A 266,239-nucleotide genomic window follows, 5' to 3' on the forward strand; every position below is an offset into this window, starting at 1 on the left:
TCCTGCAGTGTGGCAGGGGACTCTAAATAGTAGACTCACTCTACAAAGGTCTTAATCAAGGAATGAGGTGCCAATAGTCTCTGAAGCAAAATAAAAATGGCAGAAATCTGATAGTGCTGAGATCCAAACATTGGCCCAGACCCAGCTGTAGGAAGGAGAGAATTTGTCCCATGGAGAAACTCCGAGGGTGGAAGCCCTGAGACTCACACCATAGGAAGTGTGCCTTCCATAGCTTTGAACAGAATAGGGCTCATCAATTCAGAAATGCCTGTCTCAGAACCTGGAGTTCAACAGCCATGCCATTAAAGCCACCACCCATGAAGCAGGATGGTAAACTGGTCCTTGAGACAGAAGATCTGGGCATTCTGGAAGTGCCTGCTAAGCATTAACCAGCGGTTTTACCAGGGCAGCGTATCACATCTGTACAAAAAAGTGGCAACCACCCAAACCTATAGCTAGCCTTTGCAGTAAGGCGCACATGGAAGGGCAATGCACATTACAAACAAAAGACGTCCCTTCCCAGCCAGCCTGCAAAACAACCAAATTGACCCTGTCTTACAATTTACATTAAAACAGAGTTTTGTTTGCAAAAACCTGCAAGTATATGCATAAGCTGCAGTGCCCACATCAAGGATCCTCTGTATACTGCAGTCTTAACTCTAATTTTCAGATCACATCCACTTGGGAAATGTCCTCTGTCTTGATCATGCGAAATGGACAAGGAAGAAACCTAAAACTAGCCTTTGTGATGTGCGTTACCCTTCCATGTGCACCTTACTACAAAGGCTAGTTTTAGGCTGGGGTAGTTGCCACTTTTTTTTACAGTTGGTTGAATTGGGTGTGGGGATGCACTGGATGCTTTCACTACCCTTGTGCTCTTGCTGGGCGTAATTTGTGTCCCTGTGTCTTTACGGAGAGATACACTTGCAAATGTAAAATGTTAAACAGGGTCAGTTTGGTTGTTTTGCAGGCTCGCTGGTAAGTGTGCTGGGAAATCTTTTGTTTGTAGTGAGGTGCAAATAAAAGGGCAATGCACATCACAAACAAACATGCCCACGTCAAGGATCCACAGTATACTGCAGTCCTAACTTTATAAATTTTCAGATCACATCCACCTAGGACAATGCAGAATAATAATGATCAAGGAAATGTCCTCAGTCTTGATCCTGCATAACAGACCAGGAGAAAATTTCAGTGTATGAAAAACATAAATCAAGAAACTGATCCCATGGAGTTGCCAAAGCATCCACTTCTTCCGCTAGAGGATCCCTGTACCTGGAGACAAACCTGCAAAATTTGTTAAACTTGGAGGCAACAAGATTGACATTCCGCATCCCCTACCTGTGACAGTTTGTGGCACACCTCCACGTATGTAGGTACATAGTTAGGCAGGTTGCAAAAAGACAAGTCACTCTAGTGCAACCGATAGAAAAAATAATCAGAAAACCTGCATATACACAACCCTATACCCACAGGTATTCCAGAGGAAGGAAACAAAAGCCCCAATAAAGCATAATCCAATACGCTCCAGTGGGGAAAAAATAGATTCTGATCCTCCAGGAGGCAATTGAATTCTTGCCTGTTCTTGCCTTTGTATGTGCAGTTATACTTTGTGCATCAATTATTATACAGGATTTATATAGCACCAGATCACAGGGAGACAGTACAATTACAATAAAATACAAGAGGGTAAAGATGGCCCGACTCATAAGAGCTTACAATGTAATAGGGGTGAATGCATTCAGGGTTTTTTTTTTTTTTTTTTTTTTAAACAATCTGCAGAGCTGCCGTGAACTAGTTCTTGAGGGAGTCTATTCCACATATTCACAGCTATTATTGTAAACAAACCTTTCTGTATGTGGAGATTAAAATCTAATTTCCTACAGATGTAAAGAGTAACCTCATGTCATCTGTACAGACCTGAAAGTGAATAACTCTACATCAATTTCACTATATGGACCACTTATGTATTTATACATGGTGATTATATCCCCATATCCTCTCAAGAAAATAAATTCAGTTCAGCTCATCTTTCCTCATAGCTGGACTCCTCCATGCCACTTATCAGTTTGGTTGCCCTTCTCTGCACTTTATCCAGTTCCCCAATATCCATTTTTGTATACTGGTGCCCAAAACTGAACTGCATATTTCAGATAAGGTATTAATGATTTGTACATGAGCAAAATTATGTCTCCCTCTCTCTGCAGTGTATACCTTTTATTACAGAAAAGTATTTTGCTAGAGTTAGAAACTGCAGTTCAGAATTGCATGCGAATATTAAGTCTATGATCTACCAGAACACCCAGCTCCTTTTCAATAAACTTTATTTTATATGGCGCCTTTAAAGGTAGCTTCTCAAAGAGCTTTACAAAGACAAGAGAAAACAGAAACACAATAAATTCACAGGATAAAAGAAAAAAAGGAGAGCATGATAAAGAAAAGTTTTTAGATTTGATTTGAATGGGTTTAGAGTAAAGATGATGGTCTGATGTTCTTTGGAAGTGAAATCCACAGTTTTGAGGGCACAGCAGAAGGCTCTGTCTCTCATTGAGTGTAGGGGGAATAAACAGAAGAGCAGAATATGAGGAGCAGAAGTTATGAGGGGGGAGAGTAGGTTCATAAAAGTTCAGACAGATAACGGGGTGCCAAGACATGAAGACCCTTATAGGTGAGAGAGGATCTTAAAGACTATGCCAAACCTGAAGGGTAGCCAGGGCAAAGACTCCAGAATGTGGGTAATATGATCACTCTGTTCCAGACCTAATCAAAATTCTGGCTGCAGAATTTTGTACATAATGTACGTAATAGTGGATTTAGGTACACTAGCAGAGCAGTATTGAAGTCAGGAGGGCTCAAATGTATGGATCAGCTTTTTCAGCCAGACTGCCCCTGTTCTTCTCCTAGAATGTATAATTAATGCACGTTTTTAGCTCCTAAGTGCATAACTTACATTTATCAGTTACACCTGATGCCACAGTTGCCCAAATAGTGCATTGAGATTAGCTTGTAACTTGAAGACATCTTGTAAAGACATTATTCCACTACATAACTTGGTATAACCTGCAAACATTGAAATGGTAATTTAATCCCACACTTTATAATTTATAAACATGTTAAAAATTAAGGGTCTCAACACTGAACCTTGGCATACACGAATAAACTTAGAACATTTAGAGTATGAATCAATCACTACCCTCTGAATACAGTCCTTTAGCCAGTTGCCAATCCATTCACAAACTGAATATTCTAAGCCTGTAGACTCTAATTTATACATTATCCATGTGTGGGGAACTGTATCAAACGCTTATGCAAAATCCAAGTATGGTATACCCACAGCCACTCCATTGCCTAAGTTTTTCCTAAATCCTCTTAAGAATAAATCAGATTTGCAGGACAACTTCAGTCTTTGAAGCATGAAGCCATGCTGTCTGTTGCATACAATTTTCTGGCAAAAACTATGTGACTTTTTTTATAGAATATAAATATATGTTTTATTAAACATTTTCCATGGGATACACATGGAGAGCACATACAGTCATGGGCAAAAATATTGGCACCCCTGTATTTCTGTCAGAGAATGCACCACTTTGCCCAGAAAATTGTTGCAATTACAAATGTTTAGGCATTCTCATGTTTACTTTTGTTTATATTGGTATGACACATACAAAAGTGGAGAAACAAAGCCAAAACTGACACATTCTACCCTAAACTACAAAAATGGACTGGACAAAATTATTGGCACCCTCAAATTAATATTTGGTAGCACACCAGTTGGAAAAAATAATTGAAACAGGGATGTTAGATTCCTATCGCTTGACAAATGTAGTTCCGGGCGTTGGGCAGGTCGTTTTTTTTTACCCTTAGCCCTGCTGTGGGCAAGCAGCATGCTCACCTGTCAGGTGTAAGCATTCGGGCTAGAGGGGAGGGAGGAGAGAAGACACGTCCATCCCCATTCTTGTCCTGACCTGGAAGTGACGTTATGTCACTTCTGGGTCCCCGTTGAGATTCCTGGCCATGGAAGCTGGGAAAGTAATGCGGTGTGAAGTGCACTGCATTACATTCAGTGGAGCATAGGGGAGACATACAGGGTCTTTTAGATCCTGCATGCCTCAATAAAGAGAACCTATGACCAAAAAATCATCACATAGGAGACTTTGTCCCCTATATGATGATTAAAAAAAAAAGGTAAAAAAAAAATATTTTTTTTTTTTGGTAAAAAATGAGTTACACCTAAGCACATACCCCCCCCCCACAAAAAAAAATAGAACACAAATGTAAAAGCACATGCTGGGGCACATAAGCATGAAAACTTTGATTGCGATACAAGTCACATATTGCTGCGCACGCCAGAATGAGAGCAACAATTTTAGACCTCCTCCATAACGCTAAGCTGATGACCTATAAGGAGCTTTTAAAGTGTTGACCCATAGAAAATATAGGATACTGAAATTCGTCACCATTTCACGAGCGCGCACAAATTTAAGGTTTGACCAGTTGGATATTTCTATCTATTATATCTATTTACTCAGTGCAACCTTATCTTTCATATTTTCCAAAAAAATAGGTTAATGCGTTACTTTTTTGTGCCCTAAAATTAACTAACTTGTATTTTTTACAGAAATTTTGCGGTAATATCATGCGACATAAAAAATTGGAACTACCACTATTTTATTCTCTAGGGTCTCTGCTTTCAGAAAATATATAATGTTAGGGGGTTATATGTAATCTTCAGGCCTAAATTTTTTTTAAACTTGTGCAAAAAATGCAAAAAACGGCTCTGGCAGCGAAAGGGATAAAGGATAAGCCCTGACCCACCCTTTCCTGACAAGCAGCCAATCTCTCCCCTCCCTACTAGGAGGAGACAGTGCAATGTTAAAAAATATAAAACATTGAAATCGCCATAAAGCCCCTTTTGTTTTAAAAAGCCACAGACATTCCTAATATTACGTTAGATTTAAATACAGTTTTGGTTAAATTTTTTTATCTGGACAAGTAGATGGTCATGAGGGCCAAGTAGATTGGAGCACCGGTTTAGTCCCTGGACATGTAGTTTTTTCAAAAATTTCCATACCCCTACTGAAATCAAATCGCTTCCTGTAACCATGAATGAGTTTCTTACACCTCTCTATGGGAATTTTGGATCACTCTTCTTTTGCAAACTGCTCCAGGTCTCTCAGATTGGAAGGGTTCTTTTTCTCAACTGCTGTTCTGAGATCTCTCCACAGGATCTCTATGGGATTTAGATCTGGACCCATTGCTGGCCAGTTCAGTACTCTTCAGCACTTTGGTGTCCTTTTATGACACAGAGAATAGCTGCGATTCAACGGATCTCAGCTATTCTCTGGTCATTCACAGTTTATGACACTCAGGAGAACATATTCAGCTCTTCACTGGAGATCTGCGTTCTCCCTCCAGATTCTCCAACCCAGAGCTGGAGAATCGGAGGGACCGCAAACTAAGCAGAGATAATTTACCTCTGCTTAGTAAACTGATCTTTTACTGTAATCTCGCGAGATTATAGTAAAATCAGCCGGTTTCCAGCGTTTGTAGACCGTTCTCCCTTCGTTTGGAGAACTGATCTACACATGCTTCATAAACGGCATTCACAGGAGAATGCCGGAGAACTGAGCAGCGATCTATTACTGCTGGTTCATAAACGGACACCATAGTCTGAAACCATTTATGGGTGCATTTTGACGTGTGCTTTTGGCCATTGTCCTGCTGTAAGACCCATAACCTTGGACGGAGACCCAACTATCTGATACTGGGCCCTACATTGCATCAAGAATTCTTTGGTAGTCTTCATATTTCATAATGCCATGAGCACGATCAAGAAATCCAGTGCCTGAAGCAGCAAAGCAACTCCAAAACATCAGTGATTCTTCACTGATGACTTTCTTGACTGTATTCTTTTCTTTAAAAGCATCATTTCTTTTACTGAAAACAGTAGAATGATGGGCTTTACCGAAAAGCTGTAATTTTGTTTTGTCTGTCCACAGCACATTCTCCCAAAAGGATTTTTGCTTTCTCAGGTAGGTGTTGTGAAACTCCAATCTGGCTTTTTTATTTTTCTGTGTCAGCAGTGGGGTCCTACTGGCTCTCCTACCATAGTGTCCCTCTTCATTCAGATGGCAAGGTTTAGTGCGAGTTGACACAATTGTACCCTGTGCCTGCAGGTCAACTTGAATTCGTCTGGAAGTTGATTGAGGTTCTTTAGCCACAATCCTTTGTTGCAATCTTTGATCAATTTTTCTCTTTCGTTCATGTACAGGGAGATTAGCTACAGTGCCATGGTTTGTAAACTGCTTGACAATGTTACACACAGGGGACACAGGAACATTAAGATCTCTCGAGATGGACTTGTAACCTTGAGATTGTCCATGCCTTTCCACAATTTCTGTCCTCTCTCTTCTCCATGCTTCATGTGGCACACAGACGCACAACAGAAAGATTGAGCACATTTTTCACAATTTTGACTGGTTGTCAGAACCTGATATTTGACACAGGTGATGTTAATTACCAATTACAGGAGCATCATAAACTTGGAATGCAATTATTTCTTACAATTTGAGAAGGTGCCAATAATTTTGTCCAGTCTATTTTTGGGGATTTGTGTGGAATGTGTCAGATTTGGCTTTTTGTTTCTCCACTTTGTGTCATACCAATACAAACAAAAGAAATAAACATGAGAATGCCTAAACATTTGTAATTGCAACAATTTTCTGGGCGAAGTGGTACATTATCTGACAGAAATGCACGGGTGCCAATATATTTGGCCATGACTGTATAAAAAGCACACGTCTACGGGTATATATACACATCACACGTGAAGTTAAGACTCACAGAAACATCTGGTAATTCAACACAAAGGTTTGCATTTAATTTGCAACAAAAACACTGAATCCCAGTAAATGAAATTGCGTGTTAGCCAATGTATTTTTAAGCCCTGGATCACACTGTGCAGGCTGGTTACGGGTGTTGCATTCGTTCCTGCAACTGCCCACAGCCAAATCGTGCTGTTCTTATGAGACGTGTGGGGCTGCCATTTATTCTGAATGGCACTCACACGCATCTCAACCCACAGCAGTTTAAGTGCAGGAACCCCTGGCTGCATTTTTAAAAACATGCATGCAACTTTTTTTGGACAGAAAAAACAGGCATGGCAGTACTATGAAATAAATGGCCTGGCATGCCTGCGCAAACGTGGGCCGCAAAACTGAACCAGGGCTAAAGTAGGATTTAAGGGGACAGAAAAAGCATCCCAAACAAGGAAGGATGCCAGTTCTATGTGGTCTTTTCTTATACTGTCAAGTATCTTGTCAACTATAGAAGTTAAACTAACCAGTCTCCAATTACTTGGCAAAGACTTTGATCCCTTTTTAAATACAGGCACCACATTTGTCTTGCACCAGTACCCTGCCAGTCATTAAAGAGTCTCTAAGAAACAGAAGTTAAACTCTTTGAGGACACATAGGTGTAAGCCATGGTCCAGGTGCATTATTCATCTTTTGTCTAAATGCTTCTGAACCATATCAGTTTTGAGCCATTGTGGTTCTTTTGGGGCCATTTCAGTACGATTTCCATTATGGACTGGTGCTCCCACTCTTGTTTGGAACCGGTCATTCATTTTTAATTTTTACAGCCTTTAAATGATCTTTTATTTATAGCTTTTTTTAAACTTTGTAAATGAGTCACTCCAAGTATTTGCATACAGCCAGTGCAAATCATTCCCATTTCTGTTCTGTGTAACTGTAGGGTCCACACTCCTTTGGGTTCAGGAGTTGGTGGCTGAGGAAGTCTGCAAATTGTTCATGCTTGGAGTGTAAATGGCAGGCAGGCTAGAACTTGAAGTTCTTCCCAAGTCAGCATGTGATTTAACCCTCTTGCTGCAGGAAGACTTTTGGTTACTCCCTGATTGATATATGCCATCACCAAGGCATTGTTTGATTGAATTGGAATCGGATGACCTTTAAGCAGGATAATCCAATGCTGTATAGACAGCCAATATCACCTGCATGTTAACTGTGAGATGGAGCTTCAATTATCAAGTATCATTCCCAGGCAAAGTGCCAGGACTCCTAAGCCCAACAGGCTGGCTTCCATTATGAGCATTTAAATAAAAAACAAAAAACAAAACACAAACTGAAGAAAGGACCTCCCGGATTTCTCAGCAATAATCATGAGCCAATAAGCCAAAGAAAACCTGAATTTGGTCTGTTTAGGGACTGCAATGATTTGTCCCACAATAACAGAATGTAATGTTGCAGAGGTCTGGTGTAAAATTGGGTAAATGGGAAAGCCTCAAAAAGGAAGCTGCCATTCCAAGACTCTCATGCAAAATTGGAAAGTTGGATAATTCATAGACTGGAGAGCTTGAACCCAAGAATGTAAAATTTGTAGTTTCTTCTGAGGGAAAAGTTCCTCCATTCCAGCAATAATTTCTGAGGGATCAGGATCCATTTAAACCACTGTAAATGTCTGTTCCTTCAATAGGAGGCCAAGTATCCCATAATTGCGATGTCATTAGTGCGCAGCAGAGCTAGTACTGGGGCCAGCACCTTGGTGAACACCTGAGGTGCAGACAAGAGTTCAAAGGGGCAGGGCAATGAACTGGTACTGTAGGGGGTTCTACAGCAAAGTGTAAGAAACACTGATTCACTGGAAAATGAGGACATGTACACATAGTTGATGTCCACCAAACCTAGAAAGGGAGGCTTGACAGACCTGGTAGATTCCATACAGAATTTCTGGGCTTGAATGAAGTCATCCAGTGCTTTTAGATCCAAGATGGTGCAAGATGCCCTATTTGGGTTTTGCAATTATGAACAAGTTGAAAGTGTTCTGCCACAACAAGTGGGGCAATGACATCTTGATCCAGAAAACCTGTAAGGGTTCCATGAAGGTTTACTAGTCTGTGAAGTGACAAACAGGTTGGAGGTGAGAAGTTGTCTCTTGAGTAAATCTGAAGAGATATTGTCCCTTTAGAGGTTTGCAACATATAAGATATGGGTTCCACAGTCTAGAACTTTACTCAAAGTGTCCTCCATATGTTTACAGATAGGAATCCCATGTGGTAAATTCGACAGGAAAACCTCCAGCAGGCCATCACAAATGTAGCTTAAAGCTATGATCATTTGCTCCAAGGGTTTATCTCCTTTTGTTAACATGCCGAAGTATCAATTTCTCTTTTAAAAGGATGAGTTCACGTTTTACAAAAAAATAATAAATGCACATCCTTTTGCAGGTAAGAAAATGTGAATTTATTATTTTTAACATTGCAGTCTGTAAGGCACTGACCCCATGGTAAGCAGATCGGAGGTGCAATGCCTGGATCCTGCAAACACTCCGTAAGCTGTCTGCCAGTACCTTGTACGAGCAAGCAGTTACTGGATGGCAAGAAGAATCAATGGATTCGCTCACCAGCATCCTCACAGTTCACTATGAACTACAGGCCTACAGCTGAAATTACTGACTGAGCTTGTAGAAATTAACAGGAACCTTTGAATGAATGATGCATTCGCGTGAGGAGAACCCTGCACGGCCATGCTGTATTTGAATTGTGACAGTGGTTACGGGGGGAGAAAATTCTGTGCCCGCTGTCACAGGGAGGGGTGATCGGGGGAAAGAGGAGACAGTAGCTGGAACACGGAAATTCAGGTGAAACATGTAAATGTTCCAAAGGTGAACGTAGTCTTTAAGAGACTTTGACAGGTCAATTAAGGTAAGAAAAAGAAAGGAAAAAAAAAAATGAATGCAGCCAGCTGAAAATTGGTAAACAGCAACATATTACCTTTTTGTTCTTAGTTTCAAAAACATTTCAACAGCTTTTCTGGCATTTCTCCTTAAATAAGAGTGTTGTCTGCTAGCTGTTAAAGTGAATATATGGTCACATTAATGACACTACAACTATGGGATCCATAGACATTTATACTGTAGCCTAGATCAGTGTCTTTATTACCATACTGAATCTTTAATAAAGGGTGGGTAGATAGCACGGCACAAATACAACATTTCTAGAGAGTAGAGGCTCAAATGGAAGGTGCAGCTGAAAGAGGCTTTTGCAAATGTCAGGATGCTGCTAGACAATTACCTAAACGTTGACTCTCTCCAGTTGATAGGAAAATATTAAGCAATCTGCTAAGACATCCTACAGTGGTAGAGGAGTGTCATGGCTGACCTACACATCTAATCAATGGTGACATCCACAATCTATGTCTATAAACAAAGCAAGGCCCACAAACAAGTTATCATCAAGTTTTCTGTTTTATTTAAGATTTTAGTTTTAATTCTGAAGACAGAGGTACATTTTCTTGGTTTAGTTTTAGCGTCAGGTTATAACCATGTTTAATTTGTCTTATTTTCCCCCTCGCTTATAGGCTTCTCCTCTTCCCAATCTTCAATACTGCTGTAACTTCCAGAAATGGTGAAGTTAGGTAGGTGGCTGGTCAAACTCCCACACGTGACTTTGAAAATAATGATATGAAAAAGCTGTTGGGTTTGTCAACTCCTAGTCACATTTTGAAAAAGTAAAACTGATTGATCTGCTGCAGAAAGAGCACATTAACAAAATAAAAACACAACCGTCTCTTCCGAATACCTAGACACATGTGCAAATTTAAGCATTTTAAGGGCAAAATATCTGTGTAAGTGCAAAGACTGCCCAATTTTGCAAATGAAACACAGGTCTGGTAAGGTAGATTATTCATGATGATTAAACGGTTTGGATCTTTGCGGCTGAAGAATGACAGAGTGCAGCTTAACAGCAGGAAGCATTTACAAAACACCTTTTTAGGTCTCAAATTAAAAAAAAAAACCAAAAAAACCCAAAAAACCCACATTTGCACTAATAGAGTGATTGGTTGACTGTAAGAAACGTGGATTGTTTACTCAGCTGAAAAAATTCATGTCTAACTGCATCATACCCAGTTAAAAAGGCCAGCTGTACTGAATGTTGAAAGCACCACTAACAAATGGCAAACGAGAAAAAAACAAAAAAAAAAATTGGCAATAAGTAAGACGATTCTACATACTCATTGCATCTAAATCCCTTCAATTCCAGTAGGCTTCAAAATCGTTGATAAAAACCTGCCCCTTTGGTCCTGAAGAAAATGAATGAAATGGTTTTGTTCGCCAGCCCTTGAACTGTTTAAAGAAGGACAAAACTCAACAAAACGTGAATGGCATTTCATTTGAATGGTGCTCTCGGTTAACAAAAACACATAGTTACTTTACTGATCATGTTAGAATACTACTTCCCTACAGATTTTAAGATTAATTTTTTTCCTGCTACTTGCACTAGCTAGATCTGAGAGCTGTTAAATCACATTAAATTTATTTTTTTCAACAAAAATATATATCATGCAGCAGACCAATGATCTCTTTTATAGTGATTTTTTAAAACAAAAATTTAGAATTTTCATCTCTTTAAATATTTGGAAACTTGTGGTGCTCTTTGATGTTAGCCACCTTCAATAACGAGCTTTAAAAACGATGACGGACTCTCAAATGGCAACTTTTTTGGGAGGAAGAATTCTTGATAATTCTGGAAATTGTTAGAGGAGAAGAATTATATGAGAGGGAAACACTGAGGGTTTCATTTTGACTGAAAACTGGGTGGTTGAGGCAGGGAAGGAATTCCCAAATTCTAGCAGTCCCATATATTTTTATTCTCAATGACGGTCCAGGGTGGAGCTCTGTAGTAGATCTGTAGGTGTTTTGGTAGGGGGTCTGAAGGCGGTCTGAAAACCTGGTGGTGGGGAGTGGAAACTGGCAGGGTTTGTGGGGGGAGGATATGGGCTCCAATTTGCTCTGTGTAAAGGGATCTGTGTGCTGAAGAGGTTGTTATGAGGGTGGTGGGGAGGTATACTGCTACTGGGGCCGTCCAACTCTGTCAGAGCTTGCAGGGACTTTAACCAGTGTGGTGGATTGTCATCTTGAAGAGGTTCTAAACCGTTTCCTGTCGATGACGGGATGCCTGTAAAAGGAAAACCATGACATGGTAAATACATAGTTTATAGTAAAAATGCTCATATGCTACAGCTAAACTCAGGAGCTAGAAAGTCTACATTAGTGGATTTTTTTTAAATGCAACCTGGATACCATTAGTACTTTCATCTGACCTCATTGAAAAGTTGCACATTCCCCGGCTGTGGTTCCATTGGCTTAAAGCTAAAGAAAATTATTTATTTTGTTTTTAAGTGTTAAAGTACATTTTCACTTCTTGTGCAGCAGACGCAATAGGATGTGAGAATTCCCCTCAGACAGTGGTCAGGGAAATCTTTTCCTTTTCCACTGTCAACTGGAAAGGTTTGGATAATTTCCATCACATTCCCTAATATAAAATGAACATGTATTTGTGGACATTTGACCATTACAGCTATATGAGCTTGTTCCAAAACCATGGGTAACAAGATTTTGGAGTATCTTGATGGTAACTTATACCCATGCAACTCAAAAATTACTTGTGAGGTCAGGTGTTATGTTGGGTGAGAAGACTTTAATCGCAATCCACATTTAAATGCATCCTAAAAAGTGTTCAATAGGATAAACGTTCAGGCCTCTGTGGAGATCCACTCAAGTTCCTCAACACTAAACTAGTCAAACCAAGTAATTGTGGAGCCCTTGGGGCACAGTCAAGCTGAAAGAGAAAAAGGGCCTTCTCCAAAACTGTTACCACAGGATTGGAAGCATACACCTGTCAAAATTTAAAAAATTTGGACTTACCTGAATACTCCATATCTTCGAATACAGTACAGGACACAGGCAATATATTTATAGACCATGGGTTATAGGTATGTGTCTTTAGGTGACTGGTTACTGCCAAGCTTTTTGCAGACACATCCCCCAGGAGTGCCACCCGTAAAACTCTACTGAACTGACTGCGTTCATACCAGGCCAAAAACTGAAACTTATGATAAACAGTAACTTTTATATACTATGTGAATGAGCACTTTGAAGGAGTCTTTTAAATTACTACACCATGAGGCTTTACTTTCTTCTCTATTTTCCACCAAGTGTGGCATTTATATAAAGAGATTGGCTATATGGGATCAGGCCCGGACTGGCCATAGGGCACATCAGGCATTTACCAGGTGGGCTGGGGCCGCCTGGTCCGTGACCTGTTGCTGACCAGGCTACATAGTGGCAGGTAAGCAGTAACTGCGGCCGCTGCATGCCTCCTGTGGTCGTTGCTTACCTCCTGGTTTGTGGCCATTCCTGTGCAGCCAACGATGTTGTTTGGGACCAGAAAGCGGGGTGGGTATGTCTATGCGACCTGGAGCTCCAGGCTGATGTCTCTCCCTTCTAATAGCCATCGACACCTCAGAGGAGGCTGGCAGCTGTCTTGTGTATCCTGTACAGCTAATAGAGGTGGGATGGGGGCCCAGACAAGCATCTGTCATTGGCAGTAAGTGAGCAATGGGCTGTGTGATGGCAATGTATCTTCTCCAGGTGTGAGCACAGCTGTGTGTGTGTGTGTACAATGTATGTGTATAGCGTGTATATACAGTTTGTGTGTAAGTATTTGTGTGTGTATAAGTGTTTGTGGTTTTGTATGTGTATGATCTGGGCTGATTTTCCTGGAGATACAGGTGTGCACAAGTTCAGCATTTGGCTGCACATGTATTTGTTATCTTTTTTTTTTTTTTTTTTTAACATTATTTAACCCCTTGCCCTTCAGAGGATTTACTCCCCTTCCTGACCAGGCCATTTTTTTTACGATACGGCGCTACATTATTTTAACTGACAATTACGCGGTCATGCAACACTACATAAATAAAATTGAAGTCCTTTTTTCCCCACAAACAGAGCTTTCCTTCAGTAGTATTTGATCACCTCTGGGTTTTTCATTTTTGCGCTATAAACAAAAAAAGACCGACAAATTTGACACAAAAATATATATATTTTTTACTTTTTGCAATAAAACATATCCAGCAAAAATAAAAAAGTAAAAATTGTCAAATTTAGACGAAAATGTATTCTTCTACATGTATTTGCTTAAAAAAAAAATCCCAATACATGTAAATTAATTGGTTTATGTGAAAGTTATAGCATCTACAAATGACTATATATACAGGAATTTTTATTATACTAGTAATGGCGGCGATCAGCGACTGATTGCGGGACTGCGGCAGGCATTCTGACTTTGTGTGGGAGTGGACTGCCACCGATATCCCAATGACACTAATACAGTGATCAGTGCTAGTAAACAACACTGACACTGTACAAAAAGAGGTTAACATCTGGGGCGAACAAAGGGTTAAATGAGTGCTGTTTTCCATAATGTGCTGTGTGCGTTTTCTAGGGAAACATGCTGCTGTGCATTTCTCTGAAAAATACACAGTAGCATGTTTTTGCTGACAGGTGAGAGACCTATGTTTGTTTACACAGGTCTCTCCCGTCAGTGTTACTTGGTGATCGCCGGAGGAAATTCCCTGCCGGGACCCAGTGATTGACATCCATAGCTGCCAAAGGCCCCTATCAGGAAATGCAAATGACCAGTATGTATACGTGATTCTCCGCAGCCCTGCCGCCCTTAGCAGCAATTCTACTATAGGCCGACAGGCAAGCAGTTAATTACATTTGTCTGCACATTATGTATTGTTTGATGTCAGGGCGCCATACTGGGCTCATCGTGGAGGTCTGATGTGGAAGACAACATTGTCATCAGTTCTTCCTGAGATGCTTGATCCTTGATCAGGGGTATAGACATCCCCGACCATCTCCGTCAGGGGTATAGATATTCCCGACCTCCACCTTCATTCTACACTACATCATTCTATCAGCAGAGTAGGGGGTGAAAGGCGCTGGTACAGGACACACAGGAAAGGGGGGGGGGGGTGTTAGGAGCAGGCTCTGTGTTCTCAATTCCCCCCCCCCCCCCAGACAAACTCATGGGCAGTGGACTGAAATTTCTCTGCTGCTGTCATAAATATGAGATAATCTGCCAACTACAGTGTAAGCCTAGACTTCTGAATCTAGCTGTCAAACAGGGGGGCACTATGATTAGAGAGAAAAAGGCGGGGGGGGGCATGACTGCAAGGGGCACTGTGATGAGGGCTGTGGTTGATAGGAGCACTGCAATATAAAGTGGACTGCACTGTAATCATTACAGTGCCCCTTTACAGTGCAGTCCCTTTTATATCACAGTGCCCCTTTACATTACAGTACGAAAGACCGACTCCATGAATATCTCGTCACCAAACCTCCGCGAATGCCTCCCCCTCTTCCCGGTCCCTGGAAAAATTGGCTGCTCAGTCTAAAATGCCCGAGCTTATTTTTTATCCCAGTCTGGGCCTGTATGGGATTGTTCCAACAAGCACTGTTGACCACTCAATTTTTGAAGGCCATTTCCGTCAGAAAGCAGTACATGTTGATTGTCTTCTCCCAGGAGGAGGTGTTAAAAACTCAGTGATGTTTCTGCACTGAAGAATCGTGGTTAATAGCATTGAATTTTAACATGTTCACATGCCCAGCACTAGAACTCATTTTGAACACATTGTGACTACTTACAGACTGTTATTTGTGTATGTGTGCGCTGCACTTATCACTTATAGTATGATTACAGATGCCAATCATATACAGTACTTTTTGGTATAAATTATATGAATTTTCATTTTTTGTATTATTGTCCAATTCGTTCTGCATAGTTTTCCGTTTACAGTACTTTAGAATTTGGGATCAACAAATTGTTGTGGTGGCTGTTTTTATTAAATGCGTGATTAATTGTATAAGCATGGGAAACACTTGTTTTATTATATGTGAGACACCTTTCAGCTGTCCAATCTTTAAGCAATAATATTTTGCACATGTGAATGGAGATTAGAGCCTTTCCTGAGATTTGTTCTCAGGACATTGACACACAAAAATCAGAGCAGAAGGCGATTTCTGTAATTGCTCTGTAACGGCACAATCCTGAAATATAGGATCACATCGGTTGGTCATTGTCCTAGTCCCATTAGCTGCTTTGACACTGAAATTGCAGCAAAAGCTAGTGGCAGGGCTGGGTCTGCAATATAAAAGACAGCTTTTAAGAGCATCTCAAATGTTTCCATCAGCAGAATCTTTGAATGAAGGAACATCTCAGGTACACTGAGAGGTTTGTTTAGGAAAGATAGCTGGATTAACCACAGGGATAGCTCAGTTCTTAGCAAACTTTTCCACTGGATGTAGTTCAAAGATTTGGGAGGAAGTGAAAATCGTGTTAGGAGTGACGCAATCGTCACAGACTGCACATTCTATCTGTTCATGAACAGGGAATATTTTTTAAGTTTATGCAGGTTTCTTAGTACCCATAAGGGGCACGGTAAAACAGAGGAGAGCTAAGGCTTTTGCGAACAGATGCAATGAGGTTTTTTTTTTAATGTTAGCAAGCATGTTGTGTTAATCTCCTTTTCTATAACAAAATAAAGGATGGACCTGCATCTTGGGATTTGGTTCTGGTTGAGAAATGGAAGTAGAAGAAGAGGCAGAACATTTTTGAGTCCTGGACAAAAACGGATGTTTTAAGGCCATAACCTGTTCAAGGAAACTTGAGAGATGCAGAAAATTCTGTTTTAGTCAAATACCCGCGTATTGTGTGCTTGAAATAGAAACAGAATCGGATGCTGAGGTGTTACAACCAAACCCTGCTCTGGTGCAAGAGACACAATGCCACTCTGACATTTAGTGGGACTGAAGCAGAGCAAATGCTTACTTGCGATTTTGAGTTGGCTTCCTTTCACTTGGTCTCCACCATAGCTACTGAGGGTATTTCCCTGCTGGGTACTCAGGAAGTATATAGTGGGAGGATAGGGTAAGCATGCCTGGAATGAGTAACTTAACACAGACGTAGACTATTCGTAACTTACGAGGGCGCTACAAGGAAGACTGAGCTCTGAGTGGTTTAGTTTTCACATTCAGCCACTATCGAAAAACTGAGAACTTATTAAGTGGGATAGGGTTGTAGAGGAGGTGCCCAAGGGCAGGTGTGTCATTATAGAAGTTCACCCTTGGGAACCGTTTTTAGTGTGGAACATGTCCCCAAAGCTGCAGCCGCTGCCCCCCCCCCCCCCCACGTGACAGAAGTACAAGTACTAGCCATCACTTTTTAAAAACAGTGCAGAAGTGAGGGCTCTGCCCACACAGCTGCATCATTCATTCACAGTGTTCTGTGAATGAACTGCCAGTCCTGACAGCCTTAGCGGCTGTTGGCTTGTAGGCAACGAACTACCACGGCGATGTGAAGCACCTGTGGTAGGAATCTTCCTGTCAGTATATCTGCTTGCCCGTACATCCCTTATGGGCAAGCAGATATACTGACAGATCTGCAGGAGACCTGGTCACTGGTGCAATGCTTTACAGGCTCCTACAACCAAAAATAATAAACGCACATTGTTTTGCAAAAAAAAATGTGCATTGATTATTTGTGGTCAAAAGGTGAACCTATCCTTTAAAAGCTTGCCAGTGTCCAGCCACCTAAAGGTATGCGCCTATAACTCAAGGTGTATGAATGCTGACTGTCATGTAGTGTATCATATCAAGTTATAACTTTATATGCTGTAGTAGTAACAATATACTTTGCAAACCGATTATTTTTGTATTATTCTACTGGCCAAACGTTGTGGCCATCCCCACTAACAATTACATTTCCACATCAAAACTAAAAAAAAAAAACTAAAAAAAACTAAAAAAAAAAAAAAAAAAAAAAGGATGCAAAGAAAGTGTGAAGGAAGCCTCCGCTTTGCAACCCAATAAAAGGTCAGCCCCTCTCAGAATTTAGTTATTGGTGGAGAGTTAAAGTGACACTACATCCTGATTGAAAAAAAATCTCAATTCAAAGTGCCTTCTATTGCTCTCAGCCTTCTCCAAATGTCTCTGCTGCTGTGATCCAACTCCTGTTAGAAGGTGGCTATGTGGTTCCATGTAGAACATAGTCACTCTCTTGCTCCCCAAATGCAAATGGACTAGGGACAATAGGACTATTAGTGTGCACAGAGTAGAGTAGAGCACATGACCTCAACATGTACTGCTCGTTTCAAATAAATGGAAGTAAAAGTGGAAAAAGGTTCAGGAGCTCACAGAGAATGTTAAAAGAGGGCAGAAAAACAAAGTAAAGCCGCGTTCACACTGCCGCACTGTGGTTTGGCTGCAGTACACGGTTACCCACGTTTTTCCTTCAATTTACCTGTGGTTTCCCTTTCTATTATGTCCCACGCTTTTAGTGTGTTTTCTGAAAAAGCACCAAAGTCCTGCATGCTGCATTTCTGGTGCGTTTTCAGAAAACATGCCAAAAACATGGGACAGAATGGAAAGTCTATGGGAAACCTCAGGTAACCTTGCATCTGCTCTGCAGCCAAGCTGTAATGAGAAATCGGCTAGGAAACAATTTCATGAAAAACATATTGCAGGGCCATTAGGATGTGGATGTGTATGAATCATTTTTGTAGACCAAGGACTACCTGCCTTGAGTTTACATGTTCTCTTTGTGCCTGCGTGGGCTTCCTTGGGGTATTCTGGTTTCCTCCCACACTCCAAATACATGCTGGAAGGTTAATTGGCTCCTGTCTAAATTGGCCCTGGTATGTGTATGTATGAATGAATGTGAATTAGGGATCTTAGATTCTAAGCTCCTTGTGGGTTAGGGACTGATGTGAATGTACAATATATATGTAAAATGCTGTGTAAATTGATGTCACTATAGAAGTACCTGTAACAAAATAAATAAAATCTAAATCATTGTCTCTTAACCAGCTGAGCTTGAACCATTGGATTCAGAGTCCATACTGACCAAATGATTTTACAAACAGAAGATTTTCTTCATTTACCTAGTTAAGCTGTTCATCATATTAAGAAAGAGTTGGAGCAGCAATGTCTCTGTTGCACCACTAGATCTCCTAACAGAATGGAGCACAATCTGGGTAATTTTTTTTTCCCCCTGAAAAACCTCGCCAGTAATGCCTAACTCCAGGCAGGTTGAATAAACCACCATTTAATCCCATTAAGAATAATTTAATAGACAGCTTATGTATCTGAATGTGCCTCTATAATGGTTTTATTTAATTCCTTGCACAGCAGAAATTAAAAAAAAAAAAAAAGGGAAAGGAAAAGAAGGATGGACAGTCAATGCTCTATTACAATTCAAAGTGCTGTCAACATAGGAGGGGGGCAACATGTACAGATCAATGACCTAACAGACTGCGTGCTGGATGGTGACCAGCTGTATTGCAGGAAAATTGTTGCACAAACTTGGCTAGTATGTCTGGTAAGCATACTTGCGCCACATGACTAGCACAATTATAACATACATACTTGTACATATGTACACATTTCCATAATGTTTTGACACCTCAGTACTGCTGATCCTTCCCCCAGGTCTTTTCAGCCACTTTCTGTCTACATATACTTGCTCTGTCAGCTGCGCATCACTGCTCTGGTTCAGATTCCTGATAGTGACAACAGTGGACCATGCCTCAACAATGAGTGTTGGCATTGCTGCTTGTAATCTCCACCCTGGGTTCATATAACAGGGTGACAAACCTAGGAGTACAACTGGAAGAAGAGCATGAAAAAGCATCACTGAGCATGATCTTTGTGAAAGTTGCAGATTTACAGTCCTCTCTTCTACGTCATACTCTAAAACTCGCAATATGCTCCGCTGGCAGGAAGATCTTGGCAAGTACCTTTCTGATGAAGGCTGCAGAGCTACAGGGATTGGACAAAAATAAGGAAACACTACATGATTTGCAGGTGTGAAAGTGACGTCATGTTTCACGTTGAAAGCAGAAGTGATGGAACATTCTTTTGCTTCCACTGTGTGATGAAACTCCTAGCTAACAGGTCATTCACTGCGTGCGCTGCTAGTAATATGGAGTCATGTCAGAGCTTACTGAGTTTCAAAGATGACAAATTGTTAGTGCCTGCTTAGCTGGAGCCTCTGTAACTGAAATTGCCAATTTATTTACCGTGTTGTGAGTTACAGTATCAAAGGTTATCAGAAGGCATATACAGTTTATAGGAAAGCATTATCTGAGAAGCATAAAGCACAGTCAACATGGTCAACTGACCAAAAGAGACAAAAAGGACAATGCACAGGATTGTGATCCAGAATAAGAAAATAACTGCTGCAAGTAACTGCAGAGCTCAATCTCAGTCTTCCAAAGCCAGTGTCCACATAAACTGTTCAGAGGTAACACCATAAGCACAACATTTACAGGCAAGCTGCAATTGCCAAATCACTACTGACTAATATTGATGCTCAGAAGTGGAGAGAGTGGTGCAACACTCAGAAATCGTGGACTATCTCTCAATGGAAGCCTGTAATATAGTCTGATGAAACAAGCTTCACACAGTTCCCAACCACCGCACATGTTTAAGTGTGGCAAACAATGTCCCAAGCCATCATGCCTTATCGTTGGCACAAGACAGTCCTGGTTTTTGAACCAGGACTGTCTTGTGCCAACGATAAGGCATGATGGTGGTGCAATAATTGTTCGTCTTGGTATTGTGCAGGCCCCATCATCACCTTGAAAGGTATAGTCACTGCTGGCGACTATGTACAAATATTGGCCAACCATATGTACTCCATTGTGCAGATATGGTTTCCTGATGACAGACATTTACCAAGACAATAATGCTCAGATTCATACAGCTGGTGTTGTCAAATCATGGTTTGACTAGCATGCAGACAGTCTCACACCTTCCCTGGGTGCCGCAGTCAACGGACCTCAAAAATCATACAGCCACTATGGTCAGTTTTGGAGAAAAAGGTTTGGGCTCGTTTTCTGCCTCCGGCATCTGTGTGAGGACTGAAACGATTTTTGCATGAAGAGTGGTATCAGATTCAATTATCTACAATCAACGACTTATATCTGTCAATTCCCAGGAGAATTCAGGCCGCCTTGGATGCCAAAGGCGATCCAACACAATATTAGGTAATGCTTTTGTTTTTACCTGGTGTTTCCATCATTTTGTCCAACTCCTGTATAAAAGGCCACGGCAAAAATCTCCAGCAGTATACTGGCTATAGAAAATTCCTCTTTTCCTAAAGTCCTCTTTAGATGGCATTGCATTGCCGATTTCACTACCCAAAATACCTCGGCTTGATTATGGTCATGTGGTAGACAGGCTTCATATCTGTTTGACCTGCCCGAAAGTATATAGGCTATGGATCCATACACGTACACCTTAATCCACACTTTTCTGGGCTGTAACCTCAAAGACTGGATAAAAGAGCTCTTGAACAAACCCCTTGAGGGAATTTCATGCTCAGCTGAAAAACCTATGTTCTACATTTTTGTTGCCACAAAAACAATAGCCAACTTGTGGAGATTTCCAGTATTACATTTCTTCAAAGTTCAAACACAACTGAAGGACCATGATTAATGAGAAATTACCCGACATTCCTTTGGGTAATTACAAGAGTTTCTGGACACCCAGTATTTTCTATACCCAATCAAACTCAGCCACCTTACACCCTTAATTTGTCATTCCGCAAAGACCCATGGGAGGTAGGTGTCCACTTTCCCCAGCTCCCATTTCCCCATCCTCCTTCCCTCTCATTCTTATTACATCCCCTCTTCCTTTCTTTTCTCATCTTTAATTGTACCGCAGTATCACATCTCGCCAATGTAGGCTATTTGCCATTTTTAGCTTCATAAGTATGGTTTCTCCAATTGAACTGTCCTCTTGATGGAAATTTCATGTTCTGGGCAATCACTAACCTCCTTTATGGGCTCTACCTTTTATTTTTCATTGGTCTAGGTAAATTCTGTTATGTAATCTTACAGATCTACCTCCTATTTAGCCTGGTTATGGAACTTGTCAGTAGTCATTGTACTTGATTCTGTAACATTTTGATACTGTTGGTTCCCTGCTTTCTCTCATTGTACTGTCTGAAGTATTCAATAAATACAATTGAACAAGAAAGTTGCAGATTTAAGACTAAAAAATTTTGAAACAACTTCAAAACTACAGTTTTTAGATCTACTTTAATGGATAATGCACAAATGACTTCTAACGCATGTAAGATACAGTTTTATGTTTCTTGATGGATATTGAAACCATGCAGCCCATACCATTCTGAACAAATGTGGAGTATTGCTACAGAGGATCACCAAATCAGCTGGCCTCATTGTGGCACAAAAAAAAAAAAAAAAAAAAAAAAATTATGCTTCATTATGCTACCCAGAGGTTTAACCAAATTACTCAGGAAGGAAAAAAAAAATAGAATTAAACCTGTAGATCAAAATGATTCTCTCAGGATTGTCCCTCTGCCACTGCAACCAAAACGTAAAAGGGATTATGGGCTTGGTTGCAGATGCTGATTAAATGGCTAACTTGCAGTTGTCTGGGCAGAGGGGGTGTGTGAATTTTATAATGGGCATGCAAGGGAAGGAGGGAGAAGCAGTTACCTGTAATGATAGCGGGATCCATCCAGCTGGCCGGGCAGTCCCAGTTCAGGCTGTTTGTTGTGGCAGTGTTGGACGTTGGTGCGCTGTGGGTAGCGTTGGAAGGGGAAGAAGCATTGGGGAGCCCACCAAAGTTGATGTTTATGTTGGGCAGGAGGGCCCTAAGACCATCCTGCCATTCCTTCATATTTATACTTTCTATTGAATTGCTGTGGTCTGGTAGATTTATCCAAAATGAAAGAAAAAAAAAAGAAAAAAAAGAAAAAAAAAAAGAAAAAAAAAGAAAAAAAAAAAAAAAACAACAAAGTTTCCATTAATATTTTTTGCTTAAGAATGAGGTTTAAATTTAATCCGTTTTAACTTGTTAACCGATTGCAATAGGGCATTTTGGTTAAAAGCGAGTAGTTCTAAAAAATAGTCAGAACGCAAAAAAACAAAAAACAAAAAAAAAAAAAACCCAAAACAATGAAATAACTGCAAAGGTCATATGCTAGGAAACATACTAGAGTGAAAATGAGAACTAGCACGAGTCCCTACAAAAACCTACATGAAGTATTGCAGTTGTTGCAGTAAGAACATCATTCTATATGTAATACAAGGTGAAGCTGGTGTTCAAATCAATATGATTTACTTATATTAACTGGGGCAAGAAGAGTAATCCAGACAATGATGCTGAATAGACAGAAACCTCATTTGAAAACAGTTGAAATACTTACTAGTAAAATTAACCCTTATATAGCAGACAGTCAACAATATCTTTCCATGTTTACCAGTGGACAATGGCAATGTGGTTTGAGATTATCTATCTATATCCCATTCCTCTATCCATGATATACAGTGTGAATGGCCAAATCTCCCTGCTGGAATATTGTATTCTGCTGACAAATGCTTTCAAAATACCCAGACAGCAGCTGCATCTGACTGGACGATCATCTTTGTATGGGGGGGGAGGGTTGTATTATTTCTTTTTTAAGGAATTTAAAGTGTTCTCACATTCTCACATTTTACAAGGTAAAGAGGCATGGTAATAATGTCAAAATCTGCACATTGTCCAAATCAGGGAAAAACGTATTCACTGAAAAAAAACCCCCCAATGTGTTCAGGGAATGGCGGCAGTACCAAATGAGTGATCCGTATCTATGCAGAAGAAAAGCCACTCGGCACAGGACACAGAAGACCACAGCGATCATTGTAATAGCAGACTACTACATTGGTTGCTGCTTTCCACAGTGTTTCCTTCAGCTTTAAGACTTCATGTGTCCTTCAAAAAAAGAAAAGCATTTGAAAGAGAATACAAAAATTCCTTTATTCAGAGTTCACTGAAGAACACAGCACTCTAAACTTCAATGTTTGGAATGTTGAAATGCAGACAGGGCAGGCAAGGGAACCCAACAGAACACAAAAGTTCTTGAAATGAACATAGAGAAACAAAAGTGAAAATGAATGCCTTATGCCCATAGTTGGTATCCACTATCGAGGGGGAGAAGATCCCCCCACTAGCTGTCCAAGCGGGGGCCGGTCGGATCATAACAGGTTACACCCTGAACATGGGTGTAACATGTTATGAAAGGTGAACGTACCTCCCGTATGGGCAAGCAGACATACTGACAGGAAAAATCAATAAACTACCACGGCGTTCCACATCACCGTGTTAGTTCATTGAGAACTACAAGCCGACAGCCGCAAAGGCTGGCAGGACTTGTAGTACATTCATTCACAGAATACTGTGAATGAATGATGTGGCCGGGCAGGCAGAGCCCAGTTTTATAAAAAAAAAAAAAATTGTGACAGCTAGCGAAGAGGAAGATACCCCACTAGCTGTCACAAAGGGGAGTGGGGGTCAGCCTGTTCGTAGCATGTTATACCCTGAATATGTATAATGTGTTACAAAAGGTGAACCTATCATTTAATATTTTCAGTAATACACAAAGAGGATACCGGGGAAAAAAACACCCACTTGAAACAGTCCCATCACAACCCCCCCCCAAAAAAAAACCAAAACAAAACAATGAGCTGGCCCAGATTGGCTGCGAAGGAAGCATATACCAACACAGTGTACATGCATATTGTCCTGACAGTTATTACACAGCTATGTAATGCTTTTTCAAGAAACGTATTGAAATAGGGTCAATTTATTACATCTGTAGACTTGCAAAGAGTAGCCATTTGGGGAAAGGGGGGGGGGGGGGAGAAGCAGGAAAGGAAATGAGGTTGTGGGTGGCTCGGGGGAGTAGTGGCCTCTTGCTTAGGGTTCACACCAACTGTAGGCAGGAGTATGCCCACACTTTCAAGACACTGGAGTTGTAAGATTTTTTTGGTTTTCTTACCTTTGAGTCAGAGAAAGCGGTCAAAGAGGGGCTGGAGGCTCTGGAAGTGGTGAGTGTGCTGCAGCCCTTCTCTGACAGCTCTCTAAGCATGCAGACTCCAGGGTACAGCCAGTAAAGATCCACTAAAAAAAAATATATAAATGTGATGTATAATCAACACCTATTATATTACGCCAAATGCAACTTATATATGAAAAAGCTGCCACTATATATAAACCAAACAATGAATTTAAAAGTAAAACACCAAAATGATAAAGTGTTTATAGTGGCGCTAAATAAATTATAATAAAATGTGCCTGGAATACCCATGAACTTAATGAACCCATGAACTTAATGGTGACAACAAAAACTCATACAAGGGCATGACGGTATGGCGACCGGAAGTGACGTGGACTGAGACCGGAAGTGATGCGACTGTGTCTGTTACCACAAACCGGAGCTGGTGAGAGCACCTGGTCTATGTTCACTTCAAGCTTATCAAAGGATACATTTTTGGGCTTGTTTCATCAGTTTGCTTGTAAGGTCCAATCACTTTATTAAAGGATCTGTTTGTTCATACTACACCATTGGAGCGTTCTTTGTTTGTTTTACATGGTCTATTTGGATGGAGTGGAATATTTATCTCAAGTGATCTTTAAGTCATCTTAAAATGGGAAAAGTATCCCAGGAAGCTTGTTTGCCAACCACGAGAGTGGAAGGCAAATATTTGTAGTGAGTTTACATCCATGTGGGGGAATCCTATGAAGCACTTTGTTTTCAGTCTACTGCACATGGTGAAGGAGAAAATTTAATTTCATGGACTTTGGATCACTTTACCATATGTTTATTGACTTATTTATTTATTTTTAAATTGAAATCGGTCACACTAATCACGGACAGTTTATGAGTTTGTTTGTGTTGTCACCATTAAGTTCATGGGTATTCCTGGCACATTTTATTATTATATATGTAGCGCCGCTATAAACACTTTATCATTTTGGTGTTTTACATTTACATTCAGTAAAGATCCACTGCCTTCTTGTCACCCCAGAATGCTTCCAGCTACACTATTATCCAGCTCCCTTCTCCCGCCTTGTTTCAAAGCCCTGCGCGCAGTTATACTGTATATGTGTGAACTCCTAACCATAACAACCCTGTACTCAAAACCAAAAGCTAGCCATACACTTAGATTAGCATGGATGGTGAAATCTCTCCCTGCCAGCTATTGTATTTATGCAGCCACAGGTGCCTGAAAACTTGGGACAACTGTATCTCATTGGAAGCGCTCACTATTTGGCTGACAATTTTACACCTGACTGCTTTGATTTTTCTTTAGTTTGTTGAGCTGGGTGGTGACAACAGGGCAAATTCAACCTGCATATGAGCTTTCCGAAAAGTAAACTATTTTTTTTCTTTTGTGGTGCAAGCACTGTTGAATTGCAAGTTAAAACAGTGCATGCATACTTGCAATAGGGTTCTTAGCTACTGTGGAGACATAATAGAAGGATCTAAAATTCTCTATGAACACATGACTCGATTTCTGTGCACCTCAGAGGTCATAGGCTTTTCATACCTCCATCTTAGTTGGGCATTATTGCTCCTAAAATTGTTTAAGGGACAGAGACCATCACTGCACAGAACAGTCATGCTTTGTGTTCCTCCGTTCTTATAGATGCATTTAGTAAAACAAATAACAAATGGCGTATTAAACAGGAGGAGAGAGGGGGGATCAGGGTGGGAAAAGAACTGCCATACTAAAAATCCAGTACCTGGTAAAGCTAAAAAGCTCTTACAGATAACCTTATGTAAGGGAGTGATTACACTTCTTTCTTCGCACAGTAGCACCACTTTTATCATATCCCACTAATGAGAAGCAGAAATGGAACAGATGAAAAACTAAAAGTCCAATGTAGGCCACGGAGTTAAAGATGATCCACATAGGCTGTAGATCAAGCTGTTAATCAAGGAGGAAGAATGGCCATCTAGCATATCAGGAGTTAATACTTTCTTCAGCACCTCAGACACAAAACCAGGTAGGATCAAACCGCATGAAAGAGAAAGCAAGGGCACAGAAAGGTTTAAATAACGTGTAGTTTTAATGTGTTAAAAACAAAGTATCCTCATATTCTGACATGTAGTAATTGGCATACAGAAGCACTGGAGACACAGGCAGCAATACCTGCCGGACCACTCCAGATACAGATAATAGAAGCCTGGACTTACAGGCCAAATCCAAACACAGCGCTATTGGTATGTCATGGAGCTCAAAACACAGAGCAAGTGGCAGGAGTGGGCGACACTACAGCAGGCAATGCTTTTCCTGGCACCTGCCCCTTTGTCAAGCCGATCTATCTAATGTCATACATCATATACCACAGCTACAATGTCACAGCACAACAGAAGAAACTTCATAGAACACAGAGCTCATGGAACAAATGGAAACATTACTAATCTGCTATCAACCACAAGAATTGTAAAATGAAAAAAAAACAAAAAATTCTAAGAAAGAAAAGAGAAAGCCTATAAAGTATCTCTAGACTAACTGAAAAATTGTAAATCTCCAGGACATATTAAAATAAAACCAAGCAACCTGTACTTTCTTTTAGTATATCATCCTCAACGTGAGGGTAAATCCATAGGATGAAATGGAAATTGTGTGTATATTATACAACCCTTCAGAGCTATTCTGGTATACTATACTGATACTAAATTATGGTATTGACCTCAGTCTCCTTGTTCAGCCCTAAAGTAGACAAAGTATTTAACATGAAGATCCAGAAGGTTTCCCTTTTGCATAACCTGTATGCAAAACAAACTCCTGAAAATAGCCTCTATGACCCAAACATTAAGGCCATCTGTTGATTTGTTAGGTTTGTTTTGGGACACAGCATTCGACATTTCCTTGTTCAATGAATCTCTGATGCTCACCAAATCAGTGTGCGACTCTTACGAGTCACATATAGTAGGCTGCACAAGCATGTCAGGCAGAAAATGAAGTCCGTTGAGCAATAAAATCCAAAATGTTGTAAGACTTGGACCCATGAGTAAACATTTTGCCTGTGCATGCATGAGATGATGTGATGTACGTCAAAAAGGCTTGATAAAGAAGCGGTTGCCCAGAAACATGTTGCCTGCTGTAACCTAGCACACTCCCACTACTTGGTCTGTGCGCTGAGCTCTGACATGCCGATACTGCTGTAGAGGGCTGTGTTTGGATTTTGCCTGTCAGTTCAGGCTTTTGTTGTCACCTGTAGTTAGCATGGTCTGGCCATTATTTGTGCCTGTGTCTCTACTGCATTTGTATGCCGATTACTTAATGTCAAAATGTAAGTGGATACTTTGTCTTTAACTCAATAAAACTATAAGATAATTATAAATCTCTGCATCCTTGCTTTCATGTTGTTTGATAGAGCAAACGTTAGCTAGGAATTTCAAAGTGAATAAATGTATACCCTTCTCCTTTACACCCCTCAAAAAGTCATACTTTCTCCCTAGAAAGTGCAATATTATATATAAACCTTTTTGTGAAATATTACAATAAAATAAACTAAATTAAAACATAAAGTGTTCAAAAAAATCACAAAAGTCCAAAAACCAAAAAAAGTGTCCAAAAAAGTGTCCCAAAAAAAAAGTCCAAACAATGTCCAAAAAATACCAAATTTTCAAACTTTTTCATCAAATAAAAGGATTGACTCCTATTCCATCCAGTGAGAACCTCAAAATAAAAGATACAAAATCTAGTGCATTACCATAGTAAAATAAAGTAATCACCCAGTGCAACTCTCAGTATCGTGCAAAAATTATATATATATTTATATAATAAATGAATAAATTATTCAAATCAAAAACCCTTTCTTATGGTGCGCATAAACACAAATCAGCTGTGAACACTCAGTGATCACTACAACTCTGTGCACACCATCAACCAGCACACAATAGTACTAAATACTATTACCCTCTGTGAGTATGAAAAGCTTTGACAATACTATGGATCAGAAATCCTCCATACTCTCTTCAAAGGCATTTCTCCAAGGTCCTCAGAAAGATAACAATGGTCTCAGGACTGATATTTCAAAGCATAGGGATAGATTTATTAATCACTTACATTTAAACATAGATATTTCAGCTCCAGACATGGCTCTAGGCGATTTCCACCAAACAATGTAAAACATTATATATATATCATTTTTGCACGATATTGAGAGTTGCACTGGGTGATTACTTTATTTTACTATGGTAATGCACTAGATTTTGTATCTTTTATTTTGAGGTTCTCACTGGATGGAATAGGAGTCAAACCTTTTATTTGATGAAAAAGTTTGAAAATTTGGGATTTTTTGGACATTGGACTTTTTTTTTGGGACACTTTTTTGGACACTTTTTTTGGTTTTTGGACTTTTGTGATTTTTTTTGAACACTTTATGTTTTAATTTAGTTTATTTTATTGTAATATTTCACAAAAAGGTTTATATATAGCAATTTCAAAGTATTTACTTTAATTCTTTACTTTTTACTTTACTTCCTTTCTGCTTAAGCACACAGGACATCTGTTTAGCCCATCTGAAAGGAGAAAAACTGCTTAAACGTTTCTAAATCTGGGTAGTGTACACGTGTCAAAAGCGGAGATCCACTCAATCTATTAAAAAAAAAAAAAAAAAGTCAGCAGCTACAAAATCTGTCACTCACCTGTCCCACGATCCCACGTTGCCCCTGCTGCAGCCTGTTTCACCAGCCGTCCTGTATTCCAGGCACCGGCATCTTCAGTGTGGGCACCCGGCTGTGACAGCTTGCGGTTTCACAGCCGGGTGCCCCTTGCGCATGCGCGAGTAGCGCCGCGCTTCTTGAATGGCCCTGTCGTCTTCTGGGACCTGTCACGTGTCCCACAAGACTACGGGGAGGGAGGGTAGGACGACAACATCAGTTTCTTATCGCCTAGGCGATCGCAGTAGAAGTAGGAGCGGGTACCTGTCAAATTTGGGTACTCGCTCCCTCCTGCCCCCCAAAGGTGACAATCCTTAATGGGGAGTGGGGGACAAATCTTTAAAGCGGAACATTGATGTCACATGGGATGGGGTCACATGCGTGATGTCTCCAGCTAGTCCCGCCCCTTACATATTTAAGAACTGTCAAACCATCAGAGCAGGCAGATGACCAGAGGCTATTGTCTGGAGCGGAGCACCTTTTTTTTCCTTTTCCTTTTTCGGGTTGGCAGCACACATCGTGATTGACATTGGATCTACTGCGGGGGACATTCTTTTCTTTTTTTTCTTTGTCAAAGACCGTGTCCTTTATTTTTTTCACACTACACTTTGTTTTTTTGTAAATGAGTAGCGGGACCATGTACCCCATACTCATTCACATAAGGGGGGGGGGGGGGGGGGAGGGTTCAGGATCTGGGGCCCCCCCTTCTTAAAGGGAGCTTCCAGATTCCGATTAGCTCCCTGTCCGCAGACCCCCACAACCACCAGCTAGGGTTGTGGGGAAAATTCCCCAAGGTGCCTCCCCACCTCAAAGCACAGGTGGGGGGGGGGGGGGGGTCGGCACTCGCTCGCCCCCCCACCTTCCCTTTCCTGACCTGCATGCTCGGATAAGGGTATGGTATGGATTTTGTAGGGGACCCTCACGCCATTTTTTTTTAAATAAAATCTTGGCATGGGAGTTCCCCTCAAAATCTATACCAGACCCAAAGGGCTTGGTATGGATGGGAGGGGTGACCCCACGCCATTTTTTTTTTTACTATAGTGTCGGTTTTTAAATGTAATTACCACTTTTTTTTCTCTTCACTATAGCTCAGAGATTCACCTGTCACTCCCCCCCCAGCTAAAAGATAGTAAGTTTCCTTTTAGTTTATTTCCCCAAGTTAAAAGAAACAATGTTTCCTTTAACTCCAGGGAAAGTGACAGCCAATTCTGTGAGCTATAGTGAAGGAAGAAAAAAAAAAAAGCCGGCAATTGCATTTAAAAATTGGCACCAACATACACTTTGTATTGCAAACAAAATTTGCAAACCGAGGCATTATTTTCAATAGATTTTCATTTGTAAACCGAAAATTATGTTAACCGAGGCATTTGTAAACCGAGGTACACCTGCACGTCGAAAAAAATTCATACATCACAAGGCACAAAGCAGGCTATTCATGACTATGTGGGATGTCCAAAGCAATAAAGAAATTTGAGGGGAGGGTGACACCACGATAGCCAATCTCAATAACCCCTCAGGACCTACGCCATAAAACACTGCAGTCAAAAGGTAGAATCCTCTGCTGCTCTGACATGCACCTGGTAGAACCTTGTAAATGTGTGAACCAAAGACTATGTAGCGGCCATGCAAACCTGAGCCACTGATACCTGATGGCGGATTGCCCATGATGCCCCCACACTCCAGGTAGTGTGGCTTCACCTGAAAGGGTGGCACCTTACCTTTCAAAGCACAGGCTTGAAAGATAAATTGGCAGATCCAATGTGAAATCGTCGCCTTGGATGCCACCTGCCCCTTCCTAGACCCCCTGGCAGAACAAACAGAGCATCTGACCTCTTGACCTATGCCATCACCTTCAAGAAAACCCTTACAGTGTGTACCACATCCAAGCTAGATCTTTCTCTTTCTGATTGAGGCCTAGAAAAGAATGAAGGCAGAACAATGTTCTGATTGAGATGAAAACTAGAAAGCCTTTTTTTTTTTTTTTTTTTTTTTTTTTTTAAATCAAAGTCGGTTGAGGTAGCAACACCACCCCATATATGATGCAAAACCAGAAATGGTTCTCTGCAAAAAAGAACGGCTAACGCTGACACCCTTCTTGCAGAAGTGCTTGCCACCAGAAACAAAACCTTATGAGTCAACAGGACCAGTGGAATCTCTCTAATAGGCTCAAATGGTGGTTTTTGCAAAATCTCCAAAACCAAATTCAGATCACAAGGACACAAAGGTAACCGGACAGGAGGAGCAATATGCATTACTCCCTGTAAAAATTGCGAAACAAAGAGAGAGAGGGGCAATGGGCCTCTGGGGAAAAAAACAGCTAATACTGAAATCTGGCCCTTAATGGTACCAACAGCCAACTTCTTCTCCAACTCTGTTTGAAGAAGACAGAATCCTACCAATCACATACTTTCGTGGGTGCCACTTCCGGACCTCACACCAGGATATATAGGAGAGAACCTCCTCTCTCTGATTGGCCAGCCAGAGTCCATTCATCTATAGGTGGCATATAACCCACAGAGTCATGAATAGCCTGCTTTGTGTCCCGTGATGTTCGATAAAGTAAAAACAAACATACATACATCCGTGTGATTCTGCAGCGGTTTCCCGCAGCTTCAAGCTCGATAACCAAGTGATCACATGAATGCTGATCATTCAGTTCTCAGTTTACCCGTAGCAGAGAGCACCGGGCTGAACAGGGGGGTGGGAACGGATGGCTCAGGCTCTCAGTGGTACGCCGAGAGGTTAAGTCAGGTGCCGGTCAGGCATGTGGGTGGATCCCTACATTATTGTGGGGATCCTTCCAGAGACCAGGACAGCTCCATGAAGTCAGCCGACAGCAGGCTTTAACCTGCTGTTGGCTGATTCTAGGTCAAAGGAGAGCACAAGAAAGAGCACTCCTGTGATACACAAGAGAAGTTGGCCAAAGCCTTTTTTGGTAATTTCTTTTTTTCCAACCAAAATCCTCTCTTTTTGATCACATTATAATCCTACATCCTAATTTATGATCCTACCTTATGGTCTGTGATTGATTTTTGCTGGGAAATGTTTTGAACAATATCTGGCTCAGTGAAAATGCCGCTTAGAGCCCTCACTTTGACTTGCAGTACAGCCACATCCCTTATCAAAAGTGTACTCACAGAGACTTGTATTGCAGAGGAAGAGGAGGGCAGGTCTGAGCAGTTCCTTTACATTACAAAACACAATGGGGTTAAAACTACAGGCTGAATGAAAAAAAAATTTAACACTGGCTGTGGCTATTGTATTCTAACAGTGTAAAAATAATACAACCATCAGTCCCTCCCCTCATGCCAGGGTACTAGGTGTAATCATCTACTTTTAGCCCCAAATCCAATCACTGTCCAAATCTTGTAGACTTCTCCGCAACATCTACAAGATGCAACCGTTCTTAACCTCTGAAACTACTAAGCAACGTATTCACTACCTGGTTATCTCTCGCCTTGACTATTGTAACTCCCTCCTCATTGGCCTACCGAATCGCAGGCTATTCCCTCTTCAGTCTATCATGAATGCTGCTGCCAGACTAATCCACCTTACTAACCGTTCCATATCTGCCATCTCTCCATTGGCTTCCCATTGCCCAAAGAATAAAATTCAAAACATTAACATATAAAACCATTTATAACTCTGCACCAAATTACATCACCAATCTTGTCTCCAAATATCACCCAAACCATCCTCTCCGCTCCTCCCATGACCTCCTGCTCTCTAGCTTCCTTGTCTCCACCTCCCATGCTCATCTCCAGAGCCTCTCCCGTCCTCTGGAACTCTCTACCCCTGTCTATCAGACGATTGCCTACTCTGCCCACTTTTAGGCAATCTCTGAAAACCTCTCTTAAGGGAAGCCTATCCTGCCTTTAGTTAATAACGGAATGTTCTACTCCTCCTACCAGTCCATCCCCCACAGTTATTACCTTTTGTACCACCAGCCCCTCCCTCTTAGATTGTAAACTCCAAGGAGCAAGGCCCCCCTAACCCTCTTGTATTGAACTGTATTGTCTCCCTTTATATTGTAAAGCGCTGAGCAAACTGTTGGCGCTATATAAATCATGTATGATAATAAAAATAATAATAAAAACTGTCTGAACACCTGAACAGTGGCTGTATCTGATTGAATGCCACCACTGTTTGGTTGACGGAATGCAAACATGGTAGTTCCCAATGTCTGCTGCTTGTTTTAGAAGGTGCAATTTCAGGGTTGTCCTCTTATATAAACTACGTACCTTACAACAGTCTAATGGCAATATTGTCATACCAAAAAAATACTGTACCAAAGAAGTAAGCCGTACATTTTTCTGCTGATGAAGCATGCACCAAGAAATTGGCAATTTAATAAGAAAAAAATAAGCATGATAATATTTGCATTTTATACCACTGATTGGGATGGTGTATTATGTTGCTACATTTGAACAAACTTGTTAAATATGCTGCTTAGGTTTCCAAACGTTGCCCCTTCAGAATGGGGTAGGGGGTGTTTGGGGGACATAGGTCAGACCTGCACTTTGTTAAGTCAGGCACTGTGTAAATTTAAAATAAACAAATGGAGATTTAGGCATGTGGACATTGCTGTGTGACCCCTGTAAACAATGTATAGGCAATAAAATGGCTTTCAAGAAAATGAAATAACAGGTATGATGGCCTGTGTAATGGAGCTATATGGCAAAACCACTATATATTCTTGATATCATACTTTAGTTTCTTTAATCAGCACCTGCTCACAATCTTGTTTTGATATATTACAAGTAGTAATAGAGAAATAAACAATTTTAAACTAAAGAGGCATACTCCACATTTATTCCTCAAACTCAAGTCTTTATGTTTGACTATTAGGGCATTCCCTCTCAACTAGACATGAATTTGTCAAATCAATGCTGTTATCAAAAGGAAAGAAATGAATATTAAGACATTCTACAAAATTCCACCAAGTTTAATCCCTCAGATCATATCCTTCTAAAAATTTAAAGTATGTATGGCCAAAATATTTTTGCTCTGGTTAGAGTAGGGAAGGGTTAAAACCAGTCAAGTTATTTTTTGTTGTCATTGTAGCATTGGTGAGAATTCCCCACTTAGTTGCCACCAGAACAGGTGTCCCTATGAGCAGATTTAACTTCTCTGTCTCTACAATTCTGGATTACATATTGCCTTCTTTTATCCTGTGTACAACAGTCATTAGGACAAAAAAGGCCATATACTTGCATGATCTAGTGCAATCTCGTACAGCCATAGACTATGAATTCTTGGGTGCTGCAGCAAAGTGTCGAATGGCACAGTCAAAATGCCAAGACAAAATCACTGGAACACTGCTGATGAGAATTAAAAGCAAACCATTTATTTGCCACCATAGGACAAAGTGATGTTTAAGGCCACCGAGGACACCTATACTCAGGCAGGCTGTCACTACCTTTCTGAGAAAAGGGTCCTCCGTGTCCCTGAAACACAGCTGTCCCGAATGGCGACAAATGGTTTTCTTATCATTATAATTAATGGAGTGAAGGTGATATCTTTATAAATGGTCTCCCCAGCAGGAACATAGCCAGCAAGCGCTAACTATTGGGTCTAAAACCATTCCCTTCTCTAAAACGTCAAATTTTACCTTTTACATATACAGTTGTGTTCAAATTAATAGCAGTGTGTTGAAAAAAGTGAAGATCAAACTCCTAATAGCTTTTATTTCCATACACACACAAATGCATTGGGAACACTACACATTCTATTCCAAATCAAAACATGAAGAAAAATAGATCAAATTTGAAAAGTGAATATTAGACTGTTCAAATAAATAGCAGTGTTTGTATTCTTCTTTACAAACTCAAACATTCACTATATAAACTGAAAAATGTTTGAAGATTTTGCTTTTCTTTGAATTACTTAATGAATATTTCGTTGTATAAGCACTGCTTCTGAGAACTGCTGTACATCTGTGTTGCATGGAGTCACCCAACTTCTGGCACCTGTGATCAGGTATTCCAGCTCAGGATGATTGGACTACATTGCACAGTTCTTCTCTATTTCTTGGTTTTGCCTCAGAAACTGCATTTTTGATGTCACCCCACAAGTTTTCTATTGAATTAAGATCCGGGGATTGGTCTGGCCACTCCATAACGTCAATCTTGTTGGTCTGGAACCAAGATGTTGCACGTTTACTGGTGTGTTTGGGGTCGTTGTATTGTTGGAACACCCATTTCAAGGGCATTTCCTCTTCCGCATAAGGCAGCATGACCTCTTCAAGTATTCTGATGTATTCAAACTGATCCATGATCCCTGGTATGCGATAAATAGGCCCAACACCGTAGTATGAGAAACATCCCCATATCATGATGCTTGCGCAACCATGCTTTACTGTCTTCACAGTGTACTGTGGCTTGAATTCAGTGTTTGGGGGTCGTCTGACAAACTGTCTCCGGCCACTAGACCCAAAAAGAACAATCTTACTTTCATCAGTCCACAAAATGTTGCGCCATTTCTCTTTAGGCCAGTCAATGTGCTCCTTGGCAAATTGTAACCTCTTCAGCACGTCTTTTTTTCAACAGTGGGACTTTGCGGGGGCTTCTTCCAGACAGCTTGGCTTCACATAGGCGTCTTCTAATTGTAACAGTACTCACAGGTAACTTTAGACCTTCATTGATCTTCCTGGAGCTGATTGTTGGCTGAGTCCTTGCCATTTTGGCTATTCTTCTATCCATTCGAATGGTAGTTTTTCGCTTTCTTCCACGTCTTTCAGGTTTTGGTTGCCATTTTAAAGCATTTGCGATCATTTTAGCTGAGCAGCCTATCATTTTCTGCACTTCTTTATGTTTTCCCCCTCCAATCAACTTTTTAATCAAGGTACGCCGTACTTCTGAACAATGTCTGGAACGACCCATTTTCCTCAGAATTTCAGAGAGAAATGCACTGTAACCAGCATGTACAACATTTGCTGCCTTCCTTCCTTAAATAAGGGCAATAATTGCCACCTGTTTTTCAAAGAATGAATGACCTCACTAATAGAACTCCACACTGCTATTATTTTGAACATACCCCTTTCAATGAGTGATTCAATTACACAGAATCAGCAGCATGCATGTCATGACTGTTGGGTCTGTTGGATTTCTATTACTCTACTACACCTGCTAGTAAATTATTTGCCATGTAGAAATACAGAAACAGTGATTGATCAGGTTAGCGATGTCTGACTGCTATTATTTTGAACACAACCGTACATTAAGGGGCATATTTATAAAGCAATGAAACTTACACATACTATACATTCACATGCAGATGATTTTTATAGGTGCATGTGTTTTAAGTGACAGATTGATTGACCACCAGAGAGTGTTTGGTGAAAGTCACATTCGCTGCTTTACAAAGAGAGTTCTGTCTTCACGTTAAAATTGAATTAAGTCATTAAACTTCTCCCACAGACTGTAGGCAAACAGTATCTTGGGCATTGTGTCCCTCGGAACAGAGGTGCACCCACATCAGCAAAACCAACCTACTAGGCTTACAATTATAATTTATAGGTGCTGCAAGCATGGACACTTGTTCCATATATTTTACAGTAAGTAGCAGTGACAGTTTGGAAGACTTTACAAAAGGCAATTTAGAAATTCCCAACGCTCTGCTGAGTAGAGCTATCCAATCATCAGGGAGTGGGAAGCTCTGTGTCGACTGCAGCCCTATAGGTCTGACTCTGCAGGTGGAACACCAGACCTCTGCAGAGTGATCACTGCTTTCACACAGGAGCAAGGGTCCTTCTTTACAGCATGTTGGCATTGGACGGCTTTGCTTTTCAGGCTGTTCCTGCTTTCTAAAGAAAAGACTTAGGATACCTTTTCATTTTTATGCACCTGAAAAGTATTTTGTGGATTTCATCTGCAAGTCCAATTGGGCTTTAAATACTTAAGTTAAAAGACGGGTAGGGGAAAACTCATCTTTGCCTTTTTTATGTTAAAGTGGAAGTTCACACAAACACTAGCTATACTTAAATTTACTAGTAAAATTTCAACAGTGCCGCGTTACCCACCGTGAAACCATGCACCTAAATTATGTGCTATCCTAGATCATATAAACAATCCAAGTATAATAGTGCAGTCCAACAAAAGTCCAAATAATTATCTTCTGTGTTGCACCACAATATTGTAAGATTCCATCTAATTCTTCATTCTTTCACATCCCCATTTCTGTGCCAAAAATGATTGTTACGGTGAAACCCACCACCAGATGTGTTCTCACCTGGGGTATATGACCAAACCGCTAAGTAAGGTCTTACGGCGCTTGCGTCCTCTCTCACTGGACTTATATTCTCCAATGAATCAGATGGTTCCACCTCTTAAATCGTCAAAGAATGAAGAAGTAGAAGGAAACTTATAATACTGTGGTGGAACACAGAAGATAATCATTAGGACTTTTGCTGGACTGCATTATTATACTTGGATGGTTTATATGATCTAGGATAGCACATATGTTATGTGCATGGTTTCACTGTGGGAAGTGCAGCACTGTTGAAAATTTACTTGTAAATCATTAACACATTGTTTATGAGGGTGTAAATAGTGTGGGCGATTCCTTACTTTTTGTTATGCAATAGCAGCTTGCAAGGCTTTTTGTAATTTGTATACCCAAATTTACTTCCAACCCCATGCTAAGCCTATTGTGTCTACCCTGTAAAGGAATGGTCTGTATACTTTCCTATGCTGAGGGTGCTCCAGTCTGGTCACATGATCGGGTCCCTGCGCTGGCCTTCTCTACATTGAAGCTTGTGCTGGGACCTGAGCATGTGACTGGACTGGAGCACACTCAGAATAAGTATACAGATCTAACACCGTGTAGATAAAATAGGTTTAGAATATGGGTGGGAGAAAAATTAAGGAATATGTAAACCCAACATTTCATATTCCTGATATGTACCTGCTGTACCATGTACTTTTATGAAAAGGTATCCTGTTCGCTTTGTATTGCTTCCTTTGTGTGAAATCCATGGTGTTCCTGCCAGTCCCGCTGCTTTCCTATTGAAACATGACCACACTAAGCAGCAGAACAAACTGTGGTCAGTTCTCTAGCTGTGCTGGAAACTCAGCCTGCCCTCCTCAAATGATCAGACTTGTGCTGACTAGCCAGCCCCCAGCACTGCCTTTCGCTAGGAAGATCAGTGTACTGCTGTTTTTAATCCCCCAGCTCTCTATGCAGCTGAAAACAGAGGGTAATCACTTTTAAAAAGGGAAAAAGGTGTTTACACCTTACAATGTTCTTTTTATAGCAATACACAAAGGTTTTGCCTTTCATTTTTATTGTAAACTGAATGGTTGTTTTATAGGGTGAGAGTTTACGATCACTAAGTAGTGTTAGCTTTTGACTGAACTTCCACTTTAATCTACATAAGCACCACACAAATCAACTCAAATGATTGCAAACTATGCTCTGATTGTGCCAACTGATCGCTACCAGATGCCACTCTTCACGCCGACAGTACACAAATATGCGGCCTCTTGGCAGCTGGGCCTTGACGCCAAGTGGCCACATATTTGCGTACCTTTTGTAAACAAATATGCTGAGAGTGTGTGCCATGCACATTCCCAGCACATGTGTTGGTGTCCCACTGAAAGGTCCCGATCTCTCCTTGCAATCGGGACCTTTCCGATCATGTGAATGCCGTGACAGCCAATCATGGCGGTCACATGACCCTAAAACCCGCCCCACCACCAGTGGCAGAAACTCCTTAAAGGGCCGGGAGGCACTGGCGTGAAGGGGTTAAGAAGAGTACTTCGTGGGAAGTCATTAGTTCATTTGCCTAGCAATTACATGTTGCTCCTACTGATCACTAACAGTTTCAGCAGCATAACCATGATACTCTAAGGCTAGGTTCACATCTATGCAAGTTGCGGTTGATGTCCTAACCCTAGGGTTAAGATCTAGAGCTAAGCATCAGCGATAATCATTAGGGTTCAAACGCTAACCCTAGCAAATTCTCTAAAAATAATGATTATTGCTGACCCCAACTTTAAACCTAACCTTAACCCCAACATGAGATCTTAGTCACATAAAAGGTTCCTGCACTACTTTGATGCTACTTGAGTGCCAGAAAGTGTTAAGTCGCATCACAGGAGCGCTACATGAACAGAGCTATCATTTTTTATTAGCAAAAAACCCCTGCAAACCGCATAAAAAATGCAACACTTGCGTTTTTGGTGCGGGTTATTTGAAGTCTATTGCACACAAAACACAATCTGTTGCTGCTGCAAAAAAAATCCCTGACCCTTTCTAAAACCTGCACCGGCTCAAAACGCACAGATGTGAACTAGATCCATAGGAACGCATGCTAAATGGACTGTAGTGAGTTTCTGCAAACTGGAAAATGCACTGAAATCCGCATAAGGGTAAATCTTCTGTGCAGTTCTAGTCTAATTAGGTGACTCTCAGTTCGTGTAGCATTATTACAGTGAACCAGCTTCTGGAATATGCACATAAATCAATTTACATTTTCTGAACCAGCAGCAATTTAAAATACAGTTAGGTCCATATATATTTGGACACAGGCACAGTTTTAGTTTTTTTCAGGTATTTACCAAAACATATTCAAGCTATAGTTATATAAAGGACATGGGCTGAAAGTGCACACTCTCAGGTTTAATGTGAGGGTATGTACATCCAAATTGGAGGAAGGGTTTAGGAATTACAGCTCTTAAGAGTAGCCATCCCCCCTTTTTCAAGGGACCAAAAGTAATTGGACAATTGAATCAAAAGCCGTTTCATGGCCAGGTATGGGCTACTCCAATATTTCTTCATCAATTAACTTCTTGTCTAGTTCTGGGCCGACGTCCATGGACTTCATTCCAGAAAACGCCCCTGCGCGCCCACGGTGATAGCTGTGTCCTCCGAAAACAGCTGAATACATGATACGGTAAACAGACAATCACAGTGGCCTTTTACCACGTGATCAGCTGTGTCCAATGACACAACAGATCACTGGGTAAATACAGTTGCCGGTTATCGGCTGCACGTTCCTCATGCTGTCACAGCATAAGGAAAGTACTGCCGATAACCAGCAATTGTCAGAGAACTGATCAGTGCCCAGCAGTGCCACATCAGTGCCTGCCTATCAGTGCCCATTTCTTCAATTTCTTTGCTCTTTTATTGTTTATAGCGCAAAAAATAAAACACCCAGTGGCAATTAAATACCAGCAAAAGAAAGCTCTATTTGTGTGAAAACAAATGATAAAAATTTCATATGGGTACAGTGATGCATGACCACGCAACTGTCATTCAAAGTGCAACAGCACTGAAAACTGAATATAGGCCTTGGCAGGAAGGGGGTATAAGTGCCCAGTAGGCAAGTGGTTAAGCAGATAAAAGGTCTGGAGTTGATTCTAAGTGTGGTATTTGCATTTGAAATCTATTGCTGTGAACCTACATCATGCGATCAAAGGAGCTGTCCATGCAAGTGAAAAAGACCATTGTAAGGCTTCAAAACAAAACAAATCCATCAGAGAGATAGCAGCAACATTAGGAGTGACCAAATCAACAGTTTGGTACATTCTGAGGAAAGAACGCACTGGTGAGCTCAGCAACATAAAAAGGCATGGATGTCCATGGAACACAACAGTGGTGGATGATCACAGGATTCTTTCTATGGTAAAGAAAAACCAATACACAACATCCAAACAAGTGAAGGACACTCTCCAGGAGGTGGGTGTATTATTGTCAAAGTCTACAATCAAGAAAAGACTTCACGAGAGCAAATACAGAGGGTTCACCACAAGGTGCAAACCATTCATAAGCCTGAAGAATGGAAAAGCCAGATTAGCCTTTGCCAAAAAAAATCTAAAAAAGACAGACCAGTTCTGGAAAAGCATTCTTTGGATGGATGAAACTAAGATTAATCTGTACCAGAATGATGGGAAGAAAAAAGTGTGGAGAAAGCTCATGATCCAAAGCACACAACGTCATCTGTAAAACATAGTGGGGGCAGAGCGATAGCACTGGGTCATTGGTGTTTATTGAGAAAGTGACAGAAGCAGCCGGATGAATTCTGCAGTGTTTATAGATATACTGTCAGCCCAGATTGAGCAAAGTTGATTGGACGGCACTTCACAGTACAGATGGAAAATGATCCAAAACACACTTCAAAAGCAATCCAGGAGTTTTTGAAGGAAAAGAAGTGGAAAATTCTGCAATGGCCGAGTCAATCACCTGATCTCAACCCAATTGAGCATGCATCTCACTTGCTGAAGGCAAAACTAAAGGCAGAAAGACCCACAAAGAACAACTGTACTGACAGCTGTACTTCGAGCTTGGCAAAGCAACACAAAGGAGGAAACCCAGTCTTTGGTAATGTCCATGGGTTCCAGACTTCAGGCAGTCTTTGCCAGTAAAGGATTCTCAACATTTTATTTATGATCATATTAATTTGTCCAATTACCTTTGGTCCCTTGAAAAAAGGGGGGGAGGGCTACTCTTACGAGCTGTAATTCCTAAACCCTCTCTAATTTAGATGTACATACCTTCAAATTAAACCTGAGAGCGTGAACTTTCAACCCATGTCCATTATATAACTATAGCTTGAATATGTTTTGGTAAATACCTGAAAAAAACTAAAATTGTGCCTGTGTCCAAATATAAATAAATAAATAAATAAATATATATACATATTTTATTATATATGGACCTATGTTCTAATTCATGTAAACACACAGCAGGTGTTTCTAAACTGACTGAAACCAACTTCAGAGTCTTTGTTTTGATCTTTGTGAATTAATTACTTTATAGTACAAGCAGCTAGAGAGGTTATGGATGGCTTGTAAAGCTTTTACTACTTGTTAAGAATATGTCATATGTCTCTGCACTGGTGATAACATACATTGCAGCAGTTAATGATTACCTGGCCAACACCAGTACTCATACCCACTGAGCAACACAGTTTACAGGAGAACTGTGCTGGGTGTGTGCCAGACCAGTGGAGACCCAGTCAGCTGCATTTGTGTTCCAAAACTTTCAACTGGGCTTTAGAGTAAACATGTAATTTAAGAAATGTGAAGGCCATCATTGCATACCTGTCCTCTACATGCATTAGTTAACTGGCCGTCATGCTTATAGCTCACCTTTTCACGGCAGAATTTCATTTTTCATAATAAATACAAGCCTTTTCTGCCCAAGCCATCCCAATGCACTCATCTGTCGCTTTTGTCATGTTACAACCAAAAACGTAAATGGATTTTATTGGGAACTTATGTGATAGACCAACACAAAGTGGCACATAATTGTGAAGTGGAAGGAAAATGATAAAAGCTTTACAAATTTCTTAAAAGTGTGACATGCATTTGTATTCAGCCCCCTTTTACTCTAATACCCCTAACTAAAATCTAGTGGAAATAATTGCCTTCAAAAGCCACCTAATTAGTAAATAGTATCCACGTGTAATTTAATCTCAGTATAAATACAGCTGTTCTGTGAAGCCCTCAGAGGTTTGTTAGAGAACATTAGTGAACAAACACCATCATGAAAACCAAAGACACCAGATATGTCAAAGATAAAGTTTTGGAGAAGTTTAAAGCAGGGTTAGGTTATAAAAAAAATATCCCAATCCTTGAACATCTCATGGAGCACTGTTCAATCCATCATCCGAAAATGAAAGAGTATGGCACAGCTGCAAACCTACCAAGACATGGCCGTCCATCTAGACTGACAGACCAGGCAAGGAGAGCATTATTCAGAGAAGCAGCCAAGATGCCCATGGTAACTCTGGAGAAGCTGCAGCGATCCACAGCTCAGGTGGGAGAATCTGCCCACAGGACAACTATTAGTCGTGCACTCCACAAATCTGGCCTTTATGGAAGAGTGGCAAAGAAAAAAAAAGTCTTTGTTGAAAGAAAGCCATAAGAAATCCTGTTTGCAGTTTGCGAGAAACCTTGTGGGGGACACAGTAAATGTGTGGAAGAAGGTGCTCTGGTCAGATGAGACCAAAACTGAACCTTTTGGCCTAAAAGCAAAACGCTATGTGTGGTGGAAAACGAACACTGCACATCACCCTAAACACACCATCCCCACCGTGCAACATGGTTGTGGCAGCATCGTGTTGTGGGGATGCGGTTCTTCAGCAGGGACAGGGAAGCTGTTCAGAATTGATGGGAAGATGGATGGAGCCAAATACAAGGCAATCTTAGAAGAAAACTTGTTAGAATCTTCAAAAAACTTGACTGGGGCGGAGGTTCACATTCCAGCAGGACAACGACCCTAAACATACAGCCAGAGCTACAATGGAATGGTTTAGATCAAACATATTCATGTGTTGGAATGGCCCAGTCAAAGTCCAGACCTAAATCCAATTGAGAATCTGTGGCAAGACTTGAAAATTGCTGTTAACAGACCCTCTCCATCCAATCTGACAGAGCTTGAGCTTTTTTGCAAAGAAGAATGGGCAAAAATTTCACTCTCTAGATGTGCAAAGCTGATAGAGACATCTCCATAAAGACTTACAGCTGTAATTGCAGCGAAAGGTGGTTCTACAAAGTATTGACTCAGGGGGGCTGCAATACAACACACGACACACTTTTCACATATTTGTAAAACATTTTGAAAACCATTTATCATTTTCCTTCCACTTCACAATTATGTGCCACTTTGTGTTGGTCTATCACATAAAATCCTAATAAATACATTTACATTTATGGTTGTAACATGACAAAATGTGGAACATTTCAAGGCACTGTACCTAGCCCATGGCAGCTTTGAATCTGCACCTCTCAGCTTTATATTAATGCACAGGAGAAAGTGGATGGAGACACAGGCCTCACACCTATGTAGTGGAAGTGCATGATTTTTGGAGCATTTTCCCACAACATACAGAGGTCAGCCTATTGAACACATGGTAAAGCAACTTGTGGGATATTTTGACGTGCTGTGATTTGTACCTTTTTTTTTTCTTTTTACTATGCGTTTTGCTGTGTCTGTTGCACATTTTATCATGCGGCAAAAAGCATGTTCGTACCCGCATCTGATGTGCCATTAATCATTAATGGCACTAAAAGCGTGACTCGTTCATTTTAGGTGTATAAAGGTGGCCATATACTATGCAGTCTGTTTGTAAACTTTTTGTACAATCTACTTTAAGCTGGTCATACATCGATCGAGTTGTGATCCATGTATGGGCTGATTGTACACAAGTTGATCTTTTGATTGACTTGCGTACAACCAGCCTGTCGGGGTTTTCCCAATTAGTGCTGTTGGCTATAGCCGGCAAGGCCAATCATTGTATTCTGCTGGCGGGGAAGGCTCCAACCACTCTAATTAGGCAGGCTCTTGCGCTACATAGTTGATGGTAGATCTAAAGCAGATTGTACAATCAGAGTCAATAGTGTATGGTGAGCTTTACAGACTTCCAGGGACACACTTCTCCTATTTTCAATACTACAGCTCTGCTCCAAATAGGCTCGACACCTGCACTCTCTGCCAAATTACCTTCTTCTTGCATAGATTGTTCAAGTACAAAATGATCAGTCAGCAGAGGAAAACGCTGGGTATGTATACAAGGAGAATGGTGCTCACTGACAATGACTGCATATAACTACAGAGGTGGGTTGGAGTAATCTCCCAGAGGGAGAGGGCAGATGCAGGGTGTCTGTTATTGAGGTCAGTTGGGGAAGTACTTCCTTAGTATTCTAACAATTTTCACATCCCAAAGGACAGATAGCAAGAAGCCATGGAGAAATTTTCTTAACAAGAAACTGGAGGCTGAGGTGATGCCTGCCCTAGAACATAGAAAAAAAACAAAAAAACAAAAACGTCTTTCTGCAACAGAGGTACATTAATGGTATATTGATACATAGGGAAGGTGGAATTTAGAAGGAAAAAAAAAGTGAACTTTTACACCTTCAACATTTAACATTCTAGCTTCAATGCTTAGAGTCACTGAACTAGTAGACAACTTTTAAGAGATTCAGGACCTACATCGTTTTCACAGGTCAGGTACTCAAAAGGTAATGAAGGCAGAAGGTCAGCAGAACAGCCAGGTAACAGTGGTGGTCCTGTATTTTGCTCATGACAGGTTAACTTTTAAAGACATTTTAGATCCATACTGCATTGAGAAATGACAAACTACCTCATGGTGGCCTCGGAGTTCCTTGTATCCAGGTTTTAAACACCCTATATAGACAAAAGTTTATGGACACCTGACAATCGCATCTTTACAAGCTTGTTGGACATCCCAGTCCAAAAACCACAGGTTTAATATGAAATTGCCCTCTCTTTGTGGCTATAAACAGCATCCACTTTTTTGGAAAGGCTTTCCAAAAGATTTTGGAGTGTTCCTCTGGAAATATGTCCCAGTTCAGCCAAAAGAACATTTGAGGTCCATTGCTGAGGTTGAATGAGTGTGTCATAATTCATCTGAAAAGGTGTTCAGTAGGGTTGAGATCGGGGCTTCATGCAGGTCAGTTAACTTGCTTTACTACCCCATGCACACTTAGACCCAATGCATGGGGCTCAGGTGTTTAGCTGTGGATTGAGTGCAGAGGTGTGCCGTAACGCTCCTGTGCTGCAGGCAGACTGTCAAGATCTATGTGAGGCTGACAGTTGCTGCACGTTTAGGGAAATATGCACCCAAAGGACAAATGCCCAGAATGCAAGTAGTCAGCGCATAATGTACTAAACATAAATACTACCAGATGCACTGACCAGCCCTGTCCAGCTGCAACAGCTGTCAGTCTCTAAGAGGTTGACAGGCAGGCTGCCTGCAGCAGGGCTAGGCAGCAACTTTGTGCCCTCCGCCTGAAGCTAAATGCCAGAGTCCCAGGTAATTGGGCTAAATGCCCAGTGTACTTGGATCCTGAACCAAATTTGACAAACCATGTCTTTATAAAGTTAGCTTTTTGCACAGAGGCACAGTCATGCTGAAACAGAAGAGGGCCTTAGCAGAACTTTTCACATGTTTGGAAGTTTCCAAGTGTAAGAACGCTCTTGGTGAACAATAGCATTAACTGTTCCATTCACTGGAAACACATGATGGCAATTTTGAGGGGTGTCCACATACTTCGGGCTACTTAGGGTATGGAATAATAGAAAACCATAAATTTACCTTAGAAACCTGCTTTCAATGATCTAATAAACAATACATGACCATGTTAAATGAAATTCAGCAAAAGAAGACACAGCTTAATCCAGTACAAGTGACTCTGTTGGCTGCAGCCCAGGAGTATGGACCACTTTAAGGAATGTATCCCACCCTTTTAGGACTTTCACTGACCAAGAACTGTTTATCAAACCCCTCAGATACGAAACACATTAAGTTTAAAAACATACCTGAAATAGGAATCCCTCCCAGACCTGTGTTGTGTTGAGGAGGGTGGCTCAAGTCCATGAAATTACTGTTTGAGGTTGGGTTTGCCGTGTGGTTCAAGTGCATGATGTTATTGCGAGGAAAGGCCATCCACGGATACCGTGCTGCCTGGCCCGGGAAACTGTATGAGTTATAAACTGCTCTGTGTTGAAAGGGTGGGAACCGCTGTGGTAAAACAGGAAAGGTGCTAGAAATAGAGTTGGCATTGGTGACTGTGGTGGGGTGAAGGAAACCAGATCCTGGCCCTTTGGCAGTAGTGTGAGGAGAGGGGTTCTGAAGAGAGGTGGGGGACAGTGCTGGCTGGTCTTGAACAGACAGTTCCTTCTCTATCAAGTCTGCTAAGGCTTTGCGGGTGATATCAAAGGGATCAAAGCCCAAGTCGTCCTCTTGCTGTTTAGAAGAGCCAAAGCCAAATGCAGCTTGCCAGTCCGTAGAGGAGGAGACCGGGATTGTTTCTGCATAAAACAAAGGACAATGTCAGCATTGGGTTTTATTATGTTGCACCAAGTCATTCAATAGCACTTTAAAAAAAGAACACACAAGTACTTGTAGCTGTCCCCTTCTAGTAAAGCATATTATAAATTGTCCTGATAATGTTTATTTGTAACCACCATTGTAGTGTGAACTGGGGTACCAGCCAACTAAGCCACGTTATCTTTTAGGTGTTGTGGGAGTAAAATGGTAGTACTCAAACTAGACCTACAAAGACACAGGCAGGAAAATCAAACGCCATGCAGGAAAAGCCAGATAAGGATTAAATGCTAAACCAGGGCATTCCCCTGTAACCTAGGCACTATGGTTTTGGTATAGCTAGGAACCGGTCTACAGTACAAGGAAACCCGGTCTTACCCTTATTCATGTCATGGTACCAGCAAAGGATCCAGGTTTTGCCAGCCACAGTAGGCAGACCTCTAAAAACTACACCACGACAACATGCCAAGGTGAGTGCCTAATGGAGGATACAGCACATGAAGCAAATATTACAGGCCGTCCTCACACAGTGTAGTCCCCAAGGTGGACACCAAGGGTTATTGACCTGGAAACTACTAAGTAGCTATGAGCAGTAAGAGCTTGACATAAGTGAATTGAAGGAAAAAAGCTAGAACAAAAAAAAAAAAACCCAAAAAAAACAAAACCACTACTTCTTCAGAGAGAAGTCGTCCTTTACATAAAGACACTAACAAAACTGAAGTCTCCTGGAGAGGGTAGGGTTATATAAGCATGCTCCTAGGAGCAGTACAAGTAAAATTTGTCAGAATACAAAACCTGTGTCTTGCACTGTATGATTAAGATATCTACCTTTTGTCTGGAATTCCTACTGAAAACTAAGTGCACTTCCTGGTATGTGAGAGCCTCACAGCGAGATCTAAAACACTGCTTCTTCTATCTTGCTAGTCTCACGAGATTTGAGGATGTCAATACTGTGCTGCTCACTGTTCTCCTTGCTTGAGGCTCCAACTTGAAGAAACAAAGCTCAGTCTCTAAAAAGATGGCTGCCTCCACACTGAGACACAGTGCAGAACAAGACGTGGTAACGTCAGTACTGGGGATAGATTTGCTGGAAACAGACCACAGGCAACACAGGAAACTAGTCCATTGTACCTCAGAAGAGGAGGTTTGGGGCCTTTCAGTATAAACATATTAAAAGAGAGAGAAAAAAAAAAAAAGAAGACTACAATCACAAGAAACATTTCTTCCATTATAAAAAAACATCTGGCACCTGATGTGAAGAGGCTTTGTGGCTCCGGAGCTGTGGGCCATTCACTTGATGTCTGTGGGGAACTGGGGAATGGAGGAAGTCCACTGGGGATGGGATTTGGGTGTCGGAAGTTGTCCGAGAACAGTGACTGTGATTCTGCCATAGCATCTTCAAAGGGAGACCGTGCGCTGTGATTTGCTGAACTGGTGGGGATGGCTGTGTTGGGTTTGGATAAACCTGGCGGAGGTGACGGGGTGTCACTTGTTAATATCTATTGAAAAAAAATGGCGTTAGCAAAACTAACTGAAGTTTTTGCAAATAACTGCAAAAGTTACGTAAAAAACACCACTTGAAGACCTGATTTGTATTAAATGGTCATTTTAAAGTATATATAAACATTACATTTTCATATCAGCTATAACTTGTTAATCAAATTTCAAAAGTAATTTTCAATATTCTATGACTTAGAAAAGAGCTTTGGCCATACTTCACTTTTAAAATAACACTTCCTGATGCTTGTTCAGGCACTTCCTATAAAACGAAAAAATTAATGTTAAAAAAAAAACCACAACAGAGACTTTGGTGCCAGCTTACAGCACCTGCTGTTTGTTTACATTAGAAAGTAGGTTGGCTGCCAAAAGGAAGCAAGGAGAGGGGTGAGCCCAGTGCCTTTGTTGTGAACTTTAAGGATGATTTTCTCTACTGTGCCTAAACCTATAAGGCGGTCAGGAGGGGATTTTCTTACAGCTCATTTACTGCTTGATAAGAATATGTAAATAGGTGAAGGTCTATTATAGTCCTGCCAAAAGATTTGTACTCCTCTCCACCTAGACATAAGATTTCCACAATCCTGCCACCCATCACATCCCCACCTAAAAGTAGAGTAGATCTGAGATGTTGTTTTCTCCACTACTGTTCAGTAACACTTCCAGGCCTTGTCCTTCCTTCATTCAGCCTGTGAATTATTTGTAAAAAGGAGCAGCAGCAGCAGATTGATAAATTCATCTGTCACTCTGCTCTCTCCACCTATCAACACATGACACTGCAGAACACTTGATTGATTCAATATATTGCTTCTCCCTTTCCCAGTCTTAGCTATGCTGTATAGAGGACAGACAGATACCAAGTCAAATTCAGATACTTACTGCATTCTTTTAAAAGTACACTTGATATTTGTCATGAATAAAGAACTGCATTAATTTGTGTCTTTTATATCTGGCTGGAATTAAGGTGGCATTGGAACAAGCAGCAGCTCACACACCACTGGCCAATCTACTTTGGGAAGGAAAACCCTCAGTTGGCCATTTAGTTACCCACCCACTGATCGGACCTACTCTTGCAGAAATGGAAAGGTTTTTTTCATTTATCCTTATCTAACCTTTCCTTCTCCTATGACACAGATTGTTGGTCATTCAGAGATTTATGCCGGGTCTTATGGACCCCATCTTTTTATCGCAGGCCCCACAGTGGCTTTTAAGAGCCTCACATTTTTCACAGCCTTCAGAATGGCTTCCTACTAAAACTATACTAACTGGCTGAGTGCCTCTTGCAACAGATTACTGGAGAGTAGAGATGAGCGAAGAAATGAAAAATTCGATTCGACTGATTCGGCGAATTCGTGGACAATATTCGATTCGAGTCGAATAAATTCGCTGTGAATTTAACTTAAAAAAGGGTGTTTCTAGGCTTCAGAGAGACTTAATATTAGTGCAGAACACTGTACCTTTAATTTAAATGCCCTTGGAGTCTGCTGGGGAAGAGAAATAATACTGTCAGTCAGTATGACATGCAGATGAGTGCCGTCGATCTTAGAATCACCGCACACTTCACTCATTTGGGCAGTCACGGGGCCAAAACCAGAGTGTGGAGCCACAGTGTGGCGGTGGAGGCAGCAGCAATGGGAGGCCATACAGCACCCTATGACAAAAATGGAAACCACCAGCAGTGTGAGGAGACCTGAAAGTGGCACATGGCAGAGTGTGGCGATAGAGACAGCAGCAATGGGAGGCCGTACAGGGACCCATGACACACTCTGGACCTGGCAGCAGCATGAGGAGGCGGTACAGGGGCCCATGACAGATTACGGGCCTGGCAGCAGCATGAGGAGTCGGTACAGGGGCCCATGGCAGATTACGGGCCTGGCAGCAGCAATGGGAGGCCGTACAGGGACCCATGACACACTCTGGACCTGGCAGCAGCATGGGGAGGCGGTACAGGGGCCCATGACAGATTACGGGCCTGGCAGCAGCATGAGGAGTCGGTACGGGGGCCCATGACACACTCTGGACCTGGCAGCAGCATGAGGAGGCGGTACAGGGGCGCATGACAGATTACGAGCCTGGCAGCAGCAACTTGGACAGGAGGACGTTCAGCTTCTGCACCGTCGGGTGCGTGCTCGCAAACTGTTGTCTCTTGGAAACGGATTCCAAGAAAGACTGCTGACGGAATCCGTGAAGAGGAGTAGCAGGAGAAGGAGCATCTGAACGAGCGGAATATGCCAACAAGCGACAACAGTGGCCCATGACAGATTACGGGCCTGGCAGCAGCATGAGGAGTCGGTACGGGGGCCCATGGCAGATTACGGGCCTGGCAGCAGCTATGGGAGGCCCGTAATCTGCCAGCACCCTATGACAAAAAATGGAACCCACCAGCAGTGTGAGGAGACCTGAAAGTGGCACATGGCAGAGTGGCGATGGAGACAGCAGCAATGGGAGGCCGTACAGGGACCCATGAGAGACTCTGGACCTGGCAGCAGCATGAGGAGGCGGTATAGGGGCCCATGGCAGATTAGGGGCCTGGCAGCAGCTATGGGAGGCCCGTAATCTGCCAGCACCCTATGACAAAAAATGGAACACACCAGCAGTGTGAGGAGACCTGAAAGTGGCACATGGCAGAGTGTGGCGATGGAGGCAGCAGCAATGGGAGGCCGTACAGGGACCCATGAGAGACTCTGGACTTGGCAGCAGCATGAGGAGGCGGTATAGGGGCCCATGGCAGATTAGGGGCCTGGCAGCAGCTATGGGAGGCCCGTAATCTGCCAGCACCCTATGACAAAAAATGGAACACACCAGCAGTGTGAGGAGACCTGAAAGTGGCACATGTTTGGGGCATGATTCATGGCGGATTTAGTCAGTTGTGTCAGGAACTGGTGGTTTGAAATCCAGACTAATCCACGCCTGATTCATTTTCACAAACGTGAGTCTCTCCACACTTTGGGTGGACAGTCGTGTCCTCCGCGGAGTTGCAATACCTCCTGCCGCACTAAACACGCGCTCCGATGCCACGCTACTGGCCGGGCATGACAGCCTTTCAAGGGCAAATTCAGCTAGTTGGGGCCAAAGGTCAAGTTTCGTTGCCCAGTAGTCAAGGGGATTGTCTACCTCGGTTGGCAGGGTGCTGTCCAAGTAGGCCTAAGCCTGTTGTTTGAGGTCCTGCTCCAGGTCCACCTGATGCTGCTGCTGCTGCTGCGGCTGGTTAGTAGTTTCCTCACTGCGCTGGTGAAGAAAGCTACTCATCATCGACTGCAGACTGAGGCAGCCGCTGCTGGTGGAGCTGCCACTGCTCCTACCACCCCACCCCTCCCCTGCTGCCATGGCAGCGGAACACGAGCGCACAGGGCCCACAGTGTCTGAGGATGGACGTTGGCGCAGACAGGCAGAGACCAGCTGACTACATAGGTGTTTTTTATAGTACGTTATTTTGGCCTCCCTCTCAGCAGGTGTGAAAAAGGCCACCATTTTTGAACGGTAGCGAGGGTCCAACAAGGTGGACAGCCAAAAGTCATCCCTCTGTCTGATGGTTATTATTCGGCTGTCGCTACGCAAGCAACCGAGCATGCTATGGGCCATTTGTGCCAAGGAATGCGAGGGACTCCCTGCCTCCATCTCCACAGCATACTGCCACGGTGCGTCTAGGTCCTCTGTCTCCTCTTCCTCCTCCTCTACCAGATGCTCCTGCTCCTCCACTCCTGTCCGCTGAGTGGAAAAACCACCCATTTCACTCAATAATTCCTGAGCACCAATGTCCTCCTCTACCTCCTCCTCTTCTTCCAGTCCTGCCCCCACAGGGGCCATGTGGCGTTGAGATCTGTGCGCCACGTCTACCGCACCCTGACCAGCCATTGTTAACAGCATTTGTTCCAGGACGTGCAACAGAGGAATGACGTCGTTCATCCCATAGTCCTGCCGACTCACGAATAGCGTGGCCTCCTCAAAGGGCCTGAGCAAGCGCAGGTGTCACGCATGAGCTGCCAATGGCTGACATCTAAGTTACACAGGGAGTACCTTTATCTGCTTTTAACATCAGGAAATCTGTGATGGCCTTTTGCTGTTCGTAAAGGCGGTCTAACATATGTAGGGTTGAATTCCACCTTGTTGCAACGTCACAGCATGAGGAGTCGGTATAGGGGCCCATGGCAGATTAGGGGCCTGGCAGCAGTTATGGGAGGCCCATAATCTGCCAGCACCCTATGACAAAAAATGGAACACACCAGCAGTGTGAGGAGACCTGAAAGTGGCACATGGCAGAGTGTGGCGATGGAGACAGCAGCAATGGGAGGCCGTACAGGGACCCATGAGAGACTCTGGACCTGGCAGCAGCATGAGGAGGCGGTATATAGGGGCCTACGGCAGATTAGGGGCCTGGCAGCAGCTATAGGAGGCCCGTAATCTGCCAGCACCCTATGTCAAAAAATTCAACACACCAGCAGTGTGTGAGGAGACCTGAAAGTGGCACATGGCAGAGTGTGGCGATGGAGACAGCAGCAATGGGAGGCCGTACAGGGACCCATGACAGACTCTGGACTTGGCAGCAGCATGAGGAGGCGGTATATAGGGGCTTATGGCAGATTAGGGGCCTGGCAGCAGCTATAGGAGGCCCGTAATCTGCCAGCACCCTATGTCAAAAAATTCAACACACCAGCAGTGTGAGGAGACCTGAAAGTGGCACATGGCAGAGTGTGGCGATGGAGACAGCAGCAATGGGAGGCCGTACAGGGACCCATGACAGACTCTGAACTTGGCAGCAGCATGAGGAGGCGGTATATAGGGGCCCATGGCAGATTAGGGGCCTGGCAGCAGCTATAGGAGGCCCGTAATCTGCCAGCACCCTATGTCAAAAAATTCAACACACCAGCAGTGTGAGGAGACCTGAAAGTGGCACATGGCAGAGTGTGGCGATGGAGACAGCAGCAATGGGAGGCCGTACAGGGACCCATGACAGACTCTGGACTTGGCAGCAGCATGAGGAGGCGGTATATAGGGGCCCATGGCAGATTAGGGGCCTGGCAGCAGCTATGGGAGGCCCGTAATCTGCCAGCACCCTATGTCAAAAAATTCAACACACCAGCAGTGTGTGAGGAGACCTGAAAGTGGCACATGGCAGAGTGTGGCGATGGAGAAAGCAGCAATGGGAGGCCGTACAGGGACCCATGAGAGACTCTGGACCTGGCAGCAGCATGAGGAGGCGGTATATAGGGGCCCATGGCAGATTAGGGGCCTGGCAGCAGCTATGTGAGGCCCGTAATCTGCCTGCACCCTATGTCAAAAAATTAAACACACCAGCAGTGTGAAGAGACCTGAAAGTGGCACATGGCATGAGAGACTCTGGACCTGGCAGCAGCAGGAGGAGGCGGTATAGGGGCCCATGGCTGATTAGGGGCCTGGCAGCAGCTATGTGAGGCCCGTTATCTTGCAGCACCCTATGTCAAAAAATTTAACACACCAGCAGTGTGAAGAGACCTGAAAGTGGCACATGGCAGCAGAGTGTGGCGATGGAGACAGCAGCAATGGGAGGCCGTACAGGGACCCATGAGAGACTCTGGACCTGGCAGCAGCAGGAGGAGGCGGTATAGGGGCCCATGGCTGATTAGGGGCCTGGCAGCAGCTATGTGAGGCCCGTTATCTTGCAGCACCCTATGTCAAAAAATTTAACACACCAGCAGTGTGAAGAGACCTGAAAGTGGCACATGGCAGCAGAGTGTGGCGATGGAGACAGCAGCAATGGGAGGCCGTACAGGGACCCATGAGAGACTCTGGACCTGGCAGCAGCAGGAGGAGGTGGTATATAGGGGCCCATGGCAGATTAGGGGCCTGGCAGCAGCTATGTGAGGCCCGTAATCTGCCTGCACCCTATGTCAAAAAATTTAACACACCAGCAGTGTGAAGAGACCTGAAAGTGGCACATGGCAGCAGAGTGTGGCGATGGAGACAGCAGCAATGGGAGGCCGTACAGGGACCATGACAGACTCTGGACTTGGCAGCAGCATGAGGAGGCGGTATATAGGGGCCCATGGCAGATTAGGGGCCTGGCAGCAGCTATGTGAGGCCCGTAATCTGCCTGCACCCTATGTCAAAAAATTTAACACACCAGCAGTGTGAAGAGACCTGAAAGTGGCACATGGCAGCAGAGTGTGGCGATGGAGACAGCAGCAATGGGAGGCCGTACAGGGACCATGACAGACTCTGGACTTGGCAGCAGCATGAGGAGGCGGTATATAGGGGCCTATGGCAGATTAGGGGCCTGGCAGCAGCTATGTGAGGCCCGTAATCTGCCTGCACCCTATGTCAAAAAATTTAACACACCAGCAGTGTGAAGAGACCTGAAAGTGGCACATGGCAGCAGAGTGTGGCGATGGAGACAGCAGCAATGGGAGGCCGTACAGGGACCATGACAGACTCTGGACTTGGCAGCAGCATGAGGAGGCGGTATATAGGGGCCTATGGCAGATTAGGGGCCTGGCAGCAGCTATGTGAGGCCCGTAATCTGCCTGCACCCTATGTCAAAAAATTTAACACACCAGCAGTGTGAAGAGACCTGAAAGTGGCACATGGCAGCAGAGTGTGGCGATGGAGACAGCAGCAATGGGAGGCCGTACAGGGACCCATGAGAGACTCTGGACCTGGCAGCAGCAGGAGGAGGCGGTATAGGGGCCCATGGCTGATTAGGGGCCTGGCAGCAGCTATGTGAGGCCCGTTATCTTGCAGCACCCTATGTCAAAAAATTTAACACACCAGCAGTGTGAAGAGACCTGAAAGTGGCACATGGCAGCAGAGTGTGGCGATGGAGACAGCAGCAATGGGAGGCCGTACAGGGACCCATGAGAGACTCTGGACCTGGCAGCAGCAGGAGGAGGTGGTATATAGGGGCCCATGGCAGATTAGGGGCCTGGCAGCAGCTATGTGAGGCCCGTAATCTGCCTGCACCCTATGTCAAAAAATTTAACACACCAGCAGTGTGAAGAGACCTGAAAGTGGCACATGGCATGAGAGACTCTGGACCTGGCAGCAGCAGGAGGAGGCGGTATAGGGGCCCATGGCTGATTAGGGGCCTGGCAGCAGCTATGTGAGGCCCGTTATCTTGCAGCACCCTATGTCAAAAAATTTAACACACCAGCAGTGTGAAGAGACCTGAAAGTGGCACATGGCAGCAGAGTGTGGCGATGGAGACAGCAGCAATGGGAGGCCGTACAGGGACCATGACAGACTCTGGACTTGGCAGCAGCATGAGGAGGCGGTATATAGGGGCCCATGGCAGATTAGGGGCCTGGCAGCAGCTATGGGAGGCCCGTAATCTGCCAGCACCCTATGTCAAAAAATTCTACACACCAGCAGTGTGTGAGGAGACCTGAAAGTGGCACATGGCAGAGTGTGGCGATGGAGACAGCAGCAATGGGAGGCCGTACAGGGACCCATGACAGACTCTGGACTTGGCAGCAGCATGAGGAGGCGGTATATAGGGGCCCATGGCAGATTAGGGGCCTGGCAGCAGCTATGGGAGGCCCGTAATCTGCCAGCACCCTATGTCAAAAAATTCAACACACCAGCAGTGTGTGAGGAGACCTGAAAGTGGCACATGGCAGAGTGTGGCGATGGAGAAAGCAGCAATGGGAGGCCGTACAGGGACCCATGAGAGACTCTGGACCTGGCAGCAGCATGAGGAGGCGGTATATAGGGGCCCATGGCAGATTAGGGGCCTGGCAGCAGCTATGTGAGGCCCGTAATCTGCCTGCACCCTATGTCAAAAAATTAAACACACCAGCAGTGTGAAGAGACCTGAAAGTGGCACATGGCATGAGAGACTCTGGACCTGGCAGCAGCAGGAGGAGGCGGTATAGGGGCCCATGGCTGATTAGGGGCCTGGCAGCAGCTATGTGAGGCCCGTTATCTTGCAGCACCCTATGTCAAAAAATTTAACACACCAGCAGTGTGAAGAGACCTGAAAGTGGCACATGGCAGCAGAGTGTGGCGATGGAGACAGCAGCAATGGGAGGCCGTACAGGGACCCATGAGAGACTCTGGACCTGGCAGCAGCAGGAGGAGGCGGTATAGGGGCCCATGGCTGATTAGGGGCCTGGCAGCAGCTATGTGAGGCCCGTTATCTTGCAGCACCCTATGTCAAAAAATTTAACACACCAGCAGTGTGAAGAGACCTGAAAGTGGCACATGGCAGCAGAGTGTGGCGATGGAGACAGCAGCAATGGGAGGCCGTACAGGGACCCATGAGAGACTCTGGACCTGGCAGCAGCAGGAGGAGGTGGTATATAGGGGCCCATGGCAGATTAGGGGCCTGGCAGCAGCTATGTGAGGCCCGTAATCTGCCTGCACCCTATGTCAAAAAATTTAACACACCAGCAGTGTGAAGAGACCTGAAAGTGGCACATGGCAGCAGAGTGTGGCGATGGAGACAGCAGCAATGGGAGGCCGTACAGGGACCATGACAGACTCTGGACTTGGCAGCAGCATGAGGAGGCGGTATATAGGGGCCCATGGCAGATTAGGGGCCTGGCAGCAGCTATGTGAGGCCCGTAATCTGCCTGCACCCTATGTCAAAAAATTTAACACACCAGCAGTGTGAAGAGACCTGAAAGTGGCACATGGCAGCAGAGTGTGGCGATGGAGACAGCAGCAATGGGAGGCCGTACAGGGACCATGACAGACTCTGGACTTGGCAGCAGCATGAGGAGGCGGTATATAGGGGCCCATGGCAGATTAGGGGCCTGGCAGCAGCTATGTGAGGCCCGTAATCTGCCTGCACCCTATGTCAAAAAATTTAACACACCAGCAGTGTGAAGAGACCTGAAAGTGGCACATGGCAGCAGAGTGTGGCGATGGAGACAGCAGCAATGGGAGGCCGTACAGGGACCATGACAGACTCTGGACTTGGCAGCAGCATGAGGAGGCGGTATATAGGGGCCTATGGCAGATTAGGGGCCTGGCAGCAGCTATGTGAGTCAAGTGCCAAGTGCGATCAACCTCCTCATCATCAAGTAGGGTCTCCGCCTCACTACTAGCCCCCTCGGCTGCGTCTGGGTCAGGAGACAGACCTGTCTCTAGACCGGCTACCGAGCCACTCTCCTCGCCAGTACTTGTTCGCTTGGCTGCTGAAAAGGCCGATGTCTCCCCCCGTTCCTGACCGCCCTCTGTTAGCTCTTCCTCACTGTACAGTGGGGCTGAGCCCACAGCATGCGATACTTCGCTTGGTGAGGGAACAGCAAAGGACAGGGGCAGGTAGAGGACACGTGATTTCAGTGGGCTTGGTCCCGGGCCATGCCAACTAACGGTTGTGTCTGACGTACCCACCGACCGTTGGCTGTAGGTGTCAGAGGTGACCTGGGAAGAGGAAGACGACCGAGCCAACCAATCAATGACGGCAGGGTTGTCGGTGGAGACACGACCGCTGGATGACACCGGGAGCACTGGCCTCTGGCTGCGAATACTGCTGCCTCGACCCCTTCCTCTGCTGCCACGTCTGCTCGCTCCTAAAACATTGCCTCCTCTGCCACTCCTCTGCATGTTGTCTGACATACTATTTAATTCAACGATTAGGTGTCCCTGAGTAACAATTCTCTGGCACTCAGTAACAATTCTGTCTGTCCCTGAGTATGAATTCTGTGGCCCTGAGTAACAATTCTGTGTCTGTGCGAGTAACAATTCTGTGTCTGTGCGAGTAACAATTCTGTGTCTGTGCAAGTAACAATTTTGTGTCTGTGCGAGTAACAATTCTCTGGCACTCAGTAACAATTCTGTCTGTCCCTGAGTAACAATTCTCTGGCACTCAGTAACAATTCTGTCTGTCCCTGAGTAACAATTCTCTGGCACTCAGTAACAATTCTGTCTGTCCCTGAGTATGAATTCTGTGGCCCTGAGTAACAATTCTGTGTCTGCGCGAGTAACAATTCTGTGTCTGTGCAAGTAACAATTTTGTGTCTGTGCAAGTAACAATTTTGTGTCTGTGCGAGTAACAATTCTCTGGCACTCAGTAACAATTCTGTCTGTCCCTGAGTAACAATTCTCTGGCACTCAGTAACAATTCTGTCTGTCCCTGAGTAACAATTCTCTGGCACTCAGTAACAATTCTGTCTGTCCCTGAGTAACAATTCTCTGGCACTCAGTAACAATTGTGTGTCTGTGCAAGTAACAATTCTGTGTCTGTGCAAGTAACAATTTTGTGTCTGTGAGAGTAACAATTCTCTGGCACTCAGTAACAATTCTGTCTGTCCCTGAGTAACAATTCTCTGGCACTCAGTAACAATTCTGTCTGTCCCTGAGTATGAATTCTGTGGCCCTGAGTAACAATTCTGTCTCTGTGCGAGTAACAATTCTGTGTCTGTGCAAGTAACAATTTTGTGTCTGTGAGAGTAACAATTCTCTGGCACTCAGTAACAATTCTGTCTGTCCCTGAGTAACAATTCTCTGGCACTCAGTAACAATTCTGTCTTCCCTGAGTAACAATTCTCTGGCACTCAGTAACAATTCTGTCTGTCCCTGAGTATGAATTCTGTGGCCCTGAGTAACAATTCTGTCTCTGTGCGAGTAACAATTCTGTGTCTGTGCAAGTAACAATTTTGTGTCTGTGAGAGTAACAATTCTCTGGCACTCAGTAACAATTCTGTCTGTCCCTGAGTAACAATTCTCTGGCACTCAGTAACAATTCTGTCTGTCCCTGAGTATGAATTCTGTGGCCCTGAGTAACAATTGTGTGTCTGTGCAAGTAACAATTCTGTGTCTGTGCAAGTAACAATTTTGTGTCTGTGAGAGTAACAATTCTCTGGCACTCAGTAACAATTCTGTCTGTCCCTGAGTAACAATTCTCTGGCACTCAGTAACAATTCTGTCTGTCCCTGAGTAACAATTCTGTCTGTCCCTGAGTATGAATTCTGTGGCCCTGAGTAAGAATTCTCTGGCACTCAGTAACAATTCTGTCTGTCCCTGAGTATGAATTCTGTGGCCCTGAGTAACAATTGTGTGTCTGTGCAAGTAACAATTCTGTGTCTGTGCAAGTAACAATTTTGTGTCTGTGAGAGTAACAATTCTCTGGCACTCAGTAACAATTCTGTCTGTCCCTGAGTAACAATTCTCTGGCACTCAGTAACAATTCTGTCTGTCCCTGAGTATGAATTCTGTGGCCCTGAGTAACAATTCTGTCTCTGTGCGAGTAACAATTCTGTCTCTGTGCGAGTAACAATTCTGTGTCTGTGCAAGTAACAATTTTGTGTCTGTGAGAGTAACAATTCTCTGGCACTCAGTAACAATTCTGTCTGTCCCTGAGTAAGAATTCTCTGGCACTCAGTAACAATTCTGTCTGTCCCTGAGTAACAATTCTCTGGCACTCAGTAACAATTCTGTCTGTCCCTGAGTAACAATTCTGTCTGTCCCTGAGTATGAATTCTGTGGCCCTGAGTAAGAATTCTCTGGCACTCAGTAACAATTCTGTCTGTCCCTGAGTATGAATTCTGTGGCCCTGAGTAACAATTCTGTCTCTGTGCGAGTAACAATTCTGTGTCTGTGCAAGTAACAATTTTGTGTCTGTGAGAGTAACAATTCTCTGGCACTCAGTAACAATTCTGTCTGTCCCTGAGTAACAATTCTCTGGCACTCAGTAACAATTCTGTCTTCCCTGAGTAACAATTCTCTGGCACTCAGTAACAATTCTGTCTGTCCCTGAGTATGAATTCTGTGGCCCTGAGTAACAATTCTGTCTCTGTGCGAGTAACAATTCTGTGTCTGTGCAAGTAACAATTTTGTGTCTGTGAGAGTAACAATTCTCTGGCACTCAGTAACAATTCTGTCTGTCCCTGAGTAACAATTCTCTGGCACTCAGTAACAATTCTGTCTGTCCCTGAGTATGAATTCTGTGGCCCTGAGTAACAATTGTGTGTCTGTGCAAGTAACAATTCTGTGTCTGTGCAAGTAACAATTTTGTGTCTGTGAGAGTAACAATTCTCTGGCACTCAGTAACAATTCTGTCTGTCCCTGAGTAACAATTCTCTGGCACTCAGTAACAATTCTGTCTGTCCCTGAGTAACAATTCTGTCTGTCCCTGAGTATGAATTCTGTGGCCCTGAGTAAGAATTCTCTGGCACTCAGTAACAATTCTGTCTGTCCCTGAGTATGAATTCTGTGGCCCTGAGTAACAATTGTGTGTCTGTGCAAGTAACAATTCTGTGTCTGTGCAAGTAACAATTTTGTGTCTGTGAGAGTAACAATTCTCTGGCACTCAGTAACAATTCTGTCTGTCCCTGAGTAACAATTCTCTGGCACTCAGTAACAATTCTGTCTGTCCCTGAGTATGAATTCTGTGGCCCTGAGTAACAATTCTGTCTCTGTGCGAGTAACAATTCTGTCTCTGTGCGAGTAACAATTCTGTGTCTGTGCAAGTAACAATTTTGTGTCTGTGAGAGTAACAATTCTCTGGCACTCAGTAACAATTCTGTCTGTCCCTGAGTAAGAATTCTCTGGCACTCAGTAACAATTCTGTCTGTCCCTGAGTAACAATTCTCTGGCACTCAGTAACAATTCTGTCTGTCCCTGAGTAACAATTCTGTCTGTCCCTGAGTATGAATTCTGTGGCCCTGAGTAAGAATTCTCTGGCACTCAGTAACAATTCTGTCTGTCCCTGAGTATGAATTCTGTGGCCCTGAGTAACAATTGTGTGTCTGTGCAAGTAACAATTCTGTGTCTGTGCAAGTAACAATTTTGTGTCTGTGAGAGTAACAATTCTCTGGCACTCAGTAACAATTCTGTCTGTCCCTGAGTAACAATTCTCTGGCACTCAGTAACAATTCTGTCTGTCCCTGAGTAACAATTCTCTGGCACTCAGTAACAATTCTGTCTGTCCCTGAGTAACAATTCTCTGGCACTCAGTAACAATTCTGTCTGTCCCTGAGTAACAATTCTGTCTGTCCCTGAGAATGAATTCTGTGGCCCTGAGTAAGAATTCTCTGGCACTCAGTAACAATTCTGTCTGTCCCTGAGTAACAATTCTCTGGCACTCAGTAACAATTCTGTCTGTCCCTGAGTATGAATTCTGTGGCCCTGAGTAACAATTGTGTGTCTGTGCAAGTAACAATTCTGTGTCTGTGCAAGTAACAATTTTGTGTCTGTGAGAGTAACAATTCTCTGGCACTCAGTAACAATTCTGTCTGTCCCTGAGTAACAATTCTCTGGCACTCAGTAACAATTCTGTCTGTCCCTGAGTAACAATTCTGTCTGTCCCTGAGTATGAATTCTGTGGCCCTGAGTAAGAATTCTCTGGCACTCAGTAACAATTCTGTCTGTCCCTGAGTATGAATTCTGTGGCCCTGAGTAACAATTGTGTGTCTGTGCAAGTAACAATTCTGTGTCTGTGCAAGTAACAATTTTGTGTCTGTGAGAGTAACAATTCTCTGGCACTCAGTAACAATTCTGTCTGTCCCTGAGTAACAATTCTCTGGCACTCAGTAACAATTCTGTCTGTCCCTGAGTAACAATTCTCTGGCACTCAGTAACAATTCTGTCTGTCCCTGAGTAACAATTCTCTGGCACTCAGTAACAATTCTGTCTGTCCCTGAGTAACAATTCTGTCTGTCCCTGAGAATGAATTCTGTGGCCCTGAGTAAGAATTCTCTGGCACTCAGTAACAATTCTGTCTGTCCCTGAGTAACAATTCTCTGGCACTCAGTAACAATTCTGTCTGTCCCTGAGTAAAAATTCTGTGGCCCTAATAACGTTTCTGTGGCCCTAAGTAACAATTCTCTGGCACTGAGTAACAATTCTGTCTGTCCCTGAGTATGAATTCTGTGGCCCTAACTAGCGTTTCTTTGTCCCTAAATAACGATTCTGTGGCCCTCATTAACAAGTCTGTGTCCCTGAGTAATGGTTCTCTGTCCCTAAGTAACTTCTCTCTGTCCCCAATTCTCGTTTCTGTGGCCCTAACTCTGTCCCTGTCCCTAGTACAGAGCGGTCTGCCTCTGTTCAATGACTGCAGGCAAATGAAGATTTCCAAAATGGCCGCTATATATACCTCGACCATTACACAGTGCTGGCTGGCTGGCTGCTGATTGGCTGATGCGATCACATGTCGTTGAGGAATGCATTATGGGGCAGCGCGCCTTGTCTGCGCGCCTTCCCCGACATCCCCGCTCCGTCGCCGCACATGTCAGCCGCCATTTTCGGAAAAATTTCGATTCGCGCGTCCGAATTAGGCTGTTTTTCGGATTCGGCACGAATCGAAATTTTTCCGATATTCGACTCGAATTCCACTTCGGATACTTCGATTCGCTCATCTCTACTGGAGAGCCATCCAGCTTTCACATTTCATAGGTTTCTTGCCCAAACTCCTCCCGCGGAGGCTTCACCCCTTTGAGGAGCTCTGCATGGGTGAGGGTCCAATTCGTGGGTCTTGCACTCTACCTCCTACAAAACTCTGTTGGATATTCATGCCACTGCAGACCCACCTTTCCTAGCAAAATGGGAGAGATACCTACAAGTCACCTTCACTGAACCCAAAAAGGAACGCATACTCTTCTTTGCACAGAAGTTCTCCCTCTGAAGCAAGTACCAAGAAACCACCTACAAAATAATCACGAGCTGGTATAGAATTCCATTGATTCTAGCAAAGCTTTTCCCTAACCAATCCGATCGTTGTTGGTGTTGCGAACACCCTGGCACCCTTTTACACATCTCTGAGATTGCCCCAAGCTCCAAACGTTTTGGCACCGGTGTTTCAACTCATTCACAAATTTACAGACATCTCTTTGCAGGATGTCCTGGCTGCGGCTTTACTTAACCTTACTCCCCCTATCAAGGAAAAGGCACTACAAATCCCTTCTTGATGCTGCTCGGGCATGTATACAAAGTCAACGGAAACAGTCTGCACCAGGCTGCCCAATGGCTTGCAAGAGTAGACATTGAACAGATGGAGGATCTGACTTCTGCTCTTCGGGATAAATCAGAGGAACATAAGACAAGGCGGCTCTATTAGGATCTTTTCCACTTCTCTGTTTAATTCCACCAGTACATATAAGCCCATGCCATGTGCCCTTGAAGTGCACTTACGCACTCTGCTCCACAGGAAGGACTCCCCCCTTCCACCCCCTCTCCCCCAGCCAAGCACCCCCCCCACCCCAAATTTATTTTACTCTTCTCCATCTGCCTTCCACACTTTTATACTTCTTAAAAATTGATATGCTCAAAACGCAGCTGGATACCCTACATTAGACTCCCCCCCCCCCCCCCCCCAACCTTATTCAAGTAGCTCTTTGTAAATGTCAGGAAGACCCTCCTCTCAAACCAGGTTGGCATGTATGTGGCCAGGCCAGAGGGGTCCCTAAATCCTGATACATTTTGGATACTGCTTACTATGTACGTATCGTTATACCCTTCTACTACTGCTTCAAGTGACCTTTTTACTGGCAATATGTACCTGTATTTTACTAAACATATGCCACCGCATATTGCTTTATGTCCTGTGAAGCTACCACTTTAAATGTCTCTGTTGCATTCCACTAAATGAAGGTTTAAAAAAAACAAAAACAAAAAACTATTAGGCAGAACAGCTTAATGTGCAATAAATCTGCATTTTAAAATCTGATTTTAGTGCCTGGTTGGATAATTCCATTATTCATAACTAAGTTGGTAATACCTCCCATAAGAGGGAGGGCATGAACCCAATACTTTCCAGAACAGAGCAGCATGACTCACCTGTTGTAAGTTATCACCGTTTCCTATACTTAATGATTCGGATGACTTGTCAACAGAACTGAAATGAAAAGCAGAAGTGAAAAACTTTAAAGTTGCTTTATAAGATAATAAACCTGTCAGTTTTTAATGCCTAAATAGAGGATGTAAAATGTCTTATTATGCCATTTAAAATTAATGTAACCCTTACATGAGGGTAAAATGGAGGTTGTCATTTACGGTCTTATCAAAAGGCTAGTTGCTTGGCTGTCTTGAGTTAATGACCAGCAAAACTAGGGAACAAGTGAAGCCTGAAATCCTAATGCAGGTATTTAGAGTCCATGACTTAAAAGACTGAAGTCATAGGATTAGGTGTAATGACTTCATACTGTAGCATGCAAACTTATCTTATGACAGGTTACCTTTGAACTACCTGGTAAGAGGGATGTTGTACTTTAGGGCCTATTTGCACTGCCTGCACAGTAAACCACAGCAGTTTAGTGTGCAGCTCCAGTGAACTGGCAGTAGGGGGCAGTGTGTTTCAGCACATCACACAGCTGCCTTTTTTGAGTCAACTTTGAAGTGCAAAGTTACACTTCATCATGTCACTCACTGCACAACAGTGTGGTGTGTTGTGCTACTGTACATGGGACATTTTTAGAGTTGCTGACTCCAATTCACCTTGAAGTTGAAAATCCCTGATCCATGATGTACTGTATGCGGATGCTTGCATTATATCAAAGTGTAGTTGACACTGAGATCTTTTTGCACTTCTACCCCTCATGTTTACTGCTCAGATGCCACAAAGCACCTGCTATAACTTTTGTTCGTCAAAAGATCCTCTTCTCCACTCTATACCCCAAGGGCTAAAATATCCTGAGTTCAGAACCAAATACCCCTTGTGAAGCAGGAGCCTAACATCCATCATTACACTGCCACATGAAGGTGTTTTAGGGACCGCAATGGCTTTCAATGACCAAACGATACAAGTGTTTAAAAGGTGCAAGTAACATGCCTCAATGGCTAACAAAGCAGGAACTTTGGCAGGCCTTTCTCAAACTTAAAAAGGACTTGAAAAGTTTGCTAAGCAAAAAAAATAAAGACTTGTTTGCAGCTGCACATTGATTTATGACAGCTGCACTTATATTTATTGTTAACTTTTATCAGAGAGCAGATAAATGGCTGACCATGCTTGGCTTAACTTTTTTACGGATTCCTGCTGAATTCAAAATCTGATCTGAGGTTGGCCCTGTTGGATTTATAATCTTCCACTAAAAAAAAAAAAACAAAAAAAAAACAAAAAAAAACCAAAAAAAATCGAGGAAGCTGAGTGAAAAGTTGTAAGCCCAAAAGTGGCTGCAAAGGTCTGAAAACAATAGCTAGAAAAGGAGTTTCTTCCATCCATGCCATTTGGCATGAATGGGGGAATCGATCAGATCTCTTGTGCTCACCCCTACAGGCTGATTGAATGAAAAATCTTTTGCTATGTAGGGCTAGCCTAACAAAAACAGAGTAAAAAAAATACAGTATGATCATATACATTTAAAGCAAAATATAACACTTTGATTTACTCACTGGATCCAAGTAACAAGCATGCAGGAGACATGCTTAACAAATTCAGATGCAGTTAAACAAAAAACAACCCCCCCCCCCCAAAAAAAAAAAAATTAAAAAAAAATAATAACAGAACAGAACACACAGAAAACCAAACTGCAAAACTTGCTTCTAAGTGCTGCATAGCACAGACATATGCAGAGTCAAATTTGAAGGTTAAAATGGACCAGAAATTAAAACATGATAAATTGCTAATTTTAAAGGGGACAACTGGTGAGGGTTATCATATTGTGAAAGATTAACCTTTTGTCTGGAACTCCTCCTGAAAAACAGCAGTGCATTTCCTGTGGCTTGAGCCTCATAGCTGTATACCTGCAGTGTTAAATCATCCAAGGCACTGCTGCCCCTGACTACTAGTCTCACTGAATTTAGAGATGTCACTACTGTGATGCAAGAATCTCTTTGTTTCATGCAATCTTTGGATCTGTGGCTCCTCCACCTCTCCTACCTCTTCTTCTTTGTTTCCCCACCAGTCATTAGATTACCAGTCATCAAGGAGGACAGTCTAACATGTAAAGTAGAATCCATTCACTACCTAGATAGCCACCTTCAAACAGAGACATAGGGGTTGATTTACTAAAACTGGAGAGTGCAAAATCTGGTGCAGCTGTGCATGGTAGCCAATCAGCTTCCATCTTCAGAAAAAAAAAAAAAAAAAAAGAACAAACAAAAAGACCAAAAACCAAAAAAACCCCAAAGCCAAAAACAAAACAAAAAACAAAAACTCTGGAAGCGGATTGGTTTCTATACAAAACTGTACTAGATTTTGCACTCTCCAGTTGTAGTAAGTCATAAGGGGTTGATTTACTAAAACTGGAGAGAGCAAAATCCAGTGCAGCTCTACATAGAAACCAATCAGCTTCCACGTTTTATTGTCAAAGCTTAATTGAACAAACTCAAATTAGGAATGGATTGGCTACCATGCACAGCTGCACCAGATTTTGCACTTTCCAGTTTTAGTAAATCAACCCCATAGTGTAAAACAAGGAAAGGCAAGTCAGAATGGGGAAAATCTCAGCTGCAGGGAGACCAAAGATAATACTGGTTGATTAGTCCTAAAGTTTGTAAATAAATTAGTTTACTGTGAAATTAAGTGCTTGTGCACACCGGAACGAGGTGTGAGAAATCCATGTTTTGTTTGCATTTTACGCACCATGTTCCAAATGCATTGCAGTTGCGAAATGCAGCAGCTGTCAAGGTGAAATTAAAGTGTTTAAGGAAAAAAAAAAAAAAAAAAAATCATGTCATACTTACCTGCTCTGTACAATGGTTTTGCACAGAGCAGCCCCGATCCCCTTTATTTCAGGTTAACCCCTGCAAACGCTACTGGCTCCTTCCTCTTAACCAGTGCCCCCCAATGGAAAAACTCTCTGCTATGAGGGATCTGGTGCATGCACGCTCTATGCTTCCATACAACATACAGGACTGCGGCTTGGCCCCGCCCGCGCTCACTGCTCATTGTGGCTCAATGGCTGTGGTTGACAGCAGTGGGAGCCATTGGTTCCTGAGGCTGAGCCTCAGCTAAGGAGGAAAGAGAGACCCAAGTACTGCCGAGGCTCCCATGCACATTACTGGATCGAGAAGGGGCTCAAGTAAGTATTGGGGGGGCTGTCAGGGGAACAGCATACAGAAGGTGAAAAAAAAAAAAAACACCTTACGCCTTTACAACCACTTTAGGTTAGCAACACCCCAAATCCAGGTCACAAAAGCTGTGTGTTTGCCAGCACTGGATTGCATCGTGCAAAAGTAACATGTGATCCAGTTGCAGTGCGTTTTTTTAAAAGTAGTGCATGCAGTGCAAAATAAATGGGCACAAAACGCACCGCATTGCACCACATATGAATCACACAGGAAAGAGCTGCACCTGGTGCGATTCAGCTCTAAGAGAAATACAAGCCATGCCAATGCCAACCAACTTCTGACAATTCTAATGGACTGGCTGTTATACCCACTCTATCATCTCTGAATCACAATTATGCGGATCTGGAAAGTTGTGTACAAACGTCAGTCATTCTAATTTATTTATTTCACATCAGTCCCTAACCCTCAAGGGGCGTACAATCTAAGGTCCCTAACTCACATTCATCCATACACATACTAGGGACAATTTAGACAGGTGCCAATTAATCTACCAGCATGTCTTTGAAGTGTGAGAGGAAACCCACGCAGTCACAGGGAGAACATGCAAACTCCAGGCAGGTGGTGCCGTGGCTGGGATTCGAACCAACGACCCTAGTACTGTCAGGTGGAAGTGATAACCATTTAGCCACTGTGCTGCCCTTCTCTGCATATTTATCCTGAGTCAGTAGGGATCCACATGACAGCCAGGCAACCTTCTTTTTCAGAAGATGGCAGTAAAAGTGCCCTCTATGCTTTGCTCACGGTAAAGGTTTTCTTTCATTTTCACTTAGAGCTTTGAAGGGAGCTCATGGCAAGACATTAGCCCTATGACACAAGCCGCCTTGAAGAACATTAAGCTTTAAGCCTGTTGTCAAGCATGCCATGTGAACAGATTTCCTTGTGGAAGTCCAGGACAGGTCAGACCCAGCAGTAGTGAAACACAATTCAGCACATCATATAGGTGTGACGGTTTCTGGATTACACCATGACTTCAGAAGTTTTCTTTTTCTTTTTTTTAACCAATAGAGATGTTGGTTTAAGTAAAGTCAGAGGAGCTCCCTTGCCCTTCTCTCAAGCATAGGTCAGACTTTGGTAGGGCATCTGGATCCATTATGTACAAATTTACATTACATGTCTTTCCACCTCACCTTACGCTCGCAAAGGTGGACAGACAGTTCTGAATCTCCCTCATGTCTAATTTCTCGAGCATTAAGAGCTTACATGGTACCTGCTGAGCCTGCGCAATGATCCTTCCTCCTAAGGCTTCAACTTGAAAAATGATGTGACCTGATTTTTTTAGTATATGTTTTTAACACATGCACTATGGGTCTCCCTACTGAACTATGACTTCATTCTGGGGCCACGGCTGTGTATTATTGTTTGTAGTCTATAGATTTACATGTTTCCCGACTTCCCAAATAACAGTATAGTACTACAAGATTAGATAGACCATTCCCTGGTCATTTCATCAACCCGTAAACTCCAGTTTGAGGCAACACATATAAGTGCTTTTAAGGCATATGGACAATTTCCTAACTGTGCAGGATTTATAATGAAAAGGGTACCCATACACAACTAAAAAGCACCTCTCCCCCCAAAAGCCATACATTTACAAAATTCATACCCAAAAGAACTACAAACAGGAACCATGCTGTTTCCACAGAGAAAAGGCAACAACACAGGCATAGCGTACTGTGGCTACTTGTATTATGGCAAATAGATGTGTATAATAACTAATAGAAGAAACAAAAAATGAAAACGAAATATTCCAAGGACCAATTTCAGTGTAATAAAACATCCACGGCTCAAGCATTCAAGACTCAGCTTGAGTAGGCCACAGCACATGAATATGAGCTTTAAGTTGCCAGGTAATGCACAGTAAATTTGCTCTGAGTGCCTCTATTAAACTAGCTAGTACTACACACAGCAGGGCTGGTCAAAATCCAGAAGCCAACTAGCTAATGTGTCTAGCAAAATTTATCAGACACCTTACTGCCTGATCTGTGGCTGCCAATAGGAGCAGAATGCTTGCAACCTGTTCCTGAGATCTACATTTTTCCACCCAATTTAAAACTGTAAAAGAAATTACGTCAAAGGACCATGAAGGGTGGGACATAGATGTAAATTTCAGGAGCCAGTGTCACAATTTTTTAAACCAACATTTAAGCCCCAGCACAAACAATTCTGTGTTTTAGACCAGCGGTCTCCAAACTGCGGCCTGGGGGCCAGATGTGGCCCTTTGCTTGCTTTTCTCTCGCCCTTGGGGCACTATTTCATTCACTGATACCAACAATGGGGCATAATTCCCCCCACTAACACCAATGAAGGGGCACAATTCCTCCCACTGACACCAACAATGGTGGGGCCCACTGACACCAATGATGTGGCACAATTTCTCCCAATGACACCAACAATGGGGTCTAATGACACCAACAATGGGGTCTAATGACACCAACAATGGGGTCTAATGACAGCAATGATTGGGCACAATTCTTCCCAATGACACCAATGATGGGGCAAAATTCCTCCCACTGACAACAAAGATGTGTCAGTGTCATTTCCCCACTGACATTGGGACCTTTTCTACTTGCAATGGCCATAGCTCGGCCCCCCTAAAGTCTGAAGGACAGTAAATTGGCCCTTTGTTTGGAAAGCTTGGAGACCCTTGTTTAGACAAATCTGTCAGGTTTATATTGGGGTCTCTGTTGGGATATGCTCCACTACTTTATGTGTTAACTATAGGAAGAGAGCAGGAATCTCTTCAATAGGGACAAAGAAAAGATATACTCTTGAAGAAGCAAAGCTTTGAGCTCCTGATATTTGTGAATATATGACCCTATATCTGAAACAACTGCCTCTCACAACTATATTATAAATACAATAAATATAAAATGGAATATTAATTAAGCTACTTAGAACCAGGGCTGTAATTAAAGTATGTGCGGGGACAAAACATATTGTACATGTCTTCAGCATTTTCACATCTCTCCATTTTCCTGGTGTTTCTTTTGAATGTTAAGTTTGGTAGCCAGTTGCGGTAGTTCTTTGCCAGCAAACAATGCTGCTGCCCCAATGTACAAAACTCTGCCCACACAGAGTGTGGTTGTAATCTCTAGGGTGATATAATTCCGTGGTTGGTTTGCTTATATGAACAGAAGCTGACCTAGGGCAGCTTGCGGATGCCTCCATCATAACGTTGCACCTAAAATTATTTTAGAAGCATGGCAATGACAGCACAGGGAGTAATAAAAGAGCAGTTTTAACATACCTATAAATTCCATTTTTTGAAGTACAGTGCAGGACACAGGTGGAGTATTCATAGACCATGGGTTATAGGCTGGTTCCTTTAGGTGACTGGAAACTGTCAAGCTTTTGAGGACATGGCCCCCTATAACCTGAACCCACTCCCATGAGTCCTCATTTTTTTGCTAGTATTCTAAGGTGATGGACCTCTGGAAATGCAGAGTAACCCAGAAAGGGGGGGGGGATGGCTTGTGTCCTGTACTTCAAGATATGGAATTTACAGGCAAATAAAAAAATTCTTATCACACAGTACAGGACACAGGCCATGCTCAGTATTCATAGACCCTGAAATGTTCCAAAGCAATAAATGTGAAGGGTGGACAACAACTAGGCAAATAGAACTGTGCCAACATTGCCTCCCATCCAGGTCCTCTCCATTCCCTTCTATGTCTGCCTCTTCTAGGGCAGGCATACCAGGATCTGATGCAAGTAGAGACAGTGAAGCTGAAGATGGAGCCTGGCATATTTAAGCCCTAGACAGCGATGGCTGTATTAAGAGATAAATTCACCTTTGGAAAATGTTACATGTTCTACCTGTATTTAGGGCTGATTCACACTACATGCAGTCCAGTGCAATTTTTTAAGCATCAAAAACACACAGACAGGTTACATGGCTGTCAATAGCATGGATCACACCAGTGCTTGCAGTTCCAGAAAAAAAAAAAACATGCTGCATTTTTCCTGCACAGAACTGTACTGGAACGAGGTAAAAACACATCAAGAATGCACCGGAACATGGTAAAAACGCATCAAAAATGTACTAGACCCCAAAAGACCCAAAAAAAGAGGAAAAAAGCATCTAGAATGCATCAAAAGTGTGCATGCAGAAATGCATCCAGACTGAGTTTCTATAGTGTGAACCAGTCCTTAGGCCCTATTCACACCTGATCGTTTTGTAGCACAAAGTTTGAAGCTCCAAAATCTTCAGCGAGAAAAAAAACAAAACAAAAACCCACAACATTAATATTATTATACAGGATTTATATAGCACCAACAGTTTGCTCAGCGCTTTACAATATAACGGGAGACAATACAGCAACAATACAAGAGGATTAGGTGCTCCTTGGAGCTTACAATCAAAGATAAATAAATCAATATTACTATGGTTCACATCTCCATTCCAAGTTGTCTGAAGCAGAATGCCTGAAGCTACTTTTGTAGCTCCATTGAGGCAGATTGATGCCTTTTTGGCACGTTTTCATTCCCATAGAAATACATGGAAATGCGCAAATTGAGCGGTTTCCTGCACTTTAGCATGTTTTGTCACGCAACCAAGAGTGTTTTTCTGGCACGTCAAAACATGGCAACAATTGATGTCACAGATTAAATTTTGCTCTACTGGCTAATACAAAAATCCTGAAAACCCCTGAACAAATCTTGTATAAACATTCACAAACGTGCATAAAAAAAGGCAATGAAATGCATGAAAAATGCAAAAAAAGGATCAGGTGTGAATGGGGCCTTAGGGTGGAACATTAACATTTTCCAGCATTTGCATGGGGGAAGACATACACAACAACCCAGTACCTTATAAAGGGTTCCTGAGGAAGTGGCAGTAAAGTTTGCGACCTGTGCAGTGATATAACCCCTGTTCATCCACCTGACACTAAGCTCGGAGTTTGATTGCATTTTAGTGCAAAGTGTGAAAAGTTTATAGTGTACAGTCCCGGTTTTACAGTAACTATCAGAGATACAGGGTGACCCTGTCTTATCGGTTCATGTCACTTATCTCTACATAGGGTCTAGGCTTTGCCCATCACAGTGGGCATACCATCCTGAGGGGTCTTTGGGGTCTGTTTTTAAAGGAATGGACCACAATCCTGGATGTGTATAGAAACCTACAGTGCACAAAGGGTTGAAGTGAGTATCCACTCAGGATTTGTGTGTGTGTACACACACTATATATATATATATATATATATATATATATATATATATATATATATATACACACACATATATACATATACACACACATATATACATATACACACACACACACAATATATATATATATATATATATATATATATATATATACACACACACACACATATATACACACACATATATACATATATATACATATACACACACACACATAGCGTAGGAAAGACTCACTCCCCTTATAATCACATTTTGATGCTTTGCAGCCTGAAATGCAAACACCACAGTTTTTGTTTTATCAATCTATATTGCTGAGCTCACCAGTGCGTTCTTTCCTCAGAATGTACCAAACTGTTGATTTGACCACTCCTAATGTTGCTGCTATCTCACTGATGGATTTGTATAATTTTTGAAGCCTTACAATGGCCTGTTTCACTTGCATGGACAGCTCCTTTGAACACATGATGTAGGTTCAAAGCAATAGCTTCCAAATGCAAATACCACACTTAGAATCAACTCCAGACCTTTTACCTGCTTAATTGATGAAGAAATAATGAAGGAGTAGCCCACACCTGGTCATGAAACAGCTTTTGACTCAATTGTCCAATTACTTTTTGGACTTTGAAAAAGGGGGGATGGCTACTCTTAAGAGCTGTAATTCCTAAACCCTTCTTCCAATTTGGATGTACATAACTTCAAATTAAAACACGAGAGTGTGCACTTTCAGCCCATAGCCATTATATAACAATAGCTTGAATATGTTTTGGTAAATACCTGAAAAAAAGTAAAATTGTGCCTGTGTCCAAATAAATATGGACCTAACTGAATATATGTGTATAGAGTGGCTGCTAGCAAAAAATTGTGCTCCCACAACCAATAGAAACAAACATATGTGAAAAGGTACAGTGGATATAAAAACTCTACACACGCCTGTTAAAATGTCAGGTTTCTGTGATGTAAAAAAACAGACAAAGATAAATAATTTCAGAACTTTTTCCACCTTTAATATAACCTATAAACTGTACAAGTCAGTTGAACAACAAACTGAAATCTTTTAGGTGGAGGGAAGTAAAAATGAAAAACTAAAATAATATGGTTGCATAAGTGTGCACACCTTTAAACTAATACTTTGTGGAAGCACCTTTTGATTTTATTACAGCACTCAGTCTTTTTGGACTGAGTGCTGTAACAAGACCTACTATAACAGCTGAACTTTATTTGGGGTGAATCAGAGGCACTTTAAATGAATGGCAGGTGTGTGCTGACTCCGATTTAACATGATTTTGAATGTGATTGCTTCATTCTGAACACAGCTACATCCCCAGTTGTAAGAGGGAGTGCACACTTATGCAACCACATTTTAGTTTTTTTTATGTTTACATCCCCCTCCCCCCAAAAAAAAAGATTTCAGTTTTTTTTTCAATTGAGTTGTACAGTTTATTGGTCACACATTAAAAAGGTGGAAAAAGTTCTGAAATGATTTCTGTGTCTCATTTTTTACATCACAGAAACCTGACATTTTAACAGGGGTGTGTAGACATTTTACATCCACTGTATATTATTAAAACCAATATTCACATCTCCATAAGTAGTAAACCACACAAAAATAAACCATGAATATACAATAATAAAAATTATTACACAATGTCAATGCATATGATGTGAATTTCTTCTCCAATTGTACAATACAGTGTATCCCTGCATTCCACCTCTTGTGATCCTCCACAAACATATGTGGTGATACCCGCCACATTTTACCACTGCGCTCACCTCCAAAACTGTACCTGTATATTTTCAGGTCTCAAACACCTTTCCCCTTATTTGGGACTCCTTCTTGGTATCTCTGCTTTCAATACACCCACAGGTCTTTGTGCGAAAGATATTCAAACACCAGGTGGATAAGTTCCCATATGTTGTGATCTGGCCCTTTAAATCACAATCCCATCATCTTCTATATTGTGCTCACATAAAATAAAAGGTATTCCAAAGTGATGTAAGCACTAAATAAAATTTACTAGTAAAATTGCACTTACAAAGTCACTTCCAGTTCAGTATTCACATCATGTGTATGGACATTGTCTAAGAATTTTTATTAATGTTTATTCACAGTTTGTGATATATGGACTTCTTTGTTATTATTTCTGTGTAGTTTAATACTTATGGAGATGTGAATATTGGTTTTAATAATTTATTGGGAGGCGCAGCAATATACCCTTTCACAAGGCCTGTGATCAGTTGTGGTCATTTTGATTAGTTCAGCATGAAAAAAGCTTTCCTGGAGCATTTCAGCCCCAACTTCAGTGCATATGAAGCAACCAAACAACTATTGGTGGCAAGGCACTGTCAAAAGATCTCCAGAATTAAAGTTGTGGACAGGCACAAGTCAGGAGATGGATAGAAAAAAAAATTTCAAAGACTTTATGAATCCCTAGAAACACTGTGAAGTCTATTATTAAAGCGGAATTCCACTCAAAAGTGGAAGCTCCGCTTGTTTGCCTCCTCCCTCCCACCACTGCCATATTTGGCACCTTTTAGTCGGGGGTGGGGGAGGAGGAGGGAGCGGATACCTGTTTTTTACAGGCACTTGCTCCCACTTCCAGCTCAGGCGAAGTGAGACGGAAGTTTGGCCCCCCTCCTTCCACCCACAGTCACCTGGGAACTTTCACAGGTCCCAGAAGACTGCCGGACCAATCAGGGTGCGCAGCACAACTCACGCATGCGCAGTGGGCACCCGACTGTGAAACCGCAAGCTGTCACAGCTTGGTGCCCACAGTTGTGATGCCGGGAAGAAAAGGAGAGAATGGATGGCGTGGGTGAGCACATAGCTGGACCCTGGGACAGGTGTGTGTTTACTAAAAGTCAGCAGCTACAAAAACTGTAGCTGCTGACTTTTAGTAAACTTCCCGGCATCACAACTGTGGGCACCAAGCTGTGACAGCTTGCGGTTTCACAGTCTTTTAATAAAGAAACTTGTCAGGAAGGCTACCAAGAGGCCTACAGCAACTCTGAAGCAGTTACAGGAATTTGCGACAAAGAGTGGCCACTGTATGCATGTGACAACAGTAACACAATTCTTCATAAATGTGGCTTGTACGGGAGGGTTGCAAGAAAAGAAAGGCTACATGCAGTCATCACTGAGCTTTGTCAAAATGCACCTTGAAGAGTCTGAGGCCATGTGGAAAATGGTGTTAAGGTCAGATGAGACTAAAATTGAATTATTTGGCCTCAACACTAAACAATATGGCAGAAATCCAATACAGCTCACCATCCAAATAACACCATTCCTACAGTAAAGCATGGTGGTGGTAATATCCTGTTATGGGGGTGTTTCTCTGCAGCTGGGACTGGAGCACTTGGCAGGATAGAAGGAAAAATTGATGGTGCAAAATACAATCACATTCTTGTGGAAAATGTGCTGCCCTCTGCCAGAAAGTTGTCAATGGGAAGGTTTACCTTTCAATGTGACAATGGCCCAAAGTACACAACATAAATGACCACACAGTGGTTGAAGGAGAAAAAAAAGGTGAATGTCCTTGTATGGCCTAGTCAGAGCCCAGTCTTAAACCCCATTGAAAATCTGTGGAATTTTTGCAGTATACAAACAGTCACCATCAAATGTAAGTGAACTTCAGCAGTTCTGCAAAGAAAAGAGGGAAAATATTGCAAAGTCTCGATGTGCAAAGGTAGTGGAGACATTTCCCAACAGACTAAAGGCTGGAATTAAAGCATAAGATGGTTCAACAAAATACTAACACAAGAGGGTGATCCTTTTTCCAACTCAGTGGTTTTTGAATTGTTCCTTTTTTCTGGTGTGTGTGTGTGTGCGTGCGTGCGTAAATTAAGGAAAATAATGATGGTACATAAACTAGAAAAGAGAGAGGTTTGGGGTGAATTTGAGTCATGCCTGGACATGATCATTACCGATGTGCCTCCACAAATGACCAGCTCTTGAAAACCTCTGCCAAGTTCTTTTCAATTTGAATCTGATAGGTTGAATACTGTTCATTGAGGAATGCTTTTCTTATACTGACTCAGATTCTACTAATATGATTAACTGAAAATGGAAGAGTGCAAACCAGAAGCAAAACTGAATATTTATGAAATGTCCTAAATTTGTAGATAGTGGTCAAAAGGAAGTATAACTTGCAACACAGTTAGAGATAAATACTACCAAAACCTGACTACCTCATAGTGCAGAGATCACATGACAAACACCAATGACTATAGGTTAGTTTTGCTTGGCAATAGAGATAGAGGCTCAGATCTGTAAGAGGTAAAAACTACTGCAAGAAGTAATACCATAACAAGGGGAAGGCCAAAAGTGCAATCAAACACCAAAACTGGCAAATGAATCACTAGTTTCAACTACAATTTCCAAAACGTTTCTGAAGCTCCATGTTATGTCAAAAAAGGAGAAAGTTAAGCCTAACGAGTCATATCTACATACCTTGTGTCGTCCTCTATGACCCTGCCAAATTTGGAAACATTATGCTCAGCGGTATCCCAAAACAGCCTAAAATTTGTGAAAAACAGGGTTTCTTTTAAATCAGCAGTATTGTAAAAAACAGAAATGTTTTTGGCAGACACTGTCTGAAAGAATAAGATCTACACGAAAATTAAACTGCAAGAATAGGTTAAGTTAACAAACATAAAAAAAAAAAAAATGTTAGTTCCTGCTCCTTTTAAACAGAAGCAAGACAGGAGATGGAGATAAAGTAGAAGGGAACGTCAAGAATTTGTGTCAAATCTACAAACAGTTTAAGATCACTGATGTTGCACAAATTCTAGTCAACAGTCTAAAACTCTACAAAAAAGTGTAGGAATGTACTAAGTAAGTCAAGGAAGAAACGAAAGATGAAACTGAATGTAATGGTCCTTACAGAATGGGATATGACAAGATGGAAAACGACCAAGAAAATGATGTTGCAAAAGAAAAAAAAAAAAAGAAAAAAAGAAGAAGGGAGAGAACCACGCAAGAGAGGCAGTCCAATTACCCAAAGTCTGAGTCGGGACCGTCTGGAGTTAAATGGTCGGTATCTAAGCCATTGTCTAATAAAGGTGGCGACTTTCCGTGTTCCAGTGTTAAACCGTTGGCTGATCTGCTTGAGCTCTGTAAGGACGGCCAGGCATCTTTGATATTACTGTTGGGTCTAAAGGAATACAAAAAATGGACAAGATGCAAAACAGAGGGAAAAAAATAAAGTGGTGAAGAAATAACCTGAATTCAAGGAACAAGTCTGTGTGCAGAATTAAAAGCAAGTTAGGAAACCGGTCTGAGTGAAGTATTGGATCTTAGGGGACATATGGCATCTTCAGGTAAATTGAGGTTAATCTCAAATATGCATTAACTGTTGTATGTGTCTCTGTTACAATTCTATAAGAAAACACAAAAAACACACCACTGCAGATTGACTAAAATAACCCTTCAATTCTACACGTAGTTAAAGAACACAAAATTTGGTGACCTCACAACAATCCACAAATGTGGTTAATTACGTACACACTTTATTCACAAAAGTATAACATGATTCTTTCATGCTTGTTTTCCATGCTAAATTCTGGGAATAATCACAAGCAGAGACAACAATATGATTTGTAATCTTTGTGTTGACTTGTACTCTCCAAAGTTCCATTTAGACAACTATATTTCTATGAATTAAATTTGGTATTTGCTTCTAAAGAAGCATCACCAAATAAAAGTTAGAAGAACCCGCATGACTGCAATTATAAGGATTACACAAAATAAAATTCAGGAAAACACTACAGTCAAACTATAACAATTATTCAGGAGTAAGTTAGCAATGTATGAGTCTGCAGGCATTCTCAAGAGAGCTGGGACGGGTGGCCAAACTTTAAAAAGCAAACCTCCTGCACTTAGGTGTGGTGCTGAGAATATGTTCCACCTGTCTGGCCAGTAGGTATGGTGCCCAAGGTCTTGCTGCCCTCACAGGACTGTGGGTGTCCTCGCATACACTGAAAGAGGGTGCACAAACATAGAAACCTAGTGCATTACCAAAATAATTTATTTAGAATGTATAAAAGAGGTAATCTACTCACAAAAACACATGACATGCATTGGCATATAATAGAATGCAGACGAGACTGCCTTCAGGTCCACTGTATCCAGCCAGTGGTGTGGGAAGTCTCTGTGGCGTCCTAAAACGTACGCGTTTCTTCAGAACGAAAACGTAAGAATAACAACACACTTTATATCTTATTGGGCTATTAGCCCAAATGTCCAATCCCCTCCCACCTCATACGAGGGAAAGTGATAGGGGTGGAAACACAAGTCATGTGAGCAAAGACATTGTAAATATTGGAATAAATGACAGGATATCCATATCTCTCATGCTTACATAACAATCAATGTGACCCTCTGTATTCAATAACTTTGCCACTAAAGTCCTCTACACAATCACCTAAAACCTCATTTTTGGTCTCTCCAGTGCCCTTCAGCCTTCTGCTGACTTGTGTTTGGGCTAATAAGCCAAATAAGATATAAAAGTTAGTGTGTTATCCTTCATACTTTCTTTGGCTCTGAAGAGGGCCTGTTCCTAGAAATGCATAAGCCTTAGGCCGCTACAGAGACCTCCCACATCACTGGCTGGGTACCGTGAACCTGGAGGCAGTCTAGCCTGCATCCTATTATATGCTAATGCATGTAATGTGTTGGCGAGTAGATAATAAATTATTTTGGTAATGCACTAGGTTGGTGAGCCCTCTTCTTCTGTTGTTGAGGTCACTTTAGCAGTTTTTCCATATTCTCAAAGAGTACAGGTAATCTAGCACCATAAAATGGTATAGCTGAAGATTTCGATCACTGTGGCTACTGAATTGTCTGGCTGTAATGTTATGGTCGGTCTTTCAGGGCTGGGTTGTGGGCAACACATGAGGTAAAGACTAAACAGATTATAATATCAGAAAGCATGTATAAAATTAATTTAAAGCTGAACTCCAGCCTTACCTTTTTCCTACAAACTTGCATTTCCACAATAAAACCCTTTGACACTGCGGCAGCTATCATGAGCTCACCTTGATTTCCTTCTTGAACTACTTAAATGACTATCAATCCACTGTCCTCCTGATCTGTACTGTTGTACCTACCTCTCGCAGCAATTAGTTTTCATAACATCCTTTAGCTGTGCAGTCTCCTGATTAGTTGCTTGGGCATGAACATCTAGAGCACCCACATATTTAGGTGATTCAGGTTCTGACTGCACCATGATAGAGTGTCCCTGAAGAAGGGGGTAGTCCAATGATGCAGCCTTTTTAATCACTCTGAGCGTCAAGATGTTGATGTTGCTTCTGCTGGTGATCATGTTCCCTGAACTGTAAGAGGTTGGAAACCTTACAGTATCCCCAACTTGAGAGACTAACATCTGTTGGTATTACTTTTCAGTGTTATGGTAGCATGACTTTCTCATTACCAAGCTTGGGCTGGAAATCCACCAAGCTAGGGAGTTCATTGCTTGGCTGGATAGGAGCATAGGCAGCTTGAGCAAAGGAGCATGTTTGTTCAATGCCAACAAGATGTGCTAGGAAGGCCTTAAATAGTATTGGCTGAAGAGAAGAGCCTCAAAAGGAGGCCACCATAAGGTCAAGAATATTACAGAGGGACAACTTTTTGATCTCAAAGTGTGAGATCTGAGAAAAGCCAGTTTGTTTTCTGGAGGAAATTCTGGAGGAAGTTTAAATAGAATACTCTGATCCTGCCTCCAGGATGCTGGAGGTGCTGAAGGACTAATCCCTGAACAAGAGATAGTTCAGAGTGTTGTGGTTTGAGAGAAGAAAGCATTGAGGTGAAACTCTAATTTTGCACCCCTTTGAAACCACTGATTGCTTTTTTATTCTTGCTCACAGACCTGTGGGTTCAAACAGAAGCCAACCACTTGCTCTTGAGAGTGAGGAAGTCCCTTCATTGGGAAGAGGGCTTTGGAGTAGACTTGGTGGATTTTGTGTACTGAAATCAAGGTCTGAAGTTTGACTTAACAGTTGAATCCTTGGCACAGCTTTGAGGTACTCCACATTGCGAGGAGGTAGAAGTCCTGAAGAAGGGTATTTTGGAGGCCTCTGATGAGAAAGAAGAATATTTCCTCCTGTAACATCTTATGAATTTGCCAAGTGCAATACCAAAGAGATGTCCTCCCTTCACAGGGCATATCTGAGGTGTCTTTTACAGGCAGCTTGAGCTGACCACACTTCAAATCGAAAGGTTTTGTGCATGTGAACAGATATCAGAACCACTCTAATAGCTCAGGCAAGGAAAACCTATTGGTTGTTCATTGCCCCTAGTCCAATTAGCTGCAGTCTGACTAACTGAAATTGCAGCAATAGCTGGTTGCTGAGCTGGGCCTGCGAGAGTAAAGAGTCTTCAGGAGCGTCTCAAACATTCTGTGAACAGAATCTTTGAATGAAGGAGCATCTGTCATAGGTACAGTAAGATGTTTAAAGACAGAAATGACAGGAGCTACAAAGTGCACAGACAAATGAAAATCTTTTCAGGACTGACCCAATCTCTATAGGTTGCCCATTCTATTTGTTCATGAGTGGGAATATCTTTAGACTTAGCAGGTCTCTTAGTAGCCAAAGGGGCATCAAGTGCATCAGTGCCAAGGCTTTTGCACAAAGAAGTGAACATATCCACAATGGCAAGCAAATTGCATGAAGCTGTAACATAAGGTGCATTAGGAGGCTGCGGTGAGAAATCTTCCATGGCCTAACCTAACACCTCCTTTTGGGCCCATTTAATTTCCCTCTGTCTGCCTCTTCTAGAGCAGGCATATCGTGATCTCACTCAGGTAAAGACAGTGGGGGTGGAGAAGGGCCTGGCATCTTCAAGCCCTAGTCAGTGATGGCAGTATTATACCTGTTAGTTGTCAGAGGACTTGTGACATAGCTGCAAAAAAGTCTGCTTTAGTCAAGCAGGCTGTGTGCGGTGTGTTTTGGATAGAGCTAGAATCGAATGCAGAGACCAGTGTTAAAATACGGCCTTTCAAAAGGTGCAGAAATGAAGTAAAAATACCCAATAAATTGTACGCAGCAACCTGGGTGGTGACCACAATGCACAGAAGTGTTTAAAAAGTTTACACTTGTATAACTGAACACATTCCAAAACACATTTACGGTTTCTTGATATTTTTTTACAACTCAAAGCAAACTATTGAGGATACACAAAATAGTGTAAAGCAAGCAATGGAGATATTCTGTCACATACTTTCTGTGGGACTACAGTAAAGGTCAGGGATACAGGGTGACCCTGTCTTACGAGCTTGTCACTGGTCCCTATATAGGGTCCATTCTTGCCCATCATGGTAGGCATATGCCCAGAGGGGTCTTCACTGTCTGGGTATCATAGGGATGGACCAAGGCCTAGGTCCTGTGAATGCCCAAGTAGGATCCAGTGCCTACAGCAGTATTACAGGCTGTTCTAATGGTGTGGGGTCTGTGTATGACATCAAAGGTTTTATCAAGGATGCATTACTCCGTTCACACTGCTTCTATTGCTGTATTAAAAGACAGTGAAGTGGTGACTGAAGAATCTGAAGGTAAATAAACTAGTTAACAGTGATTTCCCTGTAAGGGTGAAGCGGTCAATTACCTCACGACGCTAGCATGCGCACCCCCCCCCCCCACAGTGGAATTTGGTTAAAGAAGGATGAAGGATGCCCAGGGGCATGTCCTCGGAAGTTTTGACAGGTACCATTGTATAGTCCAAAGTCTATGAATACTCAGTTTATGTCCTGTGTGATTAGGATACACTGGTACCATTAAATGATCTGCAACAAAAAACTGTTCTTTACAAATTCAAAAATAACACTTAAACTATTTTAAAAAATCAAAGCCAGGAGCAAGATATCAACCAAGAAAACATTTGCCCAAACTGTTTACAATAGAAAAAGGTTCCCCTAAAGGATGATTAACCAACTGCAAAGGTCATGTTCACGTCATATATAATTTGGCATTCTCCTTTGAAAAGCCATAAATAATGCAGCCAAAAATCAACCTGCTCAATCCCTACAGATACCAAAGTCTATCTTCATAATTGTAGTAGCATTAAATAATGCCAAAGAAACCATTTGCATCATATTAGCATAAGTAAGAAAAAAAAAAAAGAAAAAGAAAGAAAAATCCATTTGAATATTTTTGACTGCACATTTATGTGGCATGCATTTATATTGCAACCTACACTGCATTACAGACTTCAGACTGGATAAAAATAAATGCAATATTTACACTGGCCTGATCATGAGGCGATGATCCAAAGTACAGGTAAAGACCAGGCTGTTTTATTTGGAGTTGTTTGGCATCACTGGATAAAGTGTATGCACATATTTTATTTGCTTTCTATTACTCCCGGTTGATTAAACCACTTGACCCCTGGAAGGTTTTACACCCTTCATGACCAGACCATTTTTTGCTATTCAGCACTGCGCTACTTTAACTGGCAGTCATGGAACACTGTACGCAAATGAAACTTAGATTTATTTCACACAAATAGAGCTTTCTTTTGGTGGTATTTGATCATCACTGGGATTATTTTTTATTATATAAACCAGAAAGCAAACCTTTCAAAAAATTTTTTTTACTACTTTCTGTTATAAAACATATCCTGTAAAAAAATCTAAATCAAATTTCTTCATAAATTTAGGTCAAAATGTATTCTGCTACATGTCTGGTAAAAGCAAACCCCAACAAATGCATATTTTTTGGTTTGTGTGAAAGTTCTAACATCTATATACTATGGCTATATACATTTGAAAATTAATCAGTTCTGATGTATTGATGGCCCATCTCATGTCCGAGGTCCTTATTCACTGTCATATTACAATAAATCAGGTGCAAATTTCCTCGTTCTGGGTGGACGTCATATGACGTCCTCCCAGTACGTGTGTTCCTGCTGTGGACGTGATGTCTCACCTGCTGTATACACTGGACACAACCGATGACCGATCATTGTACCGGCCTGCTGCTGGTACCATGTGATCGCTGTGACCAATACCAGCAAATCACATGACAATTGTAAACAATGAATGGCTTCAATTCAAGTCATTCACTGTGTACAATTGTGCTGCTAGCTGTGATTGGTCACAGTGATCACATGGTAGAGACAGGGCCAATCACAGCCCATCTGTACCAAGTAATTAGCTGTGGCCATTCACAGATAATGACAACAAAACACACTGAATGAATTTATTTTATTCAGTAAAAATGCTTGCTTATAGCAATGAAATTCACTTTTCTAAGCAAAAAAATACTGATCACTTCAAGAGTAGTACAATGGTACTATGGCAACATTGTATTGCTCTGATAACAGCTTGTAAATAAAATCGTTAAGAAAAGAAAATTTAATAAAAAATTGCACACACACACTATATATATATATATACACACATATATATACATATATATATATATATATATATATATATACACACATACATATATATACATATATATACATATATATACATATATATATACACACACACACACACACACACACACACACACACACGTTTATTGTGATTCTTTTTTTCTTTTAATTTTTAATTTCTTAATTTTCCAAAAAATTATGACAAAAAATTACAACTTCAAGAAACTCATCAAGCCTCTTACTAAATACCTTGGACTGTCTACTTTCTAAAAAAGGGGGTCATTTGGGGGTATTTGTGCTGTCCTGACATTTTATGGCCTCAAGGCTGTCAGTACAAGATTAATCAATTTTCAGATATATTCCATATTTTTTGGACTTTATAACTTTCCTACAGACTCAATAATAAACACTGATTTGGGTTATTTCACCAAAGAAACGTAGCAGAATACATTCTGGCATAAATTTATTTGCAAAATACAAAAAAAAAAAAAAAAAAAAAAAAACAGTGGTGATTTTAATACCACCAAAAGACATCTATTTTTGTGAGAAAAAAAAAAGAAAAAAAAAAGATATATCTATCTCAGAGATGGTGGCCCACCCAAGGACACAATGTTTCAGGTTCTGGATCCACCTCGTTTATGACATCACATGTCGTTCGACTATACACGCCAGCAGCCTTGCCTACAGCAGTACCAACGAAATAAGCTATGTGCGATGTTACAGTATTTTAGTATGTTTTTTTTTTTAATGTGGATTTTATTAAAGTCTGGCTGTGAGCATTTGATCCTTTGTTTTTGACTGAAAGGAAAAGGTTCCTTTAGGAATCGGGAACTGTAGCTAGAAGTGTCTGGGATAAAAAAAAAAAGTGGTGGAAGAAAGAATCTGGAGTGCTACTCAAGCTTCTGTTTGTGAGCCCATTTGACCTTCTGTATTCACAGAGGGGACCTATATTGGGGTGCACACAACAGATCAGAGTGGTGGTGAAAAGAAGCGAAAACATCCAGTGGGGTTTTGTCACCATTACATTTGGGTACTTTGAGTGAAGATTTTTTTTTTTTCTTGGACCTTGTATTTTAACAGATTGGACTTTAGTCTTTGGGACATTGTTTCCTAAATCAGGGCTTAACAAATTTGCTTTTAATCTAGGAGCCAGCTAAAAAAAGTTAGGAGCCAGCATTTTTAAACAAAGCTTTGTTTTCAATGCTTTCAAAAATATATATTTTTTGTTTGATATGCAAATCATTGTCAAAGTAAAAGAGGCATGTGTATTCCTGCTTGAACCTTGATGTGCCTTGTTTATTTCTTCCAGATCTGCGTAGTAAACAAGTGTGAAACTTTGCCTCTGTGCAGGAACTTACTGTAATAAAGACCGGTCACTGCTGCTCTCCCTTTTTCGGCAGAGTGATTGGTCTTATATCTGCCCCCTCCTTTTCTGTAGGCATTCTGTAGTGGGTGGCCTTGCTGGGCTTCATTCACACCTCTGATCAGGCTATGTACAGCACAGTGGAGAGGTTGTCACTACTTTTACTAGGCAATATCAAGTTTGCAAAGGCATTTGATACACACAAGTATATTTATATTCCCTGTGGATATGGAGTTATTAGCTGAGCTCACTACATCCTTATGCCAAAATATCACCACAGAAAAATGACACAAGTACTACTCAAACACAATAAGTATGTCCTTACTAAAAAAAAAAACAAAAAAAACAAAAAAAAAACCAGTCGACGGAGATGTAAAGCCATGAAAAAGAACCAGAAGACATCACGTGCACACAGACATGCAGATGGAGACAGGGCCACGAGGGGAAGTACTTACACATCATACCTCTGCAAGGGTGTCACTTTGTTTTTGTTCTTGTCAACTGTACCCGTAGTCAACTGTAAGAAGTTAGGGTTAAGTTTGTAGAGTTCCTGAAGCAACTTCTGTTCATATTCCTGATGTTTGCCCGCCTGCAACAACAACAAATATTACAGTGAAAGCGACACACATACAGATTAGTTGAGTTGAGATTGGGGTTTCTGTATACCTGTATTAAATGTGAGTTTCTGTTTCTGGATTTTCCCATTGCCACCACCTGTTATATAATTAGGCTGGCCAAACATACAATTTTCTTGAGTTTTTTGCTTTAGATTTACCAAAAACCATTCAATATGAGGTCAAACCTAAACAACACTTTCAATTGTATCCAATTAGGCAGGCCCTTGATATACATACTTTAAGAGAAATCTAAAGGAAATTGGACAGAAAATTGTATAGTTTATGGCCAGCCTTAAGTGTTAAACAATTTTCCAGTCAGATCAATAGATCAGAGAGTTTAGCACCACAAAACCTCACAGATTAACATGTTCTCCTTTTACACATCACCAATGAATCTGCATATTAAAAAGAGATAGCCAAACACAAAAAAAAAATCAATTAACAAAGTTTTCAAATGAACCACTAAGGCTGGCCATACATTATACAATTTTCTTGAGATTTTTACTTTAGATTTACCACAAACCATATAATATGAGGTCAAACCTAACAACACTTTCAATTGTATCCAATTAGGCAGGCCTTTGCACTACATTGAAGGTAAATCTAAAGGAAATTGGGCACAAATTGGACAGAACATTGTATAGTGTATGGTCAGCCTTAATCTGTGGGCTCCCTTCAACTGTTTCAAAATGCTGCTTAACATTAAAAAAAAAAAAAAGAAAAAAGAAAAGAAAAAAAAAAATCCTGGTTGGAGAGCATCCAGCATCATCTAGCACTTTCTTCCCCTGCCTGACCGTCCTTGGCCTGCTTCTTTCATTTACTGGGTTTCAGTTCTTTCAATCATGGAGGTGCAGCACATGTGGTGTTACCTAGGGTGGTCTATATTGAAATGAAATCCACCTAGAAACAACCACACCTCCAGACAAACACCCACCCATCAAAACATTTTATTATTTGCATCATTGCTCCCAAGAGAAAGTCCACTGCAGAAAGAAAGTTTTTATTTTTTTCAGAAAGTTTTGCAAAACACCCTGCCCACCTCCTCACCAGCCTAAATCAGGCTGCATTGCATAGAGAAGAATGGGCACCCAATGATGACATCACTGGCCCTAAAATAAAGTAATGAAAACAGAAAGGTTGTACTCAAATGTTAATTAGCATGTTGATGAGGTGGAAGGGAGGGACCAGGGAAGCCAAATATAGGATGACTAAACTTCAACTTTAAAGTGGGTCTAAAGTTAAAAAAAAGTGTGCTTTTTCTTTTTACCTTAATGCATTCTGTGCACCAGGTAACTGAATTGTCCGTGTGCGTACTGGAGTTATATTATGCAGGCTTACTCCTGGCAGCCTACAAACGCAGTGTGTGCACATTGCAATTTGAATGCACCCCAAGCGGCATACATACCCCCAAAAATTAAATAAATCCTAGTTAAAAAGGGGAAGGAGTTTTTCAGGTAGAAAAAGACATACAAAGACTGGTCTACCATCCAAAACCTAATTGTGTTTTTCTTTAAATAAAACTAGCATATCATTTGTGTTCAGCTTCCCTAAATCTCCACACAGCAAAAAGGACATGGAAAGCCTGCTTTGTGAGCCAATCAAGTTTGACTGCATTGTGCGTTTCATTGCATCTAAAGTATTTGGCTGTGGTTCAGCTTCCAATAAATGTACTTTCAATTTACAGACCCCCCTGCCCCCCACCCCCAAGGTGGTCACATGAAGATGGTTCTCTTACCTGCATTTCTTCTTTTGTGAAACTAGCCGCCTCGTCCCCCAATTCGTGTAGATACATACAGTCTGGCTTTGGACACTGCATATTTTTTAAGAAATAACTGCAGTATTTTGTTGTACCTAAAGATGCCTTTAAAAAAAAAACAAAACAAAAAACATTCAGCTAGGAGTGTAACAAAACATATCAAAATTTGGAAAGGAGGTCATGAAAATCACATGTGCCACATGAAAATAAAATACCTCAGGCCTTAATACCTTAAAGCAAAGCTAATCCCAACAATCAAACTCCCATATAATACATCATAAAGCACATCATACTTAATCCAGCTACTTGTACCAAGTTTCAACTGCTTTCCACAAGTAGTCACTCTGATACCACAGAAGCCTACACACACCAGACTTGAGCTGCATTAAAGTGGTCGTAAAAGAAAAAGTTTTTCTATTCTCTGAATAAAAAAAAAACCCCACAAAACAAAAAAAAAACCCACCTTCTGTATGCAGCTCAACCCCACCCCCCTTATACTTACCCGAGCCTGATCTGAATCCAGTGCTGTGCGCCCTAGAGCAGTGGTGGCTCTCTTCTTACTGGCCATAGAGGCAGCAGCGGAAGCCAATGGCTCCTACTGCTGTCAGTCACAGCTAGTGAGAAGGAAGCAGGGGGCAGAGCAGAGCTGTTGTGTCAATGGACACACATAGACGGCTCAGGATTGAGCACATACAATTGTCCCCATAGCTAAGCAACTTGCTATGGGGTGCACTTGGCAGGGGAGAGGAGCCTGGAGGACCAGTGGGAGGACCAAGAAGAGAAGACTTGGGGCTGCTCTGTGCAAAACCATTGCACAAAGTAGGTAAGTATAACATTTTAGTTTTTTTTTTAATGAGTTTTACAGTCACTTTAACCTAGGTTCACATCTGTGCAGGTGTGGGAGTGTGTGTAAATCACACAAACTCCACCACCCGACAGTCACAAAAAACACGCTGCTTTTAAGAAGGCATGCGGGGGTGCCATAAACTCTTAATGGCACCCCCATGCACTGAAAAACGCAGTATGGTTTCCAAAGAACCATGCTGTTTCTGCATGGCCGCATTTTAAAACAAGGATTCAGGGACTTTCCTGCAGGAAATACAGGCAAAGCTGTCCACTCGAATGAATGGGCTGTTGTGCCTGCAAAATCATGGCACGCAGAGCTGTAAGGATGTGCACTGAGGCGTAAAAATAATCTAGTAGTTTCGGACGAAATCTGTAAGTTGTCACTAAAACATGTGAGGGAATATAACTGGTTCCCATTAAAAAAAAATCACCAACGTGTAGGAATCCCTTATTAATCCACCAACTGAATAGGGTGGGTGTTAAGCCTGGGGTGCCAATGGTGTGTGAGGTGGCGCACTCTGGTGTGATAGTGTAGGGCATAATATAAGAGGGCGTAAACAATTAGGAAGCCACGGCAATGACCCAATGGCTAAAGGACAGCAGGAGAGGGCTGCAATAGAAACCCAAGGGGGAACAAACCCTTTAGCCGTAATGTATGCAACCTAGGTAATTTAGGCCGCTTGGTAATCAGCCTGCAAATTGGGAAGGCCAACCCCACCTCGTGGTCTCGAGGTATATAATGTTAGTCTATTCATCTGGGACCTTCTATTACCCCAAACAAAACTAAGAACTTCAGTTTTCAAGCGCTATAACTCACTTTTTGGGACTGCTACTTGAAGGGTCCAAAAATAATAAAGTATTCTAGGCAGAAATGTCATTTTAATGGAGTTAATTCTGCCAAACCATGACAAAGAGTAATCTGCCCAACCACGAAGGTCTGCTTTAAGTTTCCGAAATAGGGGGATAATTAGCTTTATATAGAGTGTCAATGGAAGATGTTAGATGAATCCCCAAATAAGGAAGAGATTGTACAGCCCATTGAAAGTTATATGTAGTCCGCAGAGTGTGTACCACAGCATGGGGTAAAGAAACATTAAGAGCCATTGTCTTTTGGGGATTCAAGGAAAGCCCAGAAAGCTGAGAAAATTGCTGCATTAAAGACATTAGATTAGGCAACGTCTCCTTAGAGGCAGTAACATACATGAGCACATCGTCGGCAAAAAGGGCACATTTGTGTTCTACGAATACCATGGAATCTAGGGTGAGAGTGGATAGCCACTGCTAGGGGTTCAATAGATAATGCAAAAAAGCAAAAGGGGAACGGAGGCAACATGCCTCGTCAGATAGGGAAAGGTGAAGACCTATGGCCTCTAATAGAAACCAGAGCAGAAGGGGAACTATATAGGACTATTAACAAAGAGAAACATAGGGCCAAACCCTAATGTTTCCAGGGTAATAAATAGTTCCAGTTTAGGCCAGCAAAGGCCTTATGTAAATCCAGGGATAGAAGCAAGAGATCCCTAAAAAGGGGGAGTCCTAATTTGATCTAACTGCTGAAATAAGAGTAATAGAGCAGCGGATCTGGTCTAGGGTTTGGCGACCAGGGATGAAACCTGATTGGTCATTGGTCATAATGTACTAAGAAGGTATTAAGGTGTAATGCTAGGAATTTAGTAAGAATTTTAAGGTCACAGTTAAAAAGTGATATAGGGCGATAATGAAAGAAAATCTGTCATGTTGTTAGGTTTAGGGATAACACTAATGTATGCTCTATTCTCATCTAAAGGAATAATTACACCATGCCGTAGCACAGTAAAATACAGTGTCATATGTGGAGCCAAAAAGATCAGAAAAAGACCATCAGGACCCAGAGATTTATTAGAAGACGTCTTTATGACCTTCTGAACTTCCACGTAAGAAAAGAGCCATTTCATAAGGTCCCTATGGGCTTCTTCAAGCGGTAGTGTCCCCAAAAAATCTCAAATAGTAGAAAAAAACAGTGCCTCGTGGTAGACTATATAAAGCAGAAGTGTGGAATTCTTCAAGAACCTTCTGAAGATAGCGCACATCAGTGGAGAAAAATCACTTATTTACAAAATTTTATAACAAAAACTAAGAAAAAACATTTTTTTCTTCAAAATGTTCAGTGGTTTTTGGTTTAAGAAAAAATAAAAAACCCAGAGGTGATTAAATACCACCAAAATAAAGCTCTGTCACAAAAACAATGATACAAATTTCACATGGTGTTTCACAGGTGTTGCATGACCGCGCAATTGTCATTCAAAGTGCAGCGATGAAAGCTGGAAATTGGCCTGGGCAGGAAGGGGGAATAAGTGCCCTGTAGGCCCGTGGTTAACATTTTTTTTTACAAGTGATCACATACCCTTTGTTCTCAGCTGCATAAGGAGCTCAGAGAACCAGGGAAACTCAGAGTTATTACAGGAGAAACAGCAGCACACTGATCTTCCCAGTGAATGCCTGTGCGGTGGGGGGTGCTCAGCAGAAGTCTAATTATTGGAGAGCAGGCTTAGCACAGCTAGAAAACTGACCATGCTTTGCTTTCATGCCTAGGGTGGTCCGGTTTTAACAGGAAAGAAGGAGGGACTGCCAGGAACACCTGATATTTCACATAAAGGAAGAAATAAAAAGAGAACAGTATACTTTAATACAAGTACATGGTACAGCAGACACATATCACGAGTGTGAAATGTTGGGGGTAACATTATTTTAAGCCCCACTGGTTCGTCCCCTGGGAGGAATATGTAGCTGCTGTCTTTTGAAGAAAAAAAAAACAAAAAAGGCAAACTTTTAAAGGTATTCTTTAATTAGTCTTATCTACAAGGAGGTCCAGAACCGTGTGATGTCTGCATTATGAGACTGGTTACACAGAAGAATAAATACTGCGGCATTTGTACTGACCAATAAATGCTTTGGTAGAAAATTATATTAATATTAATACACAGCTGATATGCATGTTGATTTTTTACTTGCCAGAATTTCAGTACTCTCAATTCCTGTTCTTAAAGAACATCACACAATGCCTTGCCAACATAAAAGATCCGTGACTCATAGGCTCTGCCACTATGAACGAACATAAGGCTTGATATCTTGCTCGATGCCAGGGACACAAATCTCAGATGAAAATAGCATGTTGTTGTGTTTCCATTCATTGGTGCTACCCAAGGCCTCTGCCATTCAGTCATATCATTATGACTGAACAAAACCAATTTCCAATACACAGTCTGCAGGTCAACACAAAAACATGCCTTTAACAAGGGAAAATACTGTATTTTCTGCTTGAAAACAGAAACAGCACCTCCACATTTAGAGGCAAGCCGTCTTTTTAGCCAGTGAAAGGAATGGGGTGTTTGTGCTGAGCATTTTCAAAAGAACCAAAATAAGCCTACAATCACAGAGATCAAGGTAAGAACAACATTGGCGTGAGACTCCAGAAGAGAGTCTAAGTGCCGGTTCACACCAGATGCAGTCCAGTGCATTTTTTCTCTGCATCAAAAATGCATGGACAGTAAGCTATATGGGTTCCAATGGCCTAGTTCAAACCTGTACGATTAGTCCAGTGCAGGAAAAAAAAAAAAACAACATGCTGTGTTTTTCTGCACTGAAATGGCCAAAATGCATCAAAAACACACTGGAACGCACAAAAAATGCACCGGAGACACCAAAAATGCATCGGAGCACACGTATCTATTTAGAATGAAGAAAAAAAAAAAAAAAAGGGAAAGGAAAAATGCACCAGAATGTTTCAAAAATTTGCACGCACAAACGGATATGAACTGAATTTCTATGGTGTGAGCTGGCCCTTAAAGCAGACCATTGCCACTACTAGGGTGGGCCGGCACTTACCATAAGGTTCAAGTATGCACAGCATTATTGTGAATTATGGCACTTATACAGATTTTACATTTGCATTCCTGCTGCTGGCAAGATTGCTGTGTAGGACACGGCAGGCAGGTGAACACCTGCTTGCACACACTGCTCTCTTGCCGGCTTAGTAGGCATTACTCTCACCCATGAATAAGAGACACAAGACAAAGTAGGCGAGTGCTCTCGCTACATATTGTAGAAATACTGATTGCTGCTGGGTTCTCGCCTGTGCCAGGGTCGCAACATCCCATGCAACATTGGCCTCTTTCAGTGTTCATCTTCTAGGTCTACCCCTGGGCGGCCAGAGATAATGTCACTCATCCGCAGGTGCACTGGAGTTACATCAATCTGGCACCTAGCTCCATTCTCTTACAGATGCTGGGAAAGGATGGTGTACTGTTCTGTAGGCAGTGTAGACAGAATAAAAAACCCCTAGAAACCAGAAGAATCTCGTCTCATCTGCCAAAAAAGCTCTACTTAAAGCTGAGCTCCAGGTATGACCCTTATGCCATGGTTTCATTGGTCCAGCTGGTATCTCATAGCTGAGGGTTCACTGGGAAAATTGACAATCGTGGTAGCAGCTGGCTCTACTACTGATCAGGTTTCCCTCTGAACACGGACAACATAAGGATAGGAGGGTGGTTGCGGGTTGGGTTGTTTTGCACTGTTGCCATTCAGAGAAAGCCTTGTATTTTTATTTTTTTTTCAGTGAAAAGAAGGCAATCTCTGATTGGATGAGATTTATTATACCCTTTAACCTACCCCCTATTCACTATCTTCCTGTCCACTCTGTATTCACTGAAAAAAATGGCACAGGACCAAGAAGATGGCAGCTGTCACTGCAGTAGCTCCAACTTCTACCACAGTGATTGCAAGCTTCCCCAGTAGACCCAAAGATACGAGCCATGCATACTTACACTGTTCCAAGCTGGAATAAAGAGCATACGTGGAGTTTAGGGGTTTACGTTTGGAGTACAGTTTTGCTTCGAGCTCACCATTCACGTTACAATCTGACAGTACCAACGTTTTGCAATCTCCTTTAGATTTATGAGGACCTGCTTAAAACTATACATTAAAGGCTAACTACGTCTTTTACACAAATGTTACGCCCATATTAAGGGCGTGGTTGCAGGGGACCTGGAACTCTTATTGGCCATATTTTGCCCCGTTTCTACTGTGTGAACAGATTTCTTCATCTTTTTTAAACTAGAGCAGGGCTGTCTGTCCTAACAAAGGGTTAAAAGTTTCCAAGCCTGGCTAGTTCCTTGGGGGGGAATTTCCTAAAACTGGAGCAGACAGAATCTGGAGCAGCTAGGCATAGTAACCAATCAGCTTCTATCTTCAGCCTTTTCAGTTAAAGGCACAGTTCACCTTTACCAAAGGACTGTGCAGCTTTGACCAAAGTTGATAAATGCCCTTGCTAACATTGTAGACCATTTACATACCTCTTGAAGCCTGACTGAAAGACTGCAAGAGATGGCATTATCCAGTCCCGCCTTGTTGCTAGAACATTGCTAAGAGATTCCCAGCTCCTACGGTTTTGCCTCCACCATCACAAGCGCAAGCTCTTACTGAGCTCAGAGCTACCGCATCAGGGGAGATAAAGCGCATGCAAGGGTTTGAGGTTTCACAAAAGTTTCTGTATTTTTGGTTTTCAATACAATGTACAACCAATATAAGCATGGAGAACAAACGTAGAATTACGCGAGGGGGTTTCTGAATCAGAGAAAGAACTCACTTGTGTGATGATGGAGGTGAACAGTAAGGTTAGGGAGTTTCAAATCGCGGGTGGAATCTCTGAGACTCCACGGATGGAATCTGCGAGACTCTCCAAGCAGAATCTGCTCACGATTTGAGTGAATGGAGCCTAAGAGGTAGGAGACTCTTAGCAATGTCCAAGCAACTAGGGAGGACAGGATGATGTTATTTGTGGGAGTTTTTCAGTCAGGCTTCAGGATGTACATAAAAGGTCTACACCTAAAGGAAGGGCATTATTTAAAGAGATACTAAAGGTTAATTTTTTTGGGAAAATAACCAACATGCTGTACTTGCCTACTGTGTGCAGTGGTTTTGCACAGAGCAGCCTGGATCCTCCTCTTCTTGGTCCCCTAGCAGGCTCTCCTGGCCCCTCCCTCCTGTCAAGTGCACCCCATAGCAAGCAACGTGCTATGGGGAAACATGCTGCTCTGTGTATCCATTAACACATTGAGCTGTGGCCTGGCACAGCCCCTCTCTCCCCTCATTGTCTGACTGGCTGTGATTGACAGCAGTGGGAGCCAACGGGGAGGCAAAGAACCAGGACAGCCAAGGCTGTTGTTCACATTACTGGATTGCGATGAGGTTCAGGTAAATATTGAGGGGGCTGGGAGCAATGCTGCACACAAAGTTTTTTAACCTTCATGCATAGAATGCATGAAGGTAAATAAAACCTTGAGCCTTCACAACCACTTTACCTTTGTTAAAAGCTGCACAGTTTGTTTTATTTACAGGCACCTCTTACCTGAAAGGCAGTTTTTTGGTAAAGGTGAACTAAGCCTTTGAGCAATGAAAATATCAGACTAGAAGCGAAATTAGTTGCCATTCAACTGCTTCAAATTCTGCTGCTCCAGTCTTAGTAAATTCCTGTCATTGTGTCACTGCACCTTAAAAAAAAAAAAAAAAAAAAGCTACCCCACATTTTTTTTCACTATCAGTATAATTTAATTTGATAGTTTGTGAGAGTGTTGAAAAGCCCACCAGGTTTTTTTGTTTACTGCTGTGCCCCCCTCCGACGAGATTCACTATATTTGCCTTGAAGACCACAGCTACAGAAAATGATGGGAAACTCAAAGCTTTGACACTAGACAGTTGGTGGGAGAAATCATCTATACTGTTGTGTCTTTAGTAAGTGGACCTAGGAATAAAATCATAAAAAAAATAAACAGATGTTACCAAAACATGCTAACACAGCATTAAAGAATTAGACAAATTTTTTTTTCCCATGCAGTGGGGCTAGACAAAAACGAGCAGTTAACCCTTGCAGTGGGGCTGTGCCCGCACTGCATGGGTTAACTGCTCGTTTTTGTCTAGGGGACTTCAGAACAGAGATATACTTACCAATCCACCGATCCTCTGAGCTGGTCCCCAACGCTTGTGCCCCCCCCCCCCCCACATGCTAGCGGTCTTGTGAATGGACTGTTCCTGATGTCATCACGCCCACTGGCTCTGGACATGAGGATGGCAGGAACAAACCACTGCTGGATGTGGGGGAAGCGTGGTTTTCTGGAGGATCGAAGGATCAGGTAAATATAGCCTTTCGGTTCACCCCTAGACAAAACGAGCAGTTAACCTATGTAGTGTGGGCACAGCCATACTGCACGGGAGAAATTTTTTTTTCCACGAGTTCTGCTTTAAGGTTAACACAATTCACCAAGGCCTCTTACCTTAAGTGTTCTTCCATCTACTACCACATTGTTTACACATTGTATAGCTCGAAGTGCATCTTCTGACCGTATGTACGTTACATATGCACTAGCACTTGGACCCTGGAAGAGAACAGGCAAATTAGCCTAAGCACAGACTCAGGTGGAAAAGCAGCAATATCACACTACTGAGCAGAATTATATTTAGATTGCTGTAATGAGCTAGCTGCAGACCACAAATACAGATATCAAAATGAGAAACTGAAAGAATTCTTGCTGTATGTGCGTACATAATATGAAGCCTCATTATACTCAAAGTCTGAAAGACACATTGAAAGGAAAAAGTATAGCCAAAGCTATTTTGGCTATACTTCTCCTATGGATCATTCTGCACTACTGTGACCTGTTTTCAGCTGACGGCAGGCTAAAGCCTGCTGTCGGCTGACATCACTCAGCCAGTCTAGGCTCGGGAAAGATCTCGAACTTACAGTCGCAATCCACCCAGATGTCTGGACCAGAACCTGGCTCAGCCTCTCAGCGCACTGCTGAGAATCTGAACCAGCCCCTCCTGCTCTCTCCACAGCATGGCACTCCAGTGAGCACTGGTGAGGCAGAGCAGAGAGGCGGGGACAATTGTCAGTGATCTCTGCTCACAGCGGAGAACTGAGCGATCACCATTGTGGGATCACTTGGGGTAGAGCCACCGGGGGACAGCTGAGATCAGTGCTGCAGCAATTTAGGCAAGTATGGGGTTTTTTTTTTTTTTTTTTTGCCATTCCTGAACTTCTCTAACATTTGAAAGTCAAGGAAGAAAAAAACAAAAAAAAAAACCCCAAAAAAACAAAACAAAAAACACAATAAAATCACATGCCAACTCAATGAATAAAAAAAATGAATGCCTGGTTCCTATTCCAGGCTATCCTTGCTATTGCTGTGACCAGCAAACAGTTTGACAGACCGAGTCCTGATCAGAGTATTAGAGCAGCATTTAGACATTTAGGTACTGATCAGAAAAAAAAAAACAAAAACCAAACAAACAGTCATGTATGGTCAGTGATTTTTAACACAAACAGAAGACCATTGTACTATAGCTGGGTGTGGCTCTAAGAGGAACTAACATTTTTTTCAGGAGTGGTTTATAAAACAATTTATAGCCCATTTTACCCCCTTTTTACAAAGATGAAATCAAGGCAGATTTAAGACAAATTAATTCAACTATGTACTCCTTAATACAACAATTAAATTTAAAAAGTATGTAAAACAATTCATTTAATTTAAAACAGAAATGAAAAGGCAAAACATTTTGTATAGATATACAAAATTGATCACATGCCTAAGCTCTACGCTGCTGAGCTAGCTGGGGGAGGAGAAACAGCAGCAACACTGAACTTCCCAGTGAATGGCTGGGGGGAGTTATAAGCAGAAGTCTGATTACTGGAGGAGAGCAGACCGAGTTCCCAGCACAGCTAGAGAACTGACCACGCTGTACTCTCATGCCTACTGTAATCAGTTTTTAACAGGAAAGCAGAGGGAGTGGCAGGAACATCAGGGATTTCATACAAAGAACAGGATACTTTTTCATACAAGCACGTACATATCAGGAATATGAAATTTTGGGTTTATACACTCTTTAAATGTTTAGCTTTAAATCCTATTCTGTTCATGTTGTCATAATAATAACAGTCTTCTTTAACCCCTGAAGAGCAGCACACACTGGCAGGAAGCAGCTTGGAACACCAGCAGATTTGCTCAAGGCTGTCAAACACTGTAAACAGGATTACAGGTGGAGGGAGCAAAAACATGACCTAATTAGTCTGCTGCTCCTTCAACATCCAATAAGCAGGCTGGAGGCAGAATACTAAGGAAGAAGACTGCTATACCATGCACATGGAAAACAATTTTAAAGCCAAGCTTTAAAAGCAAATTAAAAAGTACATTTATATGGGGCATAGAACTACGAACCTAAAGTTAGTGTTACTTTAAGTATACAGAGAGAAACCCCCCCCCCCTCCCAAAAAAACAAAACCATTTACGAACCTGTGAGCCTGCATAGGACGTGCTGTTGTTGATGACTACTTTGTGTATTTTACCAAATTTCCCAAAATATTCTGGTCGTTTTAAAACCTGTAATGGGAAAAATATATACTAAAAAAAGGTAACCATGTATTCTACAAAATGTTTATAACCGCCGTATCAAGTTATTCAATCATTATGACAGATATCAGATCAACCAGAGATTCCTCTGATGTCAAAGAAAACCGACTCTTGCTGTAATTTTGCCACAAAATAATGAAAACAAATGTATAGCCAATAAGGTGTAAGGGCCATACACAGCCAAGACTCAGTGTAAATCTGTGCTGGTTATTTACAGGTACAACATACAAGCAGTTACACGTGATTCAGAACAGATGAGCAGGCTTGGACATAAACTGTTGGTGGCCAGGGTCGCTCATCTGTCCCTTAACCGCTTCCCAACCGCCCTATAGCAGATATACTGCTACAAGGCGGCAGGGGTGCGCAAAATCACTATATATATATATATATATATATATATATATATATATATATATACACATATACATACATACATACACACACACACACAAGATTTTGAATTTCTGGGTGGGGGGCGCACACAAGCCCTACCCAAGCCACCATTCGCGGCCGTCAATCACCGGGTACCGGCCAGTGATTACTCGCCGGTGCCCAGTGATTCACGTCCATCTCCAATGGGGAAGAGAACTGTTTGTAAACAAAACAGTTCTCCTCCCTGTCAGCTCATGCACACTCCTTTGAATGGCTGTGCACAGCACAGCCATCCAAATTAGTGTGCTTACAGTGAAGCACACGGAGACAGCCCACAGCAAAACAGCACACAGTTAACCCTTTGATCGCCCCTCATGTTATCCCCTTCCTGCCCAGTGCCATTAGTACAGTGTCAGTGCTTTTTTTTTTTTTTTTTAGCTCAGATCACTGTATTGGTGTCACTGGGGATGTCAGTGACACGAAGTCAGTTTCCCCCCCCCCCCCCCCCCCCAGTGTCAGAATGCCAGGCGCAGTCCCGCTATAATTCACTGATCGCCGCCATTACTAGTAAAAATTAAAAAAAAAATCCCAGTATATATACTGCCATTTGTAAATGCTATAACTTTTACGTAAACCAATTAATTTACATGTATTGGGATTTTTTTTTTTGCAAAGACATCTAGCAGAATATATTTTTCCCTAAATTTATGATGAAATTTGACTTTAATTTTTTTTTTTTTTTTAGAAGTATTCTAATCCCTCTCCACATCCAAAACTAAAAAAAAAAGGGGGGGCCTTTAGTTACACTTTAATTCTGGAATCTGTGCAGATTTCATTACAAAAGAATAATATTTCCCCTTTAGCATTTGACACGAATTTTCATTGTCTGCTGCAGATAACCAAATACTTCTACTATATTTAGCAATATCAGACTGAAAATTTGTAATGCGAAAGGGCATGTTTGCTGTCACTTACCTCTGGGTCTGCGAGGCGTTGTGAAAGGCCCACTACAAAGACTAGATTTTTCTGAACCACACGCACGCTGGCCAAATGTTTGCGGTTTTCTGATATTTTCTGTTTGCGCTCATTCTGTTTCTGCTTTTTTTCGTTCTTTATCCTCTGCAGCTCTTCCTGGGAGAGAGGTTTGTAGACAGCAGGGTCTTCTGGATATGGCTGTAAGACAGGAAATGGCCTTTAAAAGCAGTGTCACTCACATTTTGTTTTTTGTAAGAATACAGATCATCCAATTTTTAGTAAATTTGTCCAAAAATCATAAGATAATGGGCCTGCAAACCCTTTATAGATAACTGGCACACTGCCAAGCAAAACTGAAATTTGAAGCGTAAACCCCAGCACAGACCTTCTCTTATATGCTCCCTTTTGGTCTGTTACAAATACCTGGTGATCCTGCCACAAAGTCAGAGGGCTGATAAAATTACATAGAGACAAAATAAAGTTATCAGCTTTACCCAATTTACCTCTGAACTACAGAACATTCCCACATGTTATGGGAACGAGGAGAAAGAGTCATGTCCTAGGGTGAAAAAAACTCTACTTCTACACAAGTTGTCAACTGTGTTACTAGCAGGATCACCAGGAAAAAAGCATGGAAAAAGCAAACCTGGTGCAGCCACCACATCGAAGGACTGCTAAAGCTTTTTGACTTACCTGTAAATTCCTTTTCTAGGAGTTCAGTCTGGGACACAGGATCAGTGTTATTAGACAATGGATTATATTCAGCTACCTTCACGTGACTGCACTCCAGCAAACAAAGCCGTTTAGGACAGGTCCATATATCCCCTCCAACTCCCAGCAAGACTCAGTTTCGAAGCAAGCAATAAAGGAGTGATTATGAAATTGGACCTGTATTATGTACAGAACTCCAAGGAAAGGATTTTAAAAGGCATATAAAACATCCTATTTTTTTATCATACAGTACAGAACAAGATCAGCATTCTTAGACTATGGGATATCCAAAGACTTTAACATGCACAGGCCATACAATCCACGTTAAATGTAAATGTGTGAAAAGAAAATCAGGTGGCAACCTTGCAAATCGGAGTTTTGCTGGGAGTGGTTACATGGAGTCTGTCTTCACTGTTTGCCAGTGTTTAATCACTTGAACGTCGCTGCATATAACCACAAATGATCATGTGTTCTGTATCAAGAAATTATATTTTTTGCTCTTGGGTTTAGATACTTAAAAAAAAAAAAAAGAATGCATACTGGAGCAATAGTTCACCTACGTAGGGAGTGAAAAACACCCAACTGTAGCCCTCCTTGCTCCCATATAAAAACCCAGATATAAACGAAAAAGAAAAAAAAAAAAAAAAAAGGGCAAGAAGAGGCTTTTCACATTCACCAATCACATTCAAACATGCTTGAAAATATTGCTGGCCGCTTTTTTTTGAGCTGTGGGCTGGGCAAATTGGGTGTTAAAATATGTCAGTTCTCATTACTGTCATCCCTCTATTTGTCCTGGTGACCACTGTCTTCAAAAGAGCAAGTGGTGGGAAAACCAAAACGTAAAATTGTTACCAGAAAAAAGGTGAGGGGAAATTTTCAAATGGAACACCAGTTGTGATTTTCACTAGAGGCCTGCCAAAGTGAGGGGAAAACCTGTTCTAGACAGTAGTAACAATAACTAAACCTGACAGCAGTTTTAGAGCTGAAAAGCAGGCAAAAAAAGTGTTTAAATGTATTCCTCAATAGTCAGAAGAGGTATAAATCCAATTAGAGTACACCAAATGCCTTTGAAGAGCCAGATGTTATAGTGTAAAACATCATCACTGTCTACACAGCCTGTACATAAAGCAGAGGTGTAAAGGAAGGCAAGCATGTGCCACCCACTACAGGCAGCCTGCAGATAACTATAGCCAGGAGACAAGATACCTACAGCAGGCGGAGACAAGACCAGTCACCCTGCACAAGGAGAGAAAGCAGCAGTGACTATCACCACAAACACAAAGGTCACCTAAATTCATGTAAGAAAATGCATGGCTGTTGTGTTTCATTGTTTGCTTGGTTTTTTTTTTCTTCCAAAGTTCAACTCAAATATCAAAAAACCAGTGACCAATTTTAAAAGCAGTTACTAAAGTGCTGTAAATGAGGGTCCCACTCAATCTTCCTACCCTCAGCCTGTGAATAAATTGCAATTTTTTCCCCTCATGGAGCGAAAACTTTTTTTCTTCAGAAAGGTACCTGCTCCACCTTAGTCCTGAGGATGGCATTCTTTTGGGCTGGCCTGTCTGCAGCCTCCTGGGATAGACTCATACAAAAGTATGATAAATATAAGCCACACTCCAGAACTTAGCTCTTCTCTCTGTGTTTAATTGGTCAAAAAAAAAAAAAAAACAACAAAAAAAAGAAGGACTACATACACTGATGTCTCCACCCGAAACCAAGCTTCTTTGATGCATTTCACTGCTGCTGGAGTGCTCACAAGGATATGAACAGTCTTCCCCTAGCCATGTGAGCAATCCAGCAGTGGCGAAATGCATTAACCACTTCCTGTCCGGACACTTTTACCCCCTTCCTGTCCAGGCCAATTTTCAGCTTTCAGCGCTATCACACTGTGAATGACATTTGCGCGGTCATGCAACACTGTAGCCATATGGATTTTTTAGCATTTTTTTGAGACAGATAAAGCTTTATTTTGGTGGTATTTATTCACTACTGGGATTTTTATTTTTTTTTTGCTATGTAAATTAAAAAGTCCAAAAATTTGGGGGAAAAAAAGTGTTTTTCTTATAAAATTATGCACATAAATAGTATTTCATCATAAATCTTGTTCAAAATTTATTCCGTTATATTTTTAGTAAAAAAAAAATAACCCAAATTAGTTTATAACCAAAAATAATAATTTTTAAACTTTTTTTATATTATTTTGTAATTCTAATTTTTTTTTACATACTGTACATACTCATGGTGACACTGTACTACTTGTGGGGGGTGATGATTTTTTTTTTTACACTGATTGCTTTTACACCCACAAAGGATGTAAAAGCAATCATTTCTCTTTCTCTCTGTCTGCATTCTTGCAGCCATTGAGCACTACTGATTGAGCGGTGGTTGGTCATAGCTTGTCACATGGTACAAGGCTGTTGTGAATAGCCTTGTACCATGTGACCTCTGTGATCATTCACAGATTTCACACGTAGTAAGCAATGTCACAAGTGACATCATTGCTTACTACTCTGCATGTGATCACTGATTGGCCAATCAGAGATCACATGATTGGGACCTCGTACAGAGGTCCTGTCCGACGATCGGTGTTCCACTGTGTCTGGGGGACACAGCGGGCACCGGATCGCGGTGCTGCGCGCTCCCAGGGAGCGCGCACAAGCAGGGCGCGGGGAGGCAATTTATAGACGGCCACCCGACCCTGCACTGCCACCGTCCGGCCGTTTATATACAAAGGCCGGACAGGAGGTGGTTAAGGAAGGTTGGTTTCAGGTGGAGACTGTATGCAGTCCTTGCTTTTGACAAATTAATCACAGAAAGGGAAGCTAAGTTTTGGAGTGTGGCTTATATTTTTCATACTTTTGATTGAGAGTGGAGATGGGCTGTGGTAGGGAGCACCTGGTTTGTACATGTGGAATGAAAGGAGCAAGTCTGGAGCAAAGCCATGGGTTTGGGTATGTTCTCCTGGAATACACATCACACGTACCCAGGAGGATGCAGTCCCAATCTCACTGCATGACAGCTGGGGCTGGCAGGGAGTCATCATGAAGTCCGTTCTGGATCCAAGATGATGGTCCGGGAGATCCAAAGCCCTAAGAAGCAGTGGCTATGGGTAAGACAGCCCTGGACTTCGTGGACTGACTTGGTTCTTAGGGCTTGTTCACACAAGCGTCATACCCTGCGTTTATGCAGCATTTACTCAGCATTTTTAAAGACTCATAACTGCGCTTCAACATCTGCTATGAAAATTACTATGGCACCACACAGACACGGGAGCAGTGGTGTTAAGTTATCTCATGTTAAAGATTAAGCAGCATATTGCTTTCATGGTGCACAGACGCTTGTCACAGCTGCCTCCATTGATTTCAATGGTGATGCTAACTGCACCTTAACAGCACTTATAGCATTTATGATATAGTGAAGGATTTATAAGATGTTAGTTGGGCCTTGAGGGACAGACAGTGGAAGTTCCTGTATCTTGGAATGCACTGGGAATCAATAGAAAACCAGGACAGAGCAGCTCCAGAGACACTTCTTGTTTGTACAGAACAGCCATGTGGTAACACCATTTACAGGCAAAAGCACCAAGCCAGCATTGCTAGGTAGGAGCAGAGGCATTTGGCGCTATTATAGTCAGTGGTGAAGCTTTTTGTGTCAAGAACAGTGAGCTGGACCAAGCCAAGTGTCAAAACATGTAAAAATATTCAAATCCATCTTGAAGTGAATTCACAAATATGTCTGTTGTTATACCACAACCTAACCACGCCTCAAAGCAGATTATTTACTCTACATCACTTCCCCTTTAAGCACTTCACACTAGAAAAGCAACAGTTCCATGGGCATTTATCAAGCATTCTTGAAAAATTTTGAACACTTCGAAAACACATCAACACATCATAAATGCCATAGGAGCGGTAATGACCATTGCTTTGTTCTTCATAATCAACACATGTGGAAACAAGCCCTTATAGTTTCCGTAGCTGTTGATTCTTCACTTTCAAACATTCGGGTGAAGTTCTTCTTTAAGAAGGTAACGATTTATGCCAATAAACTTCCACAGAAAGCAAGAGGATTAAAGGAGAACCTGTCATGTAAGAAATATGGAGCCTGCCGCTGCTGACCTTTTTCTGAAATTACTAGCTTCCTGGCTGTCTGTGTTGTAGTATTTTATGAAACACTGACCAGGAATAAATATGCATCTTCTGTATGTCAGAACTCCTTGTTTGCATAGTTTTCCAGGTAAGTGAGTTGGATATCAACAAAAAAGATGGATTACAATGACAGCCAGGTTGCCAGATCTTTCTGAAGACATTAGCAATGACGGCCTCCATGACTTCCTTAATACAGGCGTGTTTTAAGGCCCAGAGCAGAATTTTCCCCAAAGCTGACCTTTCTGCATGCGGGACAGAGCCCGTTCTCGTCTGTGCGTATACGATGCCAACAGAAGCGGCATATTTGATATCCACATGTGCAAGGGAAAAAGTTAATGTCATCTATCTCCAAAGGCTCCATGCAAAGAGGGCACTCCACGGGGTCTTCCTTTACGTCGGGGCTGCGCGACATCTTGACAAGATCCCAGAAACACAGGAGTAGAAATCAAAACAAAAAAAATTGTATTTTCCAGGCTGAGAATAACTTAGAGAAATTAAAATCTGTTGGATGCAGCGATCTGAAAAAGGAAAAACAAAAAAAGAAAATATTAGCTATAAATACAGGCAGGCTAGATAAAACACAAAATTCACAACTACATTTATTAAAAGGGAAAAAAATTAACATTTTTACAGCCCACCTCATTTGCTACTATTACCTTGTTCACACTCTCCCCAACTATTGTGTTTACTAACCAGAGTCCTTGAAAACACCCAGCACTTCCATGTGACCCTCTCCTCCTCTGAGGATGCAGTGCTCAGGATCTGAGCAGCCAATCGCCTGGTTCGAATAATATCATAAAGGGGTGGGGGAAGGGGCCTTTGCCTTGTGTAAGACACAACTTGTAAGCTTACAATCATGGATGTAGGGGCATTAGCAGATGAGGTATGATTTAAAGAGATTGACTTAAATAAGAACTGGAGAGGGAGAGAGAGGGAGAGGAGCACAGAAAAGTTTTCTGATTATCCATCAGTCTTTTTTTTTTTTACCCATGATTAAAAAAAAAACAAAAATGGACTGCTATGTATGTATGAGTGGCCGAATGTAAGCAGATGTGTGTCAGGTTACATCAACGTACATCTAATGCGGTTTAGGTTCATCGAACTGAAACACAGTAAGTTTGCATCATGGTACGCTTTTGCAGACCTAACCAGAAGTGGGCAGATATATGCGAATGCAGGTCTGCTTACATCCAGACACCCATAGGGGTCTGTTTTAACTCCATCACGCATGGAGGAAAAAAACAAGACACCGACGTTACATATTCATTTTCATTCTGGATCTTGGATCCACTGCAGAGACGGGTGTGAAAAAGGGCCCTGGTCAAGACTTCACTTCTACAAGAATAAAATGGGAGAAAATCTTCTCTGTAAAGTGACCACTGTCAGGAAGTCCCAACCTCCAGTCCATGTTTTGAGTACCGTTTCACTGAGCAGATTGCTATAGGCAACAGATCCAGATAAGTCAGTCTACTAATCACAGATGGAACTCTAGAAAAAGCTAGCTAAATATCAATTTGTGTGCAGAGAATGCACAGACATGTCTATCACTTCAACACACTAGCAAAAAAACAAAACTGAGGCTGTGAGGGGGTTATACCTGTGAGGTGGATTTCATGACTTAATGGCCAGTGCCCAATCACCTGAAGGTTGCAGCATAACCATATCATAATAGATATGAAGACCGTGTCTTAGGATGCACAAAAATAAATATTGGTCACCAGAGAGGCAAGCATAATTTCTCTTATATATTATTCGATATCTTCCTTAAACCAAACAGGGCCACTTGAAGGTGCGCTGGCAATCAGGCTGCATAAATGCTCCCTTTCAGTAGGTTTTTCCATTGGTGGGCAGTGCTTTATTGTGCATAGTGGAACAGCCTCACAGAGAGGTATTAAAGCTTCTTCCTATTTGATTAAAAATTTCAGCAAAAGACTTCCTCTGTACCAGATAAATATACACAGACCACAGACTTTCGTTTTCACAGGCCCACATGGTGGATTATTTTTAGCCCTGTGAATGGGAGAGCAGTGGCTTTTTCTACATAAGCATCTTCCCTTAGAAACCTGAGTCAGCACAATAGAGAGAGAGAGAGAGAGAGAGAGAGAGAGAGAGTGCACAGATAGACATATAGCTTAGCACCACCTTACATTCACACCAGAAGATGGTCTAAAGCTACTCAACATATGTGAAAAAAAGCAGGCATTACATACAGACAGGGGGTGGGGGGTAGGGTGGCCACAACAAAATATATTAGTAGTTACATAAAACACTGCAAAAAATATTACAGGTTATAGAGGCAACAGAAAAAAAATATATATTAAAGATTTTTTTTAAAGCTTTTTATACAGTGGGACATAATACATTAAGGCAATGGAAAAAAAAGGAGGGGGGGGGGTTTGGAATTAAATAGGGGCAACCTATTTAATTCCAATTAATTTAAATAGGGGGTAGAGGAAAAAGGGCCACCTTAGCCAGGAGGGACCTTTTTTGCCTTATACTGAATCTCCTAACAAAGTCAGTCATAACCTTGGTACTAAACAGACAGCGATGAGATTTACGTGATCAGTGCGAAAAAAGGCATACAATACCCATGTTGTAGTAATCTATACATTTACTTATAATCTTAATAAAATTCCACAGAAAAGAATGAAAAGCCAAAAAATGTGTGAACAGAAATGAGCACTCTACAAAACCTAAACCCAGGTGCAATATGACAGGCTGTAAAAACAGCTGTCCAACTTGGGGGTGTATACAGACAAAAGCAGAATCCTGTGCACCAGAGAACAGAAAAAAATGATGTACTCATCAGCTAATCTACATGAAAGTGTATTTAAACCAATGTATAATATTTGGAGTGGTGAGGGGTTGGAGGCCCTGTCAGAAAATAAAAGCAGGAACCTAGTGCCTACAAATACTTCCTTTTTAGTCTCCAGGACTAAAAACCCCCCAAAAATGTTGAGTGCAGCTAGGAGTTGCAGAGCTGCTCCCACTGCATGGAAAGCAATGTGAAAACTAGCGGCAGCTAGAGAAAAAGCAGGCCATGGGTAAGCTGGCCCACAGCTGTTGTACACAGGGAAACTATCCTTTGTCCATGCAATGTGTGACAAACTGTGCACCTGGCTGCCCCCCGGTTTTGGCCTGACCCATTCTAGAAGTAATGCAATGACTTTCAGCACCAAATGACGAAGATTAACAAATAGATTTAACTCATCCCTGTAACACATTTTATTTATGATTATATTCAATAGTCCAATTACTTTTGGACCCTTGAAAAAAGGGGGGAGGGGGAAGGCTAATCTTAAGAGCTGTAATTCCTAAACCCTTCTTCCAATTTGGATGTACATACCCTCAAATTAAACCCAAGAGTGTGCACTTTCAGCCCACATACATTATAGCACTATAGCTTGAATACGTTTTGGTAAATATCTGAAAAAAACTAAAATTGTGCCTGTGTCCAAATATATATGGACCTAACTGTACATACTCACCTAGGTGGATGCAGCATCTGTCCCCCACCAGTTCGAAGACAGTGAACTGAGCGTTCAAAGACCACTGACTGCTTGGTTCTCGGTCTTCAGTGAGCAGAGAACAGACTGTTAGTCACCAGCAATCTGCTCTGCCCCCTACAAGCCTACTGGAGTGCCAGGCAGTGCATTGGGCAGGAGCTGCTGGCTAAGGCTTCCAGTGGCTCACTGAGAGGCTGAGCCAGTTGCGACTCAGGAATCTGGGTGGATCCTGACTTTAAAGTCGGGATCTCACTAGAGCCTGGACTGGCTCAATAATGTCAGCCAACAGAGGGCTAAACGGTCAGCTGATGTCACTGAGCCAGTCCAGGCTGTGGAAAAATCACGACTTTAAAGTTGGGATCCACCCAGACTCCCGAGTGGCAGTTGGCTGAAAACAGGTCACAGTGGTGCAGAACAAAGTACACTCTTTTGATCCATGGGAGAAGTAGGGCCAAAAGAGTTTTCCCTCTACTTTTCCTCTAAAAATGCTGCAAAGTATAGAAAAACACCCACTGATCTGCTAGAAGTCCAGCAAGTGCCTTTCAGCTTAAGCTAAACAAAGTTTCTTCTGCACCTGAAGAACTTTGTCATTCTGGCCTAGGTCTTCCTAGTAAAGAATATCTCCTTCCTTCTCATCTCCACAACAGAAACAGGTTATCTGTAGTCTAGAAGAGGAAACTGCAGGCATGGCTGACAACACTGCTTATGATTTCAGAACAGCAGAGTTATAAGCTTCAGAATGAGTTAGGAGTTCCATGGACCAATAGGTATTTTTTATTACTTGCAACATTTCTAAAAGAGAACAAATATGAAGAAATGTAGTGCACAGATGTACTACATATGTTTTTTTTTTTATTTAACCCTGACATAGCATTTGAAGAAACTTTAGCGAGGAGTTCTAGTGGATCGGCAAAAAAGAATTTAGGGATTTGAACATAAGCTCTTAGGATTTCGGGTTCAGCATGGATTCTCAGAGTACTTATACTATTTGCACTCTACAACAGAAGCTGTAGGAGCGATTATAGGTTAGAGGCTGGAGTGAAATTACTGCTTGTACAGTTTTATACTTTTTCCACCTGCGTCAGTATGTATAACCTTGAGGCCTCCATCACCTGAAGTAGTTAACTCACAAACCGATTTGGGCCTGACTTTCTGACTTGATGGAGCCATGGCAACCAGAACTGCACTTGAGGACACTTGCTAGGCACAGAAAGAGCCTTTCAGAAAGCTGGCTCTGGCACAAAACTCCAAAACACTTAACAGTCATGCCTTCCTTTCAAACTGCACCATGGTGGGAAATTAGACAAGGATAAAATCAGGCCTAGACTACCCAAAATCTAGAAGGCAGCAATACCGATTGCGTATGTTAGTGGACTGGCGCGAGATGGGCAGGTTTGAATTTAAGGACCTGTGCAGAGTTAGAGCTGCAGTATCCAATGTTACAAATACTAAGAAGTGACTTGACTTTGCATGAGTAAAACACGGGTGCATGCCAAGTATAACAAAAGGCCAACTTAAATGTCCTTCCCAGCAACAGCACAACCACCTTCCCTTGCTACCCTGCTGCTTCGAATTTACGGCTGTACTTCTGAGTATAGAGGAGCAGGTCATTCTCATTCATTCTACATAACCACAGGGCTGGTGCTTGGTGACAGGTCAATCAATGCTGTCACATGAGGATAGGGGGAGAGAGCAGTCAGACATGCGTAATCTCCAAGTGTTGACAACCAAAAAAATGGCGGAGGAAAGGATAGCAAGGATGTGAAGCTGGTGGGGCCCTGCAATGAATGTTTTTCTGCACTGGAAAAAAACAGTTCGTTCATGTCATGCAGCACCCTGGGGATGCAAGTGAATATCCTTCCAGTAGGCAGAGGTCTGACTCCAGCCCATCATTGAAGTCCCTTCTGTAAACAAATGCAACCTCCTAGTTCTTGCCTCGTATTCCGTTTTTCTTTCTCACCCCAATCCATTGGCCATTTTCCTCGGCAACGTCTTTTCTGGCAGTGGGGACTACTAATCCAATGCTGCAATCTGGGTCCACCATTGACCAATCTGATTGCAGCCCCTTGTTGAGATGTCATCAATCCCCTGTAAACATCTTGAGGTCAAGATGACTCCGCCAATGACAGCCAAAGGGAAGTGACCACATCACCCAGGAGGCAGAGAAAGCACTAGAAGAAGGATCTGTCCCACTTTGCAGTTCCAAATATAAAAGTCTTGGGACCTAGCACACGTGACCACATTGTATGGCTAAAAGAGGATTGTAGCTTAGTTTTTTGTTAAAAAAAACAGCAGTTAGAGAGGAGTGTTTGGTTGACAGCGTGGCTAGCCATCAGCTTTAAACTTTTGCCAGGTAGTGACAAAACTATGGTGACATTTATGTAAAATCAAAGGCTAAGGTATAATGAAGACATCTAAAGCTAGCCATACATTAATAAAAAATCTTGTTAAACATTTTTCAGTTTCAGAACATTTGATCGATTTGCTGTTAGAGAGTAAAATCAAGGGGGACATCTGTTCCAAAATAAAAAGCTAAAAGCAAAAAACACAAATTCTAATGAAAGTTATCAAATGTACTGATCAGAACATTTGCACGAATAATCATATGGATGTTTGTTGGGAAATCTCTTCGTTTATGGCAGTCTTAGTGCACCATACAGAGTATACTTGGTGCAGAGCATGGCTGGTGTGAATTGAACTTAGAACCCTAAGGGCTCGGTCACACCATACGTGAATGAAAACCGACGTGCAGATTTCACTTGCAGAGACATCAGTTTTCATGCACGTTTCAATGAGTTTTATACACATTGCAGATTACTGTGCAGAAAAAAAAATCTGCATGTGATACTAGCGTTGTGCTATGAACAGGGCACATAGAGAACAATTGATTTTGTTGTGCCCTTGCAGAACACATGCAGAAAAACTGACATCTCTGCACCATGGTGTGAACGAGGCCTAACACTGTAAGTAAAGTGTTAAATTTTAAAACACCTTTGAGATCAGTTATTAGAAGCATCCATCTAGTGCACGTGTCAAATACAGGGCCCTTGCACCTCTCCTGCAGCTGCGGCATCCCCCTCGTCTCCACCCCCACCTTTTCTGAGCATTCGGCCGCAGAGAGGACAGAACTCCTCTGCCTCACCGTGCAGCCATAGCACCCCCTCATCTCCATCTCCCCTGGTCTCAGCAGTCTCCTGCAGCTGACTTCACCCCCTGCACTTTCTGCTTCCTAGCTCCACCCCCAGCAGCAAAAGTTGAGGATGCACGGTGATGTAAGGGGGGTGGGGTGCTCTGGACAGCTAGTCTTACAGATATAACCCGTCCTTGAGAGCAACCATAATACTGATGTGGCCTACGATGAAACAGAGCTCGACACCCCCGATCAGGCAACTGTACAACACTCCAGTAATACCAGCAGCCCCTGTCAATTCAAAAATCTGAATGGAAAAACTGATCCTACTGAACCCTTCCAGGGAGGCATGCAGTAAATGATCTGATCATGGTAAACCATAATTGATACAAATATAGATATTTTTCCATTCTAGTGCTGGTGTAAGCAGGCTCCATACCTTCATGTAAATATGATGTGCATCTGTGACACATTTAGGACTGGCTAATACAATTAAGTGGTTGTAAGGGCTCAAGGATTTTTACCTTTACGGATTGTATGCATGAAGGTAAAAAAGCTTCTGTGTGTAGCAGCCTCCCCTGTTCGCCCTAACACTTACCTGAGCCCCATCCCAATCCAGCGATATCGGCGAGAGCCTCTTTTCTCCGGGGACCCTCACTGATTGGCTGAGGCAGCAGCAGGAGCCAGTGTCAATCACAGCCAGTGAGCCAAATCAGAAGGAGGGGGCAGGGTCAAGCTGCAGCTATGTGCGTGAATGGATACGCAGAGTCTGCTTGCTTGGGTTCCCCCACAGCAAGCGGTTTGCTATAGGGGCACCCGACAGGAGGAAGGGGTCAGGAGCGCTGGCGGGGGACCTGAGAAGAGGAGGATCAGGGCTGCTCTGTGCAAAACCACTGCACAGAGCAGGCAAATATGACAGGTTATTTTAGAAAAAAAAACCAAAAACTTTAGTATCACCTTAATTAAAAGTAAAGCAACGAAAAACTAAAATTGCCAATTAAAATTTCAAAAGCTTAGCCACTTGCTCTCCAGACGATTTACCCCCCTTCCTGACCAGGCCATTTTTTGCAATACATCGCTGCATTACTTTAACTGACAATTGCGCCGTCATGTCATGCAACACTGCACCCAAATGAAATTTAGGTCCTTTTTTCCCCCCACAAATAGAGATTTCTTTCGGTGGTGTTTGATCACCTCAGCGGTTTTTATTTTTTGGGCTATAAACAAAAAATTACTGACAATTTTGAAAAAATAAAACAATGTTTGACTTTTTGCTATAAAACATATCCAGTAAATAAATTATTTGCTAAAAAAAAATCCCAATACGTGTAAATTAATTGGTTTACGTGAACGTTATAGAGTCTACAAATGGCGGTGTATATGCTGGAATTTTTTTTTTATACTAGTAACGGTGGCAACCAGCAACTTATAGCGGAAATGCAGCAGGCATTCTGACACTGGGTGGGAACTAACTGCCACTGACATCCCCAGTGACACTAATACAGTGATCAGTGCTAATAAAAAGCATTGACACTTGCCATATGACTTTTTTTCATGGAATGAAGAACTGTTTTAACAGAAAAAGTTGTGTCACCATCCTGGCTGTGCTGTCTGGCAGAGGTGTATAAATCATAAGTCCTTTGACAGCTATGACAGTTTATACATATGTATTTCTGCTGTGCATTCAGAGGATTGTCTGGAGAGCAACTTTAGGAATCAGCTAGCAAGAACTCCCATTTAGTCATATATACGTGAACAGAATTTCAAAGGAAGATGCACACACGGGAGAAATGAATGCAGCGAGAGTGAGGCAGAAAAAGCAAAGACCCTTCAAACAAACCCCCCTGAGGGATGATATGAATGCTGCGCTAATATTTATAAAGTCATTACAGAAAAGGTGGAATTACAGAGTAAGACCGCAAGAAAACAATCTTTTTCTACACCTGAAAAGCCAAGCACCACTTGAAGCCTGATACATAACAAGTCAAAGTGAAAAGAGTATTAAGCCATTGAGCCTGTACAGCTGTATGATTGTACTGCCAAGCAGAATGCAGCAAGCTTTCTACAGGACCGCTGGATTATGGCAGTGAGGTGGAAGGAACTGACAATTCGTTGAAAGGAGAAACTTAAGTAGATCTGAACCCTAAGTGAATGACATTTAGTTGAAGCTTCTACCAAAAGCAATGCACATCATAAACAAGTCACTTATTTTTTTTCAATTAAGTAAAATACTAAATGTCCGTGTGACAGGATGACAGCATAGGAGTACAATTGGGAGACAGAGACACAGCGTTGTCACCTATAACAGGAAGTGCCTAAACATGGACCCTTATGGAAGACTTACCAATATTATATTAATATTTTAGGACAGCTTCTTCTTTTGATCGCCTAGGCGATAGCAGCGGAAGAGGGAGTGGGTACCTGTCAAAATCGGGTACCCGCTCTCCAGAAGGTGCCAATCCTTAAAGGGGAGCAGGAGACAAAGGATTAAAAAGGGAACTTCCCCTTTTGGGTGGAGTTCCACTTTAAGGCTTGCCTTAAAGGAGACTGCACAACTGGATTGTAATGTGTGTGGTTAGCTTTACTTTTTTATAAATAATATTACTTGAAAATGCCAGAATAGATCAAGAACATCAAAATGAGCCTTTTGTGTAAAGTAGACATTCCATGGCAATATATTTTTTTTTTGGAACATAGCGTTTGTCATCTGTATACACTGTATATAGTGTAACATTACCAGAGGGAGAAAGACTAAGGGTTTGGTAGACATGAAGGGGTTAATGTGCAGAATAAGGGAGGTGAGGGGGATTAATATAGTCACTACAGAGTGAAGTGGGCATGCTCTCAGATGCCAGCAATAAGGTGATCACAATGTATAGAGCCACTCAAATTAGCTCTGTACATTGTATCTGATCTGAGGCAACAAACTACAGAGACGTTGTATTCATATCACCCAACGCCCGAGACATGTAGTTCTGGGCAGGTAGGTTTTTTCCAACCTTGCCCGCAGCAGGGCTCACCTGCAAGGTGGAAGCATTTGGGAGGCAGCGCTGCCACCGATTGTTTCCACACAGTGCCAGCCTAAACCCACCCATGTGAACCTCCCCCCGTGTAAGGTCTCCTGGGTTCCGCTTGCCCATCTGTGGGCCCGGGCCAGAGTCACTGCCGTCAGCTAGAGGGGATGATCTGGAAGTGACGTTATGATGTCACTGCAGGGTCTCTGTTGACAATGCTGCATTACATTCAGTGGAGCACAGGGGAGACATCCAGGGTCTTTTAGACCTTGGATGTCTCAGTAAAGAAAACCTGTCACCAAAAATCATCACATAGTTACACCCAAACGCATAATATCTCCCACAACCAAACTAAAAAAATCCCAGCGCCAATCAAAGAAAGTATACAATTATGCAGCTGTGCACCAGTGAAAACCACCAATAATAAATAACACAAAAAACAGCGCAAAAATTAAATACATAAAAATAATCACAAATAAATAAATGTCCATGCAAAAATATATATATAATATTTCAAACATAAGTCCTTATTTTCCCAAAAGGATTTTCAAAACAATGTTCCAAAATGTGCTTCCACCTAATCACCACGTGAAAAATAATATTGACGGCACTCACCAGATGGAGGTGAGTAATAAGCCACATAGGATATAAGGGATCCTATAGCCCCTCAGGAGGAACTCAAATCGCCTTCACCCTGCTTAGATACAGCAATCGACTCCACTCTACGTCTCCATGGAATCCTCAATAGTGTGCAAGGAAAAAAAGGCTACATAGTGTAATACTGCCACTCAATACCATATAAATCAATAGAATAAGGACACTCACGTTTCAATAAAATAACAGGCCTTGTTTAATAGTCTCAAAGGCTTCAAAGGAACAAGTTTCCAAATTGTAAATATAGGGATCTCATGCTTTAAGGATCACTGTAGATGACCAGCTTTCCACCTCAAAAATGGCTGCTTTAACCGCAAAAGTCGGCGTGCGTTCCAAATACCGGAAGTGACGTAGGCCAAGAAGACGGCAGACCAGAAGTGCGCCAACGCGTTTCGCCCCACCCACAGGGCGTTTTCAAGACACGGCTCGCAAATAACGAGCATTAAAACTTTGGCAGCGCTCTCCGGGAGCCGTGTAAGGTGGACCATCTCAGGAGAAGTACCACCAGGAGGCTGGACGTCATTTGACCCACCGGTGAACCAGATGTGACCCGAGTGTTTGCTGAGGCCCCCGAGTGTCTATCGTGGATGACCGGTCATTGTTCTCATTGCTGCCCAGGCCTTTTCCAGTTGCTGATGGTATACCTGATGACATGCATACAACGCTCAGTTTGTATGTTCCTGTGATAAGCGCATTATTGTACTGGATTCTTCAGGATTTTAGATCAAGTGAACATCTGAAGCTACTGCTATTTGTGTACATCTCACATGTGTTCAATCCACAGGAACTTTTTTTACTGTATTTATTCATCACATACCAGACTTTTTATATTCAAGTTGTTGATATTATGTTTCAGCGATTATGCTGAGATTTCGTGTTTGACATTACATCATCTATTTATGGCGCTGCATATTCCAATTATTTGTATAATGAATGAGCTGCCTTAACACAATATGTGACAAATGCGAAGGAGGCCTTAATGTTTCACGTATATAAATCTAGTTGCCGTTATCTCTGCATTGTCTCAAAAACAATGTGCCTACGCTGACAACAGAAGTTCTAACTTTTCCTGTAAGCTGTCTTGATTTTTTTTTGTGCCTACATTGGAGACTTAACACCACTTCCTGTCCTAATAGGAACTGAGGGAATCATTTCTAATGAAGACAGCAATAAAGCTCCATTCAAATCTGTGCCACAAAAAACGGCAGCAGCTGTGCAGCAAAATGACACATATTCCCTGACAAAACACATGTCCTGATTGAATGGCACCTTAGTGCAACTAGATTCTTAATGGCGCGTGTGTATGATGCAGTGTACATGGAAAAAATATGCATTCTAGTGCACGGTTTAAAAAAAAAAAAAAAAAAAAAAAAAAAAAGGGTGAAGATCATCTTTGGTGTAAATTGAATGCGTTGGGCAGCCTATTTGTGTATAATACCCGCACTGATGTACATGCACTGTCACACTTGTGTAGGTGTGAGCAGAGCCTACAACACTTGCAGATTCTTCCCTGTTCTAACCAATATAGGTTTCGGCTTCAGATGGATTTTTTGGAAGACAATATCCAGAAAGCATATGTTAAATATTTTTAGGGCTGGCTCAAGGTGTTGTGGTGTTAACTGGTTATCTGTTTTACAGTGTGGTGAAACTTGTCCCCTTAAGGCAACTGCAGCTAGTCACCAGTTTCTGACATTGACATGGTTATTCTGATTACAAAGATTTTTAATCTGAAGGGAAATGGGTATGCCAGGAGTGCTTTCATTCTACATAAACTGATGTCTTACTCAGTACCACTGGTTCCTATTCCTTTCTTAGCCCAAAATGAAGCTACAAATAAAGAGGCTGAATAGCAAATTCACAAAACATGTCAAACAATACTTTAAATTTAAAGTAGAACTTTAGGCCCAAATTGTTTTTCACAGTTTGGATAACATTCTAACCATTCTCAGTTTTTGGGGTTTTTTGCCATCTGTACCCCACCGTGGAGTTTTACCTTAAATTTCTTGTTCCACAGACAAAACAGGAAGTGAGAGAAAATCCCTGCAAATTAACAATCTTTTGTGACCCTCCCCAGGTCACCATGAACACCTCGTTGGAAAATTTCCCCTCTATTACTGCTCTGGAGAAAACTCAAATTTTTATTTATTTTTTTTTTTTTTACTTTCACTTTAAATGATAATGGTAAGCAGGACAAATAGAGAGGGTGACTATATCCCTAACGGAGGCAAAAGTGGCAAAAAAAAAAAAAAAAAACCTGACATGTTTAATCCCTCTCCACTCTATCCAAAAAAAAAAAAAAAAGAGAGAAAAAAGTAATATATATATATATATATATATATATAAAAAAAATGTAGTCTTTTACCCTTTTAAAGTGTGCTTAAATTATTTTTTATTAAAAGTCCCAACTTAAGTTTGAGATATTTTTAGTTCTACATTTTAACCGAGCTTTCAGTTTATTGTTCGGCTTAGAAAGCAAACCACAAGTAAATGAATGAATGGGGGGGGGGAATGTTACCGCATGAGCAAAATCTTGTTCCGCAAGCACATGAAAGGACAGGTTTCCACACCCTCTGTACATATCTGTGGTGTTTACAATCAGTCAACTAGTCTGAGTGACATCACTGCAATCTTAAGAATCTAATGTGCCTTCAAATGCCATAAGAAAGTTGCACTAGTAAACCTCTCCAGGTTATTTGTGCCTTTCATACTCATAAAATGCTCATGCCTTTTCCTAGTGATATGTTGCAATAATGCATACCATGTGCATTGGCACAGTAAAATTTTAAATGGCACCTTGATGCACTAATATAATGCAGCTATAACTCACAAGCATTGCAGTTCATAATAATGCACTATGTAGCCAAAAATAATCCATGTCCATTTACTTGGACAATCTGGTGTGTTGCCTTTGAGGCAAAAAAAAAAAAAAGTGTGCTAATGCAAATGAGAATGCACCAGATCTCCAAGGTCAGAATGGGCCCTTAAAGATCAGCATGGTGGCCATGTGGTACTGGGGTCCTGAGGCCAAATCTCACCATAAAGTTTTATGGTGTGCGTTTCCCCTTTGAGTGTGCCAATTTCCAAACTCCCCACCACTGCATGCTGATTACTGAAAGGACTTCCAACCAAATTCTCTCTACTCAGTGTGCAATAGGTTTAGTGCTGCACCACTTTCATTGACATATGTATTTGATCATTGTATGAATCACCTAGGAGTGCTAGTTGGCTTTCATTATTATAGGAGTATTTCTGTAGCAGCACAGTAGGTTGCATATAGAAAACTTTAATGTCAATGCAATGTTCAGCAATCCAACTATCCAAATCCCTTCATATAACTGCTTCCGGGAGTCTGTCAGTCTTGCCTGCCCCAACAATATAGACTGTAAGGCACTCTTGTGCTCTGATTGATGTGAATGGCTATGTATTCAACACATCACTGTAAAGAAGGCCTCTAAAATAAAGCATGCTTACACATATGACTATCACTGTTTAAAGGGTTACTCTGGGTCAAACATGGTTTGGGGGGGAACAGTGAGGTAGGGTTAGAATTTATGTCAGTTATTTTTTATTGCTGTCCCAGTGATAATGCCACGGAGTCAGGGAACCCTCCACTTTGCAATACAAATAATATTTTATTCTAATACAATGGAGAAGTGTTACGGTTATGTGTCCATTGCAATCTATGCTGCCCTTGCTGCAGAGATTTCTCTTTTCTTCCAGTCTTTGTGGTACACCGTCAGGGTGTTGTATGATGTTGTATGATGGGAATCTCACCAAAGAGGGCACTAACAGCATTAATGCAGATGTGAACCCAAAACTGTATTTCCAAAAGTATAGCAGTGGACTTTCAAATGGGTTTGAAAAAAAACAAAATTCAAATGGTCTCATGACCGCCTGCTGAATGCTTCTGTGCGCAACCTGGGCATTGGTGGAGAACATTTTCAATTACTGCCTGTCTAAGTGTTGGCCTGTATATCAACATGTCACTTCTAAGGTATCTATCAAACTAAAAATGTTATCATTTCACATAAGCAATACACTTACATGTTAGTCTGAGTCTTAAGAATTTGCAAAAAGGGTACTTGGCCAATAATGCAAGTAGAGCACGCTGAAGGGCCTTTCGTTTCTGGATATATATTGGCTGGTTGTGAAAAGTCTTTGTATGAATTAAAAATGAATTTAATTGCATATTGGATAAAAGCAGAAATAAGTTGTGCACTGCTGCTGTAAGTGAATTCAGAGTCTGTATAAGGGGTGGCTAACATATGAAATCACGGTCATACTTACAAGATGACTAGTTCCTCCACTGCAGTCATTCACAGCAGTGATGATGACTAAGGGCTCGTTGACACTAAAAACACTTTCATGAAATAATTCATGAATTTTTCATAATTCATGAAATTGTCAAAATATGATAAATGCATTGGTCAGTCAGAGGAACACACTGAGCTGCATGGGAATAATTTGTCACTTGTTGCACCTTCCCACCCATTCACTTAAATGGGTCATTCACAAACTCCATGTATAAAAGCACAAAGAATTTTTTAGCAAGCATATATAATTTTGAGCTAATCACTGCCATTCTAGTTATTGGTATAGCTTTCACAGTTTTACAAACTTCACCTTTTTCTATTAAATATTTGAAGGACAGCCATAGGGGTAAATGTACAGAGTTATGGTCTCTCTCAACCGTTAACATACTTTATCAACTTAATAAACAAATGGTGCAGTGCTAAATAAGTGAAAGTGGTATAAATTATCCTACCAAACAATGTATTAGTGTAACAAACAGAAAAACATGACCAGTATTAAACGTCCAACATACGAATGTGAACAGGAACGTGAATATAATCCACTGTAATATGTCCCAAAAAACTTGACCAAAAAGTAGTCCCAAAAGTGATGTGATCAATAGTGACTAACAACAACAACAACAACAAGAGAGAACTCGTATCACTTTGTCTGTGTTGATGGGCAGCGGTCACAGTTGACTAAAAGATGGAAGGCATATTAGAGATCATGATTACAGCAACTGTAATTGCCATCGCCCTACATAAATGGCTAGATCAGTGGAAGTTGTTCTCCTCTCAGTCCCCCTCCAGGAACACAGCTGGAATATGTCCAGAGCTCAGCAGTGCGTCCTCTCCCAGCACTGCCGGTTCCCCTGTTCGTCCAATCCTCGGCTACACAGTACGGTCACGTGACTCCAGCTTGTGCCTATCTCAGTCCAGTATCCTGGCTACTGTACGGAGCTGTTGGAGTCACTCTGCACATGCTCAGTTTGGTGTGCATGGCTAGAGAGGTTTTTTTTTTCCTTTGAGAAGGTGCATGTGATCAGCACAGGGCCAATCAGCACTTCCCAGACAGAAGGCAGGGGTTCTGTAACCTCCTAGAGCAGAATGAAAACTCCTCCTACAAGCTTTAAATAGTGCTCAGCTGGACACTGATAGAAGCCAAAAGACTGCTAAATACTGCTGATGAGAAAATTTATTTAGACATTTAGACTTACTAAAATAATTGCATTTCCATGTTGTGTGTACTGTGGGAGACCAGATATAGTGAATGAAGGGTCCTGGATTTAGTAACATTAACATTTCACAATGTTTACCAACAGCCAATGGTTCCTGTTGCTGTGTCTCGGCCAATGACGTGGCAGAGCCCTGGCACAGCTTTTGCTATCATGTACATCGCTGCCTCGGGTGAGTAAAGGGGCTGAGGGGGGGGGGGGGGGGAGCTTCACACTGAAGGTTTTTTACCTACATGCATACAATGCTGTATAGTAGTAATACATTCTGTAAGTAGTCAGTGTCCGTTTAACCAAAAACAAAAAAAAAAAAAAAAAGGAAAAAAAAGTTTACAATAAACTTTAAATGCTCATCATTTACTTATCTCTAAGGCCTCATGTACACAGCAGCAAAAAACACTGTTGCACACATTTGATGCTATTTTTTTCCTCTAACCCCCCTCCATCTTAGCCTGTCTGTCCATGCACACATAGGTGTTTACAGGCGCTTCAAAAGCAGGACCATTTAACAGGCAGAAAAAAAAAAACAAATAAAAAAAACACGACATCACTTACACGTTGCACATGTTTATGTGACTTAGCGCATTACTACATTCTGTCAGAATAAATTATTTCGGCAAATAGAATGCAATAACACCAAAAGAGAAAACAAAGAAACAAGAGTGCATAAATGAGGCTTTCACCAAGTTTTTCCAGCTCCTTATGGCGTGGAAACATGGTCTGTTTCAACATTGCCCTTCTATACATCTGACACAGCCAGCCAGCAAGTAAACCTCCTTCTGCTGGCCTAATCTGCCGGTTCCATTTCAACAATAAACCATATTCTTTTTAAGCATAAGGCTGGCCATACACGTGTAGATTTTTGAATGAGTATATTGGTAAGAAATGTCATAGGAAAATTCTTGTGCTTAACTTTTTTGGGTCTTACAGGTTAAAGTGGTTGTGAAGTTTTACTTGCGTATTTTGTCAAATAACAAATATGTTATACTTACCAGCTTTTGCAAATCCATTGCAGAGTGGACCCAAACCACCTTTTCTGGGGTCCTCCTTTTATTGGTCAGTCGATTCCTATAGATGCTTATCTGTGGTCTCGATACTGAGTCGTGATGTCTGCATCCATAGACAGAGACAGTGCAGCTTGGACCCTGCTTTTTTGTCACATACAGTCAGGTCCATAAATATTGGGACATCGACCAAATTCTAACATTTTTGGCTCTATACACCACCACAATGGATTTGAAATGAAACAAACAAGATGTGCTTTAACTGCAGACTGTCAGCTTTAATTTGAGGGTATTTACATCCAAATCAGGTGAACGGTGTAGGAATTACAACAGTTTGCATATGTGCCTCCCACTTGTTAAGGGACCAAAAGTAATGGGACAATTGGCTTCTCAGCTGTTCCATGGCCAGGTGTGTGTTATTCCCTCATTATCCCAATTACAATGAGCAGATAAAAAGGTCCAGAGTTCATTTCAAGTGTGCTATTTTCATTTGGAATCTGTTGCTGTCAACTCTCAAGATGAGATCCAAAGAGCTGTCACTATCAGTGAAGCAAGCCATCATTAGGCTGAAAAAACAAAACAAACCCATCAGAGAGATTGCAAAAACATTAGGCGTGGCCAAAACAACTGTTTGGAACATTCTTAAAAAGAAGGAACGCACCGGTGAGCTCAGCAACACCAAAAGACCCGGAAGACCACAGTGGTGGATGACCGAAGAATTCTTTACCTGGTGAAGAAAACACCCTTCACAATAGTTGGCCAGATCAAGAACACTCTCCAGGAGGTAGGTGTATGTGTGTCAAAGTCAACAATCAAGAGAAGACTTCACCAGAGTGAATACAGAGGGTTCACCACAAGATGTAAACCATTGGTGAGCCTCAAAAACAGGAAGGCCAGATTAGAGTTTGCCAAATGACATAGAAAAAAGCCTTCACAGTTCTGGAACGACATCCTATGGACAGATGAGACCGAGATCAACTTGTACCAGAGTGATGGGAAGAGAAGAGTATGGAGAAGGAAAGGAACTGCTCATGATCCTAAGCATACCACCTCATCAGTGAAGCATGGTGGTGGTAGTGTCATGGCGTGGGCATATATGGCTGCCAATGGAACTGGTTCTCTTGTATTTATTGATGATGTGACTGCTGACAAAAGCAGCAGGATGAATTCTGAAGTGTTTCAGGCAATATTATCTGCTCATATTCAGCCAAATGCTTCAGAACTCATTGGACGCCGCTTCACAGTGCAGATGGACAATGACCCAAAGCATACTGCAAAAGCAACCAAAGAGTTTATTAAGGGAAAGAAGTAGAATGTTATGTAATGGCCAAGTCAATCACCTGACCTGAATCCGATTGAGCATGCATTTCACTTGCTGAAGACAAAACTGAAGGGAAAATGCCCCAAGAACAAGCAGGAACTGAAGACAGTTGCAGTAGAGGCCTGGCAGAGCATCACCAGGGATGAAACCCAGCATCTGGTGATGTTTATGTGTTCCAGACTTCAGGCTGTAATTGACTGCAAAGGATTCGCAACCAAGTATTAAAAAGTGAAAGTTTGATTTATGATTATTCTGTCCCATTACTTTTGGTCCCTTAACAAGTGGGAGGCACACATGCAAACTGTTGTAATTCCTACACCGTTTACCTGATTTGGATGTAAATACCCTCAAATTAAAGCTGACAGTCTGCAGTTAAAGCACATCTTGTTTGTTTCATTTCAAATCCATTGTGGTGGTGCATAGAGCCAAAAATGTTAGAATTGTGACGATGTCCCAATATTTATGGACCTGACTGTAGTTTAACTGACAGCAGCAGGGTCCTCCTGTCTCAGCAAAGCCTGTGAGAGTGCGAAGAGCTGCTAGCTACGGGCACAGTGCTTGATCAAGTGAGGAAAAAAGTAAGGATGGTAAAGGGGGTGAGGTGATGATATTGGTAATCGAACACCATTTTTTAGCTGAATGCAGGGAATGGATTAGAATAAAACAAGTTAAGGCTTTAGAACCACTTTAAGTACAAATTTGGCCATTACAAGTAAATTAAAAAAAAAAAGTAAAGCATCATGTTTTCAGAAAAACACTGGCCTAATTAAAAATGTACCACAGGACAATATCTAAAAGCTTTAAAAAGAAAAAAAAAAAAAAAAAAAAAAAAAAGTCTAGAAACACTGATCCTGCTACATCCACAGCCTCCTGCTCTCCATGTTCCTTTCCCCCCAAACTTGTTGGGGCGATGGGGTTACATGATCCCTGTCTTCAGGACTACATATACCATCTCCAGCGAAGTTATTCATTTAATTAGGAGCTGCTTTCATGCTCAGGCTACCTCTGCGTGTCAGCACAGGCAGTGTGCTTATGTCAGCATGTAGTCCTTTCCGGGGAGTGCAGGAGCTCCATAGGACCCTGCAAACCAAACAGGGCGAGCAATCAAGGGACTAGAAGAAACAGCGGAAAAAGACATTTTAAAACACAAAGGGAGCTGCACACAAATTACATCTTGAGGTCAGCTGCAAAATTAAAAATGTAGCATTAACCTCCCTAGTGGTATGATTATATCAGTATTTCTGTGCTCAAAGCGGTACTTTTTTTTTTTGCATGGAAATATGTAGTTTTTTTTATTGTAGGCCTGTCATTTTTAGGAATAACTCACTGAAATCTGTCCGAACAAGGAGTCTAGTAAACATCCCAGGTATGTTAAAATTTGAAACACAAAATCAGAAATTATAATTTAATAAATAATCAAAAAATACAATAAAAACACATTTAATTGACTAATATGATCAAACCAAAAACACTGAAATTTGAAATATAGCACCAAGTTCACACATCACTGAGCAAAGTCGCAAAATCGTTTTCAGTGTCTGATGACGAATTTCCCCACGAATCATCACTCAATTCTGCAAGTGGTTCTAATTTACTATCGCTGTTCTCTAGCTGGTCTAAAACCGCTTTTGACCTAAAAGAGATGCTTTTTGGATGCCATGGACATTTCTCATTTTTTAGGCAAAAAGAACAGTAAAAATGCAGGCAGGGCACAGGACAAAGCACTAGGGACAAAATGTATGTGAAATGGTTTGATACTGTAATGTTTTACTGTGTTATTTTAGTGTATTTAGTGAATATCACTTTTTCACATTTTTAAATTTCCCGTCAGTTCCGTCCCGACGTTGCAGGGAACGGAACCCAGAAGACGGATGCCGGCATCGGCCGGAGGACATTGCCAGGGACACTGCAGGAGGGACATTGTGGGAGCGAAGGACAAGGTAAGAGAAGAAGAGATCCCGGAGCAGCGCTGCAGGGTATCCCCGAGTGTAGGTCGGGGTTACCACTTGTAGTGCTGAAACTTTACCCCGAGCAACACTCGAGAATACCGCCAGGGAGGTTAACAGAGTAGGGCTTTCCCCCCCCCTTGTTTATACTTCCCTAGGTGGATTCAGCATCGGTCCGATGCTGTATCTGTCCTCCACCGGCTGTAAGGGTGAGAACTCAACGGTTACATGATCGCAGAGTTCTCCTCTCTGCTCTGAGCAGAGAGAAGACTGTCAGTCACCGCCATCTGCTCAGCCCCTCTGGCGCTCAATGGAACACTGAGCTGTTCAGGGGGAGAGAGCAGCTGGGTCAGGCGCTTTGCTGAGAGGCTGAGCCAGGTGCTGCTCCAGACCCTGGGGTGGATCCCGACTTTAAGTCGGGATCTTTCCCCAGCCTGGACCGGCTGAGTGACGTCAGCCGACAGTGAACTTCAGTCTCCTGTCAGCTGCAAACGGGTCACAGCATTGCAGAACAAACTGCACTCCTGTGATCCAGAGGAGAAGTACAGCCAAAAAAGCTTTGGCTGTACTTCTCCTTTAATCTTCAACCAAAGTCATCCAACAAAATGGCCACACCTCAACAGTTTCCTGATGTCAGTCTCCCCGGAATCATCAGCAGAGGTCTTAAACCCAAGTTAAAAAGCTTTGCAGATGCAGGGTGGCCAATGGAAAAAAAAAAAAAAAAGTGTTAGATGAGGTGTCCAACTAAACAGTCCTTGAGAGAGTACAGAAGTATATCAAGGAGCAGCACAACAGCTAGCAATCTATGTTTGCAAAGACTGTCAGCTCAATCCTGACAGTTTTCTTAAAAAAACAAAACAAAACCACATAAAGAAAGACAACCAGATCAAAAGAATAATCTACAAGAAATGTAACAATCCTTTCAAACTTTAATAAGTGGGAAACTACGAAATAGTGATTATATTGTTTATACAAAAGTTGGGAAATCCAGCACAAATAGACTGGAGTTTAGTGAACATTATCAACTGCTTCCTGCAACACAGCAAGATATACAAAGGTCAACTCAAGTCAGTGTACACATCATCACACACACACTACATCACTGTGCAATGAGGAAGCACTAGGAAGTCAAATCTGTACGCAAACAGCTCATTACAAGGGACTGTAACACTGGCCATATGGGAAGTTACATACACATCACAGAAAGTCCCGGTTCAGGGGCATATGTGGGTGATCTGTTCTAGCTCAGGTACCAGTACAGCACAGAAAAGGAGGTGGTTGAGGGCTATGATTGGAAAGCAGCACGTCTGCAATAATGTGTCATCAAGTACCTCCCAAAAATAGAATATGTACGGAGGAAGAATCAGGAACAGTGTCAAGAAAAGGCAACGTTTGCCCTCAAGGTACAACTAGGAGTAATCAACCCGTGACAAGGTAAATCATAGAGAATAATGAAATGAAGTGTCATGGTGTTCACAGCGAGCAAACTTTTCCTTTCATTTTCAGAACCACACTGCAGAAATCACAAGTGTGATCTGACTGCATCTCACCAGCAGACACATTCACAAGATAATAAAGCTCTAAGTTCTCACAAAGGAAGGAATAAGGAACAGGTAGTAAAATCTAGATACACTTACAGCTAGACCAGGTAATGATGTCATGTCTAGGTGGCCCACATGCAGCTCCTTGTAGAACGACTGGGTGGGTCAGAATACGCTTATTCTTCCTGTATGTTGCAAGTGCTCCTGAAGTTCCCTGCCAGCAATGCTTTCTCACACTTCAATAAAAGTCACATTCCCACCATGTTTATGCTTCTGACAATTGAGAGCAGTCTGACTAAGCCTGCCCTTCAACATCTATGGCTACCTTAAAATGAACCAGTCAGAAAAACAGGGGCTGCCATTCTGACCTCCTTGAGAAAATGAGAGCTGCTTGGATATTATATTAACCCACTGACTTCATATCTTTTAGTGACTAACCTGGGACAAGTAAGCACATATGAACTGCTGGCTTTGCTGATCTACAGTATCTCCCAGAAGTGAGTACACCCCTCACATTTTTGTAAATATTTGATTCTATCTTTTCATGTGACAACACTGAAGAAATGACACTTTGCTACAATGTAAAGTAGTGAGTGTACAGCTTGTATAACAGTGTACATTTGCAGTCTCCTCAAAATAACTCAACACAGCCATTAATGTCTAAACCGCTGGTAACAAAAGTGAGTACACCCCTAACTGAAAATGTCCAAATTGGGCCCAAAGTATCAATATTTTGTGTGGCCACCATTATTTTCCAGCACTGCCTTAGCCCTCTTGGGCATGGAGTCCACCAGAGGTTCACAGGTTGCCACTGGAGTCCTCTTCCACTCCTCCACGACGATATCACGGAGCTGGTGGATGTTAGAGACCTTGCGTTTTTCCACCTTCTGTTTGAGGATGCCCCACAGATGCTCAATAGGGTTTAGGTCTGTAGACATGCTTGGCCAGTCCATCACCTTTACCCTCAGCTTCTTAAGGAAAACAGCAGTTGTCTTGGAGGTGTGTTTGGGGTCGTTATGTTGGAATATTGCCCTACAACCCAGTCGCTGAAGGGAGGGGATCATGCTCTGCTTCAATATGTCACAGTACATGTTGGCATTTATGGTTCCCTCAATGAACTGTAGCTCCCCAGTGCCGGCAGCACTCATGCAGCCTCAGACCATGACACTCCTACCACCATGCTTGACTGTAGGCAAGACACACTTGTCTTTGTACTCCTCACCTGGTTGCCGCCACACATGCTTGACACCATCTGAACCAAATCAGTTAATCTTGGTCTCATCAGACCACAGGACATTGTTCTAGTAATCCATATCCTTAGTCTGCTTGTCTTCAGTAAACTGTTTGCGGGCTTTCTTGTGCATCATCTTTAAAAGAGGCTTCCTTCTGGGACGACAGCCATGCAGACCAATTTGATGTAGTGTGCGGCGTATGGTCTGAGCACTGACAGGCTGACCCCCCCACCCCTTCAACCTCTGCAGCAATGCTGGCAGCACTCATACATTTCCCAAAGACAACCTCTGGATATGACGTTGAACACATGCACTCAACTTCTTTGGGTCGACCATGGCGAGGCCTGTTCCGAGTGGAACATGTCCTGTTAAACTGCTGTATGGTCTTGGCCATCATGCTGCAGCTCAGTTTCAGAATCTTGGCAATCTTCTTATAGCCTAGGCCATCTTTCTGAGGATCAGAAAAAAAAAAAAAAAAAGATTTGTTGCTCTACATAGAGAGATTTGCCATGAGGTGCCATGCTGAACTTCCAGTGACCAGTATGAGAGAGTGAGAATGACAGCACACCAAATTTAAATTTCACACACCTGCTCCCCATTCACACTAACAAGTCACATGACACCAGGAAGGGAAAATGGCTAATTGGGCCCAATTGGACATTTTCACTTAGGGGTGTACTCACTTTTGATGCCAGCTGTTTAGACATTAATGGTTGTGTGTTGAGTTATTTTGAGGACAGCAAATTTACACTGTTATACAAGCTGTATACTCACTACATTGTAGCAAAGTGTCATTTCTTCAGTGTTGTCACATGAAAAGATATAATATATTTACAAAAATGTGAGGCGTGTACTCACTACTGTATGATACCGTATATTTTTAATGCAGGAAAAATGTGATCCTCCACCCTTTATTCCAGGGGTTTCTAACCTTTTGACTTTCCTGGCCCACACTGGAAGAAGAGGATTTGGGCCATGCATAAAATACACTAACAATAAGGATAGCTGATGAGAAGAAAAATTTGGGCAGGTCACAAGTTACAATCACTGATAGAGATGAGTAATAAAACTTAATTTCTTTTGTAATATTTTTTTGATTAAAATAATCAATATCTGGTTTGCTAGATTAGGGTTTCTCAACCTTTTCTCAGTCAAGGCACCCTTTAAAATTATGGATAGTCCCGAGGCACCCCATTCTAAAATGTGAAAAACTATTCTAATAAAACACAGCAACATCCACACATGCAAGACACCCAGCGCTAGAGGTGATTTATTCTTCCAAAGCAAACACACTTTTGCACACTGGTACTGACTAGTATTCCAATGTTTCTCTTCTCCCTCAGCTTTTCTCCATCACTGATGGAGAGGGGCAGGGGAGGGTCAAACTAGGATGCTGTGCAGGCAGCTGACATCCTCCTTATCAACTGATGCCATTGGTTGTCAGGACGCCGGCAGCTAGAAGGTCGTAATGGTGCACAGTGAAAACCTGTGGCTTTGTGTAACTAAAAGGCAGGCTTGCATACATGTTTTAGGTAGTTTTTAGACATTTTGCCAAGGCACCCCTGAAGAAAGAAACCTCAAGGCACCCTGGTTGAGAAAGGCTGTGCTAGATATAGTAGCAACTCTCAAAGTGCTCATCAGATAATTTAGCTCAGATTTTGCCCTTGTGCACTTAGTTGTGCATTAGTTGCTCACAAAATGACGGTGCTGCAAAAACTGATGACACGAATAAGGCGTGATTGTGAAGAGTGGGAGATTTTGCTTTGGAAGAAAAAAAAACAAAAAACCATAAAAAACGTATAAAAGTACAGTAAAGAGACACTGTCAAATTTTTCTTCAGCCGCATGTGTTCGCTAAGTGTACACACATTTTTACAAAAACCACCCCACCACAAAAAAAAAAAAAAAAAATAAAAAAGTAACCTCTTAATGACCACCCACCTGTAATGTACTGCAGATGGGTGGCCGCTGTAGGCAAAGGGATGTACGGTACATCGCTGCCTAAATCCAGGCACGTGTGCGCCCCCCCCCATTGGCGCCCACTGTGATTGTACACAGCGGGTGTCTGTCAGCAAGTCCCGGTCAATGATTCATGGCCGGGACCTGCTGATCGGCTGTGTACAATCACAGCCCAGAGCTATGTGTTGACATTCAACACTGAGCTCTGTACATAGGTAGTGATCTGTCATCCCTGCTTTGAACACATGCATGTCCGAATTTAGGCAGTGACGTACACGTACATCGCTTTGCCTACAGCGCCCGCCCAGATAGATTATTCACTAAAGGAAGCACACTTTACACACATTAGGCACACATTTAACCCCTTGATCGCCCTAGATATTAACCCCTTCCCAGCCAGTGTCATTAGTACAGCGACAGTGTATAGTATTATCACTGAACAATGTCACTAGTGATATCAGTGGCAGACTGCTCACCATACTCCTTCAGCCCCATTATAAAAAACCCAGCGGTGAGCAAATACCACCATAAAAAAGCTCTATTTGTGTGAAAAAAAAAACCCAAAACATTTACATATATAAACAGTATAAGAAATATGTGCGAGCGCACCTGAAAAGACAATATAGCAGCTGTACACTAGGTAACCATAAAAACCTCCAAAACCATATAAATCAAAAAGTGCAGCGCTAAAAAGAAACACTAAAATATAAATAAACAGTTCATGTGATGATTTTAAGTGACATCAGGTGCCTTCATATACTCGTATCTTTCTGGTAGTAAGGTGCTGTGGGATAAGGTGCAGAAAGAATGCACACTTACCGCAACGCACAATTTAATGAGCGTTTGTAAATATGTTTCTCCTGTGGTCATCTACTGGTCAAGGATGGTGTCTGGACTCTAATATCCTCCCTTCAGTGGTCCTGGATGTTTGTCAAGGTGGTCCAGTGTACCCTCCAGGTGATAGCCTATGGACTGCTCTGCAGTGGTAGAGGGAACTCCTTCTCCAGTGGTCAGGTGAATGACTGTGGATTGATACTCCCCAAGGGAGTCAAAGCAGAGACATCTCCATAGTGTAGTAAGTTTAGTAGTAACTTTATTAAGATAAAACGAGGATGTGTAGAGTAAATATACAAGCGATAATATGGACTAACCGTCCAGTGTTAAAGATGGCCGCCGGAGCTCCACGATGCTCCGGCGGCGTGACGTCACGGCGTTGCTGGCTCCTCCTACGCGTTTCGTGCACATTTGCCAATCCCCCCAGACGACGTGCGTGTGCACGAAACGCGTAGGAGGAGCCAGCAACGCCGTGACGTCACGCCGCCGGAGCATCGTGGAGCTCCGGCGGCCATCTTTAACACTGGACGGTTAGTCCATATTATCGCTTGTATATTTACTCTACACATCCTCGTTTTACCTTAATAAAGTTACTACTAAACTTACTACACTATGGAGATGTCTCTGCTTTGACTCCCTTGGGGAGTATCAATCCACAGTCATTCACCTGACCACTGGAGAAGGAGTTCCCTCTACCACTGCAGAGCAGTCCATAGGCTATCACCTGGAGGGTACACTGGACCACCTTGACAAACATCCAGGACCACTGAAGGGAGGATATTAGAGTCCAGACACCATCCTTGACCAGTAGATGACCACAGGAGAAACATATTTACAAACGCTCATTAAATTGTGCGTTCCGGTAAGTGTGCATTCTTTCTGCACCTTATCCCACAGCACCTTACTACCAGAAAGATACGAGTATATGAAGGCACCTGATGTCACTTAAAATCATCACATGAACTGTTTATATTTATATTTTAGTGTCTCTTTTTAGCGCTGCACTTTTTGATTTATATGATTTACATATATAAATTTTGCATGGGTACGGCGTTGCATGACGGTGCAATTACCAGTTAAAGTAGCTCAGTGCGTTATAGCAAAAAATGGCCTGGTCACGAAGGGGGTAAGATCTTCTGGAGCTGAAGAGGTTACGTAAGTTCATGAATTTGTGCAGGACCACATTCATAGCCATCATGGGCCGTAGGTTGAAAGGCCTGATCTAACCAATCCTGTAACTAGTTGATGCTCTGGTCTTGTGAAGCAAGTTACACGCACCTAAATCCTCATTTCAGGTCCCTGGTTACCACTTCTGGGTATGGGGAACTACTAATCCAGTACTGCAGATGCTTACTTGCTGGCCTGTCCCCAACAGTCACCTTGTGATGTCACGCCTTTTCTGGCTCCTAGGAGGACCCTGCCACTGGACAGCTAATAGGAAGTGTCTCTACCTCATGCAGGATGTACAAGTACAAACCTGAAAAGGTAACTGAAAAGGTGAGGAAAAGGAGACTCAGGACTGCAGTGTCATGCAACAGCAGTTTATGCAATAAAAAAAAAAAAAAAAAGCAATTTTATTAGGGTTTTTTTTTATTTATTTATTTTGTACATCTCTATGCTTGCATGGGATTCCCCTGTGTACTCCTGTAACTTCCCACACACCAAGACATGCTAGTAGGCTAATTTGTTCTAGTAGTTATATGTATGCATGTGAGATATGGACAGCCGATAGTAAGAAAGGTGGAAGGGGGTATCTTTGGGGTTTAAAGCACTGAAGCAAGAGTCAGCATTACAGAACAAGTCCAGTTAAATGTGACTAACTTCTACCACCTATACTATGACATGGATAAAGGAGAACCTTCACCGACAGATTTAGAGTGTTACTAAACCCACTACAGTAAGGGGTTAATTCTCAGCACTGTGTAATAAGGCAGTTTTATTTTGTTGTTCAAATGTCCACCTGATGAGAGACTGAACTGTAGCCATTCTGCACATGCTCAGTTTGCTGTGTATTGCTAGTGGGTTTTTTTTTCCCTTGGGAAAGTGCATGTGATCAGCACAGGGCCAATCAATGCTGTCCAGAGGGGTTATGTAGCTTCATAGGAAAATCAGGTGAGAATGAAAAATTGTCCTACAAGCTTTAACCAGTGCTCTGCTGGACGCTGATAGAAGTCACAAGACTGCTCTGACTGCTTATGAGAAAAGGTATTTAGCAGTTTATAATTACTAAAATAATTGCATTTCCATGTTCTGTGGGAAACTGGATATAGTGAATGCAGGGTCCTGGGTTTTGTAACACTTTAACATGACGATCGTAACACTTCTAAACTTTGGTGTTTCTTTCTGAAATGGTAACTGGGTGAAGGTGTTGGTGCTACTTGTGTGGATATTAATGCTGGGGAATTTTCCTGACACTCATCAGAACAGAAGAAGTGGCTACTAAAGTCATTAACATTACAAAACAAGTCCAGTTGAATGGGACAAACAGCTGCTAGGTAAACCATGACCCAGATATATGAGAACCTTCAAAACATGACCGAAAGTATTATCAAAGGTAGTCAACAATTGCAACCTATATATTTTAAGACAGGTATACTTTAAGCCCATGGAGTGTTCTCCCTAGCATTATTTTGAAGAGCATTCTCCTCTGAGGGTTTTGCTGGTTGCTGACTTTTCATGTACAGTTCTACTTTAACCACTTGCCCCCCTGAGGATTTACCCCCCCCCCCTCACCAGGCCATTTTTTGTGTTACGGCTCTGTGTTACTTTAACTGACAATTGCACAGTCATGAAACGCTGCACCCAAAATAAAATTTACATCCTTTTTTTCCCCCTGAATTGAGCTTTCATTCAGTGGTATTTGATTGTGTTTTTTATTTTTTGTGCTATATATAAGAAAAATAAAGACTGACAATTTTGAGAAAAAAAACATTTTTGATTTTTTGCTATTAAACATGTCCTGTAAATTTTTTTTTTTTTTTAAATCAAATTTTATCAAATTTACACCAAAATGTATTCTGCTACATGTCTTTGCTAAAAAAAAAAAAAAAAAAAAAATCCCAATACGTGTAAATTAATTGGTTTACGTGAAAGTTATAGCGGCTACAAATGGCGGTATATATACTGAATTTTTTTAAATTTGTACTAGTAATGGCGGCAATCAGCGACTTATAGTGGGACTGCGGCGGACATTCTGATACTGGCGGGAACTGACTTGGTGTCACTGACATCCGCAGTGACATCAATACAGTGATCAGTGCTAAAAAAACAAAAAAACAAAAACACACTGTACTAATGGCACTGGACAGTAAGGGGTTAACATGAGGGGCAATCAAAGGGTTAACTGTGTGCAGGGAGTGTTTTACTAGGGAGCTGTATTAGTGTGTTTCACTGCAATGGCCATCCAGAGCAGTGTGCCCGAGCTGATAGGGAGAACTTAGTAAACAAAACAGTCGTCCTCCCTGTCGGAGATCTTCAGAAATCACTGGCGCCGGTGAGTAAATACCGGCTGGGAACCAGTGATTGACAGCCACGGCTGGCAGCATGGGTAGGACGCACGCTCCCCTACCTGGAAATAAATTATATATATATATGTATGTGATTTTGCGCACCCGTGCCGCCCTGTAGCAGTATTTCTGCTATAGGGTGGACAGGAAGTGGTTAAATAAGCCTTACTCCTAGAAACGAGGAGCTAGAAATGAGCACCAAGAATATGTTCCTAATGGCCAAAAAAACTGTGCCTGTGTCAACATTTTTTAAACTCCTGTAATCAGAGGAGGATTTCTAACAGAAGATGAATCAGTACAGGGGATACAATTATACTGACTAAGTTATATCCCTTGTGCTGATTTTCTGTTTTAATTTTAACTAACTTAGGCTTTAATGTGGCTGCAGCTTTAAATGCTTTCAGCAAAAATCAAGCAATGCTAAAGCTTGCTAACAGTTTGTTCTTAAAAAAAAAAAATAAACACAAAACAACAAACAAAAAAAGTCACTTCTGGCGCTGAAAGAATATGTAAACCCAACATTTCATATTCCTGATAAGTGCCATGTACTTGTATGAAAAAGATTCCCATTCTCTTTGTATTGCTTCCTTTGTGTGAAATCCCTGGTGTTCCTGCCAGTCCCTCTGCTTTTCCCTGGATCAGGATGTCGCTCCAAACTGGATGAAAGAGCCAGGAGGAAACTGGTCAGAGGCGCTACCAAGAGGTCTAAAGCTACTCTGAAGCAGTTGCAGGAATTTATGACAAAGAGTGCCCATTGTGTGCACGTGACAACAATATCACAAATTCTCTACAAACGTGGCTTGTATGGGAGGACTGCAAAAAAAAAAAAAAAAAAAAAAAAGACACTCCTCAAGAAAGGCAACATGCAGTCACGAGTCCGACTGAGCTTTGTCAAAACGCACCTTGAAGATTCAACGGCTACATGGAAAAAAAGGTGTTATGATCAGATGAGACTAAAATGTAATTATTTGGCCTCAACACTATACAATATGAATGGCAGAAATCCAATACAGCTCACCATCCAGATAACACCATTCCTACAGTAAAGCATGGAGGTGGTAATATCCTGTTATGGGGGTGTTTCTCTGCAACAGGAACTGGAGCATTGGTCAGGACACAAGCAGGGGTGTGGACATTTTTTTAAAAACTACTTGTCCAGGGACTAAATTGGGGCCCCAATCTACTTGTCCCTCATTGCAATCTACTTGTCCTCAATTTTTTTTTGTTAACCAAAACCATATTTAAATTGGAGGTGATTTTAGTAATGTCTGGGGCTTTTAAAAACAAAAGGGGCTTTATAGCGACTTAAACGTGTAATATTTTTAACATTGCACTGTTTATCTCCTCCTTCCTCCAGCACCGCACCCGGGGACTAGCAGGGAGGAGAGACCTTGCAGTGTAATTAGCACTGATTGGCTGCTTGTCGGGAAGGGGGGGGGGGGGGGCAGGGCTTAAACTTTATATCTTTCACTGCCAGAGCCATTTTTGCATCTTTTTCGTTTAAAAAATAATTTTAGGCCTGAAGATTACATAAAACCCCCAAACATTATATATGTCCTGAAAGCAGAGACGCTAGAGAATAAAATAGTGGTAGTTCCAATTTTTATGTTGCATGATTTTACCACAAAATTTTAGTCAAAAGTACAAGCAAGTTAAGTTTAGGGCACAAAAACTATTTTTTTGTAAAATATAAAAGATGAGGTTGCAGCGAGTAAATAGATATTCAACTTGTCAACCCTTAAATTTATGCGCGCTCGTGAAATGGTGACAAACTTTAGTACCCTATATTTTCTATAGGTCAACACTTTTAAAGGTCCTTAAAAGTCAGCAATATAGTGTACGGAGGAGGTCTGCTGCTAGAATTATCGCTCTCATCCTTCCGTGTGTGGCGATATGTGACATAAGTATCACAATTGACGGTTTCATGCGTAGGCGCCCCAGGGTGTGCTTTTCGGTTTGTACGTGCGTACATGTGGGGGCCTCAATATTTTTTTGGGAGGGATGGTATGTGCTTGGGTGTAACATTAATTTTTTACATTTTTTAAAAAAAACAAAAATAACCTTTTTTTTTTTCCATCACATAGGGGACAAAGTCACGTGCACGCACACACACGCAAATGCTCCCACATACTGTTAGCTATCTGCCAGTATGGAGTTACAGCCTTTCCGTTAAGGAACTGGATTATTTGTCAGTGACCCAGGAGTGCATTTATCACTGCACTTTTGATCCATTTAAAAAGACAACTTTTAGACTAATAGCTGGTTCATTCATTCACAGATCTCTGTGATATTCAAGTCACTTTTTTTTCATTAAGGCAAAAAAGAGGTTATATTTAGTAGCTTTTTGCAAGGATATTGCACAGAACAGTCCCTTACCTTTTGTTCCCCTGCTGGCACTGTGTCTCCTCCTTTTCTCTAAGTGCCCCCATAGCACACAGTGTGCTGAGGGCACGCTCCCAAGCCAACTGTGTGCATCCATAGAGACACACAGAGCAGCCCAGCCACACCCCATGCTCAAAGGATTTGACTGACAGCAGCAGGAGCCAAGAGCAGAAAGAGAGGGGAAAAGAGCTACAGATGGGCACAGAGCTGGATTGAGAGAACACTCTGTTAAGTGTTTGGGGTAAGTGTTTTAATGCAAAAAAAAAAAAAAAAACTTGTGTTGAGAACTAATTTATTGTGCCTCAGCAATACCCTGGAAAGTTCACCTTTTTTCCTGAAAACGGCAGGACCATTCCTGTGCTCTGAGCCTCCTATATGAATTATCTGCAGTGGGAGATCATCTGAGGTTCTTCTGCCTCTGCTAGTTACACCAGATATGGAGTGAGCTTTGGTGAGTCCACTACTGTGCAGCTCACCATTCTCCATGGTGAAAAGCTTTACTCTGAGGAAATGCAGTACAAAGATCTACCCACTTCTCCTTCATGCATTCCATAGATCTGTGCTCCTCTACCTCTCCTGCTGCTTCTTGAATCTGTGCTCCTCTACCTCTCCTGCTGCTTCTTGAATCTGTGCTCCTCTACCTCTCCTGCTGCTTCTTGAATCTGTGCTCCTCTACCTCTCCTGCTGCTTCTTGAATCTGTGCTCCTCTACCTCTCCTGCTGCTTCTTGAATCTGTGCTCCTCTACCTCTCCTGCTGCTTCTTGAATCTGTGCTCCTCTACCTCTCCTGCTGCTTCTTGAATCTGTGCTCCTCTACCTCTCCTGCTGCTTCTTGAATCTGTGCTCCTCTACTTCTCCTGCCGCTTCTTGAATCTGTGCTTACTTAGCCTCTCCTTACGATTCTTAACCCCTATCCCACCAGTTATTAGATCAATGGTCATCAGGGGCAAAACTCTGGCATAAGTGATCAAATCCTTGCTACTCTACCATGATGGCTGCAGCCACACAAAGGAACAGTATGGAACAAGATACAGTTAAGGCAATAGCGGGGAAAAGAATAGCTGCAGGGAAGACAGTCAATACTGAAGACTAGGTCTTTGCTCTTCTGGACACAGCTTTCACAGTTCAGGTCTCCTAAGTAATGCAAAAGGTGCATTATAGAGCAGGAACCATAAGTTACCTAAATTTACCTTCCTCATGCTGGTGATGCTCAAATGTGCTGGAAAAACTCAATAAAAGTCTTGTACAAGATCAGGTCAATACTTACAAAGAGCTAAGCAAGTTTTCTCTTGGCCTTGGAAATAAGCCTCTCAGACAAAGTAGAAGGCTTTTCTAATAGGATCTGCCGATAGACATGGGCAACAAAGCAGAAGATTCCACGCTAGCTGTAATGGGGGGTGTTGGATAGGTTGTGGGGTCCGGTCCTTCCATCACGTTACACCCTGAATATGGGTGTAACATGTTATGAAAGGTGGATTTCTCCAAGACATTGGCACCTTTTTTTTTCCCCCATCAGCAAAACGCAATAACCCTATTTTTGGAGGATAATTTTTGGCGGCCGATATATCGGTACATCACTAAAACAGACGCCATTTACATCCAGCAGCCCACTGATCTAACAAGGGTCCAGAAAGCTCTGGTTTTTAAATGCAGCAGAAAACAGAACACAAAGTAAAAAAAAAAAAAAAAAAATGTTCGCGTTCAGCAAGGGATCTTTTCATAGCTCCCGTTGATCAGAATGGATAGCACCCATGTGAAGAGGACCCAAGACAGGAAAAAAAGGGGGGAAATCTGTAATGGGGCCCCAGATTGGTTAGAACCCAAGTCAGATTTTACAGCTATTCCCCACTACATCCCAAAAAAGGAAAAAAAAAATAAAGTGTAAAAAGTTTTGGCTATAGATATTCTTTAGTAACAGACTCTGAACCATGACAAGTCATAGAACATCAACATTCTGCATCTCTGTGCAGACCAATGAATACAACATTCAAAGAAAAAGATCTGAAAACAATGCTTGAAAATGGAGCCCCAAAACATACAACTGTCAATTACTAGATTAGCTGGTTTCAGCTGCACAACACAAACAAAATATAGATGGTTTCCCCACAATGACATTAACCGAAAGCCGAAACCCACACAGAAAATTGTCAGTACAGGGGAAAATTTATATTCACTAACTTTTCTATACATACTCTGAAATATTAATGGACACAAAAATATCAACACATGGAGTGATAGAAAGCTCAGCAGCTGATGACATGTATCTTCTGAAATGCAGAACGGTATTACAATAAGCAAAAACTTTTTAATGCAATTAAAAAAAAAAAAAAAAAAAAATGTAAAAAAGCCAAGATCTGTTAACACCTAACTAGAGATCAGGAAAGTAAACTACAGACATCAATGTTTCAATAGGGAATCTAAAAAGAATGCAACAGCCACTTGTAAATCACACACACACAAGCCATGTTAAATATAAGAGCAGTTAGCATGTGTCATAGTCCCTGCTGGTGCTCCCTGTCACCTCTGAGTGTGAAGAAGTCATCCCACAGAACCCACTTTGCCATTTTGGGACAGCCTTGAACAAGTGTCTCCTCCCAAACTCAGGAGCTGATTACATTCTCATTCATACAGCCAGGGGAACAGGACAGAACTATTTGCAGTTACTGTAAGTTGTGTTGAAGTGGTCATAAGACTTTCGGGATATATGAAAGGGAGAATGTAAGGCTGGAGTTTCAGCGGCAACTGTTATTGGATAACTTAGAGCGGACGTTCACCTAACAGGGATTCTCTTCTCCTCCAGAGTTTCCCTTTCAGTTATTAAAGATGCAAACTTTCCAGATGCCTTAGACCCCTTATTCATGCATTATACAACTCTGCAGAATTGTAAACAGAAGGATGAAGGGATCTAAGAAATCACAAAAGCAAGCATTATTAAAGTAAAACTAAACGCTTCTCATACTGCAAATTCCCCCCACAATAAAGTTGTGCAAATACTTTTTAAAGCTCAATTCCAGGTATGATCCTTATTGCATAGTTACCCATGCAAGTATGAATTTTTCATACCTGAGGTACCGCTGTAGAAGGGAACAATCACTACAGCAGTTGCCAATATCTCCTGGGCCCTGTGCCAAGCAGCATCCCTTTTATATAGTGACCACAGGGCATTCCGTCATTCACAGAACACCTTTGATTTTTTTTTCTCTAGCTTTCTCTGATTGGACAAGGCAGCGTGTATATAGTCCAAATTCAATTTTATTCTGACTCAACTCTTGAGGTTGAAAAAGGTTCCCTTTCATCAGGGATTGGTACTGTAGAACAAAATGTGTACTGAGCTCATTATTACGATTGTGCCAGATGCCTGTAAAAGGGGGATCTAAAGTCACAGCATACACGTTCATTTTATATGACACTGTAATAGCAATACAAACAATAGTTTTTAACAAACCACTGTAAGCTTACGCCTCACATTGTGAGTGCTGCCCGTCTGCTGGCCATCTCCTTCAAGTGGTTGTAAGGGTTCAAGGTTTTTTTTTACCTTCATGCCCCCCCCAAATACTTACCTGAGCACCATCACAATTCAGCAATGTGCATGAGAGCCTTGGTTCTCTGGGATTCTCCCTCATCAGCTGAGACAGCACTGGGAGCTACTGGCTCCTGCTGCTGTCAATCACAGCCAATACGCCAATAAAGAAAAATTGGGCAGGGCCGATGCGCAGCTCTGTGTAAATGGACATGCAGAACAGAGGCTCAGGAGCGAGCCTGCTTGGGTACCCCCATAGCAAGCTGCTTGCTGTGGGGGCACTTGGAAGGAGGGAGGGAGGGGCTAGGAATGCCAGAGGACCAGAGAAGAGTAGGACTGGGGCTGCTCTGTGGAAAACCACTGCACAGAGCAGGTAAGTAGAACACTTTTTTTTTTGTTAAATTGCCTTTAATATCACTTTAAGAACAGCAAAGATCGCGGATAGGCTAGGTTTTTATAACAGCAGAGACACTTCTATCATAAATGTCCCCTCTGCCTTTCAGTGGGTAATGTGATCTCAGCTGCACATGCACAGCTCAGACCACATTTACAGCCTGCTCAGTGTGCCTGTGTGAAATCAACTCAGACCAGCCATTCAAGCAGGAAGGAAGACCAGGTGAAGACGGAAGCACTAGGAGAGCCATGACAGGTCTGTGCTGGAGCACTCCGTTTGTCATAATCTACTAGTATATTAGGACTTAAACCTGCAGAAGGGGCTTATTTTTTCATTTTAACATTGTTACAAAGACTTTACAACCACTTTAATGGATTCCATGCATGCTTTGCAGCTCTTTTCTTTGGTTTACTTTTCATTCTTCAGGACTACATATCTCATGGTACACTGCTGTCTTCAAGCCGTTAAGACATCACATGTGGTGTTTTCCCTGTAATGACTCCACCTCCAGAAACTTCTCAGGATCTCTTCAGTTCAGAAGGCAGCCTCTGTGAAATGCGTGACACAGCAGTGCCTAGTCACAAGACATAGGGAACTCGCATCACACAATTCAAGGAAGTTAAAGTGGTAGTAAACCGCAGCTTAAGAAAAAAAATCCTCCTGCAAGGAAATGTCATAATGTGCTAGTAAGCATTGCATACTAGCACAATATGAAGGACTTGCCTTAAAACGAATCCCTCCAGCGGCGAGCTGTCTCCGCTGCAGAGGCTTCCATCTTCACCAGGTCTTCCTCCAGGTTTTTGAGCTCCGGCGTTCTGACTGGCCGAGCTGCAATGAAGGCACTCCCGCGTATGTGCATGGGAGTGCTGGGCCACAGCACAGTGCTCTTAAGGAACGGCAGGGGTATGCCTTTCCTTCAGAGTATGTGCAGGCTCTCACAAGGAGTGAATATCTCCTAAACGGTGCACGTTCAGGAGATATTCATTTTACATAAAGGTAAACTTTATTATAAGCTAAACTGTAAGTACAAATGTAAAAAAAAAAAAGTTTACTACCACTTTAATTCTTCAAAAAAGTTTTCAAACTTATATTACTATAATTCCACTATACAGCTATATTCCAGCTTACCAACTCTTAGATGTGATGGTTGCATTCGTTTTCTTTTATAGACTTTTTTTTCACGTGGTGATCCTGCCAGCAAGTCAGTTATTTCTCAACAAGCTGTCCTGCAGATGTAGCAGTAAGTGGGATAAAACAAACCATTTAAGAGATCTATGGCCATACTTCTCTTCTGGGTCACAGGAATGCGCTGCTTTCTGCACTCCTGTGACCCAGATTTCGCTGACAGCAGGCTAAAGCCCTCTGTCATATACAAGTAATGAGAGCTCTTACTTTACACGTTTATAATATATGAGTGTATTAGATAACTTTCACTGAGCTGGGCACATACTTAAAATAGGGTATTTTGCAATTTTTTGGATTATAAAGCTCTCCATCAGCTGATGACACTGAGCCACTCAAGGCTCAGGAGAGATCCACCAAGATGCCTGTCAGCTGGCTCAGCCTCTCCGTGAGTTGCTGAGAGCCTGAGCCAGCTACTGCTGCCCCCTCCACAGCCCCACACTCCAGTTGGTGCTGGAGGAGCAGAGTGCCAGGTCACGCTCTGCTCACTGAAGACCGAGAACTGAGTGATCAGTGGTTACGTGAGCACTCAGTTCTCAGCCTTAGAGCTGGCATGGGACAGCTGCTGCATTACACTAATGCTGCGGCTACATAGGTGAGGATAGATTTTTTTTCCTCATATCCTGCACTTCATCACTGACAGGGGTGATTACAATGGACAGCTTTAAGGAAAACCTTTAACTCAAAAGGAGAGAAAACGGTTTGCTGCAAATGCTTACAGAATTTAGCTTCAATTTGTTAGTGTATCTAAATCTGCTAATACATCTAACACTCCCCTCCCCAGACAATGGTGCTGTCCAAAGGTGCCCGCTGTGCTCCATCCAGATGGGGGATACTCTAACATAAGACATGTTACTTGCCAGATCACCAAGTGAAAAAAGTCTACATAAGGAAAACTAATGCAGCCACCACATCTAGTGATTGGTAAGCTGCACCACATTACATTTTTGGTTTAGGGTTTAATATCCCTACAATATTAATATATTCTACATTTTGACCATAGATACACTGCAATCAACTGTCATCTGGAGTGATCATACCAATCTTTAGAATTAAAAGTATCAAGCCCTACTGAAGGGTGAACTGGTTGTGGGGGGGGGGGGGGGGGGGCGGCTCAGCCCTGGAAGTTACAAATAAACAGGCTAAACCCCAAAATCCTGTACAGAAAGAGAAGGCCAACAATGAGGCCCAAGACTGTAAAGGGAAGGGGAGGCCAGGAGGCTAAATACCTTGCAGGTAGAGTCTTTGGGGAACATTATCACTGTGACAGAGGATGAGGCCTATGTGAAGATTTGAGGTTATGGGCAGGCAGGATGAGATCTGGAAGCAATGTTTTATCAGTATAAGGCCTGCAAGGTATGAGTAAGGTGCACCATGCAAAGTACAGAGCAAACATCATAGCCTCTGATTGCAGTTGTCAAGGTGCAGCACACGTGATCAGCTATCACACCAGCCATTTGATGACTTGACAGTTCAGCTGAGAGGACAAGCAAATGTGACAGTTATTCATGATATGCCTTGAAAGTAACCGTTCTAAGAAACAGTTATATGGGCAGCACAGTGGATAAATGGTTAGCACTTCCGTCTGGCAGTATTAGGGTCGTTGGTTTGAATCCCAGCCACAGCACCTCCTGCCTGGAGTTTGCATGTTCTCCCTGTGCCTGCGTGGGTTTCCTCCGGGTACTCTGGTTTCCTCTCACACTCCAAAGACATGCTGGTAGGTTAATTAGTTCCTGTCTAAATTGGCCCCAGTATGTGTATGTATGAATGTAAGTTAGGGACCTTAGATTGTACGCCCCTTGAAGGTTAGGGACTGATGTGAATGTACAATATATATGTAAAGCGCTGCGTAAATTGATGGCGCTATATAAGCACCTGAAATAAATAGTTTAGCTCCACTTTATAATTAAAAGTGGTTGTAAACCCTTACATATATCCAGTACAGTGACTGGCCTCAGGTGGCACACAGATGAAACAAATCCTCCTACATAAGTTGTATCTCTTTCTCTACATCTGTTCAAATCCAGGATTTATAAAGCTTGTCTGCGGTATCAAAACACAGAGCTGAAGTCACTCTTTGCAGAGCTCAGGGAGGATAGTTCGGAGAGCTGATTGAAGGAAGGGACACACCCCCCTCCACACAGGAAAAGAGCAGAGGCTGTCAATCACAGGTTGTGTGCTGGAGCTCCCTTCCCTGTCACTTTTTTTCTCTTGGTGTCAGGAAAACCTGTCAAAAGTGATTCATACAGATAGCAGAACGAGGCAACAGACAGAAATGACACTTAGTGCTCTGGATAGAGACAAGTACACACCACAGTGGGATTTGCTTTGTTCATATTTCATGTCTGAGGTTTACAACCACTTTAACAAAGTCAGACCATTAGGCAAAACACTAGTTGCTATGGATACGGCACTTTTCAGTTGCTGCTTTACTCTGTTGTTTTAGGCCAGGGGTCTTCAAACCATGGCCCTCCAGCTGCTGAAGTACTACACCTGGAGGGCCATAGCTTGGAGACCCCTGTTTTAGGCCAAGTCTAGTCATGATCAGGGTGATGTCTGTAGGAAGACTAAAGCTCACCCCACACATTACAATCAGAACATAAAATCTCTTTAGCTCTACCAACAACTTTACAGGTCAAGGGCCCGCCTGACTGGAATGAAAAGTTGAGGTAGGTCCTCATGACACAGCTTTGAACTGTCAGTGTTATGTGTATGGTTAGATTACGTTTTAAAAAGGAACAAAGTACTCAATGCAAAGTATTGCTCATAGAAACCAATCAGAATCAACTGCCAAGGTGGGCAGACTGTTGGTTGCTATGGATACAGCACTTTTCAAGTCAAGTGATATTGTATGTTTTTTTTGTGAAATCTCCCGATGATTCGGGGTGGGGTTGGTTCTGGAGGCTGCCCATGATTTGGGGAAGTTTGTTCGATGCTAGAGGCTGCTGCAGATCACTACACGGGCCTGTGCAGAACTTCAGATCAGGGTCAGGTGTGGAGGAGGATTAGAGACTGCCCATTACCAGGGTAAGGTCTCTGGGGAGAACAGAGAATGTATATGCTCAGAGTGAGGCCTGTAAGGTAAATGGAAGCTGCCTATGATCAGGGTGAGGCCTATAGAGTGAATGGAGGCTGCCTATGATCAGAATGGCATTTATGGTGGGAATGGAGGCTGACTCTGATCAGGGTGAGGCCTATAGAGTGAATGGAGGCTGCCTATGATCAGAATGGCATTTATGGTGGGAATGGAGGCTGACTCTGATCAGGGTGAAGCCTGTAGGGTGTACGGAGGCTTTGTAAGATTAGGATTACATTTGTGGTGGGAATGGAGGCTGCCTATGATCAGGATGAGGCCTGTAGAGCATATGGTTAACGAAGGCTGTGTATGATCAGAATTAATTTTTGGTGGGAAAGGAGGCTGCCTATGATCAGGAAGAGGCCTGTAGAGTGAACAGAGGTTGTCTATTATCCGGATGGCATTTATGGTGGGAATGGAGGCGGACTCTGATCAGGGTGAAGCCTGTAGGGTGTACAGAGGCTGTGTATGATCAGAATGACATTTGTGGTGTGAATGGAGGTTGCCTGTGACCATGGAGAGGCCTGTAGGAAGGATGCCTATGATCAGAGTCATGTGTAGAGGAAGATTGAAGGCCGACCAGGGGGATGCATGTAGGGTAAATGGAGACTGTCTATATTCAGAATGACACTTGTGGTGGGAATGGAGGCTGTCTATGATCAGGGTGAGGCCTGTAGGGAGAATGCCTGTGATCATGGTCAGGATTAGAGGCTGCCCATGATCGGGGGGGGGGCGTGTAGGGTGAATGGAGGCTGCCTATAATCAGAATGACATTTGTGGTGGGAATGGAGGCTGCCTATAATCAGAATGACATTTGTGGTGGGAATGGAGGCTGCCTATAATCAGAAGGACATTTGTGGTGGGAATGGAGGCTGCCTATAATCAGAAGGACATTTGTGGTGGGAATGGAGGCTGCCTATAATCAGAAGGACATTTGTGGTGGGAATGGAGGCTGCCTATAATCAGAAGGACATTTGTGGTGGGAATGGAGGCTGCCTATGATCAGAAGGACATTTGTGGTGGGAATGGAGGCTGCCTATGATCAGAAGGACATTTGTGGTGGGAATGGAGGCTGCCTATGATCAGAAGGACATTTGTGGTGGGAATGGAGGCTGCCTATGATCAGAAGGACATTTGTGGTGGGAATGGAGGCTGCCTATAATCAGAAGGACATTTGTGGTGGGAATGGAGGCTGCCTATAATCAGAAGGACATTTGTGATGGGAATGGAGGCTGCCTATGATCAGAAGGACATTTGTGGTGGGAATGGAGGCTGCCTATGATCAGAAGGACATTTGTGGTGGGAATGGAGGCTGCCTATGATCAGAAGGACATTTGTGGTGGGAATGGAGGCTGCCTATGATCAGAAGGACATTTGTGGTGGGAATGGAGGCTGCCTATAATCAGAATGACATTTGTGGTGGGAATGGAGGCTGCCTATAATCAGAATGACATTTGTGGTGGGAATGGAGGCTGCCTATAATCAGAATGGCATTTGTGGTGGGAATGGAGGCTGCCTATAATCAGAATGGCATTTGTGGTGGGAATGGAGGCTGCCTATGATCAGGGTGAGGCCTGTAGGGAGAATAGCAGTTGTCCATGACCAGGGTGAAGAGTGTGGTGAGACCAGGGGCTGTCTGATCAGAGTCAGCTGTAGAAGATGATGAGAGGCTGCCCATGCTCAGGGTGAGGCTGCCCATGTCAGTGGTGATAACAGTGCAGGGCCTGAGGGAAGAGCTGAGGTTTAGAGGCCCCATGAGCCATGTATGAGGTGGGTGAGGCCTGTGGGGACCCTGGTGAGGCCTGCAGAGCTCCCTGTGGCTGTGTGTTGGGGTGGGTGAGGCCCTGTGAGAAGACTGGAGGCTGTGCACGGGACGGGTGAGGCCCGGTGTGTAGAGTGGAGGCCGCACGTGACCCGGTCAGACCTCCCCTACCCTCCCGGCCGGGCTATCCAAGTGACAGTCACCCCTCTCCTCCTCCTCCCCTCTTACCCTCGCGCCGCTCTCTCTCCAGTGTTGGGCTGGTAATGGCGCGCGGCAGGGGGCGGACCGGCGGCTCCTCCTCCTCTCTGGCACTGTGTGTTTGGGGGGGCAAATAATACTCCCGTCTTCCCCGGTTGGGGGCGAGCTGTGTCACTTGGAAGTCCAAGGGGCTCGTCTGCTCTTGTGCTGGGGAGATTCTTCACCACCAGACGGCCACCACCATCTTACATTGGAGGAGGGGGTGAGATACTCTGTTCTGGCAGCTGAGGGGAGGGGGCGTGAAGTACGCATGTGCAAGACGCCAGGGAGGGAGAACGAGGCCGTAGCATGGCGGGCGGGTAATGACGGGAAACGTAGTCCAGCCTCCTGTCAGACTAAACCCTGACTTCACGGTTTGGACTATAATCCCGGCGTGCTTTGCGTGCAGCAGTTCAATAACTTTGGCTAGCCTTAGCAAACCCTTTCCTAAACGGGCAGAGATCACTCTAGTCAGTCAGAACTTCTATTTAAATGACAGTGGTGTGATTATAAAGTGCACGTAAGTTCCAGCTAAACAAACAGGAGGCTTCCTGCAGTGGCGGATGGGAAAGGTAGTCCGAAGACGGCTAACCTGTACAGTATCAACCGAGGATGGAACTACATTTCCCATGAGAACTCGCGGCCCTGTCACAACGGTTAACGGAAAAACATATTCACAAGTTAAAAAAGAACAGATAATTTTCCATAAAAATCAAATCTCACAGACAATGAAATTTAAAACTAACGGAAAAACATTGTTTTGATAGGGCTGTATAGCTGAGGTCTTATCGGGCATTTGCTTGAACAGCCACGGAGGTCCTGTCACCTTGAAGTTCAGCAGCAGATTATGGAAATATCCAGCGGCAATAAATAGTTTGCTTTACTCGTTGGTCTCGTTCTTTTAGCAGCAGAAATAGGCGGAAGAATCCGCTTTGGTATTATTTTAAGAGCGATTTATCGCAGAAGATTTTATCAGGCATCTTCGAGGACAGCCCCTCGAGAGCCGCGGGTTCCGGTTGGGAGGTCTGCTACTAAGATGGAGGCTCCGTTGGCGGTAAATTCAGGTAAAACCGAAAGCTTGTGTCTTGGGTTAGGGGGGAGGAGAGGTGTTATGAGGACTTGGATCTGCGGGACCAGGCACGACTTCAGCCACTCTTCTGCCGAACTCACGTGTTTCTTCATAGAGTAACGTGGGAATCCAGGCATGTGCTGCCTGTGGTGGAGCTGGCAAGTGGCTATGATTCCTAGAAACACTCCCAAGTTTACAGACTACCCCTTCCCCTTTGAATATTTTGTATTACTAGCCAATGTCACAATAAAGTGCGATTTAAAGGATCACTCTCCTCCAAAATAATGTCTTACATTTAGGTGGAGACACGTAGTAGGGGGCAGAAGCCACCAGTTCCCTTTCCTGGGGCAGCATCTGTACTTTCACCTCTGAAGTCTCACTCCTCCAGTTGCATTCCTCATAGAATACAGTAGGAGACGCAGGAGGGAGTCCACTGGTGGGCCAGAAGATACTGTGCAGTAACCAAGAGTGTATGTTACCTGAGCATTTCATATTCCTGATATGTGCCTGCTGTACCATGTACTTGTGTGAAACAGTATCCTGTTCTCTTTGTAGTACTTCTTTTATGTGAAATCCCCAATGTTCCTGCCAATCCCCCTGCTTTCCTAATAAAAACTGACCACACTAGACAGAGCACAGCATGGGCAGTTTTCTGGCTGTGCTGGAAAGACAGCCTGCCTGTCCTTCATTGGTCAAAACGTGTGCTGACACCCCCTTCTGCACATCCATTCACTGGGAAGATTAGTGCACTGGTGTTTCTCTGCTTCTTGCTGACACACCTTCCCCCCCCCCCCCCCAATGCTTTTTTTAAGTTGACCATGGAGCCTGTCTGCAGCCTGAGGAAAAAATAAACAGACATTGCATGATGACCTTCCTTAGTCTTCTTAAAATGTTTCCAAACCCACAACAGTAAAATCAGTCTGTATATGCAGTAAAGCATGCTTGTTATACTCAGTGTGGAACCTATGGGGTTAATTCTCCGCATTGTGTGAAAAGACTGTTTGATCCTGATTTCTCTAATCCTCCCCTTATTTCAGTGTCCCCCTTTTATCTCCTGATAAGACATAGCATGTGGAGACACTCTCCACATGCTCAGTTTGGTGTGTATTGCTAGAGAGGTTTTTTTTTTCTTGGGAGAGTGCATGTGATCGGCACAGGGCCAATCAGCACTGGCATGACAGAGTCAGGGGTTATACAGCCTCACAGGACAATCAGGGGAGAATGAAAATGCCTACAAGCTTTAACCAGTGCTCTGCTGGACACTGATAGAAGTCACAAGACTGTAGTCTCTATATGCAGTAAAGCATGTTTGTTATACTCACTGGAACCTGAGGGGTTAACCCTCTGCACTGTGTACAAATTCTGTTTGATCCTGTCTTCTCTGATCATTCCCTTCTTCCACTGTCCCCCTCTTATTTCCTGATAAAATTTATCTGTGGAGTCACTCTGCAGTTTGTTTGTTTTGTTTTTTTGTTTGTTTTGTTTTTTTCTTGGGAGAGTGCATGTGATCAGCACTGGCCAGGCAGAGTCATGGGTTATGCAGCCTCACAGAACGATCAGGGGAGAATGAAAACTCCTACAAGCTTTAACCAGTCTTCAGCTGGACACTGATAGAAATCACAAGACTGATCTAACTGCTGATGAGAAAAGGTATTTAGCAGTTTATACACTGCTCAAAAAAATTAAAGGAACACTTTTTAATCAGAGTACAGCATCAAGTCAATTAAACTCCTGGGATATTGATCTGGTCAGGTAAGTAGCAGAGGGGGTTGTTAATTGGTTTCAGCTGCTTTGGTGTTAATGAAATAAACAACAAATGCACTAGATGGGCAACAATGAGACAACCCCCAAAACAAGAATGGTTTTATAGGGGGAGACCACTGGCATTTTTTCCCTACTCTTTTCTGACTGTTTTCACTAGTTTTGCATTTGGCTAGGGTCAGTGTCACTACTGGTAGCATGAAGCTCTTTGGGGTCTCTGCCTACTCATTGGCTGAGACATAGCAGTGTGAGCCATTGCTGTTACAGCCAGTGAGGAGGGAGTAGAGGGCGGGGTATTAGACACACAGGAGAGGTTCGGAAGCAAACACGCACAAGTGCCCCCGGGAACCCGAGAAGAAGAGGATCGCGGCTGCACTGTTCAAAACCATTGCGCAGAGCAGATAAGTATAAAAAGTTTATTTGAAAAAATGAAATCCAAAGCAATACAAAGAAAACAGGATACTTTTCCATACAAGTACATGGTACAGCAGGCACACATCAGGAATATAAAATGTTCAGTTTACACATTCTTTAATATCGCTTTGAAGAGACCGTCTTTGTAACTTCAAAATTGCAAGTAAAAGCAAATAAATATCTAGTATTTTAAGGCTTCATGCACACTAGTAAGGTGAAAAAAATGCCAGTAAAATGCTGGATTAATGCTGGAATTGCTTCAGGGGGCATTTTTTTTGTTTTGTTCTTAACCACTTCAGTTCCCAACGTCATCGGGTGGCCTTGTCCCTTAGTTTATTTGGTGGCGGTGGAGCTGTCAGACAGTGGGAGCCAGCGTTGGGTGCAGATCTTTCTTTTGGGGGGGTGGCGGTATTCATCGTGATTGCCGCTGGATTTACTTCAGGGGACGTTGTTTTTGTTTTGGTGGTGGTGTTTTTTTTAAGTTTTACTATATACAGGACTTTTCATCCATTATATCTGATCTTCCACAGAACATGGAAATGCAATTATTTTAGTAAATATAAACTGCTAAATACCTTTTCCCATCAGAAGTTAGAGCTGTCTTGTGGCTTCTATCAGTGTTCAGCCAAGCAGTTTCTAAAGCTTGGAGGAGGAGTTTTCTTTCTGCTCTAGGAGGATGTATAACCTCTGTCTGACCAGTGCTGGTTGGCCCTTTCCTGATCACATGCACTCTCCCAAGAAAAAAAAACCTCTCTAGCAGTACACATTATGCCTATGGTTCATTCTGTCTTATCAGGAGATAAGTGGTAGTCCCTTGAAAAAGGGGACAAACAGAGAAGAAATGAGCAAACAGCCTTTTTTTACACAATGCAGAGGATTAACCCCTTAGGTTCCACAGTGAGTATAATAAGCATGCTTTACTGCATTTACAGGCTGATTTGTACTGTTGTGGGTTTAGTAACACTTTAATAAAGGACTTGTCAACAACTGTACCGTATACTCATTCACATAGGGGTGGGGCTGGGATCTGGGGGCCCCCTTGTTAGGGAGCTTCCAGTTTCCGTTAAGCCCCCCCACCCACAGACACCCACAGAGTTGTGGGGAAGAGGCCCTTGTCACCCGGCTCACAGCTGATAAGTCATCTGTTGTTAAAGCAGAGCTCCTCCCAAAAGGGGATGTTCTGGAAGTTTAAGGACTGGTCCCCCGCTCCCCATTAAGGATTGTCACCTCGGGGGAGTGGGTACCCAAAAATGACAGGTACTCGCTCCCACTTCTGCTGTGATCAGAAAAGGAAGTTGTCCTCCTCCCTCCCTGTAGTCTTGTGGGACATTTGACAGGTCCCAGAAGACTATGGGACCATTCAGAAAGCGCAGAGCTACTCGCGCATTCGCAGTGGGTACCCGGCTGTGAAGCTGCAAGCTGTCGCAGCCGGGTGCCCACACTGAAGATGCCGGCGCCGGGAACAAAGAATGGCCAGTGAAATGAGCTGTGGTGAGGACACAGCAGGAGTTACAGTTTTTGTAGCCGCTGACTTCTATTTTTTTACAGTTTCACTTTAACTCCGCTTTAAGGACGTGGTGGCTGGCTTGCTGGCCCGCTCCTTATCAACAAGCTATTCACTGGTTAAGGATGCCGGAGGCCGCTGAGGAAGAAAAATGCTGGAAGCTGGCGGTTAGCCGCGTTTCGGAGCATTTAGCATATTTTTTTTGCTGCCAAATCTCTCCCAAAAATGCAAAAAAGTGTTTTTTTTTTCTGCTCCTAGAAGCTGACGCTTTAAAAAAAAAAAAAAATTTCTAGACTAAAATAGTATACGTAGACACATAGGATAACACCATTTGCTTCTAGTGGCAGAAAAAAAAACGCTCACAAGTAGCTGCTAGGAACTTTATTTTTAAGCTAGTAAATATTTACTTGCAGTGTTTTTCCTTTTCCATAAATTATCTTTTTACTGACTTGCAAAGTGTCTTTGAACTTGCTTGTGACCATTCCAGGAAGAGTCCTTTCCCCGGCACAGCCCTCTCCTCCTCCTGGGAATAATTACTGTCTTGCTCATCTCCCCTGCCCTTTCCCTCCTTAACTAACTTTTTATGTATCTGCCGGGGGAGTGATGGGGAATACTATAGAGTGACAGCTCTGAGTCTGCTGGGTCTGATGACATCACATCCAAAGTGGCGGCACCCAGCAGCAGTCTCGGGGCTTCTGGAGGTCTACACAAGGGAGGCCTTTATAGATGAATAACATCTGTAAAACACAATAAATATATATATATATATTATCTCCTCCTCCCCTCCCTGCCTCTCTCCAGCACAGTACCCGGGGACTAGCAGGGAGGGGAGAGACCTTGTAAGTGTAATGAGCACCGATTGGCTGCTCTTCAGGAAAGGGTGGGTCAGGGCTTATCCTATATCCCTTTCACTGCCAGAGCCGTTTTTGCACACGATTAAAAAATCATTTTAGGCCTGAAGATTACACAAAACCCCCAAACATTATATATTTTATGAAAGCAGAGACCCTAGAGAATAAAATAGTGGTAGTTTCAATATTTTATGTCACATAATATTACAGTAAAATTTCAGTACAAAATCCAAGTAAGTTACTTTTAGGGCACAAAAAAGCAGTAAATTACCCTATTTTTTGTAAAATATAAAAGATAAGGTTGCACCGAGCAAATAGATATCCAACTTGTCAATCTTTAAGTTTGTGTGTGCTCATGAAATGGCGACGAACTTCAGTACCCTATATTTTCTGTAGGTCGACACTTTTAAAGCTCCTTATAGGTCATCAGTTTAGCATTACAGAGGAGGTCTGGTGCTAGAATTATTGCTCTCATTTTGGCGTGTGTGGTGATATGTGACGTGTATCACAATCGACGGTTTCATGTGTAGGTGTCCCAGCGTGTGCTTTTACGTTTGTACGTGCGTATATGTGGGGGTGGGGGGGAATGGTATGTGCTTGGGTGTAACTTTTAATTTTTTACAAAGGGAAAAAAAAACATTTTTTTCCCCATAAAATCAAAGTCCTCTATGTGAAGATTTTTTTTGGTGACAGGTTCTCTTTATTGAGGCATCCAGGATCTAAAAGACCCTGCATGTCTCCCCTGTGCTCCACTGAATTTAATCGCACCGCATTTCATTCTTTCCCAGTTTCCATGACCAGGAATCTCTCAATGGGGACCCAGAAGGTACATCACAAGAAGGGGTGGGGAGTGGATGCTTCTGCTCTTCTCCCTCCCTCTAGCTGACGGCGGTGAGCCAGTCCCGGGCCCACAGATGGGCAAGCTGAGCCCGGGAGACCTCATGGGGGGGGTGGAGAGAGGCTGGCACTGCGTGGAAGCAAGCAGCAGCAGGGCTATAGATAAAAAAGAAAAAACTACCTTCCCGACGCCCGGAACTACATGTCCCGGGCGTTGGGTAATAGGAATCAAACATCCCTATGGCAGCATAATCGGCTTGAACACAGAGCTACCACATATATGCGTTACGAATGGCTTTGTTTGTGCTGGGAGTGTGCTCACTTCATGGCCCTAGCACTGTGACCACGCTATCACTGTCAGCTCCTGGTCACTGTTTACAATTGGTAGCCAGTAGGGCAATTAATCACAGTGATCACATGAGCAGATTGCCCATGTAACTCCTCAGGCGTTACAAATTTTTACAGCCCAATTCCAGGCTTTAAGTAAAATTACTTGAACCACCTGCCATAACATACATGTTCATGTTCCTAACTCAAATTTGCTATACTTGTGGGTGGAAATACAGCTCCTGATGTACTTCCTGGCCGCTCCAACTGTAAATGCTGGACCCCAGTGCTATGGTTGCATCTATGCCCCCTTTTCTCCTGGCGATTCACAAAACTAAGCCAGGAGCTGTTTGTCTTGTACAGAGGAGAGGGCCGGTGTCCGCTTTTGGCCTGGCAAGGCAATGTGCATTGCACTGATTACATTTATAATTTTTTATTTTTTTTTGTAACTGTATTGAGAGTGTGATGGAGTGAGCTATGGTGCCATATCGCAGAAGCATTGTGGTATGAACTGAGTACATAGAAAACAATTGTTTTCTATGTCATGCCGTGTGCGGTGACCTGTATTTTTCTTCATTTGATCAATATAGGCCTCTGCATTGCAAACTGAAAACAGTTTTTTCTGTGTGCAGAGAAATGCTACATGTCTGCATTTTTCCAAATGAGAGCACACCTAAAGATTGAAGTTCTTCTGCTGTGCATTGGAATTAATGAAAGGCCAGTTTGTGACATTTACTTTGTGACATTTCAATAATGTTAAAAAGAAAATAATGTAAACCGTGCCATGCAATGTAAAAATGTAAGGCATCTCCGCCAACCACCCATACATAACAGAGCCCCATTCTAAAAGTGATCATTTTAGCATGAGAGTGTATGAGTAAAAATTAAAAAGCTGCTTTTTGCTGCAATACTCACCTTTGCCCCTGCCACCTGCTGAAGTTTCTCTCCACCACTAGTTGTCCACAGTCGTCCTAACTGAATGATGGCCAGCATTATTCAACCCAATTATTGTGAACTCGAGCCGGTCATGGACACCCCTCTGGGGAGACATCATCACACTTCCAGGGTTGAGAGTACTAATGCAATATAGTGCTCACACATCATTAGATTAGCATCATTTAGTAATTTTAACTCTTCATAACAGCAAGTATTAAATCACAACCTCCTCTACTTGAAGTTGTCTCCTTGTTAGGTACACCCCAGCGTATATCCAAACCTGAGTGCTGAGACAACTGTTTGCTTTCACTGTATACAGTATATTTATTTATTAGACATTTGTATATTGTTGGCAATTTACACAATGCTTTGCATACTGTACATTCACATCAATCCCTGCCCCCAAGAAATTTACAGTCTAAGGACCCTATCTTACATACATACTGGACATCCTAAGGTCAACTTAAGGACTGGCGCACCTGGAGGAAACCCAAGCAATAGAACATGCAAATACAGATGATGTCCTTACTGAGGTTCGAACCAATGACCCTGGTGTTATAAGGCAGAAGTGTGTGTGTGTTTTTTTTTTTTTTATAAAAGCTGGACACCTAATATAATCGATATCGTACATTTTGATGCCCAGAAGAGACAAAAAGAACATGTTCATTTTAGTGACATGGTCTCTCTAAAAGTATGATTTATTGCCCACTATAGAAAGTTCAGTTTACAGCATATGGAAAAACCAAACAAAGAAATTCTTTATTTGCTTAATGTTCTATGATAACTGAGTAACCTGCTAATCTTCCTCTTTCTTGCAGTGGCTAGTCTATGGGGTCCATACAAAGACATCTGGCAGACAGTGGAAAGTGCCTTGCTGAGAAGACAGCCAGAAGCCTTGCATGTCCTGGATATCTTGTTAAAGAAGCACAAACCTGACTTCATCTCCCTGTTTAAAAACCCAGTATGTTTTTCATGTTCTTCATTGAAGCAAAACTTCTTTTGTTGTGGACAGCAGTCCCCTTGAGGACATGGAATTCAAAGAGTTTAGGTTTATTACGGACCCTTACTTGCCTCTGTGTTGTAGGTATTGAAATAGATAGTTCCAAAGCAAAGCATTTGCTGACAAATTTTCAAGTGAGTGCTTAAAAAATAAATAAATAAATAAATAAAAAAACTCCCTTACCACCCCTCTTAGACAGGTCTGCTTTAAAATGTTTTTTGTTTAATTCAGATTTTATTTTGAAGGTTTCATACCAAACATAAGAAATCTTTAAAATGTTATACCAAAGGTGGAAACCCCAGTATAGGATATGAGGATTCCCCACAATGGCAATGCACTTACATTGAGCAATGCAGTGTGCTGCAGTAAAGCAAGTGGTACTCTAGTGCACTAGGTCTGAACAGGCGTGTCCACCCTGGAAGTTAGGAGTTGCTGAAAACTTGTAGTCAGCAGACTCTAAAGCTCTACCTGCTGGGAACTCTTTGCTAAATATGAAGTATTTATGATGATGTGTCTTATTTAACTAATTAAAAAGAAACGTTAAAAAAAAATTCAACTTAATTTCATAATTAAAGGAAATATGTACCAAAATTCCACAAATTCCCTTTACTTTCCCAAAGAATCTGTAATTTTGTTAATGACACTGTCACCACAAGGTCACTTGTATATAAAAGCATCTTTTGAAGTTTTTATAAACCTTTAATTTTTATTTTTTTTAAATAAACATGTTATACTCACCTTCTCTATACAATGGTTTGCCCAGAGCAGCTTTGATCCGCCTCATCTGGAGTCCCCCGCCAGTGCTTCTGGTGGCTGCTCCTAAATGCCCATTCACATATATGCGGATTGGATGCGGTTTCAATCGCATCCAACTGCATGACGTGAAATAACATTTCTTCCTATGGTGCCTGTTCATATATGTCTGATGCATGGCCAGTGCGGATTTAAAAAAGTCATGTCCGATTTCTGAGCAGTGGTTCAGGTCCAGATTACAGGCTATTGACTTCTATGGGAACCGTTCCTAAAGCACATATGTGTGAACAGGATAAGATCCTGAGTTAATCCTGTCCTGAACCTGATGTAAACCTAACCTAAACCTGTGAACAGCCACTGTATTAATTAGCTGTGAAACCTGAGCTTCAATCCGCACCGCACATGTGGGAATCAGCTCTCAGTGAGTGCCCCCCATAGGAAGCCGCTTCCATAGACACAGAAAGCAGGGCTCTCCCCCGCCCCCCCTCTCTGTTTATCATAGGAATTGATTGACAGCAGCAGGAGCCAGTGACTTTAGAATGCCACAGCTTCGGAGCTCCCTGGCCACTTCAGATATTCCACACTTCCGGGTATATGGATTACTTGCTCCCTCGCCTCATTGGGGTGGTTTTTCCTGCTGGCTCGTATATCTCTATTGGATAATTAAGCTATTGAGAGGAGCCAAAGTGTGCTGCAATAGAAATGGGTGCTTGACCCATCTGAAGGGTCAAAAATTTACGCGGGGCGTGGGGAGTCAAGCAGGTCAATGGAAAGGTAAGTGTATTTTGTATACAAGTGACCCTGTGGCTACAGGATCAGTTTAAGCCTGCCTTGAGATCAACAAACCATTGCCACACTGCAGATGACCCCAGTGTTTGGTTGCAGTTTCCTGTGTCACCTGCTTCCTTGTGAGACAGACGATGGTGTTTTCATATTGGCCAGGTGACATTGGAAGCTGCAATATGAAATTGTGGTGTCCCCTGCATGGCCGTGCAGTGTAAATCACAAGAGTGGTATATGTAATATAACATATAATTGTATATTTACCTGTTTGCATCAGGATGCACAGATAAGCGGTTAATTTTGTCTTTCCTTTTTTTTTTTTTTTTTTTTTTTTTTTGCAGCCAAAGAGTCACCAACAGCATGAAAAAATCCAAAAAGCCAGCACAGAGGGAGTGGCTATTAAAGGCCGGCAGGGGACTCAGCTCCTCCCAGAGTCACTCATCAAGGAGGCCTTTATCCTCAGCGACTTATTCAATATCGGAGAAGTGGCAGCTGTGGAGCTTCTTCTAGCTGGTGTGTAATGAATCTTGTGTTAAAATAATCTTCATAGGCCTAATTTAAAGAAAGGGGAACTGCATGAGCAGAACAAACAAGACAAATGTTTCATAACATAATTTATATGTTGTTAACAAATTAAAGCTATTGAAAAATTCAAGATGAAATGCATAACAGGGATTTTGTATTAATATTCAAAATATATTTTTTGTGATACCCAAATAACAGCTGCTGCCACAAGACACTAGAGTGCCTTGAGATATAAGTACACAAAACCCAAGTATAATAGGGACAGTGCTGCACAAATAAAAATAACACCTTAAAATGAAGAAATTAGCCTTGAACCATTCAGCCGTGTTTGTTGCACAAAAAATGAACATGATTTGTTATTTGGAGGATGTACAGTCAGGTCCATAAATATTGGGACATGGACACAATTCTAACATTTTTGGCTCTATACACCACCACAATGGATTTGAAATGAAACAAACAAGATGTGCTTTAACTGCAGACTGTCAGCTTTAATTTGAGGGTATTTACATCCAAATAAGGTGAACGGTGTAGGAATTACAACAGTTTACATATGTGCCTCCCACTTGTTAAGGGACCAAAAGTAATGGGACAGAATAATAATCATAAATCAAACTTTCACTTTTTAATACTTGGTTGCAAATCCTTTGCAGTCAATGACAGCCTGAAGTGTGGAACGCATAGACATCACTAGACGCTGGGTTTCATCCCTGGTGATGCTCTGCCAGGCCTCTACTGCAACTGTCTTCAGTTCCTGCTTGTTCTTGGGGCATTTTCCCTTCAGTTTTGTCTTCAGCAAGTGAAATGCATGTTCAATCGGATTCAGGTCAGGTGATTGACTTGGCCATTGCAGAACATTCCACTTCTTTCCCTTAAACTCTTTGGTTGCTTTTGCAGTATGCTTTGGGTCATTGTCCATCTGCACTGTGAAGCGGCGTCCAATGAGTTGTGAAGCATTTGGCTGAATATGAGCAGATAATATTGCCCAAAACACTTCAGAATTCATCCTGCTGCTTTTGTCAGCAGTCACATCATCAATAAATACAAGAGAAGCAGTTCCATTGGCAGCCATACATGCCCACGTCATGACACTACCACCACCATGCTTCACCGATGAGGTGGTATGCTTAGGATCATGAGCAGTTCCTTTCCTTCTCCATACTCTTCTCTTCCCATCACTCTGGTACAAGTTGATCTTGGTCTCATCTGTCCATAGGATGTTGTTCCAGAACTGTGAAGGCTTTTTTAGATGTCGTTTGGCAAACTCTAATCTGGCCTTCCTGTTTTTGAGGCTCACCAATGGTTTCCATCTTGTGGTGAACCCTCTGTATTCACTCTGGTGAAGTCTTCTCTTAATTGGTGACTTTGACACACATACACCTACCTCCTGGAGAGTGTTCTTGATCTGGCCAACTGTTGTGAAGGGTGTTTTCTTCACCAGGGAAAGAATTCTTCGCTCATCCACCACAGTTGTTTTCCGTGGTCTTCCGGGTCTTTTGGTGTTGCTGAGCTCACCGGTGCGTTCCTTCTTTTTAAGAATGTTCCAAACAGTTGTTTTGGCCACGCCTAATGTTTTTGCTATCTCTCTGATGGGTTTGTTTTGTTTTTTCAGCCTAACGATGGCTTGCTTCACTGATAGTGACAGCTCTTTGGAACTCATCTTGAGAGTTGACAGCAACAGATTCCAAATGCAAATAGAACACTTGAAATGAACTCTGGACCTTTTATCTGCTCATTGTAATTGGGATAATGAGGGAATAACACACACCTGGCCATGGAACAGCTGAGAAGCCAATTGTCCCATTACTTTTGGTCCCTTAACAAGTGGGAGGCACATATGCAAACTGTTGTAATTCCTACACCGTTCACCTTATTTGGCGGTAAATACCCTCAAATTAAAGCTGACAGTCTGCAGATGAAGCACATCATGTTTGTTTCATTTCAAATCCATTGTGGTGGTGTATAGAGCCAAAAATGTTAGAATTGTGTCCATGTCCCAATATTTATGGACCTGACTGTATATTTAGCTGGAGATCCATTTTAACAAGCAGATCTGATTACATTTGTTCAGTTAACTTTTGATGGGTTTTTTTGAGAGTTACTTACACACAGCTTGCTCACCTTAACATGAACTTACACCTGTGCAGGAGAACACCAACAGCCTCACTTTCCTGGTCTGACACGTGGACTGGTCGCGGTTCTGTTATACTGGGATGGAAAAAGATGTATTGCCAATTCTCTAAGAACTCTGGTCCAGTCCCGGAAAGGAAGGACTTTTACATTGGATCTCAGGTACTTGTAATTTAATTTGAAAGCCCTCATTGTGTAATAAAGCCTCAATATTCATATTATGTGATGGAGGTGGGGGGACCCCTGTATCATCTTCCCAAATTCCTCTTATGTTTAGGTCACCCTGCGCCTGTTAGGGGACAGGGTGAAATGTTCTAATATTGGTGTGGGGGTTGTTCATTGTTCTCTGCCATGCTGTTGCATTCCATTGTTCTAGTAAACTATTATGGGATGCACTCCAAAGACATGCTGGTAGGTTAATTGGCTTCTGTCTAAATTAGCCCTAATATATGAATGTAAGTTAGGGACCTTAGACTGTACGCCCCTTGAGGGTTAGGGACTGATGTGAATATACAATATATATATATGTGTAAAGCGCTGTGTAAACTGACAGCGCTATATAAGTACCTGAAATAAATAAATAAAAATGTGTTTCCCTATTGTCTACTGCCAAGTGGTGTATCCCTTTGTTCTATTATGTGTCTTGGTTTGGTGGGGGGTATTTCTGGCAGCCCTTCCCTCCTGATGGGATGGCCTGTGATGTGTTTCCTGTTCCTGGTTGTATCCCCGTGTGTGTGTGTGTGTGTGTGTGTGTGTGTGTGTGTGTGTGTGTGTGTGTGTGTGTGTGTGTGTGTGTGTGTGTGTGTGTGTGTGTGTGTGTGTGTGTGTGTGTGTGTGTGTGTGTGTGTGTGTGTGTGTTAGTTAAAATAAAGCAGTTGACCTCCTTTCTTAAGAAGTGTCTGGTGCTGTCTATTTCCTGCATGATCAGCGGTGGTGTCCGAGGATTTGTGTTTTGGACAGGGAAGCTGGAGTCTAACGGAAATACCCAAGTGCAGTCTGGGTCCGGTTCCGTTACATATTATATAACCATTACTTCTCATATTAGCATATATTGTCTATGCTCACGTTTAACTACTCACAGCACAACTTTTTTTTTTATGTATTCTTAAACCACTATGTCTCTGGAGCAATATCTTCATTTTTTTTGCTCACACGTTGAAATATGAATATTTGGCTATAAAACTACTTAAAAAAATATGACGGTTCCAGTTTTTAATGGTGCCCGCTGTTTGTACAAATATTAATCAAATTTATATTACAGAAAAAAATAGACTAAAATTAATGGACAAAATAAAAAATGAAGTAGCAGTGAATAAATAGATACCAAATATTCCTATCGTCAAAACTGCATGCACCAGAAAAATGTCAAAATATTATCAATATGTGAAGCTTTAAATGCCTTTTACAGGTCATGAGTTTAGAGTCAACTGTAAATCAGGGACCTCAACAATATGGAATATGTGGTGTATAATCGTTTACATATAAGCATTTTCGTTCCTGTGTGTGGGATGGAGGTCCTTTTTTGATATATATATTTATTTAATTTAACATTTTAACTTTTTTTTAATTAACTTTATTTTTATCACAAGGTGCTATCAAGTTCCTCCCAGCACTAATGTTTCCCCTGCCCTCTGCACCATCGGATTAAGCATAGAACTGTTATTGATCTTCTGTTTACCTGGCTTTTTGACAACAGTGAACCAGAAATGTCCAGAGTTCTGCATTTTCAGGTTCACACTGCAGAGGAGATTCGGGAACGGATAGGGAGTGGCACATAACAAGTGATTGGATGGTTCTACAGCAACTCTGATTGCTTTTACAAAGAAATTCTGCTAAAAGAAAAAAAAACTTACTGCAGTCATGAGCTAGTTTTAACCTCTAACCTAAGTTCTGAAAATACTAGAAGAGGTTGACAAAAAACTACTTAAAAATATTTTGGGCCTAAAACAGGTAGTAACACCCATCTTGCACCCCTGTGTGGGGTGGGCAATAGACTAGCCTTTTCTTCTTCTTGATGGAAGGACAAGACCTGTGAGTGTTACTGACCTGCAGCGGAGAAAAATCAGGTGTCCTGCCCTTCCAAACAGGACTGGGCTGGAGAAAAACCTAAAGGCCTCATGCACATCTCTGCTCCTAAATGTGACTAGCTTTTGGAGTTTTTTTGCCAAAACCCCTGAACTCAACTCAATAGAACTCTTTTATCTGAGTTTAGCAGCAGCAGAGTTTAGGCGCATTGAAACATCCCTCTCCTGAACACAGAAAATTCACGTTCAGGAGAGGTATGTCTTGGCCAAAAACATGGCAAAAACGCATGTAAACGCCCCTAAGCGCTTGGGTGTTCATTTCAATGGCAACTACTCTGGCCAATGAAATGAATAAACGTCCAAGCACAAAACATGATACTGCGTTTTACTTGCGTTTTTGCCATGCTTAGCGTTTTTCAGCTGCCAGGAGAGCTTGGCGTCCAAGGGAGTTTAGTGTACATGTAGCCTTAATCTTATGCTGTGAGAAATGTGGCTCTCCATCCTAGCACTTTATATTGATGATCTATTCTAGTTGATGGTTTACCTACAGAAGGCCCTATTTACAGTTTTCTCTTCCTCTCAGTCCAGAGGTTGTGGCCATGACAACCCATTTCACTAATGATCTCATGGAGAGTGGGCTGACTCAGAAGATCCTGATCCTAGTTTCTCAAATCAACGTGAACAATGAATTTGACAAACTCCAGAAAGAACGAGGGCTCGGCAACGAGAAACATCGAAAGGAGGCAAGTGAACTGCAAAACTAAACAAGATTAATACTGCTTGAGAAATATTTTCTACACACATTTTGTAATACATATGTATTTATTTTTGTGGAATGTTAGGCTATATTAACCCAGCTGGATGCAGTTATCCTTTTAAAAATTCATAGGCCGTTGACATTGCATGGACTTTGTGTGATCATTGTGATTGGCTGTAAGTAATCAGGGATCTTCTCCACCAGTTCCAATTGTAAACTGTGACTGGGAGCTGTCGGTGACAGTGCAGTCACAAAGCTGGGGGATGCTAAGTAAGTGTGCTCCCAGCACAGAACAATGACTCCAGCTGTATACATTATTGTAGCAGCTTGGGGCTAAAGTGCCAAGCCCAAAAACAAATATTTAATATATTGCAACTTACCATTTCTTAAATATGGTGGTTGCAGTAGTTTCTTTTTGTAGACTTTTTTTCTCTATCATTCATTGAAGGACATGGCTTCACTAATTCACGGATGTTTTTGCCTAGCACCTTGCTCCTGGCGGCATCAAAAACATCTGTGAATTGGTGAAGCTATGATTTTCATTGAACTCAGAAAAAAGGATTTTACAGTGACTACCTAAATCCAGTTTTACTCTATCATTCATTGGAGGACTCGGCTTCACTAATTCACGGATGGTCTTGATACCACCAATCTCAGGAGCAAGACACTAGGCAAAAACTTCCATGAATTGGTGAAGCTGTGACCTTCATTGAACTCCGAGGAAAGGATTATATGATGATTACAAAAATCCATACTTTCCTTTATTTTCATCTGGTGATGCAGCTAGACTCCACTAGAGGAAGAGTAACATTCTGTCCAGGGAGGGGGTAGTGTGAGATGCACTAGCAGATTTAGATGGACTTGAATAACAAATTAAAGCTGTACTCCATCTAATTCTTTTTTTTTTTTTTAAAAGATAGGGTAACTCTTTGTAAGCAGTTATAGCAACAGTTTTTGTTCTCATGGGACAAGCACCCCACCAGTATTATATGGTTTCTCAACCCTAACTGCTACTTCTGCTGGGCAGCTTGGTTTGTTAAGCCGCAATCAATTAGTTTTTGGGGGGGTTTACTATTGAATTAAAGCCTACTGCTTTTCTGCTGAATAAATTGCGTGTTTTTATATTCACACACCTATATAGTATATGTACAGCCAGCGTTAAAGTAGAACTAAAGGCAATTTTCCAGCATTAAAGCGTTTTGCCATTTGTTTCCCTTAGGGGATATTTCCTTTTTGTTTCAAAGCCATGGGTGAGTTTCCCTAACTGGGGCACAGACCGCAATGAATATCAAACAGCTGTAATCCCTCGCTATCCAAAACTAAAAAAATTAAAATTTTTGCTTTTAGCTATACTTTAATGAGATCATGCCCAACTCTGGGAAATCTTGTCTTAGAATTCCTTCGCAAAAAAAAAAAGTATATTTTTTTATATTATATTTATCTTCTTTTGTAGTTTCTCAGACATAATCTCTCTCCACCACTAGATGTCCTCAGTCTTTCAGGTTAAATAACCTGGATGATAGAGGACACCTAGGGAGTGTATGGAGTCATATAATTGCCAGTCATTTCCATGGTTTGATGTAAATTCCATGCATGTGTGTCTGCTAGGAGGCACGTTGTTTTCTCCTGGCACTAGTTGAGCTTTTTTCCACCACTCTGCTCATGGTTGTATGACATCCTCCCTTACAAGAACATTTGTTTCAGATGTCTGGGAATTTTCCCATTTATCCAGGCCTTGTGAATTTTCCCATTTATCCAGGCCTTGGTATATCTAGTAGTAGTTAGAAACTTGTTCTGCAATATTGAAGATTTTTTGTAGCTTCTCCTAGCCACTTTTTCAGTTCTTACACATGTTAGGAGAATACCCTGGTGTTTATATCCAAACAGGTAGCAGCAACACCTTTATCCAATTATCATGGAAAGGTAGATGTAATTATCAAAGGATGGGAGGTGTGAAAATTGTGCAACCTCCCTATTCAAATTACATATTCCCATTCTTCTGTGTCAGGAAGGCTACATATGTTCACACCAGAAGCAGTGGGGCTGCATTGGATGGCTATTCCAGCACATTCCCACTGCATAACAAAGCAAAATGCCTGGTCTCTTTATCTGCCCAGTTCATGCTACTGTGTTGTGGTGGTGTGCAGGCAGTGTGCACTGAAAAAAGTAGTGTGTAGTGTGGGGCAGTCCACTGCCTTACACTACATGGTGGCCAGTTGAACTTTGAGAGGTCTCTGTGACATTAAAGTTTGTTTAAAAAAAGAAAAGTAAACCGTGCAATTCTAATAATAATAATAATAATAATTACCGGTATTATTATTACAAGATTTATATAGCACAAGAGTTTGCACAGTGCTTTACAAAATGCAATGCCTCGTGATCGGTGCATCAGCACTTCACTGATTCTGCTGGACTGCACCATGCACCAGCTCCCTCGTTGTAACAAAGCGGCTGGTGTGAATTGTCTAAATGCCCAGGTAGAGATGTTAAAACTGCATATTATGTGGAAAGACAAGACGGGTGAGGGAGATTTACTTAAACTGGTGCACCTGTTCATGGTAGTCAACCAGCTTCTAACCTCAGCTTGTTCAATTGCTTTGGCAATAAAACCTGGAAGCTGATTGGTTTCTATGCAGATGTGCACCTGATTTTGCACTCTCCAGCTTTAGTAAATAAACCCCAAGGTGTCAAAGACACTCCTGTTCAGTTTGGTTGTTCTAGCTTGACTTGGATGGCTTCTTTTGTGCCTCATGCAAACAAGTTGTTCTCTCTATCCAGAATGTGCACCTCACTGTATAGAACATGTATATTTGTATACAACATATATAAAATAAACACCAACCCACCCCCTGTGGTGTTTTACAAAACTTTTTGCTTTGATAGTTGCACAGCAGGTGCCCAAACATTGATAGTAATTTTTGGATTTCGTTATTTAGGTGGCAGACCTCATAAAAGAATGCCGTGAGTCTTTGGCGGAGAGCCTCTTCTCCTGGGCCTGCCAGTCTCCTCTGCGTAAAGATGACACCTTGGTTCTGATTGGATACCTAGAAAAAGTTACCCTGGAAGCAGATGGCACCCTGGACAGCGTCAATCTGTACCTTCTTATGGCCCTCCTATACTGCTTGGATGTGGGTTTTTTGGAGCATGGGACAGAAGATCGAGATGGTATGACCACACATAGTTAGCTGCCTCCTGGTTGATGTGTTGTGTGTTTTATTCATTTTATTGCTTTACTGAGAGCTAAGTATGCTCTGTACTCTCATAGAACTAATTCAACAGTCCCCTCTTCTCAACGAGAGGCAGTACGTCACAGCCATTCACCATCGCTTGCAAGACCCCAAGCCATGGAAATCAGCTGGGCTTCAAGCTACTGTGCGTCTGGCATGGGCCCTCACTCTCCGAGGTGTATCTCAGTTATCGGAAGTTACAGGTATGCACCAAGCACAGACTTGCCTCCTTCATCTCCAGGTAATGGAATGGTAGTGGACATGTCAGGAAAACCAAAATAAACTTGCATAAAGTAAGCACCACAGGAGGATTGTACATAGTGCATTTATGTTTAAGTGGTGTGTGTTTTAAAAACTGATTTCTAGGAAAACCATTAAAATACACAGCTGAAATACATACATTATATGGGAGCTGTTTTACCTGACAAAATTCTTTTTAACCACTTCCTGTCCAGCCCATGTATATAAACGGCCAGACAGTGGCAGTGCAGGGTCGGGTGGCTCCCTGGGAGCGCGCAGCACTGCGATCCGGTGCCCACTGTGTCCTCCAGACACAGTGGAACACCGGTCGTCGAATGGGACCTCTGTGCGAGGTCCCGATCATGTGATCACTGATTGGCCAATCAGTGATCACATGCAAAGTCGTAAGCAAGATGTCACTTCTGACGTCATTGCTTACTACGTGTGAAATCTGTGAATGATCACAGAGTTCTTATGGTACAAGGCTATTCACAACAGCCTTGTACCATGTGACAAGCTGTGACCAGTCACAGCTCACTTAGTAGTTTTCAATGGCTGCAAGAATGCAGCTAGAGAGAAGGAGAATTATTGCTTTTACATCCTTTATGGGTGTAAAAGCAATCCGTGTAAAAAAATAAATAAATAAATAATCACCTCCCACAAGTAGTACAGTATCACCATGAGTATGTACAGTACAAAAAATAATTACAAAATAATATAAAAAAATTATAATTTTTGCTTATTAATTTGGGTTATTTTTTTTTTTTTTTTTACTAAAAATATAACGGAATAAATTTTGGCCAAGATTTATGATGAAATAACACAACAGCCTTGTACCATGTGACAAGCTGTGACCAATCACAGCTCACACATTATTTCTCAATGGCTGCAAGAATGCAGCTAGAGAGAAGGAGAAATGATTGCTTTTCCAGCCTTTATGGGTGTAAAAGCAATCAGTGTAAAAAAAAAAAAAATCTTCATCACCCCCAACAAGTAGTACAGTGTCACCATGGTGACACTGTACTGCTACGGTGACAGTATGTAAAAAAAAAAAAAAAAACCATACATAATAATAAAGATTACAAATTATAATTTTTGGCTATAAACTAATGTGGGTTTTTTTTTTTACTAAAAAGATAATGGAATAAATGTTGGCCAAGATTTATGATGAAATACTATTTATTTGCAAAATTATATAAGAAAAACACTTTTTTTTTCCAAAATCTTTGGACTTTTTAATTTACGTAGCAAAAAAAGTAAAAAATCCCAGTGGTGAATAAATACCACCAAAATTAAAGCTTTATCTGTCTCAAAAAAAATGCAAAAAAATTCATATGGGTACAGTGTTGCATGACCGTGCAATTGTCATTCAAAGTGTGATGGCACTGAAAGCTGATAATTGGCCTGGGCAGGAAGGGGGTAAAAGTGTCCGGACTGGAAGTGGTTAATTACTTTTCATCCAGTTTTTTTAGAATTACACAGCTATGCCACACATCACAGGCCTGTCTGTTAGGGCAGGAGACCGGATTTTTGTTTTCTTTTCCTACTGTTGTAACAATTTTTGATCTTGTTCTTTCCCCAATCTTTGATTGGACAGTAAAAGGAGAAGCAGCAGAATAAGCTACTCTGTCACTCTACTCTCTCCTTCTGTCAGCATTCTTGTAGCATACAAACTGATTAGCTTCTTGTGCAGCTTCTCCCGTTTTTTAGGAGGCTGATACCAAGTCAAATTCAAGTAGGTACACTACTTGCATTTAAAAATTATGCAATTAAAGCTGAAGTTCTGCAAGTCAAATGTGATTCTAATTGTACAGTACGGGACACACTTTTTGATATTTATAGACCCTGGGTTATTAGCTGGAACCTTCAGGCGACTGGACACTGGCAAAGCTTTTCATTTTACAATTTTCCACCTGGCTCCTTCAGTTTTGAGGAGGGGACAGGTCCCTGTCGGACATGAATGCAATTTAGCCTGAAGACCAGAAGCTATTACCCCTACCATGGCTAAAGTTCAGTACCAGGAAGAGGACTGGACACCCTGCAGATACATTTTCTATACAAAGCAGCAGCCTGCATGAAGTGGGAAATACTTAATCACAGGTAAATGATATGACTGCAGCTATAGGGGCAAAGTTATTTCTTTATCGTACATCCCACGCATCCCATGAAATGTTATCTTCATATCCAATATGATAGGGTTATAACAATAAAAAAATGCCACCTTCAGGTGATAGGACACTGGCAAAAAAACAGGAAATAGCCTCTCTTAGCTAGGTAAGGCTTCAGGTTTTTTTGCTACTGTCTTAAAAATGGCCAGTTTCTCAAGAAACTGGCTGTTCTGGATCTGTTGCGTACAGCTCATTATGCTCAAAGGAGTAGTACCCTGTAATGTTGCCGGTTAACACTGGACTCTGTACTACGAGACCCTGTGCAATGACACATTGCCGTGAGGACCGGCAGAATGCTATACAGGTCCAGGACAGTGATCCCCAGCTGGGTAGTCGAGTCCTTGAAGGCCTTCACGGTGTGGCCTGCATGGAATGGGGAGTGCCATGGTAGTAGATGCTCCTGGTGCCCATCCTTTGTCTCTCTTCTGCCATGGGGCATAGTTTTGTCATGGAGGTTGTCTGGACCAGTTTAAAGCTACTATTTCCCAAATCATCTGCTTCAAAAGTTACAGGATTTGGATCATGGCATTTGCAACAAAAACCTTAATCCTTTCCGGTTCATGATTATTTGGGTGTTTTGTATGTGGATTGGGCTCACCTTGACAAGATTCAATGAGAAAATGAGTATGCCTTTGGCAGATAGGGCAGTTTCCTATCTCCATAAGAATCTGACGGTCCCAGAGGAGGAGATACCAGTATTTAAAGGATAAGTTCACCTTTGGGAACATGTTACATGTTCCACCCGTTTTTAGGGTGGAACATATAACATGTTCTCATAGCTGCAGCTGTACCCGCTACCCCCCCCCTCCCTCTGACAGATAGTACGGGGAAACCTCTCCCCATACTATCTGTCAGATTTGGAAACCGCTCGGCCATGCGGGGCTCTGCCCGCTCGGCCACGTCATTCATTCACGGACTTCTGTGAATGAATGAACTGCAAGTCCCGACAGCCGTAGCGGCTGTAGGTTTGCAGTTTTCAATGAACTACCACGGAACTGTGGATTGCCGTGATCGTTCATTGAAGCTACCTGTCAGAATATCTGCTTGGCTGTACATAGCTGTATGGCAAGCAGATATTCTGACAGGTCTACTGATCGCTGGTGCAATGCTTTCTGAGCTCCTTTGGGCAAAAATAATAAATGCATATTTTTTTTTTTACCTGCAAAAAAATGTGCATGTATTTTTGTCCAAAAGGTGAACTTATCCTTTAAAGACGCTTTGGACAAACCTCTGGAGGCCTTATTTAAGACTTCCTTTATTCTGGTGGGGACAGCTCTACAACTGGCAATTGTGGCTGTAGGAGTGTGCCAAAGCCTTAGGGTTTGGACCCGTTGGATGATGAGAGAGACCCTGTTAGCGGACCTATCGGGTTGGGCAGATAATTGGAGAATTTCCCAAATGCCATTAGTTTCTCAGTGAATGCCTTAAAAGACATTGAACAATTTTCTCGACTGGGGGTCATGTTAGTACAGATGCTCAGGATTCTCTGGCTCAAGTGTTGGTCAGCAAAATTACCCTCCAAGAAGTATGTTGAACGCTTACCCTTTCAAGAGTAACATTTGTTTGGTCCTGCTTTTGATGATCACATCCAGAAGGTGGCTGTGAGTAAGAGTACGCTTAAAAAGAAATTAAAACCTGTGATGCAAAAACCTACCATGCATTTTACTTTCAAAAAGCATTCCTTTCACCAATTACAAGCCTCAGGCTCCTAGCCCAAGCCCCACTCACAGTTTCATAGGAAGTCCTTTTCACAATGAAAGGGTGCCCCCACTTGCTTTAGTGGGGGGACATTTGCAGGCCTTAATGGATGTTTGGCAGGGAGAAATTGCGGATATAGTGGCTCAAGGGTACAAGCTGGAATTCCAGAGCCTTTCCCCTCTGTGCTTTATGCTTTCAGATTTCTTGAATTTACAAAAAAGAACTGTCCTTTCTTCAGCTCTCAATCACCTACTGTCAGATGGAGTGATCGTTCCAGTCTTGGCTTCTGAGGGAGCAGTTCACTTTGCATCTGGAGCTCAATGTCGAATCTTTGGAGAGGTTAAGATGAGTCCTGAATTTGCAGAATTTGCCCTTAGTCCCAACCCAAAACTTGGGATATTTAAGCCTGATACTGGACACGGTCCAATCTAGAGTGATTCTCCCCCAGGACAAATATCTTGCTTTGAGAACGCCGATGGAGTTGCTTTAATCTCTGACAAATCCCTCAATTCAGCTTTGCATGAAGCCTCTGGGAAAGGGGGCAACCTCCTTTTGAGGCAGTTCTTTTTACCCAGTTTCATTCCAAGCTCCTTCAATGAAATCAACATGGGGCAGGAGGAAACACAGTTGTTGCACCCTAGAATGAAACTCTCTCTAGAATTATGGATATCTTCCTGAATCCTGGTGATGGAAAAAACATTCCTCCTCCTGTCCTCAAGGGTCCTGGCAACTGCCACCAGCCTGGTGGACCTGGGTGAAGGTCTGGACAATCTCTCGGTTTAGGGGACTTGGTCACCACAGGAAAGGTTGTTGCCCATCAACATCCTGGAATTGGGGGCATTTTGCCTAGCCCTGATCCACTAGTGCAGCTGAAGGACTTCCTAGTGAGGGTTAATTCAGACAGTGCTGTGGCATATATAAATCATCAAGGAGGCACCAGAAGTCAGGAAGACGTGGATCTCACCCTGTCTAAGGCAGAACATCATGTCCATACCCTATCTGCTGTCCACATTCCCTGCATGAAAAATTGCCAGACAGATTTTCTCAGCTGTCAAAAACTGACTCCAGAGGGAGTAGGCTTTTCAACCAGAGGTGTTCAAAGAAGGTGCTCAATGCAAAGCTTGACAGATTCACATCCAGGAACAGGACCCCCGGGCGTTTGCATTGTATGCTGTGATGACCCTTTGAGATCAGTTCTTATGTCTGGACCTGGGTTTTACAGGTTAAACAAAAATCCCCCCTTTTTTTTTTTTCACTAAACACTAACTTTAATGATGTATTCATGAATACAGAGATGCATCTATGTGTGCCTTTTAATATCTGCTTAGAGTTCAGCTTTAATATGTTCTCTGAATTAATGTTTCTGTTTTCTGCCAGCTCTTGCAGAATTCACAGAGGCCGATGAAGTAATAGCTGAAATGGCTATAGGAGGCAATGCCTTCCTATTCCTTACAGACGCAGTGGTGTGTGCCGAAACCTTTTTCCACGAAGAATTCTTCATCCGCAGGATTCACTCTCTCATCACGGATTTTCTGACGCGAATGCCCATGAAAGTATGTCAGATACTTCTCGCCATTTATTTACATCAATAATAAAAGACAACACTTTTAGACTACACTCTTGTTTTAGTGCCCTTGTTGGCTACTAAGGATCTCTTTGGGGGGGGATCTCTTAGGGGGAATGCACATTAGTAGAGTTTTAGACCTAAAATCAGAGAAATTTGGCTCACTTAGTAAGTAACGAAAAGTAGGTTTATAGTGGTGGACAGAAGAGGTTTTTATTACCTTTTTCGTTCAAAAGGATTTTGTTTTTCACATGATTGGAAAATTGAAGTCTGACAGTTTTTTGACTGAAGATTCTCAACTTCTTTAGTAAATCATCACGCAGGACAAAGTGAAATTATTATTTGGAAATGGCCCCATCCGACCTACTGATACTCGCCTGGCCATTGTTCCCCTACCACTCTTTCCTTCCTCTATCACCAAAATCCCTAGTGGCCCTGAGTGATGGAGGCTAGAAGAAATGATGTTACTCCATGTGAAAATGCTCTGGCATAGCTGTTTATCTGAACAGTGAAGGATCTCTGCCGAAATGCAGTTGGTATGTTCACTAGACTAGAGCACTGCCCCCTGCATTTTTCAGAGCGGGAATCCACACAGGGTGAAAAGCTTGCCAACCCTAGCTGAAATGAATTATGCAGAGGGACTGGAAAAGTAAATTGAGTCAAGAGTAGCAGTGTTAGTAAGGCAGGATTAGGAGTTCACTGCCTTTTGTGTTTTGTTTTTTGTTTTTTTGTTATACCAACTGCGGTTCACCAGACCAGATGATTCTTGCTATAATTCATGTATTTCGATTTCTAAAAGCTCACTTCTTACAATGCCAGTTGTTCGATGTGCACTTCTCGTTTAAAATAAAATGGACTCAATGTTGTATATATGGCTTCCCTCTTCTTGTCAGTGCAACAGTGTCCCTCCATTTAATCAGTAACCTTATCATTTAAGTATACTTTACTGAAGATTTTTCTTTTTTTTTTATGTTTTTGCAGGTTAAACAGCTAAGAAACCGGGCAGAAGAAGATGCTCGTTTAATTCACATGAGCATACAAATGGGTAATGACCCCCCCATGTCACTACGACGAGATCTGGAACATGTGATGTTGTTGGTACGCTAATCCCCCCCCCCCCCAATTTCCCAAACACATTATTCAGACTTGTCTATAATAAAAGTTTAGGTGATATTTGGAGACAAGATTGGTGATGTAATTTGGGGCAGAGTTATAAATGTCTTAATATGTTATTGTTAATGTTTTGAATTTTATTTGTTGGGCAATGGGAAGCCAGTGGAGGGATGGCAGATACAGAACGGTTGTAAGGTGAGTCTGGCAGCATCATTCATGATCGACTGAAGAGGGGATAGCCTGTGATGAGGTAGGCCAATGAGGAGGGAGTTACAATAGTCGAGGCAAGATATTGCAAGGGAGTGAATAAGTTGCTTAGTGGTTTCAGAGGGTAAGAACGGGCGTATCTTGGAGATGTTGTGGAGGTGAAGTCTACAAGATTTGAAAAGTGATTGGATTTGGGGCTGAAAGAACTTCTAGTTTGGCACCCTTTTCATAAATAAGGCTCTTTTATGGCATAACAAAACTTATTAATGGTAGTATCCACAACTGGGTTCAAAGCCTGTGGAGGGACTAAATAGCAGAATATAGATGAGGAAACATCTGCTTAGAAAATATGTCTGCTTTCTTAAAGAGACTCTAAAGAAGGTCTCTAAAGAAATCAAAATGTCCATTCCCTGCAGTGTTCTTCAGCATTCAGCACCTCTAGCGTGTTTTCTTCGCTCTGTGCTCTGGCTTCTTCTCCGACCTTTAAGTCACCAAGTATAATCCTTTTTATTTATTTTGGGTTTTACTCTTTCAGATTAGTGAGCTGTACAAGAAAGATCCCTTCCATCTTGAACTGGCTCTAGAATATTGGTGTCCAGCTGAACCACTCCAAAGCACCACTTTAATGGGGTCTTATCTAGGGGTTCCACATCAAAGACCGCCTCAACGTCAGGTACATTGATTACATTTCTGTAATATCAGGTTGACAATGACTTAAGATAATCTTGTAAACATGCTGTCAGTCTCTTGGCAACTGTACCACACAACATTAGTTGATTATTCAAGGATGATGGTGGGTGGGGGTGAGGGGAGGGGTGAGGTAGGTTGAGTTGCATATTATTGGTTTATGACCCATAAATAATGGAGTAGTCTGTAAGTTGGATTCCAAATTATGCAAGATCCCCCTGCCTTCCCACTTTATGGGGAGCAAGAGGAAAGGTTTCTAACTTCTTCTAAGTGGAAATTCTGTTTGAAGTTTGCTTGATCTTCTTTTTGTAGTAAAAAAAGTAACATTTCTGTAAATGGTGACTGGGGGGGGAAAAAAATCAGGTCTCTGCTTAAAAAACAAACAAACAAAAAACCTTGCCAAAAGAGGAGGCATTGCAAATCCGTTTGTGGACTACTTGTTCCTGGTCTTTAACGCTGAGAGTAGTGGGTCATTCTAAAAGCCAAGTAAATATGGCAACCCTCCTATTTCTCTAGTGACAAGTTTATGTTGCATGTTTTTAGATCATTACCTATTGTTCGAGGGGTCCAATATCTCATACAAATTTGTCTCTGGATTTAAATTGCACTTTCAATTCAGGTGTTGTTGTCCAAATTTGTGAGACAGATGAGTGATTTATTACCACCCACTCTGTACATCCCGTACCTGAAGATGCTACAGGGACTGGCCAGTGGCCCGCGCTCTTCTCACTACTGCTTCAGCTTCCTGAAAGCCAATGGTAGCAGCCATGGTGAGTGCTTAGATAGGTTGGTTTCTGCATGTATATATTTATAATGATGTGGCCTAAAATACTGTGTGCCTGGTTTTCTGTGACTTTGTTGTGCTTAAAGAAGAAAAGTAATGGCTATTGTCCACAGAAGCAAAAAAAAAAACCTAGTTAGTAAAGTCAAATTAAACTTTGAGATTCAGCTAAATCCTGTACATTCTAGGTACATCAAAACAAAAGATACAGTCTATTTGTTTTCCTTAGAAGTCAGTCATAGCCTAAGTAGAAAAGCCTCTCCATGGCCAGTATACTACAGAGAATGACCATTGATCTGCGTGTAGAAGCAGAGGCCTGTATACAGAGATCGGATACAATTTTTGCTGAGTTAGACCTAGAGCTCTCCTATCAGAAAAATGAATGCTCCCTGTAGATTGCATGCTGACAGGAGGCGGTGACTGATTTCTAAAGAAAATGAACTGTAAGACTTTGCAACCTTTTTATTTTTATTCACCTGAAATGTATTTAACTGATTTGAAACTGAAAGCTCAATTGGGCGGTTGGCAAAAATATGAAGAAATGTCCTTTACTTGGCACATACAGCCCATCTCAATTTTCACTTAGACCTAGATAAAGTGAGCAGCCGGAACTGGGTTTTGCCTTTAAAACTCCCCCAAGGCCCCATTCACACTTTGGTATTTTGAATCGTGGGCAGAATCACCGCAATTCTGCCAGCGATTTAAAAACACTTTGCTAAAATAAATTGAACAACAGAGTGTTTAGGTGCCATTCATTTTAATGAATGAATTTAAAAAGGTTTTTTTGTTGTGCCAACCATGTCACCCAAAAGAAGTTCAGGAACTTCTTTTGGGTGACATGGTTTGCTTTGATTGCAGCGCCATTTACCGCAGCAGAACTGTAATCGCAGTTCCGCGAGTTGTCATTTTAGCAGAGCATTTTGAAATCACGGGCAGAATCCGGGCAATTCTGCCCAGAATCAAAACACCCTGGTGTGAATGGGGCCTTAAGGCTCTGCAAAATCAATGTCATGATTGCACCCTATATTAAATATTGTTTCTTTGCTTTAAGAGAAAAAAAAAGCTAAAATGTTTTTACAACTTTTTTTATTCGACCTCAGCGGAGAACTTGCAGGCAGCGGGGGGCAGTCCTGTTTCTTGGGATCACTTTTTCCATTCACTTGGACTGTACCATGAACACTTACGGAGAGACCTACCCAGCCAAGACAGTATTCACCTACGCCACCCACCGCTTAGGGGAATCACTCAACGTGAAATGGATGGGCTTATCGCATGCCTGCAGCTCACCGCCACCGTCATTGAATGGGTAAACAGAGTTGTTGTTTTCTTGTTTTGTTTTAATGATCATTATCCGCTTCCCCACCGCTGTATAGCAGATATACTGCTACACTGCGCCTTGGGTCCCAAAATCACGTATGTGTGTGTGTATATATATATATATATATATATATATATATATATTTCAGGCACTTATATAGCGCTGTCAATTTACGCAGCGCTTTACACATATATATTGAACATTCACATCAGTCCCTAACCCTCAAGGGGTGTACAATCTAAGGTCCCTTACTTGCATTCATACATACACATATTAGGGCCAATTTAGACCGCATCCAATTAACCTACCAGCATGTCTTTGCAGTGTGGGAAGAAACCGGAGCACCCGGAGGAAACCCATGCAAGCACAGGGAGAACATGCAAACTCCATGCTGGAGGCGCCATGGTCGGGAATCGAACCCATGACCCATTTACTGCAAGGCAAACGTGCTAACCACTAAGACACTGTGCCGCACGTGATTTTGCATTTCCGGGTAGGGGGCGCACGCGGTGATTACCGACAATCACCGATGGGGAGGAAGACTGTTTGTTTTTTTGTTTACAAACAGTCTTCCTCCCTGTCAGCTCGGGCACACTGCTCAGGATGACTATGTACAGAACAGCCATCCTGATCAGTGTGCTTACAGTGAAGCACACCCCCGCCCCCTAGTAAAACACTCCCTACACATAGTTAACCCTTTGATCCCCCTCACATTAACCCCTCTCTGCCCAGTGCTATTAGTACAGTGTCAGTGCTGTTTTTTAGCACTGATCACTGTAATGGTGTCACTGGGGATGTCAGTGACACCAAATTAGTTCCCCCCCCCCCCCCCCCCCAGTGTCAGAATGCCCGCCGCAGTACTGCTAAAAGTTGCTGATCGCCAATTCTAGTAGAAAAAAAATCCCAGTATCTATACCGCCATTTGTATATGCTATAGCTTTCACGTAAGCCAATTTTACATGTATTGGGATTTTTTTTAGCAAAGACGTGTAGCAGAATACATTTTTACCTACATTTCTGACAAAATTTTATTTTTAAAATTTTTTTTATTGGACATGTTTAATAGCAAAAAGTCCAAAATATTGGGGTTTTTTTTCTCAAAATTGTCAGCCTTTTTTTCTTTTAGCGCAAAAAAATAAACTGCACAGGTGATCAAATACCACCGAAAGAAAGCTCAATTCGTGGGAAAAAAAGGACGTAAATTTAATTTGGGTGCAGTGTTGCATGACCACGCAATTTGTCAGTTAAAGTAACACTGCACCCTAATGCAAAAAATGGCCTGGTCAGGAAGGGGGGTAAATCCTCTGGAGGGCAAGTGGTTATTGTCAGCTTATTTTTATCAGTGTGTATTTATTTATATTTATTATATTATTTACTTCTACCTCCCTTTAGTGCCAAGCAGAAAGTCTTTTTTTTTCAGGACTTTGTGCATTTTTCAGTTTACATTGTGATCTGTGGAATGTCAGGCAAGATCCTGTAGAACTGCATTCTGGGTTTTAATATGTTGTGGAAGAGGTTTAGTGCTTTTTGGGCCACAGTCGTTTGTGCCTATTACCTTTTTTCAGGTAGTATTGGTATGGTTTAGCTGTGCTGGGGTTTGACTGTTTGTAATTCCGATCAGAGTGAGAGCGCCCGTCTGGCTCTTTGTGAGCATGCCCAGTGGACACCGGTAGTCGTGATGCTGGGATTGCTGCAGTGTAGTATCGCTCCTGTTCTGAAAGCCGAACTGCTGAAAATACTAGCTGCATTTGGGAAGTCTCCAGAAATCGCCGCTCCTCTCTGGCAGTCCCTGGAATACACTCAGGTACGTCTTCTAAAATCTCCCAGGAATTGCTTGTCTTTGATGTTTTATGTTCAATAAATTTTTTTCTTTTACTAACAGGGTAAACGTGCAAAATATCCTGTTAACCTGGGTGCAGTAACACACCTCAACAACATAAATCTGGCCTTAGTGCAGTTACAAACTGGACCCACCTTCTTCCCTCTCTAAGATACTTTCACACTGCTTTACTGAAAAAACATATCAAAAACGCATATGAGGTTTTGCAGTGTATTTCTACACTTTTTTTCTGCGGTGTGTTGCATTTTATATGCATTTGCTTTTGTTCCCCACTGGACAAATCACTTCAAACAGGTGTGTTGTTGATACAGTTTTCCATTCATTTCAATGGAGGGATGCGTCTTTTTTTTAACTGAACAAACATGCACCAATAATGCAGCAAGGATTTTTTTCACTACAACAGATCAGTGTGAAGAGTGCCATAGGATTTGCCATAGTGTGACGTCCTTAGCACAGCGGTTCTTATCTTTAAATTTACGCAGCTCTTTACATATATATTGTACATTCACATCAGTCCCTAACCCTCAAGGGGCGTACAATGTAAGGTCCCTAATTCTCATTCATATAAAAGGGCCAATTTAGACAGGATCCAATTAACCTACCAGCATGTCTTTAGAGTGTGGGAGGAAACCGCAGTACCCGGAGGTAACCCGCACAGGGAGAACATGCAAACTCCAGGCAGGAGGTGCCGTGGCCGGGATTCGAACCAACGACCCTAGTACTGCCAGGCGGAAGTGCTAACCATTTATTTATTTATTTATTTATTTATTTATCGAGTTTATATAGCGCCAAAGGGTTTGCTCAGCGCTGTACAATAGAGGGGGGACAATACATGAAACAGTACAGTAACATCAAACAGCACACAAGGGGTAAGAGGGCCCTACTCTTTCGAGCTTACAATCTAGGAGGGAGGGGGTAGAGGTACAGGAGGAAATGGCTGTGGGGGATGGAGTGGAAGGAGGAGGGAAGGGCAGCGGCTGTTAGGTGAGGGTGGGGTAGGCTTCCCTGAAGAGGTGGGTTTTCAGGGAGCGCCTGAAGGTGAGGAGGGAAGGTGACAGTCTGATGGGTTGGGGTAGTGAGTTCCAGAGGATGGGGGAGGACCTGGAGAAGTCTTGCAGTCGTGCGTGGGAGGAGGAGACCAGGGAGCAAGATAGAAGGAGGTCCTGTGAAGAGCGAAGGGTACGGGTAGGGTGGTATCTGGGAATCAGGTCGGTGAGGTAGTTAGGGGCAGTGTTGTGAATGGCTTTATAGGTCAGAGTGAGCAGTTTGAATTTAATGCGTTGGGCAATGGGGAGCCAGTGGAGGGAGAGGCAGAGGGGGGTGGCAGAGGTGGAGCGGCTGGTGAGGTGGATGAGTCTGGCAGCTGAGTTCAGGATGGTCTGAAGCGGGGTGAGTTTGCACTGGGGTAGGCCGGTGAGGAGGGAGTTGCAGTAGTCAAGGCGTGAGATAATCAGGGAGTGAACGAGTAGTTTAGTGGTGTCTGGGGTAAGGAAGGAGCGTATCTTGGAGATGTTCCGGAGGTGGAGCCTGCATGAGTTTGTGAGAGATTTGATATGAGGTTGAAAGGAAAGGTTTGAGTCCAGAATGACGCCAAGGACCTTGGCTTGCGGGGCGGGATTGATGGTGGTGTTGTTGGTAGTGATGGAAAGGATGGGGGGGGGGCACGGGAAGGGGGAAAGACGAGAAGCTCGGTTTTGGAGAGGTTGAGTTTGAGGAAATGGAGCGACATCCAGTCAGAGATGTCGTTTAGGAGGTGAGTGATGCGGGCGGAGAATGTGGGGGTGAGGTGAGGGGTGGATAGGTAGATTTGAGTATCATCAGCATAGAGGTGGTAGTTGAAGCCGTGGGAGTGTATGAGTTTGCCAAGGGAGGAGGTGTAGATGGAGAAGAGAAGGGGTCCAAGGACAGAGCCCTGGGGGACCCCAACAGAGAGGGGGAGGGAAGAGGAGGTGGCGCCGTTGTAGCAAACGCTGAAGGAGCGTTGGGATAGGTAGGAGGAGAACCAGGAGAGAGCGGTGTCTCTGATGCCAAGGGAGAGTAGTTTATTAAGGAGGAGGGGGTGGTCGACTGTGTCAAAGGCCGCAGAGAGGTCTAGGAGAAGGAGGACAGAGTGGTCGCCTTTGGCTTTGGCGGTTAGTAGATCGTTGGTGATTTTGAGGAGGGCAGTTTCGGTGGAGTGTAGGGGACGGAAGCCGGACTGTAGAGGGTCAAGGAGGTTGTTGTCAGTTAGGTGGGCGCTTAGGCGATCGTAGACCAAGCGCTCAAGGAGCTTGGACGTGAGTGGCAGTAGGGAAATTGGTCTGAGGTTGTTGAGGTCAGTGGAGTCCAGGGAGGGCTTTTTGAGTATGGGGGTGATGTGCGCATGTTTTAGGGGGGAGGGGAAGACGCCAGTAGCGAGGGAGAGATTGAAGATGTGGGTAAGGGAGCGGATGAGGGAAGAGGGGGGTGACCGGAGGAGTTGAGAGGGGATAGGGTCCAGGGGGCAGGTAGTGAGGCGGGCTTCTGAGAAGACTCTGGTGACTTCCTCAGTGGTAGTAGGGCTGAAGGAGTGCAGTGATGGGGGGGTTACGGTAGGCAGGGCCTTGGGTGTGGTGGGGGGCAGTGCCGTTGCAAGGTCAGAGGAGGGGAGAGATGAGAGGGTGATGGAAGGGGGGAGGCTAGATGGGGAGGTAGACTGCAAGTTGACTATGTCCTTGCGGATTGCGTCAATCTTGCTATGGAGATGAGTGGCAATCTCGTGGGCGGTAAGTGAGGTACTGAGTGGAGGAGGGGGGGGAGAGAGCAGGGAGTTGAAGGTGGAGAAGAGTCGGCGAGGGCGGTTAGAGAGGGTGTTGATCAGGTCAACGAAGTAGGCCTGCTTGGCGGCGTGGAGGGAGGAGGTGTAGGTGAGGAAGGCAGATTTGTAGAGGGAGAATGCATGAGGGGACCTGGTTTTGCGCCATAGTCTCTCCAGCGCACGACTGCGACGTTTGAGGCATTTAGTGTGGTCGTTCTGCCATGGTTGGAGCGGTCTGGGTTTGATGTTGCGTGTGGTTAGGGGTGCCAGAGAGTCTAGGGTGGCTGATAGTGAGTCGTTGTACGCGGTGGTGGCTAGGTCAGGACATGACAGTGGAAGGATGCTGTCGTGCAAGCGGTCGGCAGCCGAGTGGAGGGGGGCCGGGTGCAGGTTGCGGAGGTTGCGGCTGGTGATGGTTTGGCGCACTGGGGGGGGGGGAGTTAGGGGAAGGGGAGATGGAGAACGTGAGGAGGTGGTGGTCGGAGAGAGGGAAGGGGGTGTTAGTGAAGTGGTTAAGGGTACAGAGGTAGGAGAAGACGAGGTCCAGGGTGTTCCCATTGATGTGGGTGGAGGATTGAGTGTGTTGTGTGAGCGCGAAGGGGGTGGTTAAGTGGAGGAGTCGAGAGGTAGCTGGGGTGTTGTCGTTGATGGGGATGTTGAAGTCCCCGAGGATGATGGTCGGTAGCTCAGAGGAGAGGAAGAAGGGAAGCCAGGCGGCGAAGTCATCCAGGAAGCGGGCTATGGATCCGGGGGGCCTGTAGATCACTGCGATCCTTAAGGGGGTGGGTGAGAAGAGCCGGATGCAGTGAGCCTCGAAGGAGGAGAAGGTTAGGGAGGGGGGGTTAGGGAGGACCTGGAAGGTGCTCAGCGGTGATAGGAGCAGGCCGACACCGCCACCTTTGTGACCGCTCAGTCTTGGTGAATGGGACCAGATGAGACCTCCATGAGAGAGTGCCGCAGGGGAGGTAGAGTCGGTGGCCTGTACCCAGGTTTCGGTGATGGCTAGGAGGTTGAGGGAGCGGGAGATAAAGAGGTCATGGATGGCAGTTAGTTTGTTGCAAACCGAGCGGGCGTTCAGAAGTGCAACCATTTAGCCATTGTGCTGCCCTGTTGACATGTGTTCTGCCGAATCGTGAAGTGTGATGGATTTTTTTTTTTTTTTTTTTTTTTTACATAACGTCCATTTATCAATGTCTTTCCTAATTTACTCAGATTTTGCAAACCGTCAGAGCCCCTGGACAAAGACAAGCAGCTGGAATAGAGGTAATTATAGCTATTTAATTTGTGTCTGTGTAGCCATAGTGGTATCATGTCATAATAAGCTTGTGAACTTTCTTTTGAATGCAAATATTTGATCAGCCAGTGTATGTAGTCCAGCACTCCTATTGCTCTCAAACTAAATAAGTGCTAATTAGGTGTTAAAAGTATCTAAACCATCAAACAAATGTCACAAATAATACATTGGAATTGTAACAATCATCTGCTGTACTATAAATGCACATACTAATAAAACTTTGCACGTCATAGAAAAGTAGTCATGTTTGAAACCATTCATTATCTTCCAAAACAGTGTCCTTGGAAACAGAGTGCCCAGTGTAAAATGTGCTTAAACGGTTTTCCAGTTACTCCTCTGTGCCATCTATCAATTTTGTGAATTATTCACCACCATGGGCTATTACTGCTGCCCCTGTAAACGGTGATCTTCATTGGATCACTTTTCAGAAAGTGTTTGCTATGCATTAAGGAGGCAATATGTTGCTTCCTCACCACCTGTTTTAGCCCTCGAAATGATGACCCAGCACACCACAACTGTGTGTATTGCCAAATGCAACATGTTTCATTTTTACCGTGGCATGTGTACAGCCGAGTGGCTGAATTCCTGTGTTCAGATACAAGGTTGGAGGGCCTTTAAACCTGCTGTTACCGCCCTCAGGTCATCCGTGTGAACAAGCCTGGTGTGATTTTGACTCGCCAGATGATTTTGACGACTTATTTCCAAGTTAGTCAAAACTCATGTTTTTCTCTGGATCCACTCTGTTTACTCCTCTCTTCCCCTCCATTGTGCAGGCTGTCCTTGTCTTTCAACAGCAGCTCATCAATACTTTAAAACTAATAAAAAAGCAAAATATGACTTTGTCAGGAGTGCTGTCTTTGCTGTGTTCTCTGCAGCCTGGGGTTTCAGACCTCTGCAGAGAGACCACAAGAAAAACTTTGCATACCTTTTTATTTTAATGCACCCATAATGTATTTAGTTGATTTCAACTACAAGTTCAGTTTTGATGCAAAATAGGAACTGAAGTGTATCAGAATTACATGACTAACAAAAAATATATATTTTATGTAAACCAAAGATTTTATACTTCTAGTAAAGGCTCAGTACCAATTGGTAGCTGTGTACATTTTTGTTAAATAAAGTATATTAGAATTTTGAATCTGGGTGATGAAGAGGATATTTAAGAAGTGAGAGGTGAAAGTGTTCATCATGAACTTCAGGAAAGTGTTGCAATTTTTGGTTTAATTGTGGTTTCTTTGGCAAGGTGGAGTTGAATGAAATTGAGTCTCGTGCTGAGGAGTACCCGCTCACCCGAGCCTTCTGCCACCTCATTGGCACCTTGGTGGAGAGCTCTTTTCCATCCAACCTGGGAGCTGGATTGCGACCTCCTGGGTTTGAGCCATACCTGGATTTTCTCAGAGACTCTGTCTTCCTCCGTTTCAACACTAGAGCTTACAGAAGGGCTGCAGAAAAGGTACACTGTGAATGGATTGTACAGGCCATCTTGAATGTTGCTTATATTATGCCACTGTTTATCCCTTTCTACCAATTCCTAGGAGTTTGCATGTGTTCCAGGTTGTATTATAAAACCGCTGTGTATTATGGTTTGCATTAAATTTATCATTTTTGCTGTATTTATTTGGTAATCTGCAGTCTGTTATCTGACAGGGTCACTTTAAAGAACAAGCTGAAGCCTCCCTGTTTATAAAAAAAGAAAAAAGAGCTCTTGTACAGAACTCAAGACTCATGTCTCCTACCTACACTCCATTCCAGCACTGCAGCTTCCAGCGGTATCTTTGGTGTTTGTCAATTCTGGTAGATGCCTGTTTTCTGTGCTGCTTGGTGTTGCTTTTCTCTCTGCTGAGTTCTGTAGTGACATAGAGGTTGGAGAATGGAACCACAACATTTGGCAGGGGCACAGGCATCTAACAGCCTTGGAATTGTTGCATGGCAAAAATACTGACAGACCCTGCAGTGCCAGAAAAGATCAGAGGTGAATAGGAAAATTTATTTTTTTAAATTTATATTGCAGGGGGGCTTCACTTTGAAAAAACAAATATTGTGAAGTTTCTTAAGCTCATAGCTAAGAGATTTGAAGTTTTACCTGTATGCATGGTAGCAATAGCATTGTAGTGCATTGTGACAAGAAAAAAATAACGGTGCCTGCAGAGTTTGGCAGGCATTGATGCTTCGCAACTGCCTTTTATTCACTTTTTCTTCTGAAACACACAACAAACGCACTGTAAACACTCGGTTATGGCATCTACAGTTTGTTATGGCATAGTTGCAAATATCAAAAGTGATCATTTCCCATTTTAGCTTGTGAACATAGTCTAAGACCTCTGTTGTGGTGTGCATGTTTTAAATTAATCTGTCTGTGTCCGATTGGGGAGGGGGACATCTCCCTTTACTTACTGTCCCAGAATCAAAACAGAAAGTAAACATTTCCACCTTTCCATAGCAAGGGGAAATCTCGTACAGGTTTCCCCAGATTGACTTCCCCCATTGGAAGATTTCCCTTCTATGCCTAGTCTGGTGATATCTCTAAAATTTTGGTTTTCCCATCATTTTCTCAACTGGGGATACAGATAGCAGTAGAAACCCAGGAAGGGTTTCAACACTTCCTTATTATATCCAAAGCTAAAGTTTTGGCTCTACATACAAACACATTGATAGCTTCAGATGTAAAAGTGCTATGTCTGCACCCTGCTTGTGTATTTTAATGTTTTTATTGAATTTTGCAGTGGGAGGTAGCAGAAGCTGTGCTTGATGTTTTTTACAAGCTCCTCAGAGATTATGAACCACAGCCTGAGGATTTTGTAGACCAATATGTGGAGATGCAAGGTTTGTGTCTATTTTCTGCTCAATGGTAAAGACTTTCAGTGATTTGTATATGTTTTTTTTTTGGATCATGTGGGTTTAATAATTTGTTGGCTAAAGGTAAGCTAAACCTATCCCCACCCTAAATCCTGGTTTGTAAGCAGCAAGCCTTGGGTGCCCTAGAGTCTGTGACAACCACATGACATCTCCATTCTTCTCACCGCTAGCAGGGAATCTGATGAAGCCATGGGTCCATGTTAACCCTAACCATGAACTTCTATTATTTGTTACATTTTGGTCTGGTAAATATACCAGTGAAAGTGTTTTGCTATATCTGTTCAATAAGTGCAAAAAAGCATGTTGATCCTACCAGAAATCCAGTCAGCTTGTAAATTACTGTGCTGTCTGCCTTGGCTGCATGGTAATTTCATTCAGTGTTATCAGACCTTCCTAGAATTACAGGACATCTCACCTAAACCATGAAGAACAAAGGAGCCACGAAGTCTAAAATATGAGAAGCTGGTTGGTGAGTCTGATTTTGAGCCCGAGTTCACATTTATCACATGTGGTTCGCACAGGAACAAGACCACATTCCTGTGCAAATAACATGCGATTTGTGTACGGTGCAATTTGGAGCCATACATTTTGTATGGCTCTAATCACACTGCACCCGCACCAAAAAGGTGCAGGAACCTTTTTTTGGTCCGCACTAGAATTGGGTTGCATGGGTATTCACACCTATGCGATCCAATTCTGCACATCGCACCACGTTTTGCAGACCGATTTTAGGGTGTTAACATACATGAACGCAGCAGTTCACATGAACGGGGTGCGATTCGGATGTGGTGCGGAATTCACACAGAAAACGCTGCAAATTCCGGACAGCATCAGTGTGAACCCAGGATGAAAGTCCTAATTTAACTGCATACTTGAATTTGTGCACCCAAAACTAATATTTAAGACACTGGGGTTGATTTGCTAAAACTGGAGAGTGCAAAATCTGGTGCTGCTCTGCATAGAAACCAATTAGCTTTCAATTTGTTAATTCAACAAGCTGAAGTTAGAAGCTGATTTTCTACGATGCAGAGCTGCACGAGATTTTGCACTCTCCAGTTTTAGTAAATTAACCCCCAATGTCTTTTTATTGGTATGCCGAATTACCTGCCAGCTTTATAAGTTTTTCTTTCGTGGAGAAATCATACCCTAGCATATTTTATGCTTTCAGCTGTGGAATTGGAATTAAAAGGTGAGATTTCTTTACTGGAGTAAGTTGGAGAGAAATCCGTGGATGATTTAAGTATTTGCCAAATATGAAACCTAAGTTTTGAGTTGGCTGATCGTTTAATTAAACTGAACTTTTTTTTTTTTCTTTGACAGCTGCATGTTTGGTATTCAACATTCATTGAAGCTTTTCACTTTGTTTTCAGGGGAAGAGAGAGCTGCTTTTAAGCCCCCTGGTTTCACCCTTATGCATCACCTACTTAATGATTCCCATATGTTGTCACTGTGCCTTAGCCTGCTGGAAGAGGGTGTTACACAGTTGGACACCTACTCTCCTTTTCCAGGTAATATGGAGAAATAAATGGATTCATTGAATGAAATTTGTCACTAAAGGCAAACCTCTTCTTTTTTTTTTTTTTTTTTTTCAGTTTTCTTTTAGTTTTGGATAGAGTGAAGAAGGATTAGAACACCTGTTAGCATTTTATTGCTGTCTGTGCATCTCTTAGATTTACCCTGTTTACCATTATTTTTAAAAGTGAAAGTAAATGAAAATCTCGAATTCTGGGTTGACACTAGAACAGGAATGGAGGGGAAATCTTCCAATTGGGACACTAGTTCTGGTGACACCCCAGGGTTCCCTCACTTTGGAGGGATTTCCTCTCACTTCCTTTTTTAGATATGGGATGGAGTGGAGGAAACTCTCCCCAATGTGACACAGATGGCGAACAAACTGACAGGGATTATAATCCTCCCTTATTCTATCCAAAATGGAAAAAAATATGTTTTGCCTTTATTTTCACTTTAATAAGTGCATTAAAGTAAAATTGTAGTGCATCAAGTGCAGTAGACTATAGCCACAAGGTTAATTTCAATCAACAGCCTAATTGATTTGCTGTGGGTTAGTGCATTTTGGAAGTCATCATTTAAGTTTCCTCTTTCTCATTTAATGGGCTGTCTAAAGACATCCTTACTGAAACTGAGAAACACTTTCAACTTAAAAGCACATTCTCCACTGATTTCTCTAAACTTTATAGGTGAGTCGGTCTGAACCATGAAAATTGCTCATTGCCAACAATGCAAAACTATTGCGGGTGTTATCTTTTGTAGAGCAGAACGTAAAAAGCATTGTTGGCTTCCCATATCACCTCCTGGGTGCTTGAGGTTTAGAAAGACACAGACTATCCATGTTGTTGGGATGTTCTTTTTTGGCAACTACTCTTTTCCCCCCAGCTTTTTGACTTGATATTTTAGGCGATGCTGATGCTTCTCAAATGTAAATGCAATGATTTAAGGTGGCAATAGAAGACTCTGAATATTTAGGTATTACTTAGGTACTTAGTAGGTCCAGTTTCTGCAGTCTTCAAACAGTACATCCTTTGGGAAAGTTTTCAGCATCTGACATTTCCTGGAGTGTTGCCTCTCCTTGTCTCCTGCTGCATGCTTGGTGTCCCATTGCTGCATTTAGCAACTACGGAGTCACGTAGCGACATAGGGGCTGGCAGGAGGAACCATTGTATATGAACTGCAGTGGGAGACACAGGTATTCCACACTCCTGGAAATATCAAGACTCTGCCAGAGGCTTTATTGCTTTTAAAACAGCAAAGTTTGGCACTCGCCACCCATCTGTCCTGTTTTGCTAGTCCCAACCATAATAAATAACGATCTACAAAACCTCTATGAATTCCTTTTTAAAGGGAAAATGTCACTTTACTAATTCAGAGCCCTTTGCCAGTCCACCTCTTGAGCGACTACCAAAATAACCAGGGTCTATCCAGTGTTGGACCCTAGAGAGAGTTTCACCCCTCAGTATGTGACAGTGTTTGGACCTAATGTTTGGCTTCTAGGTCTGCACACAAGCACTTTTTCATAGGAAAAGGTCAATATGCTTCCCCATATGATGGAAAAGGGAGCAGTAGGGTATCATTGGAGAAATATGAGTATCTGTGAATCAGGAAATACTCCTGAATGCTAGCACCACAGGTCCATAGTATGTGAGGATTTCACGCATTTGGATTTATATATTTGTTTTGTTTTCTTTCTAAGAAAAGTAGGCGTAAGATTTTTAATTGCATTATAGTTATTCCAAAAGCATCCTGAGGCTGGAGTAGCTGAATGTTGTCTCACATACTGCTCATGTGTACCAGGTCCCTGAGCTCATTTTAAAATCTTCCCCCCCACCTATGCTTTCTAGGTAAGACGCACCTGGAGAAAGCAGCGGCCTATTGCTTCATGATCCTGAACCTTGCCCTACAGAAAGAGAATCTCTTCATGGACCTACTGCGGGAAAGCCACCTCTCCCTCATTGTCACTCCTCTAGAACAGCTTCTCCAGGGCATAAACCTCCGATCAAAGAAGGCGGATCATGTGGTGAATATTGCAAGGTGTGCCAGGGAGTAACTTTTCATTGTTTTCGTAGTACCTGTTCAGATAGATAAAAAATAGTAATTGCATTAAAGCTGAACTTCAGGCAAACCACTAAATACAAATATGAAATGCATATACAGGAGGTGTTTTTTTTTCAAGTGTATGTCACTGTAAAATTTATTAAACACATCTCTGTAATATATGCACATTTCCCCATGTTTTCTTTTAAGTATGCTGCAAGTACAGACAAAAACTTGATAACATGACAACACAGTAAGTAAATTAACTTGCATAAGTCATGTGCGCCACATTAACAAAGCATATAGGCTTTTATCAGGTCTATCTGCACCACCTGCACCAGTTTCTATTTCAGAATGAAGTAGAAACTGGCCTGGGTTCTGGCCCTAGACAATAAGGGTTTCAGTATACTGTAGGAATGAAATAGCTCCTTTTCCCTGGCTATTAACCCTAGCAAATTCAGGGGTTATCAATCTTCTACATGATCCAGCTCTACAGTTTTCTATGTCGTGTCTGGCTCAGAGCAGCCCTGATCCTCCTCTCCTGGCTCCTCCCCTCCGCCAAGTGCCCACCATAGGAAACCGCTTCTTTTTGGTGGGTACTCGTGCAGAGAATGCAATAAGGTAAAAAAAAACTTTTACCTTCTCAACCACTTTAATTAGGAGCAGGATCTGCTCCATTGTCTGTTTAGAAGAGTGGCGCAGGTTTTATGCCTGTTCCAATCTATTAATTCCCCTAATATGTGTTTGGTTCTAAATTCCAAAGCATGCATTGTCAGCCCTGTCTACTTCATTTCTGAAAGGACATAATCAACAGAGAGAGAGCCCAAACCACCTTATGGTGTGCACTTTTAGTCTTTAAGCATCTGATTTTATGAGTGCATAACATATTGTGACTTATTTAATATAAGGATTAATTACACTAGGGTGGTTTGCGCTTGCTCTCTGTTGATTTGTGTTTTTACAGTGTCTGGTGTCTCGCTGGCGTTGAAAAAGCTGCATCCTGTGCAAAGTGAACTTTTAATATCTTGTGACTGAACTGTGTGTATTCTATTAGATTTAGTAGCCTGAATCATCAGCAGGTTTTTTCTATCTTGCTAGCACAGTCACTATTTGATATATGATGTTATGAAATTGCAAAGAGCAGACCTCCTCTCCCCCTCTTAATCTCCATAACCCCTTCTTGTGCACTTTTTTTTTTTAACAGATATAACTAAAAAAAACCCAAAATACAATTGTATATTCAATGGTATATTTAGCAGACAAAAAGAGCGCAGATAAGAGATATTCATTGTTTTGGGTTTTACATACACTTTACTGGCCAGAGGATTTGTATTGGCTGTTCAGTATTGAGATTTACATAGTTCTTCCTCACAGTGCAGCTCTATTCAGCAGGCAAGAGCCTTGATTTTTGTTGTCTGTTGCTGTTATTGTATGTAAACCCTGACAATGAACTTCTCCTATTTTTCTACCATTTTAACCACACGTATCATTGGGAGAAAAAGAAAAAAAAAAAAAAAAAAAAAATATATATATATATATATATTTTTTTTTTTTTTCATATCTGTTTATTAAATAGAAAAACCTTTTTTAGAAACTCATGTCTTCTGCACACCTCATGTTTTATCTTGAAACACAGAATCATGAGTCTTTATGATGTAGAGATCTGAGAGTAAGGGTGGTTGAGTAGTTTAGCAAAAGACACTGGGCAAAACTGACATCACTCAGTCCACAAAAATGTTTTGTGTTGTCAGCCCACAAGATTTGGGTGAGTTTATTTCTGGCAGATCAAAATGTATTTTTTGCTGTGTCTTCAAAAGCATAATGCATGGATAAATGTGCATGTGCCTGTGAATAAGCAGAGAAAGGTGAAGTTGCGGACTAATGATCTCATCTCTGTTACTCTCCTATCACTGAGCACTGCAGCACAACTGATATGCTTTTTGTTCTATTTTTTCCTCTCCCAGTCTGAGCTTTGCTGTACCAGAAATTACAAGAGACTGATACAAAGTCATATTCAGTTACCTAAACTGCATGCATTTAACAAAATAAATTGAATGATGCATTAATGAGTACAGTTACATTCATTTGTGTCCTTTTTATATCTGCCTGGAGTTCAGCTTTAAAGATCAGAGATTCATAGAGCTTCTGTTGCAGTGCACACCAATCTCTAACATGCAGAACCTTCTAGGTCTGACAGAAGTTCACAAACTACTGTTAATGAGTTTACAATACTCCTCATCTGTTTCTCAGGTACCTTTATCACAGCAACAGCAACCCTGAACTGGCCTTTGAAAGCTCCAAGATTCTGCATAGTATATCCTGTAATGTCAACATGCAAGCCAAGCTTGTGGGAGATTTTACTCAGGACCAGGTAGAAATAAATATTTGCAGCACTAGTTGCTGGCCAGTTTTATGTGAGTCTTTGAACTGGAAAGCTTAAAGTATTTACTAGAAACTGACACCTTTCAGACATTTGGAGTGTCCATTCCCTGTAAATCTGCCTGAATTTTCTTTCTTTTGTGGCAGAATATAAGCCAGAAGCTAATGGCTGGTTTTGTGGAATGTTTGGACAACGAAGATATAGAGGAAGCTGTTAATCCCATGGAAGGTAAGTGCACCAAGGTTGTGGTTGCTTTTTGTCCCTTCATTATTATCGCAGGTTTTCTGTACTAATGATTCCTATGTATCTGAGGGATGGGTTGAAGAGAATGTCTAGGCAAAAAAAGTAGTCTTGGGCCCCTTTCACACTAGTGGTCTGTCCATTTTTCAAGACTCAGTCGCATCCTCCATTCTCTGTGAAGCGGTGGGTGTAAACGGACATGTCTATTTAATTTACATCCAATCCGATACCTTAAAAACATACCACTGGGGCATCTGTTCCCCTCCGTCTGGGCTGATTGGATTGGGTGGCAGTCAGGGTGTAAACAGACAGGTGTTCGGTTTACATCTGACCACCCATAGAGGAGAATGGGCTGTGTCTGCTATGAATAAGCGGAGTGGAGCGTGAAAGGTTTTACTGGGGGACGATCAGGGGTTAAATGTGACCTAGCAGTGCTTTTACTGTAAAAGTGTGCGGCTTGGACTCAGTGGATCTGCTTTCTTCTCTCTCAGGAACAGAATGTGGTCCAGGGAGAGAATATTGCATGATTTACTGTGCCTGTGTAATGTAAACACAGGCACAGGCTGAGCTCTGATTTGTACAGCCGATCAGCAGATAGATTCAGGCCGAACATCATTGGCCTGAATCTGCTGAGTGATCAGTGCTGTACCGAATCACAGCACCGCTGTGAACCCGGCAGAAGTGCGGATCATGTGAACATATACGTGATTTTACGCAGGGAGTCTGCCCTGTAGCAGTAAACCCACTATAGGGCAGAGTTTAACTGGTTAACAATCCTTAGATATATTAGTTTCTTTTTTTTTTGCCCTTTTTTTTCTCTTATTTCACCTGGTGATTTGGCCAGTAACACATTTCCTGTATTAGGATGTCTGCATTCTGGATGAAGCTGTAAAACAGACACCTTTTGGGCAGCAGCATTGTCAGCAAATTTAGACTGACCTAACTAACAAACTGAAGTTGAACTCCATCTAAATCTTTTATAAGACCAGTAAAAGGTTTTTCCTTTTGGAATAAAGGTTTTACATCAGTTAATTAAAGCTGATCATTTGTAAGCATCCCTTTTTAAATGGTTTGTCAACCCTCTAACTGCCACTTTGTGAACAGCTTTGTCTGTTACATAAATTGAAAAATAACACAAGCATTGGTTGGATGACCAGGTGAAAATAAAGGGGAAAAAAAAGAAAAAGAAAATGAATGTATTCACTACATCTAAAAATTGGTGAACTGCAGTTTAATACGTTTTTTGTTTGAGTTTAATACCTGGTGATCCTGTTGGTTTCAGCTATCTCATTGCATTTCCTGTAATAGCATGAGTGTGTTAAGCATAGCCTCCTGATGCTGTGGTAGTATTGTCCACCCGCTGTGCACGTTCCTATATTGCGAGAAATGGCACGCGTACAATGTTTTGCTGGTAGTCCATTACATCACTGCATGCTTACTAGTCTGCACCAGGTACGGGATTAGACGCAGACAGCGACCCACCTATGGTATTGGCCAGAAAAGTTTAACATCCGCTTAGAAATGTGTTGTCGCATAAAAGAGTCTTCAGAACACAAAATACAGATGTGTTTTTTTTCTGAATTGTCATGTGCATTCATTTTTTTAAGATGTTTCAATCAATTCTGCCTTTCAGAATCTGAACAGGAAAGTGAGCAGGCCTCTGTTCAGTACAAAACCAAAATTCACATCCTGGACCTTTTGATTACCTCTTTGGAAATTAAACCACCAAACTTGGCCCTCTATCTGCTAGGGTTTGAGCTGAAGAAGCCAGTGAATACAACAAATCTTCAGGATTCTGGTATGTTCTCCTGCAAGTCCAAGAAAGCTTGATAACATGCATCCAGCGAGTGTCTTGGCATCCTGGGTTAAAAGCAATTGGGTGGAAAGAGTGGAAATGGGCAGGTACTTGTCTATGCCTTAATTGCCAACTGTTTACTCTTGGCTGCAGAAAACTGTTTTATGTAACAGTGACTTTCAAGGGGGCTCTGTAAGCCACAATTTTAGAGCTACTTCTGAGAAAAATGACAAGCCTAGATTACAGTGTTTCAGCAGTCTATAGAGAGAGTTCTCATAATTTTCAACTCTTTTTTTTATTAATCTATTTGGTTTTGTATTTTAAAAATGATTTTCTGCTTACACTGATTTGCAGGTGTTTTGGGCTGCCCACGAACCTGTCTTCACTCTATTCTGGATATCCTTAAGAAAGGGACTGATGGACGAACAGGACCAATTGCTGTCAAAGAGTCCCCACACCTGGCAGAACTGTGTTATCGGGTATGACAAAAAGAACTTGTGAAGACTCTTCTGTCCTAATGGCAGTTTCACCAATTTCTGATTGACAGGGATCTCATCTATAGAGCTCCCTGTGAAGATTGGGTTCCATTTACCAAGGTGTCTAGTGAGGACTGTCTTTGTTCCCTGACAGCAACCATTTAGAAGCAGGATGGCACTTTACAGTTTTAAATAAATGCAGCATTTCTGTGAAATAACTGCCACCACACAGTGTACTGTGTATATATAATGTTCCAAAGCTTATAATGTATATAGAGTATATTCAAAATCTTTAAATCTGTTGTGCTGTGCTTTAACAAAAGAGTGAGACTCCTGTGGTTCACTCTTCATCAATGACACAACCACAGTGCTTATCCGGTTATTTAGGAGAATTTTCAGAGGTAAATCTTGCTAGTGTATGTATAAATCTTTATACTGGATGACCAAGGTACCAGCTGCTATCCCTATCACAGCAATCAATAACTTCTTATCTCTTGCAATTATATAAAAAAAGAGCACTCCAAATAGTTCAAATAATCCAAGAGATTTATTTAAAAGCACCGGCCAAAATAACACTGAATTACAGTAAATCGCCCCCACAAGCTGGTGGCGGGTGTGACTGAAGAAGCAGTGGAGGATTTTGCTGGCGTCTACAACAGAAGTAGGAGCAGTGGGGGAGAAAAATTGTAAAAATGTTTATGAAGTGTCAGGACTTTGCCATGAATGGACAACGGGACAGTGTTTAAGGTTTGAGAATTTTAAGTTTGATAGGCTACAGTAGGGCAGATATAATGCAAACTCTAAATATCCCTACGAAAAGTATCACTCTCACCCTTGAAAGTGTAAACAAAATATAAATACTATCTTTTCGATGCTCCCTCTACCACCCCCAACAGTGCAACAACATATATCAGCAAATGTCCACATATGAGTCCATATATAGTGCTTTTCAATATATAGTGCTTTTTCAAACGTTGAGGACTATTCCACTTTGCTGATTATTCAATCCAGGAACCTCAAATCAGGATACCTCAAAAGAAATAAACTCAATATAGTGCATTATCATTACAACAGAGAAAAACACTCGTGAAAACTAAAAGTGATTCCTCCTAAACTCCCACCCGTGACAAATCAGCACTCCAAAACAGTGATTTAGTGCAACACTCCACAACCAGTGTCACCATCCAAATAGACTAAATACCATTACCCTCTCATGGAAAATCACATGCATCCAAATGAAATAGTGCCCTCTTTCTTGTGATATAGAATACCATTACCCTCTTCCAATGCAGACCAAGCAAAAACTCCTTCAAGGCAGTCCAAAGATTCCCCCTCTCCGGAAGCTTCCTACTGCTTATGCAAGCAGTAGGAAGCTTCCGGAGAGGGGGAATCTTTGGACTGCCTTGAAGGAGTTTTTGCTTGGTCTGCATTGGAAGAGGGTAATGGTATTCTATATCACAAGAAAGAGGGCACTATTTCATTTGGATGCATGTGATTTTCCATGAGAGGGTAATGGTATTTAGTCTATTTGGATGGTGACACTGGTTGTGGAGTGTTGCACTAAATCACTTTTTTGGAGTGCTGATTTGTCACGGGTGGGAGTTTAGGAGGAATCACTTTTAGTTTTCACGAGTGTTTTTCTCTGTTGTAATGATAATGCACTATATTGAGTTTATTTCTTTTGAGGTATCCTGATTTGAGGTTCCTGGATTGAATAATCAGCAAAGTGGAATAGTCCTCAACGTTTGAAAAAGCACTATATATTGAAAAGCACTATATATGGACTCATATGTGGACATTTGCTGATATATGTTGTTGCACTGTTGGGGGTGGTAGAGGGAGCATCGAAAAGATAGTATTTATACAGTAGGGCAGCCCACATTTATTTCTAAAACCTTGATAAATTAAGCCAAATGTGCTGGTAGGGAAAAAAGTGTCATGGAACCAGCTGGCTTAAAGCTATTAGTCCTTTCAGAAAATGAAGGATCTGCTTGCTCTAGTGGTTAACGGTACATTGCATTGTCATTTCAGGTGATCTACCAGCTATGTGCTTGTGCCGATACCTCTGGCCCAACACTGCGTTATCTCCGGACCAGCCAAGATTTCCTCATTACCCAGCTGCAGCACTTGCCTTTCTCTGTGGCAGGTAGGCTCATGGGTGCTGGAAGTGTTTTGTGGTTTAAATGAATTTGTTTTTGATTTGGACATCACTCCCAAGTGAAGATTTGTCAAGCAGTATGCAGAAAAATGTACTCTTTTTTTTTTTTCTTTTTTTTTTCTTGAATTCCTCCTGAAAATTAGCAGTGTTCCACTTTGCTTTATACTTCACCTCCTCTGCTGTAGGTGTCCCCACAGTACCAGATGGTGGCTGGTATCAAAGTTCAGGGAAAGAGGTGTCACCTTCTCCATCATGTGCTCAGACCTAGTGATTAATTATATGCTGCCATGTTCTGTGAAGCATTGGGTGTTCCACAGCCATTACAGGGAATGAATAACAGGATTTCTAGAGAGGCGAGTATTAGTGGTTAGCACGTCTGCCTTGCAGTAATTGGGTCATGGGTTCGATTCCCAACCATGGCGCCTCCTGCATGGAGTTTCCATGTTCTCCCTGTGCTTGCGTGGGTTTCCTCCGGGTACTCCGGTTTCCTTCCACACTCCAAACACATGCTGGTAGGTTAATTGGATGCTGTCTAAATTGGCCCTAGTATGTGTATGTATGAATGTGAGTTAGGGACCTTAGATTGTACACCCCTTGAGGGTTAGGGACTGATGTGAATGTTCAATATATATATTTGTAAAGCGCTGTGTAAATTGACAGCACTATATAAGTACCTGAAATAAATAAATAATTAAGTGGAAAAGGTGGCACAAGGATTGGGGTCTCTTTGAGTTGGCCTTGAACCACACAGATGTATCTATAGTGAAGCAGTGTTGTCACCCTGGGCCGCTTTCCTGATGTAGAATAAAACTGCCCCCCCCTCCTCATTTGCATGACATAAAGGGTGGTAGCTTAGTAGTTTACAGACGATAGCTGAGAAAGCTGCTAAGGTTGTTTGAGATTTCTGTTTAATTCACAGGACGTATCAGACAAACTCTAATGGACACAGGTTTTTTTTTTTTTCTGTACTTACAAAAAATGTTCTTGCCTGGAAAAAGGAAAACTAAAGCAGCCATCACATATAAGGACTTGTGAGCTGCAAAATATTATATTTTTGTTAGGTTTAGATATATTAAAATGTAGTAGTAGTAGTAGTGAGAAAATGCAGTATGTGAAAAACCTCTTCTGGCAGGTATTTTTTTTAAGCACAGTTTAACATGGTACTTCCTAATGTAATTGTTTTTTTAATCCATCCATTTTGCCAGAAGTTGGCATTTGCTTGTGGTGGGGATTATAAATAATTTTTTTCCCCCTTCATTAGAACATGAGATCGCTGCTCTGAATCAGATGTCCTGGCTGATGAAGACAGCATCTATTGAGCTGCGCATTACATCCCTGAACCGCCAGCGCTCCCATACACATAGGCTGCTTAGCTTACTGCTGAATGACATGCCTGTGCGACCATTTGCAGGTGAGGCCCGGTTTTACAGAATGATGACTATTCTTTGCCTTGTTTGGTATTCTGCACTGGATTGACATATACTGTATATTTTTTATAGAGTAATTATTAAAGTAATACTAAAGTTTCAGATTTTTTCTTTTTTTTTAATAACAAACATGTCATACTTACCTGCTCTGTGTAATGGTTTTGCACAGAGCAGCCCTGATCCTCCTCTTCTCGGGTCCCCCACTGGCGGTCCTGGATTCTTACCTCTCTTATCTATAAGACACACAGAGCGAATAGCTGACCCCTGCTCCCTCCTCACTGGTGTGATTGTATTTATTTATTTGGTGCAGCCTTATCTTTTATATTTTACCAAAAAAAAATTGAGTAATTGATTGCATTTCTGTGCCCTTAAATTAATTTTAGTGTATTTTTTGCTGAAATTTTGCGATGCCTAGACCTTTGCGGTAATATCTTGTGACATAAAAAATTGGAACTACCACTATTTTATTCTCCAGGGTGTCTGCATTCCCAAAACATTATATATTTTCTGAAAACAATCTTCAGGCCTAAAATTATTATTTTTTTAAATACAAAAATGACTCTGGCTGAAAAAGGGGTTAGAGCAGAACTAAAGCGTGTTTTTGAAAATGCAGACACTCTAAAATTGCAAGTTACTTTTGTGCTTGTGTGCATACTTGCAAATCTGTGTTCGCTTTTGTGTTATCCATATTTTAAATTCCTCATATTTTACCTTGGATAGGCTGTTAATTAGCAATGGTGGAAGGTGATGAAGGTGGTGCTACCTTCTCGGGGATGTGATGTAATCATTTACCCAGAGGAAGTTCCTTGTGGGAATAAATGTCATTGTTTTCAAGGAAATGGCTGTGTAATAGGGCAGTTCTAACCCCACCCTAATCCTCACTCTCTTGCCCTTTTATTGGCCATTTGTTGTTACTTGTTTTACCAAACAGAACTGTTCATCAACTGAAAAGGTAGAACACAGGGCAGGACTGGGTGGGAACACATTGTTCTCTGCAGTGATGGTTGCTGACCATTATGTAAATGTAGGAGCATAAGAACATAGTAAGCCGGACCTGTGAAAAGTCTATAATCTCTGGGCTGTGCACCTAGCAGAGATTTGTCCAAGAGGTCATAGTGAATCCTAGGTCCTGCTCTGTACCTGTACAGCAGCTAAGTAGATCTTCTGGAAAATGCACAAGACTTATAGGGGTTGATTTACTAAAGCTGGAGAGTGCAAAATCTGGTGCAACTGTGCATAGAAACCAATCTGCTTTTAGGCTTTTTTGTCAAACATTAATTGAGCTATCTGATGTTAGAAGCTGATTGGCTACCATGCACAGCTGCAACAGATTTTTGCACTCTTCAGTTTTAGTAAGCCTCAGACGCTTAGTTTTGAAAGTGTGCATGCATGCACTATTTTTAACTTGCAATATTGAAGTGTTTGCAATCTTTTGGTGTGCATTTTAAGTGGTTCTAAAGGCAAAAGGTTTTTTTGTTACCTTAATGCATTCTCTGCATCAAGTTACGAAACCTCCCAATGTATGTGCCTCAACCCCCCGCCCCCCCAAACGGCTCTCTTTTTCTTTTCCCAGGACACATTGAGAGCAGCTCCTGCAGTCAGTGCAATCCTGTGAGGGGACAGTGGGGGTGTGGCCAAGCCAGACTGTGTCCGGTTTGTCTGTGGGCGCACATAGCCCTGCTCAGGAGCATGCCCTCACATGGGTATACAATTTTTAGACACATCTATTCCATTACAGCGACAGTTTTGATTTCTGCCAAAGCATAGAGATGTATGGCTGAACAGTTACAAGCCGATTTAGAACTTGAAAGTGCTTTCTAGCAGTTTCCATGTAAAGTCATGAAAGCTGAGACCTTGGTTAAGTTACTGAGTACAGTTCTGCAATGGTGTCTTAGTTTTGTGTAATTTTTCCCTTTGTTCAAACAGCAGACGGTGAATTGGGAATGGAAGATGAAAGCAGAAATATTAGTGCTTTTCTTCACTTTGACACCACCTCCAAAGGTAAAAAAAAAAAAGATTTGTGCTTTCCTCTTACTGTAAAACTATACCAAAAAAGATATTTCAGGGGGTATGTCTATGACCGTCTAGGCTCACACGGAGTGCTTTGGATAACATTGGCCATTTTTTAACTCCAGAGTGGTGGAGAAGGGGTTCACTCCAGATTAAAGGCGAGTATTGCAGCAAAAGCCACTAGGGTAGAGCAGACTGAGGAAATGCTTCCTCCTGCCTACTGCGGATTGGACAGTATTATCTCACCCATGGCAAAGTCACTGAACCAGATCTCAAGGATGGCTTTTAAATTTTATAAACAATGGCACTTTTTTGAAAAAACATACTGTTGCTTTATGTTATGACATGTCCAAATATGATCATGCAGAGCTTGTAAAGTTACTGATTAGTCTACTTGCATTTTCCCAATCATTATCTATGTAGCCCGTAGAAAGATTCTGAGCATTCTAGACTCAATCGACTTCAGCCAGGAGATCCCAGAGCTGCCACAGTTGGATTTCTTTGACCGCAGCCAGATAGAGCAAGTCATGGTTAACTGCGAGCACAAGAACCGCCAAGGGCAGACAGTTTGCAGCATCAGGGTAAGGCAGCTTTTCTGTTCGGAACTGTTAGTGATAATAGGTGTGTCACATGTTCATTTACAAATTTGTCTGTGTTTGCCAGCATCTCCAGCGTATTCTATTGGCAGAAGTTAATGCCTTACAGGGAATGGCAGCGATTGGGCAGAGACCTTTAATCATGGAGGTAAGTTATCTGGTTAGCCAACAAGTGCTTCTAATGTTCTAGAGCAGTGATACTTACTGTATAGTATTGCCTGTTGAACAGAACACAACTGAGCTTCCAGTATGTTTTATTTTGGGCAGAGACCACTGCAAATTTTATGAGAGCAAACATTGTATGGCAACTGATAGCAGTGAAGTGAACACTCCTCCAAATTTCACATTACCAGTGAAGTGTACGATTAATGTTGCAGCACAGAGAAATTACAGACAATTGTGTGATTCCAACCTTGTGGAACAGTTTAGGGAAAGGCCTTTTCTGTTTCAGCTTGGCTGTGCCCCTGTGCCATATCCATAAAGACATGGTTTGGTGAGTTTGTTGTGGAGGAAATAATGTGACCTGCATAAATTCCTGTCCTCAACCCTACAAAAATTGATGATACATTGAAACACTGACTATGAGCCAGGTATTTTGTTCAACAACAAAAAATTCTCTTTTGCCTGATTGAACACAAATTCCCACAGACACTCCGATAATTTGTGTAAAGCCTTCCCAGTAGAGTGGAGGCTGTTCTAATCACAAGAGAGAGTCAACTTCATATTTAATGGCTATGTTGGGTGTCCAACAAGCTCATATAGGGTTGACCATCAGGTGTGCATAAACTGTGTGTTTTATAGACTCATTCATTTATTTGTATCCAATCAGTTAGGCCCTCACTATCGATTAGGTAGTACATCTAAAAAAAAATAAAGCTGCAAAGGGAAGCAGAGCAACTCCATATTCAACAAACTCATACAGGTGTGACTGTTAAGTGTCCAAAAACTTTTGGCGTATATATGTATATATATATAACATATAGATTGTTTCCTGGCAGGAACCAAGCTCAGAACTCCAGTGCTGTAAATCCAGATTGCTGATTTGTTATTCAATGTGTAAAACATCAAAATATACAAAATATAGTTATATAGTTTAAAAAAGGCTCGAATCTTTTGAGGTCCACCAAAAGCCACAAATGAATACATTAAAAACCTGCATCCTTGGATCTCTATGTAGGTGAGCCAGAGAGACAAAAATCCCTCATAGCATTATTTTCTTTATCTCCTTTTTGGGTTTCAGCATTTTCTGCATGGCAAGTTTCTTGGTAGTAACCCTTTAGTAAACAGTTACCCTTTTTATGTATATTCGTAGTTAGGTGTATATTCCTTTAAATTGTCTTTTATGTTCCTTCTTTCCCCAGGAAATAAATACTATCCTGCAGTTTGTTGTCCAGAGGAACCGACTCCTACAATGTCTCCATGCCAAACGTCATGTCCTGGAGTCTTGGAGACAGTTGGTGGAGATCATACTGACAGCCTGTCCTCAGGATCTGATTCCGGCTGAGCAAAGACAGCTGATTATCCGAGACCTGCTGCAGGATGTACATGATAAGGTATGTTTTGCAGAGGGGTGTTATCTTGGCATCTTTCAGCTAAATTGATGTGAATATCCGTATTGCACTGCGACCATTCACTAGTCCAGTCACAATTTAGTGGGCTTTCACTCCAATACTGCACTTTTTTCCCTACTACAACCCTTCCCCCTCTGCTGTTTGAAAAAACAAAATACACACACAAGCCTTTACAAGGCATTTGCAAAGTCTTCAGACAGACAGAGGAAAGGACTATGACATGCAAGGAGGAAGGGGGCATCTGGATGCACTGCTTCTGTCTGTCATTAGAAGACAGTGAGGATTTTTATTTAAGAATTTTAAGATGAAATTAAAAAAGGAAATTAGTTAAGTTCTACACCGATCAACCATAACTTTATAACCACTCATATAATATTGAGTAGGTCCCCCTTTTGCCAACAAGAGAGTCCTAACCTGTTGAGACATGGTCGCCACTAGGTCTCTCAAGGTTTGCTGTGGTATCTGGCATCAAGCCATCAGTAGCAGATCCTTTAAGTCCTGTAATTTGAGAGGCAGGGTCTCTGTGGATCAGACTTGTTTTTCCAGCACAGATAATTGATTAACTTGAGATCTGGAGAATTTGGAGGCAAAGTCAACACCTCAAACTTGTGTTCTTCAAGCCATTCTTGACCCATTATGAAGTGGCAGGCAGCATTATCCTGCTGAAAGAGGCCACTGGCATCAGAGAATGCAGTTTCCATGGAGGTGTACTCGGCTAGCAACAATGTTTAGGTAGGTTCTACATGTCAGGAAACATCCACAAGACCCAAAGTTTCCCAGCAAAACATTGCCCACAGTATTACACTGTCTCAGCTGGCTTGCCTCCTTCCTATACTGCATCTTGGCGCCGTCTCTTCCCCATGTAACCGATGCACACGGACCCAACAATCCACATGATGTTAAAGAAAACCTGATTCATTAGAGCAGGCCACCTTGTTCCACTGCTCTGTGGTCCAGTACTGATGCTCATTGTTGCTCATCTCAAGGCAATTGTATGCGCTATCGGCTGTGGACACAGGTCATCATGGTCACCCTGACTGGTCTGCGGCTACACAGCTCCATATGTAACAAACTTTGATACACTTTTTTTTTGCTTTCAACACATAATCCTCAGGGAAAACATGTTTATATACCACAAATATCATACAGTAATCAAACAATATAGTGCTCAGATCACTATTAGAGCTGTGAAAAACCTATAAACAGCTAAACAAAAAGTGAAAAAAATTTAACATTTTAAACAAAGCAGAAGAGTCCAGTGCATTCAGTCCCAAGAAACTTTGAAATAATTTTATAAACAAAGTCCACTCCTGTGTCTTCTTTCCACTTTAACCACTTCCTGACTGAGCTATAGCTGAATGATGGCTACAGCGCAGTCGTCCAGTTCTGGGAGGGCATCCTATTGTCCTCCCAGAACAGTGCCCTATGCAGCGCACATCCGACAGTTTGTGCGATCGCTGTGTCCTTTGGAAACAGCTGATCACATGACATGGTAAAGGGCCAATCACAGCGGCCTTTTTACCACGTGATCAGCTGATCACCATGTAAATACATTGCCGGTTATCGGCAGTACTTTCCTCACGCTCTCAGTGTGAGGAAAGTACTGCCGATAACCGGCAAGTCTGAAAGGAGACCTATACACTGATTATGAGTGCAGCCCCGAAAGTGCCCAGCAATGCTGTCAATCTGTGCCTGTCAGTGCTGCCAATGTGTGCCCTTCCGTGCTGTGCATTAGTGCCCATCAGTGCAGCTTCATCAACACACATCAGTGAAGAAGAAAAATTACCCGTTTGCAAAATTTTATATAGAAAGAAAAACTTTTTTTTAAAAATGTTCTGTCTTTTTTCATTTGTTTTAGCAAAAAATAAAACACACAGTGGTGATTAAATACCACCAAAGAAAGTTCTATTTGTATGAAAAAATTTCATACGAGTACAGTGCTGCATGACCGCGCAATTGTCATTTACAGTGCTACAGCACTGAAAGCTGAAAATTGGCCGGGGCAGGAATGGGGTAAAAGCGTGCAGTAGGCAAGTGGTTAAACATATATCACCAGTAGTGACTTCAGTGACTACCACCAATGACCCAGTCCACATCCAGTGTAATTCACCAGATCCTATTGCCTTTCATATTCCAGATAGGCAAAAGCACTTTAGAACAGCATCCAGACCTATTTTGCTTCTGAACTCCACTTTCAGTGTAATAAATAGGCTCATGAAGTGTAAGGGAAAAAAATGCTCTTCCAATAGTGTAATATAATCCAAAACTCTATAGTTTATTCCGTATAAAATGAGGCTCACAAGACAAATTCTTGAAACTCAGCATATCACTTACGACATAACTCACATGACCGCTGTATGTACAGTGAATCCATAAACTCACTCTCTGTTTACACCCATCAACACCATCTTTGCTGACTTCTTCCAAGAGATACTGCTTGATCACATGACTGTACCAGGGAGGAGGGCAATTGGCACTATGTTACACCCTAAACACGGATTTATTATGGTGTAAGAGGTGAAGGTAGCCTTTAATGAAGTTTTAAATCATGCTGAAGCTTACTAGGTAGGACAGTACCAGTTCCGCTCCCACCACCTGTGTTTTGCCCATGCCGTTCACCATAACAGGTTCGCTTAAAATACAGTTCCCCAATGGAAAGCAGTCCCCTTCACTTCTTTCCTTTACCTATCCATTCAGCCATTGGCAGCAAGTAATATATCTATTACTTCTGGATACGAAGTAACGTGACTCTCACTCCAAATGACCGCAATGATTGACCTATCACTTTGACGTGGAACTGAAGAGACAGTGTTAGTGCAGCTAGTCAGTGCAGTTGGACAGTGCCATGGCTGTGATCATCAAGGAGGCACAAGAAGTTGCCCTGCTTCGGAAGATGTGGATCTGATCTAGTCATCAGTAGTTGAATCCAGGAGAATGGACCCCTTACTTACACTACAAGTGTTTGCGGTGGATGCCTCAGTGAATCCTTGGGATCAGTTTTTCTGCTTTCCCCCCACTGCAGCTTTTATATCACTTGTTGTACAGGGTAGATTGAGAGCATTTTGGTTATTCTGATTGCACCTACTTGGCCATGAAGAACATGGTATGCAGACAGTGTAAATCTGTTGCCTAATAAACTTAGGGCTATTTCAGAGTGGCCACATTCTATTGCAGGGTCTTCCATCCTACTTTATAGTTGCTGGCTTTGAGGGCATGACTGGAGGATAGGGGTGTTTCTCTATCATTCATTGAAGATCACAGCTGAACCTATCACAGGTGGATTTAATGTCGCCACCTTCAGGAGCAGGATGCTAGTGCAACTTAAACTTGACCCCTTCGTGCCGACGTCGCACAAATATGCGACCTCCCAGAACTGGGCTTTTTTCCATGGGGCCACATATTTGCAAACCTGTCTTTGTGCTGGGAGCATGCCGCACAGCACGCTCCCAGCACAAAGACCGGGGTGTCATTTTAAAGATCGGGACCCAGGACTCCCATCTCTGGGTCACATGATCTCTGTGATAGCCTCTAGTTCAGTGCCAGGGTTAGTGGTTGGGATAAATATTAAAAAAGAAAAGAAAAAAATACCGATATCAAGGTTTGATCTAGTTCAGTGCCAGGGTTAGTGGTTGGGTCAGGGTCAAAGGTCAGGATATTTATTTATTTTAATTTTTTTTTCATTGGTATCAGTGTTAGTGTGTTTTATGTTAAAAAAAACAAAAAACAAAATGCGCACTATTGTTTCTGGGCTGTACTAAGGGTACAAACAACAAATAACACATATATGGTATCGATGCGATTGTCAAGAGCTGGAAGATTTATTTTGGGTTGTTCTTTGGTGGTAGTAACCTTCCCTCCCCACTTTTTTCGCTTTTCCTCTCTTCCCCTCTTTTTACAGGCTTTATTCTGCTTGGGACAGGAGCTACAAGATAGATGATAGTCCCTGCTGCCGTATCCTTTCTTTTCTTCCAACCTCTGCCCTTCTCCGCAGCGTCTAGCTGGCCTGTGTTCTGTGGTTCTTGGATCAGGGTGCCATAGCCCCAGGTCCACTTGCGAACAGTTAAGTGGATTTTATTCCAACCTCTTTGTCCTTCCAAAGAAGGATGGAATTCATCCTATTCTGTACCTAAAGTCCCTGAACTCCTTCCTGAAAGTGCACAAGTTTTGCATGGAGTTAGTATACTCAATCATAACCTCGTAGAATCGTAGCATCAGTGGGATCTTTTGACCTTTATTGACATTGAGGAAGCCTATCTTCATGTCCCCACTTGTCATTCCCATCACAGGTTCTTTTTGTATGCCACGGGGGAATTGCATTACCAGTTTGGCCTGGCTTCTGCTCTGCTGGCCTTCACCAAGGTCCTGGCCCCCGTGTTGGCACTCCTGTACTTGTAGGGATCTTGATTGTGGGGTACATGGTCAAGCTGTTCCTGCAACCTCAATCTGCTTCAGACTTAGAGCGCAACCTGTCCATCACATTACGATCAAGACCCTCTAGGATCTCGAGTGAGTCCTCAATCTGCACAAGTTGGTTCTGTTGCTCACCCTGCGCATGGAATATGGTCACGTTACCTCTAAACTCAACAGGAAACCATCTGCCGGCAGTGTCTTGTTGAGAGCTGATTCCGGCCATCCTTGCCACATTATTAGGAATATCCTTGTTAGACAGTTTGAGGCTATGCTGGGCCTACAGTGGCGGCACTAATTTTGAGGAAGAAGCAGGGTTAATGTTGTAGAGATTTGAATCCAGAGACTATTCCACTTCTATGTTGAATATAGCCTTTGTTATTGCTAAGGGCACATCTCATGCTGATTTGTTAAGAGATAAAAACAAAATTCCACAGAATAGTAATGTTCCTGATTTTTTTTCACTTTTATATAGTGTGCAATTTAATAAAATCAAGACTATAGTGGAGAGATACTTACCTATTCTGTTTAATGACGCCACTTATGCACAAATACTGTCGAAAGGTATATAATTTGTATATCGCAGAGCCATCACGCTAGGTAGATCTTCTTTTTTTTTTTTTTTTTTTTTTTTGTCTCCTAGTTTATATTCTAGCAAGGGTAGAACTCCTTCTCATTGGTTGCAATTTAAAGGCACCTGTTGTGGAGTAAACAGTTGTTCATGCTGTCCACACATATACGATAGAGATGTTATATCTGTATGGTCCTCACACTCTCTGGGTCCCCTATTGCATTAAACTAAAAAGCTGCTAACACCTTACCATATACCTGATGGAAAATGACAAATTGAAGTCTAATTGGTGCTGCGCTATCTCTAGGTGATAAACTCCTGTGATATTTATACCCCACACAGTGAACAAACTTGTAAAATAAATATACACAAAACCTCAATAAATAAATAATTGAATAGAATGCACATGAAAACATCAAAATATGTGGATAATAATGAATACCACCCAAAAGTAAAAATGTGTAACCTAGGTACACTACTAGAAATAAAATAGGTGACTATGGGTGAACAAAACACATAATTACAAAGTGTGTATGTATGTGTGTGTGTGTGTGTGTATATGTATATATATATATATATATATATATATATATATATATATATGTGTGTGTGTATACATATAGATATATGTATATATATATATATATATATATAGATATCTGTATATAGATAGATAGATAGATGTATTCTTTTTTGAATTGTGCCCAAAAAAATCGTGATATCATCCTACTGAGGATCCCAAACCTCAGTGATACAAATACAGCAACACAAACTCTATCCTGCAACTGATTAGTTGCTATAGGAAATGCTCCCAAAATTTAAGTGTTCACAGTGAACATAATAACAGATAGGTGGAAGTGAAAAAATAAATGAATAAACAGTAGAAACTTGTGTAGATGAAAAATAAAACTGCAAAGTTTTTTCTGCAACACACATCTGTTGCTGAAATCTGCTGAAACTTACGGATTCAAGTGAAAATGTGATGAATAGAATACACGTGAAATCACAAAACCGTAACCCCCTAAATCAGGGGTATGTGAAATAGATAATGTCATGGATTTAATAAAAGAAACAATCAAATGCCCACTCACATGTAATGAATATTACATAAGCCTTAAACCACATGCTGTGGGTGTACTTGCATGGGATTGTATTGGAGTCCCAATATGGCGTCCGCGCCGGAAATTACGTCACCACATCCTATGCATTGCGTCACGCTAACACGTGACTTCCTCCTGATATTATTTATGTCACTTGTACACTATCTATTTCACATACCCCTGATTTAGGGGTCACTGTTTTGTGATTTCACCTGTATTCTGTTCATCACATTTTCACTTGAATCCTTACGTTTCAGCGGATTTCAGCAATAGATTTGTGTTGCAGAAAAAAACTTTGCAGTTTTATTTTTCATCTACACAAGTTTCTACTGTTTTCCCTACTATATATATTTTTGTTCTGTTTTTGTTAGTGTTTACCTTTCTTTTTTACATTTATTTGTGTGCTTAACCTGCTCTCATCTGAAAAGCACAGGGCGCCAGTGGCGGACCTCCCAATTTTGGTGTTCAATGGCAAATGCCAATCTCGCTCTATGGTGCCGGGCAATGATCACAGGGCCCAATAGAGGACATCAGGCCCTCAGGCCACCCTTACAAAGTCTGTTTTTGATTGTTTGATCAGAGAGATTCACACCAGTGGCCTGCTGGAGGTCATTTTGTAGGGCTCTGGCAGTGTTCATCCTTGCACAAAGGAGCAGATACCGGTCCTGCTGATGGGTTAAGGACCTTCTACGGCCCTGTCCAGCTCTCCTAGAGTAACTGCCTGTCTCCTGGAATTTCCTCCATGCTCTTGAGACTGTGCTGGGAGACACAACAAGCCTTCTCGCAATGGCATGTATTTATGTGCCATCCTGGAGGTGTTGGACTGCCTGTGCAACCTCTGTAGGGTCCAAGGATCGCCTCATGCTACCAGTAGTTACACTGACCCTAGCCAAATGCAAAACTAGTGAAAAAAAGTCAGAAAAAATGAGTAGGGAAAAAGTGTCAGTGGCCTCCACCTGTAAAACCATTCCTGTTTTGGGGGTCATTTCATTGTTGCCCATCTAGTGCACCTGGTGCTAATTTCATTAACACCAAAGAAGCTGAAACTGATAAACAACCCCTTCTGCTACTTAACTGACCAGATCAATATCCCAGGAGTTTAATTGACTTGATGCTATACTCTGATTAAAAAGTGTTCCTTTAATTTTTTTGAGGTGTGTGTGTGTGTGTGTGTGTGTGTATATATGTGTGTGTGAACATTTCAACATCAGCTATGAATAAGTGCTGATGGCGACATGAAACGCATTGGCTGCAGTGCTATGTTCTCTCTTTTGTACATTGCGGAGTGTCTTATTTTGAAAATGTCCAAATAAAGGTTATCGGACGTGCGGCCGACCGGATTTTTCTTCTCTGCTATGATGCCTGTAACAACAGGGCCAGCTCCTGCTAGTATGCAGTGGAGGTGATACAGGTGGAGACCAACCATGAGTGGTGATTACTTTTCATTCATTTGGAGTCGGTTCCTGTTTCATTTGTTTTTGTTGTGGGCCCACTCCTTCCGTGAGAAGTTCAGCTGTGTCCCTCAATGAACAGTAGAGAAATTGGATTTCATTGAAGGACACAGCCTTGTTTTGGTCTTGTCGTCCTTGTACTGCTGACTACTAACTGAATTCTGGGTTGTAGATGGGGGGGGAGTTTGGCGTACATTTATTATAAGTTGCACTAGCGTCCTGATCCTGAAGGTGGCAGTATCAAAATCATCCATGAGAAGTTCAGTTTCAATATAACTTGGAGAAAAGGCTATTTATGGTGAGCACAAAAATCCAATTTTCTAACTGTGTAATCCCTGCACTCCTTGAAGCAAGAAATTTGACTTCCAGGAAGGTGTACTACCGTGCATGGGAAAACTTTGACTGGTGTGAGGCTTGTAAGCTTCATGCCCCACAGTATGTTGTGGGGGTACATTTTGGCTTTTATCCAGGCTAGTGTGGAACTGTCTTGTGATTGAAGAACAATCAAGGGATAAATCTTGTCCTTTCTTTTTTAGAGATCTATTGCGTCTCACTTCTTGGTAAAAGCCTTTGTGCACGGTGTCACACAGATTGTTCTGACTGTGCACCCTTTTGTCTCTCTTGTTTGCTTTGCAGAATTCTACTTTTGAACTGTTCCTGTTTATCTGAATTCTTCTGCTTTATTTTGACAGTCTCATTTCCTGTTTGTTTTTTCTGAGGGTCCTTTGTTGTCCCTCACTCATGTGCAGTGCTTTGGGACATCCCAAGTATTCATAAATGTGAAGCCATTTGTGTCCTCTGATGTATGATTACAAAATTAGGATTTTTGGCTTACCTGTAAAATTAGTTTCTTCGTGTGCATCACAGAATACAGAAATCTCTCCCTCCTTGTCTGTTTCTCATTGCTTGCTACAAAATTGAGGCTTAACTGAGCTGGAAGGGGTTATGCATTATCCCTATGCAGGGATTCCCCAACCCCCCTCCCCCCCCCCTTTTTTTTTCTTCAATGTCCACTCACCAGATGGTGGCAGCATAGTGCCAATAATGAATGTGAATCCCTCTGTTGCCTGTGATGTACTCCAAGAAAATTATTTTACAGGTAAACCAACAATCCTAATATTCTGAACAAGCAGTAGAAAGCAATTGATATCAAGAAAATATGCACCTCTGTAGCTATAGGGATTGTGAAGATAATCTTCAAAGTTCACAACCAGAACACAGGCACAGAAGCTTTACTTCACTTCCTATTTGGACAGAATCTTTGCAGCCGACCAGCCCTCAACCAAAAATTATACAATAATATAAGCAAATTTTTCTAAGCTGTTTGAAATGGATTGAATTTCATTTTAGGGTCTTTGGTGAGATCTCTGAAGGTCTTTGAAAATGACTTCATAGTACAAGCAACAGCTTGTTTTTTAACCTTTTTGCTGTTTAGGAATAGGTAAATACTTTAAAGTGGAGCTCCCCTAAAAAAATTAAGTCAGCAGCTACAAATACTGTAGCTGCTGACTTTAAATATATGGGCACTTACCTGTCCCGGGGGTCCTGCAATGTCCTCACCCAAGCTGATTCTTCAATTGGCTTAGGTGCTGGCGACAGCATCTTCAGTAAGGGAAACCGGAAGTGAAGCCTTTCGGCTTCACAGCTGGTTTCCTACTGCGCTTGCGCAAAGGCCGCTGCGTTTTGTGAATGGGCCGCAGTCTTCTGGGACCTGTGAAGTGTCCCACCAGAAGGCTGCAGGGGTTGGGGGGGGAACAACTTCCGGCCGCAGCAATCTGACCTGGTAGTGGGAGCTGGTAACCACTCCCTCCTCCCCAAAAAAGATGCCATATATGGCACTGGAGGGGGGTAAGGGATGCAAAAAAAGGAACTTCCCCTTTTGGGTGGAGTTCCGCTTTAATGTTCATAAGTTAGGCAGAAGTGTACTCTAATGACCTTGCATTAATGTGTTCTGTACCTTGGTCCTTGCTTTCGTAAGGAAAGACCATAGCTGAATTCCATTACAGTAAAATAGCAGGCGTTGTTGCCAGCTGAGCAAATAGCAGCTATTGATCAACAATTACCAAGAATTGAATTTCCTAGTCAGTGAATCTGGCCCAGCAGGCATCTAGCTGCTCATCTTTGTCAGTCACCTTTTTAAACCCTGAGAAATGTTAACTGAAGTTCTGTAATAGCAGCCGTCATTCATTATGTGATTCTGATTCTTTGCCAACTGCTAGCTTGACAGAGTTTAAGCAGAGATTAATTTGCCTCCTTTTTACCACAGATCCTGGATGACAACGCCACAAAAGAGCTGATGCCTGTGGTAGCTGGTGCCGTATTTACTCTCACAGCACACCTGCAGCAGGCCATATACACTGAACAGAAGCAACCAATGTCCACTTCAGGGATGAACCAGTCACAGTACGTCCAGATGTTGGATGGGTCTTTTGCTGCTTCTGCAGGAGGTGAATCTCTGTCTACAGGATATGTCTCGATCGGAGATTCATCACTTCATATGATCCTCAGAAAACTGTTAGAATTCATTCTCAAGACAGGTATGAATATAGTGGGGTTGCTTGAGATACAATCTCCCTTGATCTAGACATTACTGTTTTTTCATAGGTAATGTTGTTGTCAAAACTTCATTAAAGGAAAAATCTAATATTTAGATACACTCCCCTTTCACTATTTTCTGGTTCCTGTGTCACCTATCTGGTGTAGGGAGATGATATGGTAAGTTGACATAATAGTGTTCCTGACTGTGCGATGTTGCAGTTTAATGTGAACCACAAGACTTACTGCACAGAATTACAAATCCTTTAGCTGGTAGAACACTATATGTTTGTTTTTTAAATGCATTTTTAGCTGTTTGTATTCCCTTTGATTGACTTTTACAGCTTTGAATTTCTACTAAACATTTTTGTGTCTACTGTTTGTACAGGAGGTGGGCTTCAGAAAGTTCGGACCCACTTGTATGGATCTTTGCTTTATTACTTGCAAATTGCCCAGAGACCGGATGAACCCGATACACTAGTAGCCGGTAAGAAAGGTCCACATTTTCTTAAAGCAATTTGTTTGCTAATTTAATGAAATGTATGTTGGAAAATGTTTAAGGTTAGCCTTTTTATAGCTTTCAAGCCCAAATCCCCACCTGACCAGAAAGCCCCCATACAGCAGTAGGTTAGTGTTAGAAGTGATCTGTTACTGCAAAAGTATGTGGTGCGTGTGGGTGCTGGATCAGGCTTCCAAGTATCAAATCCAGACCATACATGAAGAAAAAAAAAAAAAGAAGGGGAAATTCATCTTGTTTTATTAATGTATTAAGTTTAAATAAATCCCCTCTCCCCATTATGAAAAAAAAAAAATCTCAGATTCCATAAAATATGTTGGATGATCTAGGAACATTTGTGTGAGAACTTTAAAGATCTTGGACCTGTAAAGACATTACTGTCATACTAATTTCTGCCTGAACAAACTCAACTTAAAAGTGAACTTTTTTTTTTTTTTTACATTATCTGCCTAGCTCTGTCAGTATATTCAGTCTTCTGCACTGTCTTCAGCCCAGCCTGTAAAATTGTAGTCCTGGGCTGCCTACTCACTATTGTCCTGTTGAAGGAGCAGCGTTCCATTTAGGTCTATGTAATATTCGTCTACAGGCAACAATGTTGCTGTGAAACCCTAATGTGCATTACGTCAAGATGCCCAAAATATGGCCTGTCATGTGGCCCTCTTTTGTGTGGCTATACAGGTATGTCCACAGCCACACTTGATGCAGTAATTTTTGAAGTGCTGTGGTAAGGGTGCAAACATGAATTACTCAGTGAAAGATCTATAGAACAGTCGTCTGTTTTGTTTTTTTTTTGTTTTTTTTGTTTTGTTTTTTTGTGTGTTTTCAGCCTTCTTAAATGTTCTTCATTCAGCTAATAAGACCATGTGGGAGAGGCTGACAGCCCCTGAAGATGTGTTCAGTAAATTACAGAGGGACAATCTGGCAATATTTGAGAGCTACTGGGCCCCTCTGATGGAAGTTGTCTGCAGAGATGCCTGCGATGGACGTGAGATAAGCAGGGTAAGGGGGTGTCATGCCTCATTTTCTGTTGTCGCAGCAAAATTCTTTTTTCCCAAACGTCTTACTTTGTCCTTCAGATGTTGGCACTAGCCTTGTTGGATCGGATGGTTTGTATGGACAAGCAGCAACAGTGGCTTCTCTATCTATCCAACAGCGGATATCTTAAGGTGCTGGTAGACACTTTGGCTCAGGATGACAATGTCTTACAGAATCTTCTAATGCCTCAGTCTCCAGTCTTAAAGGCTCTGTACATCTATGAATCCAAAATGGTATGTGGCTTCTAAAGTAGTTCTGAACTACAGAGAAGATGTTTGCATAAATCTGACGTTTGTTTGTTTTATTTGATTCATGTGTCTGTATATTTGTTACTAGCAGTAACTGGTTATGCTGTTCTTACTTTTTATATTTTTCATTGTGGGAATCCGTGAATATCTGGAGTGTAAGAGGGAAGTGAACACTATAAGCGGAACCTTTTTTTTTCTTAAAAAATATAAAATGCATATAAAAAGTGACCACACTGTACTGAAAGGTATAGATGACTAGTGCTAAGTATTTCTCCCCCCCCCCAAAACAAAAAATATATAAGTACTGAGAGTGTAAAACAGGTCATGCGTTTGCTGACTGAAACGTGCCAAAATACAATATATGCAAAGTAAAAGTAATCACGTGGCTTCGTCAGGATCATCGTGGAGTAACGCGTACAGCGCGATGACGTACTTCCCATTACGCACATCTGGCAGACGCCATCTTTGGACACCCATCACCTTGCAGTACACCCACAGCACATAGGAGACCTGCTGTATGAGATCTGCAATACTGTGAGTGTTCTCTATGGAGGCTCTCTTTGTCTACCTCTCTATGGCCTTGTGATAATCCTGGGGGTATCACCATCTGAGGGCATAAGTGACCTGGCAGAGGAGACTGAGTGGTACTACAGGAGTATTATAACAGAGATCCCCAGTCTGGTGGAGCATTATTACTTAAAGCATTGTGGCCCTTAGAGGTCGCATGGTTAAGGTGAGGAGGCACTTTAGCCACTTTTGGATTATGATATACACGTGTGGCATGCTAACACGCATCATGTTTGGAGTGAAGAATTGAAGCACTGACATTGCGGTGTTTGTTTGCACATGAAATGTCAAGCACTTGTTATTGCACTTTTATTGTGGATTTTTATTTTTAACCTACATTTATACTCCTACTGAGCACCTGTCACTTTCAGTTAGAGTGTGCAATGTCATTGTGTATTACTGTTACTTTGCATATATTGTATTTTGGCACGTTTCAGTCAGCAAACGCATGACCTGTTTTGCACTTGGCACTTATATATTTTTATTTTTTTTGGGGGGGGGGGAATACTTAGCACTAGTCATCTATACCTTTTCAATACAGTGTGGTCACTTTTATATGCATTTATGTTAATGTACGTCTAAACCCAAGAACAAAGATGTAATATATTGCATGTTACCAGTCTTTGGATGCTTTAGTTTTCTCTTCAGGCTAAGAACATCTTCAGCAAATACAGCAAAACACTTGTTGTTCCTGATAATAATCCAGTGTTCTTGTGACTCCCTGTGTGGTGTACCTGAATTCTCAAACAATGTTATCGACTTGGTCACCTATTCTCAATGCACTTCACTATGTCTCCTCTCATGTTATGGAGAGAGTATGGCTTTTGTAGTCCACATAAGGAGGACAGGCTAGGGTGACGATGCTGGTGCTCTTTCATAGATGCAGTATTGTGCACCCTCAGTTCAAATTAATGTAATGACTTGCATGACACTCTCAAACAAATTCTGCTGGGTTTGCTGTATATTATTTTTATCTAATTGATTGCTCTTCCTATTGGAACTTGTGTACTAAGGCTTATGACACATGACTGATCTTGTTGCTGGCAGCAACTTGCTAGTGACAGATAAATAATGGGCCACTTCTCTTTTTCTGTGAAGTTTCTCCTAACAAGCCAGACCAGTTAGATGTTAGATACAGTAATTTCATTAACCCCTTTCTGCTGTCCCCCTCCTCCCAACCCTTTGTGGATCTTAGCATGTGGCTTCCTGATTGTGTGACCATTGTGATTGGCTGTCAGTGATCAATTGATTGGGAGTCCATCCTGCCAACCCGCAATCATTGCTATTTGTCAGTCCAATAGAATATTCCCATCGCACATGTTCCTGGAATGGCTTAGAACAGGTGGGTGCTGTAGCAACTACCAGCTGGGTGCCCGTGGCAACACACCTCAAAGTATTTATTGCCAGAACACCATGGATCCCCAAAATGGTGTTCAAAAATGTATTTAAATGGTTACATCACAGCAGGAATTGCGAAGTTTTGGGTTTGCGCAGATCCCCTTCATCACATCCCTGGTAAAGGGTTCCTGTGTGGCCCCAAAATGTCAGAATTTCTTGCTGTGATGCGATCATTTTATTACATTTTTGGATTCTATTTTAAAGATACTTGGTATGCTGGAAAATGTATCCTTTAGCACAAGCTGTCAGTGGCATTCAAATGAGCGTACTCCCAGCACAAAACAGGTTCCTATATATTTGGCAGCACAGACTATGGCCCACCTCTGTGCTGCCAGATGTGTAGAGGCACAGGAAGGGGTTTAGCTAAGTGAAAGTCTCCCTCACCAGCAGCAGAATCGTTCATGTTGCATGGTCCTAACATAGAAATTCTACCTGTGTAGAGAAGATTTCAGTTTGTGCACTTTTTTACTAATCCTGAGACAACTAGACATCTTTTGTTCTGTTAGTAGCTAATTTCTTCATAGACATAAAAAGAATTGGAGTGAATTATATAATTTTTTTTTTGTACAATTATTTTTACATAGGCCTTTCTTACCCGAGTAGCCAAAAGCCAACAGGGTGCACTGGAGCTACTGCGGTGTGGGGTGATTGTAAGACTGGCACAGTGCCAAGTTTACGATATGCGCCCAGAAGTTGACCAACACGGGTAAGTGAAGAGTCCAGATGTGTTATCCATTTTTTAGAAAGGGATGCCGTGATTCTTGTTGTCCTGCTTTGTTACATTGTACACATAATCCCTCCGGTCCTTTTGAACTGTTTATGAGCTTGTGAAAATGAAGCATTTTCAAGTGTATTCAACTTGTCCTTAAAATGCTTCTGATTTCCTTTACAACTCTATTTGACTTCCTTCTGACCTGCAGTTCTGTTTTAGCTTCACCATCTGCTTTAAGTTATTTTTGCATTCCTACTGAATTTGATAGGAAGAAAATCTGTTCTGACTTGAAGTTGTGTACATGCAGTTCTGCCATGCAACTCAAAAAAACTGCTTGGCTTTAATTGAGACAACTGCCAAATTCAGGAAGATGTTACTTTCCAATGCAGGCAGAGTCTGGCTTCAGAAATCATTAAAAAAGCAATGATTTTCTAAGGGTGAGCTTTGTTGCATTGGAGAAGACTGAGAAGGTCTGAGTAGTGAAAGACCTCTTTAACCACTTCCAGTCCGGACACTTTTACCCCCTTCCTGACCAGGGCAATTTTCAGCTTTCAGCGCTATCACAGTTTGACAATTGCGTGGTCATGCAACACTGTACCCATATGAATTTTTAACCATTTTTTTGAGACTGATAAAACTTTATTTTGGTGGTATTTATTCACCGCTGGGATTTTAATTTTTTTTTGCTATGTAAATGAAAATGTCCAAAAATTTCGAAAAAAAAGTGTTTTTCTTATAAAATTTTGCAAATCAATAATATTTCATCATAAATCTTGGCCAAAATTTATTCCGTTACCTTTTTAGTAAAAAAAAATAAATAAGCCAAATTAGTTTATAACCAAAAATTATAATTTTGAAACATTTTTTTTTAATATATATATATTATTATTTATTTATTTATTTTTTTACATACTGTCACCCTAGCAGTACAATGTCACCATGGTGACACTCTACTACTTTTGGGGGGTGATGAATTTTTTTTTTTGTTTTTTTTTTTTTTACACTGATTGCTTTTATACCCATATAGGATGTAAAAGCAATCATTTCTCTTTCTCTCTGTCTGCATTCTTGCAGCCATTGAGAAATACTGAGTGAGCTGTGATTGGTCACAGCTTGTCACATGGTACAAGGCTGTTGTGAATAGCCTTGTACCCTGTGACCTCTGTGATCATTCACAGATTTCACACGTAGTAAGCAATGATGTCACAAGTGACATCTTGCTTACTACTTTGCATGTGATCAGTGATTGGCCAACCGGATCGCGGTGCTGCGTGCTCCCGGGAGGCTGTTTATAAACGGCCACTGACCCTGCAGTGCCACCGGTCGGCCGTTTTATATACAACGGCCGGTTGGGAAGTGGTTAAACAAAAGCAGTGGGAATTCCAAGTGATGGATTTCCTTTGGATTAATAGGGGTAATATTTGGCTGTGCATAGGTGCTACACTACCACTTTGAAATTCAGTTGTTGAAGAAAAGAGAAAAATATTTGTATGTACATACAGTATAATGTAACCATTTTAGAGTAGGTTTTGTTGCCCTAGTCATATCTTTCATGGTCCTTTTTTTGGTAGTTTTAGGATGATTGTGGAGTTGATTCACCAAACCTGCTCTCCAGTATAATTGGAAAGGCAGAACACACATCAAAATATTTTGAAGGGCAGGGAAATATACAGTTAGGTCCATATATATTTGGACACAGGCGCAATTTTATTTTTTTTCCCGGTATTTACCAAAACATATTCAAGCTATAGTGGTATAATGGATATGGGATGAAAGTGCACACACTCAGGTTTAATTTGAGGGTATGTACATCCAAATTAGAGGAAGGGTTTAGGAATTACAGCTCTTAAGAGTAGCCATCCTCCTTTTTCAAGGGACCAAAAGTAATTGGACAATTGAATCTAAAGCTGTTTCATGGCCAGGTGTGGGCTACTCCTTCGTTATTTCTTCATCAATTAAGCAGGTAAAAGGTCTGGAGTTGATACTAAGTGTGGTGTTTGCATTTAGAATCTATTGCTGTGAACCTACATCATGCGTTCAAAGGAGCTGTATATGCAAGTGAAACAGGCAATTGCAAAGCTTCAAAACGAAACAAATCCATCAGAGAGATAGCAGCAACATTAGGAGTGGCCACATCAACAGTTTGGTACAAATTGAGGAAAGAAGAACGCACTGGTGAGCTCAGCAACATAAAATGAATGGACGTCCACAGAAGACAACAGAGATGGATAATCGCAGGATCCTCTCTATGGTAAAGAAAAACCCATTCACAACATCCAGACAAGTGAAGGACACTCTCCAGGAGGTGGGCGTATCATTGTCAAAGTCTACAATCAAGAGAAGACAAGAGCAAATACCACCACAAGGTGCAAACCATTCATAAGCCTGAAGAATAGAAAAGCCAGATTAGACTTTGCCAAAAAACATCTAAAAAAAGCCAGACCAGTTCTGGAAAAGCATTCTTTGGATGGGTGAAACTAATATTAATATGTACCAGAATGACGGGAAGAAAAAAGTGTGGAGAAGGCTTGCAACAGCTCATGATCCAAAGCATACAATGTCATCTGTAAATCATAGTGGAGGCAGTGTGATTTCATGGGCATGCATGGCTTCCAGTGGCACTGGGTATTGGTGTTTATTGATGATGTGAGTGAAGACAGAAGGAGCTGGATGAATTCTGCAGTGTTTAGAGATATACTGTCAGCCAAATGCAGCAAAGTTGATTGGACGGCACTTTACAGTACAGACGGACAATGATCCAAAACACACTGCAAATGCTTTTGAAGGAAACTAAGTGGAATATTCTGCAATGGCCGAGTCAATCACCTGATCTCAACCAAATTGAACATGCATTTCACTTGCTAAAGGCAGAAAGACCCACAAAGAGCAACTGAAGACAGCTGCAGTTAGAGCCTAGCAAAGCATCAGAAATGAGGAATCGCAGTCTTTGGTAATGTCCATGGGTTCCAGACTTCAGGCAGTCATTGCCAGTAAAGGATTTTCAACAAAATATTAAAAATGAACATTTTTATTTTTGATTATATTTATATGTCCAATTACATTTGAGCCCCTGAAAATGGAGGGACTGTGTATAAAAATGGTTGCAGTTCCTAAAATTTGTACTTGATCTATATGTTCAACCCCTTGAAAGTCTGCACTTCAAATTAATTTGGATTGTTTTGTTTTAATGTAATTTATTCCAGTGGCATACAGAGCCAAAAGTATGAAAATTGTGCCTGTGTCCAAATATGTATGGACCTAACTGTACCACACCACAATTCGCCTTAAAGAAAAAAAAAAATCAATTATCGGTATAATTCCATGGTAGTTTTTCTAAACACAGGGATAAATTTTGATAGGTGTTCTCAAAAGATAATTACTCTGGCTCAGTATACCTTAGTTATAAGGGAGGGTCACATTTAAGCGAACACCATGCAAACAGATACAGCGGGTAAAATAAGTATTGAACACGTCACCATTTTTCTCCAGTAAATATATTTTTAAAGGTGTTATTGACATGAAATTTTCACAACATATCGGTAACAACCCATGCAATCCATATATACAAAGAAACCAAAACAAATAAGATCAGAAATTAACTTATGTGTAATAAAATGAATGACACAAGGAAGTATTAAACATGTTAACTGAAATTTATTTAATACTGCGTACAAAATACTTTGTTGGTAATGACAGCTTTGTGTTTGGGATCATTGTCTTGCTGAAATGTCCAACACCATTTCATCTTCAGATATGTATCAAGAATGTCTTGGTACATTTTTATATTCATCCTTCCTTCAATGACATGAAGTCTACCAGTTCCGTATGCTGAAAAACAGCCTCACACCATGATGTTCCCACTTCCAAACTTCACTGTTGGGATGGTGTTTTTGGGGTGATCTGCAGAGCCAATTGACCTCCAAACATGGTGTGTATTATGGCATCCAAAGAGTTCAATTCTGGTCTCATCTGACCAGACTATATTCTCCCAGTATTTCACAGGCTTGTCTAAATGTCGTGCAGCAAACTTTAACCACTTGACTACAGGGCACTTATACCCCCTTCCTGCCCAGGCTAGTTTTCAGCTTTCAGCGCTGTCGCACTTAGAATGACAATTGCATGGTCATGCAGCACTGTACCCATATTACATTTGTATCCTTTTTTTTTTTTTTTTTTAAGACATAGAGCTTTCTTCTGGTGGTATAGAACCACCTCTGGGTTTTTCATTTTTTGCTAAACAAACTAAAAATTTGAAGAAAAAAAAACACTTTTTTTTTCTTAGTTCTTGTTCTAAAAGTTTGTAAATAAGTGATTTTTTTTCCTTCGATGATGTGCGCTAATGAGGCTGCAGTGATGGGCACTGATAGGCTGTACTGATGAGGAGGCACTAGTAGGTGTCACTGATGGGCATTGACAGGCATCACTGATGGGCACAGAAAGGCAGCACTGATAGGTGGCACTGACTGGCATTGATAGGTGGCACTGATAAGTGACACTGAAAGGCAGCTCAGATGGGCACTGATATGTGGCATTGATGTGCACTGGTAGGCACTCATATGTGGCATTGATGGGCACTGGCAGGTGGCATTGATGGGCACTGACAGGTGGCACTTCTGGGGCTACACTGATAATCAGGGCACACTGATCATCAGTGCACATGTCCCCTCCGAGGAATGCTGATTACTGACTCTCCTCTCGAGCTGTCAGCTTGACAGCTCGTGAGTAGAGAAATGCCGATAACCGGCATTTCCCTATTTACATGCGATCAGCTGTGATTGGACACAGCTGATCACATGACCGAGCCAACATCTTCGGCTCTTTCTGTTGATCAGTGATCCGCTGACCCGAGGGACACAGCGCGCCACGCTGCGCGGTTAGAGTGGGAGGACGTCATATGACGTCCTCCCAGAATGAGAGAACCGCCTTGCGCCCGTCATTACCTTATATGGCAGGCAGGAGGCAGTTAAACGAGCTACAACATGCTTTTTCTTCAGCAATGGAGTCTTGCTTGGTGACTGTGTATATAGGCCATGGCGGTTGAATGCATTACTTATTGCTTTCTTTGAAACAATTGTACCTGCTAATTCCAGGTTTTTCTTAAGCGCTCCACAAGTAGTCCTTTGCTTTTGGACAGCTCTTCTGATAATTATTTTCACGCCTCTGTAAGTAATCTTACAAAGTTTGTTGTGAAATGATGTTCTTTCCACTTCCGGATTATGGCCCCAACAGTGCTCACTGGAACATTCAGAAGTTTAGAAATCCTTCTGTAACCATTGCCATCAGTATGTTTTGCAACAATAAGGTTGTGAATGTCTTGAGAGAGCTCTTTGCTTTACCCATCATGAGATGTTTCTTGTTTGACACATTGGTAATGAGACACCTTTTTATAGGCAATCATTTGAGACTGAACCAGCTAATATTATTTTGCACTGACAAGGGGAAGGATTGCTTTCTAATTACTGAGAGATTTCAGCTGGTGTCTTGGCTTTGCATGCCTTTTTTGCGCCTCACTTTCTTCATGTGTTCAATAATATTTCCCTGTGTCATTTTATTTTATTACACATAAATTAATTTCTAAATATATTTGTTTTGGTTTCTTTGTGTGTATGGATTGCTTGGGTTGTTACCAACATGAGGGGAAAATTTAAATCGCACCTTTAGAAATATATTTACTGAGAAAAATGGTGATGTGTTCAATATTTATTTATTTATTTCAGGTACTTATATAGCGCCCGTCAATTTACGCAGCGCTTTACATATATATTGTACATTCACATCAGTCCCTTACCCTCAAGGGGCGTACAATCTAAGGTCCCCAACTTACATTCATACATACACATACTAGGGCCAATTTAGACCGGATCCAATTAACCTACCAGCATGTCTTTGGAGTGTGGGAGGAAACCGGAGCACCCGGAGGAAACCCATGCAGGCACAGAGAGAACATGCAAACTCCAGGCAGGTGGTGCCGTGGCTGGGATTTGAACCAACGACTCTAGTACTGCCAGGCGGAAGTGCTAACCATTTAGCCACTGTGCTGCCAATACTTATTTTACCCTCTATAATTGCACAGGTGAAATACTGTACATATATGGGAGTGTCTGTATTTCTTTCTCATCCACCGAGGGACAAGTCAATCCCCTTAAGGTTATACTGCAGCCTACAGGAGGATTGGACACTGGCAGGCGAAAAAAATGTTAGGCCAGCCCAGTATAATCCTTCCTACTAATTTTTTTTTTTTTTTTGCTTTTGTGCTAGGAAGATTTTTTTTTTTTCTTCACCTGTGCTGTGTAAAAGACTAACATTTTTACAGGCCCCATTTTAAAAAAAATCCTAGCTAGAGCTGGTACTTTTAATTTGTAGCTATTTGGTGCAGCTGTCCTTGCCTGCCTTTTTTGAGGGCTCTATCCAAAATCCACTGGATTGGACATTCCAGGGATAGTCATGTAGTGACCTTTTGGGCACTGGGTTCTATGTAGGGCATTTTACAGTCTCAGCTGTGGTATCCAATTAGTCCCGGAACACTTTCTCCAGTTCCAGAGCTGCCAGAATTGCCTCAACACTTACCCTGTCTTTGAAGACTCACTCCGTGAGTAAGTCAGTTCGGCTGAGCATTGGGAGCTACCTCAGTTACATTGGTCACTGGGTGCCCTTAAAATTCCCTGCTTCCTGACGGTTTCCACTACAGAAGGGATAAGGTGCTGATGACATCCGCTGCATAGGGTATAATTCGCCTGCGTTCTCTGTCCCGCTGTAGAGTGTTTCAGAAGCATCTTCTGCTGCTTACAAAGAGTCATGTGAAATTTTAATGTTTTAGTCCATTCTTGATACCTGCCTACAGTGGCTTTGGTCACCTGCAACCACTCGACTCATCAGTTACCAGCTGCTTGGGTTTCTTAAGTACCCAAGGCCTTGTGTGTTACCCTGAGCCTTCAGTTGCCTTACCCCCCACATGATCGCAACGTGTCTGATTTTAGACATGAGGAGAACCGTCCCGCTGTACCAGATTCCCCTGACTGGGGCTGCTTACAGTGTGTTTACTGACAGTGTTGACCTCTGCAACCTAGAATTATGTTGCCCTCTATGGCTGGCCATAGATGGGGGGGAAAGTTGCAGACTAGTGTGTCTGCAATGTAGTGGCTCTGGTTGAACTTCATCCCAAACCAGAAGTTGGAATATTTAGTTTTGACCCTGGATACCATCCAGAGGAGTGAACCGCCCTCTGGACAAATGTTCTGCTGTGAGGGCTCAGATGGACCTGCTCAAATCCCTCAATTCACTTTTGCATGAGGGTTCTGGGATAGATGGTAGCCTCCTTTGAGGCAGTTCCCTTTGCCCAGTTTCATTCCAGACCCCTCCAAGGAAATGTCTTGGCAGCATGGGACTGGAGGACACAGTCATTGGATTCCCCAGTGCCATCACAGATTATTTCTGCCTCTGTCCTGAAGGGCCCTGACCACAGATGCCAGCATGGTGGGCTGGGGTGGAGTTCTGGACTATCTCTCAGTCTAGGGTTCTTGGTCACTGCAGGAAAGGTCTTTCTCCATCAACATCCTAGAATTGAGGGCGATTTGTCTTGCCCTACTGTATTGGTCTGTGTAGCTTAAGGGACTAATTGTACGGGGTTCAATTGGACAAGTGGTATACATAAATCATAGAGGAGACGCTAGAAGTCAGTCTGCTCAGGAGGAAGTGGATCTCATCCTGTTGTGGACTGAACTTCATGTTTCACATTCCAGATGTAAAAAATTGGCAGGCAGATTTTCTCAGCAGTCAACAACTGTCTATGTGAAAGTGGGCTCTTCACCCAGAGTTGTTCAAGGAACTATGGCAACAGTGGGGAACCTCAGAAGTACATCTTCTGGCATCCAGTTTCAATGTGGAAATTGCCCAGTTTGCCTCCAGGAATAGGGATCTTCAAGCCTTTGCAGGGATTCTCTGTTGACACTCTGGGACCAGTTCTCCCTAATTTTACTGAATTTCTCCAATTTGGAGTTGATCTGAGACTGGCCTTGAGTATGATTTAATGATGAGATTTCAACCTTGGCGATCCTTTTTCAGAAACTGTGTCTCATTCCTTATGTACGCCTTTTTGCAAGGCATTATGCATATTTTTCCACCAGTTCAGACTCCGTTTACTCCATGGGACTTCAAAATGGTACTTTCTGTATCACAGAAATGTCCTCCTTTTGAACCCATCTGGGTAAATCTTTTAGTTCTTCTGAAATGGAAGGTTATTTTTCTGTTTCCCTCTACTTCAGCTCAAAGAGTTTCAGAATTGTGTGCTCTTACCTGTAAGGGATCATTTCTTTTGCTTCACTGTAAGAAGGTGGTTCCATGGCCTCAGCTGTTTATTTACTTAAAGTGTTACTAAACCCACAACAGTAAAATCAGTCTGTATATGCAGTAAAGCTTGCTTGTTATAATCACTTTTGAACCTAAGGGGTTAATATTCTGCATTGTGTAAAAATGTTGTTTGATCCTGACTTCTCTGATCCTCCTCTTCTTCCAGTTCCCCCCTCTTATCTCCTGCTAAGACATATTGTGTGGAGACACTCTGCACATGCTCAGTTTGGTGTGTATTGCTAGAGAGCACAGGGCCAATCAGCACTGTCCAGACAGGTTAGGGGTTCTGCATCCTCCTAGAGCAAAAAGAAAACTCCTCCTACAAGCTTTAACCAGTGCTCTGCTGAACACTGATAGAAGTCAAAAGACTGCTCTAACTGCTGATGAGAAAAGATATTTAGCTGTTTATATTTACTAACATAATTGTATTTCCATGTTCTGTGTACTGTGAGAGACCAGATAGTGAATGCAGGGTTTAGTAACACTTTTAAGGTGGTTTGTTCGTTCCACCTCAAGCAAGTATTGTGTCGCAACCTTTCTATCCTGAGCCTCAGGTGCTGAGAGACCAGTCTCTTCACACCTTGGACGTGGCTTGTGGTATCAGGTGTTACCTGAAATTGACTGCTGCAGTTCCCCAGTCCAATTCCCTCTGTGCTTCCTGAAGGCCCAAGGAATGGTCATAGTTTCCAAATCTACCATTTCTTGATGATCTGTCAGCTTATTTCTCAAGCTAATGGTCTAAAGGGCAATGTTCCACCTTTTTGTTGATGCCTCATGCTGCAAGGAGTGTTGGTGTTTCCTGGGCTATTTGTCATCTGGCTTTGGTAGCTCAAGTTTGTAAAGCTACTACCTGGTTTTTGGTTCATACCCTTATGAAACTTTACCAAGTGGATATTCAAGATGCTGAGGTCGCTGTCTATGGCTGACCAGTCTTTCAGGCTGCTGCATGATGTTCTAACCTGATCTGGTTCACTTGTTTTGAAGCCTGTTGGCTTGTTGCCATATTACCCTCATATTTATTGCTTTGCTACATTCCTATCACAGTGGATATGAAGATACCCTGGGATGTGCGATAAAGAAAATGCGATGTCCAATCACCCACAGGTGGCAGCATAACACTGTCGTAATGGATATGAAGATATTCTGGGGAAGATTTACTAAAACTGGTGTACACAGAATCTGGTGCAACTGTGCATAGTAACCAATCAACTTCTAACTTCAGCTTGTTCAATGAAGCTTTGACAATAAGGTTCTATGTACAGCTGCATTAGATTCTATGCGTACCGGTTTTAGTAAATCTCCACCCCTAGTGTCCTGTGATGCAATCAAAGAAAAAGATTTTACAGATAAACCAAAAATCCCATTTTTAGTTGGAAGTGACAAAAATCTTTTTTTTTTTTATTCTTCTGTTTAATTCACCTTTTATGGAAACCTGCACTGAAGGAAACACAAGGCTTCCATTACTGGCTAGCTGCTTCGCTTACTGGATTTAATACTTTGCATCGCTGACCTGGAACAACTAAGCAAGATAGCGAGTCAGAATGAAGTTAGAACTTCTGATTTGCATATTTGTTTCAGGTCCATGGCTCAGAAAGTACTGAAACCAGTAGTTCAAAATGACATAATACCACCATACAATTTATTTAAGGAGAATTCAGCATATTCTCTTGGTACAGGGTGAACAACCTTGCACTGGTGCCGTATAATCTGTCAACCAATAAGCTCAAGAAGTTGGCTACATACTTTTCAAGCAAGAGCAGAAAATCCTTTTAGAGCTGACCTATTGTGAAGTTTTCTTTCTTTTTTAATTGCAGATCATATGGGTTACGAGATACCCCCATCTTTATCTCTGCACCTCTGGAAAGATACAGGCAGATCTTGTTACCTGCTCTTTTGCTTTGCCAGGTGATCCTGACCTCCAGTACGGCTCAGCACCTACAGGCAGCCGGACAGGTGAATGCCCAAAAACATTAAGAGGATTGCAGTGTTTATTTTAGGATTATTTTATAAGTTGTGTTTCTTCATCCTGTTTGTCAGGTGTTCCAGTTCTTGGTTGCTCATTCTGACACAATCCAAGCTATTCTAAGAGGCCAAGAAGGGAGCCTAGGATCATTACAGGAGCTTGCTCTACTCACAGGACTCCTCAGCAAAGCTGCTCTGCCAGGTTGGTCATTTGGTTTTATTTTAGTGCACTTATACAGAAACACCTAATGTGATTGATGACTGTAATTAAAGTGTATGTGTAGACAAAAAAAATCAGTTAATCTCTGCAGTACATGTCCCTATGGTTCATCTCTTTACAAACACTGCAAGTACAGAAAAATACTTGATTATCTGCCAGAAATCCAGTGAAATCCAAACTTCATTTGAGCTGGCAACTCTACCTGTGTTGCACCAGTTTTCCCTTCTCAACTACAGAACATCTTTCTGCTCCTCTCGTCTTCCTAAAAGGGAGCTGTTCTGTAGTCCAGCATGGGAGAACTCAGGCAGGGCTAATACCATTGTTTATATAAAAATAAATACAGCAATCCTGAACCAAACCAACAAATCAATCAAATTCCCCTTACTAATAACTACAGATGACATATAAAAATATAAGCAGTATAACTAAAATAACTCATTTCAGTACAATTCAAGAAAAACCACAAACGTAAACCTTTTTACCACTAAATAACTATAAAAATAACACATTAATACAGTGCAATAAGTGAATCCAATTTATATGAATAAATCATTAAATTAATGAATTCATCAATAAAGTGCAAAATAAATCATTTTGAAAATCAACACATTAGTCCAGTGCAATGAGTTTTCAGTTCATTTAAATAAATAAATTCATCAATAAAATGCCATAAACAAAAGTGCTTTACAAAACAATCCAATTAATATTAAATGTCAATTAATACAAAAATATACATTCATCCATGTAGTGTAAACAAAGGTTCATAAAGCTCATGCATAAAAACAATTATTTTCCCTTTTAGATGTCCAAGGTGTTTCAAGTGTTCCAAAACTTCTTGTGTCCATTCCTCAGCTTAAAGCTGACGATACACTAGTAGAATTTCGAGCCCAAATGTTTTATTTTAAGAACATTTGTTTGATTTTCTAATCGTTAGTGGGGGCTAAAGGAGGTTAATTTTTCAACCACAGGAAAATTCAAAGGAGTAGGAAGGAACAGTTTTCTCAAATGAAGGAATGTGGTTTTTGTTGAGGAAAATTGAATCAAATCTTCAAATAAAATTTTGAAGTACCAGCTCAGGTAAAAACATCCACCCACACACTTAACCACCAAAGGGAATAAACTCGCAGACCCTTGTTGACCACTAAAATAAGTAGCTCTATAAGGGCTTTAACCCCTTGACGCCGACGTAACACAAATATGCGGCCTCACGGACCTGGGCTTTTTTCCGTGGGGCCGCATATTTGCGTACCTGTCTTTGTGCTGGGAGCGCGCCGCTCGGCGCGCTCCCAGCACCAAGACCGCGGTGTCACTGAGAGCCCCGGGTCCCTTTCTAACGATCGGGACCCGGGACTCCCGATTCCGGGTCACGTGATCGCTGTGATAGCCTCTGATTGGCTATCACAGTGATCAATCACTGTGCAGCCCGGTCCCCTTGTTTTCTCTCTCTCTATGAATGGAGAAGAGAGATACATTGTATCTCTCGAACTCCTGACACAGAGAGAGAAAAAAAAGTTTGTAAAAAAAAAAAAAAAAGATAAATAAATATTAAAAAATAAAAGAAAAAATAAAGAAAAATACCTAGATCAAGGTTTGATCTAGTTCAGTACCAGGGTTAGTGTTTGGGTCAAGGTCAGGGTCAAAGGTTAGGATTTAAAAAAAAAAATTGGTATCAGTGTCAGTTAGTGTTAATGTCAATGTCAGTGACAGTGTGTTTTATATAAAAAAAAAAAAGACAAAAACAAAATGCGCACTGTTGTTTCTGGACTGTACTACGGGTACAAACAACAAATAACATACACATATATGGTATCGCTGCGATCGTCAAGAACTGGAGAATGTATTTTGAGTTGTTCTTTGGTGGTAGGTTATGGTCGTAACAAGAAACACACAGTTAAATTTAAAAAAATGATTTTTTTTACTATTTTGGCCCAGTTTTCCTTTAATAATAAAAAAAAATTAGGAGCTATCCATGACCATTTACCACCAAATGAAAGCCCAATTTGTCCTGAAAAAAACAAGGTATAATCCACCTGGATGTACAAAGTAGTTGTGACGATATGTACGGTTTTACGAACACGTCAACGTTGCAGAATTGTGCTTAGGCATTTAGATTTGTTTTACCTTTAGGCGTGAAGGGGTTAAGATGTTCCAGCAAAGAATGAACCATATATATATTCCCAGTCCTCTGGGATGACTATTATAGTGCTAAATTGTATTTATGATAAAACTTCTTAAAATTTCATAAAACTCACATATGGCAAATGCTAGAATTGTGAAAGGGTCACTAGCGCTGCTCTTCCAAACCTGCGTGCAACTACATGCTGATATCACCATGGCGTAACTCCACCTAACACGTTTTGGCATCAGTGATTTCCTCAAGAATGTTAATAACATGGCTTGGCTACTAAAAGAGATTGGACACTTAAAAGGGTTGCTTGCCCTGTGGCCAGCACCACCATTAACATGTAGTAGGCATCTAATTTTCATGTAGTGCTTGTTAGCAGGTAATATGTTCTTAGAGTAAAGTACTGTATATGTTGCATATAGAATATCACAGTCAATGTCATTTTCCAGGTGTGATTAATGAGTTGGACGTTAGTTTGAATGATGGTTCTTTGATGGAACTGCATGGACATATTAACAGATTTCAGGTACCTACTGTAAACTACTTTTTCAGCAAAAAAATGTTAATGCTTTTTTTAGTTAATTTGTTAATGCTAACCTCCAGGCTGACATAAAATACACAAATGAATGCCACTCTTTACTGAGTAATACATTATTATTTGTAATCTTTTAAATTTAAAGCGGAGTTCTACTCACACTGTTACAAAATAAAAGTAAGCAGCTACAAAACTGTAGCTGCCGACTTTTAAAAAACAGCCACTCACCTGTCCCACAATTCCGTGGTCTCCTCCCCACAGCGCGTTTCACCAGCCGCCTGGTGTTCCAGGTGTCGGCATCTTCAGTGTGGGCACCCGACTGTGACAGCTTGGAGATTCACAGCTGTGGATGCGTGAGTAGCGCTGCACTTCCTGAATGGCCCTGTAGTTTTCTCTGATCTGTCATGTGCCCCAGAAGACCACAGGGAAGGTAGGGGGGTAGGAGGACAACCTTTGCTTCTGATCGCCTACCTGCCAATTTCGGGTACCCGCTCCCCAAAGGTGCCAATCCTTAATGGGGAGCGGGGGACCAGTCTTTAAAACGGAACTTCCCCTTTTGGGTGGAGCTCCTTTTTAAGCAGTGTGGATACAAGAATTTGACATGATGTAATCCTCCTGCAGTCCCTGTACTGTAGAGCTCAGACTGCAGCAATGAAAAAATTAGGTCTCCTGCCCTGCCAGATAGGGTTGTGCAAGGAAGCTGAGTGACCTCTTGTTTTAAAGCTCCTTAACTGCTTTGTTTTCCATAGTGTGGGTACAGATTCACCTTAAAGCCATTCTGTTTACTTTAAAAATAGACCGGAATAGTATCACCCTGTAAAGGAAGTGTAGGTATACTTCCTTTGGCAGCAACTCCAATCTCAAAAGCTAGCCCCTACGTCACTGCAGGACAATGTATAGACATATCCGTTTATGTGTATAACTACAGTACAGTAAGCCGTAAGACCAGCCATTTTTGGTAAACCCTAACGGAAAACAAATTAGGTCTTCTGCCTTGTCAGACAGCTGTGCTGTATGGCAAAGCTGTGTGCATTTCATGACTTAATGGAGAGGAAGAGAAATCCTTTGGCAAGTTAAACAGCTTTCATATATGCATTACATCTGTATATTTACCTGTTTTCCTGGAGTTCAACTTTAAATTTGCCAATGTCTTTAAGGCACAGCTCAAAAAATACCAGCTTGAACACTGGGAAGGCACTAATTTATATATTTGTTTATCTTTAGCGTCTCTGCTTGGCATTATTAAACCGCTTTGGAGGCTCAGACAAACTCAGACAGCTCAATTTACAGAGTGATGGATCCCAGCTAGATGGTGTAAGCAAAAGAGACGACATGGAGATGGCCATGCAGCAGGTAAGCTGGGCTGTCCAGCTAGGCATTCTCCATGTAGAGTAGTCATTTACTTAGAGTGAAGTTATGGCTGACTTGTTTTTTCCATGTTCTGTTTTCTGTAGGTTTGTGCCAATGTGATGGAATACTGCCATACACTAATGATACAAACCTCCCCCAACCTTCAGCAAATGGTGTGTCTATTCACCCCCAGTCTGAGCGAGAGCACTGCTAGAGAAGGCCCAAGATTAGGTATGTAATTGGGAAACTTTTTTTTACGATCAATTTATCTGTTGATGCAGCTGTGGGGTAGACTAACCAGGCAATTGATTCTTTATGTTTTTTTATGGTTTAATCTCTTCTCCCCTCCCTTCTCCTTCACATAGGGAAGGGGGGAGCACAGGGAAACTAAACTTTTTTTTTTAATGCAAGTAATCGATTACGGTGAAAAACTTTTTTACGTTTAGTATCCCTTTTACGGGCTTGATGAACTCTCACCACAGTCACCTCTGCTTCTAGAGCCACTTCTAACAGAGGAGGATGCCTTATATCAGAACTATAGGCAAAACTTCTTTTCATTTTGGAAAGCGTAAGGGAGGTTTATAACTCCTGTCAGTTTTTTGGGAAATCCCTTGGTTCCCTCCAGGTAACTAGTGTCCCCATTGAATTACCCTCTAATACTTTTCTGGGTATGGTAAACAGAACAAATGGAGAGGACGAACAGCAAAAAAAAAAACTTAATAGGTTACCCTAATATCCATCTCCACTAATAAAGTTTTACCTTCAGTTATACTTTAAAAAGGGCCTCTAAACTCTTATCCATGGAGTCTCTAAACACCATTAATTTGTCCACCAAGACTGGCAAGATCTTTTTTAAAATAGCTTAATCAACCATCCTTCAATACCTTCATTCAGAATGTGACTGGGGAAGAGTATGCTCTTAATCCTTAAAAGCATTGTACACTAAATATTTTTCTTGTTTTAGCTAGGTAGTAGTGTAGTTTATAGTCCCTGTGTTGTTTGTGTTAACTTGTAATGATGAGCTCACATTTTGTGGCTGCCATTTGATGTGTCATAGCTGATTGATTATCTTATGTCCATGTATTCGTTCACTTAGCTTGTCCCTATTTGCTAAAGAAACGGGCAACTTAATGTTCCAGGTCACACAGTGTCAGTTCTAATTACTGTTTTAAATCTCACCTCCATAAGCACTGGATTGAGAGACCCAGGGGTTGTGGGATATGTAGCTTCTTCATAGGAAGTGTCAGTACTTAGACTACAGAGGTCATGCATTACCTGAGCAGTGCCATGCCGCATACCTCATGTTTGAACACAAACTGAAACTTCTGACATCTGAATGTGAAGATTTACTCTACTATAGGGTGTGTGTACACAGCAACAAATTACATGAAACTACTTGATCAATGGACATCTTATGCAGCTGAAAAACACAAGGTGCTGTTAGGAAAGTTTATGACGGCTTTAAGAAGAAGGTGACAAGTCAGAAACCAGTGATACCTTGAGAAGAACATTTCCTTTCGTAAGCAGTTTGCCTCAGACTCTAAACAGAAGCCTATGCCTAGTTCCATAGGTAGAACTGGACTCCCAAGTCCTCGGCTCCTCGAGGAAAATCCTCCTCACAGTGAAAGGGTGCCCTCACTCACATGGGTGGGGAGATGTCTATGGTCCTCTGTGGAAGTCTCAGACAACTAGGTCTGTAGTATGGTGTCCATAAGCGACAAGCTGGAGTTTCAGTGCTTTTCCTCCTCCATGCTTTATGCAGTCAAGGGTATCTTCAGATTCGCAAAAAATGGTTTTCTTTGTGACCCTAGAAAGACTGCTGTCACAGGGGGTCATCCCACCTGTGCTGATGGAAGAGCGGTATCACAACGTCTTAAGGTTCCCAAGCCGCATGGGGACTTCTGGCCCATTTTGGTCTTCAAGGGCCTCAACAAGTTCCTGAAAACACAAAACTTTAAGATGGAGTCCACCTGGCTGGTGTACTTATTTTTATCAAAGGAACATCTTGGCGTTATTGGATATCGAGGATGCTTATCTGTACATCATGATTTTCCAGCCTCACCAACGGTTTCTGTGATTCACAGTGGAGGATTGCCCTTATCAATTTGTGGCGTTGCACTTCAGACTGTGCATGGCCTCAAGGCTGTTTACTAATGTGATGTCTTTGGTTCTAGGTTTGTACCTGGGGTACCTGAATGGCCTGCTCCTCAGGGAGCAATCATTTCAGAGATTGACTTCCAGTGTTTGCAGGCGGTGCATGTGAAACTCTCATGTACTGGTCTGTCTGCTTTTGGGGTCTCCTTATCAGGGTACAGTCAGACAATGCCACAGCTGTGCCATATATCAACATCAAGAAGATACAAGAAGTTGTGCTGCTCAGGAAGAGGCAGACCTGATTTTATCTTGGACAGAGCTTCATCTATCGGCCCTCTCCACTGTGCACATTCCCAGTGTAGAAAATTGGCAGGCGGATTTTCTGAACCATCAACAACTGAATTTGGGGGAATGGGCCCTCCACCCAGCCTTATGTCCCGATCGATGAATCCTCTAGTGTTTACAGTGCATGCCCTAGTGACTCCTTGGGATCAGTTTTCCCTGATCTTTGCTGTCCCTCCACTTCTCAGCTTCTCTTGAGCCTTTTGCCCAGGGTAAAGGTGAAGGGGCATTCTGGCGATTTCTATTCACACCAGCTTGGCCAAGAAGAACATGGCATGTAGACATCGTAAATCCCTTGGCAGATAAGTCATGGGTACATCTGGACTGACCAGATTTGCTGTCGCAGGAACCAATTATTCTGCTGTATGATTGCTGACTTTGACAGCAGTGCTGATGAAACCTAAGTTCTGAGAAATAGGATAGAGAGTTTCTAACTCTGTAACCCCTACCCTTCTTTAATCTTAAAAGCGGAACTCCAGGAAGGTGTACCATCGTACATGGAAGGCTTATTTAACCTGGTGTGACGCTCCCAGCTTTAATCAAGTATGTTGTGGGGCATATTTTGGCTTCAAGGCACAGATCAGGGATCTGGCTGTGCTTTTTTAGAGACTTATCCTATCCCACTGCCTGGCTAAAGCCTTTTTGCAGATTGTCACATGGATTGTTACAGCTGTGCAGCCCCCGTGGTATCTCTGGGAACTTAACTTGATCTTGTCTGATTTGCAGTCTTCTTCTTTGAACCTTTTTGAGTATCCTTTGTGTCTCCTTACGCACAATTATTATATTATCATTATTATACAGGATTTATATAGCGCCAACAGTTTGCTCAGCGCTTTACAATATAACACACAAGGTTGTCTTCTTTTTTTTTTTTATTATAGGGACTACTTCAACTTGCAGGATCTTGGAGTTGGCTATGCTTTTCCTGCAAGAGACCTTTTATGGTTCTTCACTAGAATAAAGTGGTGTTGAGGCCTCTGTCTTTTTTCCTAGCCAAGATGGTTTCTTTCGGTCCACCTGAATCAGAGCATTTTGTTGCCTAATCCTAAGCATCCGAAGTGAAAGGTGTTTAACTTTTTGGATGTTGTTAGAGCTCTCTGAGGTCTACAGCTTCATTTTGACAGCCTGATTTCATGTTTAACGTAAAATAATGTATGGTGTAGTGGTAATCCTCTAATGCAATATGAGACCAATGCAATAACAGTGACCCCACAATCTTGGGCTCCAAATGTAAATACATTAAGTATAAAAAAAAAAAATCAAATAATAAATAAATATAAATGGAAAATGTGTTGCAGGCTTTTCAGTTAAACCATTAAAGCGTGTTAAGACCATAACCTGGTGCTGTAAATCTCATATATTGTTAAGTGATGCTTGACACAGATGCTGTGAATAAACTAACTCAATAGTGAATAAAGACCACAATACATATCACAATGCAACTATGGTTACTACTCTTAATGTCTGCTAATACAGACCATCATATCCGTGCTCCACATATACAAGAAGTGTGAAAAAAAATAATAATACATACAGTATATATCCATCTAAAATAAATGTCCACCAAATATATACAAGTTATCCGTGTGCATAAATGGTAAATCAATCTTCAATCCAAACCAAAAAAAAAATCACACAGCTGGGTGTTAGCAGCAATCCCCTATGGGATTCATTTTTTGTCAGTGCCTGAGTTAATTTACCTTTTTATAATTGTGGACTCCGTTTGTTTTGTCTGAGGGTTCTCACAAGAGTCGGGCTGCTTCTCGATCCACTATTTCTAGGTGGATTCGTTGGCTCTTTCTTGTTTAAGGACCATTCCATCAGGGGTGTTATTGCTTCTTGGACTATTTACCATCAAGATTCTGCGGTTCATGTTTGTAAGGCTGCTATCTGGTCTTCTCTTCACCCTTTTACTAATTATTCCTGGTAGATGTTTATGCCTATGCGGATGCCACTTTTGGGCAAAGTGACTTGTAGATTTGGGGTGTGTTTGCCCAGTGTTGCTCACCCCTCATGTTCAATGCTTTTGGACATCTCAAAGTCAGTATGAACTTCTGTGTCCTTTGATGTACAATTAAGAAATTAGGAACTTTGCTTTACCTGTAAAATCCTTTTCTTGGAGTACATCACAGAACACAAAGATCCCTCCCTTCTTGTCTGTTCCTCATTGCTTGCTACAAAACTGAGACTTACCTGAGCTGGAACATGTTATGCCTGGGAGGGGATCCCAGCCTTTTTTGGCCAGTGTTCATTCACCTGAGGGTGGCATCAAAACCCAAGTAGTAATGAATATGAGCTCTTCCATGTCCTGTGATGCACTATACAAGAAAAGGGTTTTTACAGGTAAACCAAAAACGTAATAAAGTGATACTAAACGCACTTACTAATTTACATTATCAGTTCTATTTTTGTATATTGATGATGCCATTGTATTTCTTTGTATAACAAAAAAATGTAATCACCTTTGTTGATAAGCAATGCATACCTGTAAGGTGACGTTTCACCAGCTCTTTCTAACGAATTATGGGCAGAGCTATACATGACTGACAGTATCCTGCCCCCATTGTGTTAAGCATGGAGGAGAGGGGAGGGAGTGGGCTCTCATTTCTCTAGTGTGTATATGCCCAATGTGTGTTACTCTATAGTCACGTGGGCTATTCAGATGCAAATAGGGAGGAAATATCCAGTACAGAAACACACTGAAATGGAAAGTGGCAATGGCCGCCCTACAGAATCGCAAGCTGGAGACACAGACTGGAGGAAGAGACCGTGAATGGCAGGTTTTTTGCAGTGTACCCAAGACAAATCCTCTAGTGGCTAAGCGCATATGAACAGCATGTAATACAAACATGTTCTGACATTTTTTTAATGATACTTTAAACCCTCCTATTTTGGTTTACCACATTGAGCACAATAGAAAACACTCCCAAATAAACTATTTACTAAAATTCTTACCCTAGCATTTGCATTTTACAACTTTTAATGCTGCCGGCTCCTGCTGTTAAAGCTGCTTCCTAAACTTCTGGCCATTAAAGGAAAGATTTGAAATTCAGATCTGAAAAAAGTTCTGACATGCTGCAAAGCTTTATTTCCAGATCCGGGCTGCAGTGTCCCAGCAGGGTGGACGCCTCTATCCAGCTTGTTTGTGGGGATAAAGATTCTGTTAGTCCAAGGGGGCTAAATAAAAAAAAAATCTTCCATGGCCAGCTTTGAACTATGCTGTTCATAGGGTGACAAGGTGTCAACCTTTAACAGTAAGTGCGAAAATATTGTGGTTAAAATAATGTAGTTTTATAATATTTTTTCATTTGTTTACACTACAGACTCTCAGACGTCCCTCTTCTCCTCGTGGAGACTCCCCAGTCTTGGCATTGTCTTGTCTCTCCTCAAGCAATGCTCCAGCGACTTTTTCACCTACTATGACATCCATCGACAGAGCGTAAGCAAGTTACAGAACGTGGAGCAACTTCCACCCGATGAAATCAAAGAGGTATCTGCCAAAACCAAAATATTCTGTCCTGCCTTATGTCTTAAAAACTGGCAGGTATTCTCAAATCAGTGACATCTTTTCTGTCTTCAGTTGTCCCAGTTTGAGATGCCAGTCGGGATAGATAAAATCTCCAGCACACAAAAGTATGCTTTGGCACGGAGGAGACTAGTGAAACTCATCAACAGCAAAGCCAAACTTTTGTCTGTCTGCTGCTGTATCCTTTGATCTCTGTTAAAGCCAATACATATTTGGAAGTGTTACACATTCTTGCTTTTGTGCTAGGTCCACTTTAAGTAGCTTTTGATTTATAAAAACACAATTGGGCCAAGCTGTTGTAAAATCCAGTCTTTAAAAACCCCCCTATAAGGTGAGATTTGTATTTTATGCATGTTATTTAACTGTAAAATTCCTCTCTGTATTCTTTGCAGCCAGTGGCTGAACAGAAGAGATGAGGAGTAAAGGAAAAGCGACTACTTTTCTGCAGGGGGAGTGAGCTTTTAAGCAAACTTATTAAATTGCCCTCAATGGTTTAAAGTGTTACTAAACCCCGGACCCTGCATTCACTCTGTCTGGTTTCCACAGTACACAGAATATGGAAATGCTATTATTTTAGTAAGTATAAACTGCTAAATGCCTTTTCTCATCAGCAGTTAGAGCAGTCTTGTGATTTCAGCAGAGCACTGGTTAAAACTTGTAGGAGGAGTTTTCTTTCCGCTCTAGGAGGATGCAAAACCCCTGACCCTCTGTCTGGACAGTGCTGATGCTGATCACATGCACTCTCCCAAGAAAAAAAAACCTCAAGCAATACACACTAAACTGAGCATGTGCAGAAGGTTCAGTCTGTCTTATCAGTGTGGACATTTGAACAAGAGGAGGGGCAGAGAAGTCAGGATCAAATAGCCTTTTTACACAATGCAGTGGATTAACCCCTTAGGTTCCACAGTGAGTATATCAAGCTTGCTTTACTGCATATACAGACTGATTTTACTGTTGTGGGTTTAGTAACACTTTAAGGCTCAGGTTTGCCTTAAAATTCTGGGAAGCCCGGAGCTGCTGTAAGCAGTCGGGATAGCTAATCAAAGAGGAGATGGAGTAATATCTGTTCCCCTATCATTGTGTTTAGCTTTCTTAGAGGAAATGGAAGAACATCCATTCCCCAGTCTCTGTGACTAATGATGTCAGAAGAGACGAGTTCATGGTTTCAGAGCTGAAGCAGCTAATCAAGCTTTATCTGTGCTTCATGAACGGCATTGGAGGGTTAGGGAGACATTCGGGGTCTCCATAAAGGGCAGCTGTCACCTGTCCAAGGCTATCACATTGGGGGCCTGTTAACCCCCTTGAGATAGCAATAAAGTTTGCCACCAATTCACATGTGCATGCAGTTTTGAGTCTTTGATATCTATTTACTTAATGCAACATCATCTTTTATAGTTGCCAAAAACTTGGGTATTACTGTATGTTGTGTTTTGTATACTTTAAATTTCTTTTTAGTGTAAAATTTTGCATGTGATAAATGGCTGCAGAAAGAGGTGGCATAAAAATTGCAACCCCCACCATTTTATTCTCCCAGGCCTCTGCTTTCAGAAAATATATAATGTTTGCAAGTTCAATATAATTATGAAGCAAACAATGCTGATTTTTTTAGCTTGTGTGTATGAAAAATTAAACTGCTCTGGTCAGCAAGTGGTTAAAGGGATTCTTCCCATGAGATTAATACAGTATGTGCATTTAACGTATTCTATGCATGCTATTTACCTGTAAAAGCATTGATTGTGTAGACATCCAGAAGCCATTGAGACTGCTGATTGGTGCTGTCATTTTGGATGTGATGTCAGCTGCCCAGATTCAGAACTTCATTTTTTCGGCCATCTCTTCCATGCAGTTTGCCAGAGTGTAAAATTGGCAAGGGGACTTTCTGAACCTTCAGCTGCTGACACTGAAAGAATGGACCCTTCACCAAAAGGTTTATGCAGAGATTTGTCTGCTGTGGGGGATGCCAGATGTGGATCTCTTGGCACCCATGTTCAACAACAAATTAGACAGGTTTTTGTCCCAATCCAGGGATCAACAGGCATTTGCTGTAGATGCTTTGTTGACTCCTTCGGATCAGTTTTTGCTGATCTATGCCTTCCCTCTGTTGCAGCTTCTTTCTTGACTTTTGCACAGGGTAAAGTTAAAGGGCTTTGCAGGGATTCTGATCTCAACAGTTCCAAGAAGGATGCAGTATGCAAACATTGTAAATCTCTTGCCAGGCGAACCATGATTTCTTCCAAATCGGCCAGATTTGCTGTCACAGGATCCAATCTTTCATCTTCCTTTGAGATCAACAGTCTTTGACAGCATGGCTGTTGAAGCACAAGCCCTAGGACACAGGGATGTTTCTGACTGTGTAATCCCTACCCTACTGAAGGCAAGGAAGTCGACCTCCAGGAAGGTGTGCCACTGTACATTGAAGACTTTATTGCTTGGTGTGAGGCTCATAAGTTTTATTCCCTACAATCTTTTGTGGGGCCGATTTTGTTTTTTCTCCAGTCTGGTGTGGAGATGTCTCTGGTTTTAAATACCACCAAGGGACAGATTTCAGGATTGGCCTTTGTTTCAGAAACATATTGTGCCTTATTCCTTGGTAAACTCTTTGTGCAGGGTGTCACATGCACTGTTCGCCTGTGTGGCCCCCCTTGTCTCCTTGGTGCCTTAAAGAATGTCACTGCAACTTTTCATATTCCTGATATGTGCCTGTTGTACTACATACTTGTGTTAAAAAGTATCCTGTTCTCTTTGCATGTCTTTTTTGTGTGAAATACCTGCTGATACTGCTAGTCCTGATTATTTTCTGTTTCAAACGCTAGGCACGACAGCACGACCATCCAGTGTGATCAGTTTTCTGGGCGCACAGCTTACCTGTCCTCCATTGATCAGACTTGTGCTGGCATGTCCCACTGCACAGCCATTCACTGGGAAGAGCAGTGTACCAATGTTTTTCCACCCATAGCTCTCTAAAATTCTTTTCTTGGAGTACATAACAGGACACAAGGATCCCTTTGCACTTGTCTGTTCTGCTTTACTTGCTACAAAACTAAAACATAGCTGAGCTGGGAAGGTTTATACCTGGGCAGCATTCCTGCCTTGTTATTTGGCCAGTGTTCATTTACCTCCAAATTGGCAGCATAACCCAAGTAGTTATGAATATGAAGTCCTCTGTGACCTGCTTTGTAAAACAAGAAAATGGTTTTACAGGTAAGCCAAACATCCTCATTTTCTGTGGTTTCTCTGCAATTTTGCTAAGTTGCCGGCTGGGTCTATTATAATGTGACATTACTTGTGTCAGGTTAATTTTAGTGGCTTTTTATTAAACAAGGATACAATTTGTCAGATCTAGTGTAAAATTCAGCAATTAAAGACGCCGTTAACGTCTGTCCAATTACAGCTGATGGTGAGTCAGTGATGCTAATGTGGATAACTATTTTTTAACTTTCTTCTTGACTGGAGTAAACATATTTCCACTAATTTCCTTTGACTAGTCACTAAATTAGATATCATAGAAACATGTCTGTTCATACTATGGCGCCACCTAGAATACTACCTGCTCCAGTACACCCCAAACGACAGCCCAGAATCAATGCTCAACAGCACATCTTTCAGCACTAGAAGGCTCCAAGGTGAGTAAAGTGTTTCTCAGAGTCGCATGCAAAAGATGTAAGGACATTATTGTGGTGTTGTTTTGTGAAACTGTTCACATATACAAAATCACAACCAACATGGACAATTTTAGCTCTGGTATGTTAAGCTTTCTTGTCTCCATAGATACGTTGAACGACTCGAACATAGACTTCAGGTTACAAAGCAAGATTACCCAACAAGACATTGATATGGTGAGCCTTAAAAAGTGTGTTATAATCAGGTGTTTTAAGAGATTGTTGAGTCATAATTATAGCTGATTGTATTGTTCATTGATGCAGCAAATCTATGGGTTTAACAAATTTGTGACCAAAAGTGATTAACCCTTCTGCTGCCACCGATATAAGGCTCATATCTGCAACAGCACAGGCCTGTAAACATGCCCAGCTGCTATAGAATCTGGCAGTGTGTTTCCACTTCATTAGCCAACTGTTGGCTTTCTACTGGAAGTAAGTTGGGTGGCTGTAAAGCTGCCCTGTCACTTCCACATACACCAGAATATGCTGTGCCCCCCAACACCCAGTCCTAACTACCCCACCATGTATCATGGGCTCCGTTATCCCTCCTGCTGACCAATGATGTCTATGGCATTTTTAGGCCATCGATGTTCTTCCATTTTGTCACTTCTGGTTTCAGAGATGTCTTTAGCTTGATTGGCTTCAGTGCAAAGACAACATTCAGGTAACTTCAGTGCAGAGGTGACACAAGGAGTCTAATAGACTACTGATGCCACCTTTAAAGAGGAGCAGAAATTGCAAAAGAATATGATGACATGACATTTTTCAGGAGGTGTGTGAGATTGCCCTCCTGATGCTAGGTCACAGAAACTTGTGAACAAAAGGACTGACTGCAGTATATTTGAATATCTGAAACCAAGTAAATTTGCCCATATTAATTTTTTTCTTTACCTTTTTTATTTTTATTCCCCTTCTGAACAGCTGCAAAGAGACGGTGCTAATATTTTTGGGGAATCCTTGCAGAAGCGCCTGCTAGACATTGAGAGTGTCTACTGCAAAGTTCGGTCTCGGCACAGCTTCATCCAGGCGCTGGTCAGGAGAATAAGAGGCCTTCTTCGAGTATCCAGAGCGTGATCCAAAACAATTCACACCTGAATGTTCTAGAATTATTTTCTACCTTTAAATTATGGACAGACTTTTTCACCTTTTTGGGTATCCAATTGTACTGAAATAAATTGTATGTGACATTTTTTACTACCATTACATGCGAATTAAAAAAACAAACAAAAAATGTACATTTAAATATGGTTTTCACGTGCTGATCTTTTTTTAATAAAGACATCTCCCTCACATAATACTCACTAAATGATTAGATGGTACTATAGCAAGTGATCAGGGCACATTTCTTGTACACTATATGGTCAAAGGAATGAGTTCCAGTATTTCAGCTGGACTCATCGTTAACAGTAGGTACTTAGAATGAAGGAAATAGCCATCCAATCTCTTTTCATAAATTTTGGCATTAGTATGGGTGGCACTGTCATAGTATGTCGCCTTTGCTTTAAGTTTGTATGTGGATTTTCTTTCTTGTCCATTGAGGGACACAGAAAGTGTTTAGCTCTCAGATTATACTGCTACCTACAGAAGGATGGACAATAGCAAATAAACTGTAGAGCAGCGGATGATAACTCCTCCCACTCCCAGGATGCCTTTTTGATAGTGTCCTAGGATAATGCATGTTTTTTTTTCTTCAGCTTTATTATATTTATCATACTGTATAGGACTCAGAAAATGATTCATAGACTATGGGTTATAACGAGTCTATGCGACTCAACTATGCAGGAAAACATAGAAATATGGGGTGCAGAAAAATGGCAGCAGGTGCTCTGGACTGATTAGTCAAAATTTGAAATATTTAGTTTTGGCAGGAGGCAGTTGGTTCTCTGGAGGAATGGATAGCAGTACAATGAGTGTCTGCAGGCAACAGTGAAGTATGGTTCCTTGCAAGTTTGGGGCTGCATTTCTACAAGTGTAGTTGGAGATTTGGTCAGGATCAGTGGTGTCTTCAATACTGAAAAAATACAGGCAGATACTTATCCATCATGCTATACCATCAGAGAGGCCCCAAAGTTATTCTGCAGGATAAAAACAAAATGACCCCAGACATATTTCATTAAGAACTCATTGTAAAGAAGAACAAGGAGTCCTGGAAGTGTTGGTTTGGCTTCCACAGAGCTGTCTGGGATTACATGAAGAGATTGAAGTATTTGAGGCAGCCTTCATTCACAGAAGATCTGTGGTTAGGTCTTCAAGCTGTTTGGAAAAACCTACCTGCCGAGTTCCTTCAAAAACTGTATGCAAGTGTACCTAGAAGAATTGATGCTGTTTTTGAAGGCAAAAGGTGGTCACACCAAATATTGATTTAGATTTACTTTTTTTTTTTTACTCATTTTGTTAATTGCTAAAAACAAACTAGTAATACTTCTATTTCTGAAAGCATTCTTAACAGCATTTTTTTTCCACCTGCCTAAAATGTTTTGTACAGTACTGTACATCTTAGGAACAGGACCCCGAGGCAGTAGGTTCGGTCTGTTTGCTTTGGCACCGGATACTGCTTTCAGCGCTCACCTCAGCACATGGTGCAACAAGTTTAGTTAGCCACAGGTTGCTATACAGGTCCAGGACTGTGGTCCATTCCTATGGCACCTAATCCCTGAAGACCCCTTTGGGGGTATGCCCATTGCAACAAGCGAGGCCTGGACCCTGAACAACAACGTGGTCATGGTAAGACGGTTTCCCTGTATCATTTTAAATTCCAGTTCCTGGTGTTACATGTCTTGATGGCTCTGTAGCATACACTACATCCTTATCATGCAAGCCATACTGCAGTACCCTGCACACGAGTGGTTTCCAAGGCACAGGTGTAGGAAAATGTAAATTGTTAGTATTTTTCCCTGACTTTTAATCTTTGACTTTTCAGCTTTCTAGGTAATGCTGGTATAGCCAAAACCAAAAGAAAAACTAGCACTTCCCAAACTGTAAGAGTAGTAAATATTAAACCTTTTCACATTCAAATGTGGCCCACTAACCTGATCAATCACTGTTTTTGGTAGAAATGATATTTCTACATGGCAAATAATTTACTACAGGTGTAGTATCTCTGATGGGGGGCACAGTCTCTGATGGGGGTGCTGCTTCTGATGGAGTGCGGCTTCGAAAGAGTGCGAAGCAGTTAAACACAGCAGTTGAACTAAAGCAGGAGAACTTAAGCAGCAGAAAGACACAACAACAGCAAGAAACTCTACTGCATGCTGGACAGACTGCAAGCAAACACCCTGGGAAACATCTCTTACATGCCTGAGTCCCACTCTGTGTACCTTTATATAATATACTCCTCTTCATACTACTATCCTCTGTTCCCAAAATCTCATTTCTTTACCCCTCTGCTCCACCCCAAAACTTGCACATCTCCCCCTCATTGCTATCATCTCCCTACTACTGCTCTCATCACCCCCCAAAATGCCTCTTCTACTCCTCATTTTCCTCTCCTCCATTCCCAAAATCCATTCACTATATCCCTCTGCTCCTCCTAAACATTTGTATATTGTGTCCTCACTGCTTCCTTCGCCCCTCTATGGCACCCACCACCTCCTCCTATTATTCCACTCTCCCACTGACCCGAACACCTCCACTAGGAGTTTCTCACGCTCCTGCACATCCCGCTCCCATGCCACCTTTCTCACCCTTCTCCTCCTCCTAGCCGCGGGAGACATCTCCCCGAATCCTGGCCCTCCACCACCTCCCTCACCCGCACAACACCCTCCCGCCTCCATGTCCTACCGCAACCTAGTATCTGTCCCCCTGCTCCCTAAAATCTCCCCCCCCGTTTTCATGTGCACTCCTGAACGCCCGATCGGTGTGCAACAAGCTTACCGCCATCCACGACCTCTTTGTTTCCCGCTCCCTCAACCTCCTGGCGATCACGGAAACCTGGATCCAGCCCACTGACTCTACCTCCCCTGCTGCACTCTCCTATGGAGGTCTCACCTGGACCCACTCACCCAGACCCAACGGTCGTAAAGGTGGTGGGGTTGGTCTGCTCCTGTCACCGCAGAGCACCTTCCGAGTCCTCCCAAACCCCCCTCCCTATCCTCCTCCTTCGAGGCCCACTGCGTCCGACTATTCTCCCCAACCCCCCTGAAGATTGCTGTGATATACTGGCCTCCTGGATCCATACCCCGCTTCCTGGATGACTTTTCCTCCTGGCTACCCTTCTTCCTCTGCTCTGAGCTACCCACCATCATTCTTGGGGATTTCAACATCCCTGTCAACCTTGACAACCCAGACACAGCCCGTCTCCTCCACTTAACCTCCTCCTTTGCACTTGCACAGTGCATACAATCCACCACCCACTCCGACGGTAATATCCTTGATCTTGTCTTCTCCAACCGCTGCGCTCCCCACAACCTCACTAACACCCCCTTCCCTCTCTCTGACCACAACCTGATCACCTTCTCTATCTCCTCGTCCTCCAACGCCTACCCCTTCAAATGTCACACTACTACCAGCTGTAACCTCCGCAACCTTAACCCTGCCCCCCTCCACTCTGCAGCTGATCAACTCCACGACCGCATCCTCCCCCTGTCCTGCCCCGACTTGGCTATGACTGCCTACAACAACGCGCTGTCAGCAGCCCTTGACTCACTAGCGCCTTTAACCACACGCAACATCAGACTCCGACCGCTCCAGCCCTGGCAGACTGATCACACCAAAACCCTCAAGCGACGCAGTCGTGCCCTGGAGCGACTATGGCGCAAAACAAAATCCCAACAAGCTTTCACCTGCTACAAATCTGCCTTCCGCACCTACACCTCCTCCCTCCACGCAGCCAAACAAGCCTACTTCCTGACCCTCATCAAGGCCCTCTCCTCCAATCCTCGCCGACTCTTCTCCACCTTCAACTCTCTACTCTCTCCACCCCCACCTCCACCCAGCACCTCACTCACCGCCCTTGAGATTGCCAATCACTTCAAAAACAAGATTGACGCAATTCGCAAGGACATTGCCGCAACTCACACGCCCTCTCAACCCGTCCCCTCTCACACAGCTACCCCCTCATCCCCCCTCCCCCTCGACATTAGCCGCAGGGACTTCATCACTGCTCAAACTCCCTCCAACCCCGTTCCCCCTCACTCAGCTACCCCCTCATCACCCCTCTTCCACGGCCCCACCACTGCTCTGACCTACACTCCCACCCCACCCTACATTCCTCATACTGAAGCTCCCCCAACACTCCACACCTTTGACCTTACTACCATCGAGGAAGTCTCCAAGATCCTCTCTGATGCCCACCTCACCACCTGCCCCCTCGACCCTATCCCCTCACAATTCCTACGATCTCCCTCCCCCTCGATCCTACGCTCCCTCACCCACATCTTTAATCTCTCCCTCTCCTCCGGCACTTTCCCCTCCCCACTGAAGCATGCACACATCACCCCCATACTTAAAAAGCCCTCCCTGGACCCCAATGACCCGAACAACCTCAGACCCATCTCCCTGCTCCCACTTACATCTAAACTCCTCGAGCGCCTCGTCTACACCCGTCTATGCTCTCACCTCAACAACAACAACCTCCTCGATCCCCTACAGTCTGGCTTCCGCCCCCTACACTCCACCGAAACCGCCTTACTGAAACTCTCCAACGACCTTCTAACCGCCAAAGCTAATGGCCACTATTCAGTGCTCCTACTCCTTGACCTCTCTGCGGCCTTCGACACAGTTGACCACCCCCTCCTCCTCAAAATACTACACTCCCTCGGCCTCAGAGATTCTGCTCTCTCCTGGCTCTCATCCTACCTGTCACAACGCTCTTTCAGCGTTACCTATAATGCTACCACCTCCCCCTCACTCCCCCTCTCTGTTGGGGTCCCTCAAGGCACTGTCCTTGGGCCCCTTCTCTTCTCCATCTACACCTCCTCCCTTGGCCAACTCATACACTCTCACGGCTTCAACTACCACCTCTATGCCGACGATACACAAATCTATCTCTCAACCCCCCACCTCACCCCCTCGGTCTCTGCCCGAATCACACACCTACTGAGCGACATATCAGATTGGATGTCGCTCCACTTCCTTAAACTGAATCTCTCCAAAACCGAGCTCCTTGTCTTCCCCCCAGCCCGAACCCCACCCCCCATTGACTTCTACATCACATCCAACAACGCCAATATCAAACCCGCTCTGCAGGCCAGAGTACTTGGTGTCATTCTGGACTCCAACCTATCCTTCCAGCCCCAAGTCCAATCTTTCACAAACTCGTGCAGACTCCACCTCCGCAACATCGCCAAAATCCGCACGTTCCTAACCCCAGAAACCACTAAACAGCTCATCCACTCCCTCATCGTATCACGACTCGACTACTGCAACTCCCTCCTCACTGGCCTGCCTCGCAGCTGGCTATCCCCGCTTCAGTCGATCCTGAATACGGCTGCCAGACTCATTCACCTTTCCAACCGCTCCATTTCCGCCACCCCCCTCTGCCAATCCCTCCACTGGCTTCCGATTGCGCAACGGATCAAATTCAAAATCCTAACACTGACGTACAAAGCTGTCCACCATACTGCCCCGAACTACATCACTGACCTAATATCCAAGTACCGCCCAGCACGCACACTCCGCTCCTCACAAGACCTCCTTCTCTCTAGTTCCCTGGTCTCCTCCTCCCATGCCCGCCTCCAGGACTTCTTCAGGGTGTCACCCATCCTCTGGAACTCCCTTCCCCAACCCATCAGATTAGCACCTACTCTCCTCTCCTTTAGGCGCACCCTGAAAACCCATCTCTTCAGGGAAGCCTACCTCACCCCCTCCTAACTTGCTGACCTCTTCCACTCTTCCTACCACTTCATCCCCCACAGCTATCTCCTCCTGTACCACTATCCCATCCCTTCTAGATTGTAAGCTCGAAAGAGCAGGGCCCTCGATCCCCTCATGTTTTGCATTGTATTGGTATTGTTCTGTCACATGTTCTGTCCCCCTTTGTAATGTACAGCGCTGAGTGAACTATTGGCGCTTTATAAATACTGTATAATAATAATAATAGTAGAGTAATAGAAATCCAACAGACCCAACAGTCATGACATGCATGCTGCTGATTCTGTGTAATTGAATCACTAATTGAAAGGGGCGTGTTCAAAATAATAGCAGTGTGGAGTTCTATTAGTGAGGTCATTCATTCTTTGAAAAACAGGTGGCAATTATTGCCCTTATTTAAGGAAGGAAGGCAGCAAATGTTGTACATGCTGGTTACAATGCATTTCTCTCTGAAATTCTGAGGAAAATGGGTCGTTCCAGACATTGTTCAGAAGAACAGCGTACCTTGATTAAAAAGTTGATTGGAGAGGGGAAAACATAAAAAAGTGCAGAAAATGATAGGCTGCTCAGCTAAAATGATCGCAAATGCTTTAAAATGGCAACCAAAACCTGAAAGACGTGGAAGAAAGCGAAAAACTACCATTCGAATGGATAGAAGAATAGCCAAAATGGCAAGGACTCAGCCAACAATCTGCTCCAGGAAGATCAAAGAAGGTCTAAAGTTACCTGTGAGTACTGTTACAATTAGAAGATGCCTATGTGAAGCCAAGCTATCTGCAAGAAGCCCAGTAATGGTTGGTGGGTGTGGTACCTGCCAAACATGATCCATTCAAGTGAATGAGTCTGCTCTGCAAGTGTCCTGCAACCTTGTGCAGTACAGGAAACATGGGGTTAAAGCAGGCAGCATTGTGATGCTTTCTCACCACCTGCTTTAACCCCTTGGACCCCACGGAAGCATGCAGTTGCAGGTTGCTTGCGTAGTGGCCGTTTTGCTTGAATGGGTTGCGATTGGCAGGTGGTAGCACCCACCAAAATCAACAGGGGATTAATTCCTGCTGAGGCATGTGTACACCTTTTGGTTTCTGCCTCAGCAGCTAAAGGGGTAGGGATTGGGTGCAGTTTTACCACCCCCAACTTTGTGTGAATGAGCTCTAAGGGTGCTGCTGCCACATGCAACTAAGGGCTCATTCACAAATGCAATAGGCACTGCTGCTCCTCTGAAAACGTTCCTAGTGTGTTTCATGGGTGGTGAGGACGCAATATGTTGCATATGATTTAAACTCATGAGGTAAAGTAACGCAGCACTGTATCGCATAAAATGGCCTGGTCAGGAAGGGGGGTAAATCTTCCGGAGGGCATGTGATTAAAGACCTTATTTCTTTTTCTGAAAACAGTTTGGTTTACCCAAAAGCTGTCATTTAGTTTCATCTGTCCACAGCAGATTTTCCCAAAAGGATTTTGGCTTCCTCAGGTAGTTTTAGCAAACTCCAATCTGGCTTTTTATGTTTCTGTGTCAGCAGTGGGGTCCTCCTGAGTCTCCTACCATAGCGTCCCTTCTCATTCAGATAGTGACATATAGTGTGAGCTGACTCAGTTGTACCCGGTGTCTGAAGGTCAGCTTGAATTTGTCTGGAAGATGACTGAGGTTCTTTAACCACTATTCGAACAATCCTTCGAATCCAAACAAAAGAAATAAACATGAGAATGCCTAAACATTTGTAATTGCAACAATTTTCTGGGCGAAGTGATGCATTATCTGACAGGAATGCAGGGGTGCCAATATTTTTGGCCATGACTGTACTTTCCATTGTGTTAATTTAGAAAAATAAACTATTAACACTTCTAGTTCTGAAAGTATTCCTAATTTACAGCATTTTTTCCACACCTCCCTAAGACTTGCACAGTACTGTATATGGATGAATGAGCTGCCTAACAACAAGGATTTAGCAGGTGCCCTTTGCCCATGCTCTTTCATGGGGAGCTTCTTTTTAGCAACTCCCTCAATAAAACATTTAAGCAGCTACTGAGAGAAGGGGGTTCATACCCCATTATCCTATGGACATCCCCTGCCTTATGTATAGGATTTTTTTTTTTTTTGCCTCCTCCAGGCATCACCATTTATTGCAGGTCTTTCCGGTCATGGCAGACCTTCTACCTAAGCCCATCAAATTTACTAAAAAGCCTTAATTTAAGATTCATTCACACATCGCTGGAGATGCAAGGGTAGTCTACCTGTCTTGGCCTTTTATTTCATTCTGCCTTCTAGAGAGATATACAATAAATCGTATTGTTGTCCTCTTTCTTTTGCTTTGCTTCTGTTCATCTCTATGTGCTGCTTATGGAAAAAAGCTTCCCTAAGCCCATTATGGCCCTATTGTCACAATGGGTGTTCCTTTCCTTTCCTTCTTGGCAGACTGCAAGGGCTTACCAATTCTCCAGTTCTACATATGAACCCCAGTCCTTTCAAGGCTACATATTCTGTTAAGCCCATGATGCATTGTTAAAAACTATTGCAATAGTCAGGCTTCCATAAGGGCTCCTTTGGTCTAATTTCATAGTTAGGCTTTTGCCTAGCTTCCTGTAGAACTGCTACTAGATCTCTCATGCAAAAGACTCTTGCCTCTTTTAGCAAACACAGCGAGACGGGTTATGCTTACCTTCTGTTTACATTCATATAAGCCTTAGCTTGAAAACTGAATTAATCATGTTTTGTGGCACTAATTTATTGGGAACCCCCCCCCCCAAACAATCCCAGGGTACCTCAGAAAGGTATCATAGGACTACTAAACCTGCATTCTTGCATCTTGTGCCTGACTGCTGCTGCTTACAATGCTCCCTTGTGTGCTGCATGCATCTGACCACCAAGGTGAAACCCTCTCTAAGTGTAGTGGATTTGCAGCCCGGCAAGTGGAAGCACCTGGGAACAACAGCAACTAAACCACCAAGTGGTGAACCATGTAAAATCACAGAGCGGGGTCAGAACATGCTGAAGTGCGCAGAAGTCGCCAACTGTCTGCAGAGTCAATAGTTAAAGACCTCCAAACTTCATGTGGCCTTCAGATTAGCACAACAGTGCGTAGAGAGCTTCATGGAATGGGTTTTCATGGCCGAGCAGCTGCATCCAAGCCTTACATCACCAAGTGCAATGCAAAGCATTGGATGCAGTGGTGTAAAGCATACCACCACTGGACTCTAGAGCAGTGGAGACATGTTCTCTGGAGTGACGAATCACGCTTTGCTGTCCTGCAATCCAATGGACGTGTCTGGGTTTGGCAGTTGACTGTGATTGTAGCCGTATTAGTGTACTTGCGACAGAAACAATTCAGTACTGTCCGTGATACTTTTTTTATTTGCACTAACATACAATTTTGAGGACAAGCTTTCGGGGAGTGTCCCCTTCTTCAAGGTCCAAGCAGTATTGTTATAAAGTTTTAGCAGAATGTTAGAAGATATATGGGGATTGAGAAAAAAAAATGCAGAAAGAAACACAAGCCTAAGGTTAGCCTAGAGATAAGAAAAGCAAAAGCAAAGACTGGGGGGGGGGGGGGGGGGCAACAGCACTCACAGAGGGAGACATAAATATGTTGGATAATGAGTGAGGAATCCCATGTCCAAATTAAGGCCGTTATCTCTTGTGTCAAATAGAATTATCATTCTTAGTTCAAAAGTTTTTCTTTCCTGAATGGATTTGAAATTTCCTCACTCATTATCCAACATATTTATGACTCCCTCTGTGAGTGCTGTTCCCCCCCTCCCCCCAGTCTTTGCTTTTGTTTTGCTGTTCTTATCTCTAGGCTAACCTTAGGCTTGTGTTTCTTTCTGCCTTTTTTTTCTCAATCCCCACATATCTTCTAACATTCTGCTAAAACTTTGTAACAGTACTGCTTGGACACTCCCCGAATGCTTGTCCTCAAAATTGTATGTTAGTGCAAATAAAAAAAGTATCACGGACAGTACTCAATTGCAGTTGACAGGAGAAAGGTACTTGTCTGGCTGCATTGTGCCAAGTGTAAAGTCTGGTTGGTGGAGGGGGGATTATGGTGTGGGGCTGTTTTTTAGGGGTTGGACTTGGCTCCTTAGTTCCAGTGAAGGGAACTCTTAAGATGTCAGCATACCAGACATTTTGGACAATTTCATGCTCCCAACTTTGTGGGAACAGTTTGGGAATGGCCCCTTCTTATTTCAACATAACTGCACCAGTGCACAAAGCAAGGTCCATAAAGACATGGATGAGGAAGTTTGGAGTGGAAGAACTTAACTGGCCTACACAGAGTCCTTATCGCAGCCCAATAGAACACCTTTGCGATGAATTAGAGTGGAGATTGCTATCCAGGTCTTCTCGTCCGACATCAGTGCCTGACCTAACAAATGCACCTCTGGAAGAATGATCAAACATTCCCATAGACACACTCCTAAACCTTGTGGACAGCCTTCCCAAAAGAGTTGAAGCTGTTATAGTTGCAAAGGGTGGGCCAACTCAGTATTGAACCCTATGGACTAAGACTGGGATGTCATTAAAGTCCAAGTGCATGTAAAGGCAGGAGTCCCAAAACTTTTGGCAATATAGTGTGTATATACAGTGGGGCAAAAAAGTATTTAGTCATCCACCAATTGTGCAAGTTCTCCCACTTAAAAAGATGAGAGAGTCCTGTAATTGGCATCATAGGTAGACCTCAACTATGAGAGACAAAATGAGAAAAAAAATCCAGACAATCACATTGGCTGATTTGGAAAGAATTTATTTGCAAATTATGGTGGAAAATAAGTATTTGGTCACCTACAAACAAGAAAGATTTCTGGCTCTCACAGACCTGTACCTTCTTCTTTAAGAGGCTCCTCTGTCCTGCACTCATTACCTGTATCAATGGCACCTGTTTGAACTTGTTATCAGTATAAAAGACACCTGTTCGCAACCTCAAACAGTCACACTCCAAACTCCACTATGGTGAAGATCAAAGAGCTGTCGAAGGACACCAGAAACACAATTGTAGACCTGCACTAGGCTGGGAAGACTGAATCTGCAATAGGCAAGCAGCTTGGTGTGAACAAATCAACTGTGGGAGTAATAATTAGAAAATGGAAGACATACAAGACCACTGATAATCTCCCTTGATCTGGGGCTCAACGCAAGATCTCACCCCGTGGGGTCAAAATGATCACAAGAATGGTGAGAAAAATCCCAGGACCACACAGGGGGACCTAGTGAATGACCTGCAGAGAGCTGGGACCAACGTAACAAAGGCTACCATCAGTAACACACTACGCCGCGTAGGGACTCAGATCCTGCAGTGCCAGACGTATCCCCCTGCTTAAGCCAGTACATGTCTAGGCCCGTCTTAAGTTTGCTAGAGAGCATTTGGATGATCCAGAAGAGGATTGGGAGAATGTCATATGGTCAGATGAAACCAAAATAGAACTGCTTGGTAGAAACACAACTCGTCGTGTTTGGAGGAGAGAGAATGCTGAGTTGCATCCAAAGAACACCATACCTACTGTGAAGCATGGGGGTGGCAACATCATGCTTTGGGGCTGTTTCTCCACATAGGGACCAGGACGACTGATCCATGTACAGGACAGAATGAATGGGGCCATGTATCGTGAGATTTTGAGTGCAAACCTCCTTCCATCAGCAAGGGCATTGAAGATGAAACGTGGCTGGGTCTTCCAACATGACAATGATCCCAAACATACCGCCCGGGCAACGAAGGAGTGGCTTCGTAAGAAGCATTTCAAGGTCCTGGAGTAGCCTAGCCAGTCTCCAGATCTCAACCCCATAGAAAACCTTTGGCGGGAGTTGAAAGTCCGTGTTGCCCAGCGACAGCCCCAAAACATCACTGCTCTAGGGGAGATCTGCATGGAGGAATGGGCCAACATACCAGCAACAGTGTGTGCCAACCTTGTGAAGACTTACAGGAAACGTTTGACCTCTGTCATTGCCAACAAAGGATATATAACAAAGTATTGAGATGAACTTTTCATATTTACCAAATACTTATTTTCCACCATAATTTGCAAATACTTTCCAAATCAGCCAATGTGATTGTCTGGATTTTTTTTCTCATTTTGTCTCTCATAGTTGAGGTCTACCTATGATGCCAATTACAGGCCTCTCTCATCTTTTTAAGTGGGAGAACTTGCACAATTGGTGGCTGACTAAATACTTTTTTGCCCCACTGTATATATATATATAATCTCAGAGAAGTGAGTACACCCCTCACATTTTTGTAAATATTTTATTATATCTTTTCATGTGACAACACTGAAGAAATTACACTTTGCTACAGCTTGTATAACAGTGTAAATTTGCTGTCCCCTCAAAATAACTCAACACTCAGCCATTAATGTCTAAACCGCTGGTAACAAAAGTGAGTAAACCCCTAAGTGAAAATGTCCAAATTGGGCCCAATTAGTCATTTTCCCTCCCCGGTGTCATGTGACTCGTTAGTGTCACAAGGTCTCAGTTGTGAATGGGGAGCAGGTATGTTAAATTTGGTGTTATCGCTCTCACGCTCTCATACTGGTCACTGGATGTTCAACATGGCACCTCATGGCAAAGAACTCTCTGAGGATCTGAAAAAAAGAATTGTTGCTCTACATAAAGATGGCCTAAGCTATAAGAAGATTGCCAAGACCCTGAAACTGAGCTGCAGCACGGTGGCCAAGACCATACAGCTGTTTAACATGACAGGTTACACTCAGAACAGGCCTCGTCATAGTCGACCAAAGGAGTTGAATGCACGTGCTCAGTGTCATATCCAGAGGTTGTCTTTGTGAAATAGACGTATGAGTGCTGCCAGGACTATTTGTGATATGTTCGCCTGATATTTACTCAACAATTATATGATCTTTGTCATGGAAAACGTAGAATAAAAGTGAATCATGGAGAAACGAAAAACCATAAAAATATGTGGAAAAAAAATGCATCATCACACATTGGAACTGAAAATGCTTGGCATTCAGTTTCTTTTTATATAATGCTGGAGCCTGGAGAGGTTACCAATCCTGTTTTCAGTTGCATCTCTCCAACAATGTCCTGAGTGTAAATGCCTGCCACATGGTTTAAAAACTATACTGCATTCTCACTATTGGCCAATAGATGTCGCCGTCACGCCACCGCCCAAAGTGCAATCTACGACCTTGAATTGCATCGCCCCATATAAAAATGGCGTCTGGGCTGTTTCCGGCGGAAGTAGAAAGTTGAGTGTCCTGGAGTACTTGAAGATTGTGTAGTGCGAACGAGAAACATGTTTCAGTTTTTGGTGAGTTATTAAAGGCAAAGAAGAGTGCCGAACCTTTCCTGGCTGGGTTGGAAAGTGCCAAGGCAGGAAGGTCAGACAGTGTATCGTGTAGGCAGGGCTCCCTTGGTATGGGCACAGGTCTGTGTGGGTGTACATCCTGCCTCTTAGGTTTCCTTGCTTGGCCTGGGATCCTCTCTGTTCTTCTATAGGGGTCTCCTTTTTTACCTGCCATGTATTAATCTGCACCTGCAATGGAAGCTAACTCCTGGCACAAGCAATTGTAGTATTGGGAGGAGTGGGCAGAACCCCAGTCTATGTCACATCCCAGCATGCCTCTGCTTGCTCATAGTAAATAAACACTGCCTGGAACCTGAGCGTCTCATGTCACATTGTCACTTGAGAACCACTTGCCTTCCAGAGGATTTAATCCCCCCCCCCCCCCCGCTGATCAGGCCATTTTTTGCGATACGGCGCTGTGTTACTTTAACTGACAATTGCAACGTCATGCAATGCTGCACTCAAATGAAATTTACGTCTCCCCCCCCCCCCCCCCCCCACACCCCCACAAATAGAGCTTTCTTTAGTTGGTATTTTATTGCCTCTGCGGTTTTTATTTTTTGCACTATTAAAAAAAAAAAAAAAAAAAAAAAAAACAATTTTGATAAACTATTTTTGACTTTTTGCTATTAAACATGTCCAGTAAAAAAAAATCACATTTTGTCATACATTTAGGCCAAGATGTATTCTAAAAAATAAAAATATAAAAAAAATGTAAATTGGTTTATGTGAAAGTTATAGCGTTTACAAATGGCGGGATATATACTGGAATATTATTTATTTTTATATACTAGTAATGGCAGCGATCAGTGATTTATTTTGGGACTGCAGCAAGCATTCTGACACTGGGGGAACTGACTAACTGCCACTGACATCCCCAGTGACACCAATGCAGTGATCAGTGCTAATAAAAAGCACTGACACTGTACTAATGGCACTGGGCAAGAAGGGGTTAACATCTGGGGTGATGAAAGGGGTCAACTATGTGCTGTTTTGCTGTGTGTGTGTTTTTTCTGTGTCAGCACATTGCTTTGTATTGCTCTGCTATGCAGAGCAATACAAAGCAGTGTGCAGGAGCTGACCGGGAAGAGATCTGTATTGTTTACATACAGGTCTCTACCCCTTCAGTGATGCTCTGTGATCATGGGGTGCTGGTGATCGACAGCTGAGGCTATCAATGGTGGCGCAGGTAGGGCGCATGCATCCCCCTACCCGGAAATGCAAAATCACATGTGTATATGCCTGATTTAGCACAGCCTTGCCGCCCTGTGGTAGTATTTCTGCTATAGGAAAGCGGTTAATTGAATGGGGGATAATTAAAGGCTAAGTTCACCTTTGGGGAAAAAAATCTTTATTGTGTATAACTTTGCAGGAAAAATGCATTTATTATCCCCCTCCCCAGGAGCCTGGGATTATTGCACACAGCATACTGCGGAGATTCCTCTCTCTCTTTCTCCCCCCCCTTCACTACCACTGGCTGTAAGTTTAGAAGCTGCAGGGCTTGTGAATGAACTACAGATGTTCATCAGTATGCTCACAGTCCATTGGGAACTACAAGCCATCTGTCATGGTGGAAGATGGGACTTGTAGTTTCTTCATTCACAGCACATTATGAAAGACTTGTCTTAAAACAAAGCCCTCCAGCAGCATGCTGTCACCACTAACAAGGCTTCCATTTTCACCCAGTACTTCTTCTGGGTTCACAGGCTCTAGCCTCTTGAATAACCAAGCCACAATGACGTCACTCTCACACATGTGCACAAGTCATGGCTGCGGCATAGCTCTCTTAATGGACGGCATGCTATCAGTGAGAGCACAGTGTACATGCATCAGTGATGTCAACGTCTGCTACTAAAGTAAATATCTCCTAACTGGTGCACTTCTAGGAGATATTTACTTTTCATAAACAAATGGGACTTTACTGCTTTAATGGCAGGATAACCATCTTTGTTTTAGCCCCGTCACTGTAACTTTCACATCTCCTTGCACACATCTCAGCACACAGAGAATCTGTCACTGACTGACACAGAAACAGCCAGTATATGAAGGTGCGATCTCATCACCTTACTGGCGATCTTGTGAGAATTCGCCCTCCCAGATTCTCCAGCCCAGAGGTGTAGAATCGGCCAGAGAAGAGAGAACTGAGGAGGAAGTTTATTGACCACCTTCATCAATCAGACCCTAAGATGGTTAAAAAAAAAAAAGCCCCCCCCGCCTTTCACAAACCCCCCTCTGAAGAAGGTGGTGCAGGTTAGAGAGAGGGAGAGAGAGTGTGTGTGTGTGATATACATATAATATTTACTGATGTACATATAATATGTGTCTGATATTGATATACATATATTTGTGTGTGTGATATTGATGTACATATAATATTTATTTCTGTGTGTTATTGATGTACATATAATTGTGTGTGATATTGATGTACATATGTTTGTGTGTGTTATTGATGTACATATAATATTTGTATGTGTGATATTGATGGACATATAATATATTTGTGTTATTGATGTACATATGTTTGTGTGTGTTATTGATGTACATATAATATTTGTATGTGTGATATTGATGGACATATAATATATTTGTGTTATTGATGTACATATGTTTGTGTTATTGATGTACATATGTTTGTGTGTTATTGATGTACATATAATATTTGTATGTGTGATATTGATAGACATATAATATATTTGTGTTATTGGTGGACATATAATATTTGTCTGTGATATTGATGTACATATAATATATTTGTGTTATTGATGTACATATAATATTTGTGTGTGATATTGATGTACATATAATATATTTGTGTTATTGATGTACATATAATATTTGTTTGTGTTATTGATGTACATATAATATTTGTTTGTGTTATTGATGTACATATGTTTGTGTGTTATTGATGTACATATAATATTTGTGTGTGATATTGATGTACATATAATATTTTGTGTGTAGGGGAACTTTACCTTTTTATTACAATATATATGGGAGGTATGTGAACTTGGCAGTAGTAATTCATTGCTGCTTAATAAACAGACACCTCTGTGTTTCGCTGCTTTTTCTGTTACAGAAATCTCGCTATGTCTTGCGAGATTTCAGTGACAGGAGACATTCTCCACAGTTTGAAGCATTTATAGATTGCTTCACGCCTCAAAAGGAGAAGTGATCTACACCCCTTCATAAACAGGCACTCATAGAAGAGGTAATTTACCACTGCTTGATAAACAGACACCAAAGTATCCTCATCCTGCTGTTTAAAACTGTGTGAATTGAGACTGTTGTTAGTACAGAGCTCTGGGTGAGGTAAAATGTATTGCGATGTATACAGACTGCTGATTTATTTGTCCATGATGGTCTCTCTCTTTTGGTCCCTCCTTCTAGGTTGGGTTTGCCATAGGGAATGTGGTGGGAATGTACTTGGCTCAGACCTACGAGGTGAGTACTTTTCTAATTTATCAGGGAATATTAGATGGGGCTTAAGAGGTCTGTCCACCTGAAACTGATATTGCAGTGCCTAATATGAGTGATTCCCACAATCCTTGTGCTGAATTCCTGGGTGTGTATACCTGATATGCCCATTATTATGGACTTCGACCATACCTGTACTAAGTTCTCAGATCTGCACACTTGCTGTGTCCATTATTAGGGGCTCCCACCATCCTTGTACTAAGGTCCCATGTTAGCACATCTGCTATGCCTATTATGAGGGTCCCACCATTCCTATGAGTTCTTGGGTCTGCACGCCTTCTGTGCCCATTATGAGCAGTGGTGTATTTAGGTTTTGTGCTGCCCTAGGCAACACAAATATTGTCTGCCTCCACGAACACGAACCAATACCACCCCTCCCACAGAGAGAGCCTGCCATTGACCAACAACACCCCTGCCCCCACCTGGGAAAGTCTTCCACTAACCGCCCCCCCCCCCCCCCAGCGACAGAGAGAGACACTCCTCTTCACAGCTCCGGACATCCCCAGGAACCACAGGCTCTACATACACCAAGCAGCCCGTGGCCTCTCTTAGAGCCCACCTGGTTCCCATGGAGCGCGTGTCCCTTCTTCTGGGGGGAGGTGCTGCCCCCCTGAAAAATGCCTCCCTAGGCAAGTGCCTTGTGGTGAATTCACCCCTGATTATGAGGGGTTCCCACTATCCCTGTGCTGCATTTCTGGGTCTGCCTACCTGCTATGCCCATTATGAGGAGCTCCCACTGTCTCTGCACTTGGTTCATAGATCTGCATACCTGCCTTGCCTATGTCTAAAACATCACTTTTGGGTTGACTAGCTCTTCAAAGGTTGAATATGTATTTGCTTTACCAGTATTTTATGGAAATGAATCCAGTATAGAAGGGACCAGACTCTATTGTTCCTGCTTTGCAGTGTGCACCTTACAGCTCTATATATACCAATCAGCCATAAAATTGTGACCACTGACAGGTAAAGTGATTTAACATTGATTATCTCAGTACAGTGGGCGGGGGAAATTGGGCAGCAAGTGAACATGTTGTCCCTGAAGTTGATGTGTTGAAAGAAGAAAAATGGGAAAGCTTAAGGATTTCAGCAGCTTTGACAAGGGCTAAATTGTAACAGCCAAACAGTTGGGTCAGAACAACATTAAAACTGCAGCTCTTGTGGGATGTTCTGAAGTGGCCAGGACCTACCAAAAGTGGTCCAAGGAAAGAAAACAAGTGAACTGGTGACAGGGTCATGGGCAGCCAAGGCATTTGCATGTAGAAAGTGAAGGCTGGACCGTGTAGTCTGATCTAATACAAGGGCTACTGTAGCTCAGATTATTGAAAAAGGTAATGCTGGTTCCAATAGAATGGTGTCAGTTTCTTGCGCATGGGGGTGCATAGCCACAGACCAGTCAGGGTGCCCATGCTCACCCATGTCCACAGCCAGAAGTGCCTCCAATGGGCATGTGAGCATCAGAACTGAATCATGGTGCAGTGGAAGATGGTGGCCTGGTCTGATGAATTCAGGAATGGCTTGAAGTATTGAATTGGCCTTATAATTCTCAGATCACACAAAACAATTCAGCATCTGTGGGATATGCTTAAAAAAACAAGCTCCATCCACGGAGGCTGCACCTTGCAACTTACCAGACTTCACGGATCTGCTACTGATGGCTTGGTGTCAGACCACAGAATGCCTTCAGTGATCTAATGGAGTCCATGCCTCGATGGGTTATAGTTAAGGATGCACCGAAATTTCGGTGGCCGAATACACCCCTATTGGCCATTGGCCGATATGAAAAAAAAAAAAACACCGCTACAGGTGCCAATAAAACCCCGGCCACTGCTCGGTAGTTCTCAGCCTTGCCTGAGAAACCATTGACTGATCCCGGTGCTGGGTATAGAGATTTGTGAAGAAAAGATGGCCTCCACTCATCTCTATGCCCTTGGAGGACTGGAGCAATGTCACTTCTGATAATTAATTTTTTATTTATTTAATTTTTTTAAAGGTCTAGATCAATGCTTTTTTTGATCTAATGCTTTACATTGCAGAGGAGAGATGTGGGGTCTTATTGACCTCACATCTCTCCATAAAGAGGACCTGTCACTAATTATTTCTATCACAGGAGATGCATGCATTTCTTGTGATTAGAATAAATTTTTAAAGGGACAGTGCACCTGCTTTATCTGCAGTTGTGATATGGGGAGTCGAGGCCTGTAGCCACGTGGAATTTAGAGTATAAGGATACGTTCACCTTTCAGAGCTTATTACATACTCATTTAGGGTGTAACCTGTAACATGTTCCTATGCACCCACTTCCAGCCACCAGCGCTGCCCTGTCTGTGACAGCGGGCAGGGGATCTTCTTCTGCCATCACAATTTGAAAACCGCTGATGGCTTGTAGTTCTCAATGAACTCCTAGAGCACTGATGAGCGCTCGCCTAGTTCATTGATTCTTCCTGCTATTCGGCTTTCCCAGTTCAGCAGAGACCAGCCAAATTTTGATCCATGTATGGGCACTGTGTTTGTACAGAAAACAGTTTTACAGTTCGACATCTATGCAATCGCTCTGTCGGGTTTTCCCTAGTCTTATCAGCGCTGCAGGCTATAGCCGGCAGCTGTTTGGAACCACTATCTTGGGTTTCATGTCAGCAGAATTATAGCTGTCACTAAAGTGATACTTTATAGCATTCTCCTCCTCTCCTCCCTGGCTTCATTAAAGATTATGTAGGGTGGGGCGGTGACAGGGTCTTTTTTTTTTTTAATTAAAAACCTTGTTTTGGTTAATAATTAGTAGTTGTATACAGTATGTGCATTGGAGCCACCCTTTGTATTCATAATATACATATAGTGTGCATTTTGCATAAAGTACACCTATCACTATTGCAGAATGAAATGAAAACGAGAAGCGCACCAACCTTGCGCATTACCTCAGTAACCAAAATGTATTAATTGTAAAAAATATACTCACAAAACAGCGAATGAAATCAGGCATGTAAGTCCTCACAGGGACTTGAAGATAGCGTGAGTCCCATCAAGGGAATGGGTGTTCAGTATCGCTGACGCATTTCGAAGGGGGTCCCTTCTTCATCAGAGCTAACTGAACTGTGAGTGCTCTCTCCTATATATACTCCTTGACTGAACATAGGCCCTCCCCTCTGGGTTGGGCAGTCTCAGGTTAGTAGGAGGGGCCAAGGTATCGTCAACAGACAATAGCTATTTGTAATGCCATCAGAGAGAAATAAAATAAAAAAATATATAATATATAAAACCACATTTTGCATAAACCACTTAGTATGCATGCAATATATCAACTGAGAGATAACAGCAATGGAAATGATGATGATAGATAATACATGATGAAAAATAATAAATAGTTAATATTATTACATGATTCATTAGTGAACGATGTATCAAATGGACAATTCATCCAAAGAGCTTGTCATGATACTGGATGAGTATATAGCATATAATGTAAAAATAACAATAAATTATTAGTCAATAGATGTCTTAATGGATAGGTGACCATACAGTGACACAAGCATATATATACATATACATACACACATAAACCTTCAACCAGAAGCTGTGTGATGTGTATTACCAGGCAGCTGCATGTACTTCATGATCGGATGATGGAGAATCCATGTCTCTGGTGGATAGTATTGGATCAGTAATATTGGATCCGTAATATTGAGTCGACATCCAACCCGAGTCCGTGGTCGGTGTTATTCGATCAAAAGGGTAGCTACAGATGCAGTGTTCCGAACTGTGGTACATGTGGAGTCATATGGCATCAAAAAAAAGACTTCCTGAGCACAGACGGCAAAAAATATCCCATTAAACAGTTTATAAACTGTGGGACGTCCTTTGTCATCTATGGCCTAATCTGCCCTTGTGGCCTATTATATGTAGGCCGTACCTCGCGTTGCCTAAGGACACACATCAGTGAGCATAAAAGCAACATAAAATTGGTAAAAGATAAATACTCAGTCCCCAGCCATTTTAAAGAAAAACATCAGAGTAATCACGATGGATTGAAAGTCTTTGGAATTGAGGCCATTACAAAGGACTTAGATAGTGGGAGGAGATACCAAGAGCTCTGCAGAAGAGAGAGTTTTTGGATCTTTACATTGGGTACCTTGTCTCCTAGAGGGTTAAACGACGACCTTGAAATTCATACTCTCATCTAGCCACTAGGTAGTGCAAATACAATTAGTTGATCTCTACTTTTATCATACTATTTTCATTCTGCTATTTATTATATTAATCTCATCTACTAATAAATTTATTGTGAGTACAAGGAATGTGGTCACCTGTATGGTCACCTATCCATTAAGACATCTATTGACTAATAATTTATTGTTATTTTTACATTATATGCTATATACTCATCCAGTATCATGACAAGCTCTTTGGATGAATTGTCCATTTGATACATCGTTCACTAATGAATCATGAAAAATAATAAATAGTTAATATTATTACATCGTGTATTATCTATCATTTCCATTGCTGTTATCTCTCAGTTGATATATTGCATGCATACCAAGTGGTTTATGCAAAATGTGGTTTTATATATTATATATTTTGTTTTTTTTTTTATATTATTTCTCTCTGATGGCATTACAAATAGCTATTGTCTGTTGACGATACCTTGGCCCCTCCTACTAACCTGAGACTGCCCAACCCAGAGGGGAGGGCCTATGTTCAGTCCAGGAGTATATATAGGAGAGGGCACCCACAATTCAGTTAGCTCTGATGAAGAAGGGACCCCCTTTGAAACGCGTCAGCTATACTGAACACCCATTCCCTTGAAGGGACTCACGCTATCTTCAAGTCCCTGTGAGGACTTGCATGCCTGATTTCATTCGCTGTTTGTGAGTATATTTTTTACAATTAATACATTTTGGTTACTGAGGTAATGCACAAGGTTGGTGTGCTTCTCGTTTTCATTTCATTCTGCAGTATTGATCGGGCTTCCCCAGCCTTGTTTTGGAGCCGCACAGCCCTTTATGCATTGGTGGACGATTTCTCCAGGCCTGGTTCCATCTATTTGCCATCTGTCTGAGTCCTAGAGCGCAGGAGAATTCGTCTTTGATACACCTATCACTATGCCAGTTTTATAAGTGACTGGTCCAATCAAAAGTCCTTCCGTCTTTGCTGTGCTCCCTTCCCTATTGGAGCCATGTTAAGTAACCAGTACTTGCAGGTATGGGGTAGCAGGTATTTCAGTCCACCTGTCTATACTGTTTAACAATCCTGGTAATGTGTCTCTGTGGTAATGTTTGAGTATTGATTCACTTAAAAGTATGTGCCTATAGACCTTATCTAATGCTGTTTGCATGTAAACGTTTGTGCTGTTACTAGAGCGTAGAGCTCAAATGTACTCTATTGAAACTACTGGCATCCCAGCAAGGAATGACGCTATGTGATAATAGCTGCCTGCATCCTAGCCCTAAGAATGCTAGGCAACAATTGCTGCCTGCTTCCTAGTAACAAATGTTGCAAGGTGTCCATGGTCATCTGCTTTCTAGCAACCAATAGGCTGAATTAACACTATATGCATGTAATCGTTACACAAATGTTACGTGAACACAGTGTGGACATCTTAAATGCAGGACCTTGCTGCCAACATTGCAAAACTCTGATTGCCCATGTGCATACAGGCTAATGGCACAGCACAAGGGTTGTGCCTTTATTACTCCCCCCCTATTTACACATATTCTTACAATCCTGTACACTTTCACTGAAAACCTGTGATTGTTTAATTCAGTGAGGATGCTGACTGCATCTCCTGACACGCAGATCAAGTACTTGTACAAAAAGGTCCTGAAAATATAGCACAGCAAGTAAAGGTGGCATTCAAATCCTTTCAATAAGATTAGAACGCATTGAAATGACTTAATGGTGTTTCTTTAATTTTTTTCCCTTTCTGCTTAAGGTGCCTAATGTAGCAAAAAAAATACAAGATTTGAAGACAGATCTGGATGCTAAAAAGAAACCCCCGAGTGACAAGTCTTAGTTCTGCATCCTGGCCAGGAATCCCTGCGCCTCTGGTCTACATCTCTATATATCTGTAAGCTCCTTCAGGAGGATAGAATTGAGGACATACACGCTTTGGAAACTATCACTCAGTTTCAACACTCTCTGCAGAAGAAAGCCTTTTGTGGGTCGTCCTATCCCCTAATGCCAGCGGAGTGCGTATCGCAGTTGTCTCTGCGATGGGAGAACTAGATAAACATTTAGACTGCATCTTTCAAAAGACAACTGCCGCTTTTAGCTTTAAAGGGTTTAATAAAGTTCAATAACTATTACTATAAAAACAAGGTGTCATTTGTTTACATTAAAAATGATTGCTGTGTGAATTCTAAACAATCCAGTAATATACTCCAGAATGCAATTTTGATACAGTACAGTCCTTCACGTGATAAAATAAATAATGCTTGTGGTGTCACCATAACTGACAGGTATAAATACAAAGATCAGAATGTTTGGAGAACTGGATCCCCTAATGTGGTTTTTTTTGCCCTTGTGGAGGGGGACTTCTGATGCAGAGGTTTCCAAAAGGCAGCATTAAAGTACACAGGAACCATAGTTGGCCTCAGATCATTGCATCAAAAACATGGGCCAGAGAGAGAGACATCAAAGTCCAGATATAATCATTTAACATTAAGAATCCAGGTTTAACACTTTTGCTGCCAGATCTGTTTGGTTTTTTTTTTCTTTCATTTTCTGCACACATTTTAGGCCTGGAGATTAAAGTCCACAAAATATATTTTCTGAAAATGGAGACCCTAGAGAATAAAATCATGGTGGTTGCAATTTTTTATGTTGTGTGATATTAGCACAACTCTAAGGGTGGGAACTCAGCGATCACATGACTGCTGATCACGGAGTTTTGTCCATTCTGAGCAGAGAGCAAGACTGTCAGTCACCGATGTCTGCACAGCCCCCCAGTGCTCATTGGAGCGCTGGGTTGTGGAGGGGGAGGGAGTGTCTTGCTCCAGCTGTCAGCGCTTTGCTGAGAGGCTGAGTCAGGTTCCACTCCAGACTCGGATGGATCCCTACTTTTGAAGTTGGGATCTTTAACCAGCCTGGACTGGCTGAGTGACGTCCGCTGTCAGATGAAACCGGGTCACAGGAGTACAGAATGAACTGCTGCACTTCTTTACCTTTTAGTGCACATAAACACAGTCCCTGGATATCATAAAGACTGGCACAGACAAAATTTGCGAAAGTGTCTGTCATGAATTCTAAAAGTGAAGAATGCGCTACATTCATGTATCTGTCTAGAACAGCAATGGGAAAACTACGGCCCGCGGGCCGTATACAGCCCGGCGGACCTTTTAATCCGGCCCGCGGAGCTAGGCTCTTCTCACAGTCCGCCCTGAAGACCGGTGTAGCATGAAAATCTGCCTCCTATGAGGATCTGTCCCCCTCGACGTATCTGCGCATGTGCCGGAGATCGCCGATCGGCTGCTAATGCCTGAAACTGGCACATGCGCAGATACGTCGAGGGGGACAGATCCTCATAGGAGACAGATTTTCATGCTACACTGGAACGGCGCGGGACACGGCGAGAGGAACGCACGGAGCAAAGGTAAGTGAATTGACACAGGGGGGACTTGGGGACTTAATATGGGGGATGAATTACTATAGGGGGGTAAATTACTATAGGGGGGAAGAATTACTATATGGGGGATGAATTACTATGTGAGGGATGAATTACTATATGGGGGATGAATTACTATAGGGGGGATGAATTACTATGGGGGATGAATTACTATATGGGGGATTAATTACTATGCTTACTATGGGGGAATATTACTTTCCTTACTATGGATGACACATACACATAATTCATCTACTCTTGGTCCGGCCCCCGGGTCCAATATATGAACCCGTTGCGGCCCTCAAGTCAAAAAGTTTGCCCACCCCTGGTCTAGAACATGTACTTGAATTTGGCTCATGCTGCAGCACCACTTTTAGAATGCGTTTGAAACACTTTTGCAAAATCTGTCTGTGCCAGTTTTTCTCCCTGTACTCCAAAAGAGAGTTGGTCGATTTGGCTTCACTGTTGAATTTGGTGCATTTTAGAACTACCTGAATTTGGTGCACCAAATGCTGTCAGAACTAAAACCGTTGCAAATGTTTTATGAATTTATCACAATAGAATTATAAGAGGAATTTAATGCCAGAAAAGTGGCACAGCAGCTTTACTGAATTCATCTCAATCTGGGGAAATAACTGAGTTTCCTGCACCACTATAATAGTATGTACCATATTTACAGAGCAGGTAAACCTGTTCCAGCAGCACCTGTGCCAGTTTCTGTTTCAGAGTTGAATGTAAGCTATCACAGGTCTTCACCTGTTTAACAGAGGGAACACGGAAGATTTCAATGCAAAAAAAATTGCTGCAGATTTCCACAAGGTGTGACCTTGTCCTATGGGATGGGAGTTCTCAGCAGACAGCTTACACCCCTCCCTCTGCCCGTGCAGTGATCACACTACATGAGCAGAGCCTGCAGGGGATGGGCAGAGAGATTGCAGTATGCAGCTCCAGCTCTTTGTTCTCTGTGCTGTGCCTGTCAGAGACATGGCAGAACAAAAAACTGAACGCACATGATAAAGGGGCTTATGCTCCTTTTGGTTACTTATGAACAGCATCTGCTCCGTTTTCCAAGTTCAGAAGAGTCATGCAAGCATGATGCTTGCACAACTCTGTTAGTTGTCTGAATTTGTTGATAAAATATAAAAGATGAGGTTGCGTTGAGTAAATAGATAACAAATGTTAAAAGTATACATGCCAGTGAAATGGCGACAAAATAAAGTACCCAAAATTGTCCATAGGCAATGCTTTTAAAAGCCATTACAGCTTATCAATTCAGAGTTAATTATGAATAATGGCCCTATGACAAGCTCTCTATGTAATAGCATCAGGGTATTGGTGGCAGCAAAAGGGTTAAAAGCCCCCCTTCATCTGGGCTTAAAGCAGCTCTAATCCCTAACTGAATGAAAGTTGATTATATTACAGAGTTGTTAAACTACCATGTTTTTTATTTTATTATATGTTTTCATTTTTCCCTTCATCTCAGAGCTGCTGATGCTTTCTAGCCTCTTTCAGCCACTTCCTATCGGCATATCATTGTTTGCCCCAGCTTCCTGGTAGTGACAATTGTAGACCACATCTGCGCAATGTGTGTTGGCGTGACCGCTTTTAGCCTCCACCAGGGGTGCATGCAGGAGCACAAATGGGAGACAGGGACAGAGCATTGTTACCCCAAAACAGGAAGTGTCTGAACAAGGGCCTTAGTGGCACATTCACTAGAGAATATTTTAATAAAGGCTGCAGATTTAGAGAGATTGAACTTGGCTTCAAATCTTATTAACATGTTAGAGACGATGTCAGATTTCATTGATAGGATTTACCTTCACTAGATGCAGAACAACAAAATACTGATCTCCTGTTGCTTGTATCACTCTTTTAGCCTTGAGGAAGAAAGCCCCTTTAGAAAATCAGAAACATGTTGGATATTTAATGGAAAACTATATATAGACCTCAATATCAGTCTGGCTCTCCCCGCTCTTTTTGATGGGTACATATGCAGACCTTTGAACTTTAGCTACTCTGGGTGGACTCTTGTCCTCCTGTTAAGCACATCATTAACTTAACAGAAAACAAGCTTAGTTCTCATGATGAAATGGACCTCCTCCAGCAATGCCCTCAAGACTAGGGTTCTAAGGGACTTTGAGATAATGATCAAATAAAACAAGAGTATTTACAAAACAAGTAAGCTCGGTTTTCCATGGACCTAGAACAGCCAGGTATTCATTGATGAGGAACAAGGCACTGACCTAGTCAACACAGCAAAGCTCTGTTGTAGTGTGAAATTCTTCCAGGCTTTACTGTAAACCAATAGCCAGCAACACCCTTTGTTTAATGCTTTTCCTGGAGAAAAAGCTACACTGATCATGTGACAAAGGGGAAGATCAGTGGTGTATGTAGAGCTGATTGGTGGCTGGTTTACCAAACGTCACTCACCCCAAGCTTCTTCACCAGACACCATGTGATGTGTTGCTACATTAGTCACGTGACCCACTAGCCAAAGGAAGTCTGGAGAAGTGGATTCCCCAGGATCCTCAAGCATTAAATAAACCTGTCATAAGAGAAAAACAGACTTCTCACACACTTGCTGATTCACTGGCTGTTGGCTGACCCACTGTCCTTAATATTTT

General features: G+C 42.2%; 3 protein-coding genes across 10 annotated transcripts; 2 read left to right on the plus strand and 1 right to left on the minus strand.

Moving 5' to 3' along the window:
• Positions 1 to 10,244: 10,244 nt before the first annotated feature.
• Positions 10,245 to 146,355, minus strand: CNOT4 (CCR4-NOT transcription complex subunit 4). Of its 7 annotated transcripts, none has more exons than XM_089680666.1 (14): positions 146,089 to 146,355; positions 104,614 to 104,893; positions 99,517 to 99,714; positions 98,053 to 98,139; positions 96,037 to 96,138; positions 87,863 to 87,988; positions 85,975 to 86,099; positions 77,768 to 77,923; positions 77,221 to 77,286; positions 64,374 to 64,431; positions 48,436 to 48,685; positions 46,679 to 47,170; positions 22,389 to 22,601; positions 10,245 to 11,974 (listed from the first exon to the last, which is right to left on the minus strand). In XM_089680666.1, the coding sequence occupies exons 2-14, from the start codon at positions 104,785 to 104,787 to the stop codon at positions 11,670 to 11,672; spliced, it is 2,352 nt and encodes a 783-aa protein (XP_089536792.1). In that variant the 5' UTR covers positions 104,788 to 104,893; positions 146,089 to 146,355; the 3' UTR covers positions 10,245 to 11,669. The 7 variants fall into 7 exon arrangements, with proteins under 7 accessions (XP_089536792.1, XP_089536791.1, XP_089536793.1 ...); XM_089680665.1 differs by having other exon boundaries at positions 85,966 to 86,099; XM_089680667.1 differs by lacking the exon at positions 22,389 to 22,601 and having other exon boundaries at positions 85,966 to 86,099.
• Positions 146,356 to 147,006: 651 nt separating this feature from the next.
• NUP205 (nucleoporin 205) lies at positions 147,007 to 239,682 on the plus strand. 2 transcript variants are annotated; one of them, XM_089680674.1, is made up of 43 exons: positions 147,007 to 147,161; positions 154,615 to 154,757; positions 156,674 to 156,845; positions 159,005 to 159,149; positions 161,595 to 161,754; positions 164,705 to 164,933; positions 165,034 to 165,198; positions 170,479 to 170,654; positions 171,647 to 171,763; positions 172,521 to 172,658; positions 173,292 to 173,442; positions 174,554 to 174,759; positions 176,393 to 176,575; positions 180,600 to 180,650; positions 181,925 to 182,134; positions 183,405 to 183,504; positions 184,908 to 185,045; positions 186,894 to 187,083; positions 189,337 to 189,457; positions 189,613 to 189,694; positions 191,340 to 191,504; positions 191,856 to 191,980; positions 194,009 to 194,123; positions 195,397 to 195,546; positions 197,489 to 197,563; positions 197,996 to 198,153; positions 198,236 to 198,316; positions 199,530 to 199,721; positions 209,535 to 209,805; positions 210,192 to 210,290; positions 211,171 to 211,319; positions 211,397 to 211,588; positions 214,153 to 214,274; positions 224,441 to 224,579; positions 224,664 to 224,790; positions 227,383 to 227,459; positions 228,693 to 228,821; positions 228,923 to 229,049; positions 234,578 to 234,744; positions 234,835 to 234,958; positions 238,278 to 238,403; positions 238,549 to 238,616; positions 239,361 to 239,682. In XM_089680674.1, exons 1-43 carry the CDS (start codon positions 147,134 to 147,136, stop codon positions 239,511 to 239,513), a joined length of 6,036 nt encoding a protein of 2,011 aa, XP_089536800.1. In that variant the 5' UTR covers positions 147,007 to 147,133; the 3' UTR covers positions 239,514 to 239,682. The 2 variants fall into 2 exon arrangements, with proteins under 2 accessions (XP_089536800.1, XP_089536799.1); XM_089680673.1 differs by having other exon boundaries at positions 147,008 to 147,161; positions 197,492 to 197,563.
• Positions 239,683 to 252,377: 12,695 nt separating this feature from the next.
• On the plus strand, positions 252,378 to 262,329 carry STMP1 (short transmembrane mitochondrial protein 1). The gene is made up of 3 exons (XM_089680675.1): positions 252,378 to 252,508; positions 255,932 to 255,985; positions 261,945 to 262,329. The coding sequence occupies exons 1-3, from the start codon at positions 252,494 to 252,496 to the stop codon at positions 262,023 to 262,025; spliced, it is 150 nt and encodes a 49-aa protein (XP_089536801.1). The 5' UTR covers positions 252,378 to 252,493; the 3' UTR covers positions 262,026 to 262,329.
• Positions 262,330 to 266,239: the final 3,910 nt, after the last annotated feature.

The sequence above is a fragment of the Staurois parvus genome, unplaced genomic scaffold (assembly GCF_062004578.1).
Source record: "Staurois parvus isolate SC_StPar_1 unplaced genomic scaffold, SC_StPar_1.0 ptg000249l, whole genome shotgun sequence".
In the NCBI taxonomy this organism is placed as follows: domain Eukaryota; kingdom Metazoa; phylum Chordata; class Amphibia; order Anura; family Ranidae; genus Staurois; species Staurois parvus.

What these genes read in the sequence shown, in the direction of transcription:
- CNOT4 (XM_089680665.1), bottom strand. Translation starts at nt 104,787, where the DNA reads ATGTCGCGCAGCCCCGACGTAAAGGAAGACCCCGTGGAGTGCCCTCTT. An exon ending in AACGCCTCGCAGACCCAGAG is followed by an intron (nt 98,140 to 99,516) that starts GTAAGTGACAGC and finishes TTCCCATTACAG; the next exon opens with GTTTTAAAACGACCAGAATA. An exon ending in TAGATGGAAGAACACTTAAG is followed by an intron (nt 87,989 to 96,036) that starts GTAAGAGGCCTT and finishes TTTTTTTTAAAG; the next exon opens with GCATCTTTAGGTACAACAAA.
- NUP205 (XM_089680674.1), top strand. Translation starts at nt 147,134, where the DNA reads ATGGAGGCTCCGTTGGCGGTAAATTCAG. An exon ending in TGCAGGATGTACATGATAAG is followed by an intron (nt 199,722 to 209,534) that starts GTATGTTTTGCA and finishes TTTTTACCACAG; the next exon opens with ATCCTGGATGACAACGCCAC. An exon ending in TAGAGAAGGCCCAAGATTAG is followed by an intron (nt 229,050 to 234,577) that starts GTATGTAATTGG and finishes TTTACACTACAG; the next exon opens with ACTCTCAGACGTCCCTCTTC.
- STMP1 (XM_089680675.1), top strand. An exon ending in ACTTGGCTCAGACCTACGAG is followed by an intron (nt 255,986 to 261,944) that starts GTGAGTACTTTT and finishes TTTCTGCTTAAG; the next exon opens with GTGCCTAATGTAGCAAAAAA.